The 245,308-nt window shown below is 34.5% G+C and overlaps 22 protein-coding genes and 2 long non-coding RNA genes across 77 annotated transcripts; 10 read left to right on the top strand and 14 right to left on the bottom strand.

Moving 5' to 3' along the window:
- Positions 1–11,099: 11,099 nt before the first annotated feature.
- Positions 11,100–14,222, bottom strand: LOC100648028. Its single transcript, XM_012314208.3, has 6 exons — positions 13,497–14,222; positions 13,010–13,134; positions 12,607–12,831; positions 11,552–11,687; positions 11,351–11,480; positions 11,100–11,292 (listed from the first exon to the last, which is right to left on the bottom strand). The coding sequence occupies exons 1-6, from the start codon at positions 13,758–13,760 to the stop codon at positions 11,207–11,209; spliced, it is 966 nt and encodes a 321-aa protein (XP_012169598.2). The 5' UTR covers positions 13,761–14,222; the 3' UTR covers positions 11,100–11,206.
- Positions 14,223–15,418: 1,196 nt separating this feature from the next.
- On the bottom strand, positions 15,419–67,149 carry LOC100651340 (catenin delta-2). 14 transcript variants are annotated; one of them, XM_048410208.1, is made up of 17 exons: positions 66,395–67,149; positions 65,731–65,951; positions 34,679–34,760; positions 34,145–34,210; positions 33,362–33,403; positions 33,135–33,264; positions 32,216–32,498; positions 31,964–32,089; positions 31,623–31,682; positions 30,098–30,720; positions 29,472–29,859; positions 28,117–28,134; positions 27,055–27,368; positions 26,396–26,699; positions 26,154–26,292; positions 25,799–25,922; positions 15,419–22,400 (listed from the first exon to the last, which is right to left on the bottom strand). In XM_048410208.1, the coding sequence occupies exons 3-17, from the start codon at positions 34,708–34,710 to the stop codon at positions 22,143–22,145; spliced, it is 2,907 nt and encodes a 968-aa protein (XP_048266165.1). In that variant the 5' UTR covers positions 34,711–34,760; positions 65,731–65,951; positions 66,395–67,149; the 3' UTR covers positions 15,419–22,142. The 14 variants fall into 14 exon arrangements, with proteins under 14 accessions (XP_048266165.1, XP_048266164.1, XP_048266168.1 ...); XM_048410207.1 differs by lacking the exon at positions 66,395–67,149 and having other exon boundaries at positions 65,731–66,201; XM_048410211.1 differs by lacking the exon at positions 66,395–67,149 and having other exon boundaries at positions 25,799–25,910; positions 65,731–66,201.
- On the top strand, positions 33,261–35,187 carry LOC125385967. The gene is made up of 2 exons (XR_007225767.1): positions 33,261–34,337; positions 34,461–35,187. It is a non-coding gene; the product is annotated as an uncharacterized LOC125385967 (long non-coding RNA).
- A 383-nt stretch (positions 67,150–67,532) lies between the features above and the next one.
- LOC100651216 (replication factor C subunit 4) lies at positions 67,533–69,510 on the bottom strand. The gene is made up of 6 exons (XM_003399237.4): positions 69,300–69,510; positions 68,955–69,230; positions 68,179–68,572; positions 67,992–68,105; positions 67,735–67,818; positions 67,533–67,675 (listed from the first exon to the last, which is right to left on the bottom strand). The coding sequence occupies exons 1-6, from the start codon at positions 69,410–69,412 to the stop codon at positions 67,583–67,585; spliced, it is 1,074 nt and encodes a 357-aa protein (XP_003399285.1). The 5' UTR covers positions 69,413–69,510; the 3' UTR covers positions 67,533–67,582.
- Positions 69,511–69,704: 194 nt separating this feature from the next.
- Positions 69,705–75,620, top strand: LOC100651093 (tyrosine-protein kinase transmembrane receptor Ror2). The gene is made up of 6 exons (XM_012314201.3): positions 69,705–70,315; positions 70,400–70,590; positions 70,670–70,931; positions 71,008–71,250; positions 71,519–71,742; positions 71,918–75,620. The coding sequence occupies exons 1-6, from the start codon at positions 70,252–70,254 to the stop codon at positions 72,917–72,919; spliced, it is 1,986 nt and encodes a 661-aa protein (XP_012169591.1). The 5' UTR covers positions 69,705–70,251; the 3' UTR covers positions 72,920–75,620.
- Positions 75,621–75,694: 74 nt separating this feature from the next.
- Positions 75,695–80,118, bottom strand: LOC100650612 (RUN domain-containing protein 1). The gene is made up of 9 exons (XM_003399232.3): positions 79,627–80,118; positions 79,426–79,519; positions 79,122–79,289; positions 78,567–78,747; positions 78,398–78,492; positions 77,556–78,314; positions 77,379–77,476; positions 77,210–77,304; positions 75,695–77,108 (listed from the first exon to the last, which is right to left on the bottom strand). The coding sequence occupies exons 1-9, from the start codon at positions 79,779–79,781 to the stop codon at positions 77,002–77,004; spliced, it is 1,752 nt and encodes a 583-aa protein (XP_003399280.1). The 5' UTR covers positions 79,782–80,118; the 3' UTR covers positions 75,695–77,001.
- Positions 80,119–80,344: 226 nt separating this feature from the next.
- LOC100650493 (protein lap1) lies at positions 80,345–88,633 on the top strand. 4 transcript variants are annotated; one of them, XR_001099179.3, is made up of 12 exons: positions 80,347–80,839; positions 80,952–81,118; positions 81,199–81,334; positions 81,416–81,705; positions 81,775–82,486; positions 82,761–82,951; positions 83,171–83,278; positions 83,526–83,979; positions 84,072–84,898; positions 84,994–85,065; positions 85,138–85,401; positions 85,523–88,633. XR_001099179.3 is itself a non-coding variant. In XM_012314200.3 (11 exons), exons 2-11 carry the CDS (start codon positions 80,963–80,965, stop codon positions 85,135–85,137), a joined length of 2,961 nt encoding a protein of 986 aa, XP_012169590.2. In that variant the 5' UTR covers positions 80,346–80,839; positions 80,952–80,962; the 3' UTR covers positions 85,138–85,314. The 4 variants fall into 4 exon arrangements, 3 of the variants coding, with proteins under 3 accessions (XP_048266163.1, XP_012169590.2, XP_012169588.2); XM_012314200.3 differs by lacking the exon at positions 85,523–88,633 and having other exon boundaries at positions 80,346–80,839; positions 85,123–85,314; XM_012314198.3 differs by having other exon boundaries at positions 85,138–88,633.
- Positions 88,437–98,338, bottom strand: LOC100650972 (lipoamide acyltransferase component of branched-chain alpha-keto acid dehydrogenase complex, mitochondrial). Of its 2 annotated transcripts, none has more exons than XM_003399235.4 (5): positions 97,852–98,338; positions 91,505–91,629; positions 90,654–91,197; positions 89,416–89,811; positions 88,437–89,007 (listed from the first exon to the last, which is right to left on the bottom strand). In XM_003399235.4, exons 1-5 carry the CDS (start codon positions 97,888–97,890, stop codon positions 88,771–88,773), a joined length of 1,341 nt encoding a protein of 446 aa, XP_003399283.2. In that variant the 5' UTR covers positions 97,891–98,338; the 3' UTR covers positions 88,437–88,770. The 2 variants fall into 2 exon arrangements, with proteins under 2 accessions (XP_003399283.2, XP_048266185.1); XM_048410228.1 differs by lacking the exon at positions 97,852–98,338 and adding an exon at positions 95,513–95,661.
- A 934-nt stretch (positions 98,339–99,272) lies between these two features.
- On the bottom strand, positions 99,273–133,026 carry LOC100650736 (metabotropic glutamate receptor). Of its 11 annotated transcripts, XM_048410222.1 has the most exons (10): positions 132,371–133,026; positions 129,345–129,530; positions 127,312–128,634; positions 118,993–119,140; positions 117,795–118,910; positions 116,525–117,333; positions 111,798–111,910; positions 109,259–109,915; positions 108,345–108,816; positions 99,273–101,975 (listed from the first exon to the last, which is right to left on the bottom strand). In XM_048410222.1, the coding sequence occupies exons 5-10, from the start codon at positions 118,340–118,342 to the stop codon at positions 101,830–101,832; spliced, it is 2,745 nt and encodes a 914-aa protein (XP_048266179.1). In that variant the 5' UTR covers positions 118,343–118,910; positions 118,993–119,140; positions 127,312–128,634; positions 129,345–129,530; positions 132,371–133,026; the 3' UTR covers positions 99,273–101,829. The 11 variants fall into 11 exon arrangements, with proteins under 11 accessions (XP_048266179.1, XP_020721079.1, XP_048266180.1 ...); XM_020865420.2 differs by lacking the exon at positions 118,993–119,140 and having other exon boundaries at positions 129,068–129,530; XM_048410223.1 differs by lacking the exon at positions 129,345–129,530.
- Positions 133,027–141,200: 8,174 nt separating this feature from the next.
- Positions 141,201–144,376, top strand: LOC100643856 (cysteine protease ATG4D). Of its 2 annotated transcripts, none has more exons than XM_003399414.4 (6): positions 141,201–141,666; positions 141,935–142,111; positions 142,286–142,633; positions 142,755–143,036; positions 143,139–143,539; positions 143,623–144,376. In XM_003399414.4, the coding sequence occupies exons 1-6, from the start codon at positions 141,603–141,605 to the stop codon at positions 143,806–143,808; spliced, it is 1,458 nt and encodes a 485-aa protein (XP_003399462.1). In that variant the 5' UTR covers positions 141,201–141,602; the 3' UTR covers positions 143,809–144,376. The 2 variants fall into 2 exon arrangements, with proteins under 2 accessions (XP_003399462.1, XP_012169584.1); XM_012314194.3 differs by having other exon boundaries at positions 141,932–142,111.
- A 1,268-nt stretch (positions 144,377–145,644) lies between these two features.
- On the bottom strand, positions 145,645–148,894 carry LOC100643739 (GTP:AMP phosphotransferase AK3, mitochondrial). The gene is made up of 4 exons (XM_012314193.3): positions 148,437–148,894; positions 147,261–147,380; positions 146,736–146,908; positions 145,645–146,532 (listed from the first exon to the last, which is right to left on the bottom strand). The coding sequence occupies exons 1-4, from the start codon at positions 148,603–148,605 to the stop codon at positions 146,323–146,325; spliced, it is 672 nt and encodes a 223-aa protein (XP_012169583.1). The 5' UTR covers positions 148,606–148,894; the 3' UTR covers positions 145,645–146,322.
- Positions 148,895–149,826: 932 nt separating this feature from the next.
- On the bottom strand, positions 149,827–152,946 carry LOC100643620 (inactive selenide, water dikinase-like protein). The gene is made up of 6 exons (XM_003399412.4): positions 152,302–152,946; positions 151,499–151,603; positions 151,062–151,323; positions 150,797–150,987; positions 150,483–150,727; positions 149,827–150,239 (listed from the first exon to the last, which is right to left on the bottom strand). The coding sequence occupies exons 1-6, from the start codon at positions 152,585–152,587 to the stop codon at positions 150,087–150,089; spliced, it is 1,242 nt and encodes a 413-aa protein (XP_003399460.2). The 5' UTR covers positions 152,588–152,946; the 3' UTR covers positions 149,827–150,086.
- Positions 152,947–154,464: 1,518 nt separating this feature from the next.
- LOC100643417 lies at positions 154,465–156,114 on the bottom strand. The gene is made up of 3 exons (XM_003399410.4): positions 155,362–156,114; positions 155,124–155,271; positions 154,465–155,030 (listed from the first exon to the last, which is right to left on the bottom strand). Exons 1-3 carry the CDS (start codon positions 155,504–155,506, stop codon positions 154,562–154,564), a joined length of 762 nt encoding a protein of 253 aa, XP_003399458.1. The 5' UTR covers positions 155,507–156,114; the 3' UTR covers positions 154,465–154,561.
- A 7,024-nt stretch (positions 156,115–163,138) lies between these two features.
- On the bottom strand, positions 163,139–190,129 carry LOC100643212 (dynein axonemal heavy chain 3). Of its 7 annotated transcripts, XM_048410005.1 has the most exons (15): positions 189,989–190,129; positions 189,853–189,921; positions 188,458–189,768; positions 187,648–187,875; positions 186,545–186,774; positions 186,253–186,465; positions 184,754–185,116; positions 184,460–184,670; positions 182,616–182,843; positions 178,726–182,550; positions 177,487–177,792; positions 171,848–176,884; positions 169,616–169,773; positions 163,719–164,487; positions 163,139–163,547 (listed from the first exon to the last, which is right to left on the bottom strand). In XM_048410005.1, the coding sequence occupies exons 3-15, from the start codon at positions 188,461–188,463 to the stop codon at positions 163,251–163,253; spliced, it is 11,871 nt and encodes a 3,956-aa protein (XP_048265962.1). In that variant the 5' UTR covers positions 188,464–189,768; positions 189,853–189,921; positions 189,989–190,129; the 3' UTR covers positions 163,139–163,250. The 7 variants fall into 7 exon arrangements, with proteins under 7 accessions (XP_048265962.1, XP_048265963.1, XP_048265964.1 ...); XM_048410006.1 differs by having other exon boundaries at positions 188,458–189,921; XM_048410008.1 differs by lacking the exons at positions 163,139–163,547; positions 169,616–169,773 and having other exon boundaries at positions 164,363–164,487.
- A 779-nt stretch (positions 190,130–190,908) lies between these two features.
- On the top strand, positions 190,909–192,408 carry LOC125385928 (tigger transposable element-derived protein 1-like). Its single transcript, XM_048409959.1, has one exon. It carries the CDS (start codon positions 190,909–190,911, stop codon positions 192,406–192,408), a length of 1,500 nt encoding a protein of 499 aa, XP_048265916.1.
- A 1,046-nt stretch (positions 192,409–193,454) lies between these two features.
- On the bottom strand, positions 193,455–195,343 carry LOC100647783 (leptin receptor overlapping transcript-like 1). Of its 3 annotated transcripts, none has more exons than XM_012314191.3 (5): positions 195,216–195,343; positions 194,337–194,411; positions 194,011–194,209; positions 193,732–193,885; positions 193,455–193,655 (listed from the first exon to the last, which is right to left on the bottom strand). In XM_012314191.3, the coding sequence occupies exons 2-4, from the start codon at positions 194,375–194,377 to the stop codon at positions 193,772–193,774; spliced, it is 354 nt and encodes a 117-aa protein (XP_012169581.1). In that variant the 5' UTR covers positions 194,378–194,411; positions 195,216–195,343; the 3' UTR covers positions 193,455–193,655; positions 193,732–193,771. The 3 variants fall into 3 exon arrangements, with proteins under 3 accessions (XP_012169581.1, XP_048265961.1, XP_012169582.1); XM_048410004.1 differs by having other exon boundaries at positions 195,052–195,323; XM_012314192.3 differs by lacking the exon at positions 195,216–195,343 and adding an exon at positions 194,481–194,685.
- Positions 195,344–195,849: 506 nt separating this feature from the next.
- LOC100642465 (transitional endoplasmic reticulum ATPase TER94) lies at positions 195,850–203,431 on the top strand. The gene is made up of 13 exons (XM_012314190.3): positions 195,850–195,999; positions 197,206–197,562; positions 199,099–199,291; positions 199,365–199,599; positions 199,671–199,804; positions 199,876–200,124; positions 200,199–200,363; positions 201,115–201,237; positions 201,361–201,573; positions 201,636–201,944; positions 202,034–202,195; positions 202,313–202,467; positions 202,603–203,431. Exons 1-13 carry the CDS (start codon positions 195,983–195,985, stop codon positions 202,691–202,693), a joined length of 2,403 nt encoding a protein of 800 aa, XP_012169580.1. The 5' UTR covers positions 195,850–195,982; the 3' UTR covers positions 202,694–203,431.
- A 2,068-nt stretch (positions 203,432–205,499) lies between these two features.
- LOC100642580 (WD repeat domain phosphoinositide-interacting protein 2) lies at positions 205,500–214,614 on the bottom strand. Of its 3 annotated transcripts, XM_012314183.3 has the most exons (11): positions 214,194–214,614; positions 213,478–213,560; positions 213,104–213,270; positions 212,477–212,671; positions 212,293–212,409; positions 212,052–212,206; positions 211,796–211,969; positions 211,620–211,727; positions 210,839–210,942; positions 208,216–208,272; positions 205,500–206,306 (listed from the first exon to the last, which is right to left on the bottom strand). In XM_012314183.3, exons 1-11 carry the CDS (start codon positions 214,328–214,330, stop codon positions 206,191–206,193), a joined length of 1,413 nt encoding a protein of 470 aa, XP_012169573.1. In that variant the 5' UTR covers positions 214,331–214,614; the 3' UTR covers positions 205,500–206,190. The 3 variants fall into 3 exon arrangements, with proteins under 3 accessions (XP_012169573.1, XP_003399451.1, XP_020721133.1); XM_003399403.4 differs by lacking the exon at positions 208,216–208,272 and having other exon boundaries at positions 214,194–214,611; XM_020865474.2 differs by lacking the exons at positions 205,500–206,306; positions 208,216–208,272 and adding an exon at positions 210,398–210,613 and having other exon boundaries at positions 214,194–214,613.
- Positions 214,615–215,995: 1,381 nt separating this feature from the next.
- Positions 215,996–225,953, top strand: LOC100642858 (monocyte to macrophage differentiation factor 2). Of its 2 annotated transcripts, XM_048409997.1 has the most exons (6): positions 215,996–216,184; positions 216,255–216,365; positions 223,286–223,531; positions 223,623–223,875; positions 223,975–224,307; positions 225,318–225,953. In XM_048409997.1, the coding sequence occupies exons 1-5, from the start codon at positions 216,180–216,182 to the stop codon at positions 224,227–224,229; spliced, it is 870 nt and encodes a 289-aa protein (XP_048265954.1). In that variant the 5' UTR covers positions 215,996–216,179; the 3' UTR covers positions 224,230–224,307; positions 225,318–225,953. The 2 variants fall into 2 exon arrangements, with proteins under 2 accessions (XP_048265954.1, XP_020721136.1); XM_020865477.2 differs by lacking the exon at positions 216,255–216,365.
- Positions 223,075–225,318, bottom strand: LOC110119683. Of its 2 annotated transcripts, none has more exons than XR_002308176.2 (2): positions 224,704–225,318; positions 223,075–223,516 (listed from the first exon to the last, which is right to left on the bottom strand). It is a non-coding gene; the product is annotated as an uncharacterized LOC110119683 (long non-coding RNA). The 2 variants fall into 2 exon arrangements; XR_007225687.1 differs by lacking the exon at positions 224,704–225,318 and adding an exon at positions 223,627–223,768.
- Positions 225,954–226,985: 1,032 nt separating the features above from the next.
- On the top strand, positions 226,986–229,560 carry LOC100642259 (transmembrane protein 186). The gene is made up of 2 exons (XM_003399401.4): positions 226,986–228,472; positions 228,547–229,560. The coding sequence occupies exons 1-2, from the start codon at positions 228,166–228,168 to the stop codon at positions 228,855–228,857; spliced, it is 618 nt and encodes a 205-aa protein (XP_003399449.1). The 5' UTR covers positions 226,986–228,165; the 3' UTR covers positions 228,858–229,560.
- Positions 228,496–231,318, bottom strand: LOC100652205 (28S ribosomal protein S7, mitochondrial). Of its 2 annotated transcripts, XM_012314182.3 has the most exons (6): positions 231,172–231,318; positions 230,958–231,078; positions 229,740–229,925; positions 229,406–229,637; positions 229,181–229,318; positions 228,496–229,017 (listed from the first exon to the last, which is right to left on the bottom strand). In XM_012314182.3, exons 2-6 carry the CDS (start codon positions 231,017–231,019, stop codon positions 228,937–228,939), a joined length of 699 nt encoding a protein of 232 aa, XP_012169572.2. In that variant the 5' UTR covers positions 231,020–231,078; positions 231,172–231,318; the 3' UTR covers positions 228,496–228,936. The 2 variants fall into 2 exon arrangements, with proteins under 2 accessions (XP_012169572.2, XP_003399447.2); XM_003399399.4 differs by lacking the exons at positions 230,958–231,078; positions 231,172–231,318 and adding an exon at positions 230,166–230,365.
- Positions 231,319–232,047: 729 nt separating this feature from the next.
- On the top strand, positions 232,048–234,820 carry LOC100652087 (dual specificity mitogen-activated protein kinase kinase 4). Of its 2 annotated transcripts, XM_003399398.4 has the most exons (10): positions 232,048–232,236; positions 232,314–232,573; positions 232,735–232,806; positions 232,976–233,090; positions 233,186–233,275; positions 233,345–233,522; positions 233,607–233,726; positions 233,795–234,094; positions 234,175–234,401; positions 234,490–234,820. In XM_003399398.4, the coding sequence occupies exons 2-10, from the start codon at positions 232,531–232,533 to the stop codon at positions 234,653–234,655; spliced, it is 1,311 nt and encodes a 436-aa protein (XP_003399446.2). In that variant the 5' UTR covers positions 232,048–232,236; positions 232,314–232,530; the 3' UTR covers positions 234,656–234,820. The 2 variants fall into 2 exon arrangements, with proteins under 2 accessions (XP_003399446.2, XP_012169571.2); XM_012314181.3 differs by having other exon boundaries at positions 232,048–232,573.
- Positions 234,821–235,460: 640 nt separating this feature from the next.
- On the top strand, positions 235,461–245,096 carry LOC100651964 (forkhead box protein J1-A). Of its 12 annotated transcripts, XM_048410001.1 has the most exons (5): positions 235,461–236,494; positions 236,592–236,660; positions 242,947–243,229; positions 243,717–243,895; positions 244,002–245,096. In XM_048410001.1, the coding sequence occupies exons 3-5, from the start codon at positions 242,983–242,985 to the stop codon at positions 244,422–244,424; spliced, it is 849 nt and encodes a 282-aa protein (XP_048265958.1). In that variant the 5' UTR covers positions 235,461–236,494; positions 236,592–236,660; positions 242,947–242,982; the 3' UTR covers positions 244,425–245,096. The 12 variants fall into 12 exon arrangements, with proteins under 12 accessions (XP_048265958.1, XP_048265956.1, XP_048265955.1 ...); XM_048409999.1 differs by having other exon boundaries at positions 235,461–236,660; XM_048409998.1 differs by having other exon boundaries at positions 235,461–236,660; positions 242,917–243,229.
- Positions 245,097–245,308: the final 212 nt, after the last annotated feature.

Raw genomic sequence — 245,308 nt, 5'->3', positions numbered from 1 at the left:
ACAGGGAGAGAGAGTGCCAGGGAAAAAGAGCATACGAAACGGAGAGAGAGAGAAAGCGAGCGCGGGCAACCGACTAGAGAAGGGGGGTAGGAACGAGAGTCTTGTTATCCGTCTCGCTCCGTCAGTTTCTCTCTTCTTCTCTCTCACTCCCCCTAGGTGGCCGCCGGTATACCGAGCTGTCCAAGGGACCCTTCCGTTCCGTTTCACTCCGCCCCTTTCCCTTCTGACTCCAAAGCCGCCTCCAGATCCACTGCCAGTAACACCACCACCACCACCACCACCACCATCAACAACAACCACCACCACCACCACCACCAGCCACTACCACCACCAGTAGCACTGTTTTACCACCTGGTTCACTCTACACGCTTTTAGCGGCGGGCTCGTGCGTTCTTCACGCTCTCTATCTCTCTCTCTTTCTCTCTTTCTCTTTCTTTCGCGCAATTACACGTTCGTTCGGTCTTTCGTAAGTTCGGTTCACGAATTCACTACGCGACAATTCTGACGCGTGCTACGTTCTAAGCACGATTCCTCCGGGTCCAGGTGCGACTCGTACCGTACTACTATATCCTCTCCTCTTTTCGTCCTCGCGACTCGCCACTCGTGCCACTCCGTATATCCTTTCCTTCTCTCTCTTCTTCACCCTCTGATTTCTTCCTCTCTCTCTCTCCCTCTCTTTCGTTCCGACTCCCTCCGATCGTCTCTATTCGCGTGTCCCTCAGTTCATCTCGCGCTCACGAGCACATCCGCGCCACCGACGTGTACACCCCTGTTCTACCACCACCATCACCACCACTCGGTCTCTCGCGAGCCACCGGTGAGCGTACCTGCGCGATTCTCTCTTCCTCCGAGACACTGCGGATCACCACGTGAAAACCTAACCCCCTTTTCGCACGAGCGGGATTCGAGCCGATCTTTCTTCCGATTTTCGACTAACCAGCTGAACGCAGTCGCGTATTCTGCGACCTCTCTTATCCTCCTTCCTTCCTTCCTTTGTTCGTCCTCTCTCTCTTTCTCTCTTTTTCTCTCTCTCTTTCTCTCTCTCTCTTTCTGTTTCTTTCCTCTTCCACGACACGTTGTATCTCTCGATCTCTTTCTCTCTTTGTTGCTTCTCCAAAGTACGCGTCCGCCGTGTTCCGTGAACGCAAAGTCTCAAAGATGCGTGAAACTGTCTTCGGTGTGAAGTTGTCTCCGCGGAATATTTCGATCTGCCGGCCGAGAAAGAAGCGACTGGAGCCACCCCCAACGGAGTCTATGTCGCCAACGATGGCATATTCGTCGTCGTGGATGCGAGGGACCGCTACGTGCGCGCCGTCGACATTGTCACTACCACCACCATCACCGCTACCACCACCACCACCACCAGCATCGCCGCCACCGCCGCCGCCGCCGCTACCGCTCTGGCGTCAGTCAGCTTTCTATCGATTTTCCGATACCTCGTGACCAACGTTGCTCGATGCGCCGATACTTCGAGCATAAACATCGACTACCCGGCGACCTATCCTCGACCGACGAGCGCGTCCTTGTCTCCGAGCTCGATCCGATTATCGAATGTCCACCTCGATCTTCTTTTCTCCACGAAACCAAAGCTCATCGAAGCCACTGTCGTTCTTACTTCCTTTCAGGTATTACACGAACGTCTCTGCGTGTGATCTTCTAAACATTTTTCTTCTTTCTTTCGATCTGTTCCACTCTGTAGAATCTTTACGGTGTTTTCTCGTATTTTGTTACTCTTTCCGGACAATCTTCGATTTAAATATACTTCCCGGTGAAACGATGATCTGGATTAGAACGTATTTCGATCCTCCGATAAAACCACCAGTACACTGCAGCGTAATTCGTAGTCTCGAACCGAATCTCCGGATCAATCGACAATCGAACCGCGGAACCACTCTGTACAGCAGCGGTCTATCGATCAGCGTTCCTCCACGTGTGCCGATGCGATTGTCGCGAGCAGCGCGTCTCGTACACAGGTTTCGACGCAATTACACGATCGAAACGCGCATCCCCGTCCCTGCAAGGGTAGGGAGCAGTGATGTCCTCTTGCCGGAGTCTTCTCGAACGCGAGCGACCCCTGTGCGTGTGGCAAAGCTCACGGTCTAGCCAGTCTGAACGCGATCGGTTCGAAGCGATCGGTCGAAGCGGCGTGTCAATCGCGACAGACCCTGGGGAGAGAACGCGTCGATAGGTCGGATCAATGGCGGGGGTGGCGGTAAGAGGCGTCGTCGCGCGGACGGCGGATCGATTTCGTCGCGACCGTACGTACTACTCTCTACTCTCCCGGTTCGATTCCAGCCATCGAGGAACGGCTTCGACCGCGGTGATGCCGTATCGGTGGGGAGCAAAGCCTATCGGTCGATGAATCGTTGAATCGTGGACGATTGGAAGCACGCGGAACGAACATCCCCGACCGTGATCCTCTTCGACTCGCGATCCCTGCCCGTGCCGTTGCTGGTGCGCATTCACGCGCACGCGTGCGCGCACCCCTTCGGAACCTGTCACCCTTTCTCGCCGTCCTTCTCCACCTCCTCTCTCTCTCTTTCTCTCTCTCTCTCTCTCACACCCTATCTCCCTCTCTCTCTCTCTCTTTTTCTATCTGTTATCCTCCCTTCGTCGAGTGCCACCCCTGCAACGGTGGACTAAGAAGGAAAGAAACTGCGTGGCAACTCGCGGCAACACGATCTTCCGCCTCGAGATCTCGAAAAAGAATTTTTAGATGTTTCGACCTTCTGCCTTTCTTTATGATTATCCTTGCTGCGATCAACTATTAGCTGGTTAACGAGTCGATGTCAGATACAATCGCAGGTGTGTTAGCCGCGGCTTAGGGAACGGCGCGCGCTCCAACCCCAGTACGGAGGGAGCGAGAGGAATCCGCTCGCTTTCGAACAAGAGGAAGCGAGCACGGAGTTGCGCAAATCGCGAACGCGACTACTACGTGCCGACGAGTCGCTTCGTGCGTCCTTCGCGACGAGCAGGGCCAGCGGGGAGGTGGACGAGAAGGGGTCTACCGGGTGGGGAACAAAGAGGGGTGGAGATCTTGCGACGGGGATCTGTAACGAACTCGATATGCAGGGGTCTAGAGGAGGGACGGGTCGGGAGGGGTAGCGGGACGAGGTCGAAACGCTGCGAAGGGGTGGTTCAGGGACTGACTGACTGTTCTTAGTACCCCCGGCCTAAGGGATGCTCATCCAAGGGAAACCTGTCCTCTTGCAGCCGTTGCGCAGTTTTCAACCGTTGTTGTTGAATATTACGACGCGACGGTTCGTTTCGCTACCTGATGAAATTTTTCGTCATCTCGTTGTCGTTATTATTCTCGTTGTGTACCTTGTCACGGAAATGTAGTGGCGAGCGTGTGAATAGAAAAGGTCATTGTTTTTGCAAAAAATACATACATCTTTTTTATATTTCCCTTAAGCGCTTCAATTAACTGGAAGTATCTGTAATATGAACACGAAGAAATCGATTATCAGAGAAAAGAGTCAGGAGAGTAAAGTTTTGGAGGGCGAAGGATATATAGCGGACAGGAAGAAGCAGGCGTTGGTACAGGAGAAATGAAAATTAAAGCAATACGACGGATGTACAACGATTATTGTAGTAGAACTCCAAAAAATCACTAGCAATATCTTTTCATTGCTAGAATTGTTATCTTTGATATCGAGTCGATTGCTGTTGAAGTTTTGATTGGTTTCTACGACAAAAGACATTTTGTAGATTCACGTTTCGCGTAAATTATTGTACCGCTGCAAACGTTAGCCGGCTATTTTTGTTCGTTAAAGGGCAGGTCTCATTTAACGGTAAACAAGCAACTAAACTGTTGTACGTTTAGGTAGATTCGAATTAATTAACGCGATTGTAATTAGCGTGTAACGAATGATACACGTACTAAATTCTACAATTCAAACCTTCGACGAGTCAACTCTCTGTTATGTAATGTATTTTATTTTATAATAATTACCCTGTTGCAGTATATCAGCTAACTTCTACAATTCAGTTCTCTATAGCGCTTTGTATTGTAACTGTTTGATGATGTGATAAAGTGTAAAGGCACATGAGTTGGCGAACAATTCAAATCATGATCAAGATCGCTAGGATACACGTAATGTAAGAATAAATAAACTCCGAGCAAAACAACGTCGTCGCTACGTGCAACCGTCGAACAAAGACGAATTTGAATTTTCCGGCTCTCCCTTGATCAGTATAAATAAACGGACGCAATCGCAAGGAAGAATTACAATCAACCGGTTATCAACGAATTTTCAATCTAATTAACGAGTCATTAGCGGTCCTATTTTACGAATTATACAGTGTACGAGCGTTTCAGCGAATATAGCCTGTATACTAATATATTATTTTAAATATTTTCGACGGTTTCAACAACGAGCAATCTCGTCCAATAAATCTCACGGTCAAACATCCTCTACACAAGTCCTCTACAAAAGTAACGAAGATTTCGAAAGAAACGATTTGGAAAATAAATATCCTTTATCGTCAATACTGACGATTATTTTGTGGGGAAAGAAAATATTAATAATATACGTTACGCACGCTATTGCTCAAAAATATTTTTCTTACTTTTGACAAAGCGTATTTTAATTGCAAAATTACTGATAAAATCGTGACAAAACTTTTCCGCAGCGTAAGCAGCGCGCGCGAACTTTGCGATATTTTCCCGCGCGAAGAGCCGGACTAGCGCACGAGACAGAACAGGTAAAATCGATCGGTGGAATCGAAATGGTCACACACCTGTGACCGATTTCGAGCGACGCGAGGAGAACACAATCCGCACGAAATTCATCGACGTTCGCGACCGAATAAAATCGATATCGGCCAGTCAAGTCGAACGGCGAGAAATAAAAACGCGTTGCGCCCCAGCAAGCCGATAGAGAGAAACCCCACACGATTCGCGAGCTGCCGCTCGATTTCCCTTCGATGTAGCAGTCAATTTTTAGAGAAAGGAAACGCCACTTTTTGTGGAATCTCGAGGAATCTCGACTCGATTTCTCATTGGGTTGCCCGTTTAATTAGAATGTACACATGTCTTATGTTTGCCTGCAGTTCTGTAAGGAGCAATTTTAATCCTTTCTAAAAACATTTTAGAAACATTACTGAATCATTATAATTTTTAGTTTTAAATAAATATGAAATCGTATTAGAATGTAAGATCCTATCTGTTTTCAAATTTGACATTTATTTATTGTTAAAAGAAAAATTCATCTCAAAGCCTCTATTGGAAAATTATTAGTAATTATGCGGTTAAACGGATTAGAATATCATTAATAAAGTTTAACAAGTATCAATTACAAGTTGTTATTACTAATAAATTACCTTGCGTGACAATAAGAATTGTTAATAAAAAGAAGGGAAACCCTACAAGTAGATTTTACAAATTACAAAGTAACTAGTAACAGGTTAATTTATTATCCTGTTAAATGATTAAGTGACTATTTAAACTACAACCTAAACCTACATAAACTCTATTTCACAAAACGTAGCACAAGTTCCTCTGAAAAAGTCCATGCTTTCTATGAGGGGTAAAGCTAAAAAATTCCATAATCCAACTTTCCCCTATGATCCACTCCTCTCAAAAGGAGTATCACAACTACACTGGGAATTTTCCTGCACTTATGAAAAAATGTTAATGTAAAAAATATGCAAACTGCGCGTAATACGCGAGGATAGATAACATTCGCAAAGTAAATTTCTCGTTAGAATATTCAGCGTTAAACAAATCTCTGCATAGATTTTTTCTTCGTAATCGTTCCCATAAAAGTACGAATTTGCATAAAGAGTGGATAGTCTGGTCATAAATAAATAATATCTAATCGCGAATAATATTTGATAATAATAACGATCAAAGAACGTTTATCGTGTAAGCGACGAAGCGAGTAGAAAAAACGTGGAAAAATCGAGGCTCGATCTTGAAACGAGGGCATGATAGCGTCGGCCAGTTTCGCCGTTCCTGAGGCTAGTCCGGTGGAGGGGAGGCAAGAGAGGGGCAGGCAGCGATGTAACGTCGATATCACGCTCTATACCGGGCGTCGCGACGCCTAGTGGGGCGACCGGAGGATAGGGGAAAGTTCCACATGGGTAAAATAATCGATAGCACGACCGATATGTATGTACCAAGCGCCTACGTACTATATACGTACGTACATAGAGGAGGTACACGAGCGCAGGCTGACTCCTATGTACCAAGCACTATGTGTGTGGTTACACGCGAACCGTGGTAGACAGACAGAGAAGAGGAACGTGAGGTGGCGAGGGCGAAAGAGGAAGAACGGCCGGCCTATGCACGTAAACGCATGCTGCCATAAACACGGAAACGAGGCAGAGGGTAGTGGATCGAGGGTGAGAACGTGGACAAGGAGTTTTGCGTACGTATGCGTGGCTAACGAGAATGGATAATTCGCGCGGAAGTCGTAGAAACGGGTTAGTAAGGGGCAGATTCGGAATTAATAGAACGTAGTTTGGAATTGGGTGAGAAGCGTGAGAGATTGACGAATTCGTGGATTTAGATTGATCGATTAATTAATTCGTGGCAATTCATATATTTCGACTGGTGGATCTTGGAAACGAAGAATAGAATATTAAAATAGAATGGAAAAGGGTGGCGAGGGCGTAAGAACACTTTTACGAACAAGGACGAATAATTCGCGTGGAAATCGTAAAGTACAATCACTGATCGTAGTAGGTAGGTAGGTAGATTCGAAATTAATGGAACGTAGTTTTGAATTGGATGGGACATATCGAGTGGTAAATTCATTGATTTCGATTGATTCATTTCGGAAACAAGCAATTGAAAGACGATAAAATGAAAAAGAGCGAGAAAGAGTTTTTCATACGGCTAACAGACGAGAATAAATAATTCATGTGGAAATCATAGAACAAATCTGGTCAGAGTGTAGATTCGAAATTGATAGAACGTAGTTTGAAATCGAATATCAAGCATCGGTAAATTTGTAGATTTCGACTAATGGACCTTAATAATAGAGAGTTAAAGGAATATAAGATAAAAAAAAGATAGAAACAGCTAGAAGTTTTACGTATAGACAGCAAACGAAAGCGGGTAATTCGCGCGAAAATGGCAGAAGCTGGTTAGATTTAGTCTAATGGTAGATTCGAGATTGATAGAACGTAATTTTGAGGCTGAGTGGGCAAAGTAAGGTGATAAAATCCAGATTTGTAAATTTCGACTCGTGAATCTTGGAATACGAACAGAACAGAGTAAAGAAGGTTAGAAAGTCATATAATTACAAATTTATCGTTTCCACGAAGTCACGCGAATTTGTATATACGTTACACGTATGTTCTTTAACAGAGTAATAGCGAGGTCGTAAAGTTAATCAAGCACGAAACTACAAATCTTTCTACAAATTGTTGAAACGGCACCTTAAGAAATGTTGACCAGATAAAACAGAATTAATCGATGTTGTTGCGACATCGATCGATACCAACGCTTAATGCAATAATGTACGACCTCGCTATTTCACCACCACGGACTATTATACATAGTATAAAGATAGAAGAAGAAACGGTCAGTATATCCAAGATAAATATACAAAGAGGCAGCGCACGAGCATAAAATTTGCATACCGGCTTAAAAGAGAGATAAGGGTGTTAATATAGTGGGCAAATAATGATAGTTTAGAGTTACCTTGTCTCTAATGACGAAACAGTAGAACGGTCGAGGGAAAAAGGGACGAGCGTGGGCGTAAGATCAGTATACAAACGACGAAACGAGGGCCGGCTAATAATAACTCTGTGCAGATTTTCCATATAAACATGGCGATGTGTGAAAACGGCGGGGGTGCGAAGAGAGAGCGTTGGGTATCGCCGTGGTGCGAACGAACAGGCAAAAGGTGAAAGTAAAATCCACGCGCACAGGTCTCTAAAGCGAAAGGGAGAGAGAAAGAGAGGGAGAGAGAAAGAGAGAGAGGAAAATAAAAGCTTGTCCGTTGCACGATAGATACTCGTGTAAAGTTAACTTCATAGGGGCGAGGAAGATAGAAATAATCTGAAACATTTTCAAATAACATTTACACTTACCCATTTAAAAGAACGATAAACAAAGAAGAGAGCAGAATAAACGAAATAAAATGGATATCTCCGTATACCCTACGCTATACAAAAATACACCCCATAAACTCAACAAAGTATAAGCGCGTGAAAAAGCTAAAATGGAAGAAGAATTTCATGTGCGAACGTGAAAACACGAAAAGGACGCAAAGATGGGATACGGAAGAAAGGCAGAAATTTGTGTACAGTTGGCAGGAGGGTTGAGCGCAACGCCGACGCGCTTGTGAAACCGTACGTGTCCCTCGAAAGAGAATCGCAGAGCGACGAAGGGAAAGGGAGGCGGATAGTTGCTAACACATACGCGCCAAGTATGTGCGACCACAAGTATATGGAACGACAGAGAGACGGAAAGGACGCGAGGGGGACTGGAACGACGAAGAGGGCAACAGGGGCCGAGGGACAAGGGAGGACCTCCGAAGAACACGTTTGTAGGTGTCGCTGATTGAGAGAAAGCAAGACGCAAACAGGGAAACCATATGTACCTAACGTGAAATTTGTACATAGCCGCAAACGGGTGAGACCGAGAGGCCGGCAACGCTGCGAGGGGATACACGGTGGGGATTGAAACGCGTACGTACGCTTAGGCACACGTATACGGGCCATTACAGGCAACCGTCGGTCGGTGGTCATCGCGAACCATGAACGCGCCCTACACCCTCGACGGCCATTGAAATTTTCTGAAACTGTGCCGCAAACAGCGAATCACACCGCTCGTGCTGCTACCACGCGAAAACTCGAAAGTTCGATCGGTTTATCGACCTATCTTCCTGTTAGAACTATCCACGGGATGTTTTCGCGTCTCGCTACGTTGCTTTTTAAATAAATAATTCGCGTAAGCGTTGCCTTTTCGATCTCTGTTCTACGAATTTACAGCGGTTTCTTTCTCGTTTTTTAAAGGAGATGGAATGATAAAACGTGGTCGTTGGAAAAAAGCTTGTGGTTATTTTTAACGTGCTTTTTCGGCTTAGTTGTTTGCTGTTATTGAAATTCCTGGCTTCCTTTGATGGAATATCGAGAACATTCCGCGCACCTCTTAAACTTCATTTCTTGAATGACGCATCTCGCGGTGCGAAATAGCTTCGTGCGTTATGATCTCGTTCGATTTGTGCGGATCTTCCATTTAGAAAACTCGGTCCACAGCGACCTAGATTTTATTCGAAATAGAAATCAACCTTTCCTGATTCTCGGTTCTGTAGTTTACAATAAGAATCCGTAAAGTTTCTGTAGAACTAGTATACCTAATACCGTGATAAAATACGCTGAATATCCTGATATTGACATTTAAATAGTACAAGTGTATACTAAAGAATATACGTATAGTACATGGAAGAATACGCTATTGCTACGTCTTTTCATAGGCGATATAAGTTAATAATCTGGCAACATAAAATTTAGATATCGTTGGTATAAATCGGTGGAAGTAAGTAAACGGTAGTGTATCATTTTACTGCAGTGGATATCTTTTCGAATTCGTGACTGAAAGAAGGGATCGTCCAAGATTGCCTTAAATTCAAATATCGATTTAGAATTAGGAACGGCACAAGCGTTTTTCCACTTAGCCGCATTCGATAAAAATTCGCATTTTTATCCGCCAGAAAAAGAAGCAGGAAAGTTCGATCGACGGAATCGCGCGCGTTCCTCCGCTATCGATTATTCGACCGCGCGGAGGATTTTAATTTCGCGCGGGCAAAAAGACTGCCGCGAAATGGACGGAGAATTTTTATGAATTAACGAGATTTTGTTGCGCGTCCACCCAGTCTCCACCCTCTACATAGCCCGCGTCGAATGGAATGTAATTAGGTTGAAACAGGAAGCCCTCGGGCCTCCTTCGATGCATCCCCCGTTTCCGGCCATTTTTTATTCTCCGCTGCATCTGCCTTCGCTGCACACAGTCGCCATCTACGAATCTACGATCGTTTTTACGTAACAAGCCATTAAGCGATTTGATTGGAAATTTTGGTAAATCATATTAATCGTAGTTAACGATAGTCGAAAGAATATTTATTCTAATTTTGTTTCTTTCTATTCTTTCTGGGGAAGGATATTTTAAAATATCTTTTAAGGTAATAAAAGTTATTGGAATAAATTCCAAATATTAAAAGAATTATTATGAGCAGGGATTCGAGGGCTTTGAAGGAAGAGCGCCCTTCGACGAGTATTAGCGAAAAACGTCTACCATTCCCAATAGATCGTTGCCTTTTCGTTCTCAAATTTATCAAAGGTAATTCGAATCAATTTTTCTAATGTCACCTTTATTATTTAGTTTTCTTCCATATTTGATGCAAGAAGGTCTCCCAAAATCGATTCGACGCTTGTATAATCTGCCCCTCCGAAGACAATAACCGAAACTCGTTGTCAAATTTATCAAAGGGCCAGTAACGTGCATCGAACGTCGGCTTCGACCAATTACTTCGGTAATAAGCCGGTCCTCGGCTCCAGACAGACACCTAATGTTCCTACACCGGTCAACGAGCTTGTGAATTGTGGAGGACGCAACGGTGAAAAGGAAACGCGGCACGGGCCCCTCATACAGATGTCTCGTGAAGTCGCACCTGGCGGCAGGTGGTGGCTACGGCAGGGGTTCCCTGCAGCCCCTTCGCGTCCCCTCGCACTCGATAGATTCACGCGTGTGCCCGTGATCATACGTTACCTGGCGCGTGTTCAGCCGACCTCCTCGAGGAAACCGATCAACTGCTCGCCACGGACCGTGGAATCCGTGTCGAGCATCCTGACTTAGTCCATTCGCGTCTTCCGGCTCGTTCAGCCTCGTGAATTCAAAGTCGAAGGACCGTGTATTGCAAATTGCAATGGATAAAGATTAAATTTGTAAAATTCCATTTGCAAGTGGAAATTATTCAACGGTCGATGAAAATTCTTGCCAATTAAATCATGATAAATATAAGACATTTCGCAAAGTGTTAATGAAAAGTAGGAGTTATCGGGACAATTTGTTATTGGAGAACTTGTTCGTAATGTTTGGTTCAAGTGAAATTTCTATTAGAAATTATTCGCAGGTCGAAAGATTCGTGAAAATCAAGACAAAACGACTTTATTAATCTTGGTAACACGTATCGTCGTTAAAGGCTGTCGTAGCGATCGAAATGCCCTTAGAACGTTCCTGTAGCTTCCTCTAATCGTATTCTGCTCCGATAGTGATGCTCATCTCCTCGGAAACGATTACCGTTTGATGGTACCAACGATTGGTATCCAGGACAACTGCGCGACAAATCGATCATTAGGAAATTTCACAGTGAAGAAATCGTGCCAGACTTACTTATTTCGCCAGGATGTACTACGACTTTCAACCTGTAACAAGCGTAATGACACTCTCTGGGTGGTTCCAACATCCACAATTTTTCACCCTTGACCTGAGCTTGCCACGAAGGGTGTTCCACGTCGTCCACCTGAAAAAATCGAAATATTTCATCGAAAAAAGTAGGGAATGAAAATAAATATTTATTGAAGGAGTACCCACGTGCATAGGGGCCCCATATCCTTGGCTACCCATAAAAATCCAATCGGTCTTCTCTGTTTCAGCAGTGACAGGCAGAAAATACGGCCTTTGATAGTGTTTCCTGAGCACACCGCCAATTTCTTCATCACAGTTACTCCTTTAACAAGAATTATAATTATATCGTATCTCTCTATATTTATTTATTATCAGCTAGTTATTATTATCATTTGCATCCATTTGCAAACCAAATTACCAGAATTTTGTATGAATCTAAGTTTATTAACAATGAAAGTACGAAATTTTTTCTCGCTTTGTTTTAAGATATAGATTCTAATTCTCTTCCCTCGTTTAACATGTAACGATATTTTTATATCATCCTGTACAAAACAATACAAAGTCCATTTCACAATGCGAAGTTATCAGACAGGAAAGGAAACGAAGAACGCGTCGCTCGACACGAATATGAGTTTCTAGGTAATTGTTTCGATGAATACGGGCCGCTGGAAACTACATAGTTCGCTTGGAAGCTCGTTAGCCGGATTGTGTGCATACGCGCGAGCTTTAGGGCGGTTATCGAAGCCCCAAAACTGCCTTCTTCACGGGCACCGCTCATCCAGACTCTCGGGACACTTACTAAAACCTTGGCCAAAGAAAAAACATCACCAGATTTAACTGACAATGACATTTAATACCATCCCCTATATTCTTTCTCCTAATCTGGCGCTAACAAACTACCTTTTACTTTAAAATAAATTTCAAATAAATCTATATCTTTTCTTTTATTTTATATATAATCTATAAAAATGCTACAAAATAATACGATTATTTTAATCCAGCATTTATTTATATTCAGGTTATATACCACAATATCGTAATACAGTATTACCTCGTTAATAGAGATACTTCTTCAGAAACTGCTTCGACGAAACGAGCGTTCGCGTTACAGGAATCTTACTCGTGATCTACGTTATCTCAGCTACTAATGAATTATATTATATCTATGTCGCACGTATCATGTATGTACATATAAAATCGATTAAATAAAATAGAAAAATTAAAATAGAAATTGTACTCACCAGCCCACGTACCATGGCTTCGTCCCTTTCTCCAGCAATGATCGACTAGCGCTCATATCGAACACGTCCTGAAGACTTTTAAACTCGGTTTTATAAGGAAAAAACTGGCAATTCGCGTCCTCTCCGTCGTACAACGATTTAAAGAAAGAAAACGAGAATGTTTCCATTGCTGTCCAGTTAGTCATGGCATCCGTGATCACTACCGGTCTTCCAGAATACGCATATCTATTCCTCGAAAGAGAGCACAGAAGGATGAAAAAGATTCCAACATAGAAAATAATAAAATTGAATTTTAGATATACTTCTGTGTATTAACGGACGAATAAGGCAAAATAAGAGGGGGTTAAAATTAATTCAAAAACGTGATTGGAGCAAGAACTAGGGGAATTGGACGAGCCAGTACCGTTCCTCAAAAATGGCAGGATCCACGTTGGATATCCTGTCAACCTGTTGAACGTCCCGACACATTGAACAATCCTCGGCTGGCCGGAATATTTTCTGCGTGAACGAAGGTACTTCCGCCAGGCACTTGAAAAATATTCAACCCTTAACAAAAATCGATTTACTAACGCTAAAAATCGATTTAAGAAACGCAAGGATAAAGACCGATATTTTACCAAAATGTTTACTAAAATTCTTTGAAAATAGATCAGATATCGCAAACAAACAACGATTAACTCTATTTAAAGAAAGAGGCAGAAAGCTAAAAACTCTCTTACAATCATGTGATAAAAATGATATGATTAAAGTACGTGTAGAAAGAAGCAAAGATAAAAACAAATCTTTTACTGAAAAAAACGATTTCCCCCATGATTGATCTGTTTTAAAGCTCAGATCGGTCGACTTTCTTATCTTTCTTTTTAACGAAAAGGATTGATTTCGTGGCTCACCTTGTCGTAACGAACGGTGTGCACGTAATTCCAGAGGAATTGACCTAGAATCCAGGCGAGGATCAGCAAGATCCACAGGTGTCTCCTGCGGAACTTCGATCCTCCGGGTCTAAGAAGACATTGAGCGCGAAACAATTTCACAGACCTGCTAGGAAGTGTTGTTTCCTCAATCTTCGTCACTATCGCGCGTAACTCCTTCTTCGCCAGTTCGAACGACTTTTTCGAAGACTCGTTGGACACTTTGTTGCTATTCACGTCCGTCATGACATTCGATAAATCGATCGCTGTGTCTCGAAACGTTGAATATTCGTAAAATAATCACTAAGATGTTACCGATCCTTTTTCAAGAACTTCCTGTAAATTCTAGAATTCTTAAGTTTAAACTGCAAAATCTATAAATTAAGCTTAATTCTGTTTAAAGTTTAATGCTCGAGAAAACTTCGTCTTTTATTATTATTATTACTTTTTTAGATATCGAAAATCTTGAAAAAGTTCTCTAAGACTCCTGACGGTCCTGATGGTCGACGTGGAACTGTGCCAGGATCCTTTCACGGGGTTCCACAGAGGCAAAGGACACGGTTGCGCACGGGAATGATGCGATACGGGGGTGTGAAATGAACAAGAATCTGGGCTACCGATTGATTGAAACGAGATCTACCCGAACTCGTGGAAAGGGGCATCGAAACAATTTCTCGTCTATTTTCTACACCGGCAAAAAAGAATTTCCGCAAGAAAAAGTATTTAAAAAACAGCCAGAATGATCAGCTGTCTTATTTTAACGATTGTCTAACGATTCGAGGGAAAAAAGTGACGAAAAAGGGGAAAATTTTTCATTACTATAAACATTAAATTGAAATAAGAAATCAAAAGATCATATAAAGAAAATTATTCGTTTCGCAATTTTATGAGGATTTTGCAAGAAGCGAATATGATTGAGATTAAAAAAGTAGGCGATGTAAACGTGACGCACGAACGGATCTCCCTCTGCCATAAATGTGTGTCGCTGGTTTCTTATCACATGGAGCAGGTGGTAGTGATCAACGAGCCGTGAGGATTTTCTTGTTAAAATACAATCATCGAGCTAACTCTTATCGCTCGCACCCATTTCTTTAACGCGGCTCCTTCCCACCTCCGATCCATCGATATCGTATCAATTTTTAACTGGAACGGTTACTTACTCTACCACTGTTTATTCTATTATGAAAAATATTTTAAATACGTCATGTATTTTTTTATATCTTTTTCATTTCTTTCCTTTCAATTATTCAACCGAATTTAATCAACTTCTGCACTTGAAAGAAGTTCGGGAAATCTCGAACGAAGGATGATACTAGGAATATTAAATTAAATATAGAATGGATTTTTCGAACGAGAAACACGTACAGAGGACGATTCTCGTGTAACTGTTAGAGCGAAAAGGGCTGTTTCGTGCGACGACCAGAGAGATCCAGCCTCGTTTACGATTGCAAATTGACAATCTACGTGCCAATTTGAATCTTCGTTAACGATTATTCCACGTAGAATTAACGTTAGGTTCTCTTTTTATGCTTTTCTTTTTTTTGGGGGGTTTTTCAATGACTTAATGTGTTTTGCAAGTTGTCCGACGTCCTTGTGCACGTCAGAAAATGCTTTTACATGAAACAAAGCATTTTTAAATCTGCTTACTCGAACAACGCGGAAGCGAAAGAGAATGGTAATGAAGCTGAGTTAAATAAAATATGAAAAAGAGATAAAAAATCGTATGAAAAGTATAACAAATATTCCTTTTTAATAATCCTTCCCTCGAAGTACTTGATGTTTAAATAAAAGACATATACCTTATTTAATTCCGAATATTCTTCCTTCCTCTTCTATTTTCTCTTTATCTGCAATTTTAAGATGGAACCTTTTGTACGGGATAGTAAAAAAGCTAGGTCAAATGCTTTCAGCGCAATTAAATTCTTTAATTGTTGTCAGTCGGGTTCGAAATACACTAGTCGATCTTTTATCGTTAATAATTATTGTATATACTATGGTACTCCTTCGATATAAATAATACGACGTCAATAAAATAATGACAATATGTTTGCTCTTCGTTCCCCGTCTTAACAAATTATATATATTATATACCTACTTCATTTAGTACTTGCTTGTCGTCGATAGATTGCGTAAAACACGTACAAGTTAAATAAAAACGGCGATGACAGTGATAATGATCATGACAATGATAATCTCCACCGCGTTTCTCTCGAGGGAGACGACTGAGGAGAAACCTTCGAGAAAAAACAATCTTATCGATGTTATCTATCGTAAAATCAAGGAACAATCGGACTAAAATTATCCGATTAATATTAGAATTCTTTTAGTAACTTGCTGCAGGTTCCTTAAGAAAGAGAAATTCATTTTGACGAGCCATTTATAAGATGAAATAAATAATGCATTGAAAGCTTAGAAATTCTTTTGCAATAAAAAAAATCTACTCGAAAGAATTAAAGAAGGCAAATTTTCTCGAAGAAAACGCAACTTCCAAAGATTCTCCCCAAGTCGGACTACAACGTTTTACAACTAATACTAAATGTGTGGTGAAACTCCTCTAATACATCTAAAATGCACATCCATGCTTATTTAATGCTCCTTTAATTTAAATACGTATGCAGCACTGTAGCCTATCATTTTTTTTCTATTTGTTATGCACGTGTTTGTGTCATTCTTTCTCTCTGTCTGTCTCTCTCTCTCTCTCTCTCTCTCTCTCTCATTCTTGCTCGTTTTTACTTTCTCTCTATTTGTCATTCATTCTTCCTTTCTCACATTATGTGTATACGTATGCGTGTATGTATACGTAACGTGTATGTTTGTATGTATATGAAATGCATGAAATTCTTTCTGGCATTTTCCTTCTTGTATTTCGCATCCCCCTCGCTTTTACTCGTAGTCTTTCGCCATTTTCCCTTTTTCTTTTCTCTCTCTTTCTCTCTTTCTTACACACACGCTCTCTCTCACTCTTGCTCTCGCACTCGCTCACTGTTCTCCGCCTCCTTTTTGACGGTGAAAATTCGAAATTTCCCTCTGTGTTGCTTCGAGGTCAACCGTTGGTTCGTCCTGCTAGTTGGCTTATAACTTTCACGTGGATGTGTTGCAAAGTTTCCCTCGTATCCGTTTCCTGGTCTCCTCGATCCGTTTCATTCTTCATATTCCCTCTTTTCGAAATCGATTCTTGATGGAGCGGTCTAATGGAATCACTCGAGTTTTGCGCTATCAGTCTTCTTTGAGTGATCGGTGACGATGATCGCGGTGAAGGATGAATTTTGGATCTTCGGTCGGAACAACTCGAAAATCGAAATCGATCGCGTTTGATTGTTAAAATCATCCGCACAGATTATTGATATGTACGTAATGAAATGTGAAATGTTTAAGCTTTAATCTCGCGAATTTTATGGATACTCAATATGTAAAAACAGAGAATTTCAATGACGGTTCACAAATATTTTAGAATTTTTCTAGCTCGGTGAAATTGGTTACCGAAACGAACGAAATTATTCAAATCCCCAGTAAACCCAGTAAATCCCCAGTAAATCCCCAGTAATGTATTTGAGTTTTGATTTTCCAATTTGACATGTATTTAGAATGTAGAAATATATGTATATAATGACATTTCAAAAATCTAACGATAGTTGGTTAATATCGTTATGAATATTGCGAAACTTGATTATCAAGACAAGGGAGGTTTGGATTAATGGGAAAGGAAAATAATTTCTGTTATTTTCAAGACAAATAGTCGAAGAAAAATCATTCCGATTTTCAATGTTCGTTTAACAAACGGTATGTTTTAATTCAAAGGATCGAGATCGATTCGCGATTAGTTCCGCGAGAAAGCAGCAACGCAAACAGCTTGGATCGCTGTTCGTGGAAAAGACAGCTCCTTAGGCCGGTAAGAATCGTGTAAAAAACGGCGTAAAAATTCGTTAGTAAAACACGACGTCGTTAAAAAAATTCCAGACGCATCGCTTCTCGGTGCTTCTTTTCTTTTTGATCCTTTTCTTCTTATCCATTAGAAACCGTAGGCTGAAACCTTCGTAACAGCGTATCGATCGATTCGTCGATCTACCGTCGAATCCTTTTTGAAAGGACTCGCGTGTTCAAGCGATTTCGATAAACAGAATCTTGAATCTATTTTATAGAATTAATAAATTATAACAGCCACTGGATATAAAACGTTCAGAAATATTCGAATTGTACAAAATAGATTCACGTTCGATTTGCGCGAAGCTTCTTTACAAAGTATTCTGCATACAGATACAGAAACTTTATTAAAAAATAACTGCCATAATAGCTGCCATTGTTCCAAAAAAAGGAAAATCTTTGAAAAATAAGAGAAAGGAAAATATATGTGATATATCTGAAGGTACCTCGAGAAATCGAACGAGCCTCGTACAAAGACACAAATATAAGTTTCTGTTTAAGGATAATTTCGATAAAAGTCTGCACGTACTTAGGTATATCGCGCAACGAACAACGGAATGAGCCGAGAACGTAAATAAAGTTAGCCTTTTGAAATTGTTTACAAGGCCCATTTTTAAGTATACTACGAAGGTAATATATTGCGGTGCCGAGAAATTGTATTCGATTAAAAAATTAAAAAACTTCCGTGTGGATTAACGTTTCACCAAGAAAATATCTTCACTAAGTTGGGAAAACTATTGGGCAAGACAATAATAAAAATACAAATGATAGCTTGAATAAACGTCGAATTCACAAATGTACATTTTAGAAATAAGATTCGTCTAATTGTCAAAACTTTGATCGCGTTGTTCTCATTTACGCTGTTAGATTACAACGAAAATACGATTTGTCACTCTAAAACGAAATTTAATTTTCAAAGTGAAACGAGTAGGTGATAATGCGATATCACAATAATAGTTAAAAATCGCGTAACGAACATTACAAAATCATAAAAGCTCAAGGGAGAAGTACTTCAAATAAGATGATTTTCTCGGCAGAGCATAGATTTCCTTCTTTAACTACGTAGATACAAATTTCTCAATTTCACTGATCAGCCTTCGATCGTTCTACGCATTGTAGTATCTTCTTTCCTCGAAAGCGTGTCGTTTTTTCATTTTTTTCTTTTTTTCTTTTTTCTGCGACCACGTCGCTCGCTCCACGGACTACGTTTACAAAAATCTTCCGTCTCCCTCCGTCAATTCTCTCTTGCTCGTTAATTCTCGTAGAAAATTAGAAACGTTGGTACACGAAAACAATGAAAAGCGGATATCAAAATTTCGGTTCGTTCGAGTCAATAGTGGCGGCTCTGTCGATCCTCCGACGACGTAACAATTAATCCACCACGCTTCAACAAGGATCTTTCGAATCGTCGAAGAGGATCGCGATTAATTTGTTCTATCGTCCCTTCCTCGCCTCGTGTTTCCATCGTTAAATTCAATTCGAACTCTTCCTTAGATAGACGAAATATCGAAACGTATTTGTCTGTATTTCTAGATATTTTATCTCGATAGTCCACGTAACTGATCGTGTGAGATTTCTCAAGAAATGCCTTCGTGCAAAAAGAAGAGCGAAGAAAGATCCCAAAATCAATCGTCAAGGTCTAAAACTTGCTGAAATTTCAGCAAAGATCTCGAACTACGATGTCAATTCCAAACTTTGCAAAGTCATCGAGGGTACGCAACACATCATCCTCGATTCGAATTTCAGAAAACTTCGGATTCGAAATTCGTCGAAGACACGAGCGAGAAAAGGACAGAAATTTATCAGAGCCGCGTGTGTCACATTGAGCGGAATGGTCCAAGGTCCTCTAAGAGGTTCTCGCGGCAAATTCGCGCGCGTAGATGATCTGCTAGCAGTCCGAACGATAAGCTCGAAGGGTGCCTCTCGATTCGCGAAGAGGCGCGGTTTGTTACCCATTATCGGCCCGCTATCTCGATATTAATCGCGATCGCGCGCTCGTTTCTGTTCGAAATCGTGTTATGAATCATCGTAACGATAGCGCAACAGTGGCCAGACACAAAAGACGGTGTATCGGCATGTTTGATCGTAATTAACGCGAGAATCCCATCCGATCGTAAATCGAATACCCATAGGCGGTAGAATATCGTTACGACTCACTTATGACTGTGGATATTCCGCGCAATGGGTGCATTCACAGCATTCGTTCGAAAGCGCTTGTATAAATAGTATATGATATATAGTTCGTGATATTTTATCGAAATATCAAAACATTGTTACGATATTATTAATGACGTTACAGGTCGTTCTTTCGTCGTAACAGAAACGATCGCACGAGCTTTCGCCCGATCCCTTCTCGAGGAGGGTCGATCCTGACGCGACTGATATCTGGCAGGGTAACGGCGATACAGCTTCCGCTTCCGGTGGCACGTCGACGATCGTTGGTACCAGTTTTCTATGGTCACCATCATCAATTCGCTCGTTTGTCCTTAATTCGATCTCGTCGTTCGTTCGATTAATGAGAAAAAAGCGAATAAATTCGCCTGAATATGAAGGATGAATATGTACAAAAGTTAGGCTGTTACGAACGACTACGCGGTTGATAGATATCGAAAAAGTACGCTTAGAGAATGAACGAACGTTTGGACCGGTTACGCGAGACGATCGACGAGATCGATGATTGTTCTTTTTTTTTCTTTTTATTTATTCGCTTATTCATTTAATTAGTCGATCGTGACGTGCATACTGCGCGAAGCATCTATATACACACACATACATATGTATATATAATTCTGAATCGACGAGGGAGAATTATAATTCTTTTGTCCCCGCGTTGGTGTTATACTTTCTCTCAGTAGCTATAATCGCGAACACAATCGATTTTTTTCAACTGTCGTAATAATATTATTTAAGAAATAGAACAAGGATATATTTATTTGTATACATATAATATATATGTATATATATCTATATATATATAATATGTATATCGGCTATCAATAGCGTCATCTCTGTCAAACATTCGATAACATTGAACATCACATATTTCCTCTCTCTGCTCATTCGCACCCTATCTTTCTTTAATCCCCCTTTTCGTCGATTCTTTCTCGTTCACTTGGTCTCCATCTAATTTCGATTGCATTTCTATATCTTTTCTTATCTCTTTTTCATTTCAACCATTTACACGACAGCAATACATTAGAATATGACGAAACGTAACAGCGAAGAACCTTGATAATCGTGTGTCTAGAGGACCAACGAGTAATCCATTTCTATCTCTTTCGTCTTAGCTTTTTATTCTTTTCTTCGCGTTTCAACCGAGCAACCATCCTCGAGAACGACAACAGATTTTTTGCACGATGGGATCCAATCGATCTCATCTATTGGCAACGTGGTTCTCGACGAGGGTGCTCGTCCCTCCACTTTTCCCCATTTTCTTATTCTTCCTTACGCTTTTACGTTTACGAGTGGACATTTTTATATCGGCACCCAAACGCGAAAGTATCATGCTAGTTTACACACTCGCTCGCATTCTTTTTGTTTCTTTCCCATGCACTCTTTGTTTCGCGCGATCCAACCGATTGGAAAACTCGGAGAACAAAAAAACAAAGTGCAACTCGCAAATATTCGGTATCCTCGTTACATGCCACACCCACAGCCTCAGAAGTTTACATAATACAATAACGTAGCTTAATCGATACACCCCCCTAACGTATGTGTCTGGTGTGTGTGTCTGTGTGTGTTTGTTTGTATGTGTGTGTGTGTCGGTGTAGCAGTTAACGTGTATGATATACCTATATGATATATTTATATTTATATATATATATATATATTCATTCATCTTTATACCCTCCTATATTTATAGCGACAGCCTCGCGACCGCGTTACTCGCTGATATTATTAATAATATTAATAATATTAATATCATTAACATTGATATTATTAATATAATCGTTTGTAGTAATACCGACTACTTAACCTTAGTAGTACTTTTGTAATACGGGTCCTTTCTCTAAGGGTACCGCCTTAAAATATACATATACATGTATATATATAATATTTATATATATATATATATTTATATATATAGTGTATATATTAATTTAGAATTGTGCAATGAAGGTTTAGAGCCATTAGTGCGACTACTGCTGCGGATGTGGTCGGACAAGTCGCTTTCCGTGTCTAGTATACATCGATAACGTGGGGTGCGGAGTGCGAATTCTTTTTTATATTTCTTTTTCAATTGTTATATATTCATTTCTTGGTAAGACCGTCTTAAGCAGATACTCGGTGATCTAAACTTCCATGGAAGCTTATTTAAGAGGCTTCCGTGTCTCAGCCACTAACACCTCTATACCCTTCTTGTCCTCAGTCTTCCGGTTCCCTCCAATATACATCGTATCTTCCAACAACGCGTATCATTCTCAGTGCAGTAACGACCTAACCGAAAATACAAAACCAAGAATCCTATCATCCATCCTTGTCCTCAATGCCCTGTCCAGTCTTCTCTATCCATCATCCAGCAAAAAATCGGCAAGATTAATTTCTACTATTTCCCTTGTTTCTCCTTTTACGTTTCAGACACAGAGTCCTCGTCCGTCTTTCGATGATTCCCGCAACTGGGAATCGCGAAATCGTCTTCTATGCGTACAGCAGCCTCGGGGGAAGGATGGCTGCCCCCTGGACGGCGGCTGGACCATGGACACCCTGTTATACCCAGGAATCGCCGGCTGAGGCGGCAGTCGAATTCGGTGGAACGTTTACCGTTGCGCTGGCGGCCGAGCCATCGGGAACACCAACACCATCGGCTACCCACTGACCAGCCGTAGGTGCACCGGCCGCGACGCCCACTCCCGAGCCGACGACCGGGCCCTGACCCTGCGCCTGGCCCACCCCCAGCTCATACTGCCGCTTCTTTTTCTTCTCCAAGTTAACTTGCGCGTAGAGCGGCTCACCGGGTTTCGGTTGCTGCAACACACACACAAGCCAACGGTTAGTTTAGAGCCCTGGCTCGGAGGGTAGCCGGGGGTGGATCGGTCTGGAGTGGGCTGTCGCGTCGCTCGGGGAAACGGGCCCGGTGGATCTTTTTTTTTTTTTATTTCGTACCCCTTCTTGCTTCGTCCTTTCTGTTACCTCGATTTTATTTTACTTTTCATTTGGATTCCTTTGCATTTTATTTATCTTTGGAAGGTTAACCCTTTCGCTATTACGGTAAAAGGAACTACTAGTCGTTATACTGATTTTTAGGTTGCAGATGGTCGATCAACACTACGCGCGAACAAATACTTGCTACGGAATTTCGAGAGGTTACTATAGCCATTCCTATTGTGTGGACAGATACGTCCAACGATAGCTATAACTTAACTTTGCGGTCCAATATGAATTCAACATTTTATTCTAACTCTAACTAGATCGTATTCGATAGGTAAACTATTTCGAAAGCTTCTCTTAATTTGTCTTTCATTTTCTTAATTATAAACATTTTTATACTAAATAACGTACGCATATTGACATTTTTAATATTTTCATATTTTTATTAAAATTAAGTTGAACTCGATGTAGGGTCGTTATGAAGTTAACTGATTTAATAGCGAAAAGGTTAAAATATAATTAATTTTACAGCTTCTTACATCTTCAAGGGCATTTTGCGCCTCATTTTTATAAAATGACAAGGTAGGCCTTTAAAAACACCGACTCGTATCTTACAATAAATCGATCATAAATAATATTACCTATACAGCCATATCTATCAAAAATCAAGAATACTGAAAAGGAGAACGGGAACAAAACTGCAAAGCTCCTAAACGATCGTATTATGACAAAAAATATAACAACAGCGACACGATGGTTACTGTCAGATACTCTTTTATTATGCTCGATTAATTTGGATATAAATAGATTATAAATAAGTTCGTGCAATAGTCAATGTGTCACTATAAACCATGCTTCGAGGTGCGCTTAGCTTTTCTCTCATACAATAAAAGTCGCTTAATGAGTGTGTCTGTCTACGCGAGTTCGCGTTCATATATATATATATATATATAAAAAGAAGAAAAAGAAAATCTCTTTTTTACATTAATAGTTGATCGTTAAACACGCTGCATTTCGGTGATTATTAAACAAACAGTGTTTTTTATCCAAAAAAAAAAAAAAAAAATCCGCGGTAATGACTTTTGTGCTTTCATTAACGTTACCCTGCTTGTTCGAACTACAAAAATGGAATCGTGGTTTTAGTCGAAACCGAACTCTCCATGTATACACGTAGATTACTTGTTGCATTCTTTTTTTTCTTTTTTAGACATTATTCTTATTCTATATCGGAGATAGACTCTGCATCATCTGGGTCAACGAGTCAAAATTAAGTCCTCTATAGAAACAGATTTTCTCATAATGCAATCTCATAGAACTAGTGAATATACTGTCGCGCTACTACGGTAATCGCACTAATCACTGTCAATTAGGCAGCGGATCAGCCTCTTCGCGTAAATATTTTGTGCGCTTCTTCTATTTTGTTTTAGTTCAATTTGCGATACTTGATAGAGCGATTATCGGTTGAATTTTGGAAAGACATTGGTTTGACTGATTTCGTTCGATTTACACAACTTATTGTAATGGCTGAATGCGCTCCCTAATCGTTGCATAATGTCAAGTACTTGGTCCTGCAATAACTAATCTATTATACAATCGTAGAATAATGCGAGACACACTTCAACACTAATAAACCGACGGTTTAACTTCTCTGTATGTATATTTCTTCCTATTACGCTATACGGACATAAATAATAGAGTATCTCTCGAACAAGGTTCTTCTGTATCGTTACATAGTCGCTAATAAATGAAATTACAAATTACAGCTAAGTAAATCGGAACAATGAATTATAAACGAATCGTTGTCCCTTGCGTAAAGTCGAATCGAAAAATTTTCCGTGTTATAATTATTCTTCACCGTAAGTATAAAAAGTTGAAAAGATACCAAATGTCAAAGATTCGTTGAAAGAAAAACCGTAACGAGCGTAACGGACGATTCGAAGAAGCATTCACGACGTCGAACGGATAAACGAACGAAACTTTACATTAAAGTGTATGCAATTGCATTTGGACTTGCAATATGTACGTTCGTTATCACGTGTCTCGCACACGACGTAAATCCTCTCTCGAAAGCGCGGCGATAACAACGCGTTTTGCCCACGTTTTATTCGCGTTACGTAAGTATATCGATCGATTATTATATAAAAATGCTAGATACTTGATAATTCCATGGACTGTTTTATGTTTTAACGGAGACCGCCGTTAGTGCGACCCTTTTCTCTCTATCGTAATACTGTATACATTATACGAATAATGCTGGTTTCATATGGCATGAAACACGATGGATATAATTGGTACTCGTTAATTGACTTAGTTTATACACTTATGATAAATGTTCATTAAGTAGCTGCTTTCTCTTTTTTTTATCACAACTGTGTGAGGTTGTCGCTTCTATTTTTTATTTTCCCGCCCTCTTTCTTCTCGTCATTTTCCGCTTTCGTTACTGTGACGATCGATTTTTTTTTATTTTCCTCCTGCCGATCTCCGTGTGAGCGGATAAATATCGTATAAATAATAGTTCTGCGTATAATTATCCTTCGCCTAAGTGTGCTCTATCATTTCGTACAAGGAAATGCTTCGTCTTTCTCGCAAATATATGTATATATATAATAATAATAAAACAGATAACAAAAAAGGTAAAAAAAAAAAAAACAACGAAATCGATTTGTGTACAGTGAAGTAAAATCCTCCTTCTTTGTTTGATCAAACTTCTAAAAATAAAAACTAACAGGGTATATAGAATCAATTGCTTGCTCGCCACTGTCTGTCTGTCTGTTTGTCTGTCTGTTCGTCTGTCGGTCTGTCTGTCTGTCTGTCTGTCTGTCTCTTTCTCCATCTCTCCCTCTCTCTTTCTTTCTTTCTTTCTTTCTTTCTTTCTTTCTATTGAACAGTGAAACGCAGCGGCGAGCTTATCGATAAGGGGAAGACTCGATTCAAAAGGAATCACGTTTTGCTACTGGGTCTTTATGTCTCAACCTGTACTTTCATCTTACAAAGCTCATCGTTCGTTCTTAGAACTCTTATTGGACGTGTCTCTTTGTTTATCTCGTTTTTAAACGCTTGCAAACTGCAAAAAAACTGTGGTAACTGCGAATCAAACAAAAGTGACAATGTAATGAAATGTCACAAAAGCCGGAGCCGGGCCAACGTCCGTCCGCGTTTCTCCAGAAACGTACTTTCTTACACTTTTGAGTAATCGTGAGGAAGATAGCGCTTAGTTTAAACGCCAGCGGAGTCTAAGTGCTCGTCACACAGTACCATTAGTTGTTGTTACTTACAGGCTGATATATAGTGGGTCGACCGACGTTATTCGAATTCATGTTCGCTCTCTGAATCGTTCTGTCCTCGTATCTGGTGCTCCCTTGACTCGCCATCGGTCGGTTTAGGGTGCTACAATCATAGCTATATTCAACGGAGGGTCGAAGAGTTCAAAAAGATCGTGAATATATGGACTCTGCTTAACCGAAATTATCTAACAAAGTAGAATTGAATGGGGAAAACATACACATAAAAGTTAAACGCAGAGTCCGGGAACAAAAGCGACAAAAATAAAACATCGGTTGGTCTTAAAAGGAACAAATGATTATAACTTGAAAGCAAATAATTATTGATTGTCGATTAACGAGTGGTTACCTATTGGCATTGTTAGGTGAATTAGGCCCTGAATTCCGCGCTGCCACCGTTTTCGTGACGAAATCTTGCTCTTTCCAGCCGTGCTTCTTGTAAACGTCTCTCAGCTCTTGGTGTTGCCACATTGTGAACAAAACTTGTCCTACGAATTAACCGTTATTTAGTTCTTCTTAGAAAAGTTCAGAAAATACGTACTTATATTTTGTTTGCAGAAATTTAGTAAAAAGAAATTGACTTATTCTTGCCTGCAAATTTAAGAACACGAGGCGTGTATTTCTGACGTTGCCTAGTAATGTTCATCAATCTGTCGACACCGCCAGCATCCAACAGAGATCGCGAGAACTCGGCGTTTTTCTTGATCACCTCGTTCAATGTGGCGAGAACGGCGGCGATTGTGTCGTCACTTGTTCCTTGATCATGCTGGTTATTTCCTGAAGGTAACTTCTGAATGAGATCACGCATCGCGTATTTTCCGATCAGCTCCTTGTTACGCTGGTCTATCGCTAGATTTCTTAGAGCTGTGGCCACAGCACAGACTACACGGTCCACCTAAAATGGACGAGCAGAAATAACATTTTTTAAAACATTCTATCATCAAATTTTCATAGAACCAGCGCAGATATTTTTTAGATTACTCAGCAAAATAAATGTAAATACTCCCACAAAAATGTTAATGGTAATATTACAAAAATAATTTAATTGATACAAATTTTAAAGATATGAAAATCAGTTAAACGTTTCTACCCTCCCATTTTTCTACCTTTTTATATTCCTCCACTCAAGTGTACCCAGCCCTATTTAGAACGTCTATCTACCGCTTCGCTATGTTTTTATTTCCTAAAAATTCTATCCAATATATAATTCATCAATTCCTCCGCGCTACATTCCACGAATAATACCGTACCTCCATCCGCAACAACTCCACCAAAATGGGAAGTCCCTTCTCCTTCCTCACAGCCGCGCGAATTTCAATACTTGGCTGCCAGTAGCAGGCTGCGAGGTTTTGAAGCGCTCCAGCCGCCGCCTCGAGAGTCTCCGGATTCGAGCATGTCTGCAGCAATTTCAAATAAGACTGTACTACTTCTGGTTGCCAGAGTAGCTCCATTCCTCTGACAGGTTCCGTTCTAGGGCTGGTAGTGCGAGATGCGGTCGTTTCCTTTTGCACTGGTTGACCATCCTTCTTCTTCTTGCTGCCGCCAAAGCAACCCAAATTTTCACCTAAGGCACAGTGATTTGAAACTGACATTAATTACAGGAAAGGATCGTGATCAAAGTATTAAAAATCTGTTTTTTTTTTTTTGGTTGAAACTAAAGCGAGGCTGAAACACAAAAAATTTGTGAACCACAGCAGGGTTAAGTATAATGCTTTTGTAGCGTTTCAATAGAGATTGTGTGAATTATTTTCAGTGTATTTGCGCTACTTCTGTCAGAGAACTACACCAATGCCTGGAACATCGCAAACAACGTGTTGACAGAACAATTGCAACCAGCCAATCATAGAAACAGGCGTACGCAAGATGCACGGAGGGGATGCACTGTTAACGCTTGATGTACCCGAACTGCTGATGAAATTAATCCGAGCACTGTAAAGACGATTAATCGTAACGCTTCAAAGCACAGCAATATTTTTTGCACATGTTCACTCTTCGCTCTACGTATTGTTGGTGTTCTCTATTTACGCGAATTATGTATGAATTTTGTGCAATGTAATGACAAGATTCGCTTTGTTTATCGAACAAAATATTCATCCGTTAGAATACGTGGCCTAATCGACGGAATCAATATTAGAACAATGATTGTAACGTCGATCACGTGGCTTGTTTGCCAACGATAGCGAACCGGTCCATAAGTTATCGGTAGATTCACGATAAAAAAATTGTCGTGTGAACAACTAAAGTAATCGTTGAGAAGCGTGGCATGCACTGGCTATTTGGATTTGTTCGATGAAAGAAATAAAATGTCTTACCTTGACATAAACTGTATGCTAAAAAGATTGAAACACATTTTTAATCCATGCTAAACTAGAAAGGATATAAAGCTGTCTTTTTTTTTTCTTTTTTCTTTGCTCTTTTTTCTTTTTTGCTTCTTGTCTCTTGTAGTAGTAGGATCTCGTACGAAAGAAGAATTTGCGATACAAGGCTCATGAGAAACAAGAGAGAAATCATAACACCGAAGGGAACACAAAGATTAGTGTAGTTGCAAAGAGATACATACTAATCGACTGGTAATATGTGCTATTGCTAGTTAGGGTATCGTCGTCTCGCAAAGACATCGTTCCATCATTATCACGAATACACGCAATTATGTTGGATCAAATGTGTAAGCGGTATATCAACAGAGACGTAAGCACTACAACGAATGTTCAGTGTACACAGATGTGGAATATATCATTTTGATAGACTCAAGAAAGTATATGGGGTCAACTACGACTCCTAATTACTACCTTGCACGTTTCACACTCGATAGAATCTGAAACGTGCAATATATCATTAATATGCGACTGGTTTACTGTACAATACTGTGTTGCCAAGCGGATGTATGTTTTCAAACGCTCCGTTTTCTCCGTAACAACTCGATCAATTTCATGTAAAACTAATACTAAGAGACTATCGATCCTACTTTTCGGAGAACTAATTTTCATCGTACGTCAATTTAGCCTACTCCGTGTAAGTACAGAATCATACAAAAGCAAGGCAATGTTAAGTCTCGATGCTTGAAACAACATGCTTGAACAACAGAAGAATTTTATGCTGTGAAGTGGCCTTAAAACGTGATAAAGTTAAGGATGACCATCTAAATTTGTTAAATTTTATCCAGGTCACAAAGTACTCTACGAATTGTACATTTTCAATTTTACCACTTATCGATGAACCACAAACCTTTATCAGTCTACCTTTTATTTGACACAAATCATCAAATCATCAAAACTATGTTTACAAAAAGCACGCAATACCTAAAGCTTCGCAAATTGCTGATAAATTGCAAAATTAGAAATTCAGAATACTCCATAACCATTAAGCTCTGCATTACATTGCTTTTGCAACACACTGTACCACGATGGTCTGCTGCAATTTTAGCGTCACAATACCGCTCGTATATACAGAACCGATTCAATAAAACGACACGAAATTACACCCGCTCGTCCTTCTTTTCCGTTTGTCGATCCGCTTATCATCAGCGCACACACAATTCGGCTGCATGCGTGTCACCACATGCCCATTGAGGGAACCCGTGTGTTTACCATGGCACGGGGGAAGGATACACTCGTGTCATTCTCGAAATGCAGGAGTATCCTCACGTGAGTCATCGACAAACCCTCACCTTTGACTGGAGCAGCTACCCTGTTCTGAACGGTCGACTGAATCGGATGTTTGTCGTAGTTTGGGTCCTCCACCTCCTGACACCGATAACTCAGGTTCCGCAGAATACACACACAGTTCTCTACGATCTTGTTCCCGATATTCGACTTCTCGATGGCGGATCGTACTACGTAAAGAAGAGCGTCGACCAAACCTTCGCACTCGCGCAGTTTCTTCCTCGCATACTCGCCAGCGCTAGAGACGTTTCTTAAGACGCCAGATGCATTTCTGAACACGGTCGACCAGCATGTCTCGCCACTGGAAGAGCTTGGATCCCAACCACTGTGCGGGATAATTATGTTGTTCACCACCATCGTTACGCCATCATCGATGATGGATTTCTTAAGGTCCTGGAAGAATGAAAATGTAAATACGTCTATAATAGTCTATAATCTATTTATAAATATACTATTTAGGTCGTCCAAAGGTTTAATAGCCAACTTCGACAGTATATTCTACTATTAAATTCGTAAATCAATTCTATCTTTGTTTACATAACGTTATCGTCGATTAGGCTAAAAAGCGTCGAGTTAAATATATTCGTACAATCTTAAAATTCTATCAAATATACTGTACACGTCTACCCACCTCGCACGAGGATAAATTCCAAAGAACCCCCGTCACCAGTTCCTTCACGTCCGCGTCAGATGTCCTACGTAATAAATTGATCAAGGCCGGAACACCGCCGGCGTTCTTGATAGCCCTCTTGTTTTCGTCATTCTGTCTGCCGTAAGACAAATTCCGCAGCGCGCCACATGCATTCCTATACACGTCTGGATTATCGTGATCCAATAATTGCACTAACGGTGGTATTCCACCTAGACTTCGCGTCTTCTGCTTATTTGGATCGTCCATGTAGCATAGATGCTGCAGATACGCGGCAGCGTTCGCCTTGATGATGTTGTTCGGATTACTCAGGAAGCCGATCACCTCCGACAAGTTCGGATCTCGCCATCTCATGGACTTCTGATCATCGTCCAATGGACTAGCCATGCCGGGCACCACCGGATGTCGAGATTGTAGCCGTTGAAGATGAACCTCATCGTCAAACATTCCCGGGGGAACTCCAGAGGTGAGTGGGACCGGATGGCCTTCGTCGTAACCGGGCACATCGCTAGGAACTGCGACTGGACCTACCCCGACGCCAGGGCCGTATCCAACAGGTCCATAAGGGGACGGAGACACGTAACCGTAAGCCACTTTATTCTCGTCTGGAAAAATGAGATGCCATACGAGGTTGATTACGATTCGACGATATGCAGAGCTTCCGCTAGGTTGGCTCTAACGTTGTACTGCAGTATTCCATTAACTGGCCCACGGGCCCCAATCTTATCTGACCACTGATCGGGTATAGAGGAACTATTACAGGGTTGGGACTTTCATAGTCAAATAAGAAAAATCAACGGCTTGACAATGTATTAAAATCATAAAGAAATCAGAATGAAAGGTTTAGAAAATAGTTATCCCTTTATCAGTAGTTTACAGTATATATAAATATTATATCATAAATGTTACATTTTAAATTTGATGATTTGACGAATACTATATTCGATAGTTTGCTTGGCGACAGTTCTTTCGCGGGCTACACTGCTAAGTTAAAGGATCGGGAGGAAACATCAACGGCGAGCTTGGAATTCTAGCTTTCCGAAGATCACAGATTTGATTTCTGGGTTTCCTTCTTTTCCTTTGCTCCAACATATTTCTAGAAATCCTAGATATTTCCATTGAATTCACATGATTACCTGACATATGTGTCTATTTTTCAACATTCGTTCCAAGAAATCAGTTTTCATAGCCGCTAGAGATATCAAGAGATGGATAGTTAACGAATGAAAATCCCGGCCAGTTAATGTGTCACTAGTGTACTCGTATAGTTGAAACGCATAATTCACTCGCATTATCTGTGCGATGGTAGTAGCGTGGTTTGAAACAGTGGAATATGGACTCGCGACGTTAAAGAGACTCAACGACGATAAACGCGGTCAGATGAAGTTTAACAAGAGTGAAAGAGGCAAGAAGAGAAAGGAAGTCGACAAAAGGAAAAAGAGAGAGAGAAGAATAGAAAGAGAAAGGCAGAGAGAATGAGTTAAATAAATTATTGATGTGACCCTACCATGAGGATGCTGAGAGGGTTCGCCAGAGTCATCCATATTCCAAGAGTTGCTGATTTGATCTAGAGAGAACACAAAATAACAACGAATGTCAGGCATAGAGATAATTAAAGTGAATTATGCTGTGCCCCGTGCACGATCAGACAAATAGCCGTGGCCCGCTGTAACATGATAGCTGAATATCTCATTATACAGCTGTCTAGGTCAACGTTGCGCTCAAAAAAAATTCCTTTCGATCAAGAAGAAACAACAATGATGCAACAAAGCCTCGAAGAAAAAAAAATGTGGATTATGAGCTATCTATGAGCTATTCCGTATCTTCCCGTTTCGATAACGAACATACCATATTGATCTCCGGGACCACCAGGACTAGGAGTAATACGATAATGATCTTGCAACGCGGGGTTCAAACCTGGATCGATGTCGTTGTAACCGCCTTCCACATATGGCGCCGCCTTACGTAGGTATTCTTTAAGAAAAATAAAAGGAACATATTAGACGTAAAGAGAGATCTTCGTTTACTCTACTATTTTCCGCGATTCTGAGTAACAATGACGAGACCATGTAATACGGATAAAAATAACCGATTGCTTACCATGCGGAGGCGAGGCACGACTATGCTCAGAAGGACTATGAGGACTGTGAGGAGAATGCGAGCGTGGCATGTAGATACCATGCGGACCCGGATACCCTGGCTGTGGCGGATAGCCGAGGTACGGCTCGTAATGTTCAAAACCGACCATGTACGAGTCCGCCGGGTATCGTCGGTCCGCGTGCTGATAATCCTGAGACATCAATGGAACTGACATGTAACTCACTGCGCCTGGATCTGGCTCCATGTGTGATACCTCGCGAACAACCTTCGACACGTTTGTCACCTGTGAAGATTTCAACAGTTTATAGAAAGAACGAAACCGCCAAGAATGCTGGAGATGCTAGGAACGCTGAGAATAATCAGGATACTTGGAATGGTAAGAATATCTAGAATTCTGAGAATGTTCGATATAATAGGTTTGAACATTCTCAAAATGTTAAGTATAATTAAATTATGATTTCTGAAAATGTTAAAAGTACCGGAAATGAGTATCATAATTTGCAAGGGAACCGATTTTGAGCATGTGAGAATACCAAAAAAAACACGGGAATTGAAGTTCTGGAAAGTAAAGTAGTAAAAATGCTGATAATGAACGAACGCTGAGGCTTTTGAAAAATATACGAATAACGAACATTGACATCTTTTTAAAACTTTGAGAACTCGCAGTACGCTAAGAATAATAAGAAATCTAGGAATTGTCAGAACTTTGAGAACACCGACAATCAGTCACTGCAATTTCAAAGAGAACCGAGAACTTCGATAACTCGAAGAATATTGAGAGTAACGGCAACAAGCGTATAACGTACTACGGGTACTGAGAATAACGAGAGCATGGCTTCGAAGGGAACAATCGTTAAGAGTAAAAGGAAATCGTTGCTCAGCAAATTAGACCGTTGCTAAAACTGGAAACGGATCTCACTTGTTGAGTAGTTTGCTGCTTATGGCTGCGGATAAGTAATGGATCCTCTTGGACAGACAAATGAGACGAATGCAACGAATGGGTGTCCGCCTGGCCGTTACTTCCGTGGTAATCTGCATCACTCTGTCCGCTGCAAAACGTTCGCAATAATGATCAATTAGAGTCGCTCGTCCCATCGTGCAATCGGGAACAATCGACGATTTATTCGCGTAAGTTCGATAACTTACGTGTATTGCGGCATGTCGGGGCCCTTCTCCTGGAGAACGCGTCTGGAAAAATACAACGAGACCGATTACATTCTGATCTACGATCGTCGAACAAAACTACCAAATCGAATTACCACGAAAATGAAAGAATATTGAAAAAATATCGATCGAATCGTACACGTTTATATGATACTTTGTAAAACAATGGTAGCAAAAAAGATAATAAATAACTCATGCACTTCGATCAAAAAATAACACGCTGAAATTAAATAGGCAGACTAACAAAAAGAAAAGGGGGATCGAAGTACAAAGAAAAACATTCAAATACACGCCTAACTACGCCAAACTACTCTTCTCGCGTTTTTGTCATACATCGCTCTGAACCATGCTAAGTAAATGCAAACGAACGCGTGTTCGTGCCACCGACATTACTCATTCTGACAACTTTATATCTCTAACTCAATATCTTTCGTGAATGAGCCACGAATTTTCTCAAAATTTCGTGGCAACAATTTTAATGTATTACACAGATGAATTCTGTGTACATGATACGTCGAAAGTAATACGGTAAGCAGTACAGGTGATGAAATTGCTCAAGAGTAAATCAAATGTTTCGAAAGTCTAAACAAGTTATTTGAGACATTTTGGAGAAGACAAGAGTTAATTGTTATTAAGTAAAAACTTCGTCAAAGAGTAACTTAATCCAATAGGAACGTCGATCAACAGCGATCATCGTAGATAAACGCGTTAGTTGCGTAGACTCGCGGTCAGAATGACTAACCTCGGTTAGGTCATGTTAGTCACCTCTGTGTGATCTCAGTGTGCGTTATACTGTGCTCCTGTCTCTCGACGATTCGACGATTCACCAGCCTGACATTAATAATTTCGGTCTGATTAATTTGGGTGCTGAAACTACGTGCTTCCTAGGGTGCAACCTCGAGTTAGATATCTTGTAACTGTCTTTTTCATCATTGATTCCCCATGATTCCCAGGCCTCGTATGTATTACCTTTTCTTCTCTTTTTTTGTTCTATCCGAGGCGCCAGGAAAAATGGGCCAAACGAATGGAACGACAGCAGGATAGACGAAAGAAATAGTCGAGTCTTTTTATTTCTTTCTAGCTATTACCGGGAAACGAGTTTTGCCAATTGGCCGAGTTACGTCTTGCACTAGCCGTGTAAAAGAGAGGGGGAAAAGCAGAGTTCATTTTACGATCACCGGCTTCTTATTGAAACGAATAGAAAGAGATACATAGATCAAGGGACATAGTGAGAGAAATAGAGGTATTAATCGGTTACGAGTCTCTCGGCAGAGAGCTCGAGGAGAGAAAGACACTTACAGACAGGAGTCAACCAGCTGATTATTTGACATACCAGCTGATTTTTCGTCTCTTGCGGCTCAGCAGTCAATGATGACGTCTCCTGGAAGCACACCAAACGAATAAAACGTTAAAGCAACATTTGAATGTAGTGATAGATAGATTCCATAGATTTCCATAGATTTTTGCAACTTTTTCATTTCATTTCGAACAAATGATTTTGTTTTTCTGTCCATTTGAGATAATACATATTAAGACCAAAAGTTTGGGATCATTTTCTCAATCGAATCACCTGCTAATTTATACTAATTTCAAAAACACTTTAATTCGACAGGTCTTGTTACGAAAGGACTTGCTAAGGTGATTTTCCTCAGATTCTAGAATTTTATATATAACGCGTAATAATTTCAAACTTTTGGATAATAATGCGACACATTTTGAAAAATTGACATTGTTCTTAAATCAGATAATTGTAAATTTTCCAAGGGTAATAATATATAATATCCGTAATAATAATAATAATCACAATATCTATCGTATATACATACTATTTATTCCTAAAATATCCTCAGTATAACTTCGATGCCACGCACAAACTTTTTCGTTTTCCTTTTTAAAAACAACCTTTATATAACACCTTCCTTTAAAAAATGATAGAAAGACTGAAGAGGTGCGTGTTTGCAGCTCGCTTATACGAATCAACTATGCTGTTTACGAGTCTGTTAACGACTACTGTATTGATCGGAACATTAGCAGAGAAGGTCTAATTGCACGACTTATACCTACGTTCTTTTAATACTTCCCACGAAGACAGTTAAGAAGTTTATCCATCTACTTAAAAACTTTTCACGATTTCTATCGAGCATTATTAATTCATTTAAAAGGAACGACACGAAAGCTTCTCATAGAGAATAATCAGTCTCCCGTGGGAGAACAAAAACAAAATGATCAATACAACTAGAATATCAACCATGAAAACTCGTTAGTCCAGGTTAGACGTTAATTTTGTTTCGAGACCCACATGATGTCTCTTTTTTTATTAACCTTCTCCTTCCCATCGTCCTTCTCCTTTTTCACCTTTTTATTTTATTAATTTATCTCTAATCTCCTACCTTTTTTCAGTATCCAGCCGTTAATTAATTTTGTTACTCTTTCGCACAACGTGCAATTACCAGGCAGAACGAATCGTGGCATGGGTGTCACGCGTAATCACTACATTAAAATATAAAACGAGCAAAAGAGCTTAATTAATTTGTCACCTCGTCGCTCTTTTATAGCGTGTTTCGATTGCCCTCCGGCTGTATACGAGTACATATATCTACATAGGTATACACGTATACTGGAGCTCGTGGAAAGGATAGAGCAAAGTTCGGTAACGAATTCATCTAACGTAACTATGATACCGGAATTTCGCCGGCGAGCTGCCTCCTAAAAGGATTCTAACCTGGTCGACCAGTATCATCGCCAGATTCTATTCGACCAACGAAATTCGTTTCCACTTATTGTCTGGAATTGTCCTTTCTCGCCTCCTGAATAATCGCCTTCGAGGATATTTCAGATTCTCCTTTTTTAGAAAGGAACGATATCTTACGGTTCCGGCGTCGAACACAAAATATTGAAGGTAAATGACGAAAGGCTTCAAAGACAACATTTTGAATGAACGGTATCCACAATTTAATTTAACGAATAAAACTGTGTACGTATAAAGATCAGAGGAAAAAAGCACGTTGAGTAATGCATGAAGTTCTTGTTTAAAATCTTCTCAATGGTATATCACGATAATGGTATATTAGATAAGAGATTCGTTTTTAATTTGCAATTAAATAAAAAACGACGAATTAACCAATTTTAAATATTGTTACTACAATTGATCGCAATAATTAATTGCAATTAATTGAACGCGATAGTCTCTCCATCAATTTAGAAGAACCTTCTTCATTTTATTCGTAGCTTGACAAACATACCAGCTGAAGATAGATTCCTTAAATAATAAAATAATATTTAACAACTACAAATACTAATCCTTTCAATGCAAAAATAAATTTTATCGACTCGTAATATTCTACGAGTTCTAAGAAAACATAAAATTATTCCGATCCTTCCGATTGCCAAAATTGATGATCGAATGTCCACATGCTGCTTAGTGCTAATGTACCAGTAAGTATACAAGTACGTTATCCGTGAAAATAAGTCATGAAGCTTCAATGTATCAATACGCGATACATGGCGAATGGGTTAAAATAAGAAACGATTACATAAAAGAACTTGTCGAGTAATAATTGCATTAACATCGATTAGGAACGCGGGTACCAGCGACATCGATCTTCCAGGCGAATCCAGGTCGAAAGCGCGATAAGGGAAAAGGAACTTAAACAAATTCCCTAGTCTGCCCCTTGTTTCATCTTATCCGAGGGAACGGGCTCACGATATTTGCCATCGTCGCGATCTTTTTATCACCTGCTGGTGAATTCGACCACGTGCCGGGACTCGTAATACCTTAATAGCTGCAGAAGAATCGGCAAGATATTCTCGTGCTTCCTTCCTTCCAGTACTCTTACTACTTCCTTACTATTATACTTGGACGTTTGAGAAGCAGAACCGTGTTCGAGACGAACGAACGAGACCGTATTCCGAGAATAGTTTCGAGACTGTAAAAGTGGGCCAAACTCCGTTCTATGGTGAAGGTAGATTTCGTTGACAACCGGTTATTAACAGTAGTTTTCTTTAATTACCGAGAAGTTACACTAACTTGGAGTTTAGTGGCACCGCGTTTGGAAACTGTAACCCTCAATATAATTCGTCCACAGAATTTACCTACGCTCTTACGGACTTCCATGAAATAAGGAGTAAAGTAGAGTAGCGCGATTTGGTAGATTAAAAGCGAAACACGAGGAAAAACATTTACTCGAAATCCTTATTTTCCGGCAACGAATGTTAATCCTCGTTTATTCTCTCCGGGGTACTCAACCAACTTTTTCCCTGCAATTCTCTTGTCCAAACCTCGCCAGGGCACGTGCATTTCTCCATAAGACTAAACAAACCTTGTCGAGTCGAGACACTAGAAAAGGGAGAGAGGAAGAGAGTAAAATATGGTACACTTAACGTCCTTTAGTCTTAAAACTCTGTGCATCTTAACCTGGTACACCACCGCCCATTCTTGTTTCCACGATGCGCCAGGAATCGATTTTCTCTGCCAGCGTTTCCGCGCAAGATGCATTTCCCACAGGATCTCTCGGCACTCGGCAGGATCTTCGGATCGTCCTTCGAGCGAGGGCGGGACCTCCCAACTCGAGTAATTAAGACGCGAAGCGAGGCTAATTGCCGTGCGACTAACGAAGTGCGCGATTTCCGCTGAGCTGCGACCGCAACCATCGAAGAACCAAGACGCGTCCATTTGACCGAAATTGCATCCTTACTAACGAGCTCTTTTTCTTTCTTCTCCTCCTTTTATTATTCCTTTTTTAACCTCTTTCATTGTCCTTTCTTCTTAGTCCTTTCATTGCGTCCAGCCTCGTCCTTGCAACCAGAACGTTACCTTACCACTAGTTATTTGCACGCGTGTACACACACACACGTGGGAGTTATATGTTTAGAGAAGGGTACAGTCATCCTCGATTAATGCTGCAATTAAGCCCTCTCTCTTTCCTGTTTACCATTCTTTTTTGCTCTTCTTTTTTAGGGAGCTCTCTCTCTCTCTCCGTGTTGTTCTTCCACTCATTTTTGTCGGTTTTTGAGGTCTCCTTTGTATTGCCTTTTTTAGCCTTCTTTTTTACCTTTTCTAAGGTCTTAGCTCCCTTATCCCTTTCACTCATCTTCTTCTATTCTTTTGAAACCTTTTTTGCTGTTACTTTATAATACCTTTTTGTCATTTTCTCAACCTTTGAAATATTGTCTTTTTATTCTCTATTTCTTCCTTTTTCAGATCCTGTTGTTCCTTTTAACTCATCTTTTTTGCCTTTTCTTTGACCTCTGCATTAATTCCGTTTTCTTGCTTTCTTTCCTTAAATCCGCACGTTGTTTTTCATCTCACTCTATTTTCCCTTTTCCTTAAACCCGATATTAATTATACCGCATTTAATATGTTATTTTATTCAAATTTTCTTACACACGTTCCACAAACGAACATGCCTTAACCAATTTGTTATTAGTTTACTACGTTGTTCTAAAATTTTCTTTTTCTATTATTTTATTACTATTCTTAACACATTCCACTCGAATAATAGCAGATATAATATAGCACTTTGCTCTACAATATTTTGCATACATTTTTTGTACGCTTCACATAAACTCGAAAAAGAGATAAAACACGTCTCGCGCGGAAATAAAAATTCAACGATTACGATACGAACAATGGGATTTCCGTGCGATCGGAGGCAGAGATGAAAGAGAGGCAAGAGGGCTGATGCGTTCCAGGGCACGCGTTTAACATTCCTGCTTTGAATACGTAATTTTCAGTGGCCGAGGCGGTGGAGGTAGCCTGGTCGGGGACAAGCACAATGCACGCGTGGTTTTATTCGCATCTCCGCTGACACACGTGCCTATAAAAGACATTCCTCGAACGTTACAGCGAACCGAGGCCACTGTGGATTTCGAAAAATACAATTTTAATACATTCTCCTCAACGTCTTCGATCGATCTACTCTGCGATTAACTTCTCGCAGTTTTCCATCGTATCTTTACGAATAGCTTCCTCCTCCGAATCGAACTTTCCCTTCGTAATTTCCAGTTTGACGGCTCTCGAAAACTCGAAACTGCTTGATCTCGACTATTATCGCAAAATTATGAATAAGACTTGCAAAATTTCAAACTCGACGTTCCGAAGTCTTACGATTCGATGCAATTTTCCAACTCCGCCAATGAAATATAGATGAATTTTGTGGCGAGCAAGGAACGGGTTACAAAGCGTTGAAATTTCCGAAATCGTGCACACGGGGAACCGAAGTTCGCGGCACACGCCATATCACGGGTGTAAACGAACTTTCGAAAATACCATAGGTTTCCGTGACACCACTCACGATGGAAATCCCGTTCGCAAAACATCGATCAACATCACGTCGACTCTTTTTATAAAGGGATTTCAAATATATCTGGAGCTGGACGAATTTTATCGGTACTAAAAAATGAAAAATGTCGACTTAAATTGATACGTTGCTACTCCCTTACTGCAGGTACTAAAAAGTTATTAATGCGTGTTTTTTCTTGATAAAAATGCACAACGGTACGTTTTTTAAGGAAATCTTGAATTTTTCCCAACGGTATTTTGTGATTCTTTTCTCATTAAGATTTGAACGAATGTACAAGCGGAACAAGCAATTTTTCGATCTTTTCGATGAATTTTATCGGCATTAAAAACGTGGGCTTAATGATTTTGTAAAGTGAATACATTTATGAGACATTAGGTCATCCCATAAGTTCGTGCCGACTTTTGTGTATACATTTCATGCGTCGATTTATAAACATACGGCGATAAGGGACCAATGCACTTGAAAAATTGGAAGAAGTTGTACAACGAGAGGGGGATTACATTTTTTCATGAAACTGAAAGGTATGTAAACAATCTTAACATATATAACCACTCGAAAAACGGAACGAACTTATGGGATGACCTAATATATATTCATACGGATGAATCTTATGCGAAAAGGGATTGTACCGGTATAATTGACATTCCGAAGTGCAAAAGGTTAAAGTTACGTTAGAACTGCTTTTGTTAAATTATAACTATAATCCTTATCACGAATGTGGCACAATTAATCTTGCACTTCCTACGATCTTCTCGTAATAATCTACCATACGATATGCCAAAAAAATTTTTTTATATTATGTCATCTTTTTCTATTCCTGGTTTTTCCTACGCTTGATATCGTAAACAACTTACATTTAAAATATACCGTGTTTAAAGCATCGCGATACGAAAAAGAATTACAAATCTGAATATTCTTTGATGACTTTTTCCATCGATATAAGTAGATAGCAGATAAAAGCTGTTCGTTGAACGATGCTTACTTTCCATCTCCGTTCTAACGTAGGAAAAGCTGCAAAAGTTTTTCGTCTCGCTGCACCGGCTCGTAGTAGTCGGAAATGTAGGCCAACGTCGCCCAAGGCCTCGTTCCCTAACAGTGTCTGGCGTATTGGATTTTTTACACGTCAGAACAGATTCACAGGTAGACCGGAACTCTTTACTAGCGAGTAGGGATGAACACCCCAGGGGGACATGTCTCGGTTGGCCTACAATCGCCACACTGATACCTCTCTCTCTCGCAATTTCCCGAAAATCCAAACTTGCCATCATAATACTTCCTCTGCTCGCGCCCCGACATTTTCAAAAAAACATATTTTATCAAATTTCTATCTAATCGTTATTAAAACTGATTAGCTATTTAAGCACGTATTTTTCATGTCTAGACTTCTCTGTTCTTCTTTTCCAACTTTCTTTCCCGTATGAAATAATCTATTATTACTCGATCTCGAAATATATATGAACAATAATTTTGAAAATAATTTTCACCAATTTTTCATGTTCATAATTCTCAGAAAGTAACCGAGAATATATTTCATCGATCATCGTAACCTTCAAAATCCCCTCCGCTTTTCGACCCTCATCATTCTTGTGAAAAACCAAGCGTGACCAGCGGCACCGATCACGCCAATTAATCATAGCAAGTTAACCAGACAAAGGTCGTATTCGTATGGAAGAAATGTATTTCGAGGGCGTCGGCTAGAGACTCGCGGCGTACGAGAGATTTCGCGCAGCTGGTTGCGGTTCCAACGACCAGATTTGCACGATGCAACCATAAGGTTGTACTTACGCAAGTGCATGCGTTGCACGCAGAACGGTGAGCGACCACCGCATGAGAACCCCATTATACGCAGGCTATGCTATTGTTTATCTTTTCATCTTCCGCGCAGCTGTGCTCGTCGCTCCACATTTCCATGCAACGACGCACAACCAGCTCGAAACCAAGTTTCTTCTATAAAATAATTAATAGATATTATCGTTACCTACGCGAAATCAACGAAATGCCTTTGCTACCGATCCTCAATTTACAATTTCTGTAATCCGTGTTGTATAGCATGTTACCATAAATTTGTATTGAATTATTTAAGAAGAAATTTGGAAATTTTGGAAAAAAATTTCATTATAAACTTCGAAGGATTGAGAAGATGGAAAGTTCAAAGTTTCAAGTTTCTTAACGTGTACTTCTTCATAGGAAAAAGAACAGAAATTGTTGAGACATTGAGAAATATTTGTCTTTGCAGTTACGTCAAAGAGGATTTTAGGCGTGTATGCGAAATTTAATTCCGCTCGGCCATGTCCTTCAGGCACGGGAGTAACCTTAATTAGTTTCCGCTTAATCTTACATGGGAACACGCGCATGTGAGAAGCAATGTCACGAGTTAAATAAAACGCATGATGCAACCCACGAGTTTCGATACGATTTTATTAACGCGTTCTCGAAAAAGTCGCAGGGAACCAACTGGAACATTGTTTAACAACGAAAGGAGAACAAAGTAATGAATAAATCCTCCTTGTGAAAACAAATCTTCATTGCACGTTTTATTCTTTTTTACATCCGCTATTAATCTTTGCCATCAAGAAAAAAAATAGATGAAGCAAATTTAGTGGCATAAATAAATAATTCATTGACCATTGCAATCATCTGTAACGACACTCATTTACCGTAAGTAAATCAATATAATAAAAGAGGAACACAGAATTCTGATTGCCGTAAATCGATACTCGTGCTTCCATGTTATTTACTCTAAATCTTTTATTTTATTCTATTTTATTTGTGGCTAGCTTTTCTACTCTTCCTTATAATCGAAGAACAATAGAACGATTCTCTCTATTTGCAGAATTATTTCATTTTCTGTGTTTCAATCATTCCTCCTTGCAACTGGGAAAAATATAAATTACAATTAATAATTCTCCTAGCTTAAATATTTATTTGATAAAAATAAATCTCCTTATTTTCGGGATGCCTAGTTTTAATTGGACAGATTTCTGTGTTCATGGCGAATGACATACATGTGACGAATAACGATTTCAAATCAGCAATTAACGAATCTATGCTACGCGGTAGTTAGGATGTATTTTTAGACAAACCCACTTTTTAGTTAGTCGTTCGTTATCGCATCGCCATTTTCCATGATCTGGAGAATGCCACAGATCGAGTATACATACATATTCATTAATAAAAAGTTTAATCTACTTTGAATCAGAAAACTCCTAAACGCGATAGTTAATATATCTAAGAGGTCATTTGATAACGTCTAACAGATTTCCATCTTTCGTCGAATGCGATTTTTTGAACGTTATTACTCGTATTGATGTGATCTTTTCTTCAGAAAAAAGGAAAACTTCGACAAAAATCTCGACGTTGTTTCTGTACGTGTAATTACTATTCTTATAAATATTTATAAAACAAGGAAGCAACGGATAATCTATAGATTTTTGAGAATTGTTCGAAATAAACAATTATTGAAACTTGAACCCTCTATAAATTCATCTCGTAAATTAAAAATTATGTACAAGCACAAACTCATTGAATTATATATTTGTCCTGGGAATTTATAAATAATAGATATACAGTTTATTGCATGCACCATTCTATTTCCGTGCTTCGTGAAATATCTATTAGCTTGTGGACTATACATATATAATTAATTACGTACTTCGGTCAACGTTAAACCTCTCTATTAATAAAATTTTCTAAATAATTTCTATCCGACAACGCGAACAAAAATTCAGGTTAACCTAATTTTCTGCCTTCTCGTAAAAAAAGATTCTTAAAATGCAACCAACCTACGACCGAATCAACATTTGAACACATCTCGTCTTTCACCAGCATCAAATTCTCTTCCACTGAAGATTAAACAATTAGCCATACTCTTGACCCAATTCATCCTTGACACCCACCCTTTTCGCTTCCAATTTCATTTTTTCGAGTGCAAAAACCGGAATACTATGGGACTATAGGATTCATCGTGAAAGAGGATCACGTTCGCCGAGACAGGTAGTAATTAACAGGAACATCGGTGTAGAGTCCTGTCGATAGCCTTCACAATTCGTCCACTCCGGTCCCCGTTAAGACGTAATTGATTCGCAGAATCCAGAAGTGGAACACACTCAAGAAGAAAAACGACGAGGCATCGATCAAATCGCGAGTAAAACTCAACGGCGATCGTGTCACAGGGTCGTAAAACAGTAATAGGATAACATCCTGCAGGCCACAAGCCTCGAGACAATAACTAGATAGTGTCCCAAACCCAGAAGACAGTAACAGGATAACCACTTCTGTCCACGATCCTTCCATAGGGCCCAAAACCTTATTATATAAACCTACCCAAAATCAGCGCTCGAGACAGTCTATTCTAACATTCTGAACCGTTATTCTATTGGATTCATATAATACACTTTACATAGAATATAATATCTAAAGTCTGAATCTAAATGAAAACTGACGTGAAATAATTCAAACGACATGAGAAAACACCTGGTGATCTATTAATTTCGCGATTTCCTGTGTCTTCTACGTGACAAGGGCGACGCCGATGACAACATCGACGAATGGAAAATCCTTTTTCGTTCGTTTCAACAACGACCACAGCGAAACCCACGAGGAATCTAGGAAAAAAGTTTACCAACATCCTCCACACGATCGTTCGTCTCTGTTGCCAGTTAACTCGCAAAATCTCAACGATAATACTTAAGCTTGGAAGATCAATTCTGAAGTGGTTCTTGCCCAAAGACTCTCGAAACATCGAGTTTCGTCGCTCGGTATGTCTTGGAGACCATTAATGCTTATTGACGGGGCTTTATTTAGAAAAATAATCAAGAGTAGTCCTTGGAACTGTTTCGATCCACAGTTCGTGCACGAAAATGTCGGCAATGCACATATACAGAAACCGGGAATAGGATTGATTGATCGGACCTTGGAAACGACTGCATGATACGGCGTGACGTACGATTGTAATGGAGGCACGTGAGATTCGTGAGACGAAGAATCGATGTGGAATGCGGCTGTCGAGTGGCTCAATAACGAAAGCCTCGGTTCGTCGCTGCACGGGCGCACTTATCGCCTCCCTTGAAACAAGACTAAACAACGCTTAGCGCGATAACGGACTGGAATTTATCCGATGCGTACACATCGTGCCTGATTCGGGACGAACGCGATGGAGGAACTTGTCGGATGGCTCGTGAGACACTCTATACAAACGCATGTTAGATTGGCTGACGTGTAATTGATATTGGGCTTATATTGAACTTCCCTTTGAGCTTACACGTCAACTGAACGCTCTTTCGTCCTTCCGTCGATCTATCTACTCGAATAAAGAAGACATAAATAACATTATGACGAACGGGTCGTAATCATACAATTTTTATGACCTAAAATTAACTAACAGCTTAACACTCACGTATATCTTTTTATCCTACCATTAAAAAATGACCAACTCTCTTTGAATGGAATTGTTTCTAAGTTATGTAATTATATACTTTCTTTATATTTATTATTATATTATAGTTGAGTGGAAAACACATGGGGAAAAGAGAGTCCTATTTAAAAATGTGAAAGACATAATAAACTTAGTCGAACTTTAATTGCCGGAACACAAATTAACGGAAACGAACGAATGAACGAAACGGTCGTTAGAAGATTGATTTAATAGAAAATTTAGAGATGGTCCTTTGTGAGAAAAATTGGAAAATAGAAATAAAAGAAAATGATGATAAAAATCGTTGTTCTTGTCTAATCGAAGCTCGACTGTACTAATTAGATTAAAGGGAGAAATATCGTACAAAGTGAGCAACTTTGCAAAGATAGAGCGATTCCAAATTTCGATACTTGAAAGTAAAATATTTGGAATATCAAATTTTCTACGATACGTAGTAGTAAGACTGCGTTAGCTTTCTGGTCACCCTGTATCCTCGCTAATGGCGAGGAAAGTGGCCTTGAGCCATCAATTGATTTTAGCAAAGCCACAGTCTGCTCGGTTTACTATCCAAACGATGGTTGTTCACAGTTTTCCCTTCGGAAACTTCCACACGATTTATGATCCTATTTACAGGAACCGGAGATACCGAAAGTCAATGTTACGCTATCTTTCACGGCAAACTCCACTTGTTACGTGCATTCCTACTCGAGGTTTCCATTCACAAACACTCCTATCTTCTTTCCTGTCTCTCCTTATCACATTTCACGCATTTCCCACACCGAAAACAATCTACGCTTTTGTCTACAATAGACTAAAATCATTAAGCCTTGGAAGAAGTAGTTGTCAGAGAATACATCGATATTTTGTTAAGGAAGAGTGTTAGAATATCAAGACTATAGAAAAGTGGTGAGAAATTTTCACCTAGGCTTTTTGCCATATATCCTCCGGACCCAAATATATACGTAGTATGATACATGCATATAGATAGTACTTTATTAATAAATAAACAATAAGATCTACCAAAAATAGAATAATCTAACGAAGAAAACGTACGTATCTCTTTCATGGACACAGGCGAAAATCGATTGTCACAGATTCCAGCGTAGGATACCATCGATCAGTCCCACGTCCCATAAACAATTCTCGGATCGATGGAGCGTGCGACCCGTAGGGTTCAACGTCGTTTCTCGATACTCGTGGTCCATAGAAACGATGGCGGCAACTAGCACCCGGCGCGGCGTCGCGCACAATTTCGTCGCATTTCCAACTGACACGCGTCCGTATCAATCGTCAGAGCCAGATACACATAGGCGGATGGACACATGGAAACACGCAGAAAAAGAACAAGTTGCCTCTGATAAAGAAGCGCTTTTGAATGGCAAAACGGGAACATTCGCGACGCGAACAATGCGTTCGAATCGGTGCCATGACTAGGCGACCTTCGCGCGAACTCGATACGAGGCCAGCCATTCACCGTGCACCCGTGTCCACGCGCACCAACTCGTTTGAGTTTCCTTTAATTGGATCACGCGGGTTTCTCGACCCGGCCGGGTTAATCCCTTCTGTTCTGGTTCACGCGTAGGAAAAGTGTTTCCGATTCATATTCTCTTATGAATTTCCTCCTTTCGAGGTCAATCATCTGAATAATTAATTTTGGAAAAATGGAATTTCCCTTTTCATTAAGAAGGACGTCTTTGAAATATGTATTGTTTCGAATTATATTGTCGGTAATCTGAAAGCGAGGAAGGACCTATGTTTTGAATTAGTTGAAGAATGTATAGTGATTCGTATAACACATGTAATATTTGTATTAACTAAAAATTTTTATATATTCAAATATTTTTGTGAACTACTGTATACATATATGATGGAATAAACGATGTTTTCTATTTCTTAGTTTTTTTTTTAAACAAATTCAATATAGTTGAATTCCTAGTTTTATTGTTAGTAATCTGAAAATGTAAGAAAAAACCAATTTAATTGTTGAACGAGGATTATAAAGTATTCTGTTATTACCTTTTTCTCTAGAAATGCAAAATGATTATACGCACTGAAAATTTAATTCTCCGAATGTAAACTGGAAAATATACAATAGAGACATTGATAAATAGGAAACGGATGTTTACGTAAATTCAAAATTTACGAGCACAATTTTAAAAAATAGAACCTAGAGAGAGATTTTTATTCATCCAACATATTGCACTTACTTTATTTTGAATATTACATATATTTTATAGTCTCTAAATTCCCCACAAAGTCATCAACATTTGCAATCTATTAGTAAATATTCTAGAATTTGTTCAGATTTTTTAAAAGCTTGGAATAATGAAAAGATTAGAATTAAGCATAAATGACTCAAATTGCTTGTGGAGAATTAAAAGATGAGATAATTTAACGTTAACCAGTTAACTGCGGAATTTAGTTTTAAAAATTTCTCATTAGATCGCGGACTGCGTAAATAAATACAAGCGACGACGAGTATACGCACCGAAATAAAACTTTTATTTCACGTATATACCCGTCAAACGCAGTTAACTGGTTAATCTGATCTTCCTTTGACGACATTTTCTAATTCGTTAATGACGGTCTGAACGAATGAACTCATTGAATAGCGTAGAACATACACCATGTGTTGTAGATGTCGAATAGGAAAAGGTTTATTTGGGATGAATAGGCAGGGATGAGTCTGGCTGAAGCATACGTATTCTACGTCTTGTCACGATCCTTTCACCGGTAACGTCTCACTACTGTAAAATAGAATCGATCCACGTGGCTCCGTGCACGGTAATTCGAACTTGATATTTCATTCTCTCGACCGGACTGGGTATGGTGTATCGTAGTCAACTTTTCGACACACGATAGGTTTCTCACCATTAAGGCTGGTAAGGTAGACATGGCTAATAGTTTATTCAAACAGCAAGAAAAACTATATTTACATTGTTCGTTTTAGAAGATCACTATGAACGAAACGAGTATAAAAGCGACATTTACCGATGAACCAACAGCGTATCTTATTTACCATCCTAACCCGACAGAAATATGTACATAGCTTGTAAGAACAAGATACAAAAATGCAAAAACGAAGAAAAATAGCGAAACCTGATCAGATTTCTTTTCGAGTCAAAATACTTGCATCCTGTCCTAAACATTCTTAAAGATTCAAGTCATTAAATAAAAGATATAAATAACTTTAAAAACAAAAATAAAATTTACGTATATAGAGCTGTTACGTCCGGTGACTCTTTACAGAAACCAGAATCCATCCTTCGGTCAAGACGGCCACTAGCTGAAACTGGGGCCACAAACTGGGGAGGCTATAATTAGTCGGACCGCAATAATCTTAAGGAACTGTCATAAAAGATGCTACAAAAGATCTTCAAGTCGAGATGTCCCTTATAGTTATTGTTCAGTCAGATAAAAAATGGAAAGGTCGGATTTTTCCCATGTTGAACGGTCATTTTCACCCGCAAGCGACTGGTGGTGGGACGACCCAACCACCAACGATAGTTTTCCTCTGCAACAGCATCATCACCGAACTTCACTGGTTTGTCATCCTTAGATCAGTCAACATCTCTTGACCGGTTTTCGTTCGTTGATCGGTCACCAGTCGTTACTATTTACACGTCTCTGAGAATACGTCTATACGCACGACGCGTAACTATTTATATCTACAAAGTTGTTGGAATAAAATATATATTATAACCTGTTACTTCAGTTTATAATCAGTCAACCACCTCCATTATCCTAGACGAAATAGGGGATCGACCAATTCGCGACATCGATTATCTAATTGTAACAAGAATTTACGACTCTCGTTGACGCGATCTACCGCGAACGCGTCTCTCCGAGAACGGTCGAACAAGAGTAAAATTCCACTTGTCTGAACCCGACGAGAGACAAATAATTCATGCAATACGAGTTACATATCACTTTCGACTTATTTTTTCATATAGGTACACATCGTACCTTAACCATAAGTCACAAAAAATACTGTATATATATTTATTTTCATGATACTGGCAAGTTTGTACGAAAAACTACTCCTTATGAATAAGCATACTTGAAAGATGAAATTCCACTAAGCAAATATCCTCAACCGTGGAATATGAATCTTTCCTTGATTCTCCGACGAATTTCCATCGTAATCGTTCCCTTTACCTGGTCTATAAACAATCAGAGAGACGCAGCTCGTGCATCGACGACCGATGCTATCTGTTGGCTGCTCGACAAGCTAATAAAGCGAGCTGCGTTTGGAATTTTAAAGCGCAAAGAGAGAAGAGAGGGGACAGGACAGGAAGGACGAGGAGACAAAAATTAAGTCACGCTACCAGCTCAGCGCTGGGCGCGGGACATGAAAAGCGCGTATACGCGAGGGGAAACGATGCCCGACACGGTTCGAAACACGCGATAACGGAACAGGACGAAAGTTTGTTCGACAATAATAGCTGCGGGCCAGGTCCTAGCGATTTTCACCAGTGGCTGAGAAATAATCCCGGTCCCACCGTCTTTTTCCCTCTTGATATTTTTCTCTCTTTTTTTCCTGTTTCGTGTTTCGCTCCTCTCCCTGTTTTAATTACAATTTGCACCAGCGCAGCGCGGTTCTCGCACGCTCCTCTTCAAATACACGTTGACGAAAAATATGAAAGTCCTCGAGATACAGATAGGCGATTTTTAATCAACAACTCGTAATTTCACTTTCTCAAGCTTCCTCTATCCTCGTAACCGAGACTGGGATGGTCCGACAGTACCACAGAAACATCCGGATGAACCAGAAATACGCTCTTACACGTCCCGACGATAGGTCGAACAAAGAGAGCCACGGATGCACACAGGGAATTCTATATTCGAAACAGAGAGACAGACAAACACTAAAGGACAGAGGGGCGGAAGAGAAAGAGACCGGCAGGGGGAGTGATATATCATGAGAGAACGAGAACTCTGCCGCAACCTCATTCTCCTTTCCGGCTGACGCGTTGAAAAGCTGTCACCCCTCTCCCCACTTCTCGCTCGTACACCATACGCCATACATACAGCATCCCCTCTGCGTCACCGTTCCCCCACCAAATACACGGTTATCCCCACTACGCGACGTCGCGCCGTCACTCTCGATGACGTGTGTTTCAATGAATGAACCAGCGGTGGGGATAAGCGCACGCATACGTGCGTACGCTAGTACGAAGCGTACGCGTATTCCCTGTGGCTGTACGACCGCCTCTCTATGCGCCTGGCGATCACGCAGCGCGCCGCTTCCGCTTTGACTTTCTCAGGCTTCATTTCTTTTCTCATTTATTTTCTTCTTTTTTTTTTAATACTAATGTCTATGTTTTTCGTGTAATTCTCTTTTTTTTCTTTTCTTCTCGATAGCACAGAAATATAAGAGCGGATGTGAGAATAGATTAGCAAGAAGTTCTCGTAAATGGTATGATAGTTTGAAAATTCCGAAATAGTAGTAACGGAAGAATAGTGTCTGCAGGTTATTCAATATCTGTTCATCGACTTATTCCGCTAGATATGGCGGAGGATCACTGGCTGATCGATCGGAAAACAACTCGAATACTAGGGTAGTCTTCGTGTTTCTGTGTTTCGTATGCATCGTACCAATCGACTGCCCATTCAATGACATACATACACATGTATGTAGATATATGCAATATATATACATCGCGTGGATTCCGTATTCCGTGCCGGAAATGAATTACAGTTTATCCGTAAAATCGATGGTATTCGGAATAAAAGAAAAAGAATACACGACTCGCTCGGAAAATCTGGTAATTTCCACATTTTAATTAAACCCAATAATTCGATCCACGTCGAGGGTAAAGATTCGCCGAGGCCAATTGAACACGTACATGCAAACGATGAGAAAGGAGAATGAATAAAACCAGTGCAGAACGAGACAAGCAAAAAAAGCGTGAAAAATCAGTGTTGGTTATTTTTCATGCTCCTTGTGTATGTTTTTTCCTCTTTTCTTATTCATTTATCGAAACTGCTGTCGTTTCGAACAAATGTCTGCAATAACACGTGCGCACACATCGTCCCATGCTGCGCTGTCTGGAAAAATATTTATTGCCAGACCGTTACGTATTTTAATATTGTACCATCGTAATTACCGAGTAAGAATTTTATTTCATTTTTTGCCACATTTTTATTTCTCGTCCTATATTTTGCAACCCTCGTTTTACCTGGTCTTCTCGCGCATACGCGTTAAGAATCTGACCGCGGAAAAATAACGACGGCCTGACGAGAAATAATGAAATAAAAAAGTCTTACGTTTCATAAGTTACCGGACGGCTGGCCGGGAATTAGCGATCCTGGCCTTGCCACGGACACCGGATAAATTTCGTATTCATCGAGTTTGCCGGCCACCGACAGATTCGACGGAGAAAAAACGACCAAGTAGAGAAAAGCTCTCGCGCCGTGGAAAGAACCCGGAAATTTGCTGTCACCTGTCGCGAACTGGGATAAAACTTTGCTTAACGAAGACGATAATGCTGCTAATATCTTTCATGTATAATACCGTCATTTATCAAGTGTAAACAAAATTGCAAAATTTCTCTTTAACGAACTTTTACCAAAGAACTAAGAGGTTTCTTTTACTAGGTATAGGTACCTGACACTTGAGTACAAATTTTCTTACAACGTGACAAGATCATTTATTTTCCTTTACGATCTATCTCCTATTTCGTAAACAATCGACTGCATGACTTCTTTTATTTTTCAACTTCAATCGAGCGGATAGGAATTTATATTAGACTAAAAGGATACTGCACAAAATCTGCATTTGCCTCGTTTTATAATAACATTCGAGCAACGAAAATGTGTTCTTAGACTGGGGCTACAACGGATCTATTACAACGGACGTCGTTTCGTACGAACGTAGGAGATACAGTCAGTGGCGGAACCAAGAGCCTTTAGAGGAAGGTCAAACTGTATAAAAGTACATAAACACATCGTTGAACCTTTTTTTACAAGATTTAAAATTAATTTATAATATATATTTAGTTGGTTGTAATTTATAATATATCTGATACTATAGCTTAAATAATTAAATTCAGATTAATTATGTAACAATTTTTTAGAATATGATAATATTGATATTGGAAATGGAAGGACGTCCTCCCCCCTCTTGATTCAGCACTGGGTACAGGGCAAGAACGTCGCCTCTTGTCGCGTTATAACATTTTTTAACCCTTTTAGTGGCAAACAACGATATATCGTTGTTAGCAACACTTGCGAAAAGTGCTAACGACGATATATCGTTGCGTATGCGATGGCGTCTTATTATTCGCGTCGCGAAAGAACTTCATCTCAAGATAAATTTATAAAACGTTATAAATAATTGAATTTCTCCCACGTAAGATGTTCCACAAATTTAAAAAATTGTTTATGGGTTTGGCTTTTTTTTATATTTCGCGATAGTCGATACTGAGACTGTGTATACGCTAATGCCATAAGATAAAATTTCGACACGAAAGATTTGCTTGAGACCGTAATCACAGGTTCTAATGACACTGTTTAGGACAAATATATCTCCTTATGTTTCGAAAATACAATTTTTGGTGGAGCTGTACGAAAATCACGCACAATTTGTAATCTGTGGAATAAAGGATTACACGGTGTATACATTAGTAACCATCCATGCTAAATAAATTATTTGTGTTAGTAATAAGTAAATATTATACATTTTCAATAGCGGGATAATTATAAATATTTATGACAATATTAGAATGTTATTTCGGTGATATACTAGCTACACGAATTACTTGTTTTGGAGCAAGTAATCCTTCTGACGCTTGCTGCGCATCATGGGATTAGTTAGATTAGCGCATCATTTAGTTTTGTGTTTTGATATTAGAAATTTTGTTACAAATAATTGAGAATGCAGTATTTATACTCTATACTACACTTTCTACATCAAACTATGACCAAACAATTATTTCTCTTATTTACAAATACTATTTATAAAAGAAATACTGATTTCTCCATCTTTCTTAATGATTTTGAATAAGTATTATTAATATGATTTCCAATAAATATTGAAATACTATTGGCATTAATTTATTCCCCCCTTTCTTTGTAATATGTTCCTTTTTGAATTTTGTAAATATCATTCTTATCTTTTTTTATGTTTCTTTTTCAAACCTTATCAAATTAATTCGGTATTCTTCGCTTAGATACAATTCTTTCTGTCGGCACTAAAAGGGGTCAAAATGTGAGATGACTTCGGAGCACACCAAAAGCTATAAAATAATTTTATTTTCACAAATATTCAATAGAGAAGCTTTCGGCAACAATAATAGTTTACAATAAAGAAATTCGACAATTGTTGCAACCGGAACCACCAGCAAAACATTCTTTACAAAATGCGTGTGCACGTGACGCGCGTCCTGCAAACATTCGTGTGGCCTGCTGTATTCACGGATGTACAGAACGTGCATCCGAAAATCTAACGTCCGTTCTAGCATAAATACGTTGGAGGAAAAATAACGCAGGTTGCGATGCAATACTGACAGTGACGCACGTTTCTTCTATCTGGGCTTCAATATACGGTAATATATTTCTACGACGCACGTCACGCAACGAACGTCGTTCCAACGCAACGTTTTGGAAGATCATAAAAATAACAGGAAAAGCCTCCTATCCACACAGAAACATCTACGCTTCACAGTGAAAACACTTTTCTTTTATATGCTGCCGCCCTTTCGTCATGATTGTCCTTTTTGGCTTTATTTCACGTGATTTAAAAACTCGTGAAACACGATGAAGAATGGAAAATAAGAAAGGACTCGACTTATCAATTTTCCTTTATGTAAATTGAAAATGGAAAGTAATACAATTTGTATCTTTAATACAGTCAAGTTTTTATTGATTAGATTGCTAAAAGTTTAAATTTGATGGATTCATACCTCTCATAAAATGTATCTTATCGTCTACTATTAGTCACATCGAAGAAAAATACTTTTCCTGCAAATCATGTAGGCATGTTCCAGTGATAAGATTTATCGCAGATGCTCATGCAATTCTTATAAATCTGGAATAATGACATCTCTTATTGCCTTAATTACATATTTTGAAGAAAAAAACATCTTAATTTAAATTTCGTGATATATGAAAAAATTTTATCTCATATGCACTGATATTTAACGAAACAAGAACGAATTTTTGAATATTTCAACCTGAAATACTATCTGTTTAATGACTGTGATAAACATCGTAAAGGTAACGTTTAATCAGCGATTACGGGGCAACGCAAACGTTGCATAATTACTCTGCGGTATCCCGCCAACGAAAGTAGCACTTTAAGACTGGAAAAAGCGTTAATCGTACACGAAGCTGAATTATTTCGCAATCGAAGATCCAGATTATCGTGCCAGCGCTATTTTTCAATTCCATTTGACGAAAACTTCGTTGAATCTTCGTCATACCGAAATGCAGAGAGCTATTTTTGTTAAAAATAGGAATTTCTTAATCTGGTTTAATCTTTTAACTTTAATTCATTCACAGATCAATATCTCGAATTTTAAAAAGACGAGAAAGTTAAATAAATTTGAGCTTCGATATTTGGAAAACGAAAAAGGAAATAAAGGCAAAGAATGCGAATCAGACGCACGATTACGCAAGACAATTGGCACTCAGACCAATCATTAGACGGGTCGAATTTCGCGAATGCCGCTACAGCTCCATCAAATTCCAGTCATTCAGTTCGCGAATGAGCCATAGGCACAACATCGACACCGCTAATTTATCGGGCCACTAATTTATCATTAAGGACTGACCTACGATAAATCTGCCCTGATTTACGAGAATGTTATCGCGACCCGAAATCGATGTCCACAAATTGTGAACAGCTTCCTTCGTGTTTGTGTTTTCTTCGACCCACGACATCTGATATCTTTTAAGCTTATTTTATTTAAAATCTGAATAGTTTCAATCTTTCCAAATCAGAAAATTATCGGACAACGCAAGTAACAAGGAGCTACCGTTGCTTAAAGATAGCTAAAATTATAGTATTTCGGGGTTGACAAGAAATAGAGAAAAGAAACTATGAGAAAAATGGAAGAAGATGTAAGATCGAATTAGTTTCCGCGTTCATTCAATTTATCCGCCATCGCAGAAGACGAACACCGACCGAACTATACGAAAAGTGATCTGAAATCGAACGAAGCCTCGATGCGATCGATCGAGCACGGAAAAGGACCGAAAGAGACTTAAATGCGCCGCTAAATGTGGAGCAAGGCACGGAAATTCTCATCTTCGATTCAGTTCGTCGGAGTCTTTATTCCTGAAGAAAAATCGGACCAGGTTACGGTACGATGAAAGATAACTTACGAGGAAAGAGGGGAAAAAGAGGGAATAAAGAAAGATCTTTTTAAACGCAGATCACTCGAGAATTCGCCGCTCGAGAGAATTGTCTTCTATTATCCTACAATAGTCCAAAGATCTTAAAATGGACAATTTTCGCGATGTCTCATAGTCAAAGGTTAGAAAATGACTGTAGGCGATGAAACTTTCCTTTCAAATAGTCTTTCACGAAGAATTTTGCACAATGGAGACAGTTTTGTGTTATCAAATCATAGTTCCATTAAAAGAGCAAAAGCGCAGACGCATTTGCGTGGTTGCATTCAGAAACTGCGTCATATTACTGCAAGATGCTTCTCGATCGTTTACCTCTTGCTTTATCATTCTTATTGCTACCAAGCTATTTTTTTTTTTTTTTTTTTTTTTTTTTAAGTGTAACGTACAGAGCATAGTGATGGATTTTAACGTGAAACCAGTTGCTTCTTTTTCAAATTCGTTTTTCCGGTTATTCGAGAAGGCAGGGTACAAGTTGATTTATTTTTCGAAAGCACCCCGTATACGGGTTGTAATGATAGACCGACAACCTGGAAAATCAGTTTTTCCCCGCGTTGGCGAGCCGAAGAAGTCAAGAGCTCCTCCGGTTTATTGCATTGCAACGTGGCGAGGTCCCAAGAGTGCGCGATAAACTTGTTTTCGCCCTTAGTTCGTGAGATTCTAGCCTTATGTCCTTCGTTACCATGGAATATACTGGGTCGGGATGAAACAACGATATAACTAAAGCTAAGCAAAGAACCTTCTGTTATTTAAGATTTAGGGGAAATTCCTGACTTTATACTCTAGCGAATAGAACTCAGCTATGCAGCCACTTGAGAATAAACGCATTCTTCATAATTATCTATAATATGTTACGAAGAAAAACAAACTAACATCTTCAATGTAAAATATCAGATGGAAATCGATCATTTATCGCTAGGAATTTAATCACGTTTCACAGACAGATAATGGAACCGTTCAAAAATCGGCCATTTTTTTTTAGCCTCTCTGTAAGTAGTTCAAACACTTGTCTGCGTTGCGGTAAATCCGAACCGTCTAATTAGCGTGCTGCGTTACGTTGCCTGGGGACGCCTAATTTAAGTTTCCAGCCGCGCATTCGAAATCATCAGCCCGAGTCGCGACACGCGGCTTACCCGAGTGCTTCTACCCGTGTGCATATCCCCAGTATCAAAGTTGGAAACCAACTTACCCTCGTTTGCTGCCTACGAATCGCCTAAACGGCGTACAAATTGCGCATATTTCTTTTTATGCCGCGTACTCATTGACCAGACGTGTTAGCGAACAGTTCGTGAACAGCTTGTGTACCTGCTGATCGTGTCCAAAGCGGAAACTGCGAATAACTTGCAAGCAAAACAGAAACTTTAACTTTAGAAAGCACTGAAATCAGCATTTTATAATGTGTCGTATCGTATAATTGAAGAAGATAGACAGAAAAGCTGATTTCGAATTGATTGAAGATCTTTCAAGAAATATATTGGGAAAGCTACTTTGCAATACGTACAGAGTGTAGGAAGAGCGAATGAATGTCGCAACGAAAAGGGAACTGATACGCGACGACCGATATGTTCTCCTGAGAAATGAAACGTGCACGTCAAAGAACGATGCTTTTACTCCCAGGAGTAAAAATGCGAATCAGCCAAACGGAGATGGCTTGACTTGCCAAGGCAAAGGTACATGATTTCCACAGCTAAGAATAAAGAGTTACGAGAATAATATTTGACGAATGTTCGTTACCTACAGGTCATTCTTTTTGCCAACACTATGTGTTTAGTAAATAACATTTTCTAAGCTTTCAAATAGTTTTTTGCTTTTCCTGAAAAACATGTTTGTCTTGTGTTACTCGCGAAATACATGTGCGAAATATTAAACGACGTTAAGGTCGTTACACGAGCACAAAAAGCCGAGTTATTTATGGAATAACCTAATAATAAGCACAGGGGCGACAGTACACCTGATCTAAATAGAAAACCACACAAAGATAACCTTGGTAGAGAACGTGTTAATCGAGAGGCGAGCAAGCGGGAAATTCGAGATCACCTGCAGCTCTTAATCGACCGAATAGGGATTAGAAGTTGAAGAGTCGATTATTGATCTTAACGCGGACTCTGCCCGGACTTTAGCACGTTTAACACGACTCTTTCTTCCGCAGCGTTTCTCTGTTCGCGATTTTCCTGACAGTCGAGCTCGAAGAAACGCCAAAGAAGGAAGGGGAAAACTAACCCGTGAGTTATTCCCGACGCGACGGCCGGTTTCATTAAAAGTACACCGGCCGCAACTCTGATCTAATTACCGACGTACGGGAATTACGGCGCGACTCAAGCAAGGGGGAAGGGAGGGCAAAAGAATAGCCGTGTAACGCCCACCTTCCGCTCTTTTCCCGCGTTTCCCCCTTCCAACACGTTCGCCTCAGGAAACGCAAGCCGCAGGCTTGGACCGCGGGGTTAGGTTGAAACAGGATCCGCGGAAAAAAGTCCACCATCAAGGATTAGGCTCATCCTACTGACACGAAATAGGAACGAATCCTTTAATTTCAGCCGACGAAAGGGCCTGCGCTTGCTAGCGCTTCTACACATCCGGGAATTTTTATTCTTCCACTGGCGTTTGTTTCGGAATTTCAGAATATTAGATTTCTGCCTAAAATTTCGGGTAGAAACAGACGGAACAAGTCGTAATTTCTACAGGTATCGCATGTGGTTTGCGGTAGTGGTAATATTGAAGCAGTCTTTTCATGCACAAAGAGAAAATTTCTATCTCTAACGTACGACAAGAAGTCAGATGTAGTATAGTATATTCGTTACTACACCTTGAGTCTATTTCGTCGAAAAATTTATCCAATTTTTTAATAAAATAAAGTTTGATCCGACTATTTCCAAGGGACACCAGAACACCGCAACCAACCCTCCTGAAGCGCCTTCAATTCCTCAGGATGCTTCTCTGTCGCGCGAAGATCGTTCAGCGATAGCGACAATAGCTATCCCACCCCTATAGAGGGTGTTTCTGAATCGGGCAGAGTTCGGTGTTAGCCCGATAGAGCCTACGGTGGAAACTTTGTCGATGAGGTCCAGCGACGCACGACTCTCTTAAATTCAAATTAACCAGACGTAGTCTCATTAAAATACAATTATGGTCTTTTATATGATTCTAACTAGCAAGGATCTGGACTCTTCGATCAAGACATCACAGTCTCCACTTCTATCGTTATCGAAATGAATTAAAAAAGAGATTTTGGAGAGAAAAATTGAATTTAATCGTCTTAAGGTAAGAATATGTATTTGATTCGTAGCCGAGCTTTCCTGCGCCGTCGTCGCTGGGTTGTTACAAGGCTCGGAAAGCAAGAGCCTCGAGCCGCATATAAAATACAATTTTACCACGACAAACTGACGCGTTGAGATTTGAAACAATAACGAGACTCGTTGTCTGGGTTGAAAGGTAACGGTAATCGTGTCCCATTCTTTCTTCGGGGCCTCTTTAAAAATTTATGGAATTCCTTTCCTACTCCCTGTCTCCCATGGGACCAGTGCCGGTTTTATTCACCTGAATGGCTCGGCCAACGTACCTCTCCCTCTCGTGTTCTGCTCTTTTCGTAAATTATACACTCGGTCATTACCAGCAAGCAAACAACCGGACGCGTGCAATTCCTTCTTCGCGGTGCGTCTCTATCCAGATTTAATGGAGAAATAATTGGTCCGATAGTTATTCGATTTACAAAGGAAAGAATCTTGTTCAGGCGTAATAAGTATCGGTAGGGTATACTGAACGTGATGTCGCGTCGGTGTTTCTTCGTTTCTGGTAACATTAGCCGCAATGCTTAACGAGATTAGATGCAGTCGATAGATATCGCTTCCGCGAGTATTCGGGTTTTCTTTGTCTTCTTTTTGTACTTTCTTCTTATAACTTTTTCTCTTTCAAAATCTTTTCTCAATTTACCAATAAAAATGATTACATTTTTATATGGTAATAAATAATAATGCGAATCAGTATATAATATTTTTTAACGAATATACAGATATTTTAAAACGATCAACGGATAAACTATACTTCCGTTGATCATTTCCTAAACATTTTCTTCAAATGTTACGTCTTGAAAATATATTTCTCAATTTTTGCGTTTGAATTCAATAAAATGACAAAGTTAGAACGATACCGATACTGAAGTTACAGCGATAGCTAGCTCGTATCGTCTTTGGAACCGATTAAGAAAATCGTAGCAATTATCTGTTATCGGCTATCAGTTGTAACAATCGCGGCCTAATCGGCGCGGACCGATACACACCCTGGTTTTTCTCGTTAAGCAATTTTCAGGGAGATAAGGTTTATGGTGACTCATCGATTCACGGGAGAAAATAGTCGGCACAGTCTCGTTTTCCTAATGCAGCAAACAAAACGTTACTGCGAAAGATGAAAGAGGTAAGCTCGCGGTTTTTGCGAAAGTGTAGTTACGCTTATGCTCCGGTATAGCCACCAACTTATATATCTCCTTTCCGTGCCCTTCAGTTATGAATTATTCGTCGGTCCGATCTGCGGTATTCGACAATTTCCTCCACCGCTCCTGGCCATCGATCCGCCGTTGATCCAGTTTAACCGATTTAAATGCTGACAAGGCATTTCGGCGGGAAAAATCAGGAATTCGTTTGGGGTAATTGATGAGAAGCATTTGTGATACCCTTGGACGATGCTTGTGGTGGTATGAAGGAATTTGATCGCGAAAACGGAACGAAAGATGAAATAATATGCAAATTTAATCAGTGAAATCTAGGTTAATGCAAATTGAGTTGTGCGCCTTCTTCAGACTAGCGATTCCCAACCTTCTTGGAATTGCGATCTCTTTTGTAATAGCTAAATAATCTGCACTTGCACAGCTTTTCTTAATTACTTACTAAAGATGTGGACACTCCTCTAAAATTGCACGTTTTTTCATCAGAAATGCCTCTATCTTAAGTAATAATTCTATCTTTCTAAGCCATTTTGCCTAAACGTAAAAATACAAACACGGAACAGTCGCGTCAATTTCGTGTTAGGAAGAGACAATCGAAATAATGCAACATATGCGACAATAGCAGTAAAAATGTCAAACACAGCTTCAATTTGTGAATTTATCAGATCGAATAAACTTTATTATCTATAAACATAGATATTACACGGCATATGATAATATCATGGAATATTAAAATAATGAACGTGGAATGCAAGTCACATTTGTGAAACAACTTAGGAATCTACAAAACCTCCGTTCTGGATCGTTCTCTGTATACTTCCACCTTTCAAATCGACAATCGAATGAGTTTTACTCCAGTTCGTAAATATCGTCAAAAGAGAGAATCCAATTCAAAGTTGCTCAGAAACACTCTCTACAATCTGAACTTGCAGGTCGCTTCAATCAAACGATTTCTATTCTCACAAACACAGTACAAAAGAAAACGTTCTTTCGCGGGCACAAGAATGCAATTACATATCTGGTACGTTCTGAGAACCAAGAGGTCGCTCCTCGACGCGGTGCATCAGTGACCAAACAATTCTTCATCACTGAAAGATGCGTCGATTTGCGTCGTTATATTAGATCTAACGCGATAAGTAGTCAGTAGTCGATTTAATAATTCGGCCGGCTCGATTAACTGGCCGATACAACAGTCACACATGTGACAGTGATAACGTCATTTCCGTGGCGAACAATCACGACTGGTCAACGTTTCTGTCGGTTCTGAACGCTGAATATATCTCAACGGGGGCACGGAATCTATTCGCAGCTCGAAAAGGGGACACCCAACCGATTCAAAGCACCGTCACGACCACTGATCATTCGATTACGAATTAAATGCACAGTTGTTCCGTGAAGCGATCGAACGATACTTTTCATTTCGCCCTCTCAGAGGGAGTCTTTTCACCGGTCCAGTGGTTCCATCGATAGCCACGAGGGCACATATTGCTACATACAACTGTATTTGCAGGAAGTTGCAAAAAGTTAGGAAACTTTAGAAACGCTTATTAAGATCTTCTGCTTCTTTTCATAATATAAACATGCTTTAACAGTTTGATACCTACTTTTGGAAACACCATGTATACTTACGGTATACTTCTGTCTCGCGAATCTAATCTTGAATAGCGAAGACTACGAATCGCTTTCTACGATCTTTGGTACATGTATACCTACGATGCTACAGATAATTGAATTCTAGATCAAAGTTCTGTGTGCCTAGATGAGAACCGTGTCTTTCTAGAAACCTAATTACCAGTCCATGCACTGCAATGTTTAACATATTCCATACCTACCATGGAGAAAGGTAAGCGTTTTGCAAGTAGTTTTAGATTCAAGTGGTAAAATTAGATTAGTATCTGCTATACTCGAACGATACAGAGAGTAATATTCTCTATGGATTATCGTAACCTACCGAAAGTCCATGTAACAGGAGAGCGCGTTAACGGAGAAAAAGTGCTAATGGAAATCGTTGAAATTCTCTTCTGAAAGAACACAGCTCACATCCACGAGCATCGTGAAGCCATAAAGCGATTCTTCGGCCACTTTTCAGCCTCCCCGGAGAACAAGCATTCTAGAGCGAGCAACATTGTTGCGCGAGTCTTGGTCCGTGCGGTACCATAAATCTAAACTTCCGAGTGTTCTTTGCACATTGAAATATTTCTATTGAAAGTAGCAGGAAATCTGGCAAACACGTGGTTGCACACAACGCCAGATGCGATGGACTACCCTGAAGCTTGTTTCAAACGGAACATTGTCACATTTGCGATGCCATATCTTCCGCTGAAAGACATTAGACACGACTGCCTAAACCATACTCGAGAATAAGACAGATTTTCTTCATTCTCGCGTATTGCCTTTCGTTTCGGAGCTGAAGTGGAAGCAGATGGAAATCGCAGCAGATCTATCTCTTAAGTATTCTTTCCCTCATAATGACCGAAAGAAAGGTCGTAATGTGATTCGAGAACCCATATCTGTAAAAAGCCGCCACTTGTTGCCGGATTTTAATATATCTCTAGTATCCTCCATAAAAATGTCCCGAACTATAGGTCACCTTGTTATTGGCCGTTTAAGCAACTTGTTGCGTTGCATTATTCGGGGAAACAGTAACAAGCTCTATCGGGTCGCGGCCGAACCGCGGTGTTCCAGTCAAGCAAGCTTGCGGTTTATCGACATCCTCGGTGAATGCTGAAAGATTATCCTGTTTTGCTACCGTGACCGATGAATCTAGAGATGCAACGAAACCTCCGACTACTGCTCGACCACACGCTCGCTTTTCAAAAACTACACTTTTCGCGATCTCCAGCGGATTATTCATCATCGAACGATAAAGACGGGTGGAATCGTTCGTTACTTTCATCTGTGCAATTAGGCGGCTGAAGCTGATCGTATGTTCCTGACGAATGGTGAAAAACGCAGCAGAATTTGGATGCTGATGTATACATATGTATGTATATACGTAGTTCGTACATAGTGTATATCTATGCTGTGGAACGATACAACTTCGCCTCTTATCTAACCGGATATAAACAGAGACCGGGTAGTGTCGGCAAGCAAGGCTCGGCGAGATGCGTTCTGAGAGCGCAGAAGCAACTCGCACGATACGATGCTCACTTTGTAGGCTTTTATTACGAGTTTTCTTGCTAGTATAGCTGTTGCAGCTTGACGTCGTATTAATTCGTAGATATTCTTTCTAACGTAGCTTGTTCGTGTCGATGATCCGGCTGTGTTCGTGTTGATCATTATTTAACTTATATTGTGAATGGACAATATATGTGGCATCCATGGAATTGGTGTTTAATTAAATTAGAATTATTAAAACAATGGTTAATTAGCATCTGAAATCAATTAGTTGTATGCAAATTATATGCTAAATATGATATTATTCTCTAATTAGCTGCACCGTTATGTTACGATCATTTATCTGCTTAGAGTGAGAAATTAATAGGGGGAGGGGGGCGACGTCGAATTACGATAATCGTAAATCGACACCCATGTGAATAACGTAGCATTTTATCTGTTTTAATTATCATCGCGATATTGATCGGCATATTATTTATATACTAATATAATGGCAATACACGTAACGTTATAAGATAAGTGGAAATAAATCTTTAATCTGAACGAATTAGTTCAAAGAGTAATCAGCATTAGCAGCATCCTGTCACTCTATGCTCTGGATAAGAAATTAAATCCTGCGCTTGGAAATGCAGGGTTAATTCGTGTTCTCGCATTCAGGTCAATATACCTCGGACCAGCATGTGTGCGTCATCAAACGATGTCTCGAAATTTCCTTCTATCTGCATAAAAGAGACACCCACGATTTACGTATACACGTGAGAAAAGTATCGTACAATGAAATTAGATAATTTATACGATAAAGAACAAAAGCATTGGCACAGATTAACTTTTCTCGCAAATCCTGTATAAATTCGTAAATATGACTCTTTATTTTTTTGTTGTAAAATATAATTCAACAATTTTAAACAGTTATGATATTTATGTCTGTCCTTAGGTCACAATATAGTCAAGAATCACCCTTTTCCAGTTGTATCACCAATTACAAGATGTTCCATACCTATAAACTCCTTACCCTTTTTAACTTAAACATATGTAAATATATTACGTTGAATTATGTTACATGTACGTATATTATATTATATAAACTAAGTAAATAAGTTTTTTAAATTTAATAACTTATTAAAATATATCTAACATGAACGATGAGAACCACTATCCCTATTTGTAAGGGATGATGAAGAGAAAAATAAATTGATTTTATTAAAATAAACACATGTTCTCTATTCGATATACTTTGTATTGAAGTTCCTCACAAAAAAGTTGTACCCGCGAAATGGTTAATCCCTATGAAGTTACAACCATGACAAATTATATAAGACATTTATCTATTCGGAGTTAGGTTATAGTTGACGTTCCATACGAACAAACCTTTCTGCTGCTCTGTACATCAGGCGGTATCAGTAGATGGGTAATACCACTAACTGCTGCAGCGTATATCCTCAAAAGGTCCATAAGTCACGCTACCGAATGCTACCACTTTGAATTACGTTGGCAAGCATGCGTTGGACGCGCGGCATCGAATGTCGCATACGCTTCAAAACAAAAACAATGCCCACGCCTACACTGCCGAGAAATACCATTGTACCGAAGTAACAAGTGCAATCCTGTCCACAATCGACTCGATCAAGGATTTTTTCCAAAAACCAATAATCGAACATTATAGCAGAAACAATAATAGTCACATCTATATGACAATCGGAAGACTCACTCGCGACGCCAATCATTTCCTACTACCTTGTCAATAGCTCCGATTCTTGATCGATATAAGTTACATTGACTGATGAATACCATATTTAATATCTGTAATCATTATACTTCATATCTGCCAGTTTTACAGCTATAACTTATCTTAGCAATTTGACTTGATTAATTTGATTTTTACGTGACTCAAATGTAATATTGCATCGATATCTGCTTACGCATTATTAGATTAATTTACTTATTGATAAAGATGTCGATCCAAGATTCGTAGATATCGGTGAAAAATTCGAATGACTCAACGATCGTTGAATTAAATATACGCTAGACAGATGTGAAATGTATGGTATTTTAACCATTAACTATTCGAAATGTATACTTTTTTTTATATCCTAAAGTACTTCCGCATTTATAATAACACATAGGAATAAGATAAAAACGAGAATTAAACATAATCATGTACATACGCAACAGTAAAGTTGGATATCCATGGTAAACTAAAACAGTTTTGACGCGTTGTTTACCCGAATCTTTTACTTTTGGACCACGCCATTCTCATTTGGGATAAATTGTCCAAAAGTTAATAACTACTTTCCTATTATGTAAATCGTATATATAAGGATACATAATTCCTAAAAAGATCAATTTCTCTGAAATAGTCATATACCTTTACGGTTTAGCGTTTATCAATGCTTTCTTAACGCAACTGCGTTTACAGGTTAGAAAGCATAGTCTCGTTAATATTACAACAACCGGCTTTTGATACGCAGCTAAATATGTTATACAATCTTAATTAGAATTAAAGTAACATGACGAAAATAAGTAACTATACGTAATCATGCTTTTATTTCGATAAAAATATCAATATTATCAACAACATTCACATATTTATAATTACAGAAATGATTTATCTTTTAGACAAGCTTGGTAGTTATGGTGTCAAATACTTGTTTTAACGGCAGATGGTATCTGATAAGCAACTAATCAACTTAACCACCAAAGACCAATTCACCGCTATATTCAAATCGCTCACCTTTTCTACGATATTTCCCACGCCGGAAGTCCCTCGTCACATTCCAAGAAGCTTCGTCGCACGACGTAATATACCGGCGACGAATCCGCAAATTCGTTCCCTCGGCCGGCCGATACGCGTCCCGTGTGTGTCATCCACCCTCTCTGTCCACCGCACGTTTTCTTCCACAACACTGTTTTTTCACGAACACGATTCAGCGCCGATATATTTATGATTGCTCTCTAAAAAGAGAGAAGATACGGTTACGTGGAAAGTTGAGTCGCACTGTCAACCGTGGTGACGATAATGCTCAATATCATCAAGAGCCTCAGGGGCAAACGTAGAAACGAGAGTGCCGGAATACTGAAAAATATTTTCTTCCCGTGGTACGTAAGTATATCCTTTGTCACCGTCGATCGAACAGTGATTTCATTCGGCACAAAAGGGAAATCACGGAAAAGAACCAACTATTCTGACTCACGCAGAAAAAATTGCACGAATAACACGGCACGTATTCGGCGTTGATAGTTCGACGAGAGCGTGCCGACTGGACGACAATAAAATCTCATGCCAGTAGACACCACCGCCGCCGCCGTTGCAGCCGAGATTTCCTCGCCGGGAAAAACACGCGCACACACACAGTCAATCGTGTTCACAAGAACAAGAGAGAGACCCACGAACCTACCGGTGAATGCTGTCTCATACGCCGAAGAATCCACCGTGTGATAATACGTTCGATCGTAGTCGCTGATAGTGAAATCCTCCCGCACCAGGATCTTGTCTCAAGATTCCAAACATCTCCTGTACACACACTCTCCGTCGGATTCTTTCTCTCCTCGGGTTCCTCCCTGTCGTCTCTCTATCTTTATCTTTCTGTAGAAACAAATCTTTTGCGCTTTCTTTCTTCCTTCCTTTCTTTCTTTCCGTTGCAAGGCTTTGCTCTCGTTTACTACGGATCGAGTTGAAATCAATTCACACGAGTAACACCGATCAACTCAATGGCCCTTTGGAGATGTCCTAGCATCCTGGTACGGGCGTCGTTTCTACAGCACGTCGTTCGTCTCCGTAGAATCAAATAGACGATTTCTCTGATTCGAGTTATTTGCTCGCGTCTTAAACGTCCGCGACAAAAGACCGAAATATATACGCACGGTACGCGGCCTTTCGAAGAAACGAAAGAATATACGGAGCACTGGCTACACTTTTTTTTCCTTGCCTGTAATTGTTAGACCCGTTCGCAATACGCTTTCGAACAATGCAGGCATGCAGTATAATTTTGTCGGGATTCGATCGTTCACGGAACACGATTTCGAGCGTGCACGTGCGGCAGAGTACGCAGAAACCGCAAGTTTTTTACGGACACATCCCCGACTTGTCTCCTCCTCGCCAACGCCTACACGATACACATTGCACGCAGCAACGACGCCCCTACACGCCGATGACAGTGGTTCTCAAACCGTCGCATCGTTCGCCACCGCTTGCCGATAGGTTGCGCGACGGAATTGCATTCGTTCGATCTTAGAAATCGGTTCTTCCCTAGATTATAAGCCTCATTATTAACGTGTTTTAAATTTTATTTCGTAACTGTAATGACAATTATAGTGCTTTTTAAATACACTAATCGAGTACGAAGCTATCGTTAAACTTATAATACTTTGTTTCGACAATATCTAGTATTATAAAAATAAGAAATTTTCTACATAGAGAATGTGAAATTAGTACTAGGGAAATTATACATATGCAGGGAATGCGACGTTAGTAATGTTGTTTCACTTTACGAGTAACTTCAGTGTATTATTTTAAATAGGTAAAATGAAATGAAATTTGTAGAAAAAGTAATAAATATTTATTAATACATCTGAAAAAACAACTTTTATACTAATTCATAAGCTTTTATAATACCGCAACAAAGATTTATAAGTTGTATATATTCACTTCCACCATCTAGCAACCTATAATTACATTCCTGAAAACAAAAGAAATAATATATAACGCGTACTGTTGTAAGTAATTTTATAATCTTACCCCCAGTCTATCTGCAATGAGAGTTTTCTGCTTATCTGTTAATTCATTGGAATATATAATTCTTTCACTGAGCTGCTCAATAACCTGTAGAAATTATTTAGATGTACTATATATATATATATATCATTTTAACTTCTTTATTTTAACTATTCTTATACGTAATCGTTTTTGCTCGCGATCGGCAAATGACACTATGTGGAAGGCAAGTGTCGTACCGAAGAGGTTAATAAATAATTTATGTAATAAATAAAGCTCACTTGAGATGTAGCATATGCTTCTAACATAAATTGATCAATAAATTCCTCTGCCTTGCTATAATCTTTTGTCTTGCATACATTCATTAAATCATCCAACCATTTATCAGGTACAATCTACAATTATTTTATTATGCCAATAAAGCAATATTGTCTCTATTTGCTATTTAAAATAAGAACTGTACATTACCCCAATAATTTCAATGATATCATCAACAGTAATATCGGTGCCTTTGCCTTTCAACCTTGTAATGGACTGCAAACACGTTATGGCGCGTCGTAAATCTCCACCTGAGGCTTCGACAATTTTTAGTAGGACAGGCTTCGATGCCTTCAAGTCCTCCTCTTTACATATATATTCTAATCTTTCAACAATTTTATCTTCTCCCAATGGTTTAAATCTGAATTTTGTACAACGAGAAGTCAAAGGTTCTATGATTCTCGATACATAGTTACAAATTAAACAAAACCGGGTAGTATGAGATTCTTTTTCCATAGTACGACGAAGCGCAGCTTGTGCAGCATTAGTCATACTATCTGCCTCGTCTAAGATAATAATTTTGAAAGGTGGACAACCTTTCCCACTAAAACAGAAATATTACTATTATACCAAATTCTCATTTAATGTATTTACAATTTTTTATATATGATGTGCCTCAGATCGTGCCTTTATCATAGAAATTACAAGAACAATATACAGGACTATTAAAGATAAACATTAATTCTTGTCTGCTTCTGATACAGAATCAAAAATTTAAAACTTGATAATATTCTTGACGACCTGTTCAAAGCATATTGATTTTCAGTTGGCAATAAGAGTAGCAAAATTACTCTTTTGTAACTCCTGATTACAACTATATTCTTTAAATAGTCTGTATACATAGCTCTATTGTAATTCTCAGACCTTTTACTAATCATCATTGGCTTAAGACTAATGTTATAAGATTAATATGATGATGAACATACTCATCTCTCATACCACCTGCTGTAAGTTGTGCGAAAGATTTGATTTTATCTCTTACAACTTGGATACCTCTTTCATCAGAAGCATTTAATTCCAATATTCTTTCTTTGTAGAGGCTACCAAACAATTGTCTGGCCGCGGCTAGTATAGTACTTGTTTTACCAGTACCAGGTGGGCCATAAAATAATAGATTTGGAAAATCTCCACCTGTTAAACATTGTCGCAATACCTCTACTACTTCTGCCTGTTCAACAACGTCTTCTACAGTTCTTGGTCGGCTATAAGAGTAACAAAATCTTAAAATTTACCAAATCGATGCAATTTAGGTTATATTAGTAAACTATTACTATTTCTCAACCCATGGCGTTGCAGAACCACTGTGTTCTTCCTTCGAACGTGAAGTTGAAGCCTTTTTAGGCTCACCAGGCCCTAATTTGCCTGTTTTTAGAAATGCCTGCATAATTCTTTTATCTTGAACTTTCTCAAAGAAATAATCTTAAGAAATAAAACAGAATTTGTTCCCGCGCATTTTGTTTCTAAATACTATTGCACCAACATTACGACTAAAAGTTTCTAAAATAAGTTATTCTCATTCTAACTACATATACTTTGCTACTACAGAAATTTCAATTGTTTTCAATGATATTTTTAATTATCATTGATTTCATTAACTTTTTGCAAATACACATGATTATAAATATTTAATATATCATGCAAATTGCAAAAACATATATTTAAGAAATTTGAACGATTGTTCGACTTCGTTATCGAATGCAAATACTGTCCTAGTTCCAAATATCTGTTAGATTAGCAACTACTTACATTCGTTACAAAACGAACAAATTTACCATTTATTCATCGTACCAATGTTGTAAATAAAAGGGTGAATTGGCTGTATTAGTTAATTACACATATGATAGACAAAAACAAGAATTTTCTTAGAACCGTTTAATCATAATCGCTATACGAATTATGTATTCGATACTATAACTCGGTTCATTGACTTTATTTTTGTTAAATATTCGTACTGCTCATATCGAAAACAGTTTAAAAAATTAGAATCAATAATTGTAATATTCAATCCGTGATCATCGAATACGCGTAGAAGTTCAATTATCGCGTAAAATGGAGTATCAAAATCGATTGTGTATGAAAAAATACTTAATTTACACAATGGATTTAATGCGGTTTAGTATACATTAAATGAATAGCGGCCAACAGCATATTTCTTATGTGAACGAATTTTTTGTTTAAACATGTGATATTTTTTCTTGACGTTCTTTCAAGCTGTATATATAAATGATGATGTTCTGGATTGTTTCTCTGATAGCAATTATTTTGCATTTCAGTTCTGCACAAACTAGTATGTATTTCATACAGCAGAAACATGTAACTCTATAAGAACTCTGTAAGAAATATTTCTAATTTAAATTTCTTGTTTTTGTAGAACCTGAATCACAAGGTTATTGTGCACCATACAATGGTAAGATTTGTAAGAAATATTTAACTGGAATTGGAAAAGTATGGTTCAATGATTCCAATGATAATCCTGGAGGATGGTTGAATGAACGTATCACAACTAATTTATGGGAGGAATTAATACAACGACTTGTTGAACCATGTCGTTCAGCTGCAGAGGTAATTAGTTAATGATATATTAAATTAATAAAGATATAAAGGTATAAAGAGATATGAAGGGAATATTTAATCATTTTAGAAAATGCTATGTATGTATGCTTTTCCACAATGTCACAATTCAGTTGGTCTACCATTATGTTATGAGGACTGCATGGCAGTACGTCATCAATTCTGTTTCAATGATTGGGCAATGATAGAGGATAACAAACAGAGAGATATTTATATCAGATCAAGAGGACATTTCACATTACCAGATTGTGAATCACTGCCAAAAGTAGTTACAGGAAAGACAACCTGTTCTCATATTCATTTGACTGATATGAATGAAGAACTTGTTACATGTAAAGCAAACTTAAAATGTTTTCAGAAGCTATTAAATATCTGTATCTTTAACATTTCAATCATATTTTATTTCAGATGATTGTGTTGAGGGCAATGGTAGGTTTTACATGGGCAAAGTAAATAAAACAAGATTAGGTTTGGATTGTCAGTCATGGAATGCACAAGTGCCACATAGTCATGATAGACCACCAGATGTCTTCCCTCAAATTCGTTATGGAGAGAATTATTGCAGAAATGCAGGTGGAGAAGAACCAATGCCATGGTGTTTTACTATGGATCCTCATATAAGATGGCAACATTGTGATATTCCTATGTGTGGTATGCATTTAATATTTTATACAATGTAATAAGATATAAGTAATTGAATACATCTTTTTTCAATCCTTAACCCTTTCACACTCAATGCCATATATACACAACATTGTACTTTGACAAATTATTCAGTAACTAAATATACAGAAATATATTTGTTCTTATGTTAGTGCATTATATCTTGTTTACAAAGATATTAAAAAACACGAGTTTCTACTTTTTACTATTAAAAATTTCTACTAATAATAATTAATAAAAAGAATTTTTCCTACAGCCCAAAAAACATTTGATCCTAAAAAGGTTAATGCAGATAATGTAACAAGTAAAGTTTTGGAAATTGATCCTAAAGACCTAGTAATGGACACATTATTTACTCCAAAGTTTATATTGATATTATCTTCATTAGTATTTGTAATTATAGCTGGAAGTTTATTATCCATTATTTTAAGTCATAGACTTCATAAAAGACATCAAGGATATAACCCTACAGATAATCAGGTATATTAAAAATAATTAACTTCTATTGACTGTATTACTAAATTAACATAATCTGAAAATATAATGCCCAGAAAAATATTGCTGAGCCTGGTATTCAAAATCATTACAATATCCATAACCAAAACAATAATGATGTATATGTATATTTTATGTTACATTTATATATAATTTCCAGTACGTCGGTATTGATTTAGATAAATTACCGAGCAACGATGCATACCACAAAACGAGTGCACAACTTAATCCGAAATTGGAGAAACTCGAATTTCCAAGAAATAATATCATTTATGTTCGAGATTTAGGACAAGGCGCTTTTGGTAGAGTATTCCAAGCAAAAGCGCCTGGTCTCGTTCCCGGTGAAGAATTCACCAATGTTGCTGTAAAGATGTTAAAAGAAGAAGCGTCGGATGATCTTCTCAAGGATTTTGAACGAGAAGCATGTCTTCTCGCCGAATTTGATCACCCAAATATCGTCAAATTATTAGGTGTATGCGCATTAGGTCGACCAATGTGTCTTCTTTTCGAGTACATGGGTCGTGGTGATTTGAATGAATTTCTACGATCTTGCTCGCCAGGAAATTATATCATCCGAAGCCTAGAAAAGGACGAACATTTTACAGATTCTCGTCTATCACACATGGATTTGATTAATATTGCGCTTCAAGTAGCATCCGGAATGGTGTACTTGTCGGATCGAAAATTCGTTCATCGAGATCTTGCAACACGAAATTGTTTGATCAATGACCAAATGATCGTAAAGATAGCAGATTTCGGCTTATCGCAAAAAATCTACTTACAAGATTATTACAAAGGTGATGAACAAGATGCTATTCCAGTTAGATGGATGCCTTTAGAAAGTATATTGTACAATAAGTATACTGTCGAGTCTGATGTGTGGGCGTTCGCGGTGTGCTTATGGGAAATATTTAGTTTTGCGCTTCAGCCTTATTACGGAATGACGCACGAAGAAGTTGTAAAATACATTAAAGAGGGCAATGTACTCCAATGCCCTGAAAATACTCCACCTGCGATATACGATCTAATGAAGCTCTGTTGGAACAGGAGACCATCGGATAGACCTACTTTCAGAACAATTTATAACACCCTTGATACTATAAAATACAATCTGGAAGCAGAAAATAAGTCGGACAGTGTACCATTGCGTATTCACGTTTGAGCCTGATAATAATTTGTCTCTGAAGGGAATTCAATAATTCATATAATTATGAAGTAAGTGATATTTATGGAAAGGTAAAAGTAAGTAAGTGGTAAATTATACTACATGTTACACACAACTGCCTTTGTTATGTTTGTTATGTAGCCTTATTAAATTAATTGATCAAAATATTTATAAAAAATGTGTTAATAGTAACACGTATTGGCTACTATTATGTTTACAAGAATGATTGCACAAATGCATTAAGTTAAATCGGAAAAATATTTTTATTTGATTTATACCCAATTCTTGTAAATATACATATACACTACTAAATCAATTGTTTTCTACAAAATGAAAAATTTCAAATTTTGCTCGATCATGTTTATAATTACTAAACTTAAGTGCTGTTTAAAATAATTATCATAATACTTTTTTAGATTATAAAGCTGCTAACAATTTATTTATTACTAATTTATTTAAACTTATATCGAAACTAAAGAACTGAAGACTGGTATGTACGAAGAACACATATATGTAATCAAGATACTGTATGAGTGTTTCAAAATAATTTTCCACACATACAAATTTCAATCTTCAATTTACGTTCTGCCTATTGTGATTTCACGCATTCCGTCAACGAATTTTACAATAATATAACATGTTTCTAACTGCCATTAAAAGATGAAATAATATACATAACAGTCCAATCTAATACTAAGAATAAAACACAACAATATAAAGATTTCAGTGGTAGTACTACCATTATAGAATATTTATTATATAAGTAATCAGAATCCAAAACTCAATGTGTTTTTTCGAAGTAAATAATAGATTAATTTGTGTGTTGCTATTAATATTAACTTGTTTCTATTTACAAAAAGTTAGAAATATGCTTATAAAAAGATACGGTATTGCTGTTAACTCTTCTTAAAAGATTTCATAAAATTTTCTTATACAAATATAAGAATGATGCTTAAAATGTTTGTTTAATGTTCTACCAAAAAAAACTTAGTTTTAAGTGATAAAGGTTCAATAATTATATTATAAGAATAATGGATTTTTTATATTTCATTTTGACATAATTATGAACATACAAATTTATATAATTATTTATATAAATTTTTAATGCTTGTTATTTCTATGATTAAAAGTGTAGAGATTGATGATACATTTTTTAACTATCATAATTTTTATACTATCTGTGAATATAAAGACACTTTTATCTTTTCCTCTACTTCTTCTTGGTACATTTTTATGAGGAATTGAAGAAGAATGTACTAGTTGACCTGGTGATTATGGCTATATGCATACATATTTATATGTGTAATTGTATGTAATAGATATATTTGCAATGCTTTTTTTTTACTTCTTCAGATCAGAAATATCTTTAGAGACATACATTATGTTATAGAAAACAGACGAACTTTCCTATATATAAATATATATAAAGCAAATAGAAAAATAATAATGTTTTGCTAAAGCCTAAGACAGATAATACTGAATTTATATAACTATGTGAACAATTTGGCTATAAAAAAATGGGTTTATATTTAGCAACGTTATATGTAAACTGTCCTTAATTGTTAGATGTTAGATCGTTGCTGTACCAAAAAACATAGCCTATTTAATGTACGAAAAATAATATCATTAAAAGCTATTATGACAAATGTTATAGTAAGAAGATAAAAAACATTAAGTGAGTGTATACTGTGCAACTGTTATACATAAGATTTGAAAGTAAATCATTACTGTGGTGTAAACGGTATTTAAATGAATGTTTTACTCATAACACGATTATTTCAATATATTATTAAATGCAAAAAATTGTCATAAATGGAGTAAAACTTAGATCGAACATTTTTAACAATTGCACTTTACTTTTATTTCAACTTTTTGTGATATAATTTAATTTTTTTCAACTAGTATTAGAGCTATCTAGTGCTATTGTTTATCAATGTATTTGCATTCCAATAGATGTGTCACTTATCAGTATTTTCACAAGGATCTATATGTATATGTTGCAAAGAGCATATTCATTTATGAATGTTCTATCCTATGCTTAAGTACATAGATATGTAAACTAATGAATGTCATTGTCCAGTTGATTTCTTAAGGCAATTAATTAACTCATTTGGTTGAGCATTAACAAATATGATATACTATATGCAGAAAGTGTGAATGCAATGTTCAAATGCTCTTCCACAAATCTTTTTATATATGACTTTTATATTGTGAAGAAAAGACAAAAGAACTTTTACCAAGTCTGTGCTCTTAAATCTGTGTATTTGTATTCTGTATAAGTAGAGTTGTACGTGATATAATATTACGATAATACGTACACAATACGTATTGTCTACGACCAAGAAACTTCTGGTATTATATACTTCGTTGAGTTCAGATGTGTTATTGACAATGGTAGACTCTATTCTGAATTTTATGTACAACAAACTAATCTAATCTGTAAAAACATAGAGATTCCTCGATACTCTATTTTAAACTTTTAATGAAATTCATACATGTGCAAAAAATAATCCAAAGTTGCATCTTATTTTATTGTAAAGAATCATGTTTAACTAAAGAGCTAGTAAAGATTGTGTGCTTTATACTGTGAATATCGAGGAATTATCAATGAAATACTACGAACATGTTGAAGAAGAACTGCTATGAAACTTTTACTGATGTACAACTTTTACAAGGAATAAACAACCAATTTCATATATTCCATGGCCTTTTTTTTTTTTCTTTATTTCCATGAAGAATGCAACATTGGGATGACAAATTATAAAAACCAAGTACATTGCTCCATAAATATATTTCCGCATATTTTCCTCAATAAATTAATGTCAAATCATCATTATGTATATAAAAAGCAAATATTTATATTGTATTATACAGTTAACATACTTAAAGCTAACTTACACATGAAATATCTTATGTAGGCGATATAATAGTCATGTATATCTGCATTGTATATATGTATATCTAGTACACCATTATTTGAAAATAATCCATATCTTCTAATAAGATGTTTCGAAATCTATACATTTTTTTCATGGAATAATGTTCATAAAATTAGGAACAATAATTTGTTGCTTTATAGAAGAACATAATATCTGATATTCCTTTTTTCAACTAGCTATGCAATAAAAAGAAATAACTTTTCTTATGATTAACTAAACATGTACACTATACAAATTAATTATAAAAATCTATAAAATACAACATATTGATAATATATTGTAACATCAAAGTACATTGTTGTTAGATTTAGTTACTGTTTCAGTGATATGTTACCACAAAATTATATATCTATCAACTGCAATTGTGTAAAGTGATACTAAAATTAAAAACTAGAGAAGTAAGAATTATGGAATACTAAAAACAACTTTGGTTTATTCTTTGGTTTTTGACAAATATTAATTCTTCATACGAAGTAACATGACTTCTTCTACCCTTCTGATACAATTTAGTATTAAGATCTTAAGTTTAATTACAGTAAAAACCACATTTTTTAATTTTATAAACCTGGTTTCAATTTATGCAAGATTACTTTTTAACTGGTGTAAATAAAAATTCTAGCATTTTAAATTTATTAATCTATCGAGAACGCGTAATGTTAAAAAATGTAGTTCAAAATAATTAGATAATGTATATATTTCAGTCCATATTATGTTGGGCAGCATTACATTATTACCTGTACTGCACTTTATATATCATAAGATCATCATTGACATTTTCATGTGCAACATATGATCATTTTTACTGCTTATACTACAATGTTTTATATTTTCAAAATAAACTAATTAAGAACCAAAATTTGGAAAATTTAAATTTAAAATACTGACATTTTAAGTCATTACAGCTACATTATTGCATGATAAAACTTATTTAATAATAAATACTCGAAAATGACAAAGGAATGTTCTTGGCAAAATAAAACTAGAAAATTATAAAAAGTGATATACCATTATAACGTCAATATAAAGTTAAAATATACTGTTTGTTATTTATCTAATTGCAGTATTTAGTATTTTGTCTTTGATTTGCTAAAATAAGTACCTCCATACTCTTGTAAATATGATCATTGACATTCTTCGCAATCAAAATGCGTCTTTTATATTCTGAAATTGTCTTACCGCTAGATCAACTGGTAGATCAAATTTATAACTTGTAAGACGATCAAGAGTGTGAAACGCATCTTGAAAACCTGTTTGTAACAGTAACATGTGAGTATTGTAACCAGATATATTGTAATTAAAATCTATCCTGTTAAAATTAATATTGCTTCTATATGAATATTTTAATTACCTGTTTTTACAACATAACTCCACGAGGTATAATGATTTTCAAGAAGATATTGACATTGCAAAATAAGCTTTAACCAAACGACAAGTTTGTTAGCACTATAATAAAAGAAACACAAATCTTAAATAAATGCTTGTTCGTCAAAAGATGATTTGTAACAACATTTACTCACTTAAGGGATGCACATATAAATGCCTTAAAATGAGAATCGTAACTCCTTTTGTATGGATTATGTGATGCAATGATATTCCCAATTGTTGTTAATAAACTCTGAAAATTTTTTAATATTCTTAAAGGAACAAATTCAATTAAAAATAAGAGAAAATATTAGCAAATGTAAAATAACTACCTGTTTAGAAGAAACAACTCTTCCACCTGCTAAATCAAGATTAAAACTTTGGGATAATTTTTGTGCCGGACTGGAATTGTAACGATGGCCATTTTTAATTTCATAATACTTCAATACTAGTTCCCATGCATGCATTAAATTAGAAGCAGAAGAGTTTCTTTGGGGAAAACATCCCACAAATGGTACTACACTGTTAGAACGCGCATCAGACATTAAACCGTGTTGTATTAAATCACGTATGGAAGTTGCTAGATGCTTCCTTACAGCGGATGTTACTCTGGCATTGCAATGTGACATAGAATCTGAATCCGAGGCGTAATCGTTTTCATTAGAGATATCGTCATCATCCGGGTGACGTTCAGTTTCGGCAATGGTCTCTATAACATGTTCAACTGCAAAATCTAATCTTGTTCTTAAATCGCGCCAATTATGTACAGAACTTTTCTTAAAATTTCTTCGAACTCTTTCACTACCACATCCTAATTGAGACACTATAAACATATGCAACAGGGCTACAACTTTTTTAACAGTATTCAGAGTCTTTGTTCTACTTTCCTCCTCTGTTTTTCTGTTAAATGACTTTTTAGCATATGAAGTAGAACCAGCAGAACCACTGGTATGTACTGGACATGCACAGGTGCAAGCTAAAGTTTCTGTATTGACTTCTCCTTGAAGATAATTTATAAAACGCTCTAAATCCGCAATTTGTGTTTTTAATTGAGATACTAATTGCTCCTTCATTTTCAAGGGGCTAACAATCTGTAAATTATTTTTTAACTTATTTAATTTTAACTTATCTATCATTATTTCTTTAATAATTTATCTTATATGAAATAATTTACCTGACTTATAGCATAATCTACTTGCCATCTTAAGTCATCAACTGGTAATTTACAAAGATCATCAACATTGAAATTTAACTTTTCTTTTAGATGGTCTGAAAAAATAATGAAATCAACCTAAATTTCAATCAAATAGATGTTTATCTTAATAGTAATCTTTGAAACTTACTGATTATAATACTCTGCCTCTCTAATATCATACTTTGTGGTAAATCTGCGTTACCAGTTTCATAAGCATATTTTTCTAAGTCTTCTAACTGAGATTTTAGTTGACATATTAATTCTTTTTGTTTTGTTCTTTGTAATGCCATTTTTGATTCAACATCAACATCATTTATTACACCAGATATCTGTTAAATAATATATACTAAAGTAGCTTACTATCTTTCTTTTTTACAATTATCATATTATACATATATCAATATTCAGGAATTAAATAAGGATTAAAACATATGGCACAAGATTAATAAATTTATGTACTCTATGAATAGCTTACATATAATGATATTTATTTTTTAGTAAATAATATTTAAGATTAATAATGAAAGCGTATCACAGATTTATAAGCATGTTTATTTACAAACAAAGTGAATACAGACACAGATAAAATACATAAAAAATATAAAAATAGAGGAAAGAAATAAATACAAGAAAAAATAAAAAAGATAATACAAATTAAAAGAATAAATAAATTACAGGTACATTAGATTTTTATGTAGCTTACGCTTTGCTTGCAGGACATTGGAGAAGTTGGTGTGATTGATCTACTATCAAGTGATAAGTTATTTGGGACATCTGGTATTCCTCTAAAAGCAAACTCTTCTAATTCTTTGAGCAATGTTTCTTTTTCATTTGCAGGTGCATCCACAATTTGTCTTAAACGAAATTGAACCTGTGGTAGTCACAGATAGATATATGTTAAAGATATTAGATATTTATACTTTTTTATGTATACTTTTATTTATACTTTTTTATATATATTTAAATTCATGAATTGTATGAACTGTATTTTTAAACCCATTTAATACCTGAGCAAAGTGGGTAGTCAATGCTATAAGAGATGAATTTAACATTTCCTGTTCTTCCTCAAGCACTTTTAGCCTCTCCATATCGTATGATAAGCTATTAGAATACATTAAAAAATGTTTATAAAATGAAATATTTTGTTATTTAGAAAGCATTACTATCAACAGCACTTCTGTTGTATCCATCAAAGATTAAGTACTCACTTCTCCATGTTATCAACATATTTATATTCATCAGCAAAATCATTATCACCATCATTTGCTCCAACAGGCGCCCATCTCTCGCCTGATGGCCTATCACTTTCATCTGAATTTTCGATATCTTCATTCTCGCTACCCTTATATTCGCTAGAACTCATTTTCTTCTTGTTTACGATCTCGATTTCTTTCGAAAATCCTACCTTGCATTCGTAAATTTCTTTATGCCGATTATAGCTAATACGAATGAACGTGTTGTTATGTGATGACTTTTTTTCTTTATTTGTGCATATTAAAGATTTGATTTTTCTTGTAACACATCAGAACGTCTTGCATCTTCATCACGTTTAATCCATTAATTAACTTCTGCGCACGTGTACGAGTAGAAACGTCACTTATCGCTGTCGATTTTGCGCCTGCTAAGGTGCATCCTCATGTTTGGGACTCGTTCATTTTACGATAAATACATCGCGTTACAATTAATTCGTGTCATACTGCGAATAATATTTAATAATGGTTTGTCGCATCGAGTATGCAGTTTTCATCAAGCAACACGTTTATATCAATATATTTTTATACAATGTTCCTTCCCTATGTTAGTCATGTAAAAATCTATCAATTATTATTTCAGTAATATAGTAGATTAAACGTCGAGACATTATGAACTGTTATGAACATACCATTAGTTTCATCGAAGGTTTTTCAATAAATGATAAACTGGTATGCGTAAGCTTATTTGACTCTTACAAATGTGTCAAATTGTTGTACCTTCGAGAGGACGGTCTTTGTTGATTTATTGCATCGTGATTTGTTACTACTCTATTGACTTTATAAAAGAATAGAACATGTAACAAATAAACAGTGAGATATATTCATGAAAGAAATCCTTAAAAAGAAGTATCGAATAACCTACATCTCTTGACATCTAACTAGTGTTGATTAGCGTATCGTTGCGTTTTGTGAATTATTCTCATCAGCTTGAGAAAAGAATTTACCGACAAGTGCATCGCGTATCGTAGTATCCGCGATGATGCGGCAAGAAATAACTTTGACGAAGCCGGCACGTAAAAAACCGAACATTGATGCATCGATAGCTGAATGATTTTCAAAAATACCATAGAACAAGAATTTTTAGCGAGTCCTTGTTTTGTTCTCGGATCTATCCTTTACCATAAATACATCGATGATCTTTTAAAGAATCGTACTTGAAGTGTTATAGGTAATTGAAAATAGGAATCTTTTGATATTTTATGAATCTCCTTGATTATTATTAAAAAATATTACATACTTTTAATAAAAATTGCATATTTCAAGAAAACATTTGTTTATAGGCATACATGAAATGGGTAGTGCTTGGTGGCAGTGTGCTGCATGTTTGAGAACACAAGAAGAAGATATCTGCGAGTTGCATTTGAATAATTGTAATCTTTATGATGTACCACCTGACGTGTTCATTTATGAAAGGACATTAGAGAAATTGTATCTTGATGCCAATAGGGTAAATATAAATATCAATTGATTTCTCACGCTGATCTCAGCTCTTTAGATTTAAGGATATTCTTCTATATTTTGTTATAGATAAAGGATCTTCCAAGGCCACTGTTTCAGTGCCATGAATTACGAGTACTTTCTCTCAGTGATAATGAAGTCACAACATTACCACCCGCCATAGCATCATTAATTAACTTGGAATATTTAGACCTCAGTAAAAATAGTATGTGTATAAGAGTACTATGTATTCTTGGATTTTGCTTATGTTCAATGTATTTATAATTATTATATTTATTTTCCTTAGGTATTAAAGAGCTACCAGATAGTATAAAAGAATGTAAAAATCTTCGTTCTATAGATATCAGTGTTAATCCATTTGAACGTTTCCCTGATGCTATTACACATATTGTTGGATTAAGAGAATTGTATATAAATGATGCATATATAGAATATTTACCAGCAAATTTTGGAAGACTTTCAGCTTTGAAAACATTAGAACTTAGGGAAAATAACTTGATGACATTACCAAAGAGTATGAGCCGTTTAATAAATTTGCAAAGACTTGATATTGGTAATAATGATTTCACTGAATTGGTATGTTTATATTTGCCATGATTACTATTTATTAACCAACATATATTAATGTTGATTTTATTCTTCTAGCCTGAAGTTGTTGGGGATCTTATCAATCTCACTGAATTGTGGATAGATGGTAATGATATTAGACGTGTACCACTCAACATTAATCAGCTTTACCGTTTAAATCATTTTGACTGTACAATGAACGCAATTCATATTATACCATCAGAGGTAGAAGGATGGAGAGATATTTCGATTATGCATCTTTCATCAAATGAAATTTATCAGTTACCAGATTCCCTTTGTTATCTACGTACAATTGTGACTCTTAAAGTTGATGACAATCAATTGAATGCACTGCCAAATGACATTGGACAAATGTCAAGCTTAGAGGAGCTTATAGTTACTAAGAACTTCCTTGAATATTTGCCATCATCAATAGGACTTTTGCGAAAATTACATTGTTTAAATGTAGACAATAATTACTTGAGATGCCTTCCACCAGAGATTGGAAGTTGCACAGCATTATCGTTGCTATCATTGAGGTCGAACAATCTAACTCGAGTCCCACCTGAATTGGGACATCTATCCTCTTTAAAAGTACTCAATCTTGTAAACAATTGCATCAAATTTTTGCCTGTTTCTATGTTGAATTTGAGTAATTTGAAAGCATTATGGCTGAGCGACAATCAAAGTCAACCATTAGTGCCATTGCAGCAGGAATTCAATTGTGAAGAGGACATGATGGTGTTAAGTTGCTTTATGCTCCCACAAAAACCACGGCAAGAACTTGAACGTAAGTATTTATATTTGTCTAATAATATACGCACATCTAATAAAATTTCGATTATTGTATAGTAGTACATAATTATAATTTTTAAAATAATATTTATAAAATGTGGTACATTATTGCTGCTAGTGGATAATGAGGAAGAAGATGAAGAATGAAATGGTAAAGTATTTGCGAATAAATCCACTAGTATATGTTAATACTGTTTTCATTTAAACATATTTTGTAACTTTTAGTATAATTAAATGTATAATTATAATTCTGTGTCTTTTACATACAGAAGTAACACCAACTGTAGGATTAATTTCAAGTTCGATCGTTGGTACTGGAAAAAGAATATGTTTTGCTGCTGAGGTAGAATCTGAAATCCCTAGACAACTTCATCGAGCACCGACTCCCTACCCTAAAGAGCTGCGCAACCTTGCTAGGCATGCCCGAAATTTGCATCATCAATCAGCGCACGATCAAAGAGTAAGTAGAATTAGAGACATGCTTATCCTTTGCTCAATTTCCATTCATCATTTTTTTTATTAATTTGACAATAAAAATTTTAAATCAATGTGATATAGAAGTAGCACTGAAGAAAGTAGAATCTTCAAATGCTATCAATATTTTCGTTATATCCTTTTATATGCATTTTTGCATAATCAATATCTGAATTACAAGAAAATTGGCAATTGAAACTTGCAGATGCATTTAGAACAGGAGACTATGATCAAAGAAGCTATTATTGCTACAACTACTCTGGACCTTACCTCAAAATCTGGGACCTGTCTTTCACAAAGTTTATTTAATAAGGTATTCATTAGAGAATTATGAAAGAAAGACAATTTATATGATTCCAGAGTATTTATTAGTGATATTAATAATATCAAAAATTAAAATATATAATAAAAAAACAAGTGAAATTGTGAAATCAATTTACAAAAAATGTAATTTCAATTTGAACAAAAGTTAAACTAGTATAAAGTGGGATTGGATAGGGACAATATTAAGTCTTCCGTGGGTAAGAAATTAATTCAACTAATTAAAGATTTTTCTGTAGGATTCACACTCATCGTTATCACCAATTGAACATTATACATCAAAGGCATGCAAGAATAATAGTTCTACGGATATTGGAACAGAACAATCTGTTTCAGAAGAATCTTCTGATGAAGCAAATAAGACCGTACTTGCAAAAGAAAAAAGTCCGGATATCCGAGAAGCAAAATATATTCGTAATCCCACGTCTGAGTATCTTTCCAAAACTCCAACAGTAGCAGATTATGTAAATTCGACTTGGAAACCGGATGAGTACTCGAAGGCAAACACAGCAAAAATTGTTGAATCAGACAAATTTATTGAACCCTATAAGACTATGCCTATTGCCGCGAACAACAAAAATACCGATCATGTTCAAATGTCGAAAGTAAATGACGTTCCACCCGTCCCGCCACCATACCATATTGCAGCCGCATTTTCAAAAAAGGCGGCACTTTTTCAGCAATTGAGTCAATGTAAGCCATTTCTTGTAATCATTTCTAAAATGATAATACACACACACACACACACACACACAATACGAATTTTATATTCTGTCACATTATAGCAGCTCCATTAGACTTATCGACGATGGCTCCTCCACCAATTGATATGAACATATCAAATTCGAAAATATCGCAGGGAACGGAAATACAAAATTATGATGGAGAGCCATTTAAAGTTGAAGAGCATTTGTACAATGACAAATTTGCATTGAATAATACAGATATGACAAACACCTCAAGTAACGATGGAAATATAAACTCTTTTAGTGGCACCGATCAACCCACGTTAACGGATTCGATCGATCCGACAGCACAGTCATTAGAAGGAGATCGATCGTTAAAACCAAGTAGAATTCCTATTTTAAAGACGAAACATTTAGAAAGTATGAATTCTATTTCAAATAGCGATCTATCGAATAAATGTACAAATTCTTCTGTTGAAGACTATGAAGCTTCAAAAATATTGAACGCATCGTGTATACCAACATCTCCTATAACTGGGAAAAAATATCGAAGTCCGCTATCTATGCAACCTAAAGTTTTGGATCGACCAAAAAAGATAATAAACGGATCTGTTTCAAATAATAATACTTCCTGTGATAATTTATCCATAAATGCAATAAACTCAAGTCTAGTTACAAATTCAAATATGGAAGGAATTTCAAAAACTTCATCTATCGAAACGACGAATACGAACAGTTCTATCAATGTAAAAAATGAAACTAGCTCTGGTCGAAGTACTCCAATTCTAGCGAATAATAAATCTTTAAATGAGGTGACCAATTCTAATATTGATAATTCTAAAGTTGCTGGATTGACTGAGTCATTACATTTAGAAAGAAAACCAAGATTTAAATGGATGTTCGGGCCGCACAAAAATGCTAACGTAGTATGTTTCATTTTTTTTTCTTTTTTCTTTTTTTTTTTTTTTTTTACATAATGTCTTTATGTATATTTTACAATTCATAATTATTGTCTTTACAGTTGCCTGTTCAAGTGAAAAAAAATCCAGGTCTTGGTTTCAGCATTGCCGGTGGAGTGGCAGGCGCAGAAACCGTAAATATTCAAAATTTAAAACAGACGCGATAAGATTTTCTATCTTTTAATCATCAGTTTTACTTATCCTAGGGAATAATTGTGACTAAAGTGAATCCAGATGGTCCAGCACAAGGTACCCTTCGACCAGGAGATAAGATCTTAGAAGTCGATGGTATAGATTTCACTAAATCTGATCATAACAATGCTGTCGCTGTCCTTCGAGCAACCGGAGCAGTAGTATCTATGATGATTAGTCGTCACCAATGACATCCAGTTAAAAAACGCAATGATATCTTCTTTTTATTTTCTGTAACTAGTAATCAGTTTATACACATCAAACTGAATACACTTCACGTAAGTTTTTTTAGTGTATATATTTCTTTAATTAATATTAGTATATACCAATATACTTATAAACACACAAAAGAAATAGAAGTTCCATTTTGTTTTTCTTGAACGCTTGTTTTCATGGTAGTAGATCATATTCCCTTTGATACTGTCAAGCAATTGAATGACTGAAACAGCGTTACCAAAGGTGGGAGTGATGGTATTTATTTGAAGAAAATATTTCTGGCTTCCAGTGGTCATGACTTGTGAACTAAGCTTTTTAAAAACAGAAATAATAACGATTTCGAGGAAGAATTCTATTCTTAGGTTATACCATAGATTAGAAATGCGTTCCCTTGCACAATTTATGATGAAGAAAAGAGTTTGAAATGTGATGTATAAAAAAGCTATTTTTAAGAAAAATTTCTTCATGGGCCAATCCACAGCTTACTCATATTATTTGGTTACATAAGTAGGTAAAATAGGAACTATTTAGTGAATAATCATAAGATGATAAGTTTCTTCCTGAATTTCTATCTCCAAAAGAATGCATATATTTGTGTTGTTTTATGATGTTGATTATATTTGTGTCAACTCACTTGTTCTCTTTGCAGAGAGCTAACAATGTGCCAGAAACAAAATACTATTTATTATTCATATATATTTAAAAAAATATTATATGAAAATGAATATATATTATGCATATATATTATATACAAACATTATCTCTGTCAACTAGGCGAGATTCTTACAGACACTTCTTTTGTGAGATATCATGTGAAGTACATATTTTGTATATGTAGAAAAATGGTTTTTCTACAAATTTATCCTAATGCATAGACTTTAAAAGCACAAAGAGTTCCATAATTAACTTGCTTGTATTATTTACAGTTCGTATTTAAAAAATGATACACTTTAATTTCATTTGAAAAATATATCTGTGAGAATCTTATTAATGTAAAGAAAAAAGGAATGTTCTTCTATGTGCCGTAATTTTATTGGTTATGTTTTTAATAGTTTTGTTACTATTGGTTTTGATTCTTTTTCTTCTTTCTTCTTTTTTTAATAAAAAGATACTTATCAGAAATATAAATTTACATTTTCCAAACAATTTTATATATTTTTGCTTGCCATTGTTTTTGATAAGTTTGTTTTGTTAGATACTAGCAATTCTCTTATCATAAAGTCAGCTGTTAAATGTTTGATAAAACGAGATCTTTATTGTTATGGTTGTGAATTATTATATTTCATTCATTCTATGTAAAGGAACAAATATATGTACCTTGTAGGGACTGTTTTCGAACAACAGTTATTAATATGGCATAATAATGCCAAATCATAAGATAAAACACTACTTTTCTATGTTAGTGAAGTTATATCAAAAGAAAAAAGAAAAAAAGAAAGTTATTCATGTAAATGGAGTAGAGCTCTGAGATAAATGTTTAGAAAGGTTGTGTGGTGATGTATAGCACAAGTGAACTATTCATGTCAAGTTATGAGTTATAATATAGTATACTATTTGTATCCCAGAACTTTTATAGCAAGATAACAATATTGCACTTCACTTTACCTCGCATATACAAAACAATTACTATGCACATTCTCTTTATTTATACATTTTTTTACATTTGAATTAGTTTCATTAGTTATAAGGACATTTAGAAGAAATGGTTTATGCATTTTTATAGATATGTTTAAGTAAATATGTATTGTTTGATTTTATTGCTTTCTATATTTTTTTGATATCTTTCAAAGTCGATACAAAATATTTTTTGATATTCATTTTTGTAATAATTTTTTTAATAACTCGCTTAAAACGATATTACAGTTATATGGTAGCTATACAGTGGAAAACTATACATACATGCGCTTGTGTATGTTCAGCATAACTTCAAATATATATGAATTGTTCTCTTCTATAATTATCAGAGCTTTGAATATCTCAATACATTATTTGAAACTATAATGAAGCATAGAACTTCCAGAATCAAGAAATATAAAAAAAAATGTTATATTTACAGAAAGATTTGTTTCGCGAAATACCGGTGATACTTATTCACTGAATAAGATTCTTTACATGTGAATTATTCACCTTCTATAGGAAATATGTAGAATTTTGATATATTTTAGAAGTAAACCGACAAAAAGAGCAGATTATTTTTGATTTAGGTATTTTGTGAAAGTAATTTTAGATGACTATATACCCAATTCTTAGTAAAAATTATATATGTTTTGATTATTTTTTATGAGTACATGTAGTTCTATAATATATATAAGTATACATAAAAGCAGCTTGATATTTAAATTTTTGAACTAACTATATTATCAATAATAATCTGCATACCTAGTCATATTGGAAAGTAAGAAGTATAATCGAAGGTGGATTATATTTTCGCCTGATAATACTTGTATTTTTATTAATATTTTGTGTATTTTTTTAATATCATTTTATGTATAAGATCTATAATAGAAAAGAATGCTTATTTATTGTATGCTTTATGTTTCAATAAATATTCTATTTGTTTATACATAACAAATGTACAAACTGGATTTTGCATATGTATTAATACTTTTTTAGCAAGATGTAACATCTCATTTTAAATATTATTTTATGCTCAAATACTCAATTAATGTCTTCTGCAGCATAAATTGAAATTTTGATTGTCAAACAAAATTTTGGACCATGAAATGCATATACAATCTTTTCTACTACTCTAACTACTAAACAGACTGACTACTTTTTGAGCAAATATTTAAGTGGCATTTAATGGAATGTATTGATTGTATGGAAAATGTGTGATTAAAAATGCGATACATGAAACTGTATATATAAAAAATTAAAAATATATAAGTGTACAAGTGGTTGTATTCATTATTTAGATCTTCATTGCAATCAATATTTTATTCGATATTAGTTTTTAATAATTTCTTCATTTTATAAGATTAACCAATGTTTTCAATAATTTGATAGAATAATATTCCAATTAAGTCAAAGAAAAAAGTTATTGAAAAGACAACGTTAATTAATACAACCACTTCCTTGACATATTTTTTGGAATATCTGTTGAATCAATTTGTATGACAATGTATGATAGATTAAATGTACAAGAAATGCTCACAGTGGTTTGACTGGTCATCATATAATGACTACCATACAGTTGTATGAAACTTTGAATTTGTTAGAAAAAGATATTTTACCTTTCTTAAAAAGTCCTAGTTGGTTGTGCAGCAATAAATAAATTAATATTTACGTACAAAATGTTTAAAAATTTCACTACACTTTACATATCAATCCTTATCGATAATATTCAAGTATGGTATAAAATTTTTTAATCATTCGTAATTTATTACGTATAAAAAATTCCCATAAAAACATCCTTACTTCAAAATACATTTTCAAGCTCCTATCAATAAAAATATAGGGTTTTCAATGTAATGTTTCCAGAGATTTGAATACTTAGCCATTGTGACGCCATCCACTACTCGATGATCGGCAGCCCAGTTAATGAAAATTATGTTTGCGGCTTCTACGTTTCCTTTATCGTCGAAGCGTGGTAATTTCTGCACTCTTCCAAACGCGCCGATCACAATTTGTGGAGGAAGAATCACCGGTTTTGTATATGTACCGCCCACCTGTCAATGACGATTGAATCTGTTTTAAATTGTATCTATGTCATATGATCAACAAATGGACAATGAGTCGTAAATCGTTTGTTTGAAATTTGTTATATAAACTACTCAAAAGCCAAATTGATCAACTCTACTTCATAAAAATTTCGAAATGTTAGTACTAAAATACATCATCAATGTTTCATTTTTCGGGAAACAAACGATTAACTTTAATCTAATCGATCTATTTGGCTTTTATGTGATTTAAATAACGACTGTCTTCGGATTTAAACTCAATTTGAATATAGTTTAAATCTAAATTGAATTCTTTCGATCTAAAATAGTTTTGTAATTCAGTTTGATCGTTTAATAATGGATATGTTTCAATTCATTACTAATTTAATAGCATTTGGAAATAATTTCTATACTTACAACACCTATGTTTGACAGTGAAAACGTTGTGTTCGATAAATCGTCCGGCGGGATCGAAGATTTTCTTCCAAGTTCTTGAAGACGATTTAATTGTTTCGCAATCTCTATAATATCTAAATCCTGAACATTTTTAATATTCGGTACAATTAAGCCCTCAGGTGTATCCATAGCAATGCCGATGTTATGCCTCTTTTGAATACGTAACGTTTGATTTTCTTCATCAAGCCAGGCGTTTAGCTGTGGTATCTTTTCTAATGCTCTAGATGCGGCTTTTATGAAAAACGGCATCAAGCTTAAAGAAACACCTTGCTCTTTCACCGAATCCTTCACTTCGTTTCGGTAGTCCATCAGTCTGTTAACGTTACACTCATCGCTGTACACAAAGTGTGGTATACTCTGTAAACATGTGTTGGTTTCGTAAATTTTTCGCAGCGGACTCGTTTAATTACATGTTTATTTTTGGACGTTTATTTGGGACATGGAATTAACGACGTTAGCACATAGGAGACCGTGTACATGCCATATTTGAACATGAAAGATAAGAGGTTGGGTAATGAGACGATTAAAATGGCCGTATTTTCCGGTTTGAACGGTGTTTCGTCTGTCAACGTTGACAGGAAATTCGGGCCGAGTAGATGCTCGTATTCGATCGATCGCTATCAATCATGTGTGTCAACGTCACTTTTAGACGACGCACTTCTGTTGTCGGTATCGTCGTGATTCGCGCATTTCAATTACAGACATAGTACATTGAAATTTTTCTTGGCAACGAGACTCGTGCGCTTGTTACTATTATTAAATAAAAAATTTATCTTCTCTTTTCTTGTTATCTATGAAAAGGTTGTCAGGTTATTTAATCCGCAAACCAATTATCGATTAACTGGCCGTTTATTTAGTTACTGCAACCACGTGGACGTGCGATAGACAAAATTTTGCTAATCTTGCAATTTATGACTGGTGTGCGTTTTCGCATTCGTTACGGCATTACTTGAGCTTCTTTTCATTTTCGCAGAAAATTCATTTTTAATAATAACATCCGAACAACTTAAGGTAGTTAATTTATGTCTTTAGTTTTGTTTTTTGTGCAGATTTCCCCGAAATAAGATTGAAACTAAACTCGATTAAAATAATAATAAAATATAATATCATTCAATATAAAAGAAAAAAAGCAAAATATATATCTTCGAAATTTCTGTTTGTGTGGTATTTTCTTGAAACGATAGAGAAATCCAGCTTACCAAAGACTGCGTCATCGTTTTCCACATATGCTTGGTATAGCCTTTTATCGGTATCACCGTTTCCGCCGTTGGTTTTTCTTCGATCCTTTTTCTCTCGGAGCTAGTAGACATTTTTTCTAAATGAGTCAATATATCCTCTTTAAGTATTCGATTACCTTTGCCCGTAGAAATGACGTCCTTCAGCTTAATATTATTCTCCATAGCTATTCTTCTGACCGCAGGAGTTGTTAGCGCCTTTTCTAACCCATATTTTACTGCACAGTCTTCCTCGTCGCCTTTAACGCTCTGCTTGTTATCGGTTTTTATAGTTTGTTGTTGCGGATGCTGTTTGTCAGAGATCATCGTCTTAACTTCCATGTTCCCATTATCACCATCTAGTTCGATGTCCAGCAATGAATCTCCTATCAGAGCTACGTCGTCCACCTTGTAGTGCAAGGCTTTAATTAATCCGTCGTAACGGCTGGTAATCGTCACAGATGCTTTGTCGCTTTGAACCTCACAAATGTTATCGAATTGAGACACCCGGTCGCCTGGTTTCACGAACCTATGCATTCGAATGTACCAAGTCAGAATTAAATTATCTTTACGGTACATTAGATCGAAACGCAGTGTTATCGACTGACATGTATTATGTATATATGTATGTTAGGATTAGTTTATGTATTCTCATGTGAATGAAATTTTTTCATTTTTTTTTTTTTCAATAATATACTCGATATATATAATATATTCTGTAATATATTATTAAAAGATAATCTGATGACAGGTGGAGGGGGAAAATGATCGGTGTTGATCATGAATGAAAGTTTCGTGTGTATGATGGTTAACGGCAAATTCTTTGTTTTGCTCACCACTCTTTTATCGTGACGTCTCGAATTCCTTCTCCGATATCCGATAGTTTGAAGGGGACGACGGTCCCGCAGCGAAAGCAGCTTACGGAGAAGAATCGACATTTTTGATCGCGTACATTTCTACCCTAAATAAACATAGATTTCTCTTTGTATACTCGTCAGCAATAACTTAAAAATCTTTGCTTCTGTCTGAACGATTTCGTCCATCCTTTATTTTAAATTTTATATTAAAAGTGTCGAGACGAGAAAATTGCATATCAAATATTTAGATTGAAACATTGACTTTCAAAAAATATAACGTCATACTTTAAACTTTGAGCGTTAAAATGGAAATTTATCGATTATCGATATGTGATTAATTTAATTACGATTGTACAATCGATTTGTGCGATGTATGGGTAGCCATTTTTAGTTCGTTTTGACTTATGTGAAAGTATCGGATATAATAATTTACATACATGCAAATTGTGCAATTAATTGTAAAAGTATAATGTAAAAAAATGTGAAATTCGAACGCCTGGAACCTCGGCGGAACGCCTCACCCTCGGTTGTAGGAAGTGAAAGCGTCAACGCTTGAGGGTGCCATAAATTAAGCCTTCCCTTTATGCGGTGCCGTGGACTAACGGGTCCCAACGTTTTGCGACTGTGATGCCTAGTATACACGGGCGAACGAAACCGACTATTTTGCACGTTTCCTACCATCCTGAATAAATACAGCATCACGGATAAATCGAGATGCGTTTATATGAATGATAGATTATATTTTCTTGAAATTTGCTTACAATAATATCTTACGAGTCTTTTTTGAAAAATTTAAATCGATGTTCGAATTGAATCGATTAATATCCTGTGATAATATTTTCTCAAGTTCAATCTTAATTGAGTTAAAAGAATAATCAGAAGAATGATGAGTGTGATTAGTGAATTATACAATTTATCATATTTGTCGACATCATGATATATATAAAAAAACTATATTATGACATATGTCAAGCATTTCAACATTATCCAATCCGTGTCTATTACGGAAATATTTGTAACAACCTAACCTCAATCAATTATTCATCGAGGCAATTGCTTTATTTGCCGGGAAAACATTGTCCAATAATTGTACGCATTCCGTAGAAGCTGCCCAATCAAAACAATTCTTTTTTTAAATTTTTACAATTACGTAATTATAGGATAGTTTCTATCGGATTAATTAGATTAAATACTCAATTCGATATTTGAGACGAAATCAAAATGTATAGAAACCACACCGGAAGTCTTATAATTCCATATAAATTCCGTTCCGTATTCGGGTACAAAACGCAGACGCTTGCACCAACTTTGATCAGACGGGTAGGTCACGTGTTAATTTCATTTATTGCGTCGCGGCTAAGTGTTTATTGCTTTAGTAGTCCTTTACCGTATAATTTGTCCGAAGACCGCAAAATGGAGTATATCGTAAGTGGTGACGTTCCCTAGTAGAACATATATATTGGCTCTCTAAAGCTTGAACAATCCCAATATAAACGGCATATAACAAGGTTGCTAACCGATCCTGTGTCATGCCGATTAAACACATCGGCCGAAATATTTGCAGTTTCCTATATTCTCTAAATGTACCCTCTGATTTATTTAATGCATTCCATGTCGTATCGATTTACTGCGATTTGCGTAAATGACTCATAATATGATAAAAATGAAGAAATTCTAAAAGACTTAAAAATTTTAACAGTGTAGGAGGAGAACCGGAACTTTGCAAAAAAAGATACGACAATAGAATTGCAGTGCATACGGGTGAGGGAAATTGACGTTACTGTTAATTCGTCAATCTCCATGGTGGTGGTTAGAGGAAGGATGTTAGCCGCCCTTGAGGGAAAGTTGCTGGCGGGAAGCGTCGTTCGCAGAAAAGACTGTTTGTCTGTTTTCGTTAATTAGAACTCAGGGATTATAACGGGTCATCAGGCTAACTGAACATATATTGCGGATATGCCTCGACATCCGGCAATCAACCTACCCGAAGAATAGGGTCTGCGTATGACGGGCCACGGGACAGAAACCGTTAGAATATTTACTGTCGAGTACTGTTACAATTATTTCTTTTTATGGAGGGCTATAGAATTTCTCCATAACTTTATTAGATAAAACGTTCATCCCTTGACCGCGGCTACGTTCGGCGACTGGTTGTCGCCTCAAGCCTAAGCTCACTATCATAAATCTCGAACACTTACAGTCAGATTGAATAACGGCAATTGCTTAATTACGGCTGTAGTAGAATCTAAATTACAGTATTAGGGGTTTTTCCCAAAATTCCAAAGGAAAGGCTCCAGTGTCTTTCCATCTCCGACATATATATACATGTATATATGTATAATGTTCAAATTTGGATAATCCAGGGTTCGATTCTTAAATCTGAAAATCGAGAATCGATTTTCCACGTCCTAAACTACCACTCTTCCTCTGTCAATCTTCGATACTCTAAATAAAAATTTCCTTTTTGTCACCGTGTCTATTTCTAATGCTCGAAATCCTTCTTCTTCTCTAACCGTCCGTCTGTGTAATGACTGTTTGGCAATCGGTTATCCGTAACGACAAATAGGATCACATTGTCCGTTAACAGAGAAAGTCCTTTTGTTTATCCGCGTTTGAACTCTTAGGAAGTTTACATATGTATATAGACGATATATGTGTGTATATACGTACATATATTGACAATTTGTAATGGCATCTGAATGGGGATGACCATTCAAGTACCAGCAATCGCAACGGCTACCGTAATCTGTCGAATGTTTTCTCAGACAGATTGCAATAAAAAATGTGGAAAATATAAAGAAGTGTTGTCACCGGTGACTTATATAAAATATATTATATTTCATTATATTTATAAAATATATATTCATCCATTTATATTTATATATTTATTTATAAAATTCAAAGTTCATTATATTTATTAAAGTTCGATAATCGATAAAGTTATATATTATATTAAAGTTCATTATATTTATAAAATAAATCGTGTTCCATAATAGCTACAAAATTACAAAAACTATTATTATACAGAAAAATGTATAAAAAATCGGAATATACAGTAGTTCGAAAGTATTTAAACACTTCTAGAAATATTTTGTAAACGTAAATGTAACATTGTAATGAGACTCAACCATCGTGATTATATTGGTAAAGTTAGGAACACATTTGGAAATATGAATGAAAGCTAAAAGATATTTAGCGTTAGTATATATTTCACAGAAATCGCAAAAGTATTAAAAAATCATTTATTGATTATATTAATAAATGTTAAAATTTAGTAGGAGAATCTTTAATATCAATTATATATATTTATATATAATTGTAGTATCGTGGACAAAAGGCCTAAGATATCGGCCGAACCATAAACAATGTCGCGAGAGCCGCGGCATCGTCGGGTACATCAATGTGTCGTTGGTCCTTTCAAGTGAATAGTTTCGTGGAAAAGGCCTGCGTGACCCTGGCCACGGGCGTTTTCGGGACACGTGCGCGATAGGGCGGGAAAAGACAAAAAGATGTTAAAGGCAGTGTTAGTTGAGAAGCCGGAGAGGACGGATGCAAAAGGTGTGCAGTGTGAGTTGAGAAGCGAGAGCGAACGAGTATAGAAGCCGGAGAGTGTGAATCGGGAAGTCGAAAGTCGCGTATGAAAATAGGACGTACGACAGCATTGTAATCATTTCGTTGCTTCGAACATTATTTATTAAATCAAAACATCATTACTTGTCCTTTCCTCTAAGACCAATTAAGATACTACATAATTAGGATATTTAGGATATTTATATCAGAAGGTTGCGTGTTCAGATCACATCGGGGTCGATGTAGAGAACTTGTAGAGGATTGGTAGTTAGAATAAAGAGAACTTGCTGTTGCAACCCGTCAAATATATTTAAAGTAAATAAATAAATAAATATAAATAATGTCGTTGAGACGCTTGTACAGTGTATAAGTTGCAAAATAAGATCGTTGATAAATGCTCGATAAATGCTCGATAGATACCCGTAAATACTGCTCGATAACTCGTCGATAACTCGTCGATAACTCGATAGATAACTCACTCGCCTGCGATCGCATCGGTTTATTTATACTGGTCGGGGGAGAGTCGGAAAATTCAAATTCGTCTTGGTTCGACGGTTGCACGTAGCGGCGACATTGTTTTGCCCGGAGTTTATTTATTCTTACATTACGTGTATCCTAACGATCTTGATACTCCGAGGCAAAACAACAACATGATTTGAATTGTCTTCTAACTCATGTGCCGCTACATTTAATATGACTATTCACTATTTACGCGGTATACTAATTTTTAATGAAATATACAGTGCTAAACAAAAATATTGACATAGCCTAGAGTTTCGTATAAAATTTGTTGTAAATCTGTAAAGTAAGTCTATAAAATATAACTGTCATCCATAAAGTTTAAGTATACCTAGAATCATAAATTTAAAAAATAATTTTAATATTAGATTAAAAGAAACAAAATAAAATACGCATAAAGGTAAAATACACAAAAAGTTTTTAGCGGAACAAAAGTGTTTGTACACTTGAAAAATTTGTTACTATCTGTATTCTACCTAACCATTTTTAATGTTTGGACACTTGTTATATCGTGGGAAATTTCTGCATTCAAACTGATCGTTATTTTTTAAAGTTACTAAGAATGTTTTGCAGAACAAGAAAAACCGTAAATAATGGGAAGTAAAACAAAAGAAACAATAATTACTGAAGGAGAGATTGTATAAAATTTATATAAGTAAGGAAAATCTTATTTCGAAATAGGAAAAATTATTAACAAAAGACGTTTTACCGTAAGAAGTGTAATTTAAACAATATCTTGGCAAAAAAGGCTTAACAAATGCCACACCAAGCGACCGTCCTTGGGAGCTTACAAATTAAGAAAACAGAAACATAGGCAATATAACAAAAAAGGAATGTAAAACTACATAAATAGCTTGGAAATAGCTGGAATAGTAAAAAACGAATCTAACATAGAAATACACCCCATAACAGTTCGAAGAACACTCAAAATTGGTGGATATAAATAAAAAATTGCAAGACGAAAACCGAAACACGAAAATACAGTATTCTGGGACAAAATTTTCAGACGAAAGCAAATTTAATATTTTTCAATGTGATGGACGGGTTTTCAGTTTAGCCAGAACCGAACACTGAAGTAGATGAAAAAAAATTGTTCAAGTCGTTAATCCCGGGGTAATGGAGTAATGGTATGGAGGTGTATGAGCTCTTCTGGTATATGAGAGGCTGTTTCTATTGAACATGCCATGAACAAATATGATCATTTAAATATTTTAAAGTAAAAGTGAGGAAAAATGAAATTTAGAATATTTATTTTCAACAGGATAATGATCCCACACACAAAGTTTACATTGCTAAGCAATGGATGATTTTCAATACACTGTATATATTAACGACTCCCTCACAATCCCCAGACCTCAGTCTTATCGAATATCTTTACTTTGGATTTAAAAAAAGCATTAAAGCGCATCATATTACCTCTAAGCAAGATCTGGAGAAAGTACTGGAAAGTTCAATAGTTACAAAAAGGTTAGTACATTCAACGCCAAGACTGACCTGTTTTTGCGTTCAGGCTTTCAGGACATAAATTAAAATATCGTACATAAGCATAGCGCAACAGCGGCTTAAATTTAAGGCACAATAATAATCTTTAAAAAAAAAAAAAAAAAAAAAATGTAATAATGCATGGCTACATCGTACCGTCGCGTATCGGTTCTTTTGCCTGTACCACCCTACAATTAGAATTCAGCGTTTATTCTGGAAAAAAAATCATGTAAAAAAAAATATGTAAAAAACCTGGAATTAATAAACAAAGATTAAAAAAAAAGAAAAAAAAACATTCAACGTCAAGAAATTTTATACGAAGATCTCATAGAACAATACTTTTTTGTCATACTGTATGTTTGTAATAAATATCTTGTAACTTCTATACCTATACATTTTTAGATTGATTCCAAACACATAGCAATATAATCACGACAGCCATGTCTTATCGTGCCAATTAAATTTTAAAATGTTTTATATAATGCGTACAATGCGTATATTACGCATATTATATGTATGTATATCGCCATGATTATGCACATAATGATCAGTAGCGTAGGCATTTTAAGCGCGATAACCTCTTATCCTTTTCGCCGAGTAAACGCGAGTGTCAGATTATATTGCGTGAACACGCAGACGAAAATTTCCGAGAATAACCGAGATTGTACGATGGTATTCGATCTCCGATCTCCGCGGAATATAATTAGTGATTTCTTATGTTTACTATCTATTGCTTTAAATGAATAATGTCCCCTTACCAGAAGTGCCGTGACTGTCAATCTCCAGGTTAAGGCCATTGTAAACAATCTTCACCGTTTCGAGAGCAATCGAAATTTCCTTTCGAAAGATGTTTCAGCTTCTGAAAGAGCGTGGTATCGTTGATAACGACACAACTGTACTGGCACGTAGATCTTTCACGATGTTATCGTTCGTCTTCGGTAGTAGCCTTCGAAATATGGTTTCGTTCGCGTGTCCGGAAAAAGTTACGCAACGTATGAGTAGTACCGATGAAGAACAATTGTTTTGTTAAAGATTGTGTTGTATTGCGTTTCTCCACTGTACAATTGTTGAAAGTTTGAACTTGTTTCAGCTTTTTTCGTCTTTCTGTTCTTCGTCGATAAAGTTTGAAACCATAACTCATCGACAATGTATTCGTTATTTTACACAAATTTAATGGTATTTAAATATAATGCACATCGAATTTGCATACTGAAATGAGGAGATAATCAACGATTATATTTTGAAATATAATTATTACTTCAATTGCACCACGAACAAAGACACGTTCGTACGGAATCGAATATCCGAACATTGTGTCGTAGATATTCTGTTTCGGTGATCTCGATGGATATTTTTGGTGTCTTCTCGTTGTCTAAAAAAATTGGGCTTTACATGGAATATGGGTCATGAATATTCTTACGCGGGTCACCCGATAATAAGATGCGTTTGAATATAAAACAATTTTTGTACAATAATTTATATACAGCGTGGACTTACATTCGTGTTGTAAGTGAAGTCGAGGTAAATGTATTAACAGGTAATTTGGTATTATAATCCGGCGATTCCGGTTGATAAAAAGATAGTGAGCATTGTTTGTAGTTGCTAATCTATACACTTTAGTAATATTCATATACTGTTACTACAAATCGACTAAAGTTTCCGTAAAAATCCATGAAGAGACAATTTTTCGACAAATTTTGAATTTTTACAATATAGAAAATTTTTAATCTCTTCGGAATTGAGATTCGAAGTTTATCGCTACTACGAATGTTATTAAGATAACAAATGCTGTGGATACTCGATTAACCAGAAGGCAAAAAGAGGCGACAATTTTATTATCGTTGCATTGCTAATTTATCAGTTATCAAAATTAACTTATATTTCTATAAATCACGAAGCGATCGTAACACTTTTTTCATGGGATTCGTGCATAGGGATTTTTTTAATTATATTAAAATTGTATTGAAATTATTATACATAATATATATATTTTTGCTGATTATAAGTTTAATAGACGAGTTTGTCAATTTTAACGCAGGGATTAGAATTGAGATTGATGATACGTTTACATTAACACGGACTCGCAATTAAATCTTAATTAATTTTTGTTTTATAAGTAGAGGAGAGAGGGGAGAGGGAGCAGATATGTTCAAGTACAGTGAATAATAAAATGCCAGAATTCCTTTTGACGGGGAAAATCTATTTCAATGATCGGTGTTATAATAAAAGATACAAAGTTATCTTTTTTGTATGATGCATCGTATTCATTCGAACTATAATTCCCCATTGTGTTAATCTTTCCTTACATTCTCTCTAATAACGACAAAATTTTGTTCGTTCGTAACAATCGTGCTTTCATTCGTGCGTATAATCGTCGAAGATTATAATTACAAGTGTAACGATCTAACTTTCTCTATATCTCGATTTTTCTTATCAAATCTTATCTTTGCAGATCGTTAAATGAATTTTGGAATTATAATCTTCGAGATTTCTCATACGATTCAATAGTCGTCTTTCCTGTTTCCTCTGTTACATGTCTCCAGCAAAAAACGAAATGCCACTAGTCGCCTCAGAGAACGAAATCGTGGTGTTGTTAATCGAACAGGTCGAGTGTAAATCCTGATATTGATCGAACCAGGTTGAAGTTCGCCTTATAGCGATTTATTTATTGTCTACTATTCATGGAGGAAATGTGTATTGAATCCACGCATCGCGTAGTCGGCCTAGTTTCAAAATTTTCCGCCATTCATCTTTCCCTGTCATCGTCATTTTCCTGTCCTTTTCTTCTTCTCTTTCATATCCCCTTTCTCTTTGTCACCCTTGTTCTCTCTGTACTCCAGTTATTGTTCTAAAGTGTCGTACGGCGGACTATCGAATTGCACTTCTTTCACGCTCCTTTTTATTGACTGCTGGTAATTCCATATTTACGATCCGAACGCTTTACGATTACAATAAACAACAGAAATAAACATTTGAAACGTTCAACTCGTTAAAGATATCAATTACTCGCTAAAAAATAATAACAATCTTAAGGGAACGATCTAGCTCGTAATCGAAACAATTTCATGTCCTTTAGGAACTCAAATCCATACAAAAAATGCGGGAAGTGATTCGAAAACGAAAGATATTTTTTTAATGGATATTTGCTTTCGTTTCCAACTACGATGAACAATCTTCCCGAATTAATTGCAGCTAGTTGCGAGGAAAATTAACAACTTACGTAATCGTGTGCCGAAAAGAAACACATAATATCTCGTGCAACGATAGAACTGTATTTTTGTGTTTATTTGTATATGTATGTGCTTGTATGTACGCGAGTACCTTATGTAATAGTATATATATATAATATATATATATATACATATATACATACATATATATATATATACATCTCACGGAATGTAAATATTTTCTTCTTTACTTCGTCAACGATCTATGTGGGAAGAACGTGGACAATGAACGTCGATTACTCGAACAAGCTAATTACATATGCGTGAGCAAACCTTTTCCGACAGAGTAATTCCTGGCACGAGTCACCCACACGCACGAGTGTGCGCATGCAGGTACTCCAACGATTTAGCATTTAGCGTAGTCTCGGTTAAACACTCGGCTAAATACCAGAGAGAAAACTCTATTCGATCGCATCATTATTAATCGTAATCGAATTTAATCGTCGATACGCGGCCGAACGCGCCGCTTTAATTGTACCAATTAGTCAGCTCGTTAAACCAATAACAGATACAAACATTGTAAAATTCATTTGCCTGTGGATGGCAATTGTTGGGATATTCTTCGCTATTCGAATTCTTTCTGCGAATTCTCCTCTAGCTGTCGTCAATGATGCTGACTTCCGATTCGTTCGATCTCGTTGCTGAGACTAATCATATTCAGACTTTCAGACTCATGCCAGACAGATCGCGTGTGTACTATACCTATATTGGCATATAATATAAATATCCGTGTACGTGTCTGTGTACGTATATCGTTCATATATATTATTCACAAAGATAACCGTTTTAACAGTAACAATAACGACAACAGCGATCGCGATACGAATGATCTCGATATAATGAACGAACGAAGACGACAGCGACAGTACCGATATCTGTGTCGTAATTGAATAATATGCAACGCAGGTTTTCGTAATAACGCTTATAAACAGTTCTCCATATATCGCGATGTTAGCATATCTTGTAATATCGTACACTTCGTGCACGAGTAATAAACATAGTAATCTAAGCGTATGTACATACGACGTAGTCACGGCGTTTTTCTTTGATGTCTTTTTTTTTCTCTTCGCGTTATCTCCGCTCTTGGGATCCAAGATCCCTGATTTTTAATCGTACGATGGATCTACGTGGAAGGAAGTCGAGCTTGCTCATGGCCGTGGAGGATCGAAGGCGTATCGTAGGAACCAGCAGTGCGCACAGAAGGAAGAATCGGAAGTGCCTTCGTTAAGCCGGCTCTAGTGACTTTTCCCGTCACTCCCTTATCACACACACACATACACACACGCGCGCGCGCACCCACACACACATTATTTTCGTCCTCTTTGCACGAATGCTTTTTTGCCGTGCAACTTTTCTACCGTATTCGAAATACATACTTTTTTTATTAGCACGAATTCGCACTATTCACACGTGTCGTGGTCCTCCTTCAGCGGACTCGGAGGTCTTATCGGTTGGCCGGCCGCCAGAATGCCGCGTTTCCTCAAATCTGAATTACAGCCCGCTTCCCTACAGCTGCGCTACTTGCTCGTTATTAGTTTTGCCCGATGTGTTCGACGCTAGGGAGATCTCCGTCACGCCTACAGACGTCTGTACCGCGGCCGTCAGTGCACTCTGGAGAGGCATGCTCTCGCTGGTTAGTTCACATCCCGTGTCTGAAATGTATAGATCGTACTACGATTGTAATTCATAATATATAAAAAGCTCTTTCTATAATTAAGAAGTTTTCTGAAAAAACTCTGTATATTTCTTTAAATATAAATATAGCTCTATATTTGTCTATGTGTATGCATTTTTTTAAATACAAAAACATTTAATATTAAAAATATTATAAATAATGTTAGTAATATTAAAAAGCTAAAGCTTTTAACGTAATTTATTCAATTTGGCATCTCGACGTATGAAGCTTTTTCCAGATTATATTGTATAGTTTTATAAAACAATGTAAAATAATATATATGAAACGACTGTACCACTAATGTCAAATATTGTATAGATCGCATGAAGTTTTGTAAAATTAGGTGTCGTAAAACTTTAGGTGTCACTATATCAATTAGTTTCGCTTCTCGACAATTTAATTTGCAACAATATGTACCAATGTACATCACTTCGAGTGATTATACACGAGGTACTTGGCAATTTGGTTGATGGGGCTTCTGAAAGGGGACAAGGAAGGTTTTAATGGGAGGATGGAATGCCATTTACGATCGGTCAGGGTTATTAAGTTGAATATCGTTTTCACAGGAGGATGTTACGACAGCTGGTGTAAAATTTATTGGCCGTTAAAGCCCCATTAACGTCTCGCTCCTCTACTATTCGTTTTAAAGATGGAAAACGCCATTTAAATAGTTAATTCATTTTAAACGAACTTCCCATTTTTCTCTTTTCATAAATCCTGCGTTTGATTCGACGAGTACTACTCGCAATTGCACCCGATTAGTACGAATACAGCGTTCATGTTGTTGCATGAAAAAGCAAAAAAGGAGAGAAAAAAGGGAAAGAGAAAACGACGAGGTAAGTTGGAATTGACGAGTTGTTTGTGAAAATCGCGCTAATTTCGCGAAGAACAACGACGTAGTGTTGTATAATTAGGGAAAGTTCAGATATTTTGCAATAGGCGCAATGAAAGTCTGGGTCGTGTGGGCTGGCTTTCAGGAAAGCAGTTTAAACTTTCTGGAACAGCGCTCGGAAATGAAAATTTCCACTATTAGTTTGAAACTTAACTCGGAGTTGGAAAGAACAAACGTCAGTGCCGGCCATTGTGCCCGCCACCAAACCTCCTACGATCATTCGACTTAAACTGCTTTAATTGGAATTGATATTTGGGCAGTGACTATCTGTAAACCTTCTTTACTTTTTCTCGTGACTAATTTATATCTATGTTGCTTCAAAGAAATAACTTCTTTGCGAATAATTAAAATTGTGAAATTCAAAGGAAAAATGGTACAAATGATACATTATATGTATCTTCTTTTTAACTCATTAACACTGGAATTACCAAATCCATTGAAATGTACTATTAATGTAGTGTTTGGGAAGAAACACTCTATAAGGATCACACAGTGGATATCGGAAATATTAACAAAAATTTTGATTTGTTGAACGCGTGTTATATCTCTGCGTGTACCTTGATGGATTAATATGAGAAAAATCATTTAGGCTAAGGTATATTTAAAGCCCAAATACGGATGTTACGTATCATGTCTTGTATCTATCTTGTTTTTAAAAAAAAAGCTCTTGTATTTTTCCATATTTTCACTCAGCCTTCTGTTTGATATTAAAGAAAGAAAAATAGAAAAAGAACAAACAAGCGATTTAACTATTGAGTAAAAACCTTCCACGGGAAAAGAGTAAAAAAGTCGAGTGAAAAAAGCGAGAAAAGGAGGAAAAGCTATTAAAGATTGGCGCGATGTCGAAGGAGATGCTAAAATGGTCTAGGACAAAGAGGAAAAATGTCTAAAATTACGGTCGTATCGGTTCAGACACGTGAAACAAGAGTAGCGTGACGTATCGATTGTTCGCGGTTAAAAAAAGGTTAAGAAAGATTGCGACGGAAAAGAATTAAAAGGCAGAAGCAAAAAAACACAAAAGAGAGAGAGAGAGAGAGATAAAAAAAAGGAGAGAAGAGAGAAACGTTGTTATTCCCTGGCGTTGATACTAGTCGATGGTGCGAACAAGGACGAGTTCAGCTCTGCTTGGAGAGCGAAAAATGTCGATCGTAATTAGCGCTAAGAGGTTCGATTGCAGTAATAGCGTATTTCTCTTTATGCAATATTAACTGCGTGTTTCGGCTTTTCCGGTAACGAACGGATAATTAATACGCAGTTAATAATACATTCCGATTGATCGATCCGGGAAGAAGCAGCCTTGATTTTAGGTCGTATGAGAACCAGCCAGAGATCATCAAGGACTAGCTTTTTCTCTTCTTTGGCTACAAAATCAGGAATCTCGCTTTAGTAACGTCAGAATGTCCAATAAAATCGCGAGAATATTTCTAAATTAACGCATTCGACGTGCTAATCCATATAGTGCTAGCACCATGGATATTCCTTTCTACGTTATCATATTAGGGCACTTGCAAAGAAGGAAAGTAAATCTGATAAATCCTTAAATTAGAACTTTTAAGAATTATAATGGGGTTTGGAACTTGAGGCGATGTAGAAATTTTCGTATATCGCATGTATGGTTTAAAGGTATCATAATTTAACCCTTAGACTCTAAACGTTTTTACGATATCCTCAAATTGTAGACGTAGATCTTTTCGATGGATCTTTCAGTAGCTAATACTTGTTAAAAAGAGTTCAAAAATATTGATATGACATCCTGAAACTTTCTGAATTAAGGTTATTATAAAACATTTGTCAAATAATTTATTTAAATAAGTCATATCGTAAGGAATACAAAGTAAAACGTGCGAAATACAATGAAGTACAAAAATTTATAAAGTAAAAAAAAAACCGGAAAATTACAGTTTAAGGATCGTACTTTGATAAACGAAAAATATGTTGTACTGATTGATTAAAATTAAATAGTTAACTTTACGGCCTGAATACCCCTAATTTTTAAAGGTATCTGGGTTAAATGAAAAATATTTAGTCTTCAAATAGAAACACTTTATTATAAAAACTGATTCAAAAACATAAATAATAATTGTAATAATTTGTACGTAAATTTAATCACAATATAAATTTATCAACAAAACTATTGTCCGCAGCTAAAACAGAAAAATAGAAGCCTGTGGTTTATCTACGCAAAATGTATACGTGGATATTCTGTATCTTCCGTAGGTTCCACTTCACCGTTGTTCGATGATAAACTGACGCAGATATCTGCCCTTGTAAACATAGGTTTCCCTACCCAATAATTTCTTTTTAGGTGGGGGAAAATATTTTTTACCTACTATCTTGCGAGAAATACAACCCGGTCGTAATATATGTATGTACATGTATAGCCCGGGCATGGAACATCCACTGTTTAAGGATTAAGCTAATTCATTTATACAAATAGAAAATTTTAACCAATTAATCGTTTTCTTAATAATTTAGATCAATTATCGTATTCTCTAAGAGATTAGCTGGTATCCTAACACTTATATGGAAATGTACGCGTACACTTATGAAATTATTAAATATGATCTAACGAAAAGACGCAACATCGCTAATGGAATCGATCACCTGGCCCAACGAATTTTCACATCGCTTAAATTTTTTGAAATTTTGTTATCCCGTAATATTCGGTAAAATATAGGGAGAGCAAAAGGGCTAGAACAATCAATGCCAGTTACAAATCACCACCTAACGATTCTCACGAAATTCTATGTAAATTGCAATCACCGAAGTACTATGTGTACCGTGTCGCGACGAAATGACTTTTCCCGATCAGGAGACTGATAGCGAAGATTAAGCTTAGACAGACGCAGCCGCAAGCCGTTATGTAAAAGGCTAACTGTAAGGAAGGTCTGAAAACATCTTGTTAAAAATAAATATTTTCAAATTGTATATACAAGTTTTTAGTAATTGTAAATTTTAGTAATTCGAAACCCATCATTACCATTTTTACGGGTTTGATAGTTACACTGCTAAGCAGGATTCTAATTAAACTTTCCCAAAGATCACTGGACTCGATGGATGATTACCTCACCTGAATTCCATGAAACTTTTCACATCTCCGTACTACCGGCGAGACCCTCTAACCAACGGAAGAGGTACTGAACGGCTAAAATTTTCTCCCTTTCAACCTTGTTTCATCTCTTGCTACCTTAGGTGCGAAATTTGAAAATATTCTGAGAGGCAAAGATAAATGTAAGTGACTGCGCTAGATCCAAGAATTAACTTAATAATTTAGCGTAGCATGAACAATTCCGGCCATTATCGTTTCCCCGGCCATAATCCCCAGTGATTACACGCCGTACCGTGCCGCCCGGCTGTGTAACTAGTCCGTAATTACAATAGACAGTGGTAATGGGAGAATCGATTTCCATACGGAAATTGAACGAGAGTCGATCCACCACTGGCAATCGGATTCACGTTAAGTATCATGGCCGGAAAATATTATGGTCACTTAGGCAAGATGACGTACGTAATTTCGTGTTAAATACTTGCGCGAGAGTTCCTTCAGTTCTCTGACTTCTTTCTACCTATTTTGTGTTCCCCTTCGGGCGAACCAAATCGGCCGTAAAATTTCTCAAGCTGATATTCAAATATGTAAACGCGATGCTGACGCGAGGAAGGAAATTAACGTCAAGCATCGATTGTTTGCGATTCTTTCTGCACGCCAGTTTCCCATCTTCTTTTACCAGAGGAACTCGAGCACCTCGACGATGGCGGATGAAACATAATGCAGAAAATTGGAATTACTCATCGATCTTGCCCTCGATCGAGAGTCGTTGAAACGAAATTTACACCTCGAGAATTCCTAGCGATTCCTCAACGACGTCAGACGTTATTCTCCTTAGTAAGATCCGATAAAAGATCGAGTTACACATTTGTCGTGTTCGTCGGTCGCCTTGCATTATCTAACAAGATTCGATCAGGGTAGAAAATATCGAGATTTGTTTTAGGAGACCCAACCGTGAAATACGAATTCCTTATCCAGAGGTTCCTTATCCAACCAAGGCCAAAGTCAAATCTGAATTCATTTCTAAAAAATACAGTACATTGTGCCAAAAATATTTTTATACACATCTTGGAAATTAAAATCAAACGGCGCGGCGGTTACTTATGTACGAGTATAAGAGTAATTAGTCAGAATATTGACAATATACATGTATCAAGATTAATGAAATCTACGAGGCCTGTCCTTTTCTATTTAATTAACAATCTACTTACTCCACACAAGGAATATATGTATGTACATTGTATATATATACGACAAGATTTTCTGAAATTTCGCTTCACAGTTATTGCAGCACCTCGTCATTTTAATCATTGATGAAAGGGTTAGCCGTCGTAGCTGTTTCAGGCTTAGAATAATTATAATGCTCCGGGACAAAACAACGTTTCCTCGATAGAAAGGTCGTGCCATAGCAGACATCTGAAGATCCAACAAATTGATCGACCCGTGTCGTGATAAAGCGCGGAGTACAAAGAAAATATGTGCGACGTACGGTCAAGAGAGTGGAGCCGTGGATGGTACAAGGTGTTGGCAGTGAGCCGAGTTCACTACCGTGTTTCGAGGCTTCGTAATTTGCGAGTGAATCGAGTCAGCGGATTCGGGCATTATTAGCCACCTTTATCATCGCAGGCAGATTCGAACCGAGGCTAAAGCCGACTTCTTTTAAAATGGAGCACCGCGAATACTATATTCGCGCGGTGTAATCGATCGGTTACGTCTACGTCTTATGGGACCGTTTAGCGTGCCAAGGTTTTATTGGATTCCAAATGTAAATCTTAATCTTTCTCCACAATGGGATCTAGCTTTATTAGATTGTTGGCTGAAAGGATGTGTTTCGTTTCGTGAGATGTCAGGATAACGGATGGAAGGATATTGTCAAGGTCGATTTGCTGACAATGTAGACTCGATACGCATAGCCTCGTATTTTCTGTAAGTTTCAAAATTCTCGCTTCTTCCTCATCGAAGTACAGGACGATACGAAAGCAGCGCAATTCTACATAAATATTAGAATTCTATATGTTTGGAAAGGGTTCTAGTCTGTATTAGAAATTTACGCAACTACACTCTCTGAGTTATTTTCCACCCAACATCGTATCACTAACGAATTTAAAAAAATGAAATAATCGTTATGCATATGCGTGACTTTTTGTTTCAATTTTTGCTAGACGGTTTGTTTATTACGAATAGTAACGAGAGTGTGAAGCTTAGACATTTCTCATCGTTAATCGATGTACATACAAATCATAATACCATATAGGTGAACATTTCTGTTTACGTGATGAAATATGTCTGGAATCGTATAAACCGTAATAACCGTATGATTTACACGATTATTTCAAATAAGATATGCGCAAGTCTGACCCGACTCTGGTACCCTTTCTTTATGTTCTTCGATACAAATATTTACTCACATTTGGTAATAGAAGAAGTTCCTGCGCTACTCCCTTGCTTCTTAGACTTATCCCCCATAGTGACTTTCCTGCGGATGTTTTTGTCCGGTTGAAAGACGATGATGTACACCTTTGGCGAATATAAGCAAACTAATGTCACCGTGGCGCTTAAACTAATCGCCACGCAGAGCGTGGTAATTTGAGTCTCGTGTGCGTTTCCTGTTCCAAAGTAGATCGGCACGAATGCCAGCCAGATGATACAGGTGGTGTACATAGTAAAGCCGATGAACTTGCTCTCGTTGAAGTTTTCCGGTATTTTCCGTGTCTTCACCGCGTACACTGTTGAGATTAGGATTAGCAACGCGTTGTACAACTGGGAGAAGAGGAAGCTCATGTCCTGGATATTACACTTGAGGATCACCTGCTTGCGGTCTGGGTAGGAGAATCTTCTTCCCGGTGGTTCGATGATCATCCATACCAGGGTCAAAACCACCTGATATCATGAAAACACAGATACAACACGATTGGAAATTTCAGAACCGTTTCGTTATTTATTTATTATGGTTTCAGTGAAAGAGATGAACATCTTCATTGGATACGATGTGGATCAGAGTTATACTTTAAAATGCGAATACATTGAATACCGATTCGAATGTTAAAAATGTAAAAGATGTTTTTCTAAGCTAGAATATTCCCTTAAAATGACTTCGAGGATGCCTCTTACGTTAAGATTCATTATATTAAGACTCAATTATATTTGTACGAAGAATATTTTCTGCGATGTATCCCGTTGTTAGAGCAATTCTGCACGATTTACAGACAAAAAAATTATTTATCAGTATTGTAAGCAATGAAAAAATTCCATAACGAACGTGTTAATCAAAGAGCTATATTCAACAGACGACAAACAGTTGCTCCATTTTTTTTTCTCTTACCTGCAATGCGATCAGCGCGGCCGCGATGCAGACTTGGGACGCAGGACTAATGTACCTTGGCCTAACGGCCGACCTCGATGCAGAATCGAAGATTCTGGCGATCCTATTCGTCTTGGTCAATAGTGCTCCATAAACTGCACTGAAACTCACCCCCACACCGAACCTCTGAAGAATGCAGGTAACTGTAGTAGGCGTTGCCAGCAACAGGAACGTGTTCAGGTAACAAACGAGCACTCCAGCCAGCAAAATGATCGTAAGTTCACGTCCTGACGCTCTAACTACGGGTGTGTCTCTATGGTGGAACAATAGACACGCGACTGCGAGGGTGGCCACGATTCCAAGACACGAAATCACCGCTGGCGCGATCGCAAACGCGCTGTTCCATCTGATGTGGTTGATGGGCAACTCGTAGCAGCCCCTCTTGTCTTCGTGTGGCCATTTGCCCGGGCCACAGTCCACGCAGGTGTACTCGTCGTAGACGTACTCGTACTCCTCGCACTGGTCGCATACCCAGCAACAAGTGTCACCCTGTTGCTTCTTTATCATACCTGACTCGCAGGGTAGCGAGCATGCCGAGATTGGTAGATCCTTGGTGCCTCGCGCCCAGACCAGTTCCTCCGTGCGAATATCCAATGAGTTGAACCATTTTCCTACCACCTACTCGAGAGATATTTTCATCGTTACCGATCGATCGACCCATCTTCTCGTCGAGTGTCGCGAATGATATGATGAATGCGATTTAGGATGTCGTAGGATCTGTATCCTGTCGATCGCGTGAAAATTGCTAGTGAAAAGCGATAGTAGTGGCACGTTCGAAACATAGGCGTTAATCGACGTCGAAATTTCGGGTGAACTGTATTGGATGGACAATCGAGCGAATGCTCGAAACGATACACGATTTCAATCCTGTCTACTCGGTGTCTGTCGTAGGCGCGTTCTGACAGAAACATTTATAAAATTGGAAGGTTTGTTCTCTGGGGAGGAAATTCTTTTATTTGACCTGCGATCGATCGAAAGATAGGAGGCGTGTTGTTATTTTCATTTTTCGAGATGGATGTTTCGGATAAAACGCGTCGCTGCGCAACTTAGATACTCCACTTTGATAATGAAATATACATTCGTACGGGGATTGAAATACGAATTCGCGTGGGAATTTTTGGGGAAAAGATTGTACTCCACCCGTTATCCGTGGATATACGGATGGTCTCCTTTTTTCCTCTTCTTTTTCCTTTTTCTTTCACTTTTTTCTTTAATAAATGGCCAGAACGTTGGTGCAATAAAACTCGCGTTCTTTGACAATTTAGAGTTACCTGTTCCGTCGAGCAAAGGTTATATTTCATCCTGTAAGTTGCATCCAGCGGTAGGAAGGCGGACGTAGCGAAGGTCACGTTGCAATTTATGTCCAGCCGCTACTTTATCGCTGGAAACACGACCGGTGCACCCGGTTTTACGTTGATTTACGATTTTTATCGAGAAACAATCGTTAATTGGATACAACAGACGAGGGACTGGAGTTCTGACTTTTCGTTCTCGTACGTAGTTGATATTGGTTTCGCATCTACAAATAAGATCATAGAGTAATGATGGTGAGCGAGAGAGGCTCTTTGCCTCTGTGTCGTCGGTTGTCCCATTAGCCATTCTATCATTTTTAAATAATATATGGACAGATGTGAAGAGTCACGAGTGACTTTGGCGATCAACAAGACAAAATGATACTTTTCAAGACATCATCCAAGACGGATGCTGTCACCGTTCCAAGAAGAATTATTACACCGTCATAAGAAGAATTAATACTCGGAATACTATAAAAGGAAAAAGAAGGGAAGACTCTCTGGTTTTGTTAGTTTCTACCCATAGAAGGTTAAAAAGCTTTACAGAGAAAGTGTAAAAACCTAAAAAGGAATATAATGCACAAAATGATTCAGAAATGAAAAAGGTCAATTATTTAACATTGCTTGTCGACAAGGCGAAGTAATTTAAAAGTGCGATTTACAAAAGTTTCTAAAAAAATTTGAGAGAACGGAGAAAGGAGAAATTCAAGTAAAAGTACCTTAAATCCAATTTCTCAAAGAAGAAAATCAATTTCGTGAAGCAGTTAAAAGACACTCTGAAGAAACAGGTTAGAAGAGCTTAAAAGTGACGAAGTGTACAAGGAATAGAGGATAAAATTCAATTGTGTAACCGAAGCTAATTTCCTAGGATCGGGGAATTATTTCAATTTATAGCAATTCACACTCGCCCGAAGTTTCAGGAAGGATAATTATCTCTGCCGGTCGTTGAAATTCGCCAAATCCAATAATAGGAACTTCAATTTCGATATTGTACCAGGTTCGAATGAGCGTAAAACTGCCGAAAGCGGTTCACCCGACGATGAGTCTGGAGTTCGCGGGAAGTTTGCCCTCCGGCTCTGGGGAATGATGACGAAGAATGATGCTAAAGAGGGTAGAAGGAGGGGAATGAGAGAAGAGAGAACGGGAAGGTCGTATTTCGACAAGTTCTAATTAATCGGTGGAAAAAAGTCAAAAGTACTTTTACTTGCCCGATAGTGATATCCATTAGACCCGTTGGTTGCCGATTTCCGAAAGTTGAGGATTTCGTAGCGCGCCAGCCCGTCCCCGTGCTCGTCGAACTTTACCTCGCTGCCAGCAGTGTCTGAAACATCATACTCGTGAGTTCCCTTTTGTTTTTCCAGAACGCGGAAGCTGAGAAAAGATACGATTTCGAACAGTAAAATACAGAGAATGTAGGGGCAAAGCGATAACAGCAATTTAATCAATTCCGTACTCCCGTAAATCGGCGTTTAGACGTTTAAAGTTCGAAAGCGTGTATAGATGCATCTAGACACCGATTCTCGCTCTACTGCAACCCTATAATTATAGTTCCTAGCCGTACATTTAGAATTATTCATAATTCTTAATCTTTCTCCGTTTAGTACAATTACGAAGTGTGAGCGAAGTTTAATGTCTCTCGATAAAATCATTTTCCAAGAACTGTTCTGTATCTATAAAACAATTGGCCTCTGTCCGAGTCTAGAAGTCAGCGTAGATCTTAATAATTAGATATGGAACACGACCAACACTGCTTCTGGCCAATTATGCTATATGAATTTAAGATAGATGTAAACGCAACTGCTTAAAATTCTTTTCATCTCTTTGTCTTTGGATCTAATACTATCAGTCTACCACCATTTTCAGTCGTTGAAAAATCATTTAAATGGAAGGAAATATAAACAGATAGAGTCAAAAGACACATATGTATCACCGTTTTTAAATCAAAATCAGCTGCTTTCTGTGAAAATCTATGGTATAAAGACACTTGTAAAGAAGTGGATGTTCAAGAAGTGAAAGTTTTGTACGTTTGTCCTAATACATTTTGTCTTAATTCGACGATTAGAGATTACAGTTACGTTTATAAATTTTTATCTATTCGTCGAGTCGTTCCGCGGAACGTAGTTGTTTCTTCTACACGTTTTTCAGTGGTTTTAAGACCAGGATTAATGCCCCGTTCAGGAAGGAGAGACTTTCCTCTGTTGCCTGTACATTACAAAACGTTTTATCAGGAATCCTAGTTTCCGGTACATTTTCCTATGTCTTTTCTCATATCGCGATCCATACGCTACATTTAGTTTCACGAAAAAGGGTTTCGTTAGATTTGCACAGCGGATTTACGCGGCCAATGCGACGATTTCATTTACATATTGCATGTTCGTTTCAGTTTTAATATATCCAGACAGACACGATCACAGCAATGCGACTTTTAATTATCGCACTTCCGCTTCGCGTAATTGACATACGATTGTGCTTGCCTCCAACCTCCATCTCTACCAGATAACTCGATGGAAACTAAAATTATACATATATTCCCCTTTGCGCTTTTAACACGATATAAAGAGCGAGGAATACGAAAACTTTCCAACGACTCCCTTCTTTTATTAACAGCGAGAAAACCTTTTTATTCGATGTAAATTAATGTTGGAACTGATTGGCATTTTTTGCCTGATATTTTTTTTATTATATTAACTCACGATGATTATAGATAGTACGCACGTAAGCACTTTCGCTCGTGAAAGCTATGGGAAGCTTATAATTTGAGAGGAATAATTCTTGATTAACGAGAAACGTTTGAAATCGAGATTATCTGATCTTGCTCTGGTTATTCTAATTATAAGCAGCTCGCGCGTTTTTCTTTCCTCGATACAGGTAAGGGGTTAAGGCAAGCAGTTGATTCGGGGGAAATAACGCGAAACATCAAGCACGATAAAGATTTTGCTAATTCTGCAAGTTGTACGGAAATTAAAGATCGTGGTAGCTTTTAACGCTCAAAGCAGTCAATTCGCAATTTTATTACGTAGAGCAGAGGTAGCAAACGGTAATCAGCCGCGGAAACGCCTAATGCATTCCTTCATTAGCTGCACGAGGCAAATTGTAATATCAGCGTGTATCAGATTAGGTCAGACTATGGCGTGTGCCCCACGTACCACGCGTTTGTTCCTTCGGCCCATAACTCAACCGCATACAGCTTTGCCACCTAACAACTGGAATAATATTTCTCCTTGGTGACCAGTCTATATTCCTGACTCAATTACTGCCACGCAATTAAAAATCAGCCATGCACGTACAACAAAGTCATGACTGATACGCATCGAATCGTAAAATCGACACGCTATGGCATCCCATCGTTGACTCTAAAAATGAACGAGCATTCACGGTCTCGTTAGAGAGTCTCTAAAACATGTAATAGATTCATTTACATGCACATTAAAAAAAAAAAGAAAAAAAAATAGAAAAAAAAGAAAGAAGAGAAAATACAAGAGACAAAAATACAATTTCTTCCGATCCATTTTGTGGTTCGAGTTGTAATCTCCGATTCATCCGGTCGCCCGTGGCGAGAGAGCTTGCCGCGCGTGGATCGATCTAAAACGTGCAAAGTCACCGAAACCGGGCCATTATTTCCTGGTCATTTCGTAGAAATCGCCCTCGACGTGCACACGTCCACCGAACGAATCGATAACGTTGGCCCCGGCCGCACCACCAACAGATTTGACTCGAGATATCGTTCGAACTCACCGTGATGCACGTGTACTTGATCGCGATCGATCACCGCGTCCGATCGTACGAGAGAAAAAAGAGGAAAATAAAAAAGATAGAAAAAAGATTGGAGAACATAAATCTATAGCAGAAACGAGGTTGAACACGAGGGAGATGGCAAAAAGGGATGTCGAGACGCGAGAACTGCCGCATTACCTACTTTGTTCTTTGAGACCGATGCATCTTTAACATAAACCTTCGTCACGCATTGGTTTGATAAACGGGGAAAAAACAATGGCCTTGGACTGCACATTTAGGATCGATACAGCACGATCCCCTTGTGATACTACCTCCCTCCACCTTTTTTCCAGTCTGTCTTTTTCTCTCTTCTCCTCATTTCCGTATTATCAAACCCTCTCTGTTCTGTCTCTCTACTTGTCTGCCGCTTTCCTCGTACGCGCCTGTCACCCAAGCGTCACGGTCGCACACTAGCGAAAAATTACGAAATCACGATGAGATTCGTCTGTTGTAACCTTCGTTCCTGTTTTTGACTTTAGAGTGACAGTCCGTTAAATCGAAAGTGCGATTAATCATAACTGAAATAAATACAATATTCTGGCTTTCAATGACGAATTTTGAAAAGAAACAGAAGAAATAATAATAGTGAAATAAAATAAAGTTTTATGTATTGTAAAAGCGCGCTTTAAATTATTGGAGTTCATCGTACGAGCATCCGTGCGTGTTAATAGAATTTGCTTCTAGAATGTAAGTTTAAATTTTAAAATTATAAATCATCAGTAAATATATTTATCAGTATCACTATGTACAGCTAACGTTAATTATTTGACCATGTATTCATTTATATTCTTTGACTCCGAACGACTCATCTCAACTCCCTTTCTACTTTCGTTTTCGCTATTTTTTTTCATTCCTCTGTCTTTGTCACAGTGTGCTCTTAGAATAAAAATTTAACACGATCCGTACTTTGGAATCGAATCGTCTCTCACTCGCCTCGTTGAGCAAGGCATCGCGGTGCTCGTATCAATTCCAAGTACGAAGCAACTAAAATCACCGCAACCATCATTCTCTAGTTCGTGTTTTCACCGGCCACGCCAAAAATTCGTTTCGCCCATACCCATGCCAGGAAATCTGAACCGAGGTACGAGGTCAGAATGAACGGCACGGCGCGTTCGGCCTTTCCGTGTTCGATCTAGGAATGCATTGGTCTCCGGAGAAATGCCTGGAATAATTCAGTCTGGTCCATTCTACGATCCTTGCAAGCTTTCGTGCGGTTAGAGGATGATTTGATACAAGAATAGTGTAAGATATATGGATCACTGATTTCGTTAAATCTTCGAGCACTAATACATTTTATCATTCTGTTCGCAACAATACTAAGCGATTCAGATCTGGAAACTATGCGGACCAACGCACTTCTCTAACTCTTGCAAACAGTTGCAATAAATTTTCGATAGATTAACAATTTCCGTCATAATCTAGATTAATTATTACATATTATTAATTATTTGTATGTTAATAGCAGATATCCTGATACTTATGAACGTCGATGTATATGAGTAAAATGATTCGGTCATTATTATCCAAGGATTAAATCCAAAACTGTTTTTGTTATCTTTATGTCAGTTCATGTAATAGAGAAACCAAAGATCGCGATCAGATTGACGGAATACTGGCAACCATAAAACCTTCGCTGTCTCACGAGCAAATGCCGCTATGTTGCCGGGAAAGTAACCGATAAAACTCAATCAAGCGCAAAATGCTCCGATTATCCGCGAATTATCCATCGTTCTCAAAGCAGGCTGCCAGGAACCGTCAAGGTCGGAAAAATTTCATATCGGCTCGCAGAACCACGCCGCTGTGAATATATTCGTTCTACCGCGTTTATTGTTCACCGGGGTCGTCGATATTATCGGTTTCGCGTTATAAAGCCTGGCGCGAATCGCGCGTTTATTGCTCGCCTTGTTGCAAAGGGAAAAATTTAATACGCGAATACCGGAATACGGAATCAGAGGTGAACCGCTGAACCAAAGAGGATGAGGGATGAAGGCGTAATATATGTATAATACATGCACGATTCTCAAATATAGTAATATGTTGTAGCGCATTGGAAAGCCCGAGGCAGTGACAGAAGGCCGTGCAAAATATCGAATTCCGCCTTTGGAGGCCGTTTGGGTTCGCCGTAACTTTTGTGCATCAGAGTATGTAATTCAAAACTCACCTGTAAAGGACACGTTCAGCAGGTAGTTTCTATAGAATAGGGCTCGGTCGTAGTTCGCCATCGCGGCGCATAAACCGCTGGTTTTCGTGCACACGTCCCTCTGAAGGTTGTGCAGTGCCAACGCGAAAGCGTACACGGCATCCACGACGAATTGAACCTTCGACTCTTGCTCATATCCGGTTTCCGAGGTCAATCTAAGCTTCAACGAGCACATGGTGCTATTTTGATTTCCTACGAGTCTGATATTCTTTTTGAGAACGCAACCGAACACTTCCTCCCAGTATTCGCTGAACCAAGGGTTTCGACGGTTCGAGTCCGGAGTTAAGGAGGCCATGTACTCGTCGAAGCCTGGAATGTTCTCCGATTGAAGCTCTACCGTGATAGCGCCTTCGGCTTCTTCTTCGAGACCCTCTACGAGTTTGATTTGACGACCCCAACCATCGCTGGCCAGCCATTGAAACGGTTGACTGGATGCTGTCATGTTGGATCTTCTGGCCGCTTCGAGGATTCCTCTAGCGTCCTCTGCGCGGGTAAACAGAATTACAGCTCTGGCATTCGGTTTTTTACTCAGTCTCTGGATGATATCGTCGAATACACGATCGTCTGCGGCGCTAGGCACTTTCGCCGCTACCGCGATGCACACGTTACGTTCTGTCGCTTCCCTGGTGAACACCTCGATCCCGTATTCTCCATAGCTACCCTCGGAGTAGACGGTCGAGACATAGGACCAATTTGCACTTTTCACCACGTCCACCAACGCGATCGATTGGAATGTGTCCGGAGGCACCGTCCTCGCGAAATAGTCGAACCTAATGGAGAGATTAAACGTGGATTTTCTTCGTTATTTCTGGAACAATTATCATAAAATATGCATATCGATAGATATATAGTATGACTTGGCACAAGCCTGAGATTCGTCTCTTGAGAAATCTTTGCAAATGTATGTTGTGTTCTTTTGGAGGATATACATATGTATACTGTTTCTTATGTTTTATAACTATAAAATTACTCCAAAATTTCGAATTTCTACACAGATGCAACTACGAGTATGCAAACTCGAATAGGTAAATTTATCGAAAATAGGAAAGGATCCACGCTTTACTAAAAATTATTGTTACAACGTATCTGCTATAAAGTAATTCATTCGTAAGAAAAATGAATAATGCAACATAAAGGTTAAATTTTCGACTAAGAAAATCTTATAGAAAGAACGAAACAATTTTGCTTGGTGCGATTAGCGCAATTTGCAAAAGAGAAAGTTCAAAGTTACCTGGTCTTATCGCTAAGCGCCTTAGCGGTAGAAGCAGGCGAGATCTGTGGAATGTGAAACAACCTCAGCAAATTTGCCACTTGTAACGACACGGAGCTATAGGAACCTCCGATAACGCCGAAGATCGGCCCAGCGCTGGCCGTCTTCTTCACCCTGGGCACGGATTTGTCCGCGCACTCAAGCACGCTGATATCCAAATTAGACAGAGATGCTCGAACAAAATGCAGACTTTGGTTGAGCGCGTACGTATCTCTGCCACAGGTGTCAAGGATGTGTACGCCCAGCGTGATACCTGGAAGTATCTTCTTGTCTTTGTTGATCTGATCCACGGCAAACAGCATCGCCTCGAGTCGTTGCACGCCTCGATTGTAGACGCTTGGCCCGCAAGAGGCGCCGCCCTTCTCGTGCACCGGAAACAGTCCTCCCAGAACAATGTCGCCAGGGATCAGCACTGATTCCCGCTCGCTGTGCGCCTTCGATTGACTCAACACCGATAGCTGGTGCAGTGATAGCAGCAGAATCAACATCTGAACGAAAGGCTGGCTCATTTTAGCCGGCTTGGACTTTGTCTACTTGTTGCGCGAAGCTTGCTGTTTGCTCAAAGATCGAAGCATTTTATGCCGCGTTCTCGTGAGAAACTTCTTCTGAATGACGTTGACGAATGTTTTCTGTCCGATTTACGATTAGCTGGATATTTCTTTAAGGTCGATTCCTCGATTAGGATGGTCAAGGTTTCTATAAATTCTACGTATTTATCGATTGCTCGGAACTTAACGAGATTAGGTTGCCGTGCTTCAAGCGCACTGTAGAAAAATCTTAGGTCGATGATTTTAGGCCTTCCGTGGTCACCAGGTTTCATTTGGACATCTTCTATTTATACGTTAAAGGCAGTCCTTGGACGATCCTTAGATACGGAATGATTGGTAGTGGCGAAATAGACGGATCCAAAGTTGTCTGATCGCTTTCGTACGTTCCTTAGTTAATACGCTTTCATCAAGAGTAATCCTAGCTATGATTTCATCCATCGTTTCCTCGAGCATCTTCAACCTTTTGTTCCTGAGCCACCGTCCCGAAAAAGCCCGGCTCAAATCTTGGTTTATCCTCCTCGCCTTCAGCCTGAAGTTCGCGTAAGCAATTTCGATATTAGTGCGTCAGGATTTGGGGGAAAGCGGAGAGGATCACCGGAGTACCTACATACATAGTTTATCGATCGTCCGAAGTCATCAGCCGAATGTGTTTTATTTTCCGATCAGACGACCCGCAAAAGTGCTCCTTCATCAATTTCGCGACACGCATCACGACTCTATTTCGACGATTCTTCGTCGTTCAAATCATTTTCTGCTTTCCTAGGTCATTAGGGGACACGTATAACGACGACCGTGAGAGCTTCCGGACGTAAGATACGACTTTTCTCTTGTTTTTCAAGTAAAATTATTATTTCTTTTAACAGTAGAACTATCGATGATTATAATACTTATAAAATTATTGTCGAAAGGATCAAAATGAAAGCAAGTATTGTATAAGTAGACAGGTGACTTTTTATACAAAGTGGCAAAAAAGCAAGTCTTTATCCACCTATACCTATTTTATAAAAAAGCACACTGTGAAATTTTTGTGAAAAATTACGAATTATTAATTTTCATCGTCTTGATAGTTCTAGTGCGAAAATGATTGTGGATTTGATTATTAGACAAAAAGATTTAACGGATCCTGCGATATTAATCATATACTTAAATTCTTAAAAGGCAGAAAGAGAAAAGACGGCTTATATCCGGAAGTTTCAAATTCAGATCTAGACAAACTAATTAAAACGTTACGTAGTACATGGTACCCCCATCGAGAAGAAGTGCTAGAGGAAAGGAACAAACGACCTTGGAAGATACGAATGTTACAGGTTCACGTACTGATTTTTCTGTTCATTTCGAGGAGAAATCAGATGCATTCGAAGTTTTCGAAGGTAAGTTTCCCACGTACAACTGAACGTCGCCGAAGCGAAATCGACGAAGGAAGACGAAGGACCTTTGCAAGACAACTTTCGAAGAAATCTCGAGCTCCTTTATTCTCGAATCCCCTCTTAATCTTTCAGTGAATTCTGATCGCGACAGGGAGACGATAAAAGTATTAATAAGTCGACCAGAGCCAAGAAAGATAGGATCGCGTGGAACTTCTATCTGCGATGGAAAATTCCAAAACAGATTTACCAACCTTACTATCTTAAACTTTGTTCCAGTCGTGTGATCGCGAAAGAACGTGTCAACGACTGACACGCTTTCCTTCTTCCTACTTTTTCCTTCCTGTTTTTTCGTCGTCTCTCTTTTTCTTCTTTTTTATCACCGCAGAACCGCCGGCTTTCCATCTCCCACGCTCACTTTTCGCGTCCCGTTTCGACCGATTTAACTTGACGACCAACGCAACCAAGCCGACTGCTATTTAGGACGATTTCACTTTTACTTTTTTACCGGGAAACAGAGGGGTAGCAAGAGACTCGGCGAGCGCGTCGCTCGCAGCCATCGCAGTGGCTGCGAAAATTCTCCGGCTCGACATTGCATGGCTCGGGCTCGTTAAATTTCCCCGGCTACGTACTCGTTAAGCGGACTTAATTTCACGGAACTCTAACAAGCGTGACCGTGCTCCCGGCTTTAAATTCGAAAGCCCTCCCACCACTTTTTTTTACTCCTTACCTCGCTGACCCAGCTGCCCGCACTTCGTCTTGTTCGAATCGCACGGTTTACCAATTACCACTTTTTCCCCAGTATTATCTTCCACGTGGCTCTCCATCTTGTTCTCCGAGTAAGACTTTCAGAGAAGTTTGACTAATATTACAGTTGTTCGTCGAGGAATGTTTATTTATTTCTGACTAATTGAAAGGAATGAAAATCGATCGACCTCCTAGAAATTTTCGGCCACCCATCAAGAGATCAAGATTAAACGTATAATACTACTGCATTGTTTTCTAGCGTGTATCTAATAAGGCATTTTTTCAACTTTTCGATAATTACATAATCCAGTAGTTGGAATATCGATAACGTTTATCATGTAGAATAGTGTTAGTAACGTATTGTATATGTAACTTGTTCGTAGTTATAGCGTATGTTTTAGTTGTATAGCCCAGGAAAATAGCGAAAAGTTATAAGGGAAGCGTAAGATCGAAGAGTTCAAGTACAAGTTTCATCGAGGTCGCTGGATGGTCTACCGACGGTGAACAAGCATCATAAGCGCTTGCACTCTAAGCCATGTGGCGCCGACTTTCCAGACGAATACATTGTATGTAGAAGACTTCAGTTCGCGCGAAGTAACCTCGATCCAGTTTTTATTCTTCGATTTTAGAAATGACACTCCTTCCCTCGAACTCTGTCAGTATACTTAACACTGGACCTTCCAAATCTGTCGAAATAACAAGCTTCAATTTTCTTTATCGCTCGAAACATTCAGAACCAAAAGAATTCCCCGTCGGTCTATCCCATTTAATACCTTGAAAAATCAACGCTCAACGAACTTTGCGTTTCATCGATCGAATAAAAAAGATAAAAAGGAGAAAAGGAAAGAAGGAAAAAGAAAACAACGAATCAAAAGCAGCAACGATACGCTTTATCTGGATGCTTTCGGGTCGCTTTGAGGGAAACAGCCACGGCGCAGCAGCCGCGCATTTTCAGGGTTCAGAGAGAAGTACAGGGGCTGTACTTTTAGCCACGAGATGGACGTCCAAATAGAAGCGTGCATATCGAAAATTTGTCACGTCGCGAATGCGCGCGCACTGGAATTCACGAAGTAAATGGGAGTTTTATGCAAACAGGCTTCCAGTTCTCCGGCAAGTGCCATTCTCCATTTCTTCGAGCCACCGACGCTCTTTGTTAACCGCTCGCGCACGGCCCACTTCTGTCACCGGTACGACTAACACACACGATCCCTCTAGACTCTAAACCACCTGAGCGACATTCTTATCTATGAAGAACCCAAGGAGAGCTAGAAGAACGGACCATTTATCTCTCATCCTTTATCTTACGTGAATGGTAAACTCTTATTAATCTTTCAGGGAAAGATTCTCTATACCTTCGTGCGAGAGACATCTTCTTCTCGTTTTTCTTTTGTAGCAATGGTACTTTCAATCATCGTGGTAAAGTTATTTACGTTAAGAGGATATTTCGATCTAACTAAGCTATTTGCACTGTAATTCGTCAAATTCAGTTATGGACAAATTTTAAGTAATCTAGTAGCTTGATAATAGGCTATTTAACTCGTTACCAGTGGTGTGATAAATAGTGAAATTTGAAAATTTGAAATAATTTTCATTTATAACGAATTATAGAATGCATACTTTCAACGCGACATTTTATCGCAATTTTCAAAATCGTTCTCTTTCATACAAAATCATTTGCTCCACCCCATTTCAGTATATCTCGAACGAAAGAGGAAGGAACCATTTTCCACCGACTACCTTTGGCCCTTCCACATAGAGACCGGCTGGAAATTTCAAACTGTGTGTGTCTCGGTCGAAAGGGAAGCTGGACTTCCTCAACCCTCGTCCTCTCTCCTCTTTTTTCTTTTCTCTCCGTTGAATATTCCGGAGGTTGAATATTCACACGCGTGTTTTCGTATCCCGATTCGCTCGATGTACTTTCTCCTCGCACGGAACCTCCACCATCTATACACCTCATTCTCTACCCATCCATCCACCTCCCCTTTTCCTGTTTGCGTCTGTCTCGCTGGCTTTAAATAAAAAGGGAGTATCTTCCCGTTTTCCCCGTTTAGAGTATCGACCAAGCGTAGGTGCAGTTCGCAACCACTCGGGATATTTACCCGAAGCTTTCACGATTCCAGCTGCCTCCGATATTCGCGCCTATCCCGCCCTTTCAATTTGGATACATCGATTTTCTTTCCCCCTCCCTTCTCCAAAAGCTCGAAAACCCTTTCTTTCTTAATAACGAAATCTTCGACGAAAATTCGCCGCAAATTTTATTTAGACAAGTAAAACGCTACGGTTTACATTCTTGTAGAGATCCGTGAAGCGGTTGGCACAAACGAAGAAAAACGGTATAAATGATCAAATCTTTCATTTGGGGGAACTACGAACAAATTTGTACTTTAACAGAGAAATTTGTGTGTTTTCAGCACGTTCATTGCGCACGACGAGGACCTGATTTAACATGGTACGGTATCCGCTTGAATTTTTCTTTAAAAATGTTGGTAGATCGGTCGCAATACATAGTGACTTCAAAGTTCTTTATGGCCAAAAAATTACTTTGACGTGCGTTGAGAAAGGGTCCAGTGTAATTCGGACCGATGTATGCGAACCATAGAATAGCTGTATTTTCGCGTAGAATCCCTTGGTTAAATTGCCAACTAATTTCGAACAGATCGAGACAGCGCGATTTTGGGTAGGACAAATCTCGGGGTGTGCCGAGATTCAGGCGATTCGTCGGGACACGAGATAGATTAGAGCGATAGCATGTGAAAAATTTGTCGAAATAGCTCGAAATAATTGCTCGTTGTTCCACCTTTCGTTTCCCAAGCTAGGAAGACTAAAATTTAAGAATTGGAAAAAAAGAACGAAATAAAAATATGCGTATCCAGTACTTGTAATTGCGAGTGAACCTTCCGTGTTTACAAAACGAACGATGTGTTCCGCATTCTTGAACACATTATAGCAGAGTAGATATAAGAAACGTGTATTTAACCTCAACCTATTAAGGATCAGTGTTGCGTTAATTCTACGATATAACTTTTTCCTACGCAATTCAGGTCATCAAGTTCTGTTCTTTAACGTCGTCTCGAATTATATTCGGAGTATATTTTATATATTTGTAATTATTTAGATCGTTGTAATCATTTAGATTATCGTACTGTGGTTTAACGAAGCAATATATAAATTACTTCACTTACGTTTTCCAATAACGTTACGTTTATACAACTTTTACGTATTATTCGTGCACTTGGTCCTTAATGGGTTAAGTACAAGTTCGCCCTCCGATTCGATGTCCATTATTTTCTTAGTTTCCTTCCACGAATTTCCGAACAATTTCCTTCGTTGCCTGTATCACGAAAAGATAGGTCGCCAGATGTTCTTTCCCGAGCTGTGCAAGAGAGACCCAGATAGAGAGGCGGGGAAAAAGATTTCTCGCGAAAAGCAATCTCGATTGCTCGCGTGTATCTTCGAGGCCGACTACGGAAACGTTCGATCCGCTATCGTCTGTGTATACATTTATGTTCACATATGTGTATATGTAGGACGTGCGCGCATTAGTAGTTTCCCGGGCAATCACGGGCCGGAAGTTACCCGCAAAATTATTAGTCCGAAAACCGGATACACAGGTTCGATATATGCGATAGAACGTCGCGTCGCGTCGCGTCGCATCGTGGTGAACGGATACTCGGCAACTACAAGGAACAGAGTTCAACAAGTTTTGCGAAACCGGACGAAAAAGTCGTGGATCACGATGGAATTTCAAATTGGTTCGATCGAAGCGAGGAGTAACGAATTTTCATGTCACGTTGCACGCTGAGTAATTTAACATCCAGAAAATATTAGTTCAAATCTCTGGATATCGCGCGATTAGATATGGCTGTTACAATCTTAGACGGAAGTGTTAATTAGGAAAGATCGATAATTTAACGCGGACGATTTATAAAATCAATTAAGGTAAAAGAGTAGCGATGGAATTTTGTATTTGTTTGATCGAAAGGATCGAAAGGTGAAATGTTGGATTTGTCACTTTGATATTCATCCGGATGTTTCAGAATGGAAGATAAGGCATTTAAGAGCATCAGTTCTGAGCGTGAGTGTGTACACGCAGTAATCGAAATAGTACACTTGGTAAACGCGATAAATTTCATGCTAAACCTATTTATTCCCAATTTCGTGGATATGCTATTTAACCACTCGAAACGAGGTGATTGTTAATTCAAACATGAGATAAATATCAAGACAACTATACATAACGTATTATAATAATCTCTATAGAAGCGCTTCAAGGTTGAATTACTCGTGAATTTACAGGTATCTAGACCTGCAGAGTCGAAGAATAGTTTTACTTCTCTCTAAATGAGGAATCTCTCGGCAAGTTCAAAGGAGAACCCCTGTTCGTTACAATAATCGCGTAGCATCATCCTGTCTGTCCTTTTTAACTATTCTCCGTTGTTCCTTGGTCGAATTAGTTTCCTTCAAAAGATAGTTGGAAGCAAGCGAAAGCATTGTTGTCTCGCAAAGCATTGTTTCCGGCGATTCTGGCGTTTACGCCCCTCTACAACACAATTGCAACGATTTCACCGAGTGAGAAAGGGGGAAAGAACAAATAATTTCGCATTTCCTACGCTATCGCAACCGTATTGCTTTTTCTCGGTTCAGCGTCGCTCCAGCTTTTAGAAAAGTTCTTCTAGAAAAGTTCTCTTAACGTTTTTACCGAAAAACATCCCCTTTTGTACAATCTCGTGCTTGTCGGTCAAATTTTTCAGAGATCACGGCGCGTGTCTCTGATCTCCCCCTCGTTGAAATATCAACGATTCTTGATACATGTCGTCTTTATCGGATGTCGTAAAAATGAAACAAGATTCGAAATTGTTACTATCATTAAAACTTGTATTCATGCTACCTACTAATTTTTTATTATGTGTAGATATTTTTTCGGTAAATAATGGTATAATCATGCAATAGTTGTATCGTATTAAACTGCTAATGCATAACGCATATAACAGGTACGATGACTATATTCATAAAAAATTTCTATCAAGTGTACAAATATTTTCGGAAATCATAGTTTTACTTGCTTACATCGACTGCTCTATTCGTTTAATAAAATTCATGTGTTTCCATTAGTTTGAGACAGATCTTCGATCACCTACTATCAGTTGCCGTAATAACGTAACAAAAATTTCAATATAACCTTTTAAATTCGACAAAAAGTTGCAATTTATAAGAGGGTCGATTGCCGTCTCGTCATCGTCGCTTTATTTTACAACTTTTATCTTTAACCCCTGCAGAGCGTCCACGGAAGAACGTCTACGGAAGTAACATTTTCTATTCGAAGCGCAGGGCGTGCGAAATAGCCGGCATCGAATTTTCAATGGAGCTCCTGACGAAAGATCGTTTGAGGATTAGCAGCCGCTTTCATGGCTGAAATGCGCAGAATTAAATATTCCTTAGACTCGCTGGTTTTACCTCTCAGCGTCGGAGAATCTGTATATTGCATAAAGTAAATCGGGTTTTCCGTGATTTGATATTCTTGAGGCTTGTTCCCGGTTCTGTATCCTGTAGACCTGGATAGACCGTCTGAAATTATAATGCCTGCATCGTATAGCTAACAAGCTCTATTAGAATCACTGACAAAACTGTCCTAGTTACGTGTAATAATATACTATACCTAATGTTTGAAATCTCTGTGAGATCGTACTCTATTGGAACATCTTCAAATTGTTTGTCCGTTTTCCTCTGATATGTTAGAAAGGATATGAATTAACTCGAACGAACGGATGAAATAAAAGAAATCTGTTGCTCGAGAATCTAAATGAACAGCCCGTCTCGTTCGCCGCTAGAAATTTGCTAATTCGCTCACGTACCGTGAATAATTGGGCTGCGTAAAGCAGAACGGTTTTAAGTCGTTGCTCGATAAACATCAGACAGGTGTCTGTTGCATATAAAGTCTGGCTCGAGCTCGGTTCGCGATTATTGAACCACTAGATTGTTAACAGTTTCGAAACTAGTGACGCACCATGTGCGTCAATGTAAGGGAATTCTTTATCGGTAATCGTTATCAGTCAGTTATGAAAACAGTTGGAAGTATAAGATCGCGCGAAAAGAGTGTAAGAGTGAAATTAAAAATTGCGTGAAATTGAAAAGTGATTAATGACTGTAAGATAGAGAGAAAAGCGAATAGTACGTAAACAAGACCAGAAGAACATGGATATGTCGGTTTCTGAAGATTGTCTTTTAGCTAGAGATCGGCCTAGAGTGGGTTAAATGGCAATTCGTGTCGACTCGACCGCTCGAAATCGTATGTACACGTTCGATTTACGGCAGAATTCCATTTATCTAAATCCATCGATGGATTCAGATAGTCAGGGGATTCAAACAGTTCGTATAATTGGAATTCATATAATAGAAGTTTCACTGATTCCCCATAATTGCAATTTTTCGAAAGAGTTCACTTTTAGATAAGTGGATTTCGATCAGCTGGAGTTTATTTAATCGGACGCTAATTAAAATTTTGTTGAAATAAATAAAGTTTGTATAATAAAAATTCTGTTATATAGTAGAACTCTGCATTCAGATAAGTGGAGTCAATGAGCAGGAATTAGTTTAACCGGGCAGTATCTGATATTTCGTTCCAATAAATGGAGTTCAGATAAATGGAGTTTCACTGCATGTTTCTCCAGACGAAAAACATCATTTTCTTCGTGAAGCAGCCAGCTCTCAAGTTCGACGACCGTACTTTTCGCGCACCCTGTGCAGATCCACGGTAGCCGATTCCAAATATAAACTTTCCGGTCTTCCTCTCCCAGTCGTTGATTAAAGGGTATTACTTACTCGGTAGTCGTACAAGCTCGACAAGTCGACCCGTTTTCTTTGAGCGTGAAGCGAGAACCAGCAAAGTGCTATTCCTCTGTTTCTTCGCCAACCTTTCCACGCCACCCCTCTCTTTTTCTCCGTTCCTCTTTCTTCCTCTGATTTCTTCTCTTCCTTTTTTTCCACTTCTCCTGTATTGCCCGGTCGCTACGTCTGATTCACTCTGCCTCTCCCTCTTTTGTACCTTCAACTTGCCAGGAAGATTCGAGTTTCCGCGATACGGTCCAGCACCTTCACCTTTTTCTCTCTTCTCTCTTCCCTTTTCCCCCTGTCGCTCTGTTTCTCTCGCTCTATCCCCCTCTCAGCTCCACCCCAACCCTCCTCCTTTTCTCATATCACGCTCACTATTTCTCCTCATCCTCGTTTTCGCTTTTAGTTCCGCCACCCTCGCTCTCTGCACTCGGCAACCCTCCCCGCCTTTAATACAGCAACCTCCTCCTTCTCTAGGCCACCGACGTTGAACCACCCCCGACAACGTCCTCTTCAAAACTCGCTACACGCGCAACACTTTACCAAATGAGTTCTAATTCATGCCACGTTCCTTGCCGCTCCCCTCCACCTGCCTCTACTCTTTCCCTCTCTTTCTATCCCTTACACTTCCTTTTTCTCGTTCTGTTTCACATTCGTCTTCCTCTGTCTCACCCCTTTTTTCTTTGAAGTACCCGAAGCTCTCTGCCACTACTCGACTTTTCGTTTCTTCCACTCGTCGACGAAGGCGCCGCTGCTGTTCATTTAGAGACTCACCCCCACTTACGATGTCGCGTCGTCAGTATGTTTCGCCAACGCTTAACCTCGGCTTTTCGTACGCGCGCGTTTATGAATCGCGTTGTCATACACGCGATTCGACGTCGCTCATCCATTGGACGGCTCACAGTCCGTTAGAGGAAGGACCACCCTCTTCTTTGTTTCCACTCGCACCACTCACTGTCTCCTTCATTACAGTCGCTTTTTCACCCTTTTGGTCACTCTATCTTCCATCGTTTATTTGTACGTTCGTGGTATTTGGATTTCGTTATCCCGTTTAATTCGAGCGTTTTACCGCTTGACGGTACTCTTTCGACTTGAAGGATGTCGCTACGCCTTCTGGTGCACGTATTTTTGGAACACGAAGAAATTGGACGCGTGTGCCGGGAGATGATTTCACCGAGCGGACTCGGAAGAGAATATATAAATGGATTCTACCACTAATTTCACGTTTTCTTAATCCCTGATGGATTGAGTCGTCGACGAGAAGGAATAGTGGCCTGTTGAGATCCGATATAACAAGCGCATAGGGAAACTGATCTGGAAATGGTAGAACTATGATCGCACCGACTTCTAATTGGAAGGCTTTCGCGACGCTACAGCAACGGGATTCTATCGTAAAGCGGACCAAAGACTTTCGATCGACGCTAGATGGAGCAAAGTTTTCGGATTAGCCGATCCAATTCCCCAATCGCTCTGCAACTCACGAATCGATATCGAATCCGCTGCCTGGATTCCGTATAACGCGGTTAAGATTCGTCGCGGTTATTTCAATCTCGAGACCCCGATGAGATGGTGCCAGGCATTCCCAGACGTCGGTTAAAAAAAACAGGGGACGAAACGTCGTTTCTCGAACGCGATATTAAAGCCCGGCGACGATGCTGTGACGGTTAGATTCCAAACGGAAACGATGGTACGGTAATCGAGCTACAGAACGTACCAAGATAGTCAGTCCATGAATTGCGATGGTTACCTGTAACGCGGTCTAGAATCCGAGCAATTGCTAGAATGCCGTTAATCCAGCATCGAACGTGGTAACGGTGTTTAACGGACGAAACTGGAAAGGCTGTATCCGCGAGGAGACGGATCTCCTCGACGCGTCTGTGGTCTGTTTGCCTTACGATAGCGAATCAATAGCACCGCTATACCGCCCCTCAGCTTCGTTCTCATTATTCGTGCAATCGAGTCTTCGACTTGTGGCGACCTTATCTTTCGTAATAATCGTCTCGAGCGACGTGCTACTCGTTTACCAGCTCTCTATATTTCTAGCTCCGTTTCTCCACCGTTTCGCCATCCGTAAGAACGTCGGAATTGTTTTTCCGTTCACCAACCTCCAGCTCCTAGCGAGCGACACCTCCTCGTTTTCAGGGTCGCCCTCGAGAAATTTTGTTCACTCGTCGCCTTCTGACACACATTTGGCCACGGTTATCGCGTGTCTGCGAGCAATAAAAACAAATCAATATCACCCTCCTCTTCCTTTCCTCCCCCCTCCCCCCATTTCTCTCTATGTATGTATGTATGTATCTATCTATCTATCTATCTCTCTACCGACGTTACTGCCTGCGGATACTTATTTCACCCCCTTTTGTGGGCGCCGAGATTACTTTTCTCTCCCCAATTGTCCCTCCACCACTAGGACCTATCCCTTTATCTCCCTTCGGTTCCGGAAACTTTCCACTCTTCTCGATGTTCCTCTTAGGTTCCTTCTTTCCCCCCTTCTCGATCACAGCATCCTGTTCGCCTTCCTGAAAACGACTCCCTTTCTTCGCCAGTATCCTCTTTATTGCCGGCCTTGTTACTATTTTATCAGTCTCTGCGTCATCGGGACAAGGTCTCTGTCTTTCTTACTGTCTCTCCTTCTTTGTCTCTTCTTGCCTGCCTCTCGATCTCAAAACTCGCCATGCAGTTTCATTCTTTTCTTCCTTTTTCTTTCATTATTACGATTATTATTAGCATTGTTGTTATTATTATTCGCATCGGCGAATCCCAGTAAATTTTTCTTATTATCCTTGGTAAGAGCTCATTAGAAGGCTGATCGATCAGCACGACATTCGATGAAAGACTGTAACGAAAAGCCCGCGTTTCATCGTCGAGGGGTACTTACGATCGTTTGCCATCCGATGCTAGTTTAGACGCCAAGTATACGTAATCACGACATCGAATGCTCCTTTCACGACCAACCGGTGATTTTAGGTGGCAACGACTATCAAAGTTAGTTTTCATTTGATTTTTACGGCACACGTTCCGATGAAATGATTTCGGACTGTCGAATTCTTTAAGCCTAACATTCGTGTCTCGATTTATCTAGAAATCGTGCAATTTTCGAAATTTGGCTACGGGGATGGGTATTTAAAATGGTATCTGTGAAGATGGTACATGAAAGAAAAGCTCACATTATGTTATGCAACAGTTATTGTTCCTTTGAAGTCGAGAAATAGTTTGGACACACCTTAACTGCACTTGAAAAGATATTTCAGATTAAGTAAATAACTGATTCATACCAGTTAAGTGACATTAAGTTGCTTGAATTTAGATAACATAGCTTATCTAAACGAGACTCGAGAGATAACTCTTTTTATTTAGGTTTTCTGGTCATTTTCTGGCATGGAAAGATCAAGATTATTTGGAAACACTTAACGCGATTGTTACGCTAATAAAATTGTATTCCTCCATCGCGTAGAATGATAAAACTGGCGAATTTTAAGAAAATAACATTTCGCAACACAACAGACTATAGAAACAGTAAAATCGGAAATTCTTGTAGGCAAAATTCAGACAAATCTTATTCAGACGTCGTATAATACGTTTGTTAATTAAGATGCAGTTACCTAATATAACGTTAGAGGAATTATGAACAAATATAGTACTGCAAGAGTAATACCCTGAGATATCCCTATTTTTCGATATAAATACTAATAGTGACTCGTTATTGTGACATTATTATGTAAATTGTAGTGAATTACCCGAAGTGACGGTTTAAGAAAGTAGGCGATACATGGTGTATGGTGATAGATCTAGGAAATTCTCATCAAAGAATTCCAGGCCGATCTTTTTGACCGGCCCGATAGTTCTCGAGTTAATTCCATTGAGAATATACATAATATAACCCGAAGTAGAAAGGTAGAAAGATTATCTATCCGACCAATAACATGAATCTTCTTGCCGGGCCCCTCTTTTCCGTTTCAGTCTAGGAAAAAGCTTCAGAGAATCGACTCCGGTGGCTCGATTCGAGGAGCAATCACCGCTTACGCCTACCCTCAAAGGATCTCTGTGCCGAGCGCAGGCGAAAGGAAGAAGTTTAAACTTACGGCCCGAGGGGTGAGTCTCGTAGAATTCCAGCATGGAACGGTCAGATGTGTAACGAGCGAAAGAGAGGAGAAAAAAAAAAAGGAGAAGAAAAGAGGAAGAGGAAATCCATAGCGGTTGTTCACGGGTTTTTTAGTGCGGGTTAGCGTTATCGTGCCCCGTCTGAAAACTCTTTAGATGAACGCTTAAAAGCCTTGGGTACGAAAATTGTCGGCTGACCTAAATAACGATCTCTCTATTTCATTCATTCCGCGGCGCGGAAAAAGCGCTGGCGACACGCAGTCGACGACGACGCCCGACGCGACGTTCGCCACCGCTGCCGCATCGGTTTCCCTCTCTGTTCGGAAATAATTAGCCCCGGACCGCCGCCGCGTGCAAATATGATGCGTATCGAATCGATAATTCCTTGCCAGTGAGAGGAGCACGATGTGTTTACCACCCCTACATCGTAGCCAAATGCAGATGCCAAGGAAATCAGCCGGAAGGGGTTGAATCTTCGACGATCCCTCGATCAATGACGGTTTCGCTCAAACCGGTTTCGGTCAAACGTTGCTTCTTCCTATTCGAATTGCCTCCGAAGCGATTACCGACCTATATCGAAAAATCAAAGACACGATCGTCGATCGATCATCCTTGTGATTCTTCGTGAATCCTTAGGCTTCCCCCGTTTTCTTACAAGTCGTGTCGAACAAAGTCACGCCTAATACCATGGAAATGAAAGAACAGCGCGGTAGAAAGAGAGATAAGGAGAAGGAGAGAGAATGCTAAAGGTTCCCGTTAAACGCGCGCGTCCGAATGGTTTGTGTCTAACATAGAGATTTAGGTAAACCAAGGTTATCCGAGGCGGGTGGCAAGGATCGGCCTCGGTGCGACATGCAGCCGCGAGAAAAGTGGCAACGATCGAATATCTTGTCCTTGACGGACCTAGTAAGCCTTTTTTCTTCCGACGCTTGGATCCCTTGCTACTTACCACCTTTCGGATGATCCTCAGATATCCAGGGCTTTTCCTCGACCAGGCGGAGGGAAACTGTTCAGCGATTAACTACCAGCTACTGCCGATCTGTTCACGCGAGAACACGTTCCCTATTTCCAGTAGCAGAACCACTTGTACCCTCGAGATCGATTCGCGAACCACCCCTTGCACGTGTAGCAGAGATTCGATTCACCACCAACGATTCGAAAATCCCTGCTGCGGGTATGCTTTTGCTTACCCCCGACAGGAAGATCACAAATCTCGAGAAATCAAGCACCAATTCCTTACTTTATCTTAAAGCACGCGATGACGCGTCTCGAACAAACGAAACCAGGGCGATCCCACTAACTCGACCGCTCGACGACGAATTATACCAGCTGATATTAGGCGTGGAGGTCAGGATACTGGTCCAGAAAGGTGCATCCGAGATTCGAACGATCCGTACACATCGTGCCCTAGATTCGATCAACCCGGTCTGAACCCGATCTTTCGTTCCCCTCTTAGCTCATCCGTTCCGCGAATCGGTAATCGAGGTGTTAAAAGGGTTCTCGAGGGGGTTGTTTGGCAACATGACGGGTAAACGCGAAGCGACTACGCGTCGTGGTTGCCGCCACAGCACGACTGGCCGGCCGGCCGAACCACCCTCACTGCTTTCGCCCCGTATCTCCTGCCTGCTTTTCGTCTTTCGCTCGCGCGCGCGCTCTCTCTTCCCTTCTCTGTCTCTACTACCCTCACCACCACCGTGCACCCCTCTTTCCCCCATTCGGCGATCCATCGAGCTGCTATATATGCGTTTCGTTTCTTCCTTTTCCAACTCGATATTCCGTCACCTTCTCGCATCCCCGAATTTCCCGTGACTTTTCGATTTTCCGCGTGACGTTACGTTGCTTGCAGTTTCAAACGTTTCCGTCGTGGTCACTTGGAACGTATTAAAGGTAATTTGCGTAGAAATTGGCGTCGTTCCTATGTTAAAGTCGTTTTACAGATTAGAATCGTTCGTTTCGAATGTTTCAAGGTTTATCAAGTCAAATTTAACTCTTGGACATTGCTACGTTGTTTTTGGTAACGTTTTGCGTTATGCGAGTTTTCTTTTGACATCATCTTTCGCTAATTATATCGTAGCAATGTTATTTCCAATCATCTTTTCTACTTCTCATTTAATATCGATTTGCATTTATTTGACTCTATCGATTTCTAAAATAAAAATAAAATTGTATTAAGGTCAAATTCCTTTCTAACAATAGTTTTCAAGGGTTAACGCGTTTTACGGCACAGAATAATATAAGTTTATCTTTCTATGTAAATTCCCTCGATAATAACGCAAATCCATTGTAAACCTTTCGAATCGACTTACAGGAGAAATAGAACCAAAGATGCGACACGAGGTAACGTAACGAAGAAAAGAAACGCGAGTTCACCTTGCAAACACCTCTTGGTCATACACATAAGCCCCCGCACTACCGATAATAATTAATTCAGCAAATTGAACACTCATCACAGCAGACGTGCCGTGTTTGAACACCGTGTTAACTCGCCGCTGTAACAATATTACAACAATCATCGCTTCGGTGATGACGAGTGCGTCACGTACGCCTGCAAATTATAGTAACACGGCGTAATTCACGAGACACGATGGATTCTCGTCTGGAACGAGCAAACAGACCGGATCGATCGCGATCGCGTGTACTGTCTCAAAAATACAGACGTCCTCGAGACGTCTTTGGACGCCGCGCCGCACAGCGCCAATGGAAAATTTAAAAAAAAAAAAAGTCGTTAGCTTTAAAGATCGTAAAAAAGCTGCGAATAAAACGTTGTATATTTTGTTTCTAAAACGGCGCTCGATCGGGCCTCGAAAGGGTTACACCGAGTTATTTTTACGCTCGACGCGTTTCTTCGCGGCACAGAAGGAAGAAGGAGTAGTGGTCTTTCGGAAATTCTCAGTTCGTGCATCAGTAACAAACATTGCTCGGTGTAAATTTTCTCGCGTGCTCGATCGAACCACGAGTAGCATCTCTTTAGGTGCACTCGCGGTCGGAAGTCGAGAGGATCGAATCGTACGATGGTTGAACCGAAATGGCCATCGTCGATCAAGGAACATTAGTTACATTTCGACGCAACTATGAGAAATTACGATCGAGTTCTCGAAAAATCTGTCAACAATTTTCAATATAATCGTCCGTTTTCCTGGAACAATCCGCGAATGGTTTCCCACAGAAACGACGATAAAAAACGATGAAAGTAACAAAAGCACTAATAAATCTGTCTCGGAACGGCATTCGATCTTGTTCGCAGGTTTTTCTAAGATGGATGAACACGAAAGAAGCTATACACGATTCTGTCCTTGGTTGGTGCCTTCCGGGCCGTTTGCACGCGCGATAGCTTAAACAGCGCCTTACACGTGACATGTCGAGAGAAGCGTCGCGTCGCCTGCAGGATTTATTCTGTAGCCGGGATAAACTGCGTTGGAAATAATACCTTAAACGCGGTGCAGCTTTCACGATGGCACGTCAAAAAGTTTGACAACGACGGCACGATGCATTAATTAAAATGAAATCCTCGGTCTGGCACTGCCAGCTCGGCTCCTCTAATTCGCCGGATATTCCGGTCCAGCTCCTTCAACGTCCGCCCGGGATTCGAACAATCTCCTTAAACGATGCGGAAATTAGCAATGAAATTATTATTAGACGCGTAGAGAGAGAGAGAAAGCATTCGTAGAATCAATGGAATATTCTGAAAGAGATGAAATGACAGGTTTTTCGTGCGAAAATATCGGGATAAGATTAGATACGTTGGATTGAAAAATTTTGGTAACGTAGTTGCTAATAGTACATTACTAACATTTTAATGGAACATTACCGATAACGTTACCATGGAACGTTATTAATAATTATCAAAGTACTCTATCAAAGTAGATAAAATCTTAGTATCATAAAGTAAGATACGATTATTTAGTCAGTTATAATATCTTAAATGTTTTAACATGTTTAACATTTATACTTTAATATCTTTCATATTTATGAGAATATATCGAATTAAATATATTCCATTTACCCGCATTTTCCCCTGCCTTAACCGTTTCATAGGCAATAAAAATTAACCATGAGAGTAATAATGATTATTTCCATTAATTAATTAATTAATTAATTAATGATAATAACCTAATTAATAATACTATACTATCTACTGTTCATAAATATTTTACCCATTTTTATGAAGTAATCTTGTAAATTCGACCAATCGCGGGGAAATGCGTTCACGAGGAAGCGCGTCAACGGGAGTCGTAAATTCCCGTTACGATTCTGCGAATCGACACCGCGAGTAGATCGATCCCCTGATTTCCGTTGAGATAATAGGGCTGGTTGAAATGATATAACTCTGTGATTAACAGTGTTATAAATTATATTTTCCAACAACTTAGTAGAATGAGGGTCGGTAGAGGAACAGTCAGTTGCTCACGTTTTTAGTTAGAAGAATTCTCCAAACACCTCTGCAACACATTCACACCACACATTATCAACAACAGCAACCTCGAAAGTCATACGGAGGAGGATCCACAAACCACTACTACCACAGCCGACAAGGAATACACCATACCTAAAACATCGGCACAAGAAATTAGAAACATAATTGATAAAACAAAAAACAACAAAGCGCCAGGAATCGACCTAATCAATGGTAAAATCTTGAAAAACCTTCCGCCAAAAGCAATAAGACTAATGACAATAATATTCAATGCAATTCTAAGAATTCAATACTTCCCCAAACCATGGAAATTAGCACAGATCAAAATGTTACATAAACCAGGCAAAGACCCGCACCAAACTGCATCTTACAGACCAATATCACTGCTCTCAGTATTTTCCAAAATACTGGAAAAGATAATATACGACCGCATAAAAACAATAATAGAGACAAAAAAACTAATACCGGATCACCAATTTGGTTTCAGAAACAAACACTCCACGATAGAGCAAATGCACAGTCTTATAAACGAAATAATAGTAGCACTAGAAAACAAGGAATACTGCACAGCCCTCTTTATAGACATAGAGAAAGCATTCGATAAAATTAACCATGAAAGTCTACTACAAACAATTAGGAAACAATTCCCGGAGCAAATACACCACTTAATAAAATCCTACCTAAGCAGCAGAACCTTCGTAATAAAAATCAAGGACACACATTCTCAAGTTAAAGACATCAAGGCCGGGGTACCACAAGGAAGCGTCCTAGGCCCAATACTATACACATTATACACGGCGAACATACCAACAACTACCAACAGCACAGTATTGACATTCGCGGACGACACAGCTATACTAGTCAGGCATACTAACCCAGAAACGGCAGTCAAAATACTACAAGAACATATCGTAAAAATAGAAAATTGGCTACAAGAAAAACAATTAAAAGCAAACCCCAATAAATGCAACCATATTACATTCACGCTACGGAAAAAGATACCACCAAACATCCTATTGAACGGCACGCATATAACGCAAACAAAGCATGTCAAATACCTAGGACTCCACTTAGATCAAAAACTCACCTGGAAACTACACATCAAATCAATAGTAGATAAAATACAGAAAACAAGGAGACAAATGCATTGGCTAACAAGCCGAAAATCCAAACTAAGCACAGAAAATAAAGTAAAAATATATAAAACGATCATAAGACCAATCTGGACGTACGGAATACCACTATGGGGGACGGCAGCAATGAGCCATATAAACAAAATAGAGGTAATACAGGCTAAAATCCTCAGAACAATAGTAAACGGACCTTGGTACGTCAGAAACGAAGATATACGAAGGGACCTGGGAATGCCAACGGTCAAGGAAGAAATTAGCAGATACTCCGAGAAATACAAAACAAGAATAGCAACACACATAAACCGGCTAGCTGCGGAAACATACAAAACCATAAATATGGACAGAAGACTAAAAAGGAAGCACCCAGCAGACCTAATAAAGGACATAACCTAAGAAACACGAGGATGGTACCCCGCTGGGGGTAGCCACCAACATGCTAAATTAACCGTTAAAAAATTCCACCAAATGTCCAAATTGGACAAATTGTGAATTTTAACAAATAAATAAAAAAAAAAAAAAAAAAAACATTTTTAGTTAGGAAAGTGAGAGCAATGTTGAGAATGAAGATAAAAGGAAGAAGCCTCCTACCAACGTGGTTCACGGGCGACATTGTTTATGGAAAAAACCAGCTTTTCCGTTAGACAACTAATCGGCTTTTCCCGTTAGACATTCTCCGTAATTTGTAAGAATGTACAATAGACCTAAGGACCGTTTTATGTGCCAGCTATAAACCGAAAATACTTGCAGGATTAAAGATTCCTGAAAGCTAATAAGACTCGGTTTATTGTGGGGCCTTAGGTTTATCGAGGGTTTCTCTAACGGTGTTTGGGCCTTGTTGACGATCAGACAATGAAAGACGTCGCACGGACCTTTTTTTTCTTCATATGGGTAAGCATCTACATCTAGTCTCTCTAATCGATATTAAATTTTCATCCTTGCAGAACGAATTCGCATAGCCGAAGTTTCGTTTCGGCCACCTCGTTTCCGCAAACTTTACCAATCTTTCACGGTCTCTTTACGCGAGAGCGGTTTTTCGCCGAACGAATACCCATGAACAGCTGCGCCAGGTTATTAATCAATCGTTCCCCTGACTCGACGAATTTCACCAGTTTGTTTTAACTTAGCGTGCACTAATTCGTACACATTGGTGGCCCCCATTCCACGTAATCGCAGGGGTCATGTATTTCGCGAACGATTTATTTTCTTTCCGGTTGCCTTTCCCCTTATTTCACGCGGCCATTCGCTAGCTAGCCATTTCACTATTTTACCTGGAATAATGAAACTCCAGATTAATCCTATCAGTCAGAGTTTCGAGCAGCATTTCGAAACAATGTGTCGTTCGACTGGTTCGATGTTTGCGTCCAATATGAAACATAAGCAATGTTATTATTCTCGAGTTTTCTGAGAAGATAAAAGTAAAAAAAAATTTTCCAAACTAAATAAGAGTAAAAAGTTGAAACGAAAGTAAAATTTAAGCCCCAACTTTAGTGTGATTGAAAAAAAATGAAAGTGGCAGAAACTGCCGATTTACCACTTGTTCTACGTTTAAGTGTTGAACAACATAAACGCCAAAATCAACAAATATACATTCTCTGTTTATAAGAAAAATTTTTACTTCCGTTTGCCACTTTCGTCATTTACTATTGCAACTCCTGAATTAGCAGTTCGATGGAAATCCACCTATCGAACGGCAGAGACTTTCAATTAGCGACACAGTATCGACTCGTTACCACAATCGGAAGTGGAGTCGATTTATCGATTTCGTCAAACTAATATCGCGCAAAACTATTCCGCGTCTCACGTCCTACGTGCCCGTTGCATGTTTACATGCTCGCCGTTCGTACAGAAATATAGCTCAACTAATGAGTCTCTCTGTTCCCAAAGAGAGTTGCCGTTGTTGCGACAGTGATCTTCGTTGGTGAGCGTTCAATTCTACATCCCCAATCCTATCTATTTCGGGTATCGATTTCGAATGACGTCTGCTTCTTCGATCCTCCGTTCGATCGGCGCATTACAAGATGGCGGATCGATTGCCAGTGAATATGACTCCTTCGCCACATTCTTCATCCGTCAATCAAACCACAATCCGATCAAAAAGGATCTTAAGGGAGAGAAGCGTTAAGAACTCGTCGTTAATGTCCTTATTTGAGCCGTACACCGTGATTACGTCGGTCCGCCAATATTCTTGCATGACCTAATTTCCGACCCACTACCCACTCTCTCCTACACCTATCACTTCTCTCTTCTGTCACCCTACCCCAACTCCCCAAGACGAGTCTAAACACAAGACCGAGTTATACTTATTCTACAAATAATTATCCCCGCTGCGTGTATCCCCTTGTCGATTTTCCAGTATTGCCTGGGCTTTTATTACCTGCACACACGTTTACGTATTCATATGCATACATATATATATATATGTATGCATATGCTTAGGTACGATGAGCCAGCTTTAGGGAAACACTCCCCTTCCCTGCGCTCTCGCCCCTTTCCTCCATTCCTCGAATTATCCCGTGGTACCGGCCCTCCCCTCTCCAAACTTTCCTGCATCACCCCACTTCTTTGCAGAGATTTGCCACGGTGCTTTCAATACACCTGCTACCGGCTATTGTTAATGTAACACTAGTCGGGAGGGAGAGATTATTGTCCTGACAGACACACCGTTCCATTTCCTTCCATCAATCTCGATTCTACGAGCACCGATGACCGGCACGAGGCACCGATTCATATTTTTGCAACGACGACGGGTGCGATGTAAAATTTAGAACGAGCGCGAACGTGGTAATCAATGAGGTAAGCCGGGATACGCGTATCTCATTGGTTATTCCGCGACAAGACGCGCATGACAGTTTCCTCCTGTGTGTGTGTGTGTGTATCTCTCACTCTCTTTCTCCTTCTCTCTCTCTCTCTCTCTCTCTCTCTCTCTCTCATATGCGCGATTTTCGTCCCTCGTCTCTTTCTTCAAACCCTCTGTCCTGCTCGTTTGCGCTCCCACCATGGAACGTCCAAACTCCTCGTCTCACCGTTCATCGCATACCCTCGCTCCTCTCGCTTCTCCTTTTCCACCTGATTTTCTCTGTATTTCTCTCTGTCGGTCCTTCCTGACAAAAGTGCATTATTACACTGCAATGAAAAGGGATAATGTACCCCGGTTGCGCTCCGTTATTTCTCCATTAATCCTACTCTGCTGGTGGCTGTCGTAGTTTCAACATTTTTTCCTTTCCATTTCGGCTGCTAATCAATTAGAATAAAAAAAGTGTGAACATTAACGAAACGAGAGAAATGACGAGGTTCGTCGAGTAATAGTAACATTAAGATTTTCATGTACAATAGACCTAAGGACCGTTTTATGTGCCAGCTATAAACCGAAAATACTTGCAGGATTAAGGATTCCTGAAAACTAATAAGACTCGGTTTACGGTGGGGCCTTAGGTTTATTGAGGGTTTGTCTAACGGTGTTTGGGCCTTAACGGTCAGGCAATGAAGGATGTGTCCCTTTCTGTATTCTCTTTCTTTCCAACTTGCCAACTCTCCATGATAGTAACATAAAGAAAATTTTAAACGAAAGAGGTAATCTGTTAATTAATTATTTGAATGAATTGAATAGATCATAATGGATCTGCTCGGTTTTTATTCTATAGATAGTTGCCTGTATAATAGGTAAATTCTGCTGTTGCTGTGGGATTTTTTAAAATCCGGGTAAAAACGGTACAACGTTTGTTAGCCTCTCGAAAGGAGAGGTATTAAATAATGAAATAGCGATAGATATTTGCAGTACCGTAATATGAAAATGAATAAACAGAAAATCATGTTCCGTTATGATTACCAGCAATATAATGTATCTATTCTATATACGATAATAAGTTATAAATTTATTTTTAAATAATTGTTTTAATATCTTTTTATAACTCATAAAATACCATTGTAACAATTAATGAAATTTTATTGATAGAAGAAGAGTACATATGGTAGATACGACTTAATTGTTGTATATTGGAAAGAAAGGAATTATCGGTCATATATTCTTACATTATTTGCTCAAATACTTAAAGCATCCTCAAGTGTGTGCATTCTTTGATAAGATACATACCATCATTTCGAAATCAGATCTGGGCGGCGCAATCCTTGCTTGTCCCTCCCTTCTACCGATGCACTCGCTGCGCTTTTATAATTCTCAATTTTGCCACAATGCGGCGCTGGTGAAGTTACAACGGGCGCTTTAAATTTCACCATGCTCTCAGTATACACGCGTCCTTCCCTGTCGACGGTTCGAGTGTGTCTTTAGACTATTTTTGATCGCTTGCTGTACGATACGCCACTTGTTTCGTTTATTCTCAAGTTGACTACCATCTTTAAGGAAACAAATTATTCTTGTAGAATATCTTACGGACCTAGTATTTCATTTGACGGAAATGAAGTGTTAAGATAACAGTAGGCTGGTAATGAGCTTTGTGTTGAACTTGGCGTGTGCATCAACCGATGCATAATTGTGTTAAATTCTTCTGTGACAATAGTAACAAGTTCGTACGCAATACGATAAAACTGTGATTGTGTATACTGTTCGCGTAATCATAATCGTATTCGTACAAAAATGAAATCACCTTTCTGTGCGGTACTTAAATGTCTTGAAATACATGCTTTCTAAAATTTACTTGTTGGGCATGAATGGACAGGTGCAATCCTCCAGGGAAAGGTTAGGTAAGTGCCAAATTTAATGCAAGTCAATTACGCATAAAAATTTCCTAGTAATTGATTTCTTCCTTGACTGTTCATAGTTGTGAGCAACGGAGATTTTTGTTCATTAGTCATTCCTTTTTTATTACTAAAATCTAGATCATGATTCTTAGTGATCCTACTTCATTCTTTTTTCATTCACTAAGAAAACTTTTTCGTATAATCGGTCGTAAAGAAAAAAGATTTTAGAAATATATGAATTGATTTGTCAAATGTGGCTTATTCTTAGCAGGTTTTACTAATAGTACAATGGGGCTGTTTTCTGGGTTTATTTCCACTGACCGTGTTCCAAACATACAACTGGCTACTACAAACAATGAATTACCTGTGGATGATTCCAATGTTAGTACAGAAGTTGATAGCAAAGTCAAAACAAAATTATTATCCATGTGGAATAATGTTAAATATGGTTAGTATGAAAGAATTTCATAGTTAGTTAACACATTCAATGCAGAAAACATGAATGTACATGTTATAGAAAAATTGATTCCTACCCACGTCCTTAAATTTTATGTCCCACATTAAACGTGTTAACACATGTGCATATTGCAATAAATCTCATTTAGATTTTATTTTTTTGTAGGCTGGACCATCAAAGTAGTTAAAACAAATTTCTCAAAAGAATCTCCAGTATGCTTACTTGGAAAAATTTATCGCAAAAAGCCGGAAGAATTTTTGGAAAAGGCTTCCGAAGCTGAAAAGACTTTAGACACTGGAAGTGAAATATCTTTAGCCATGGATGCTATTAGTTTCGAAGATAGCATAGAGGAATTTAAGAAGGATTTCACCTCGCGTCTTTGGTTAACATACAGAAGGGAATTTCCTATATTGAATGGTTCTACATTTACCTCTGACTGTGGTTGGGGATGTATGCTACGTAGTGGTCAAATGATGTTGGCACAGGCATTGGTCTGCCATTTTCTTGGAAGAGGCACTTATCTTTATTATAAATTTTAGTTATAAATTGCGATGCAATAATTATTGATTATACATATTATACATATATCATATATATTATACTCTTTTTATAAAATAATTCATTTTCTCCATAGAATGGCGATGGCAGGTAGATCAACCACTAAAAACAGAACAACAGAAATTGGATGAATATAATCACAGGTTAATAATTAAATCGTTTGGAGATCTACCAGACAGTACATCCCCATTTTCCATACATACACTTGTTTCTTTGGGTGCCCTGTCCGGAAAACGTGCGGGAGATTGGTATGGACCTTCCTCTGTAGCTCATCTTTTAAGCCAAGCAGTAGAACAAGCAGCGGAACGACATCCAGTATTTAGTAACTTGGCTGTTTATGTTGCTCAAGATTGCGCAGGTAATACAACAGCTGAGATACTTTTATTTGAATTGAATAATATTATTTGATAGGAATTTTTCTGTATACTCCCGACACCTAATCTATAATATTATTTTACAGTTTATCTGCAAGATGTAGAAAATGTATGCCAAATGCCGGATGGCAAGTGGAAGTCTCTTATACTTTTTGTACCTTTAAGGCTTGGTGCTGACAAATTGAATCTTGTTTATGCATCTTGCCTAACACATTTACTTACACTAAATACCTGTATTGGAGTTATCGGTGGCCGACCTCGCCATTCGCTTTATTTTATTGGTTTCCAAGAAGATAAATTAATTAATCTGGACCCACATTATTGTCAAGAAACTGTCGATGTATTAAAAGATAATTTTCCTTTGACGAGTTTTCATTGTACTTCACCACGAAAAATGTTAATATCAAAAATGGATCCTAGTTGTTGTGTTGGATTTTATTTTCATGATAAAATGCAATTTACAAACTTTATGGAGATTGCTCCCTCTGTATGTATGATGATTCTCTTGAAGATCGTTGTTCTATATTTTAGATAATTCCTAAATCTAATGATATATTTTTGTTATTGCAGTACTTGGTGCCGGAAGATGAGAAAGTCGACTATCCGATGTTTTTATTTTGCGAAGGAAGCGGGAAAGATCTCCAACAAAAAGTTGAAAATGCAGAAAACACAATTCCCACTACTACCTCATTTACAGGTAATGGGACGTATGATGATGATCTTGACGAGTGCGAAGAATTTGAAGTACTACAGTGAGATATTTATCATAGACATTAAAGAAGAAATATCATGTACTTAAAAAACATTCATGGATAGTTTTTGGAGAAGAATGATAATGTTTGTCATTAATCATAATTCTCTCTTCATTCGTCCATATATGTACAAGGAAGAAATCAATTGACGACTTTAGCAGATGACAACGTTGCATATTAGAGAGTTGAGTATTAATTTCTAAAATGAATTTATGCCGCAAGATGATCTTTAGATCTCAACGTGCTCGTTAAATGACTGACATGAATTAATATATCGATATTTTCTATTCGCGATAATATATTTATAGATTCAAATTAGCGTTATCGTTGATACTTTACTTCTGTGATCATAATTTAATGCGGCTTTTTGTATATCGGTTTGTTCTTGCACAATTTTTTTTTTATCTCGTTTATTGATCTCAAAAATTATTGCTTTTAAATAATTGTTAGGATATTGATTTACTATATGACTTAGAATTGTCATAACCAAGAAGATATTTATTCTTTTTCACGCAATTATCACGTCAAAAACTTGCGTAGATTGTAAGTTGGCGATTTTGTTGTGAAGAGTACTTTTTATAAAAATTTCTTGATTCCTTACGGAAATGTTCCTGACATAGCATATTTTGTAACACAGTAATATTAGATTTCTCTTAGATTTTTTGCAAAGGTAACTTGAGTATATTTCGTTGTGTGCTTAAGTAAAAAATGTGTGTGTGTGTGTGTGAGCGCGTGCGTGTGTGTGCCTGTGTGCGTGTGCGCGCGCAATCATCAGCGCACATTATACATATATTTAACCATATCTACTTGTTATAACATTTAAGCTTCAATTAATTTAAATTCTTTTTCATAATACAGCTTTAAGTTAATTATTTATTTATTTAATATGTATTCTAATTTTCGTTTAATGACTATATTGAACTTATACTATATTGAACTTATACTAAGTTATACTAAGCGCATCACTATGTTTGACATAACGTTTTATGTTATGAAAGAGAAACATGTAATTAACCCTTTGCACTCGAGATGCGGCTCTCAGTTGCCACGGCTTTCCATACTGTAACTCCAGTGGTGATCGAGAGGCGACAGACCCTGTTGGTGCTAGATTTCGACATCTCCAATTCATGTGAGTGTAATGTTGGTTCGTAAATTAGTTCCTTAGCTCTTTATATTCTTTGTTAGAAGGTGTAAAGTGTTAGACTCTAAAATGAAGATAAAATGTTTAATTTCATATCCTTCCGAAACTATAGTTCTAATAACGTCTCCAACATTAGTTCGGATTCGAAGATCATGGCGAAAGTATAATAGTTTAGAAACCCTAAAAAATGGTTTTCGGAAGTGAAATTAGCTCAAATGAAAATGAACTTAATTTTGAACTGTTGAAAAATGAGATCAATTATATTCAAGAATGCATTTTGGTGAACCCTTTATAAATTATCATACAAAAAAAAAAATACAGAGATTAATATTATAAAATCATATTTTCAAAGATGTAAATATAAATAAAGCATTAGAATATAATGTCTTTATAAGTTAATTTGTATATAAAATCATTTTACGCTAATTGTAAGACACGCGTCACGTATACGCTAAATCATCCGGATTAGCTGCTACGCCTGACCGAAAAATTCCTCGAGTGCAAAGGGCTAACAAGCATATATAACATTAAGCTATTGTTATCATGAAAAAGACGAGTTAATATTCGAATGAAAAGAAAATGTGAGCATGATATATAATGTATATTATACTCATATTAATTAAGATCTGTACACAATTAAAAATTATTAAAATTCTTATATCGGTACAGTTAGAAATAAATATGAAAAAATGATAAAAATCATGTTCCAACGTTTATTTCCTGTTTCGCCAATACATCTTAAAATTACAATATAAACATAATATATATCATACCTTGGTAAATCTGCGCATCATACGAGTCTCAATAAATTCTACCAATTTAGAATAAGTCTTTAGCTTCTTTGATTCCTTTATATTACAATATTAACAATGTTTTACAATTGATATTTATAAAGCATGGTAAGTGTACTTCAATATAAACCATTGTATTTACAATTACTTGTTTCATTCATGACTTTTATTAAAATATTTGACATTATTGTCGTAAATACTTTTAGCAAATTTAACGTGTCGATGTAAAGAAAATATTTAAATATAAAGATCAAATTAAACATATATAAAACAAGTAAAAATTAACAAATTTTGTACTATGATCATGCAAAATATTTAAATGTAAAATATTTAAATGATCTATGTCAATTGTTAAATATATATATATACATATATAGTATATGTAAGTTACAGAAAAATATATCATAGATTTTTTCCACAATTTGTATTCATTAATCAATCCATTAATATTTGTGCGTATGTAAATTAATACCTTATAGCACACATGGAAGTATATGTTCACTATTAATTTAAACGATTTGCACTAATTCGTTATTTGTTCTGTTAAAATACTCTATGCTCTATAATACGCTCTAGCGAATTAAGACTAGGATAAGTATTTTGTAAGGGATTGTTTTACAAGTGGCCATAACTCATCAGTAGTGTTACCTCGAAAAGTACTCAATAGTCCTAAATTACCATAAAATTTTAAAATAGGCTCAGTTGCATCTGAATATCTCTTCAGCCTTTCTTGTACAATTTCAATCTTATCATCGTCCCTTTTACTTAAGGGTTCACCGGTCACATCATCCTTACCCTGTTGAAAACCAAATTAATATTAATCGTTCGAAGGAAATACATAGTTGAGAATGATCGAAAGTCTCAAAGATATAAAAAATCGTGTAAAAAAAACTTTATCGGTTACTAAATCGAAGGGAAGGTAATCTAATTATTAAGTTTTATTAGACATGTTGGCAATGATACATTTGGATATAAATTGAAGTTTCTGTTCCAACTTACCGGTACTTTAGGACTGTTGAACCCGATGTTATATACTCTTCCACTGGGCAAATGAATCCACCTGTTTTTCACGCGGTCTAATATCACCTTGATGGGAACATCAAGGTAGAGGACTAGATTCACTGGATGTATTTTTTGTAGTTTCTCCGCTTGCGTTAAGGTTCTTGGAAATCCTGTAGCAATGCCAAGTACTTATTTCGAATTTAGTTACCCGCCACCGTAATATATTGTATGTTCAACGTCAGTATTGGACATTAACTGATAAAAGTAATAATTTAATCATCGCAAACGTAATCAATTTAATAATTAAATAACGAATTTAATATTTGATCTAATTGATAGTTAAATAACTAACTGCAACTACACATCGTTGAACGAAGATATTTAAATAATATAATAATTCATTCGTTAGTCGCAAAAGGCAATAAAATATCTCAACTCTAATAATCAGTTATTAATTACATTAAATATTGCCCAACGCTGAAGTGACGTTTTTAAGATTTCAATTTCCTTTGAATTACTCACCGTCTAGCAACCAATTCTGATCACCAACCGAATCGATTTCTTTGTTTATCATTGATATCATTACATCATCAGGAACGAATTTACCGGATAACACGTAACTCGAAACTGCTTTACCCAATTCTATATAATTAAAATGATTACATACGTGTTACTTATTAACGTAACGATTACATATATTTATCTTTTCATACTAAGCATTGTTATTTTTCTGTTAATTAATCATACGGCGGACTTTGATACGAACGATAATTGTATCGATGAGAGATCATATTTATCCCGAGAATATTACTTAAATTCATATATATATCAAAGAGTTTGGTATTTTGTCATTGTTTGAATAAATAACCCGACAAAATGATACTGGATACGTATATAAAAGCATAAAGTATACTCTAATTGCATGCGTAATTAGCTATTTCCAGATATGAATGCGTATTCTTCTAAGCAATTTTTTACAAACTATACAAAATTTTGGTAATTTACTTTGTTGATTTTTAATTAAATGTGTAAAATAGTCTGCATAGTAGTTTTTTATAGGATTAGAGATTAGAGATTAATTCATAAAAGTAACAAGAAATACCTAATAAGCTAATACAGATAGATTCTATAACATGAATCTACGTATATCAACTTGATTATATGTACGGAATGACGAAGGCAATTTATACTTGCGCTAGATTAATTTCCTGTATTTGTATCGATAGCTTATTAAATTATGCGTGGAATTTGAAACAATAAAATATCAACAGAGATTTACATTATCTAACAATAAATAATGCTGCAATATAATTCCGAACACGAGTCCAGATGTTTGAGTGTTTATAAATAAACAGTACGGTTTTCATTCAATTCTCGCGTAAATTTAGTTCTCAATGAACGTAATGCGATGCTATTATGTGAAATCGTTAAACAAAACTTAACAAGAGCATAACTTAATTTGTTTAGGAAATATCGAAGAAATAAGCGTTTTTCTAATTGTATTTCATGAAATAAAACATCTCAAAGACAATTTTTGAGCTCAAAGCATATATGTACACACATATATATCACGAATTATACATATCTAAAATTTAAAAAAATGTTCTTGACAAATTTATTTTAGAAAACGCAAAAGTTTTATTATTTTTATTGGTATAATTGAACGATATAGCAAAAAATTTATAGTTTGAAACGTACCGGTGTTACTATTCATATGAAGTCGTAATTTATCACCGCTCGATATGTGAGTCATCTTAAAATGTTTGACAATTCGAGTTGACATAGTTCCTTTACCAGAAGCAGGGGCACCTAGTATTACGGCCCTGAAGGCCGTAGCCTTGGTACACCACGTGGATAACGTTACCATTAAATCGTTACTTTAAAGAAACACCAAAATAAAAAAATTGGAACTTTTTATGTTGAACACTTGAACTTCAAGTTGCTCTATACTATTACTTCTGACGAAGATTCACGCGAGAATGTTATGGTAACTATAATTCTTTGAAATATAACGCGATACTCTATAACAGTGACCTGTGAACCACGATGGCGACCAGTTGTCGAACTGTTAGATAACTGATTAACCAATGAACGAAAACATCTAGTTTTTTCTGCTTTAATTGGTGGCTGTACTGAAGAATGCACGTAAGTACATAACATCCATAATCTACTGCAATATCAATCTTTCTGTGTATTTTGCCACATTAAGTTGTGACGTTAAATGGTTCCTTTATTTTTAACATAGAAGGATTCTTAAAGATTTGATGATAATAATACATTATTTTTATTGACAAAGTAGCACTTTATTCATATGAAAAAGTAATACAACATTAGGGCCTGTGCTCGATTTCTTATTTCTTTTTATAATTATTTTCAAAAGCGTATGTAACGAGAAAACTAGAGAAGGCCTTCTTTTCGTTTGGACAACTTACACATTCTATATAACAATAGGTCAAAATTACAAATTGTGGGAATCTCGTTGGCCTTAAAAGCCTGTCATTGTGTACTACGGGTTAATAATGTCTTTGTTTACATCTTTGTTTGCATCTATATAACTATGTTTTCAATGTTTTCTTTTTCAATTCTATTAAATCCGTAAGTCGAAGTAATGTACAATATATCGTTAAAACCATTTTTTCTTTTTTGCAATATTGTATACCCTTTTAAAATATATTTATAAATCTTCATAATCACGAGCTATCATTTATGTGTACCTTAACGTCCTTTATTAACACTAAGCACCCAAATGTCACTCAATATATTGCAAGTTCGATCAAATACAATTGAAGCTTACCCCGAGCCTACTGCTACTTGGGTATGTACGTAGTACATATTAAGTCTTAAATCTTAAAAAAAATATATACTCAAATTTCATTTCTTTCGTTATTTCATTGCTTCCTCAAATTTGATTTTTTTTTTCAAATTTGGAATTCTTTCCAATAAGAAGTCATAACTGTCAGGAAGACTATTATGAACATTTTACAGTTTTATGATGAAATATTTTCAGCTTTCAACAAAAATTAAAAAACGAGAAAGAAAGAAACGTGTTACTCCTAAGTTAAAACTTGAGACTGAACTTCAATAAAAATAACACGTAAATATAAGTTTGTATTATTATATCTCATTCTTTTAACCCGTGGGACAAAATGGGACGATCACTGTATATAATCAGATTTTTACCCAAATATTGAAAATTCGTTACTTCACCGTAATAATGGTGCACATATAAGTGCTTTGAATCTGATACAGTAGTGTTGATTTATGTAAATGCGTGTTTTCTGTGTTGCGTGTAGTTCCTCCTAAATACATGAAAGTAAATAAAAAAGTTTCGCCAACATCTGTGATCCTTTACCAAAGCTCCCCATCTTTTTCTTTAGCTGGTACTTCTATTACTCGTGGTTTGTCGATTATTCTAGCCATGCGATTCCCTTTCTCTACGATACCAATGATCCACGCTTGGTATCCTTCCTGCTTTTCGATATCTTTACAATATGCAGCAGCCTAAAAATATGTAAATTATATGAATTTGATCAATAAAAGCATTTCATTAACAATTTCCATATTAACGGAAAAAAAAAATAATTGTAAGAGAGTCGACAGCACCAAGATGTCTACAATAACAAATTGGCATGGAAATCTCTATTTCTTTTCCTGCCGTTCTTTAGAGTATTTAATGACGAATAATATACTCTACTGTATTAGCAGGATTTGAGTAAAATACTTAAAGAACAAAAGATTTCAAACCTGTTCTCTAGGTAAGCAAATAAGTAATCCTCCGCTGGTTTCCGCCGAGTGGCCTTGAAGGAGTTGAAACATGTTACCGCACGCTTTTGCTACAGCTGCCATTTTTGCGATTACGGGCAAATTATGAATAACAAAAGAGACTTCGTTCTTCTGGTGTTTGGCCAAATTTTGTGCGTGTCCCAAAAGGCCAAAACCCGTAACATCTGTTGCTCCGTGTGCATTGTATTTATGCATTAATCTAGCCGCTGGAAAATAAAAAGATCAATTACTGTTGTTGTATTAATCAAAATATTAAACTACAATTTAACACATACCTATTCTGTTAAGCCTGGCCATACTATCCATTGCTCTCTGATAAGCTTTCCTTACATCATCTTCACTGACCACAAGTTTAATTCTGTTCCAGCGATCTGCTTGCTCTAACCATTGATGAGCATTAACAGCGACTTGAGTTCCCAGTGGCTTTGTCAAAACAAGAACATCACCCACAACGGCATTGTCTGGTCTGTGATATAAACAATCATCATTAAGGAAGGAATGATACAATCACATGTCATTCATTCTTTCATTAGTACATACACAATGTATTCGTTTGGTTGACAAACAGTAGAAGCAACACCACCTACTGTACACCAAGGATTAACAACTGTTTGACCTCCTGTTACCGTTGTACCAGCTTCCAGAGCAGAATCTTTGAACCCTCTCATGATCAAGGGCACAACAACATCTCTTTCCTTTTCAGTCATCTTTGTACTGACTCCCAACAACATTAGCATATTGTCACATTCAGTAACACCCATGGCATACAGATCACTGATAACATTTGCACATGCAATTTTACCTGGAAAAATACTCCAATACAAGTGGTTAAACAGCATGCCATAAAACAAATTTTATCCGTAATAAAGAAACTGTGTATTTTATGTAACAACTGTGTAATTCAATGAATATAATATAGAAAATGTAACTATTAAAATTGGATGACAATTAAAATATCATAGTGTTGTGCATCTTACCCATCATGTAAGGATCATCAACTAATGGATAGAAGAAATCTGTAGTTTGTACCAAACTAAGCCCTCCATGCCTCAGTGGAGTTACGGAGGAATCCATGCCAATGCCTGAAATGCAAAATATGAATGTTTAATGTTTATCTATTTTCAAAAAGACAAGAAAAAAAATAATATTTCAAAGTTTCTTTTACATGATTTTTTTAAAATATATTTTAATTAAATCATAGAATAACATTATCGAAAAAATATACATTATTTGCATATATTAGTTATTCCGATATTATATACATATTTTGTATATATTATTAAAGTACAAGTTGAGAACACTCGTATTTCCGGTGGCGTGGGAGAAATCGGGCGGGAGACGATAACATGGCTGCTAACTCGATAGGGATGCCTATTGCGATATTTGCACCCTAGGTATTTCCGATAAAATTTCTTATTTACAGCTAAAATTCCCACAACGGGTAACAAATCTCTAGTTACTATATTACATGAATAAAATATAGTATTTAAATATTAACATACAGTACCATCAGGTATGGAAAATTTTCGCCGGGAAAAATTTCTTTAATTAACAAATTGTAATTTCTACATCTTCTCTTTAATAAAAACTATTGCCAAAAAAATATAAAAATCGGAAAGAGCAATTTAATCGTAGAAACGTTCGGACAAATATTTGTATGAACATAACCAATAAAAGTTAGGAAAAAATAAAATTATTATAAAATGTCTATATACAATCAAACATGTCGACATGCGTAATATCCTCTTGTATACGCGCGCAATAAAATCAAGCTACTCACCGATGCGTGGAATGGCCATGTGCATAAAATGGGCATGTTCATGATCTTGTGCGCTACCATCGTCGGCCTGTAGTCCCTCGAGGAGTTTCCCAAGAACCTCCTGAGGGACTTTACACCCTCATCCTTTTAGGTCGGCGAACCGCGTAAGGTGGAAACCCACGTCGAGATCATGTGCCACAGGGTCAAACGGCCTACGCAAAGCTAAGGCGTTTGGATTTCCACCGAGCTCTAACTGGGCTACGGACAGGGCGTCTTGAGCAACCGGGGTTCCCTGTAGTTCCGCCATCTTGCTAAAACTAAAACTAACGACGAACCGGGTACGCGATGCGTTTCGCGGCCCTGGCACAACGATTCTCTTTCCAGCGGCTTCTCCTCCGTTCTAATTCTTGTTGCGCTATGTATCTACAAGTAGGTTCTCACGCTTGCCAGCTGCGCTCTCTGTACTTACGATATGCAGCTACAAATCCACGAACGCCGCCGACAGACAGCCACTGGCTTCGTAGCCCTTACTCTACTCGAGTAACACGAACTCGTTGCAAACGAGAATTATACTTTGCACCGGCGTCGACTAACCGGGATCGTACGTGCTAACAAAATGGACGAGCCTCCAGCTTTTACAGAATCGGAAGAACGCGCAAGGCTACCAAGAGCCCCCCCAATGTCCTTGCCGTGATATTGCTTTATTCTGATAGGCCTTTTCGAATTGACGCATGCGCATTTCTCGCTCAGCCTCCAGGTACGTCCGTATAACAACGATTCGCCCGTATCGGTCGTACGCGGAGCTGAATTTTGTTGTGTCACGAATTGACGCGACAAGTGTGCCTTTGTGACGTGTATATACTTTGCTCTTGATAAGTTCAAGCACCGACAAGCTAATTATCTTTTATGTATGTTCACATCATAATTATCGAATAATTGGGAGAAGATTTGGTTGTTTAAATAGATGCGCAGTTTTATAAACGGTGATCGGCAAATGTTTCTCGTAAAAAGATATTCAGTTTCAATTGTTACTAAGATGTATATTCTGCTTATTTGCCGATTGATAATAACGTATTTTTCTATTCAAATTAGTATACATATTTATATTCCGTTATAACTGATCTTGAATTGATTGGTTGAAATATTTTACACTTTTTTTGGTAAAAACATTCAATAGTAAAAATTCTGATATACGCCAATGAAAGTACAATCTGATTTAAAATTCTTTCATATCCAGTTGGAGTAATATGAAAACGTAGAACTATTTCAGGATTTTTAAAGTCGTTATTTATATTTATCTTTATATTATTCTAAAAATTAATACACATCAATTAGTTTTTATTATAACCTGTTAACGCTAAGAATTTTAGGCAATTTTTCCTATGTTCAGAAAAATAAAAAAAATCATCAAAGATGTGGTAATTTGTTATTGAAAGAAGATTTTTATCTTGTTTTCTTGTTTTCTCGCATTGATCCACGTTTTTAAGCTACGCGATTATTTCTTAGGATCTCTTACTAATGCAAAGTATAGTTTGTAAAGACAATTTGTCTGAAAAGGACCATGTTCGCATTCGCACGTGCATCGTATGTACAATACATTTAAGAATGTTTCTGTAGAATGCAGAATTCAGTTGTTTTCTGACAGTTCACCGGAAACAGCCAAATCTTTTGGCGCAACGCATACTCAATTTTCATTAGTTTTTTCCGTTGGCTCGAAGATACCGCGTTGTTTCGATTGACCAATCCACATTCTTCAGTGATTCTCAGTTATGTCAAGACATGTTTTAACCGTGCATATCTTTCCGCTCATTTCTACATATTCTGTATCTTTTGCGAATTTACGAAGCAAGGAAAATAAGTTGTTATCGGAGTGGGAATAACGGAAACGAGCCATTTCTGTTATCCAGTCCGGTGCAGTCGTAAAATTGTATACGTTCGGCCGTATCTTGTTTCTAACTGTCTCTTATTATTACAAATACTTGTGGGATTTTGTTATTTATTTTGGTGATAAAGAATACAGTTTTATTAATTATTTATTATTATTACGGTTTTATCGATAATAATATATCAATAAATTATAAATTATAAATTATAAATTATAAATTATAAATTATAAATTATAAATTATAAATTATTTTAGAATACAGATTTCTCTTCACAAATTGTGTTAACACCCTTTCCAAGTCTTCTTATATATTTTATTTTATTAAACGTAATTTAGGCAGTCTATATTGTTATACGTTTATACATATCATTACAAACTCTGATAAAGTCCTTTAATTTAAAACTGATCGACTCTTTCGTCCTGTTGATTTTTTACTATAGCGCAAGGAATATCGTTTTCGATCGACATTGCCGATTCCTTTTCGTTTAGTATTTTATCGATCAAATTCAATACAGATATTTTGAAACTTCTTTTCTCTTGTCTCGTCATCTGCCGTACGTCTGGAAGTAAGCTTTTAAAGAACAGTAAGTCTGCATCATTAATCGATTCGTCGACATCTCGTTTTTTGGCTAGGATACAATTATCCAAGCACCTATGTGATAATCGGTCGTCTGTAAGCCTCATCGTTTTACTCCTCACGAACGTGTACTCTTCGTTCTTCGAGTCTCCATCTCTTTCTGGTTCTGGCATCGTTTGGTTAGATTTGTTTAATTTCTCGTAATTAGAGGACGTATCAGAAGCGGTCTCCTCTTCGTTCCAGTTCTCCTGCGCTATTGGTCCTTCCTCGTTCAAACTGTCATCTGGCCTGAAAACAGAAAAAAGAAACAGAAAAAAATAGCTCGATGAATCACGTGATATGTTATCGATTTTCTATTGCATGTCAATATAGGTCAGTTACCTGCGAAGTTTGCTGTAAGGAAGTAAAAAATCCATATAATCGGCCATGTAATATGGTTTTTTTGCTTTCGAATTCGTTGTATTTTGATTTCTTAAATGTCTACTGAAGCTGGCGCGAAGATTCTTCCATTTCTCCTTACATTCTGCAGCTACGGGAAAAATATGCAGGGATATAAAAAATACGGTTGAACTTTTATAGGAAACCTGAAAGACATATTTAAATTTGGAATAATTCTTACCAGAAGCGTTTACTTCTTGCGCCACCGCTCTCCACATTTTATTTCGTACAACCCTATTATGGTAGTCATTACAACTGAGATCATATAATGCTGGATATTTTTTAACTGTTAATACTAAGTTTATGTAATTCCTTGTTTCATCCATTTTTTAAATAATAAATAAATATGTCGCTCTATTGTGAATTAATACCTTCTTAAAAAGAATGGATCATTTATTCAAATTAAAGTACGTTCAGCATTAACAGAAAATTATTTCTCAAAGTAACAACCGCTTGTCTTCTTAATTTCTACACGAATAGTAACCACGCGACTTTGAATTCATAAGATTTGCGTTTATCGGTGTGCAGTCCGTATCACAATATCTGGTGTCATACGGAGTTCGCGAACACGCAATGTCTGCGACGCTTTCCCAACTTCTATCACTTTCACTAGTCACTTTTTCTACTTTTAGGTTGATTTTCTGAGCTGCTGAACGTCGAACAATAGTTGGAATATCATAGCGCAATGCGTAAAACAATATGTACTTGATCGGTGGATATGGTTCGATATCAGAAAGTTGTCGCGTCACCGACAAAACGTCATGTCGCCTCACGTCTGTCGTTTCCAGGAGTGAAGACGATATTGTTGGACCCTAGGCGTACAATAGTAGTGTAAATTGCCTACTAAAATTATTGGTATGGTTTCTATTGTATTGTAATTAATGTAAACTGTTATTTAATACATTATATCAAAGAATCAATTAACACGTAACTTGAAATGAGAAAATAAAATTATTAATGATCAATTATAACGAGCTACATTCATGCAGGGATATTTCTAGTGTGTTTGGATCGGAAAATAGAGATACACTTTTAGTTATTCAGGTATTTGTAATCTGTATTACCCTTATGCGATAAAACTAACCGTCCGATAACGTAGACAACAAGAGGCGTTCATGTCGGTGTCGTTATCGATAATAAATCGGTAGATAAAATCTTTCGAATTACTCAAGCGAAATAATTCATTCAGTTATATAATTCATTTAGTTATGGACAAGATACAGAATATACATACGTATTATTATCGTTTATGTATGTAAACATAGGATAGATTTGACGTTATGTGGGATATTGGCGTATCTTATGTTCTGAAATACCGATTATGAAAAAAATCAGTGTTTTTTACGCCCTCTGCAATTTGCTTCGGCGAATGGTATAGTATAGAAATTATGTATATACGTAAGTACATACATACTTGATCTGACTTAATCGATAAAAGTACCTGCCACATAGAAACTAAAGAAGAGATACTACGTATATATGAAAAATATATTATATTTCAAACTCCCTTTCAACTTAAGAGATGTATACAGAATGTTACCTACTATTAGTATCAGAAAGAAAATGAGAGAGCTCATACTTATGATTCCGGATCTTCCCAGACTAGTGCTGCCACCAGCAGTCAAGTACTGCAGATATTTCACGCTAGCATATACAAGAACCTTTAAAGTTAAGAACGTCGTTTGTTTGATTTCAGTATCAGAAAGGAAATTTCCTCTCTGCTGGCATATACAAAAACCTATTTAATTCTACCAAAACGAGGTTATTAATTCCTCCAATATTTCCTTTGGACCCATACTACAAAAGTCTACAGAAAAATTGTATTTTCCGTAATTCGATATAGATAAGTATGAGAATAACAAAATCGCTCAATAATTAACCTTAGTTGACTCAGAAAGAGAAATTAATTGTTTATTATATATTTTTAGAAAAGAAAGAAAAACTTTTTCTTTCAAACGATAATGGATCAATGAAATGATGCAATAATTGTAATATATTGTCTTTACACAATAGCTTCTCAGATTTAACGTTAAATTTATGTTCCTCGCGATAATTTTTTTGTTATAACAAAAGTTACATTTCACCTTAATAATAATTTCAGTAGTTAACTGCTGCAAATAATATTTCTGATGTGATGTATCTGTTTTGTATTCGTTTATTACGCATGCTATTAAAACAGTGATAGAAACAGAAGAACAAATTAACTACAGACAAGATTTGATGTTATGACTAATTTGTTAACCACAATTTTCGTTCATCTTACTTTCATTACTGAATAAGATTTATTGTAATTATTTAGAAGTTTGCCCTTATTTTTTGCCAGATTTTGATGATTTTTTAATATACTGTGAAAATCATGATTCTGAACACTTTTGTATGTTCCTAATTCCTGAGATATTGGAAAAAGTTGTCGTTACTAGATCATTGAATCCGGCCCATTATATATCTATGACATAATCCAAGTCACAAATTTTTTTATTTATTTATTTCATTTGTACTTTACAATTTGTCCAGCTGGACATTTGGTAAATAAATCACAAGTATAGCCATAGTCGACACGTTGGTCGTGTAACGTAAATCACGTCAGAGACCAGGACACACACACACACACACCGCGGGGAGGATGGTGTCCCGATCGGCATACTTCGAACCCGATGGACCGATGAGGGAAACACATGGCGACCTTGGCGACAATGTATATTGCCGGAGTACCTGAGATTCATTTATGGCCTAACGGTCCTTGCACCAAATGTTCTAGAAGCGTAGCAACGATCACGTACGCTTACAGGGTAGTGGGGATAATGAGGGAACAGATGTCACCGAAAGTAAAAAAGATTGTAAGAGCCTCAGTCTCGAACGGTCACGCCTAGAGCTCAGAAGTGCCTTATAAGTGTATAAACGAGGGAAAAATAAAGTTTTCTTCTTCCTTTAAAATTTTTTTTTATTTTACGCGACATTTTGGCGATCCGTGCCAAGATCCATCAACTTCAAGAAAACGAAATTACGCATCTCGGGCTACGGTCAACTTTGAAGATTGAGGATCAGTGGACCACTGTAACAGAGCAGACACTTTCGACGTTTCGACAAAGGAACACCGCAACGGAACCTTTCCTACGGGGTAAACGATCAAGGTGAGCAAGCCCTGGATTCTTTTGCCAAATACAGAACGAGAACAGACAGCACAATTAGTATATCAATGGCAACGCCACGAGAAGACAAAACCGAAACTGTTAGCGCCGCTTTAACTAACAGCGGAATAGACCCAACAGTTAAAGCTTTGCTTGATGCAATGCAGAAGCAGAATGAGAGACTGACCCAACAAATGAGTATGCTTACACTGCGTATGGATGAAGTTCTAGCAAAAACAAAAACGGAAAATGTATCGGAGGCCAGTTCCCTAATAACCGTAGACGAAGTAACCCACACCGCTAAAGATCAATTGGTCCTTCGAGAACCTCGGCCATTGCATCAAACACCACCTCAACCATTTTGGGAAAGGACTTTTCCTGAACAAAATACGCAACCAGAGCTAAAAGCTGAGAGTGCATTAAAATGCATTCCGATATTAAACGGAGAGGATGATATAGGCGTGGAGGATTTTATTCATGAAATACAAGAAGTAAGAATGATGTGTAGCGAACCAACACTATTACTAAAAATGATTAAAATAGAGAAGATTGTAGGAAAAGCCGCAATGGCAATCCGCAATATTCGTATTACCGAATTCGAATCTCTATACGAAGCATTGAGATGTAATGTAGCTGCGCAAGTATCAGTAAGAGAACAGCAGGACGAATTAAGAAGAATGAGGCAAGGATTAACCGAAAGCGTGCAAAACTATAACATCAGATTTCGAAGTGTTTTTAACAAACTCCAACACAGCATTACCAACGAGTATAGAGACGAACCAACTCGACGAGTGATGAACGAGCAACTATACATGGACTCTGTGACCGACTATGTAAGAGGCCTTCGTCCAGAAATAGGGCAGATGCTAATGGTTAATCTCCCCCCAAATCTCATCGAAGCAGAAAGGAAAGCAATGAATATAGAAAGATACTTTCGCGAGCACAGCTCTCGCAGACAGACGTACGACAGAATCAGAGACAAATATGATATCCCACAACTAATAGACAGAATAAAAGGCAGAATAGGAACTTGCGCGACATGTCAAACATCAAAGACTACTCGGATAAGAGGAAAGCAGGAACCACAGATAATCGACACCCCGTTAGAACCTAACGACAAAATCGCTATGGATGTGATAGGTCCGTTGAAAAAGACCAAGATAGGAAACCAATACATTCTCTTTATACACGATGAACTAACCAAATATTTAATACTTGTGCCCCTAAAAACACAACAGACTCAATCAATCTGGAATGCTTTACTGAATCATTACATTTATATATTCTCCGCACCGAAACGTATATTAACTAACAGAGGACAAAGTTTCATTAGCGAGCTAATGCAACGATACGAAGAAGCATTCAGGATCAAACACATAAAAACCACCTCATTCCATCCGCAATCAAACGGAAGCCTAGAACCAACACATGCTGTAATATCCGACACGTTAAAAGCTATACAAAATGATAATGAAACAGAATGGGATCAAAACCTAAATTTTGTGTGTCTAGCATATAACACTATGGTTCATGATGCCACTGGATATACCCCTTTCGAACTAACATTTGGACACAAGGCCAATCTCCTCTCTACCACATACCAAAATCCCCAAAAAACATACGCTGATGAGGTTAGCTTCAGGAAACGAGAATGGGATGCCAAGCTACTTAAAGCCAGAGAAACTCTAATGAAGAGTAAACAAAGATACCAAAGAGATCAAAGAAAAAAAATTATTAAACCTCGATCCATTTTTAGAGAAGGAGATTTAATATTAGTTCATAATGATCATAAAGAACACAAGTTAGATATTGAATGGCTAGGGCCATACACCATTGAAAAAGTAAAAACCCCTTATTACGAAATAATGGTGAATGACTCGATTAGGAAAATACATGGTAATCGTATTAAACCTTACTTTCCAGGACGGTCTTCACCTTCTTCATAAGTAGCTGTTATGCATTTTGTTTTTGTTTTGTTTTGTTTTGTTGATTAAGACAAAGAAGAAAACACACTTTTAACCATTTAGTCCATAAAACAATCCTGAAGAAACACTAAGATTTTGGAGGACCAAAATCAATCTAAGGAGGGGGGGTATGTAACGTAAATCACGTCAGAGACCAGGACACACACACCGCGGGCAGGATGGTGTCACGATCGGCATACTTCGAACCCGATGGACCGATGATGGAGACAAAGATGTGGCGGCCTTGGCGACAATGTATATTGCCGAAGTGCCTAAAGAGTCATCTATGTCCTAACGGTCCTTCCACCGAATGTTCTAGCAACGGTCGTAGCAACGGTCACGTACGCCTGCAGGGTAGTGGAGATAATGGGGGATGACAAACAAAGAAGAAACGCCACCGAAAGTAAAAATATTGTAAGAGCCTCAGTCTCGAACGGTCATGCCTAGAGCTCAGAAGTGTCTTATAAGTGTATAAACGAGGGAAAAATAAAGTTTTCTTCTTTCTTTTAAATTTCTTTTTATTTTACGCGACAAAAACTTCGTTCACAACAAGATATGCCAGGCTATAAGAATCGTCTTCGAAAATTTTACGTCGGTATAGATCTCTATTATTATTTTTTATTATGTAGCGGCACTAGACCGCAAAGAACAATTCTCTTTCCAACGGTTTCGTCGGTACATAGTATGTCATTGTCACGTAAACTTGAGGGTTGGATAATGAAATAAAATAGCTGAATCGTAACACAACTATTAATTTTGTTTTAGTTAAACTTTATTACGAATTGAGCAATCACAACGGAATACACACTGATTTAACATAAATCACAATTCACTCTAACCACGTTATGTAAAACTTAGTTACAATGATACGTTAAGTACGCGACTGTTATAAGGGTAGAGACCGGTAAAGATATGTTGACTATTTTAAGGATACAGAATAAATGAAGTTTTATTGACGATACTGTGTCTGAGGAAAACTAGGGGTGGGTGTGTCTAAGGACACGGGATTGTCGGATTTGTTGATGGTAATTCTGGTTAAGGAAGTGAGGGCAGTAGACACCATCTCCGATTGGATAATAAGACAGTTGGTGGATCAGGAAGGTTTTTAGCCGCCCTTGTGAGAAAGTTGCTGACGGAATATACCAGACGTGAGGAAAACCAACTTTCCGTGTTAACCCGTAGTAAACAATAAACGTAAAAGGAAATCTAAGACAAGAGATACTCGCTTGGTTTGAAGCACCTTAACTATGAAAATTCAAAGACCCCTGGAGGGTACTTAAGACTATTGAGGGTACGCGCCAAGGATGTGCAGACATCTGGATCGAGGATGTGCCATCCTGGCCGCGGCGTGTGGCCTGGTCTCTAATGTGAATTGACGTTACGCAATCGTTGGAAGACTGTACATGAGAGACCGACGAAACATAAACAAGGCCGCGATAAAGCGTAAGTGCCGACAGGTTTAATGAGCCATCGATATCCCCACGGTTCTTCCGCCAAATACTCGGAAGAAGACGCACATGACCACGATCGTGTCACGAAAAAAATTGACGGGAAAATAATAATAAAAAAATTGTTGGGTTCTTGAACCAGAGTTTGAAATACGTTTATTTTATGATAAGGTTACGAGCATGCGACTAGACCGTTACCGAAAGACTGAAGTCTCGGTAAGGCGCAGATCTTCTAGAGGTTCGTTTATCTTATGCCTATTCATTTGTTTGGGAGTCGGTGTCGTGTGCAAAGCGACTCATGTTTCCCGAGTCGGCCGGAGATATTTTTTGACGTTACATTCCCCCGGTGTTAGAGTGATGCTGGTTCTCCAGACTCTTATTTTCGGTGTAGTATTCCCTTTTGTATGCCCTTTTGAAATCTTACATGCCTTGGTTCGAAGATGATTGAACCGGTGTCTTGAGGTAATTCTCGTAATGTTTGTATTTCAGGCGTGGAATATATGTTTAAATGTGCGCTAGATGTCTCTACTGGTATAGAGATATTGGTTATACCTGTTTTTTTCTTTTTACAACATAATAAGCTAATAAATAATTTGGAAGTTAGGCATAGGAAGTTTTCTTTGTTGGAAATTTGATTGAGGTGCATACTATGCGATTGTACATTATTAATGATTTTTAGAGCGTTTTCAATTTTTGTTAGGATTTCTTCTAGATGGTCATTTATAAGGGTAAAGCTATAGTTTTGAGATTTGTTTTGTAGGTTATATTGGTTTTTACTTTATTGTTTTCATCAAAAAGTTTATCTAAATTTTTATTTATTAATTCTAAATCATCGTCATCCAGAATTCCAAATAGATTTCTAGAAATTGATCCAACAAAATTCAATAACCCTCTTCGGTAACGAGTGTGTGTCATAAGTTTAATATGCATTACTAAATTGTCCAAAATTCTTTCGCGAGTGCGGAGTGTAATCATTTCATTGAAATACGTGCATTCACTTTTACAATGCTCTGTTAACATTAATCTAAACGAAAGTCACTCTCTTCTATAAGGGCCTTACTCTATTACGAAAGAACATTCAGTGCTCATCTATCGGAGTATCATACTTCAAAGTATCGACTACGACATTTATATCATACGTAACGGTGTAACTCTTTAGTGTATTAAGTATTGGAAATACAAATTTTATAACCGTGTTAATCGCAGTGTTATACCACATCAATCACCCCTATTATCAAGAAATAAGGGGATCGATCTGTTCGTGGTGTCGATTTTTATAATCGTAATGAGAATTTACGACTCCCGCTGACGCGCTTCCTGGCGACCGCGTCTCCCTGCGATTGATCGAAAATACAGAATTATTAATTCAAATTTTCAAAAATGAATTCTTTAAGATGTGACTTTTGAATAGAATTGTATCTTTTGTAAAAATTTTATTAAAAATTTTCATATACATAGTTCTTAAATGTAATATTATTTTGACATCTACATATAAGATTGATGTAGGAAATAATATATTTTTTTAATAATTTAATCATCAAGTTGACACAAGCAAGCTACTCCTCTTCTAATCCAGTGAGACTCGTCAACGTGTGTTGGTAATAAAATATATAATACAAAATTGGAAGAATGACCAGTAGTAGCCAAAACGCCACGTCTTTCGCTTGTTTTGTATACAGGACAATGATATACGTATTCAATAATAAATTCAGCTTTTATACCAGGTTTCAACCACATTACAGGAAGGAGATCAAACATTATCTTTGGTTCAGATTCATCAATTTCTTGTAACTGCCTATTCCATCTTGCTCCTTCTAAATATAGACCCTAAAAATTCAAATAAATTTTCTTAGAACAATTGTTTATTTATATATATTATTATTATTATATGCCAATTTTATAAATATGTTCTATCAGCATAAAGAAATGTTATACAAAGGTTATTAAATTTCTATTACTCTATTTCTGAGTGATATAATACTTAGCCGAAAGTCTTACCCTTATGTAAACTCCATAAGGTGGTGCTGTTCTTACATGAGTTTCAAACTGAGTTACTTCAAATTGAAAATCTAATCTATCGATTGGAATTTTATTTTTACGGGCATAATTTTGCAAGACACCCGTAAGAAAAGATTGAGTAAAGAAGAAGCCAGATATCCAAAACACAGTTGGTGCATCATGATCTATCCAGTCTTGGAAAAATGCTAATCTGTCTAATAAGTCATTAATATAACTTGCGAGTGATTTTAGCGAAGGATAAGATCTTTTACTCCAAGTAACTGGCACTGTACCAATACTCATACTGAGAAAAACTTCTTCCAACTCAGATGACATTAGAACCAATCCTTTAATGGCTTTTTGTACATCTACTAAAGTAGTTTTAATCGTATCAACGAGGTTATTAAATTTAATGAGTTCTTGACGGAGAACCGTATTCATACTATTTATATAGAGCACTGGATATTTTTTAGAAATTTCTAAAATATCAAATCGCAACGTTAATTTTGATAAAATGTCATCGCATAGACCGTAAACCACATCGTCGATATCTCTCTCAACTCCCACACTAGTAATATGTGGTTGAGTTAATAGAGTCCCTCTAAGTAGTTGCAATGATTCCTGATTATCTTTTGTTATATCTGCATTTTCATGTAAACCAAATACTTCTGGGTGTTGGATAATTGGCAGATTACGAATATATTCTAGACAGCCGTGATAATCTGTATTTTCTGGTAGACGATATGTACAACTTGGTGTAAAGCAATACCTGTATTAAAAATATATAAGTACACAAGTTTATATAGGATATCTTATCTATCACGGTGTATATAAAGATTTTAATTGCTCTCAAAAAATTGAATTCAAGTGTGTTGATTGTTCATTTTATATATGTATCTATAGTAAAGGAAAATTGGAAAAAGGAAAAGTAAAGGAACATCGGGTTTACAAAATTTAGCAACCATCTTAGTCCTTTATCTCGATGGAAAGTAATGGAATCTAACGACTATTTGAGACAACTTGCAACATTGGATCCGACTTTAAAGATCAATCATCGACATTGATAAGTGTAAATGTGAACGAGACAGTCTACTCGAGAAAATCAGAAGCTCTAGAACTACAACGAAACAGACAGCAATAGTCGACAATAAACCAGTAGAATATGTAGAGTAATTAGAAGTTAAGATAGTCTGTACACAATCGCACTCTTGTAGATCTACATCCTTTCCGAATGTACTAGACGTAATTACACACGTTACAACTTTTAAACGTAACCGTTCAAGTATGTTCGGAATTTGGAGTGGCCATATGGTGCGAATTCTCAACTAATTGGCGATCAGTCAGGTTGCAACTGATCGGTTGATATCATGAACCGTGAACGCTATTAACGCTCAAGGTGGAGGTAGATTAAAGATGCAGAGTAATGTTATGTTTAGTTGATTTATTTGCACTGTTTAGTATAACGCGAAGAGAATCACTAGCAAGTTAAGATGTTGACCGATTGAACATTGAAAAACTAATGTCCTTCGGTGATGGTGCTGTCGCGGAGGAAAACTAGTGATGGAAGTACGGAACAAGCAGATTCGTTGATGGCACTCTTGGTTAGGAAAATGAGGGCAACGATCATTGCTGCTAATTGAATAAGGGAAAGGCTGGTTGGTTGAAAGAATGGGTGCTGGCCGCTCCCAATCGAAGATCGCTCGTGGATGGTATAGTACATGGGCAAAACCCACTATCCCGTGTTTTCTCGGAATGGACTATAACTCAAAGGAATGCTTCAACTTAAAAGATACGTGTGTGATCTTCAGGATCTTCACTATAAAAAATGCTAAAATTTATGATGGAGCCTTAAGATTATTGAAAGTCCGCGATAAGGATGTTTAGACACCTGGTGGCCATCTTGCCCGAGGGATAAAGTCTGGTTTATGTAGAGAGTCATGGGACGTAACCAACAACCACTCTAAATTCCGAACAACTACTAGAGGTCAAGAAGAGTCTTCCTTAATTTTTTAAAAGTGGAATATTATACTCTGTTCATTTAGGTAGCTCTTATGAAACTGAATAACATTTAATTAAAGCATTTATCGTTATTCTGCATAATTAAAGAGTTATAACAGAAGGAAGATCTTAAAGAGAAACTACGCCAATGCATTGAAGGGTAATTAAAATAGATGTATTCTGAGGTAAAATTCATTTTATTAAGTATTTGAAATAGTAACCGTTCATTACTAAACACTTGTTTACTCTATGTGTGATGTTCTTCTCTTTGCATCTTTTTCTATTGTAGGTGTTGTACTCATAACTTATGAATGTTTAGAAATGAATGGTCATTATTTTGAATACTTAATAAATTTAATTTTTCTTCAGAATACGTCTATTTTAATTACTCTTTGACGTCTCCATGTAGTTCCCCTTCAGATATTCCTTCTGTCATACATCTTTAATTATGCAAAGTAACGACAAATGTTTCAAGTAAATTTTATTCAGTTTCATAAGATCTAAATGAACAGAATATGGTATTTCATTTTTAAAAAATAAGGAAGGATTTTGTTGACTCCTAGTGGTCATCTCAGAAACATCTCTTGTTCCTCAAATAATTATAAGCAGCTCTCTCGTATCACTGAAATGAAAAAAGGTTAGTCGATATCTGCTATGCCTTCTATGAAAACGGCTTATAACGCTTTATGTGAATCATTTTGTACTTTTGAAAATAATATCTCACCATTTTAATCTTATCACTGTATGAAAAATTAGAAGCGTTTTTACTAAATAATAAATTAACGGAGGAGCAAGATTTATGCGTTCTTCGAGGACCTAAAGGCGATTTTTGACAAGGTAGGCAAGGGGAAGCTTTGGCAGGTCATGGAGATAAGAGGTATAAGTAAAGGACTCATTGAAAGAATTACAAAAATTTATGAAGAAACCATTTGCGCCAATAAGGGGAACAATTAACAATAAGCTCTCGGAAGAATTCTAGACACACGAGCGTATCAGACAGGGCTCAGACAGCTCTATGTTCAACGTTACTCATAACGTTTATAGACGATATAGAGGAAGATCTTATTTAGAAGAGGATGGGTAGGAGGGTTGGCAGTGGAAAGCGAAAAGTTTTGGTCATTAGTTATTTTTTTTTATTATTATTATTATTTAATTTGTACTTTACAATTTGTCCAGATGGGCATTCGATAAATTTTTCCAGCTTTATTGCTAATTAACACGTGGATGGCTACCCCTAGTGGGATACTATCTTTGAATTTGTCTATTTTATTTCTTTAGTGAGATCAGTGAGCTGTTTTCTCTTTAGTCTTCTATTTATGAGAGCAGCCAGCTGGTTTGGATGTGTTGCCGTTCTTCTCTTGTATTTTTTTTTGCGTATCTGCCGATTTCTTTTTTGATCGTTGGTATTTTTAGATCCTCGTTTCTGACATATCATGGGGCATTGACTATTGTTCTGAGTATTTTCGATTGTAGCGACTCTAGTCGTCAATTTTTAGTTTGTTTTTCATGTTGAGTTTAGAGTTTCGACTAGTTAGCCAGTGCATCTGTCTTCTTTTTGTCCGTATTTTGTCTCTAATTAATTTAGTATGTTGCTTTCATGTAAGTTGTGTGTTAAGTGCAGTCCTAGGCATTTAACTTCCCTTGTTTGTCTTATGTGCGTGCCATTCAATTGGATATTTGGTGGTTTCCGTTTTCGTAGTGTAAATGTAATGTGGTTGCATGTAAATGTAATATGGCTGCATTTACTGGAGTTTGCTTTTATTTGTTTATCTTGTAGCCATTTCTCTATTTTTGTGATATGCTCTTGTAATAATGTGACTGCTGTTTCTGAATTATTGTGCCTGACTAGGTGTGTCCGACTATTGCGTTTAGGATTTTTTTAATGTAAAAGGTTTCTTTGTTATTAGCTTTGGGTTCAAGTTCTATTAGAAACAGTGGCAATGGCTGTTTCATATCGTATCTGGTTATATTTATTGTTCTTGCTTGGTGTCCAATTTTTGCTAATTCCTCACATATATTTTTGTGTTTGTCCTTGGGTGTAGCCCTCTAATTACTATTTTGTAGCTATGTTCTGTTTTGAGCTGGAATGATACCCAGCGTTTTTCTCCTTTAAAACCCTTAGAGTGCTGAATATTCGTGGCCTATGCGGTCCGTACGGACGACGCGCGGCTAGCGCTGACGATTTCTGTGGACGGAATACTTTTTCGTTAGACTGAACTCTGTTGATTGACTATTCAAAGCGCAAATCGTAATAAGTTATAGTAATTCTTTTGCACGAGATTAAATGATTCAAGAGCGTTATTTTTTAGTATTAATTATTTATTATAAACATTGAAATTTACAATAAACTAGAATTTGGGTAATAAACTAGAAAACAATAAACTAGAAATCTAAATTTAGTAAATATAACACGAGTTAATAATTCAGTTGTGTGTGAAAAATTTCAAAACAATTATCGATACATAATCCGACATCGCATTTTCTGCATTCTCTTATTTTTCATACAAACAACACATTTTCTTCTTGATAATTAGATGCGACTGTCCGCGAAACAGGTAGACAACTGTTATAACGAGGCATTATTGGCATTTGTTTACTGCCGTTATTAAGGAATGCATTTATATTTATCTCACACAAACGTAATAATATTACTTCTGCGTAGGTGTTCGGAAAAATTGACAAACGCATATACGCGTCCTTAGTCCATGCCGGGCACTTACAGAAAACGCATATATGTGTCCTTAGTCCACGCCGATAGCTTTCGCCAGACGCATATACGCGCCCATAGTACTCTAAGGGTTAATGCTTGCGTCACTTTTCTAAATACTTCCGGAGTTTTTGTTTGCACTTTTACTTGTTCCGGTTTTAATTACTTTATACTGAAGTTTTCTTTTCCAGCAGTATTGTTCAATAGTTCAATTGGGAGATCTATTATTTGGGCATCAATTTAGATCGGTGATGGTTTAACTATATGAGTGGTGGCTTTTTCTTTTTGGTCCGGATCTACGTCTTCTATCGGTGAAGTGAATGGATTTCGGTGTGGGATGTCTTGTAGCTACTGTTGTTTCTCCGTACCGGAAATTTTCATAGCGCTTGTGCCTGGTATTATTTACGCTTTTTGTGTGCTGCTCCTACCTTCCAATGTTCATCTTGATATGATAGTTCGTCATTATAGCTGTTTCTTTCGTGCTTTTGCAACATTCCCATTTCTTTTACAGGTGAGCTTTCCTGTTCTTTGTTAATTGGTTGTTTTCTGTTTAACGTATTTGTAGCTTTATTTATGTAGTATATTTCACCTTTGTTTGTTACATTGATTTTGTTGTTGCATTTTGGAGCTTTAACCATCTGGCAGTGTTCGTTGTCGTTTTGTCTACCTAAATTCACTGCTTGTCACACTTTCACTGAAGCACAGTTTGTCACGTCTGTTCAGCTCGACTGCTCGGGCAGAACTGGACATTGGTGTATACGAAATAAAATAGACAAACTCGAAGACGGTATCTCGTTGGGGGTAGCCATCCACATGTTATTTAGCAATAAACTTAGAAACATTTACCAAATCTCAAATTGTAAAGTACAAATTAAATAAAAAAAAAAAAAAAGAAGAGAAGATTACTGTATGCAATTTTGTATGTAATTTTCAACAAAGAAAATGAGTTGGAAAATGTGTAAATGATATATATTTGTATGTACGTATAAGATAAGATTTAGTTAAAGGATTTGAAAACTGAAGTCCATTTCATAGATGTAAGATCGAAGTTAATAAACATAATACATATAAATAAGAAATACGCGTATACATTACAAATGATAAAGTATTTAATGTAATAACGTAAAGAAGTAAATTAATAGATTATGAATTTATCGTATTCTAAATATCTAGATGTATTCATAAAACTTACTGTGAATCGGTAATAACTTCCTCATTGTAGTATTGTTTCAATAATGAATTCATCAAACGTCTATCCTTATCATCAGTTACACGGCCACCGTAATTACATTCACCCGTTAAATAGAGAAGTGCATCAAACGGTACTTGCTCATAATCATTTAAAAAGAGCTAATATATAAGGAAAAAAAACTTCAATATACAGGGTGGTTGGTAATTGGCGGTACAAGCGGAAAGGGAGCGATTCTACGCAAAAAAAGAAGTCGAAAATATAGAATAAAAGTTTTTCGTTTGAGGCTTTGATTTCGAGAAAATTGACTTTAAATTTTCGCTCGGTACGCGTGCACTTTATCAGGTCTTGTTATAACGGATCTCACTGTAGATCGTTGTCTCGATGGATATTATCGCAGTTTAAGTTTGTTTTTACCGTAATGGAAAATTAGGAATACATAATGAAATAATATGAAGTAATCATATAGTTTATTATTACAAAAATTGCTGAAAATGTTGCCCATTCTACCGAACACATACTTCTGCTCTTCTAATTAAATTTCTATAAACACTTTCTAACACATTGGAAGTGTTTACCAACATAACGTCAATCGAGACAATGATCTACAGTGAGATCCGTTATAACGAGACGTGATAAAGTGCACGCGTACCGAGCGAAAATTCAAAGTCGATTTTCTCGAAATCAAAGCCTCAAACGAAAAATTTTTATTCTATATTTTCGACTTCTTTTTTCACGTAGAATCACCCCCTTTCCGCTTGTATCACCAGTTGCCAATCACCCTGTATAAAGTGATACCAACCTGATGGTGCAACCGAAAAGAGTGTGGATCTACATGAAAGAATAAGTTGAAAATGTAAAGCCATATTTTTTTCGTGTAATATTCGTTATTTCATTTCGTAACATAATGTCATTTCCGAATAAATCAACATTAACGATTTGCCGAATACGCGTACAGTTGCCTATGTACGATCTCACTTCTACTTCCAATGGATATTATTGCAAAGTCTGTGTGGGATTTGCATCCGAACGTTTGATAAAACATTTTGTGCAAAAAGATATTACTGACTTTGAAATGCGCTAAAAAGTACAAAGTATTTTACCTATATTTTATTTAGACACATATTCAATAACGACTAAGATTACTCATTTACTTACCAAACATAGCATATTAAATATATTCCTACCTATTCGAAGATGGGAAATTAAAAATACAAACAAATATACATTTCTAATTGTAACATCAATAATTGCATTGATTGTATCTTAATTTAGTGACAAGTTTGATGTACATATAATTCCATTAAGCATTAGCGTTTTACGATATTTTGATAACCTTCGATTAGATTGCAATATATGTAATATGCTATGTTTAGCAAGTAAGTGAGTAATTCTAATCATTATTGAATATGTGTCTAAATAAAGTATAAATAAAATAGAAATTACTTTTTTAATTAAATTTTAGTACATTTCGAAGTCAGTAATATCTTTTTGTACAAAATTTTGTATCAAATGTTCGAATGCAAAAACGATACAAACTTTGAAGTAATATCCATTAGAGATAGGAGTAAGTGAAATGGTGCGTAGGTAAATGTACGCGTACTTGGCGTATATTCAACGTCGATTTATTCGAAAATGAAATCCTACACGAAAAAGTATCGCTTTACATTTTGGACTTATTTTTTCATATAGTCGAACTATTTTCAGTTGTACCACCATGTCAATATCAGCTTGTATGATAATACCACAAAATATAATAATATACACATTTAACATTTAATACAGTATTTTATAGTGACGAATAGAAAAACTACTTTATCGATTATTGTTAATTACATACTGTGAATTAATATAAATAAAAATATATAAATATGAATATAAATATGAATAAAAAATGCATAAAGATTGCTTTTTTGCGAGGCATTTACAATTATTATACAATGTTAATTTAATCTTCGAATTGTAAAATGCAAATTGATCCATTATAACAATAATGAATCTCACAAGTGTTTGTCCTTCACAACTAAAAGATTTAGACGTTATACAATAATTTTTTGATCATAACAAGATCATAATTAAAAGAAATATAAAACAAGCGAATTTATTTAAAATAATACGTAATATATTTGTTTCTGTTCCAAACAGAGCAGAATTTCAACATATGAATTTTACTCTTTTGAATGAAAAATGTTCTATTATACATAAAGAGTAGGGATTTACTTTACATTATCTTACCTGGAGTTGTAACATACTAATGCGGAGATCTGATTCATTAAATTCATATGGTATATTCCAGCCTAATGGGCCAAAATTACGTCTTTCTTGAACAACAGCATGAAAGAAGCATAGAGAAAAAAGGAGGCTCCTCCATTCACTTATTTTATTACAACTGTTAAAGAACTTCGTGTCTGATATGGGATCATTCAAATAACTCCTCAGTAGATTATTCTTCAATCCTTTTGGTGGTTCATTAGTCATTTTAACCCCATTTTGTAAAATAGAGATTGGAAAATCCTTCGATGGATAGCTGGTTAACCATAATCGAAATTTGGAATGCGTATTTTCTGGTATAATTATTTCATCGCAAATTCTGTCCAATTCTTTCATCCAAGACACTGCCAAATGGCAATTTTGAAGTACTACCCACTCTCCTCTTTTTATTCCTCTATCTATCATATTCACTGCTATTGGACCTTGACCTTGTCCCAATGATATAGACATCAAATTCTCTTTTGGTATTCCATAATCTTCTGAAAATCTAATTAAGCCAGCCATTGGATCAGATCCAGGAGAAAGAATAAAAACAAGAGGGGTTACGTTACTAGAATCGCTATAACATGCTTGAAGATCAAATGGTGGTGGTTCTACGAAAGACTGTCCCATGTTATGTATAACAAACATTCGCACAGCAGCCACAATTTTATCTGGTCTTATACATTTAAGTATAATTAGCTTCTTTAAATTTTCTCCCTCATTTTGGAATGGATATGGAAAAGATTCCTCCTGAGGATTAGATGAGTCATAATAAGCCTTCCAATATAACGTTTGTGTTTCAAAAGATTGTTGTAGCTTTCCAAGTTCAGGTAAATTTGTAGCTCTAACTATTTCATTCCAAGATTTATCAGTTAACCAAGGAGTGCCAGGATTAGGGTAAGGATTATCTAGAGCTACGTCACCTGCCAACAAAAATGTCCAAAGTTCTTCGTCTATCTTTTTATCAGCACGTAAAAGACCACCACACAGAACAAAAGAGAATATCAATTTATCCTTTTCAAATAAAGAACGACACACGTTTCTATAAATACTAGCTGTGAAATATGTATTTAAATTTTTTATTCGATTATTTAGATTTTCACTCCTTTCACTGTTTGCTATTGACATTTCATAGAGATGAATGAACCACGGTAAAGAATACTGGTACATAGGATCAATGTTTGCCAATTCGGAAATACAGAAGAACAGAACAGACCCGTGCCTCGAAACAGGTTTATATTCGTTACGAGCATTATCAATTTCTATAGCTGTTTTAGCAGCTACCTCTTGCTTAGCTTCGATGTCTTCCGCCAGTGTTTTCGAAGTTGACAATATTGTAATTGCTGTTTCATCCTCCAAAATATTGCCCTCCGAAGCAGATAAAACTTCTAAAATTTTATCCTCTATTTCCTCCAATATCTTTTTATTCTTTGCACCTTCTATAATCAACTGATTCTTGCGTTCTTCCAGTACGGGTAATTCCTTAGCAACGACTATACCTAGTAACTGATCCTGAAGTCCTTGAGGTGTAATCATAAAATTTAATAATGTTACTTTCACGACTACTTCTGGTAAATAATGCGGATTCCTTAAACGCGTCGTAATATAAAATCGAAAATCAGAATTATATTCAATTATGTTTTCACCAAACTTCATATATAAGATACCACGTTCTTTGTAAATATTTTTAAGAAGCACAGGTTCTAATATCGCATCTATTTCTTCTAAAATATTTTCCAACAAAACAGGTGTGCCAAGCTGTATACAAGTGTCCACTATTTTCACATAATTTGGATCAGAAAGTTTAATAACTGATAAATTATTTTCTTTCTCCATATTTTTTATCCATTTGTTTGCTTGATTTTGCGGGTCGATCATAAGTGGCCATCGATCAGCGTTTTTTACAATTATTCCATTTTCCACAGAAAAGTTATCTGCCGGTAAACCGAAAATGATCCATGCTCTAATTTCTACTTGCTTACCTAAGATATCAATCAAATTAAACTTTCTTCCACATGGAATTGCTGTTTCTACACAAGATTTGTGCCATTCTGCGATTAATTTATTTCTGTACTCTATTGTGAAGGCTCCAAAATATGCGACTACTCCTGAGGACAATAAAACGTCGCCAATAACATTATTAAGGCTTGCACCTAATATCGTAGCTGTTTCTTGCCATCTATTTTTCTCTCCGCTTAAACCACTTAGCAATTTTTCAGCTCTATCTAATTTTTTCTTGCAGTAATCAATTTGATCTTCGAGTTTCTTCTTCTCTCTCATGCACTCGGCAAATTCGTCATTGAGCGATTGTAACTTCTGAGTAACTTCCTGAAGAAGGGCTCTCTTAGCGTTTAAAGCCTCCATTTGTTTAGCAAGGGCGGCTTCAGCTTCTGCCAGCATTGCTTGTTTCGGAGCAACGACTTTAATCACTCGATCATAAACTTCGATCGCTCGTACCCACTTGCAAAGACCTTCACATGCCGTGGAAACCTTTTTAATAGCTTCTGGTTGAAAACCCCTGTCATTTATAAATTTTTCACGAATTATTTTCATGTATGCCGGTGGTATGTTGTCTTTATCAAAGTTTTTCAAACTCTCGAGAAATCTCATATCACCCAATATCCTTATAGAAGCTGGCCAGTAATCTTCCACAACTCGACCAGTTGCTGGATCTTGAACTTTTTCAGGTTTGATTCCTTTTAAAACGCAAATAGCTTCCATTACTAATCTTACGCCCGCTGGTGGACTTTTCATTGATCGCACAATACTAATGTCGGCAGGTTTCAAGGTATCCAGCGCAGTTAAAGCAGCTTCTAATGCAGGTGTAGCTTCGGCTAGGTCGCTTTCGCAATCATCTTTTATAGCCTGTGCAGCAGCTGCAGCTTCGTTTGCTAAAGCTTCTTCTGCGCCTACAATCTCCTTTCTTGCTTCAATGTTGATAGTATCCTGCTCTATTCTAACCATAAGCTTATTGCTTAACTCGGATTGTGCCAGTAATTTAGGTTGCAAGGCTTGAAGTTCCTGTTTCATAACCGCTATTTGTTCTGCTGCGAAATCCAACCTTTCTAATCCCATTTCATACCGCATTTGTTGCTCGGTAATTTCTTTGATTTTTTGATCATATAGCCTGCAAAACGATTTAATAAGTTCTAAGAAACTCGTCGGTGTTATGTAGTATCTTCTACCTTGTGTCTTATAATAATCTTCACTAGCCAATGCGATACTTATATGGAACTTTTTAGACATGTAAACACATTTTTCTCGTAAATCCATACTGATGTTAACATTTTGCAATGATACTCGTGCTACCTTTTCTAGGGCATCTTCAGGCCAAACTGTATACCAATCGATAGTACAGCAGTTTATCAGTGAGGGGAACATTCGCAAGCGATTTCTGAACTTATCTCCTATCGGAGACATTGTTAAAATCCAGTGAAGGTTTTTTATTATCCTCTCAAGGAATAAGTTGTAAAGAATCATAGGAGTAATTTCAACTTTTCTTCCACCAATGCTATGCATTATATTCGTCATTTTATCTAAAATTTCAGCCTTTTCTTCAGTATCGTATAAATTTGGTACATCGGCAGTGTTTAAAACCATATTTATATCTTCGACGAAAGATTCATCCTTTATTTGATGATCGCCAAAAATAAATGTAGTAGATTTTCCATCGCACCCGACACGTAGTAACAACTTTTTTAGGTCTTCTCGCCATTCCGAAAATTCGTAAGTCGTAGTAATTTCAATCTGATACATAATATATTCGCACATGTTAGTTGCCAATTTAGCGCACGAACTTCTACCCGATCCACCTATTCCTATTAGAAGAGCATTTCCACTTTCTTGTTGCAATATTCGCGAAGTGCGAGAAACGTGTTCAATAGCATATCTGAATAAAACTAACGACATAGGTGTCTTAGAAAGCATATTGTACTCTGTTAAATAATAATCCATTTTTTGTTGTAAATCTTCAAGATCTACCACTTCATCGTATATTTTCGGTTCAGCATCGGGTTCTATATAATTACCAAAGAAGAGGTCACGCATGTGAGAACTTGTTATTGTTTCTCCTTCTTGTAATAGTCTGTTAAGCACTTTTCCCAGCGGTTGTCGTAACTGATCGTAACAAGTATACTGAACCATTTCAAACAATATTTCTCGATCGTTATCATCCACCAGTCTATCATGGAAAACTCTATACACTTCGTGAACCCATAGTCTAATTAGTTTATCCGGGTCCTTCATTTTAGAGGCTGGTACCAAAAGTATACCCTTAATAACCCGGCTGAAATCACGCAAATTAAAAGTATAATGACTTTTTGCTGGAGTAGGTAGAAAGGTTTTTATCGCGTTGAGAAATATATCCATCGTTGCATTTACAATCATTTTTCCTAATCTTGAAATTTCTGGTACAAATCCCTTTGCAAAGTGTGAATCAAGAATCGAGGAGAAGATTTTGGTCATTGTCACCTCTTCAAAAAAGTCGATACCAATTATATGCATGTGCCGAGTTAATCTGGATGTGACCATGTTGGAACCGCCTCCGGGTGGCAACATAGCACAAATTAGAAACATATCCACTAAGTATAACATTGTCGTATCTTTTAAATCAAACCAGTGCCCATGATCCACCCATTGACGGATGAGTTCAATTGGCGGTTGAGCTCCGTATTGTTCTACCTGCGGCATACTTAGATCGTCAACGAATATTACGCACTTCTTTCCCATTTGTGGGCCATATACACCTTTCCTTCTACGATCTAACTTAGACATCACTATCTCTTGGGTTTGAGCAGCAGTGGTACGAGCACTGAAGTTTACAATATTCTCTATATATTTTTGTCTAGGTAGAAACTGCAAATAATTTAATACAATAACTGATTTGCCGGTGCCAGTTGGCCCAACAAATAAAATAGGTATTGCTCTATGTAGAAGATTTCTGATAAAGAAATACTGAATTACTACTTCAGTCGTTGGGATAATTAATCCATTTGATTTTACATCCGGTAATAAAGACGCCTAAGATACAAAAAAAGATGAATTAGGCACACAAATTGACATTAAATTTGCCTCTTACAGTAAAATCTATTCAGAAATAAATAGAAATTTACAAAGTATTCATTTGGAATGTTATTGTGGATTATATATTTAGAATAACAGTATCGTTTTTATTTTAAGCATCAAGAAAAATTATTCTCTATGTTTATAGTAAATATTTTTATAACATTTGATGATCGAATTATGAACTATTCTAATGTGACAAAAGATCATACAAATTTAATAGATCAAATGAAATAATAATAAGTAATAAGATCATAACTATTATTAAAAGAAAAATAATTATTCATATTAAACAATTGTAATATTTTTGAAATTAATAAACTGCTTCATGAATATGACAATATTTCCATGCCAAAACCTTCTAATGTTAAAAATAGTTATTAGACTACATTAATATTTTGTAATTATTTTGGGAAAATAATGCATTTATACTTCAATTCAGTCATTACGAAACACAAAAAGCCTATCTGTATTATGCTTGAGACATTTTACAAATGTAACGTAGTACTGCAAAAAGGAAGAAGAAGAATTGAAATAATGTTTATTAAAATATTTAATACTTGTAATGCTGTGTCCATCCATGGTATCCAACATCCATTATTTCTTTTATCGTATATCCAATCGTAAACGGTTCCCTTATCAGGGAAAAGCTGCTGTTTCGTCAATTTAAAAGCTTTTGGTTTAGGATATTCTTCGACATTTCCAAGTGATAATTTTCTTAAATAAACGTCAAAAGCCTTTCTGCTATCGCTCGTTAATGTTGAACACATTCCCCAAATCATACTAAATAATAAAACACATTGAAGCCAAACTGTGCTAACTTGTGTTTCTCCATCCAGCATTGCAGTGAAAAGTTTTGTAAAAGACTAAAATAAATAGTTATAATAATATATATTAAATCCTGATCTGAATTTCAAGATCTATAAAGTCTAGTCTAATTTTTACCAATTTATACTTTTAGCATTTTAATGCTATTAATATAATTATTGAGATATGTATAATTTTTGTGCTGGACTAGGTCGAATGCGTAGTGGAGATGTTTGTATGTGGATATCAGCGTGTGGAGATATGTGTGTGCGCGGTGACTGAGAAACAGACGAATGTAAACAGTTCGGTCGGTTAACAGTCTACAAAAGATCGGGTATGGAAGAAAGAGCTGAGACGCGTGCAAATGTGTATCGATGAATATTCTAGAAATCGTTTATAAAATAAATATGTGTCTACGTTAATAGTAATGCCCAGTGTAAATTTAATGTTTCCATAACAATATTTCGGCCATCAAGATCCACAATTCTCAACAATAATAACATATTAGAGATTCGTTATAAGAATAATTAAAGATGGAATTTCAACAAAAAAAGAAGCATGTTTAAAAAAGATGGAGTATTCAATCAATATAATAAATAACTCCTATAACGCACAACGGAACATGTGCAATTCGCTTAAGTTGTAGAACAGTATAACTTTTTTGCTACTTTCAGGCGTTATATCAATCGTTGATCTCAATAAATATTAAACATATTATAAATAGTTTACATATATATAATGTTACAATTCTGTATATATATATCTATTATTTGAGAAGAGGTTAAGAACGCATCTACCATACAATTAATGTAAATAGAAATATATTTCTACTTAAATAGAAATAGAAATAGAAATATATTTCTATATATTTATAATATATGATATATAATAATAATATAATTATGATTTATAATATATGATATATATGAAATATAATAAATATATTATTTAAATAGAAATAGAATTGTAAATAGAAATATATTTCTACTTACTAAGAACATATGAAGATCTGACGCTTCCACAAATGTTTTACAATAATACTGTACAAAATACAGAATTGGCTCTGTCAACCATTCGATCAATTCAATAATTAACTCATATTGTTCGATAAGTAACTTATTTTTAAGGTATGTTTTGTATGAATCAAATAATGCATTCCAACCAAGTTGAGATGGTTCCATATAAATCATGCCACATCTACTGACAGTAGCTGGTGAAGCATGTTCCAAATCGGCTGGTTCAAACATCATATTCATTTTATGTGACATTTGTATAATTTCTCCAGACATCAGACAGAGTTTCTTATTATCATCAAGCACCGTATTCATACTTTCAATCCATATAGCATCAACAGGTCCGTCGAAAACTATCCACTTCCGTTCGGGCGATATAGCTTGTGCAAATTCCCTGAAAATGTTTGCTAAGACACCATCGCTCCATTCGTGCGATACTGGATCAAAACTACCGTATAACTGATCCAAAGTAATAGCCTTTGGATTAATAATCTTATAAATCGTTGAAAATTCTCTCATAGTAGCGCGTCTTTTACCAGCTAACTCACCCAAAGCTTCGGCCAAAACTTGATACGCTTGGGTTTTTCCGCTTAATGTACGACCTACGATCATCAAACCATGACGTACCAACAACATCTCATAAATTTGGATTATTTTTTCCATGTACCAAGGCGTGGCTTGAAGATTTCGTTTCTTCAAAACAATTCTAATTAACTCTATTAATTCCTCGCGATGAGGTTCTGGTAAACTGGTATCAGGGAAAAGATCTGTGTATATTCCATTAAATAGAGGAATATCTTGAGCCAAAAATTTCGGAAGATTGACGTCAATGATCGCTTGAAGAATCAAAACAGATTCATTTTGCATGGGATATTTCAACTTCAAATTTCCAGCAGCAGTAAGCACGGTTTTTACAGCTCGCATGCCATAATCATAATGATTTTGTGAACTTAATTGTTCAGAACATAATTTATACGTATGAACTATCTTCTCTGCGAGATTCTTGGCGTCTATGAAACCGAAAGAATATAAAGTAATTTCTCCTATCATAGCGTAATCAGGTACCATCATTGCTACTGTACGGAAAAGAACTTTTAAATTATCAGGAAGTTCTTGACGTCCAGCATAACCAGGATTCATCGTTATGATAACATAGTAAGTGGGATTTAATTTAATCTCTGTACCCTCAAACATAAATTTCTCCAATTGTAAACTTATAGCCATCTGAATGGTTAAAATTTGCTGAGCAATCACCGAGAGAACTTCTAGATCTATCCTGTTAAATTCATCAAAACAGGCCCATGCTCCAGATTGTGCAAGTCCTTTAAAAAATTTACCCATTGCTTGAAAATCAAGTCCATCCGAACAATTAAAAACGACACATTGTTTAGCGACAGCTTTTGCAAGATCTTTTGCTGTTTCTGTTTTACCAGTTCCTGCGGGGCCTTCGGGTGAACCACCAAGATTTAATTTTAACGCACTCATTAAAGTTCTGTAGCATCGATCAGTTAATGGTGTTATTACAAGTCTTGAAGTATTCCCAAGGTACTCGAAAGCGTATGCTACAGAGGTCGTAATTATTGTGACCAAAATACTATTGTCCAACCAATAATATCTCAGTTGTGATATCCAATCAAAATCCATAATGTTAGTCACTTGTTTGTCAATGAGCAGTCGTACTACATCTCGAGCATGAACATCTATCACAATCAAAGCATTTATCGTTATTCTCGCGCCTGGCTCCAATCTACCTCTTACTAAAGTGACCGTTTTTTCTATTTGATGATTACATGTCTGTAAATAATCTATCGTAGAATGATCTTCGAATGATTCGCAAACTTCGCTAGTCCAATGTACTTGACTGCAACAAATAACAATTTGACCAGGCCAAGAAAATATCCATTCTTCTCTAACAGTATTGAAATATGCGATAATACTTTCCTCGGCAATGTCTCGAAGGGAAGTTCTCATAAGTTCTTCTACTTGACACAACCATTTTTCAACCATGCCTTTTGCATCCGCTGGGTAAATCTTTCCACTTAATGGAACATACTCTTCTTCATCCGATAACATTCCAATAATTTCTTCATCTTTAGTAAATCGCAATTTACTAATACCTTCAAAACATTTCTTCAAGTGGGGCTGTACTCTCTGTGGATCCTTAGTTTCAGAGAGTATTTCCAAGAGTTCGTCATTTGACAAAAAGAAAAACCTTGGGAAGAATAAACGTTTCTTCTCTAGATATTCGTTTAAACCTTTCTGTATTTCTTCCAATAATGAGTTACATAATGTTAATTCTTGCAATATATTTAGCATACCTGTAGCATCAAGTACACGATTATGTTCGACAGCGTATGCCATGATCTTACGCCAAATTTTATCCATCCTTCTAAAATGCTTCGCTTCTGTCGGCATTTGACGCATTATATCTTCGCTGCTAAATATCGGTTCTAGATACATCCAAGTTGCTTGACACATTAACCACTGATCAATGATATCCTGCATTTGCAGTAATTTATTTTCCCACGCCTGCATCTCCTCTTCGAAAGCTTTTATAAAGGGAGAACTTCTCATCGTTTGAGCTTTCAAAATATGATCGTCCAATAATTGATGAATATCATCTACAGCGGATAATATATGAACGCCAGTTTCACGATATAGTATGAATTGAAACTTAACATCTGTCCATTCTTCCTTCATTTTTCGTAAATTTTGTTGGAGCGCGTGTTCTTTGATAGCAGCAGACGATATTTCTTCAAGTCTACTTATATGAACTAATAACCCAAGTTCTACCATGTCAAAAAGACAACTTGTGGGCGTTGGTACTATATCGACATTTACTACCTTGCTAATTTGCTTCCAATGTCGGTCCTGTAATCCAGGAGTACAAATAATTTGTAAAAGTGGGATGTATTGTTTAAACTTCTCTACTTTTCCACGAATCATTTCGGTAATTTTTCGCGCACCCGGAATGTCAGTAAGAATACGAGCCAGCCTATATAATGTGCGCCAGATATTATCAGTCTCGTCTTTGATTTCTTCGGCATCGAGATCAACAAATGGACCATTAAACCATCTATCGTAATTCTTATGAAAATCTAATACCGTATGCCATAGAGTATCGAGTGCATTGACAACCGTTGACATCGTGGGAACTAATAAGTATGGACTCAATTCCATGTCTAAAAGTCCTTCTTCTTCATTGATCTCTTCAACTTCTATCCTAATCTCTTCCATCCCTTTAGAAAGATGTTCAATTTCCAATACCGCATCTTCCATCTCCTCCATAGTTAGTACAGGTGGATCCTTCTTCTTAAATTGATCGATTGCCAATTTCATGTTATGTATTTTTTGTTCAAAATTATCCCTTCTTATACGCAATACTTCCTCGAGATATTCTTTTCTCATATTTAATCTTGTGTTTGCTAGGTCCATTACGGTTTCCATTTCTTTCGGCCATGTGATGGTGCGAGTATTTAAGTGAATGTCATCATCCGTGGGTGCTTGATAATTAAAAAGGAATAAAATCAATTCTACAGAACGCAATAATTTTCTTCTCAAATTAAACATGGTCGAATCTCGACTCTCGCACAAGTAATTGTACAACTCGACAACATCTTGCGTCTTTTCAGGCATCTTTGAAATATTTTCTGCTATTATATCAAAATTAGAGCACAAGTCTCGATTATTGGATCGTAACTCATTTGCAAAGAAATTACAAATAATTGTGCGAAGATCATAAAGGATTTGCCTTAAAGTGTTATTTAAAACGGTGCAGTCAATTTCTACCAAGTTCAGAGGAATCTAAAATTAAAAATATACATAAACTTGATATATTATTGCGAAATATTTATCATTTATACGTTTACCTTGTTACGAAACACTGAAATTTCTTCTCTAAGTTGATCATAACTTTTTATTTTTTGTTCAAATTCATGTAGATACGGCATGGGTTCAATCTTAAAAAAGTTGTCCAAATTTCGTTTAGCTTGGCCATCGATTATGTACAAAAAATCTTCGTAACATCTCAAATAAATTTGTGGACCCATCGTATGAGCACTGACAACATTTAGTACATCAGTGATTATGCTTAAAACCTACAATATTTATTTCATGTTACAATGATAAAACTAATAAGAATAGAGCTTGTAAAATATGAAATTAATCATACGATATCAAAAACTACCATAAAATAGCGAGTGGTTTATTATTTTGAAATGTAATAGAATTCTTCATAAAATTCAATTCTTATAGAGATTATACGTCGCCTCAAGTAATACACTAGTTAAGATATATAGAACGGGAGAAAATGATAGCTCACTTGAAACGTTTGTGTCTATTAAATTTCTTATGAGCTGTTATCGAGGTGCCTACCTAACTACCTAAGTATATGTTATGACATTAGGAAGTGATCTTATCTCTTCGAATTGGAACAGATCTGTTAATTTGTGTTATATCCGACTTTAACATACGAATAAAATCAGTTTAAGGATTAATGAAACTCCAAATATTTTTTTCTAACAGAGAGGATTATTTGCCACCTAGTTCCTAGATATAGTTCCTTTGAAACTTTTGTTCCTCGTGATGAGTACCAAAAATGTGACTGTGAAAATCATGCCCAAGATCAATTCTTCCAATTCAATTTCTCCACGGATCCGAAGATGCAGGATCACCTCCAAAAGCCATGGCAAACAGTTTCCTGGCATCCTGTAGATTCCTAGGTAACGTCGTATTATATTTTTATCGTTTTCTTTTTTAAATGGGTCAAGAAAAAGTTTTGAATAAAAACGTATTGCTCTACCGAATGCAAAAGTTGATATGTGGCGGATGATGCGAAAGAACGCTACAAGCTCGTAGTGTTTTGAAAATGTCTGAATGTCAGCTACAAGGATATGTAATAAAAAATGGAAGTATCCATTTAAAAATTTGAATGTCACCTTTACAGAACATTTCAAGATCATCGCGAGATAAAATAGATAAAAGTATAGTATGTCTCCCTCGATACTATAAAATATGTGTTTTTGTGTAAAACATTTTTTCGTATCATTCATATTCTTTCAGATATTTGAGATACTGAGATATTTGAGATTTCAGATATTTGATTTCCCACTTAAACAGAAAATACTGTATATTTAGAAATAAACAGAAATGTTGAGTGAACTATCACTTAATCTCGCATATCTGACTGATTTTTGGGCTATCACTTAGTGCAGCAATATACCTGACTGGTTTTTTACCCGCATAATTTTTCTTCTTTCTACCCTTGCTTTAAGTACATATAACGTAGTATAATATGTAAGAAAAATACTGTGCATAAATATTATGAATCAATTACTTAATTAAAGCATATGGAATATAACGAAAGAATTTTAGTATTAATTAATATTAAGACATTTTCCATTTCTTTCAGCCTAATATATGTAATATTTATTTAATTATTCCATAAATAATAGTTCTACTTACTTATTCGATTTAAAAATCATTTCATTTATTTTTGCATGAATACCTTTCAGACATTAAATTTAAAATAGAATTAATTGTATAGATAAGCTTAAAAACAATTACATACAAAATTAATTAATAAAACAAAGCAATATGTATAAAACTAGATTTTAAGAAATAAGGATATAAAGTAAAAACATGAAACACAAAATTATATAAAGATTAGAATGTTTAATATTAAAAAGATCAAAAATTACAACACTTCCTTTACCGATTCTTCATATCGTGATACAGAGAATAAGAACTCCTGCTTCTTCAATTCAGGAAATAAAATCGTTTCAATTTTTGGAATCATTGCCCCAACTTCAATAACTTTATCAAAACATTCTGAAATAATTGCACGTACTTCTAAAATACTCGGTTTACAATTTAATTTAATTGTACCAAGTTCTGGCTCTACTGTTATTGTTATAAAGGGAGTTCTAAAATGTAACTTTAATGATCATTATGTATAGAAATTATCAAAACTAATATGAATATATTATTATATTAATAAATCACTTACTTGTAAAACATTAGATCCTCAAAATCACCCTTAAAATAATTTCCGTCACTGTATTCCATAAAAAAATCTCTAATATTATTCAGCGTTTTCATCACCATCATTCGCAATTGTAAAGATAAAAGAGTATTTACACTTCTAAAATATTTTTCAATCAGTGATATAGATGCATTATAATGTTTCTCAATAAAACGAGACCAAGCGTATTTCTTCTCTAAAAAAAATTCAGCAACGTCAGCCAGCCAATACTTAACAAGTTGATCTATAGCTTTATTACATAATAAATTCATTTTAGGCTGTATTTCATTTGCTGAAATTGGGATAGTTCCTAAATCTTCAAGCTTAACGATCGTTAAGTCATAATATCTGAAAAAATAAATCATTTTCATACACATTGATTTTTAAGCTTGAAGCATACAGCTTCAAAAATAAATCTTTTAGAAATTTTCAACAGATTAAATCTTTCTCAAACGCACGTATGATTATCTGGATTTTTTAAAATTTGTATTTTATTAAAATACGTATTTTTGATTTCATACTGTTGTACCTGATGGCATGACGAATTCATCTACCTATCGTAATATGACCTTGAAATGATTTTTCGAAATAACGGCAAAAAGCAATATGACCTTGACTTTTTGTTAAAAAAATAATCATACGAAAATGTCTTACATTACCATTTATAGTCGATTGAAAGCTAATTAACTTTTACTAAAAACATTCTTTGTCAAGTTATTATCTTGAAAACCGTGGCGTCAGTTGCGCATTGCATCCTATATTTCGACAAGAATTTTGTTGCTGACCATAGATTAACTAATAACATACTTATTTTGTTTACCACTCCTTATAACGATTTAATAAAATTTAATTAAATGTAAGAAAATTAGACTGCTCAAATTGAAAAAAGTTGCACGAACAATAATACATATTTAGATACTCGTTGAAATTACAGGAATAATTTAATATTTTTTTAAATTGTTCAGCCAACTTAATTACGATAGTGCATAATTCCTTGTATGATTTGTTTGATTCTCCATCAAATTGATTTTAATTAATTTGTCGCAGTGAAAAGTGAAGAAATGGATAAACGAGATCGAACTGGTGTCACTTTTGCTATTAACAAGTAACATCGTTCAAATGAGACATACCGATTATGATAACACTGTGAATATCATAGTGTGGTAAAAAATATTCGACACATATGTATTTACGTTGCCGATCATACATATATATATATTTATGTTAAGAATTTGCTGAATTTGTTAGGAAAATTATTTTATGAATATTTAAAATAAAATATATTTTCAATAAAGAGTATTTCTACATATTTCGATTAGTGTATTAGAAATATAGTAAACATTTATATTCAATACCCAACGAAGATTGCTATGTTCCAATAGAATTAAAAACTTATTATAGTCACTGCTTTTAATTTTTACAATTATCTACGAAGTCTTATACAAAATTGTTACATTATAAAATATTATGTTTGCAATACTTACTTGGTAAAATATAAACTTTGAATATTTCTCAATATTTCATTTCCGATAAATAAATTATGATGCATAAAATGGCCTGCCATTAATTTAGATTGATGCCACGGAACAGGCGCCCGTATGATTAAAATTGGATGTTCCTGGCGCAAAGGTTTTATAAGAAATTGTTTATAAGTATCAATAATTTCTAGTTGTAATTCCATTATTAGTTCATCAAAACTACAAATAAAAATTTGTCTTCTAAAATTATTGTTATGTATGGAAACGGACATATTAATTAGAAATTGTATAAACCAACTCTTCTAATTTTCGCAATCTATCAGAAATACGTTCTTTTGCTGCTTCAAGATAAGTATTATCATAATAATTTAAATCACTATCATTCATACAATAGTTTTTAAAATATATTGATTTGCTATGAATCTTTTCCTTAATAAGTTCCTCAGGTTTCTTATTACTTTCTTTTAATATATCTTCTATTTTCTCTTCTAATGATTTTGGAATTTCAGCTTCAGTTATTTGAAACATCTGTAAATTTAATTTGATAATATTAACTAAGTATTACTAAATACTAATTAAATGCAGTATTTTCAAAACTACTTGTCTAATCATGTTGATTGATAAAAAACATATCCTATCATAAAACCAAGAACAACAAAAATTAATTTAAGGTTTTCTTTACTAATTATTGAAATAGAAAATCAATGACAATATCGCTGTGACTCAGCAAAGTTTTCTACATGAACTCATAACAATTTGATTGGCATTGTAAACCTCAAATTTTACCAACGACATTAAATGCGTAATCATACCATGGAATTTTCAAGAAAATTAATGTCTTTTTGAGCCCTCCAGTTTACTTAAACTCTTTTTGAACTTTGAATAAGTCAAGTAGGTAATAGACGGAAGGTACGAGATCGGAATTATACAGAGGATGAGTCAATATCTCAAACTTGAATTTAAGGAACCGTCGATTTACAAGATTAAACGAAAGATATTACATGCGTGATTTAATGTTCAACTAAAAATCTTTTTCTTCTGAGGGCACAAAAAAACTTATGTAACGAAAGAACAAGTATTTTCATGTTCATAGAAAATAAGGAGATTGTATATATCGAAAAAGTTATCTATATTGAAATAAAACTTATAGCTGCGTTACGGATAATTATTGATTCACCTTCATATGAAACACGAACACACATTGTGACAAAGATGCTCTACCTCATACACAGAATTTCAATCAACGGAAATTCAAACCTTACAATTGACATAATAAATAAAGTTATGTGTAATTTGTTTTAAATTATGTTAAATATATTTAACATTATGTTTAAAATATTCTTGTGTAAAGAGACCTTTGCAATTTAATTTACATATTAATAAAAATTAACAATACGTTACCTTTTCTTCTGTTAACATTTTGTTTTCTTGCTTTCCTGTTTTTAATATTTTATTCTTACATCTTTTATTTGTTTTCTCTTTTTGGATTGTTCTCCACAACCATGTACCATCTGCTAAATCTTTCAAGCTAATCATATTATTTGATAAAGACTTTACAAACTGTGGTGATGTTTCTTTTTGCACATTTTTATATTTTTTTATATATTCTGCTGATGAGTTAGTAAACTTCTATCCAGAAATAAAGAAATTATGTTGTAAATTAAATTATGTTCCAAATTGTTTGTATGATATGTATGTTTGTAAACATGTTCATACAGTTAATTGAATGTATAGTGTAATTTTACCCATAAAAAATTATATAAAAACCTTAGTTTTTAATTCTCTATAATACTTAAAAATCAATATTAGATTGCACCTTATTATTTTATAAATTATTTAAATATATGTATAATATATGCAATGCAAATTTACAATCTCATACTAAATTTCATTATCACATTTTAATATTTCATTAATATCACTTCATTTTAAAAATTTAATTTTAGGAAACTTTATCGCTAATATTAACATAAAGTAAATACAAGAATTTATCCTAAATATACTTTTAATTATGCACAAATATTAAATATACCACATACATATAAATAAAGATTATATATATATAATATACTGCAGTCTTAATAATGTAAAATTATAAAAAAATAATTCATAATTATAGTAAAATTATGACATTTATCTATTGTTATATATTGTTTCTCATATGTAAATCTTAATAGAAAATATATAATTATTGTTTTTTGAATGTATTACCTTCATTTAAACAATTATATGTTAGATGTGTTCACTATCTTGAAGAAGTTATTTTAATTGTAAATAGAAGGGTAACTATGGTAACCATAACGAGTTAATACTCATTAAATCTACCATTATATACATAATGAGTACCAAAATTACCTTAGAATAAATAAGTAAAATGTGATACAAAATCAAAATAAGTGTAAATTCACCATTAGTATGAGGTACTGGAGTGTAAAAGGAAATAAAGAACCTGGAAACATTCGAAGCCTGTAGAATCTTAAGCAATTAGAAGTAGGATAGTTGATAAGGAAACTGAAGAACAAGGTAATAAAAACGAAGTTCTCTGATAACATAGTTTAAAAATACTGTAAGGCATTTTGTAAAGGATATGGATCTCCCTTATAGTTATTAGGGGGAGGGGTACAAAAAGCAAATAAAATGTAGTAAATAAATAAATAAAATTAAAAAATTATATATCATTTGAATTGGTCTAAGTGAAAAAGCAAACTACAATTTTATTGTATATAAAATAACCCCAACAAAAATAAACTTAAAGAAATTTAGAGCTGTAAAAACAAAGATATCATTTATTTAACATGATAAAATTAAAAGATTGAAATTACAAAATATTTAAGGGAAAAGTTTACACATATAAAAATAGATAGGTTAACAATATTTATTAAATTTAATCAATTGAAACATAGTATATTCTGATCAATAATAATTCAAATATAGATATTAAAAATATTAATTTTTATCCCTTATTCTTGATGTTTAATATTTTCAACACTTGTCTTTAATATGATACATTATAATCCAATAAAATAAGAACAAAATTAAACAAAAATTTAATAAAAATGCTTATTACATACAATAATAAGGCAAATATTCTTGTACTTATATTCTCCCTGTCATTCATTTGCTATACATGACAAAATGAAAGTTAAAATAGCTTTAAAGGTATCTTTAATTTGTACACTGAATATTCCTAATAATCAATATAATAATAATCAATATATGGAAATATGCATTTCTATTTAAAAAAAGATACATTTGCATTTGTAAGTAACACTTATGAAAAAAGTAATGTAAAACATTAAACCTCCTTACATCATTCATTTTTCTCATCTAACATATTTTTGTACTATTTTTGTACAAAAGTTTGTACTACTACAAACAAATATTTTGTAACTTTGAGGGATGCCATACTAACTAGGTTATGTTTACATCAATAATTGTTGCCACATCTGTTATATTTGTGTTTAGCATCAGTTAACTAAGTCAACTGTAGCTCATTATAATCACATGGATTATCGTCAGCATCTATAACTCAACAAGCACATTGTAATTCATATAAGATTATACGTATTTATAATAAACAGTCGTTTATTGACTTAAAGATAGTACCGTCAATCGCGTCGCGGATTATACACTCTCATTTTCATTTTACACATGTACGTATGTACACACGCGTCTCTGTTTAAACAGGAACAAGATATTAGATTTTGATGATTAAATCATACATATGTATGTAAGTACGTACTTTCACACATATATGTATATATATTCACTTATGTTATATTCTTTTTTTTTTTAATTAAAATGTTGAGAATTATAATATAATCCTATTTTTAATCATAAGAACATATAAATTCATGTAACATATTTTTTTACTACGTAAGTTTTATTGTAATCCATTGTCACATTTTGATATGAAAATTTATAACTCCACCATAACTAATAATAAACGGTTATTCGCATATAATCGATAGCAAGTGGTGCCCCCTTAGCTGTCACAGACAGTTCAATGAGAGAAGTAGGTATTCCGAGAATTGCTCACTGTTATCTACCTCCAACTCGCTTTAGAAACATCAGTGTAACAATAAAAGTGAGTGAAATAAAATGAAGCGTTATTTAAATTGTACTTTATGTTACTCACAATACAAAATTAGTTTACAATTTATAATCTGAGATTATATATGAATCAACTATTTTGTGATATCATTAAATAATAAAGAGTATGTTTATACAAGTAATAAGAATGTTAGAACTGTTGAACCACCAAATTTATGATACAGTTTTATGATCGTGGTTTTGAGTATTTGACACATAACAATACTTTCAGAATACATTTAAAAAAGAAGACCTTGACACAGAATTATATGCTTCTGCTGTCTGAGCACAAATAGTATTTTCTTCCTTTTTGTAGTTACAATTGATGTACATATTACAAAATCTATTACATAAATAATATATAAAATAATCATATACGTACATGTATGTGTGTGTGTGTGTGTGTGTTTTTATATATATATAAATATATATGTATATGTATATGTATATATTGTACAACAATTATGCATGAATGAGTCATAATTTTGAATCTCTGTTAAATCTGATTACATATATTATATCGATAGAAAACGTATCTCATAATAAATAAAGGGTACCAATTTTGTAATTATGTCATCGCCACTTAAAGGAAAATTATTATCTAACGATAAATCAACAGATGAAGGGTTTCATAAGTACAAAACAGATGATAAAGAGTTAATCAAACCAATTGTTGAAAAAACATCGACTTCTATGCAAAAAGAAGAAACTACAGTCGCAACACGTTTAGAAATTATTCGGAAATTAGAAGAAGGTGTCACAATTGGTAAACTTGCTGCTCAGTATGGTCTTCACAAAAGGACCATAGAACGATATAGAAGGAATATCTCATCACTTCGAAAAATTTCAAAAAATCCAAGACGTTTGGTTATGAAAAGAACTCGTGCATCTTTACACGAAGATACAAATGTTCGATTACTTGAATGGATTTTAGAACGACAGATGAAAGGAGATATCCTTCGCGATAGCATGCTGCAAAGCAAAGCGATGGAATTGCATGAACAATTCGGATGTTCGACACCTTTTACGGCTAGTCGAGGTTGGCTGTGGCGTTTTAAAAAAAGATACAATTTAAGCGGTTTCGGTTGTCAAGGAAAAGCAGATGAGATAGCACAATTGACAACAGAAACATTAACAAAAATATTAAATGAGGAAAATATCAATAGAGAAAATATATATAATATATATGAAACAACCTTAATGTGGAGAATTCTCCCACAAGCAGTCTCGTCGAATGAAGAAGAATCGTCGCAAAATGAAAAAATAAAAAAAGATCACATCATAATAGCATTTTGTGTCAATGCTACGGGAACGCACAAATTACCGCCATTGTTTGTTACTAAATATGTGATTCCACAATCTTTAAAGCATAGTAGACATATGTTACCTATAGTATATAGAAGTCAAAATAGTAGTTTTATTGATGAAATAATTTTCACTGATTGGTATTCCAATCATTTTAAACCCAATGTAAAGCAGCGTCAACAGCAGGAACATTGTATAGGGAAAGTGTTGTTATTCGTTGAAAATTTTAAATGTGATATATCTCTTAAGAAAGAACACCAAGATTCTTATTTCAAAATAATAATTTTTCCATCTAATACACCTTCGACCATTCAAATAATGGATGAGGGTATAATTGCAAATTTTAAAAAATTATTTCGGGAGAAATTGCATTATCGTCAAATACGTCAACATGATAATGAAGTAAAGAAGTTCTATACCAATTACGATATAAAAGAATGCATTGATTTAATTAGTGAAACATGGGACGAAATAACAGTGACCGACATTGTACATTCTTGGAGGAGACTTTTAGGTAAGCAAAATACTCAGATTATTATCAAAGAAGAAGTCGAATACCTCGAAGAAACCCAAGACTTCGAAGAAAATGTTGTTTCTGACAAAATATTGGAGTCAGTTGTAAAATGCGAGGAAGAAGAATCGACTATTACAACAAAGGAAGAAATCGATCGCATGTTCCATAGTTTGGAAATTTGGGCTGAAACACAGCCTGATTTCATTAAATCGCATGCAGAAGTTTTAATACATTACCATAATCAACAATAATATTTTATATAATAAGATAAAAGATTTCTGATTGAAGTTTCAAATGCTTTTATGTATCATTTCTTGCCTTCAATTGTATCCATTCGTTCTTTTATATTTTGTACCCATACTTTTATCCCACAAAAGAATATTAATTTTTCAGAATAATTACATAAATAGGATGAATAGAAATTTTGAATAAAAATTTCGTGTGTACTATATGCTTATATCTTTTAGTAGTTACTTTGTTGATTATTAGCTATCAATGCAATCAAAATGATGAAAAATTCATTTCTTAATTTTTTATAGTAGTATAGTTTTACAATAGTGTATTTTTGGAGATTTGAGTGTCTTTTTTTGTAAAATATATACATTAATGCTTGTCTTTTGCTTTGCATTATATTGTATATTTTGTTGTATATCTTTTATTTCCATATCCCTTAAATGCTTAAAAATATTTTTATAAAAGTTAAAATAATCAGAAAGAAATTTAATTACATTTGATGTAGACATTTATTACATGTAACACTAAAAATTAATGTATTATATATTACCTAATAATTACTATAAATTCAATTGAAGCATTCAATGTATGTTAATAAAATATGTACATTCTCTATCATTTTAAACTCTACAGTAGTAAATACTTAGTACAGTAGTAAATACTTACAGTAGTAAATAATTATTGTCATTAGTATTTTCCTCTAACATAATATTTTTTCTAGCAGTTTTCTAAATATTAATTACGAAAATTATATATACTTTTATATAAAATCTACTGTATGAATTGCATACAAAATATTTGTAAAACATTGCATAATATTTAGATTATCTTAAAATTCTTAATTTATAATTGTTAATTAATAAAAATAACAGGAAGTATGAAGTAAAGTAAAAAATTGTTTATTAATATTGCTTTCAAGAACTTAAATTCAATAAATATAAATATTAAATTTTACATGTTTTAGCATAGTTGTTTTTTAATTTTATCCAAAGAAATTTATAAAAATTTTTATTTTTTTAAATCTAAAATTTTGGTTGCTGCATGAAAATATCAAAATAAATCATTAACTTTAGTATTGGTTATTTTAATACTCTTTGTTATAGTATTAATATATATATACTATATATAGTATAATATATATATATATATATGTATGTATCATGTAAGTAATATACTATAAATGTTGCAATGACTTAAAATCAACACATAACTGTCAGTCAGTGCAATATATGATTTGTATTCTTCCTTTTTATTTCGCAAAAACCTAAAAGTATTCAAATTATATGTTACAAAGTATAAAAAATGTATCAAAAGTAATACATTATAAACAAAAATATTACCATGTAAAATTAATAAATAAGTACGATGAAGTACACCATTTCAACATGTGTTATATCCAACCCCATCCTGATCAAAGGTTGCAAAAAGTCCGACTAGAGTTAGATACATAATAATATTACCTGATAAAGTCAAGTAACAAGCGCCCCATTGTATCTGAAAATGCATAATGGAAATATACATCACTTATATCAGTGAATTGTTTTATCTAATCTCATATAATAATGATATAATACAATGGTACAATAATCAGATTAAAAAATACGCGTATATAACTATACCACTGGATTATTGACTGGAGACCGAGCTAAGACAATAGGAAGAGCAAATGATGATACAACAAAACCTGTAGTAATGAATATTGCAAATTCCAAGCATGGATTAGGATTATTGTCAAAATCATTTGTATAACGACGTGCAATTATAGTTGGAATTGGTGCTAATATATAAAATAGTATGACAAAAAGTGGCCACCATACTCTGAAAACAATATATTATAAAAACTAATACACATTTTGATATTGTAATTTATATTTGTAGTATTAAAGCACTATGTAAATAGTATTAAATACAAAATAAATAATTATATATTAACAATAATACTTACTTATATGCAGGTAAAGCACAACCTAGTATAACAAATGTCATACCAATAGAGCCACCAAATGCCAAAAGTACTAATCTATAAAAGGATTTTTGGCTATAAATTGTCTTAAAAAATTTTGTATAAATTATATTTTAAAATACTTACGCTGTTTAATAATGAAGGCCATTAATAACATGGAACAAACCAAGAGAAATTTATATAGATTATTATATATAAAAAAGATATATAACTTTTATATTATAAGTTATCATAGTTGTCAAATTTGCCCAATGAAAAACTATATCATATTTTATGATTTGAAATAATATGAATAATGATCTAATTATAAAATAATTTATGCAAAATGTACATATAAACATAAAATGTGAAAAAAAAAAGAACCTATATAATTTGTACTAATGAATCCTTTTGGTTTCTTTATTTTATGTATAATTTGAAATACCTTTTATACCTCTAAAAATTTATATGTAAACATTTAAAAGACTTACATCTGTTTCATAAATGTTTAACATATAAAACAAATGTTAATTAGTAAATCTGACCACATAAAAATGTTTATAATATTTAAAAATGATTATAATAGGAAAATATAGTTAGTAAAATGAAATACAGTAAATTTGTATTATATAAAAATAAAATAGTATGTATATAACATATGTAAATAATAGTATGTATATATGTTTATAAAATAAATTAATAAACATGCGTTAGTTACATATAAAAATTTGACAGCAATGACAATAAGAGTAGTAAGGTTATGTTTAGACATATCATCTTTAATTCAGCTTTTTCATTAAACTTCCATCGGCAATATCATATTTTTTAATTTTATGATAAAAGCTTATGTATTTATGCGATTAAATATATATGCCGAATAACCTTTAATTCCAGCCATTATAGACCGATTTGACAAGTAAGAAGTATGTACTTATATTTATCTTTGTATTTTCACTTTGAGAATGTCGTGACGTAAGTCATCTAAAGCCTACATACTTTTAAAACTAGACACATGCTAGTAGATTATCTAATGAATACGGTGTAAATTTAAAAAAGAAAGAGAAGTCTTTTTTTACGAATATCTACATTTATTACAAATATTACAATCCATTTAATACTTCAAAATATATCTTGAGTTAATAAATATCTAGTAATACTTATATATTCTTATATATTCACTTATATATTCAGAAATTTAGAAAAAAATGAAAAATATTTATAGGATGCTATAAAGTACAAAATTTTACTTATTAAATTGACGAAAGTAACAGTACTCGATAATTTGTTTATATTAATATATATTTTGCGTATCTGAAATTGAATAGTAATGTATATTAAAATTTCTTACAATTTCTGTAGTAAAATATAATTAATTAAATAATCAAAATTAAGAACTGAAAATTACGATAACTAACGATAGTTTAAAGACTCCGTAGCCAATAAGATATTTTAAAATGGCAAATCTATTTGTCTATTGTAAATTTGCCTTCAGCTTTTGATTCGACAATAGGGGAGTCCAATGCAAGCCATGAAAGTTCAAATGAGAATGTTCATTGGATCGGCTATAGGTGTAGCTGACTTGTACGTGTGCGATATCAAGTTCTGCTCATTACGTGTGCATTTTCTTTTGCGTTGAAATCAACAGAATAATGGGCGAACCAAAAAGGTAAGACAATTTAACAAAAAAAAAACTATTTAGTCAAATAATATTTGTAATGATATAATTTTAATACTTCAATGTTCAAACATAAAGCATACAAATAAATTGTATCCATGCTTCCAATTTTACGTTGTCATCATGTCGACGCAACGCGTCTTTTTATAGATTCTTATGAAAATAAATGATATCTATTAAATTTTCTTCTATAAAAATTAATCATTCAGTATAAACTTCAATTTTTCTTATGATAACAACGTGTAATAACAAAAATCGCGCTTATCATTTTTGTGTGCCGACTGTTCATGGCCGAATACTATACCGAACATGACAAAGGAATTTTGCTAATACTGATATTTATTTTTTACTATGATATTTTTTAATCTTATAAAGAATTCTTAGTAGAAATAAAATATATAATTTTACTTCTATTTAGTTTCAAGAGATAAGTATAACACAAAACTGCGTAAACATCATATGTTCAGTTTTAAAAACTAAATACATTAATTTTTTAATTACATTTTATATGATTATCATATACGATCTTATTCACACTATAAATGAAAAATGTTACAAATTATTTTTTATAGGTTTAATGAATATTTTGTATATGTAAAATGTCTATTATTTATTCTATGTATAAAAACAAAAGTTTGACGCCTATATTTTTTTATCAAAAATTAAAATTAAGGTAAAACATGTTAAATTATTATTATTAAATTTTATAGAGTACAAAAGTATTTTTGAAGTATAACAATATTAATCATAATGAATATATATTTATATATTTATGATAAAAAATACATTATTTTAATGTAAATAGATTATAATATCAAAATTAATTTCTTAATTATTCATATGTAATGATAATTCATTAAATATGTTATATATATATATATTATATGTTATCATAAAATAGTAATAAATAAAATATCTATCATAAGGAAACATTATGTGTTAAGAAAGTTGTGCTTGTAGTAACAAAAATAAATGAGACATTAAGATTATTATGTTTATAGTACAACTTAAGTGGTTATATAGACATTATATAAATGACATAAAGACATTATCTTTAATAGATTAAATTGATAGATAAAAACTAAAATAGTTTAGTCATAAATTAAAATTATTTTTTATTTACCAGCATTATATATATTTTATTTAATGATTAATATCTCTTTGTTGAAATTAATCAAATGCCTTGTGTTGTAACAGTGAAGATTTGGCAACAGCAATTCTTCGAAAGAAGGACAAGCCAAATAGATTATTAGTGGATGAAGCTATTGCAGATGACAATTCTGTAGTAGCTCTTTCTCAAGCAAAAATGGATGAATTGCAACTTTTCCGTGGAGATACAGTATTGTTGAAAGGAAAAAGACGCAAAGAAACTGTGTGCATTGTTCTTTCTGATGATACATGCCCTGATGAAAAAATTCGCATGAACCGTGTCATAAGAAATAATTTGCGTGTACGTTTAAGTGATATTGTTTCTGTACAAGCATGTCCAGAAGTTAAATATGGAAAACGCATTCACGTACTACCAATGGATGATACAGTAACTGGTCTTACAGGGTAATCAATAGCTTTTTTAAAAAAATGAAAAATATATTTTTCATATTTTAATTTTAATTTTAACTATATCATATTTTTAAATAATGAGTTAATTTTAAATGACATTTAATTTTGATAATGAAAATTGTTTTATTATTTACTCATTATTATTGTTTTTTTGTTTTACATATATAAAGATACAAAATGTACCTAATGTAATAATTGCTCTAGCCAGAACAATATTAGGTATTAGGTCATGCCATAAGTTCGTTCCGTTTTTCGAGCAGTTATATATGTTAAGATTGTTTACATACCTTTCAGTTTCATGAAAAAATGTAATCCCCTCTCGTTGTACAACTTCTTCCCATCTGCTTTAGCCTGTTCTCGACCAGCTAAGCTCAAGTGCATTGGTCCCTTATCGCCGTATGTTTATAAATCAACACATGAAATGTATACACAAAAATCGGCACGAACTTATGGGATGACCTAATATATTTTACATCTTTCCAACTAATATTTAAGATACATAAAATAATTATATATAAAGTAACAAATGAAATCAAATCAATACTTTTTTCAGTTTAACCTGAAAGTAGAGGTTTTTTTTTATTTAATTCTTTATATTCTCAATTTGTCCAATTTGGACATTTGGATATATTCTAGTATTGGATATTTGCATATATCGTAGTATTTTGACATTGCATGCTAATCAAAACAATAAATTTTATAAATCGAAGTAAAGTTATTTTAAAGTTAGGCAAAATATGGCTACTTACTTTCACCTATTTTCCTCAAATAATTTAAAAAATTAATTTTTAAAATAATTAAAAATTTAATATTATCGTGAAAAGTATATATTTAATATATATTTATTATAACAGATATGTTTGAAAATATGTGATATGAAAAATATAATATAATGTTCAGTTTATAGAAGCTACATCATTATAATATGCAATATTAAGATAGTTGTCTACACCAATATATAATGTAATCATATCATTACAAACCTATTACATATTTATGCTTTCAGTTCATTAAATACTTCATATTTAATACTTATTATATTAATATTTTTTGTCAAAAATGTATTGTTATTTTAAATTCATATAAATCAAGTATAACATAGAACACATAACAAAAATGGTTGATATATTTAGGTAATTCCCTTACACAATAACAACTTTAAAACTGGGAGCATTTGTGAATAAAGTAAAATGATTTTAATTAATATAAAATGATATTAATTATATATGTATGCAAACACCCTGTTTTAATGTATAATGTAAATATCAATACAAATTATCTTATGTTCTAAACATCATATGTATATTTTTATACATATATATATAAATATGTACTTGAAGGGATTAAGAAATATTTATATTTAAATTTTCTAATAGATATGTAAATAGAATGTAATGTGTTCTGTGTACATAAAAAAATAAAAGGGAAATTCACATTATTGGTAATTCAATATTATATTTTAATTAATCATTACTTCTTTTTAGATATACATAAAGTTTGATTATAAAGTAACTTACTTTTTTGTTATAGAAACTTATTTGAAGTATATTTGAAACCATACTTCTTAGAAGCTTATCGTCCTGTTCATAAAGATGATAATTTTATTGTACGTGGTGGTATGCGTGTTGTAGAATTTAAAGTAGTAGAAACAGATCCTGGACCATTTTGTATTGTAGCTCCTGATACAATTATTCATTGTGAAGGTGATGCTATTAAGAGGGAGGTTAGTTTAGTATAATCTTTCAACAAGTATTTATTTCTTTATATCGTAATACAAATACGTAAAAACATTGTAGGAGGAAGAAGAGGCTTTAAATGCTGTAGGTTACGATGATATTGGTGGTGTTCGCAAACAATTAGCTCAAATTAAAGAAATGGTAGAATTACCTTTAAGGCATCCATCTTTGTTTAAAGTTATTGGCGTTAAACCACCTCGTGGTATTCTTTTATATGGCCCGCCAGGCACAGGAAAGACCCTTATTGCTCGAGCTGTTGCAAATGAAACAGGAGCATTTTTCTTTCTTATCAATGGTATGTTAATCTTTAAATATGGTATAATATTTTTTTACTTTAGAATGTTACTCAATTTGTTATGTTGAAAGGTCCTGAGATTATGAGTAAACTTGCGGGAGAGTCAGAAAGTAACTTAAGAAAAGCATTCGAAGAGGCAGAAAAAAATTCACCAGCTATAATTTTCATTGATGAACTTGATGCCATTGCTCCAAAAAGGGAGAAGGTTTTTATTATTCATTTTATTTTATACATTTACAAATTGAATGTATGATTTATATGTCATTTTCCATCTAGACTCATGGAGAAGTAGAAAGACGTATAGTGTCTCAGTTGTTAACTTTAATGGATGGCATGAAACAAAGTTCCCATGTTATTGTAATGGCTGCTACTAATCGACCTAACAGCATTGATCCTGCATTGCGACGTTTTGGTCGTTTTGATAAAGAAATTGATATCGGAATACCTGATGCTACTGGTCGTTTAGAAATTTTACGAATTCATACGAAAAACATGAAACTTGCAGATGATGTTGAATTAGAAGAGGTTTATATAATTAAGTTTGAAGTTATTAAATTGTTTATTTTAATAGTATTTACTGAATTAATGCAATCGTTTAGATTGCAGCGGAAACACATGGGCATGTAGGAGCTGATTTGGCTTCGTTATGCTCTGAGGCAGCATTACAACAAATTCGTGAAAAAATGGATCTCATTGACTTGGAAGAAGAACATATAGATGCTGAAGTTTTATCTTCTCTTGCCGTTACTATGGATAATTTCAAGGTAATTACCTCATGCATTAAACTTTTTCAAACCAATCAGTATACGACTGACTATACGTATATCAGTATGTTTACTGTGAATTTACTCTGAAATTTACTATAAATCTTCTTATTTTCTATGTATTATTATTAGTTTTATTTATAAGCATAAGGATATGCAAAAGGGATCTTGTTGAACTATTTCTCCAGTCATATGTTTTCTCCAGACTTTCCATTATTGCTACATAGTTATCAGTAAATTGTAGATATTTATGCACATTTATATTTTCATAGACGTAATTTAAAAAATGAAACCTAAATAGAAGATTATTTTATTTACTAAATATTGTGCAAAATATTATACTTTAGATGTTTTATTTATTTTTGCACATTATACAAGATATATGTGCATTTTTACATTTTTAAATTTCCCATAAATGTATAAAGATCTGCAGTTTAGTTGTTAGTTTTGAAAAGTTCTTCTGTTTATTTGATCTTAACAGTAAAGCTATCCAAATTCGTTTTCTTATTTCAATGATTAGTTTAGTCTTAGTAACTATGATATTGTTAAGTTATCGAAAATTAATTTGAAATTAATAGTGATATTCAAATAGTAACGATTACACTGTAATGACATTGAAATTGAAAGACATTCATAAATACTGTAAATATTGTCGTGTCTGAGAAATTAAATTAAATTTATAAACGTATTGTATAATATAAACTATGTTATAATTTACAATATTATAAATAATTTTATATTTTTACTTTAGTATGCTATGACTAAGAGTAGTCCAAGCGCTTTGCGAGAAACTATTGTAGAAGTTCCAACTGTGACATGGGATGATATTGGAGGTTTACAAAATGTTAAAATGGAATTACAGGAGTTGGTACAGGTAAGAAAATTGTTAAGTAAACTACTATAAATAATAAACTAGACTATATACTAAATAAATATACAATAAAGCTATACAATAAAATTATGAGATTAAAGTAATTATGTTTCCTTTGTTATCTAGTATCCAGTTGAACATCCAGATAAATTCTTAAAATTTGGTATGCAACCATCCAGAGGTGTATTATTTTATGGACCCCCTGGTTGTGGTAAAACATTACTGGCTAAAGCAATAGCTAATGAATGTCAAGCAAATTTTATTTCTGTAAAGGGTCCAGAATTATTAACAATGTGGTTTGGTGAATCCGAGGCGAATGTCAGAGATGTTTTTGATAAAGTAAGTAATTTAAATTCAAAAACATAAAACACAATTATTTTATTTATTATAATCATTTATAGGCAAGAGCTGCAGCTCCTTGCGTATTATTCTTTGATGAACTCGATTCTATCGCCAAATCTCGTGGTGGTACACTGGGGGATGCTGGTGGAGCAGCAGACCGCGTGATAAATCAAATTTTGACAGAAATGGATGGTATGGGCGCAAAGAAAAATGTATTTATCATAGGAGCTACTAATCGTCCTGATATTATTGATCCCGCTATTCTACGACCTGGCAGATTAGATCAGCTGATTTATATACCATTACCAGATGAAAAGTCTCGAGAAGCGATTTTTAGAGCTAACCTTCGAAAATCACCTGTAGCGAAGGTAGGGAAAATAAGATACATTTTTATCTCTAGTAATATTCTACATTTTGCTTCAATACGCCCTAGTTGCCATTAATATTTGTGTTATAGGATGTAGATTTGAGCTACATAGCTAAAGTAACACATGGTTTTTCGGGTGCTGATATAACAGAAATTTGTCAGCGTGCATGCAAACTTGCTATTAGACAAAGCATTGAAACTGAGATTCGAAGAGAAAAAGAACGTGCTAGTAATCCATCAGCATCTATGGATGTGAGTATCTAAATGTTTTAATGTTACATATATTATTTATATTATTATATTATATATTATTACACATTTTAATCAGTTTCATACTTGTTATTGATAATTTTATATATGATATTATAGATGGATGAAGATGATCCTGTACCAGAAATAACTAGAGCTCATTTCGAAGAAGCAATGAGATTTGCGCGACGTTCTGTATCTGATAACGATATTAGAAAATATGAAATGTTTGCGCAGACGCTTCAACAGTCTCGTGGATTTGGAAGTAATTTTAGGTAAAATATATAAATTGTTTAAATATTTTTTAAATTAGTGTATGAAAACAATGACAAAGCGTATGCCTGTAATTACATATTCTATCTAATATATTAGATTATATTTGCTCTAAAGTAAATTTTAAATCTTTGCAGATTTCCGCAAAGCGGAGCAAGCGGTACTCAAGATACAACACAAGGTGATCAAACCTTCCAAGATGATGGAGATGATGATCTTTACAGCTAAGTCTTCATGTCTGTGTACCTCATTACAGTGAGCATGCGACAAAAGGGCCTGTCTATTCTGCAGAAAATACTTTGTGTTTATAAACACAAATTTTACAGAAAAGTAATTCTAAGAAATTGATAATACAAAAATACATGAATCTAATTCAATACCAATTATTCTGTGTTAGTATATGCAATTTTACGTATGTAATTAGGGTAAATTTTAATTAAGCCAAACTAACGATATAAGTGTAATAAAAGAACATTTTTTTATATTCAAATTACACAAGAAAAAATATAAAATTGCGAAAATTATAATTGTACTACTAAGATAATATAAATTTAATTTCATTTTATATGTATAGATATATACATATTATAGATAGAAATATAATTCATTGATTATTACTTTATACGTATATAAACTACCCTAGTCTCATACGTTATTTTGTATATATATTGCATAGAAATATACGAATTTTCCGTTGTTCATAAGTTTTTCTATGTAATTTTATATTTGGGTTATTCACATAAAAACATAATTCTGATTCTATAACAGTGTTATATATTTTTTCAACTTGACTTAGAGATAGACTCTTTTGCTACGTTGTCGCTGTATTTAATTACATTTCATTGTTCACACTCTGAGATTACAGTAATGTGAGAGTTTAAGCAATGTCAGTGAAATTGTTGGAACTGGTGATGTGTATTGGTGAATTTACAGTCTGCTTGTAGTAGTAAATTTATTTACAAATTACCAAAGAATCTCTTAAAACCTTTCATTTTAGAATAAAGTGTTAACTTCATTATTCATATATTCATATATATATATATATATATATATATATATATATACATTCATTTTTATCATAGTTCTCATAACTTTATAAAAGTTGAAGTTCTTTAATTAAGTAATTAAAATTTTCTGATATACATTACTTACATTTACGTTACGTATTTGCAAGTACATCGTTTATTTTTACATATATAATTCTGAAACTATTGATAGTTCAAATTATTTATTATTTATTTATGCAGCACTTACAAATTTTATTACAAGTTATTACAAAATTTTAAATTCTAATTAATTTAAATTTGTGGGTACATATTTTTTATGAATATTTATTAAAATATTTGTATGCACATTGAAAAGAAGAAAAAGCAAAAATTAAACCACTTTTTAAATAGTATATTATTATACCTTATATTACATTAGATATTTGCAAGTTAGATCAATTCACGCTTTACATACTTTTTTATTTGATTTAACATTTTTGTTTTCATTTTCTAAAAGTACATATTATTGTTGTGAAATTTCCCAACCTCTTAATATTTCTAATGGAATCATTACGATACATCTTCACAAAGCATTAAAGTTGCATTAAATACATTATGTAAAATGAATAAAGAATATTATAATAGAATAATAGATTATTGTATAAAAATTTATTATTATGTTCAGTAATATAATTGTTTTATAACGCACAAAATTTAGGAAGATTGAATGTTTTCATAATTAAAAACAATGCATCATTATAATTACATATATTCGTAAGAAGTTTTATATGCAATGTCAGTACTTAAAAATTTATTATATATGCGTATGTACACTTGTTTTTAACATTACTTATTTTTATAAAAGTTAAATTATTTACTAAACAAGACATTACGTTCATACAAAAGCACCGAAAGACATTATGGGTCTACAGTATTTGAATTAATAATTACATAGATTATTGCCTATTTTTTAAAATAATATTATTGTTTTAAATAACGATGTTGTCTGCGTCCTTAGATTAAAGCATATATTATAAAATGAGAACAAAGTTTTATTGCTTATGTATTTTCAAAATTATAAACAAACGTGTAAAGTCATAGAAACAATACATAATATTATTTTAGACTTGAAATTTGAATGTATCAAACGAATTAAAACAGTTCATACTGAAAATAAATGAAATAACAAGGATAACAGACAACACAAGATCTGTATCATATACAAACTTTTAATTACAAATATGTAAATATAATATCCTGAATTTTGCTTTGTTCTATTATTCTAAACATTCAAAAGTAAAGACAAATATCAAGTTTAGAATAAATATAAAGAGAGCAAGCAAAGTGCGGAAATATATAAGTGGAATTGATAATATAACAAAAAAAAAAAAAAACGTCATAGAACTAACACAATATAGGAAAACTACTTGGAATTTATAATATACCTTCAGAAATGCCACAATCTTTCATTATGCATAATACATATAAGGTTATAATAAATTTAAAAATTGATTGATACTATATATAGAAAAATTACAAATCATATAATCAATATTTAAACAAACTGATAAAATATTTTTAACTAGATATTTTATTTTAAGAAAAACATGAAAAATAATGGAATTCATTCAATTTTTTGATAAACAAGACTATTGAAAACATACTAAATATATGACAATTATATTATTATACACTGAATAAAGTACAATAATTGAAAAGAAGATAAAATTTTTTCAATGTCTTGGTTTAATAAATGATATTTAATTATATTATTTCCTAAAAGATGTCTTCATACGCATTGTAAATATTTTATGTTCAAAATAATTTTAACTTGAATAAAAATTCAAATATAATGAAATTCATTTCATTTTATATATAACTGTTTATATAAACTATTTTTCACATTTACATTATATGAAATATTTCATATATAAAGAAAACATGAAATATGTTATCACAAGTATTTTCAGAATATTCCATTTTTGAAAAATATTCATGGACAAGTTTGTTAAAAACATGTAAGTATTATACTTTTCCCAAAACGTCAATTTATAATATTTCTTAAAAGAATAAGAGGTTGTTTTATTAGTCACTGAACACACAGAATATGACAATATATAATTACAAAATACAGTAATTCAATAAAAATAAGTACAAAACATTCAATAAGAATATTATGTACTGAAAAAAATGTTTTTGCATGTTTGATGTATATAGTATCTTGTTATAAACATTGTTTTAATAATTCATAGTAAAAATACTTAAATGTCTACATTGTTTCACATAATTTTATGTTAAACATTTTTGCTAAATATCTTCAAGCATATTACACCTTAAATTTTTTCAATGTATTTTCTTTTAAGCATTGCAGTAACCATCATTAAATTACTAAACTTTCTAAAATCAACTGCATGCTCTTTGATAATAATAAGATTCTAATATAAAATACTGACTTGAAAAACTGAAACTAAAAGTATCATAAGAATTCTTTCAAGTTATTAACTTTTGATACGATATGAATATCTAGATATATGATAGCTTTAGTATTTATATAACTTATACAAATTCATCACTGTTTTTTTATAATATTTTCATTAAAAAAGAATTTGTTGCTTTCCTGAATTTGCAACATTAGCTATGATTATAGATTCATAGTTGACCTGTATTCAGTGTTCTAATTTCAATCACTGTTAGATATAATTCATCCTCATAATTTTTGATATGCCTCAATTATTACACTCAATCCGTCCTTTGCGTAACAGGTGGAAATTCAGCATCATCTTTCAAACGGAAGGAACCCGAAAAGCCTGGTGGACTCTCAGTTGCTGCTATCATCTCGTGATACTTTTCGGACTCTATAAAAATCCATTTATTTATTTCGATCATAAATATTCAAATTAATAACCATTTTAAGCGGATGTAACGATAAAGATGTATGAAATTGGAATTCAATGATACATGACATATTTTTCATATCAGATTTCATTAAAAAACTTTCAATATTTATCAACACAAAACTAAATATAACGGAAAAATATTTCAATTATCATTGTTTTTATTATTTTTTCGAAATGTGGTTGCAACATTTGTTAATGAATGTTAATAATTAAAAGACTCATTAACATTAATTTACAAGAAATATCTTCCACAATAAATCAGAAAAATTTATCTGTTCTTCAAAATTATTAATATTTTACTTATTTATATTATTTCTTAATATTGTGACACAAATATAATTAGAAATTTAATTAATAATTTTATTTCTAATAAAATAAAATTTAACTTATATATACACATTTCATTCATTGAAATATAGCTTATATGCAGGATGCCTCACCTAACTCCACCTTAATTATTCTCTTATTTATCACCGAACAAAAAAATGTTTCGACAGAATATTGTATTTTGGAAGAGAAATTAGGCTATGAGAGCGAAAATCATCTGCAAATCATATCTTCTGAGATTTTACTAATAATGTTTTTGTTTACGAAAGAACTTGTTTTTTGTTTATCATTAAAAAGGTGAGATTAAAATGCACCCATGCATATCCCATACTATGACCTTCAAATGACCCAGAGATTTCCTACCTAAACAATTGAAGTGGAAGCTCATGGACAATGAATTACAGAAGCAAAATATAAGCATTTTAGTCGTATTATTTATTCTTTTTTCAAACTCAATACATTTGTTTAGATGTAGAACTAATACAGGCCCAGCTCTTTTTACTGTATCCAAAAATATGCTTGCACATATGATGTTGGAAATACGCACTTTCACCTCAGGAGCCTGAACATTGATATATACAATATCATTGATCATGGACTTTAGCATATTAAAATAATAAAGAATGCGATTAAATGGTTCATTTTGTTTCTGTAATTTATTTCAGCTTCCACCTCAATTATCTACTTAGAAAATTTTCTGCCCGGGTTATTTCAAGATCATAGTATGTGATATATTTTGATCTCAACTTTTTAATGATAAACAAAAAAATATGCCATTTCGCTTAAAAAAGAAAAACGTTACTATTAGTAAAATATGACTTGAAATGATTTTCACTCTGAGAGCCTAATTTCCATTTTGGAATACAATAATGTTCCCCTCCAAACATTTATTTGTTTCACAGCAAATAAGAAAGTAATTAAGGGTGGCAGAGTTGAGTGGGACACCTTGTATATTTTAGAAATAATATACGTTCATACATTTAAAATATCTTAATGCGTATTTTACTTTCTTATAATATAAAGTAATTACCTGCAAATTTATTTTTTCTTGGTTATTAATTTCGAATGTTTAAATATCTTGACTATATTGTTATGATTCAAAGTATTTTAATAATAAAAAAAAGTTCATTATCGAATTAAATTATAATAGTAAACATGAAATTCGGATATGCAGATTTTCATTTTGTTTTAGTTACAGAAAAATAAAATTTAGTATTCTACACATACCCAAGTGCATATTAATTATTGCTTGTAAGTAGTTGCTCTTTAATAGCGTAATATTGTGTTTATTATTATAAGTATATTTAAACTATGATTATTAAATTTTAGTAAATATACATTTAAAATATGTAGCACCCAAACCATGTAAGAATTACTTAATGTTACTCTCATTCTTTTCCTCACTGCATATACAAAAAAATATGTAGGATAAAGTATTAATTATAGCAGAAAAACCACAGTAAAAGAATTTTTAAGTAGAATGTATATGGAGAATGAGAGTGAAAAAAAGCAAGGGACAGAATAGAGAATATACCAGTACCTGACATGGAGTCTGGCGAGCGGCCGCGCAACACACCCGCGTAGCTATTTATGCAGGCTTCAGTGGATAATAAAAAGAAAAAAATTACATCAAGTAAAGTCAATTGTTGGGGCCCCCCTTTAGCCCCTAAAGAAGTTACTTATTTACTTAAGAGGGGTTAGAAGCAAGGAAAGAGAAAATATAAAGTAAATAATAAAAAATGATAAATAGTGTCAGCACAAGGGATTAGATAAGTTGTATTTATAATAAATAATAAAACAAAAGTATAATTTAATTTTATTACGCAATTAAGAACATTATTTTTCCTAAAGGCATTGTATGAGTATCTTATTTAAAAGGAGTTAGGACATATTGTTCTCAATATTTCTAAAATTATAATTAATCATTTGATAGATATACTTCTTAATAATATTTTAACGCTTATAATATGTCATAATTCAAATTACCTAAAACAACGTCCTAGAACCAACTAAATTACATACAGTAAGGAAGCATAATTAAACTAATAACAACAATTTTTAAGAATACACTATTCTCTGTAATTGTTTAAATCTTAATTGTTAAAACTGTATTTTTTAATGTTTCAAACTTTTGTCCTATATTTTGTCTATAAATAAATAACATGAATTGAAAAGCTTAGTTTTACATTGAGCAATATATTTATAATTTTCTATATACAAAAGTTAGCGTAATTTCAGTTCACTATGATAACTTAATATATTACTTTTATTAATAATGAAGACTTAAAATTTTATTTGCAAACAAAGTATTATAAAAATAAATTTGTCTCCATAGCAAGACAGTCTAAAATTTTAAGACACTAAACAATTATTCAATTGTATATGTGCATGAATCATATATTTTTATTATATCACTTTCATTTTAACCTGAAAATTAAGAATATCTTGGATTTTGTGCATCTGATATGTATATACATATAAATATGGCGACATTTCAAAACAAAGCTTATTGAATTAATTAAACATTCACAAATATTACCTCCAAAAACATATTATGTAAACATAATGTAATTTATATTATGTAAATTCCAATCATCCAGATTAATATAAACAAAAAGATGAATAATTTGTTAATATTTAACATTTGTTACTGTTTTTAGTATTCCCTAGAAAATAATACAAAATTTAACTTTATCGTAAATTTGTAATAAAAAGAAAGTTATTTAACAAAGCTAATTCATATATTTTATCAGTATTTTTAAATTTATATAGTAAACATTAATAATTATAGAACTGAATGATCAATTTAAAAATATATGTATATATGTACTATATACATACTCTTTTCACACTATCAAAAATATTATGCTCTTACAAATTTAAAAGCATATTCAATACAAAACTGATTTTTCATACATTTACTTTATCATTCGATAAAGTGAAAAATTTGAAACAATTAAAGTTATTCCTTTGTAGTATACTAATCAAAATGGTATTAATTTCTCTATTCAATTATATATTTTGTAACTTTATGTTAAATAATGACTGTTTATAAACAATTTTGTTATTAATTTAGTTATGCTCTTTATTGTATTTATTTTGAAAAAGAATGTATTTATGTACATTAAACACTTATTTTTTTTTAATTTGTATCTGATATAAAAATAACTTTAATAAAATATGTATTTCCAATTCTATGATAATGATAATTATTTTACAAACTTATATTAATATGTACCCCATGCACAGATATACACACTATGCATATCTATTATTAAGAACATTAATCTTTATGTATGTAGTTTAGTAAATTGCGTTAAATAATAATAAATATTAATAAAATATAATCTTCATTAATAACTCATTAAAGTATTATAGAATGGATTTCTTCATAATTTCCCAGAGAATTAGTTGTGAGTCATATTGTATTGTTCATTAATCTTAATATTTAAAAAAATAAAATTTGTCATGATTCTAAATATAAAAAAACATTTATCATGTTTTACAATATTCATTTATATACATTTCTGCATATACAAAAATATAATTTGATTTTAATATGTTATATCCAATGTGGTATTAAATTTGTAAAAGTAGAAGTAAATACTGAATATTTTTTTTGTATATGGTAAAATTATTTCAACTTTTTACATTCTGTATAATATAAAATGCTACAATATATCAAAATCTATATTGTCAAAAATAAATATAATATTCACTTCTTTAAATATACAGTTTCTTTAATAAACTTTTGTTATATTAATTACAACATAAATATAGGTAAGAACCACATTGTGTGCAAATAAATGCACATATGCATTGACAAAATATGATATACAATTATAATTTGTGCATGTAAATACTGCATCTACAGCAATTATAATGTATCTATACATGTACGTTTGTCTTAAAAACAGAGAAGGCAAGCCAAACTTAATCTGTAAATATTTTAAAACAAAAATTCTTAAGCATTTCTTGATTTTAAGATAAGAATTCATCAATATTTAAATCGAATATTAAAGTTCAATGAATCTTATAATATTATAGTATAGTCATGTTAATGTGTCAGTTTCATATGAATGATATATCTTTATCGTCAACACGCTCGATGGTAAAACCTACATTATTTTTAATATGTTTAAATACTTATGATATTATCATACCTGTATTTTGTACTATTCGTGCAGTATTCGTTCCTGAAGGAGGTTCTGTAGATCCTGCTGTAGACGCACTAGCACAATCCACTTCATCTCGTTTACCATCTAGTCTATAAATGTAATTTATTATTCATATCTCATTATTTACATGACTAGAAAATTTAAATGATGTTTTATGATATAATAATAATAATAATGTTTTATTGTACATTGTAATGTAATAACTTTATGTCTGTTACAATAAGGTTCTTTGGCACAATGGATTGATTTATTTAGTATATCTTTACTTATTTTAGGAATAGTTATTCTAATCTTATAACATACAATAAATACAGATATATTTTATGCTATAAAAGAATTTTAAATAATTAATTTGAAATAATTTATAGAAATTTAATTTTCATGTAAATACACTGAATTGATTAAAAAAATGTACAAATATATATTTTATTAAACTCAGGAAAAGTTTGAAAAATCTGCGAGTAGATGTAAGAAAAATTTATGTTATTAGAGAAAATTATCATATACAAGACAATGATTTTTAAGGAAATGCTAGGAAAAATTGTAACTACTATATAGATGATAAATTAGAAAAATTTGTGCGTATTTTCAATAGTTAAAAAATAATAGCACGCATATATTTAAGTTAGACAGGTTATAGAATACAAGCAATGCAATTGCACTGCATGATACACAAGAAGTTACGTACAATACAAAATAATTAAATATCAAAATTATTGATGAGATATGAATTAAATTAGAAATATTGTATTGTAGAAGTACAAACCTATGTTGTTTAAGCAATGTACAATCTCCACCTTCAGTTGAGTCCAAATTATAAACATACAAATAACCCTCAGCACTAGCCACCAACAACCTAAGTACTTTATGTACGCTGTATAATAAAATACATTTTAGAAAAAGTATATATGTTCATATACGTAATTTATTAATTAAACTTACACTGTGATGGCACAAACATTTTTTAATCCTTGAAATGGCAAATGGACGCTAGCAAAGGCACGTCCCTGATTGAAAACATCAGTTACTTGTGAAGGTAAATAATTAGCTGATGCAGATACAGCCTTTGTTAAGTATCCCATCCAAGTTTGTGATTCTTCTGTTGTTTGCCGCAATCTGATAATAGTAAAAGAAAATTTGAATCATTAAAATGAAAATTTGATGGTAGCATTAAGTTAAATAATGACAAATTACATACGCTTCCTTTGGTTCTTCCAACTTGAAAATATGCACTGTTTCTGTATTACTTGAACAACAAAGAAACATAGAGTCCACACTAAAAGCAAGACTGCTTATAGATACGCATCGCTTAACTCCACGACGAAACTCAAACAGTTTTGTACCATCATGAACCTTCAGAGATATAAAGAACCTTCAGCAATGCATCTAAATTTAGGAACTGATCAAATAATTAATGCCATATGAATAATTAAACTTACATGGAAAACTCTAATTACAGTACCCTTTTCGGAAGCAGTAGCTACTTTGGTACCATTAGGGCTAAATGCAAGTGCTGCCAATGGGCTGTCATGCGCAGGAATCATAGTTTTAGCTTGCTAAAAATAAAAAGTACATATTTAAATGTGTAATCCCTATTTTTATTAAGTTTTTTATAATACTTACAAGATTAATTGCATCAAATATTTGAACTTCACCAATTGTGTTTGAACCTGGATAAGCTAAATAGCAATTATCACTATTTATTGATAGTGTACACAGACCTGCTAAATTAGGTGGAGTATCACGAATTGTATGTAACACTTTCATGTCTCTTATGTTATGAATATATAATGATTCTTCCAGACATACCACTAATCTCTGTAAATTTATATTACTTTATAATTCCTATATATTTAACAAGATTATGATAATATGATGTATATCGTTCTATTAATAGAAACTTGTTTATAGAAATGTTTGATACATCTGATCTATCTATAACTGTATTATTTAGGAGAAGTCTCATTTAAATCAGCTGTTCCAAGAATGTTCATGTTTCTTATGTTCAAGTCTCTTTCACATTAAATAAAGAAAAGATTAAAACTAATTTCTACAAAAATAGTTTAACAAATGTTATTTCATAGCTTTATGTATCAAAATACATAATTTAAGATAATACATAAAGTTAATTTCATCCACAAAATATTTACTTCAATGAAAGGAACTAAAATTAAAATTTAAATAAACTAGTTTCTATTATCATACTATCATTGCTATTCACAATTGCTATTATAATATGATGAAACTTACTGCCCTATTCAATTTCACAGCCAAAATAGTATTAGAATAACTATAATGGCAAATTTCAGTGCCCTTCCTAAAGTGACAAACTTTGAGTTTACGAGGCGACCTTAAACTAACTACCGCCACAAGACTGCTGCTGAATAGTCGTTCAACAATGTATATGTCTTCAGTATCTGTAGTTTACATAATGATACATAATTGAAAAGATGATCTAGTAAAGAGATATGGTAAAAGATACTAAAGATAACAGAATATATATTAAGAAAACATAATTTCTAAAAGGTTTATAAAAATATAAAATACTTGTCTATGCATGTATATATGACTAATATATACAAACAATTTCAATGTTTATTTTTATATGTATAAACATTTGTTACCATTTTCATATATTTTCTCAAGATGGTCAACAGAGCTTAAAGAAAAAAGTTTGTAGCCTGCCTTTGATCCTACTGCCAAAGATCTGAAATAAATTTTATATAGAATGACTATTATCAATAAGATACAGGGTTTTGAAACATTAATAAATTTTCAAATTACATTACATTGCATTAGCAATTAGTAATGGTTAGTACAGTAATAGTTATTGCAAATGTGTTGATATTGTAAAATATAAAGTATTATATATTAATAACGGATTAATTAATAAGGAAATAATTCTTCTTTCTCCAAGGCAACTTGAAACAATGATGACAAATTAAAAGTGGCATAGAAACCAAGATAATAACATGATAATGATAAAAGGCATTAGGTATATACAAATTTTTGTGATCATAATCATTTTATAATAGTGATATGCAAGGTAATCGATATGAATGACTACTACATCAATAATACGCATCAATAATAAGTAAACGAAGATGAATAACGCAGACGAATAGAAACACTATAAGAAATCCAGATATGTACGCGTCAGTAGGTATACATAAAATACAGAATGTTTTATGTAATTGATGAAACAAAGATATATTAATACACAAGATATATTCTTAATTTTGTTTTTAAAGAAACAAATTTCACTTCGTAACGAAGTAACAATAAGGTTAGGGAACAAAGGACGACGTCCTCACTTCACAACCAAGGGTGCGACACTTACGTGCAATCCTGATTGAAGTTAACAAAGAAAACACGACTTTGAGGATCAGTAGTCTGATTTGCGAGGTTCATTAGTCCTGATATACTGTATTTTAATCCTTGTGTCAATACATCCACGTTATGCACGAGATTTTGCATAAATCGCACGGACTATCCGCGTAAGAACACTTTATCCACTTCTTTCTTAATTTCTTTTTATATCCTTTTCTCTCTTTATTTTTATTGCCTCTCTTTATCTGTTTCTCTTTTCCTTGTACGTATGCTCATACAAATACACGCACGCGCACGCTTCTGCAAGATTTGTGAACAGATGTCGAACTCGGTGTCGACGATTCCTACAAGTGACTATGTATACAGCGCATTATACAGATTCATACTACCAATGTTTCATATATCGAACAGCTGACAATCTCTACTAAGTTGACTAACTGGCGGAACGACGAAACTGAAACATCAAATTTTATTTAATACATTTTATTGTCATGACAACTAATATGAATAATTAAACACTGTTATAATACTTTTTCTGTCGTTCTTTATTATACTTTATTTTGTAGTTATTATATTAATAAAATCATTTCTTATATCTCGACAAACCAATAAATATGTTAATAAGGGAAATATGTTGTACTTATATCTATACCTCCATTCCTTTATTAACAATTATTTATGAATTATATTTAATTATAACATGCTATTAAAATACAAAATTAAATAAATATTAATACATATATACATATATATATATATATAATTTGTATTTCAGTGTGACATAAATTACACATGCGCATGCGCGCGCGCGCGCGTTTGGTATGATAAATTAAAGGACTTACAATATAAAAATATCAAAAAAAAAAATGAAAAATAAAATGTTTAGGACAAAGGTTCTATTATTATATTAACAAATTGTTTATGTGATTTCGGATAATTTTTAATAATCTAAAAAGCGTTCAAATATTTTTTCCAATTATATTGTCTACAGAAAATATGTTATTAGTAAAAAATGCTAGGCTTCAATAAGAAATTTACATTAGAGTATGCTTATTACATTTTCATATGGATTATATGTATGTATTTACATTTAAAGATCAGTCACTCGAGAAAAGCTAAAAAAATTTGCACTAGGAAACTATTTTATAATTATAGAGTACACATAAAATTTAAACTGAAGTTAAAAACTAGTTTTTGAATTCTTTCTTTCTTAAATTATGACTCCTAATGCAAAACAAATATACATACTGAAAAAAAAATTACTGTCTAACCATTAAATAATTATCTGTATAATCATTTAATCTCATTAAGATGATCTAGAGACTCAGTACATATCTAAGGGTATATATGAACCTTAATTCGAGTTAATTTAATTCCAAATGAAACTACGAAAAAAGATTATTCAAAAGGATAATTAAAAAATATCAGCTAATAATACGTATGTGCATATGTCATTATTATATATAGCATCAACTAATATATATTAAGTATAATTTTATACAGATCTACTGCTCTACTGTACTGTAAAGATTATCTACTAATCCACTACTTTTCCATTATCCTGTTACTATCTGTTAATAATTTTATAAATTATCATATACGCATAAAAATTTATGAGTATTTTAATTTATGAACAAGGTAATATGAATATAAATTTACTATTTAATAAAAATATTGAACGTAAATAAGGATTGAAAAATAATGCGATCTAGTGTAACTCGATAGTTATATCTAGGTACATACTTTTTGTAAATATCTATATACATATGTACATGCTTACTTCTTACTCTTACTTCTGCTTCTATCCTATCGCCTTCATTGGCCTTCATATAGGTTAGTTGCAGTGGTTAAAGAACGTTTGGTTCAGTATTCAGTAGTGCTGCGACAACGATAGCGGTAGTGTTAATGATGAATGAATAAATCATTTAATATATAAGAGACATATTAGTTCTGTCAATATTTGATATTTTACGTGTATAATTTGAAAATATGAAGCATGAGGTAAAAAAGAAATAAGTATCGCGTAAATTAATAATTTACATTAATCATCAAACTGATTTGTTGCATTGAGGTTTTATGTACTTAAATTTGCTGAATTGCTGGGAAATATGGATATGTTTGGTCTTCATCAATTCGTTGCAGCACCAATAAAAAATCTTTTTCGATTTCAACGCATTAAAGAGTAAGATATAACAACACAATTAATATTAATTAACAAATGTTAACCGTTTCCACATTTAGTATCTTATTAACTTGCTTAATTTTTGCAACTAGTGAATGGCTGTTTAAATTCATGTTTAACATTATAAGAAAAATATTTGATTATATTTCATTTTTGCATGATATCCTATTTACATCTTTAATGACAAATTTTAGCTTTTATCCTTATTTATAAAGTATTTTAAAAAATAATATTTTATGTAGCATGTTATCGTATATTGTATTTCCTTTGTATATCTGTATGAAACCATAGAAGTTTATTTTCTTATATAATATAACTGGTTTTAATAATACTTTTACATAAGAAATTTAAGATTTTACGTAACTGTTGTATAATGAAAAAGTATTCTATCTAATAAATTTAAAAATAAGAAATCATTTTCATGTATTTTTATATACATTCTCTACGAATAAATTTCCTCCATTATATTTTTTAATTCTTATCCTGTTTGCTAGTAGAATTAAAACTTTGCATGCATTGGAAATTTTAATTGGGCCTATTTAAATGAAATGCATTGCTATTCTGCTTATAAATGGACAAAGAAGTAATTTCATCAAGTAACGTTATCTATAGAAGATCCAATTTATATGGATACTGAACTATTAAATCTTTACAATATTTTGGAATATATGGAACGCGTATTATCATCAAATGTAGGTTGACAAGTAGGTATTATATATATTTGTGTATTAACATTTATGTAAACTTTAGTACACATTTCCCAATTTTTAAAATAATATGGAATCTTTTGTTCTATTTATTATTTGTGTGTATTTATAAAATCCTATGTTTATTATGTCAATGTTATATGTTACTTACACATATTAATATCAAACAAGTCTTATGCTACTATTGACAAAAATATATTGTATAACAAACAAAAAAATATTAATTTTATACTTTTGACTGCTCTGTTTAAAGAACTCAAGGAGATTTTTGATTTATTATGGAAACAAATATTTTTACATTTCATTTTCATACTAAGTTGTTAGTAAGTTTTTATATTACATTGTTACAAATAAATAAAAAATTAAGTAAAACATTAGAATAAATATCCTGTATATTTCTTATAAGAGGAATATTAATTTATTATCATTATTTGTTTTTTAATACTTTCTAAATTTACATTATATGCTTTATATGCCTTAAAAAATACAGAGCAAGAATTGTGATTTGTTCATTGAAACAATATATACATATATATATGTATGTTCTTATTTTAATTTTTTTATGGTAGATTCATACGATTTAATTGTCTTTTTTGTAATATAATTTTTAATCGTCTTCTATATGTCTTCAGTTTATAATTTTCTTTCACATTTTTTAAACATTTCTTTTTCCATATCTTATATTCTAACTCTATATTGTATCTATAGTTTATTTGTATATATGTATATGTAGCATTTTTTTCTTTCAGCTTTATTAGTAATTCAGCAGTTACTAATAAAAATCCTAATTTAGATAGTAACTTTTTAAAAGAATCAATCTCATATTTACTAAAGTCACTTATATTTTTATTGCAGAATATGAAATAACTGCAATTCTCAATATTTCTTTATCTGAAAACATTATCTTTCTTATAACCATGAAAAATGTCAAAATTATCAATCATTTTTATTTAAAATAACAATGAGTTTGCAAGTAAATGAGTAGCATTCTAAATTTTTTATCAAGATTAAAAACAAAGGATTAATAATAATGAGTTTATACTCATTTTTCTATAAAATTATAATTTAAGTAAACGCTTTTTTCGAGAAAATCAAAATTAATCATTTATATAAAATGATTAAATTTCGTAAGAAGGAAAATACAAATTTTTCTGTAAGCTAGGTAAATCTTTTTTTTATTATAGCGTTAATTTATGATTTCTTGTATCCTAAAAGATGAAAATATATATGACATTAGTTAAAATCGTTAAAACAGATGGGTGTATAGTCTGTCTAACGAGATGAGACAGCAAACAAAGTGATTGCTGCGACTGCGGCTATTGGCTGTCGATTAATGACGTTCATATTTTTAGTTAACAGCTCAATTTATATTAAAATATCTAAAAAAACATTATAAAATTAATTGTACACAATAATATAATAAATACTGAACGATAATGTAAAAAATAATGAACAATTAGAAGAAATGATTATTATATCAAATAAATTTTTTCTTATAAAATATTTCAATTTCTGCAGTTAATTAATGGATAATTGTATTAAATCATAGAAATGACGCGCGAATATGAACTTTATTCGACGATTTCGTAACACGATATGCACAAAAAGCATTGCACAATTAATAATGATAACATATGTATAAACAATAATAGCATATATGTAAATTTTTGTATTTGAATACCTATATATAATATAGAGAAATATTCTGTACATTTTCTCTTTTTTTGTAGTTACATTAGAAAATATTAGCATTTAAAGTTAAGAATTAAAAAACTAATGTGAATAATTCACAGATAAATAAAAATATTGTATATATCATTTTTTACCTAAGAGGAGCATATTAATGCTTACGTTATAAGCAAAATCAATAACATATACGAGCAATGTCATTATATCTGATAAACAGACATTTTTCATGTATATATGTTTCTACTGATTATGCTTTTCATAATTTTTATACAGTACAATTTTTTTATTTGTGATAATAGAAAAATGATAAACTATAATTCAAATTATTCGAATAATTTTAAATTAAATTAATGTTATAACAAATTTTTAAAGCTGCTTTTCATGAAAACAAAGTTCTATTTAATTATTATATCTATTTTTTACTTACGTTTTCACGAAAAAGTAATATTTTTTAGTGAAAAAATATTTGTTTCTTGTATTAATTAACGGATCAATCTGTATATTTCTTTACACTATGACAAAATAAATAACTGTGTCCTATTTTAAGTTTTGAATTTTGGAATAACTTTGTGGAAGTATTGATACAAAATTATAAATATTATTTAAATAATATTTTTTTACATATGTATTATCTCGTCTGCTCTTGATATTTCTTACTCTTATCCCCGACGTATGTAAACAGTATGTGGTGAATGAGCCAAGAATGGAGCTATACAACCAGCAATTCTCGGAACAATATTTCAATACTAATTAACGTAATTTGATCCAAATTCTACGGGAGATTAGTGCATATTACTATAATTTTCATTTAATATCAGTGATTATCATTTAATATTAATTTCGCACGGTTAATTTTCTTTATTATCTCTTAATTTACTATAATTCATGCTATGAAATGTTGAGTTCGAATAAGCAGTAAAATTTCGTAAAATTCAAATTATAATTAGAATTTTGTACTTTTTCCAAAACAAAAGCAGTTAAAAGTTAAAAAAAAGGTGTATTTATATCAGATTACTGAGAGTTCGATGAACGTATAACCGACTGTACCGCTTAATATTAATCATCGTTCATTGAACACATTGAGATTATATACTAGGAACATGTATATATTAATCTATTATATAGTGTGCTCCGATGTATATGAGAAATACAGCAGAGATAAATTCAGGACATAAAAATGTTAAAAAAGATTCGTATAAACATGCCTAATATGGCCTTGGTGTCGAATTAATCGTAATACATTAAAACGTTTAACGTATTTTCGCATAAAATGATGCTTGACTTAGATAAAATTACAAAAATATAAACAGGCACATTGTAAGTAGTTGAAAAATAAAGTAATAAAAATGTTAATTGAAACAATATGTGAATATTATACATATACATATCTTTTTTCTCGTTGAAGGTTACGTAAAGGTCAACATATTCCACATCGTTGAATTTTTTTAGGGAGTTATAAGATTGTTATAATGAAAATATGTAGTTTCATTTAAAAATACTTAGATGACTTTAAAATCTCGAAAAAGAGTGACCTTGAAGAAATTTTTTCCTATCATAAAAAATAACCGAGATATTTAAGATGGTCAAGTTAGGTGAAATACCCTGTTGAAGATTCTTTATTAAACGAAAATTCCCCCATTTAAATTTCCTCTTCCTTGTATCCTAGCACGTCTTTTATTTTTCGAGGTATGTAATTACTCCCCAATCGTCATAGGTCTAATAATTAAATCAAGTGATGTTATGCACGTAAAGGAAAAATGTGTCGCCAAATGCTAATTGTTTGAAATTATGGCTGTCGATGACATAGAGTTAACGATTTTGCAGATGCTGTTTTTGTCAAATGGAATATTCAATTTCTCATGTTTAAATTCGATAGAATAACGAGTTCTTAGCATAGAAGTACTAAAGCATAGTTGTCCTAAAATTTACAGCACCCAAGATACTTGGCGTCATTTGGCTTTTTTATTGTGTAATCATGAAGTCAACCAAATTAAATCTCATGCTATTTCTTTTATTTATTTTAATGAAATAATAAGAACGTAAATACAGTAGTAATATGATAATTGAACTCGATACGAAAATTAAATACAGCGAAATAACCTGATCATATCTTGATCAGTTTTTCTTAAACAACTGACCAAACTTACCACTGAAACGTAGCACCGTTGAAGAATACAGAAAAACGAGTTATATCAATCTACTAATTACCATGAGACAACCAATAACTGTGTCATTATAGAACAATAAAATTTATGTATTTAAAAATTTTTCACTTTTTTTAAATTTTCACTTGAACCAATCCTAAAAAATGGTAATAAATTTTAACAAATTCTTCTATTCATCAAAACCGAGACTATGAATTCTGTAAATGAAATTTAGTAGGATTTATAGTTTGCTAGTTTACACGTGGGATGTTCTTCCATGTTGACAATTACAAAGAATGCTAGAGCTAGAGCAGTGGTTCTTAACCTTTTGTTTACCACGGACTTCCTTTACATAATTTTTCGTTGCCGTGGATCTCCAGGACTTACTTCAAAGTTTAAATAAGTTAATTCAGGACCTAATGTGTTAAATATGTATGTAGTTATTATATTCATCGACTGCTCGTCAACAACCTTCAAATTTGAAGAAAAGAGATTCATTATAAATATAATACATATACTAAATATTTTTTATTCAAATAATACATTAATAATCACAGGGTAAGAACCGTTAAGGTAAAGTGTCTCAGTTCTTTTTTAATTTGTACTTTGTAAGTTGTCCAGCTAGACATTCGGTAAATTTTTCTAGCTTTATTGCTAATTAACATGTGGATGGCTACCCACAGCGGGATACCATCTTCCAGTGAGAGTATCTCAATATCCCAGACAGGCGTCGCACTTGCATTGGAATTCGCTTAACCCACGATACAGTAAAGGGGAAGACTTCATTCATGGCACCTTTCCTCAAGCAACGCAATGTCGCATTTTATACCATAAATAACGTTATTTAGAACATTATAGCCAAAAATAAGAATTGTTGAACGATATTCAAGTTATTATTAAAGTTACTTTAGAAAATATGGTTTTGGGGAAAATGGGTTTAAAATTTTCCTCATTCTCATACTATCAGTTACTTGTGATTCATAATACATACGAATGTTTCTTCGAAAATAAAACATTTTTCATTCATAATTTTGATTTTCTTTTTTAATACTTTTATTTTTCCTATAGATATTTGAACCTTCTACATTATTTTTAATTCAATTGTGGAACATTGATAATACATTTAAAGGCATATATTATTCTTAATAATAATTTATTTATGTATGTTATACTATACTATAATATGATCCTTTTATTTGTTTCATATTCGTAATAATGTATCATGCAATGTACATATTATGATAAGTTGATATGAATTGACTGTATTTTCTAGAAATTTCATATCTCTTTTATAATGTATGTTTACTTTTTATACAATTGCAAAGAATATGAAACGCAATTCAAAAATTTAATATTTCATAATCGTATGAAAAGTAATTATTATGTAAAGTAAATTACTATATAGTTTTCTTTTAGATATGCTTACACTTGTAATAATCACTTGTATTTGGTCTTGTAAAGTATTTTAACCTTTTTTAATCTGTATGTACTTGAACATTGCATGCTGTAAAATCAATGTAACTTTGGCAAAAATTGCAGCTAATGCGATAATGTGATTTGCACAACTTCATCAATTTAACTGAACATTATAAGATTCAGAAGTTCTGAGAATCATGAAGAATTTTCTAAAAAGACCTTGAAAGATAATTTAACCTCCGAATAAATACTTGTTTACGGATATTCTATTGCTTCAAGCCAATGAAGAAATCTAAGGTATAATGCAAATCAGAAGCTTTTCTTGAAAAGATTAACACGTGTTTAGTTTAAGCGATATAAGATTATTATATTGTACGGTTTTTCTCAAAATCTCTTTTCCCGCATTATTTCGTAGGATTTATTTTTAAAGTTGCAATGGTAGCATAGTTCCTTAATGCAGCCCTTATATATATATATGTATGTATTATAATTATATTAACATATATATCAATATAATTGTATAAACATATTATAATAATTATACACTGTGGTTCTAAATTTGTGTTACAAATGAAAATATGGTTTAAAATAAGACGAAATCGAAAATAACAAAAGTGCGTTGGGGGTCTTATTTTCGAGAAAATCGTGAAAATTTAATGTTCTTGAAAAATATGTACTAAATTCTGAATTTTAAAATTCAGAAAATTTCTTTTACTATAAGTTTAATAACTGTAACTTTAATAACACACTGTGTATGAACAACTTTTTATTTTTTCGGAATAAAATATTTATACTACTTTGTACATTTCCTTCCTTGTATATTATAAATATCAAACACATATTAAACATTTTACGATATTAAATATATAATATACAATATACAATACTTTAATATTTAGTAAATAAAAATAAATATATTAAAAAGAAATAAATTGTGCTAAAACAATGTATTAAATTCTTACAGAATAAAATGGATGAATCCTCCAGCATGTAGTAACGAAGCATATATACCTACTTCTGTAGAACACATGGCAAATGTAGCTACTCATGGGATTTGGGTTGTACCATCAGTTATAGGTAGTTTGGAATTGATTCGCCGCTCTATGACATGGACCCAATTGGTATCAGCTTATGTATATGGTACATCCTTGATTCTTATTTTTACGGTCTCAACGTTTTTCCATAGTGTGCATTACTGCAATAATAACAGGTACTTACTATTACATATTTTAACTTAGTTTAGTTTATATAACTTTGTCCATCATTTTGTGTTAATGAAATATCAAATAATTATATTACAGACACCTTAAAGAAACACTTCATCGTTGTGATCGTGCCATGATTTACATTTTTATTGCTGCTAGTTATTTTCCTTGGTTAAATGTAGATCACTTTCCAAATGATGAATTATTATTTACAATGCGTTATGCTGTTTGGATTATGGCAATATTGGGTATACTGTATCAACAAATCTTCCATGAACGATATAAAATGTTAGAAACAATTTTTTATTTAATTATAGGAATTGGTCCTAGTTATGCAATTATTAATGCAGTAAGTATATAATTATACATTGAAAATAAGACTATGACTAAGAATGTTAGATAATAATGATCGTACATTATTTAAAAATTTATACCTTAATACTTACAGTATCATCAATATAACATTACTGAATTAAAATTGGGAGGACTGTTTTATATTTTTGGCATTGCGTTTTTTAAATCTGATGGAAGAATACCATGTGCACATGCAATTTGGCACCTTTTTGTTGCTGTAGCAGCTGGTTTTCATTATTATGCCATACTAAATCATGTCTTTCCTGCAGTCTGTCTGTCAGATAATTTTATGACAGCAGATGTATCATCATTACCAAAACTGTTAAAATCTCATATTGAAGAGTTATAAAATCGAATTTTTAATTACATTAATTTTGTACCGCATCAAAATTTTACAAATGAGAATTTTTAATATAAAATTGATAAAGTAAGTATTATTTCTTTTTAATCTTCAAATATTAATTTACTGCTATGAGACTAAAACTATTAAAAGAGAGATATCTCTATTATTTAAATTTTTTGAGAAATAGAGATTATCTAATATGGAGAATGTACTAATTAAAAATTATATTAACCCTGCGGAGGTCGCGGTCGTAAAAATTTCTTCAGAGGTCGCGGTGTATTTGATAGATACAGTAACTTAAAATCTATATTACAGTACTTATTTTTGCGAAAAGGCTGTATAAATATATGAAAAGTCTTTAATTGTACTAAAATTAATACAAAGTATAATATATAGATATATTTACAGTATATATAAACTATATTTAAATATAAAGAATGAACAATTATAAATTTAGAAATATTTAGAATTAAATCTTACCTGTATCTGTCAGATCAACCACGATCTTCGGAGGGTTAAGTACCTGAAATATACATATATTCTTGAATTGTGGATATTTGTCAAAATATAATTAAAAAAAGTAGCGGTAAAGAAGATATTCAGCTATCATAAAATTGTTATTTGTAAAATATGAATTTCTACGTATTTGTATTAGAAAAGTAACTTATACACGCTTTAATAATAATTTTAAATTTAGATATAATGAAATGGAGTATTACATAATAAAACTACGTTCATCCCAACATATTGAGAAATAGTAATAACATAATTCAAATAATTGGTTCATTAATATGATAGAAGTTTATTAATTCTCTATTGCACTTATTCAAATAACTGAATTTCAGCTCATTCCTTTGTCTCTTTTTTTTGTTCATATCTTTCTACGTTTTGGGATTTTGTGCGTTTCAATCTGTTTAAGTTATCAGGACATGGTGATGATATTTACTATATTTATATTCCATTCCATATTCATATTCATCCACTTATTATAGCATTATTAGGAATTAGATTATCTTCTGTATGAAAAAACTTGTCAAACAAGTGTTGAATTGATGTCAATGAGAACACAATTTGATATTTTTATTTTTTTGCAGATGGACACATAGAGGACATATGTATGAAGGTTAACTACATTTTTTTACGTCTGTTTTATTCTTTAATAAGTATATTTTACTTAGCTTCATTGGATTGTATTCCCAATATGGTTGATTTGTCAATATTATATTCTGATGACAAAGTTGATTCACCCATTTTCAGTCGTTTGAGGATATTACATTTTTTACCAAGATTTAGTACCATTCTTTTTCTTTCCAAGATATATTGCCAAGATATAGATATATTAAATTTTTTTTCAATAATTTGACACAATTTTGAGTTTCATTGTTATATAGTATCGTCTCAGTAATGTGTTCATATTCCTTTACTAGGACATATGAAATATGTTCTGAATACGACAAATAGTTAGATAATAAATAATAGAAGATCAGCTACAAGTTCAAATATTTTAAACTGAATATTAACTTGTATCTGTAAACAAAATGTGATAAATGAAGATAAACAAAGCTCTACTTTATATATGTACTTTCTATATAATAATTTGGTTTTATATAAAAAGTATGATAGCGAGCCCAAGTTTGTATAATAAGTCAACATGTTAGTTAAATTAGAGACTGACAAAATTTGTTCAGATAAATGGAATCCTATTGTAATAGTAAATGATGCCTAACATTTTAGTATAAATTATTTACTTCCTGTATAGCATATATTTGTATAGCAATTATTTTTTAATAATTTTAGATAGTTCTTTTTATAATGTACATCCTTTTATAAAAATTAGCTTTTATTGTTGGTTATAAAACAAATATTATTTAATTCATATGACATTCATCTAATGAGAAATAAATAATCAAAATTGTCTCTTCATTAACTTTCTGTATTTACAAGAATATTGTGCCAAAGTTATATCAAAATTGTATATATATACAATTGATATATATATACAAATTATATAGTTTCTATAACATAAAATAGTGGAATCTATATATAGAATTTATTATTTTACACAACATATAACATAAGAAAATATCTGTTATCTTATATTCTATTGTAGTGTGTTTAAGTATTTTTAGCTATTTTTCTTATAACTTATGATTATGAAAGTGTAATGGTAATATAATTGTTGTTTCTTTTCTGAAGATTATTTTATTAAGGAATGTAATTGTGATGTATGTTACTAATACCATAAATTTATAAAATAATTAATGTAGTTTTATTATTAAACAAATTTTGGATTCATTGCTTTATTATTTATTTGTATCTATATGTATATAATATGTTAGAGGCAGCGCACCTTTCTGCCAACATAATGGCAGAGAGCCCGTCGCTATTTAACCTTACGATAATTTATGATTGAATTGGTGGCTCAGCAAGGACCTGCTTGTTAGTATTGACTGGGTCCTTTAGTGAATGTTTGCAAAGCTGATAGCCGCCGAGCTATGACTATTTAGAGGATGCGTGAAAGTATCAACAAAATTAATTTTTAACATATATGTAAATAATATCATGTTCAAAATATCATTCATGATTGAAACATTTCGATGTTATTAAAATTTTTATTAAAAAGATAAAATTATAGTACAGTTTTAGAGTTTACAGAGGTTTTTAGTAATGACAAGAATATTTATATTATATAACATTTATGAAACATTAATTAGATACAAAATAATAATAATGTAATCATAATAATCAACAAAATTTGATTTCTATTACCATTATCGTAGGGCCACTTTTTCCTTCCAACTCTATGCTATTCGGTCCGAGTATACGACCGCATTAAGAAAAGAGAGAAAAAAACAGAGACAACCGAATCCGGATTATTTTTATAGAATGGCGTTACACAACGAATCCTCAATTCTCCAATGAAGCACCTTGCCACTAACAGCCTTACGACCTTACAGTCCATTACAGGATTTTATTTAACATGTTGAAAGAAATGAACAAGAGAGTATCACTGAAATGTGTTGGAAAGACGACGTGCCTCGAACAACAGTTAGACATCTCTGAATCTAAAGTATAAAAATCTTTACAATTTCGTGCACTCTAATAAGCAGAACGGTTTACGCTCTACAGGTATCAACCTACTCATCATTTCCTTAAAATCGCTTTGTATGGCCTTTTCAAGATTTTGGAGAATTTCGCTCGCGTTTTAACTTCAAACAATCCGATAAATTACCTCAACGTTTAAATAAAGAAATACGCAACAAGAAAATTAACTTGGATAATAATTTATATTTAAAACTGAATTGTAATAGATTGAATACTTAAACAAAGATTTGAGCTCATAAAATTTATTTAGGCTCTGAGCGTGAAGGTTCTAATCATCCTAGTTTCTTGGTCGCGGAGCCTATTATCTGCTTGGATTTTACATGACAATCTACGAATTATTTACTACCCAATAACAAAATGTTATTAACTGATACTAATGAACATTACTTTCATTGGAGCTTACAATATTACAAAACGAATCATTTATGCTTTGGCAACTTATTTTCCCATTGTAACGAAAGGTAAATACGAAATTTGAGAGTGATCACCGATATTACTGATTAATAATTTTAACATTTAATTGATAAATTTGTTAAATAAACTTTTGTTCGTTGTCTCGGTCACACTGTTGTACAGTTAAATTCGCCACGTTAAAATTTACTCTGCTATAGAATAAAATATTCACGCTAGAGGGAGTCACAAGCTCCTATACTATACCAGTTCACACAGCCGTAACGCAAGAAATTTGTAGTGCTTGAAGAATTTCTTACATTTATGTGTTTAATGTAAGAGAAAATAGATTATCCAGAGATATATGTTAAGTGAATTAACAGTGCATTATATACAGATTCATTGAATTAGTTCATTGTTGTACATAACAAAAATTTATACTTCCCTATGAATTTACTTACAGTCCATTTTTCCAAGCAACTAAGATTGCTCTTCTATAATAACATTAATGATATAATTAGACGATATAATCATGCATCAAATAAAAAGTATACTACATCAACAACAATCAAATCAGAAAAATTTCCAGATTATAAAATAATTTATATGTTTCCTTATGCCATATATCCTTATATTTTAAATAAACTGAAGCGAAATTACACAATTGGTGTAGGTGCACTTATACCGGTGACTGTATCTTTACAAATGTTAGATTTCATGTCATCCATGGAAAATTTAAGTTTTACAGCTTGTAGTAAGTTGAGATAACATCTAATATTTTTATGTTGAATTTAAACCTTTATTAATACAACTCAATGTGTATTTTAGATTGTTTGTTAGTCCTTATGTTACATACTATTGGTTTTACATGTAATAATTTAGTTGGAACAATATATATGAAAGATAAAGATGACTTAGAAAATCAAGATGTTATAATATCATATATAAATTATTGGGGTAAAAGAATAGATTTAAAGACAACTGTCGATGATATTATTCCTTTCACAGAAAATATGAGGAATACTTCTAATTCGCTATATAAAATCTTAAGCACAAAGTCTTGTAAACAAAAATTGAAAGTGTATATAAAATATGGAAAAATCACAGAAGAAGCTAGTTTTTCCAATATTTTTGGATAATCTTTAACAATATTTATTCCCTTGATTAAATAAATATTATTACTGCAAATAAAAAGCAAATTTACTTTTATGCTTTTTTCTACAACCACCTATAATGTGCATAAGCTCGATTTGCTTCACATTGCTTATGTAAATCATGTTTCTTTTTAATAACTCGTCCCTGCAAAATATATATTTTAATTAAATACAATTATAAAAAAAAGTTAATTAAACATAATTTCACATTCAAAAAGAGGAATTCGTTTTTATAAGAAAAATAATTTTTTGTCATATTATATACTATTTAACACACATAACAAATTAAAAAATTACTATAAATATACTTTATTGTTCGCAGCATCAATGATCTCTTTTGCCAATACATTAGGAAATTTTTCGGCATTCCCCTTGTCTTGTGCACATTTAATTAGCCAATTCATAGATAAAAATCGAGCTCTATTTTCATTCATCGGTACAGGAACCTATATATATTAATTTCTTATATTACAAATTTCAAATACCTATTTAATAAATTATTTATTTAATAAAAATTACATTTGTATGTGTACCTGATAAGATATTCCACCTCTATATATTTTCCGTAGCTCTAAAATAGGTGTACAATTTTCTACAGCTTGATACAAAATTATTTTTGGATCCAATATGATATTTTCTCTATGTTCAGGTGGGCTATTATAATATTCATCCAATTTTATTATCTTAATATTTTCAAAAGTTTCATCTAATAATCTTCTGGCCAACTGTTTTTTACCTTGTCTCATAATATAATTTGTGAATTTTCTGATGTGTATAGAATATAGATAATACATATAAAATATAGGCAATCAATTATTTAAACTTAGAAAAACATTTTTTATTTAAATTAAAAATTTAATTATTTACCTAACCAGATTATCATGAAATTCAGAACATGTCTCAGAAGTATAAGCTGGTTTTATTGGTATATGAGTCAATTTTTTATCTACTGTTTCATTAAATATTATTTCTTGCTCATCTTTCTTATAAATTGGTTTTATATAAGTTGGAGGAAACACACTATAAAATTGGACACCATTTTCTAAATTGCGCCTGTAAAAGAATTTTATTTACTGTAAGTATTTACTGCAAAACTTTAAAAGTTTAACATCATGTAACAATAGTTACATATGATGATAATATGTGAAGTTTTAATAAAACTGTTAAAATTAAGTATTATCGATGAAGGTTATGTGATCAATTTCTATTCGTTACAAAATAAAATAACACGAATTAATATATAACGGTATGTATACAGTATTGAAATTTGTCATATTATACCTTAAGTATTACCTTAAACTAAATAGTATTAATGAATTAAATGTACTTCCACAGAGCATCTTTATATATTTGTTTTGATACTTCTACATAGCATCCCGTGCAGCGCTCAGCAAAGATTAAACGTGAATGTATGTGTCAATGATGAGGACGATATGTTACGTATACTATATAGTTATATTCACACAAATATTTGGGAAATGTAATTTCATTATATAGTGACATTTTCTCAATTCAATAATTTTTATTATTAATAATGTCAGGTTAAACTTTACTTTAGGTATTAAAAAATTATTGGCTTTTTTATTTATAATCTCATAGTTTTTGACGCGTAGAATCTGAAAATGCAAATTTTAAGCTATATGCGTGTGTGTGCGCGCGCGCGCGCGTGTGTGTGTGTTCAAATATATGTGTACATATTTAATTTGAAAATTTTAAGTAAGTTTCTTAACCTTTTTTGTTGAAAATAATTATACATATTTAATATCTTTTTGTATCACATGAAATACTGTATATTATGTACTTTAAATAATGAAAGATTATGAGTAGTTCAGTCATTGAGTAAGTTCAGTAGTTTAATCTATATTCTTTATCTTCAATACTTTTACTGAAGGATGGCGTTACATACAAAATCCTAACATCTTGATCGGTCTTCTATGCTAACCGATTTGTAAAGCACAATTCCCGACATTAAAAGTCTTATCTCCCCCAACAGAGTTCCCAGATCTGTATATATGACCGTGAACTGTAGGTTTTCGGATCGTTTTAACTAGCAATGTCATCAAATCAATGTTATGACGGCGTTACCACAAAATTTCACATAGGCGATGGACAAATTCATCGTCATAGAAGCGACTCCTCCGCCACATCCGATTCTTAGTTGGCCGGTAATTCGATTCTATTTTTTGTGTACATGTACCATCAGTAGCTGTAGTTAAATTTGCAAAAAATTAGTTTGTATTAATGTAACGTAACAGAAAATAAATATTACTCCAAATTAAACTTAAATTCAGTTACATACAAATTCCATGTTTTGCTTGACTGTTTTATGTACATACTGCTCTGCAACCAGCCAGGATAAATCATACCAAGCCGAGAAACCAAACATATGCAAAATACATACAGTTATACACATTTGACTGATTTATCCCGCCAAAATGATCACCACCCGCTTGTAGTCAGTGGCTCTACAGACTCTATTCATTGGACAGATCATGAGTAGCAGTTAATATGACGTTAAGTAATATTAAAATACCCTAAAAATGCTCAATTTTACCAGAGTGAATTTCCTCTCTGTATTCTTATCTTAGAACTTTAGTATCTTAAAACTTGCATTTTCGAATTGCATACATTGAAAACTATAACATTGCAAATAAAGAAGCCAATGATTTTTGTATCCCTAAAGTAAAGTTTAGCCATCTTTTTTCTTAATATCATACGTTAATATTGCTAATTTACCTATATAAAAAAAGTTATTAAATTTTTACGTTTATCTACAATAAATTATTGTAAAGTTGAATAGAAATATACTTATTATTTGAATGCTTACGATATTCTACGATAGTAGCTTAACGATATATTGATGATGGGTTGTGTTGTATAACAAGCTGGGTATTTTAGAAAAGAATTTAATTATAACAGCGTGCTGTAGATAAAATTAAAAATGAATGTAGTAACATACAGCAATAAATTGAACCTTTAAATTCTACTTATCATTTTAGTTTTTATCATTTTAATAACAGTCTCAAACTAAGAGAAAAGGTAACGAAACAAATGTGGTAATATCAGAGAATTTGCAAATATTTTTAATCCATAAGATATCATTTTAGAAAGAAGTAATTTTCTAGATAAAGTTGCTACTAGCGCCTACAATGATTGAGACATAGAACTATAATAGTTCATGAATTCCTTCATAGAGTCTCCAGACTTCCAAAAACATGTATATAAAACGAAAATAAATGAACGAGTAGAAGCAATTCGATACATGAATTTTTTACCAAATTATTGAAGTTCTGATAGGGTATGGATTGATATAAACTTATCATCATTTTACTTTTTCACTTACTCCCACATATTACATTCTATGGTACGTATGCCACCGTTGTTTCGATCATCAAATAAGTGATTGTGATAAGCTTATGGCAAAGTATACTTCTGTGATAGAGAGAAAGTCAAATTGCAATTGAAATTAAGTATTTCTGAAAAAGAAAAAGTAGGATTTTGTATACACTGTTCGCAAAAGAACGAAATTGCACAAATGGTGCACTCGCTGCGGAATATATATGCTAGATTGTTAAAATCTTGCGGGAAGGTCTCCTAAAAGGAGAGCCTTTAATAAGAAATTATTCTTTTGGTAGTCAGCTAATAAAAATATTAAATAATGACGGAGAATCGGGGGAATTTTTCAACTCCAACGAATCAAAGTAAGTTGTAATGTTAGAAAGTTAGTGATAAGTATACAAAAGATTTTATTTACATAACCTAAACGTTAACTGCATCATGGAAAATAACAATTTTATTACGAGTATACATACACATACAAATATATATTAAATTATTCATGTTTGATATTATTAATATTTAGGTTCTAGCAGACCATTTAATTTTCAACATTTGGATTTTGGATCTATTAATGATGTTCAAAATGAAATGTCAGGTAAAGCATGTATACCTGTATTTATATATGTTGTAATATTATAATATAATATTGAACACACTTGCAAATGCACGTACATGTGTATGTGCACCATATATGCACTCATATTTATATGAACACATATACATTTCATTGTAATGTAACAACATCTATGTTCATTTTATAACAGAAAAAAGAAGACAATTCAAACTTAATTTTCAAACACAAGGAAGTAATATATCACTTAATAATTCAACAAACTCTTCTATTTCTAATTCAACTGGAAGTGCAGCTTGTTTACCAATGTAAGTTATGCAATAAATGATATGATAATATTTAATAAATTGCAGTTTTTAATTATTTCCTTTAATATAGCTATTTTTTTGTTTAATTATCATAGATCTTCTCGTCCAAATTTACCTTTATCTTTGCCTAAACTACCAGTGAGACCTTGTACCGTAGTTCCACAAGAACTGCCTGATAAAGCAAGGTATGTATATTTATTAAATATACAAGTATTTAATGTTGTTAAAATGCATGTTAATAAATTATATTGTAGGGATAAATTACGAATGTGTCAATCAATGCAAAGTACTGGAAAATTACAGCTGTCACCAAACGTAGTATATGATTTTACAAGTGAAGATCTTCAAGATCTGGGAGAAATAGGACGAGGAGGATTTGGTACTGTAAATAAAATGATCCATAGGATAAGTGATACTGTTATGGCTGTGAAGGTATATATAATTTAATCTTAGTATTAAAATAATTTTATTACTAAAAACAGCTTACAGAGTACATGATGTTATGTTCAATTATAGAGAATTCGTTCCACAGTGGATGAAAGGGAGCAAAAACAATTATTAATGGATTTAGAGGTTGTAATGAAGTCTAATGAATGTCCATGCATTGTGCAATTTTATGGAGCTCTATTCAAAGAGGTAAGCTTGTGATAGGTTTTTTAATATTAACTTTTCATAACTAACAATAAATATCATGTCTTGACTAGGGTGACTGTTGGATTTGTATGGAACTCATGGACACTTCATTAGATATATTTTATAAGTTTATTCATGAGGTATTAAAGGAAAGAATACCAGAACGTATTTTAGGAAAAATTACTGTTGCCACAGTAAAGGCGTTGAATTACCTCAAGGAAAAACTAAGAATAATTCATAGAGATGTAAAACCTAGTAATATTCTGTTAGATCGACATGGTAATATCAAACTTTGCGATTTTGGTATATCAGGACAGTTGGTAGATTCTATTGCACGAACTCGAGATGCTGGATGTAGACCATATATGGCTGTATGTATAATAATAAATAAGAAGTATTTTACAAGATTTGTAAATAATTAGAAGTATTTGAATTTATTATAATTTTTTAGCCAGAGAGGATAGATCCTCAACGTGCAAAGGGTTACGATGTTAGAAGTGATGTGTGGTCATTAGGTATTACATTAATGGAAATTGCGACTGGTTATTTTCCATATCCAAAATGGAATTCAGTTTTTGAACAACTTTATCAAGTAGTTCAGGGTGATCCACCACGCTTATCTCCTAATGAAAATGGAAATCATTTTACTATGGATTTTGTGAATTTTGTGAATACATGGTACATTGTTTTTGCACTATTAGGCATTGCAGAAATTTTGTTTTTGCATTATTGAATAATGATTTTTTTTTCTATGGTACTATTTCAGTTTAATTAAGGAAGAGACACAGCGGCCGAAATACAACAAATTACTAGAACATCCTTTCATTAGAAAAGCAGAAGAAGATACTGTCGACGTTTCAGCTTATATAAGTGGTGTTCTTGATAACATGGTTCTCAGGGGATTGACACCTTTTACCACTAATCGGCATTAAGTCGGAAGTATAAGATAATATTTGTACCTTAATTTCTATAAGTTTTCAAATCTTAAATTTGATTATTGTAAATGAGTAGGTTATTTGCACTCCGATTTAGTGTAGGTAGTAAAATTAATCAACGTCGATCATTGTCAATAATAAATCATTTTGTGTAGAATCATATTATTGTGTCACGAAGTTCTTATATACATAGTGATTAGAAGTGTTCTAATAACAAGTTGACATTTACTAAATAGTGTATAGAAGACAAATTCTAAATCAGCTTTCTCATTGAAACTATGATATGATTTCAATGAAACACACTTATAAAATTATAAAAAAAACATCTTTTTATCAATTGCAATTATTTAAACGATGACTTGTAACGATGATGAAGTTAAATTTTTTCAATAATTAAATACTTCAACGATGTGTAATGATATTATACATAATATGTTAAAGTAAACGCTATGTTTTAACTTTTTGTAACTTCATGATATAATAACTCTTTGGTCAATTCATTCAAATCAATACAGGAAGAAGACAAAGGAATATACATAATTATTCTTGTTGGAATAAGTAAAAAAGAAAGTGTTAAGAGTTTAGTATATTGTTTTGATGTATCTTTTAATCACAGGATAATAAGAAAGACTTCTATTCACACATAATGTTGTAATATGAACCATATTTAACTTTTTTTATTCCTTTTTTCTATCAATATACATTAGAATGTACTTATTAAGTAAGTATGAAAAATAATTTTATTTTCTTTGATTTAATGTTATAAAAAGGGATTGTGTAAGTAAAGTTGTAAGAAAATTATAAGTCTTTTGCTTTTAATCTGTTGAATAATATTGGAAAAAATAGATTTCTTATTTTTAAAATTACATTATTAAATTTTTAAATATACCAAAAAATGTCTTGATTTTTATAACATAGTTCTTCTATTAATTAAATATGTGTACATACGAGTAAATAAAAAAACACATAATACACAGATATACATAAGTAAATAAATATAATAAGTATTTAATCTATATTATCCACGCGTCCATTAGTTACACATACGTACAATGTATACAAGAATTTAATTTTTTAAATTGATTCACCTTCATAAATTTAATAAAAAGTCTTTCGTGAAAAATACGTATTCCAAAAATTTGAAATTCCATTTTATTTTATTTTTTGTTTTAAATATCATAGAAAATTGTATTTTTTAATTTTTCACTAAGACGCTGCACATCAGCATAGTTTTACTCAGTTACTCATTCACAAACATACACAGGAATATATAAAATTTTATTTATGGTACAAATTCAAATTTAGATAAAATAATTCAAATTGTAAATGAGTTTCTCTGTGCACATAAATTTCATACAAATTTTTAGATTACTTAACTACAAATATAAATAGCTAGACAAGAGTAGCTACCGAGAATGTTATGCTATGGTGTCATCAGAAGTTGATGTTATAATTTTTTAATTTAAGTTATAAGATATTATTAATTGCAATTAGATAATTTTTTTTTTTTTCAAGAAAATGGCTTTTTGTTCTTTTTAAATCGAATTATTCGCATTATTGTAATAGAATTATCTTCGTATATTTATAATATACGTATTATGTATCTATTATATACATATATGCATATACATAGGTACGCATAATATCTTTAACAGTAAATTTTAACTACAATCAATAATCTTTACGAGTGTGTATCTATAATATATATAAGTATAAAGTATATATTTAAATGCACCTGTATGGTGGTACACTGGTACCGTTTACCGTAATAAGAAGATGGCGATAGTATGATGCTAGTGGGTGCTAGTGTAAGTGTACATAATGGCAGCTTCAAAGGTAACACATTTTTTAATTCAAATTTCTACCTAAGTCTTTTGTACCGATTGCGTACTTATAACAAATGTTTATTAATTAAATATACCATTAACTATAGACAATTGATAATTTTAATCATGAGCGAGACCTTTTCTGCACGGATTGACGCGAATAATTATTTATATCGGTAAGTATTAAGTTTATTAGAATTTATGATTACGATCGTATTTGCATAATATTATCGGGTAAAAACATATTTTACTCGGAAAAATACCGAAATAAAACATAAATCCGAATATTATTTGGGGTACCTAAAATAATATTATACCTGATCATGCTTTATGTATTGTAGCTTGTAATGTTTCGAAATAGAAACTTGTTATTTAAATAGGAAGTTATCTAAAATTAATTATAGTAGGTATACGATAGAAAATCTCTATTTCCAAGTTATATATCTTTTGCAATATATATTTTGTTTAAGAATGTTTAAGAATTTTGAAAGGAATATAGTTATTCGTTTTATAATTAAAAACTTCGCTAAATCTATATCGTTGATATAACAATTACTCTAGCTGCCTTTACTATCGCTGCTGTGGTAGTTGGAATCAATTTCTTTGAATATTTTATAAAAGCACCATCATTCTCCTAAAATCTATACTCCCATTCGCGTCTATATTTGTAATGTTGCGAGGTAGTATCTGGTCTTTTAAGTTAACCATTGAAATACGTCCACATCATCTTTCATGTGGTGACCTATAAACATTTCCTAAGGGGATATGTTACAATCTATCGATCTCTAGTCGATCAACGCTTTTCAAGGAAATACTCTTTTCTAACTAAGAAATAAGTCGTGTATAATAGGTTCTCAATATTAGTACTTACATATACACCCTCTTGAAACTTTTAATATTTTTTTTTTTATTTCATTTAATTTATTTTAATACAGGTATGTAAGTAGCTAAGTAGAAAAGAAAAGATTTTAACATTTCTCTGAGAAAATTGTAGAGCATCGTACTAATCGTACCAATAATCTTTTTTAAAAAGTTTCGTTATTATAAATTTCATATTCTATGTTCTTGCAATTAAACACCTAATTAGGCGCGTATTTATAATCTAAAGGAATTTATTAACATGAGAATTACAAATTTTCGAAGTTTTGTTGTAAAACTGAAAACGAAATTTAGCTTTATAACGTATTATGTAATATAATAATATTATTATGTAATACGTAATATTTGTAATAATATTTGTAATATAAGTAATAATTATTATGTAATAAGTAATATTTAACTAAGAATTATCGAAAGAAGGGAGGAGCAAGGTGTAAACGATCGTACACGACGAGGATAGAATAAAAAAGGAAATAAAATAATAATGACAAATTTGTAATCACGCAATTGTTTGCAAGCGGTGAAATAAAATTACTAGAGGAAAGAATTACGAAAGTATTTCAGCGACAATTGGTAATGATAGATGGTGGTAAAACGTAAAGTGGTCATGAGTCACAACCTGACGCGGTACGGGGAGGATAGCAGGTGCTACTACTGTTGGTGCTGGTACTGTTGGTGCTGCTGGTGCTACCATTATTGCAGGGGTGGCCAGCTGGATAGGCCAGCAAGGGAACGGATGTTCCCAGGAGATTATTGATCGTGTATGTAGATACTTCCATTTGGACTGCGTAGACAGCATGGAATTTTGCTGAAATGTATTGAAACTATCTTTTTCTAATTTTTTTAATTGCAAGTACAAAATTGGATTTATATATACTTACCAGAGATACATGACCATATTTTCCATATTAGAGAAGATTACAATGGTTATCTATCCAATGTAATAGACATGTACAATATCTTTTCATAAGGAAATTTATCAATTCCATTAGACAGGTATTGGCTACAAAACTACACATCTTGGCTACAGAATAATTTTTTGTCGATATTTCTGTCCAATTTATAATTTAATAATAGAGGTAGATCTATTTCTCTAGATCCAAATTTGCTTAGAATGAAATCGCGTTATAAAATACTTTAATTATACAGAGCGAGCAACGTAACTGGAACTATATATAACGTAGGTACACTTTGGTAGAAAGCTGCGTAAGTGGCAATAATAATAATCTTAAGGAAAATTGATTCGGACGAATGTTTGACTCAAAGACGATGCATGATTTGACTTTTTCTTATCGTTCGTATCTTTCGAAATCTCACGATTACCTTCAATTCTCTTAAGTGAAAATCAGATTTCCTCTTACTGTGAAAATTGTTTGGCAAACTCATGGAATAACAGCAGACACAAATAAAATATTTATCGTTCTGTCAATATCTTTTATTTTTTATTACGCTTGTGATTTTATAGACTCATGTATAGATATCATTGAAATCTTAAAAGTTTAAACATTGAAAAGCTTTGAACGACGGTATGTCTTTTAATCGAATATTTAATGTCAAATATTGTTAAAAATACACGGCTGTGTTGTTTTATGAACGTTGATCGTTAGATTTATCGATGCACATCCTTAGAAGTAGTAGATTAAATTTCATAAAAATCATGGAACCACAAGAAGAAATCTAAAAGAGTTAAATTTAGAGACGCGAGGTAGGTGATCGCTTGATAGGATCTCGACAAGCAACCCCAACTCGGCAAAGAAACAGTTTGATACGTGCCCGTTGTGAATTAATTTTGATAAGTTAGGCGATAGAATCTTTCCAAAACTCGTTTAATACCGCTTCATCGTACGAACATTTCGAAAAACACAAGCGATAGAAGAAGACGGAAAAAGTACGCTAATAAATAGCGTACCACGTGGCGTTCGTTAAATGCGTTCATTTGGACCGCATTTCGCCGAAGTTATTAGAAAGTTATCGAAGCGATTCGAATTACTTGCCTTTGTTCTTAATATACGTGTATCGGCGTAAATTACAAGTTTAGTTAGAAATTACAATAGATAAGAATGTGCGATGCGAGTAAATATGAAGTAATATTTGAATTAAAATCGAACGAATATACATATAATTTATTTGACAATATTTAAGACTATTTCATGATTCCACGAATAGAGAGGGTTGGTCAACCATTGGATAACGCCCACACCATGAACCTGCGTGTAGGGTGAAATTGAGTTCGGATCTTGTGTAAATTTGTCAGGAAAATTTTGTCCTAACGATCCTAACGGACATCGACCAATAATAAGCAGGCTTCTGAAATTTAACACGCCATTCTTAACGTCGTCGAATAGCTACGGTTCTCTCCCCTCTCTTTCACGTTGGGATATCGCAAGTGACGGTCACTGCCTTCCTGATTCGATCAATGAAAGTACCTGTACCAGACGTTCAAGCTATGCGACCACCCCTACTGACAATGAAGCATATGACCATCTGATTTTCATTTACGTACTTTCTGAACATTACTACCCATATATGTACACTTCGATCATCATTATCGATAGTACAGACTGTAACCTTCAAATCAATCTATTTTTTTCTCTTAACACGAATAGTACATACATACCTATTTATATTGTTTTATATCTGCCAGAATGCATCATCCACATAGGGAATTGTAGTATATTTCCAATTAATATTTCTTTTAAAGATATTACAAACAAACTTTGCATCGTTGATTTGTATTTTACATTTATCTAACCCCAGTAAAACAATTTTTTTTTAATACAAAAATTATATATAGGTATACCTATTTGATTAACGCATTCGAATACGTATTCAACTTTTTGGAATAGAAACGGCAGATATGACGTTACATAAATTATAAGTTCTGCTTGCGATGACGATTCGTGTTAGAGGTATTTGCAATACAATCGTAATAACTATATAGAGTACGAATAACGTTTAGAAGCAGGCACGAAGTAATTTCTTATGAAAAGGTGAGAAGAAAAAAAGAATCAAATTTCTTCATACGACGCTCCGTTTTCAAGGAAATCGATTTTGAAAATTTATAATTTAAAATATGCTCGAACGTGGTTAATTCCGGACTGGGCAGGAATAAATAATCGACAGAACGTTATTCTACGTGTAAAAACAAATTGAAAATGCGGAACGAAATTAGTCCACAAGACGCTTTGTTTACGAGAAAAATGAATTTGAATATTTATCATACGCCAATTCCTAGTTAAATATGTTCAGACTTTATTTCCCTGCAAATGAAGCCTCGAACGAACGTTTTTGACTTATTTTTGTATGTATGTAATTAGTCATGTTCAAGCATACTTGATAAATTTTCAAAACACGAAAAAAATAAATCAATAACTTACACTTAACAATAACAAATTAATAAGAAATAAAAACAAATCAAAATAAATTTTCAATTTTCTCGAAAACGAAACGTACGAAAAAATTTGATTCTTTTTTTCTTCTTACTTTTTCATAAGCAGTCGCCTCGTATCCGCTTGTACGTGCTTTTTAGCCGAAGCCTGTATAATAATATTTCAAATAAAATATCACATAAATACGTTTATTTATGTTGAGTTTTCCTCCTATGTTTTTTAAATCGATATTTGTAACAGCAATCGAATAGTTGAAGATTTTGGTATCTATTATAATAAGCTTCAAAGCCCTAACACTTTGCATCGAATTAGAATTGCGGATTACGGTCGTAAAGTCTTTAAAAATGTAAATAACTTTAAGAAAGGTAACGTAGTAACGTAAATAAGCAATAGGTACCTATGTATGTAGTTACAGTGTACATACTTATATAGCGTGTGAAATATTGTATACATATTTATTATTTAACGATCTGATATAAAGTATCCTTTATTACTCACCGCTATTGATGTTATGAAACGTATCCCAAAAAGGTTCTGCCGAGGAAATTACAATAAAAATCAATCTCTTCTCTAAGATACGCAAGTATCTAAGTATAAGCTTTATTTTTCGAATAGTATTTCCAGATTTTTAACATAAGCGGAAAGTTATAATCGGACTTTATTAAAAAGATAAAGCTACTAAACTATATCTGCATAAAGAATGATACGTACCTACGTGTATTTACTCATGTGTAAGTATAAGTATCTACTTAAAAATTCCAAATATAAGTGTTATATAAAACGGTAAATTGTTTATACATTATAACATAAAAAGTTTCCAAAGTTAATAAGTTTCCTTTTCTTCTTAAAATGAATTAAAAAACAATTAAAATCAATTAAGGTATATGACTATGTAGAGATGAGATATTATTTAAAAAAACGATATTACTGCGATGAATTACAATCCCCATGATTAAACCTACGTCTTGATTTTATTGCTATATAGGTAGTACTTATCTATCAAATATTTTCCATATTAGGTTGGTTACCTATTTCAACTCTGCAGAAGAACGTATACATGACGTAACGAATTATAAACAAATTCCTATTTAAGACAGATATGGCTTATTTGGTGGAATTTAGGAACCGTTGTAGACCGAAAGAAGCTTTCCTTCTAAGAAAATTACTTTCACTTTTTATTTCGTTGCCAAAGTTTGTATAAAATAAAGCGGGAAGGATAGAGGCAAAAATGCGAGCTCGAGTTCCCCCGTTTACTGTCCAAGAAATTAAAAGAAGGGAAAGGTTTGCGTTTGCACGCAGGTTTGAACAGCGTGTAAGTACATATGGTCCACCTGCAAAAGGGAGCCAACACCTGTCACGCACACCAACCACGGCCAATGGTTTACAGCACGGCAAGCAAGTAGATTCAAAGTGGGGGATTATCAGGGCTTTCGTTACCCCTTGGTACTAGTTTCATTCGAACGATCATGCGGTTTACATGTTTTGTTCTATACATTGGTGAGAATGTACGTATATGATGTAATAAATCGTAATCGGATTCATGTTCTCGAGTTTTTTTGTAAGTTCGCATAAATGTTTGTTTTACCGTGAAGGATCTTAATTTGCGCTCGATGTATTACCTCGGGGAACGTTTAGAGGTGTGTTGTAATTTTGAAATAAGAATTTTACTTGAACTTTTACTTGAACGCACTTCGTGAAACTCTCGTATTGATTTACCGTCCGATTGTTTTTACTGGATATTGCGATATCAGTCGTACCTAATATCAAATATCAGCGAATTTCGATGCGTAGAATCAATCTTGGAAAAAAGATCTTTTCGCTTTCGTTTTGTTCTTTTACCAATAAGTAGGTACGTGTCGACGTCTGTGTCTTTTCGATTCTGTTATAACATTATTGAATCATTAGTATAATCAGTTATATGTAAAGTATTTTATTTTTATAAATTTATTTTAAACAAATTATCGTAGATATAGATCTTTTTAATAATATTCGATCCAACTTAATCGTTATTCTAATCGTAATAGTTATGTATACCTCGAGTGTAATATAAAACTGTATAGAAATATAATTCTCACTTTATATCGCTAATGTCCGAAAATTTGTAAATAATAACAATAGGGTAAATGAAAAAACTAGAAACTGAAATAATAATTTGTTTAATAAGTTATGTATAGATATGGATACTTTCATCCAGGCTCTGAGCACGCCTTCGATACATATGCGATGAAAAATGGTGAAAATGAAGGGAGAATCGATCGATACTAAGAAACCAACGAATCGTGGTGTATCAATTATGAAAGAAAATATGCATAATGACGATTACGGCGTTGAGGCAGAATTGACAAGTCTTTCGTGGCTACAATCGCTTGACATTACAAGTGCTTCTAGTTTGCCAACACCACCCTGTTCTCCATCTCCGCCTCCGTTAACGCGACAGCCAAGAAAAAAACTTTCACCCCTAATTAAGGCCGAATTAGGTAAGTGAAATTGATTTTATCGCATTGTCATTCGTCGTGTCTGTATTATCATAAACTTATAAAAAGTAGAAATCTGTTGTTACCACAAATTTTGACTCGTTGAATTTAGGTTTGCAGATGGTCCTTTTTTAACAATTTAATATGGCTAATACAATATATGTCTACGGCTAAAGAAATAATAGCTACATAGGTACATACATAGATACACAGATAGGAAAATAAATAATTTTCTAACTAGTATATATTTATTCACTTTTTTTTAAAATACCGTTCGTTTATCAAATCTAGCAAATACTTTCTTGTACATGTAAGTAACTACCTATTCAAGGTATAATGTTGAGTATAGGTATTTACATACGCATACTTGATCTACGTAAATAAATCTACATATATAAACATAAAAATATTCGAGAAGCAAAGAAAATCGGCACGTAAAAATATTATGCTTGCAAAGCATCAACGACGTAAGATAATTTTATTTGTTCAGATCTAGCTGCAAACGCCGAGAAGTATCGAACTGACCCTGACGCAAAACCGCCATTTTCGTATGCGACGATCATTTGCTTGGCGATGCGTGCAAATAATAACAAAGTGTCCCTTTCAAATATATATGCATGGATTCGAGAAAACTTCTTGTTTTACAAATATGCTGATCCAGCTTGGCAGGTATAGTTAAAAATAAGATAAATTTCAACGTTGAAAATATGCGACATGTTTTGTGAACATAATTAAATAGATATTATCTAACAGCGGTTTCCTTTATTTCAAACAGAACTCAATTCGACACAATTTATCATTGAATAAATGTTTTGTCAAGTTACCACGTTCAAAGGATGAACCAGGCAAAGGTGGTTTCTGGAAATTAGATTTGGAAAGAATGGAAGAAGGCAGAAAATCGAAGCGACGCGCAACCATGTCTCAACGAATTCGTGGATCAAAGAAGCTAACAGCTGCAAAGACGATGGTAACGAACAATATTCAAAGCAATGGCGCCCCATCGATCAACTGTCCGTCGACGTTATACGAGACACCGCCCAGTAGCGTATCTCCTCCGATTCCAGACTGTCTCTCGGAAATTCCCGATTCTACCCAAGTTAGTTTAAGCGAAGATGATCTCACTGGTTTGTTAATTGCTACTGCGGGTTGGGATGAGAATCAGTTGGATCTCTTAGATTCCCTTCTCGATACTCTTTAAAAGATTGGCCGGTTAAAGCCTTTTGTACACAAACTCTGACATTTATATTTAACTTTCTTAACTACTCGTTATCCTACAAATTTATAGATACGTTTACGATCTTTTTCACGAATATGAAAGAAATTTGAGTAAGTGGCTTCAGTTTCTAAACATTCGGTACGTGATTCAAACGATTATACATTCTTACGCATCTAGTAGATACTCGAATGTTTTAAAGGATGTTATAAATATTTTCATTTTGAATATTAACCGACAGTGAGAGATATTTAAAGCGAATAAGAAACTATTATTTTGCCCAGTATCACTCTATTTATGTTTATCGTACCTACGTACGTGGTGTCGATCGAGGATAAATTTCTGAAAGGGCAAAAAAATTGTGTATATAAAATATGTATTTCAGTTACTTTAAATTAATTTCAAACATAATATTTATTTATTCGCAACGATAATTATCACCGTTGAAATATTTGTTAATACGAAAATATGATTTGTGCTTATTACTTGACTGAATACATACATATATCTATTAGACGAAAATTCTACAATAAATCGATAGTTAATAATACTGTGTATGAAAAATAATTATAATATATTTGTAACACAGTAATTTGCAGTGTGCCTTCGAATAAAGAATAAATATTTATAGTATCATACATTTGCCAAGTCGATTAATTCGTGTAGAGTATGTTTCGTATTCCTGCTTCAAAATAATAAAATACAAAGTGCCTTATAAATACATAAATATTACCAGTGAACAAATTATACTTCGATTTTTATCTCTTCGATGCAATTTTCTTGCGCCAGTAAAAGAATTAAAGGAACGTTATTCTGGGAAATTAGAATGTAATAATCAACACTCCGATCGTAATTCATTAAACAAAAAA

The sequence above is a fragment of the Bombus terrestris genome, chromosome 11 (genome assembly GCF_910591885.1).
Source record: "Bombus terrestris chromosome 11, iyBomTerr1.2, whole genome shotgun sequence".
NCBI lineage: Eukaryota > Metazoa > Arthropoda > Insecta > Hymenoptera > Apidae > Bombus > Bombus terrestris.
The sequence above is the reverse complement of the archived record's forward strand: the minus strand, read 5'-3'. Positions and strand labels throughout refer to the sequence as shown.

What these genes read in the sequence shown, in the direction of transcription:
- LOC100648028 (XM_012314208.3), bottom strand. Translation starts at nt 13,760, where the DNA reads ATGACGGACGTGAATAGCAACAAAGTGTCCAACGAGTCTTCGAAAAAG. An exon ending in ACACCGTTCGTTACGACAAG is followed by an intron (nt 13,135 to 13,496) that starts GTGAGCCACGAA and finishes ATATTTTTCAAG; the next exon opens with TGCCTGGCGGAAGTACCTTC. An exon ending in GATATGGGGCCCCTATGCAC is followed by an intron (nt 11,481 to 11,551) that starts GTGGGTACTCCT and finishes CGATTTTTTCAG; the next exon opens with GTGGACGACGTGGAACACCC.
- LOC100651340 (XM_048410208.1), bottom strand. Translation starts at nt 34,710, where the DNA reads ATGTCAAATAATCAGCTGGTTGACTCCTGTCT. An exon ending in TGGTCCCGGAGATCAATATG is followed by an intron (nt 31,683 to 31,963) that starts GTATGTTCGTTA and finishes TGTTCTCTCTAG; the next exon opens with ATCAAATCAGCAACTCTTGG. An exon ending in TGGAGTTGTTGCGGATGGAG is followed by an intron (nt 26,700 to 27,054) that starts GTACGGTATTAT and finishes CGTCCATTTTAG; the next exon opens with GTGGACCGTGTAGTCTGTGC.
- LOC100651216 (XM_003399237.4), bottom strand. Translation starts at nt 69,412, where the DNA reads ATGCAGGCATTTCTAAAAACAGGCAAATTAGGGCCTGGTGAGCCTAAA. An exon ending in ACGCCATGGGTTGAGAAATA is followed by an intron (nt 69,231 to 69,299) that starts GTAATAGTTTAC and finishes TTACTCTTATAG; the next exon opens with CCGACCAAGAACTGTAGAAG. An exon ending in AAGCATATGCTACATCTCAA is followed by an intron (nt 67,819 to 67,991) that starts GTGAGCTTTATT and finishes TAATTTCTACAG; the next exon opens with GTTATTGAGCAGCTCAGTGA.
- LOC100651093 (XM_012314201.3), top strand. Translation starts at nt 70,252, where the DNA reads ATGATGATGTTCTGGATTGTTTCTCTGATAGCAATTATTTTGCATTTC. An exon ending in TTTCAGTTCTGCACAAACTA is followed by an intron (nt 70,316 to 70,399) that starts GTATGTATTTCA and finishes TTGTTTTTGTAG; the next exon opens with AACCTGAATCACAAGGTTAT. An exon ending in GAATGAAGAACTTGTTACAT is followed by an intron (nt 70,932 to 71,007) that starts GTAAAGCAAACT and finishes ATTTTATTTCAG; the next exon opens with ATGATTGTGTTGAGGGCAAT.
- LOC100650612 (XM_003399232.3), bottom strand. Translation starts at nt 79,781, where the DNA reads ATGAGTTCTAGCGAATATAAGGGTAGCGAGAATGAAGATATCGAAAAT. An exon ending in TGACTACCCACTTTGCTCAG is followed by an intron (nt 79,290 to 79,425) that starts GTATTAAATGGG and finishes TGACTACCACAG; the next exon opens with GTTCAATTTCGTTTAAGACA. An exon ending in TAGATTATGCTATAAGTCAG is followed by an intron (nt 78,315 to 78,397) that starts GTAAATTATTTC and finishes AATAATTTACAG; the next exon opens with ATTGTTAGCCCCTTGAAAAT.
- LOC100650493 (XM_012314198.3), top strand. Translation starts at nt 80,963, where the DNA reads ATGGGTAGTGCTTGGTGGCAGTGTGCTGCATGTTTGAGAACACAAGAA. An exon ending in AATCAGCGCACGATCAAAGA is followed by an intron (nt 82,952 to 83,170) that starts GTAAGTAGAATT and finishes TGAAACTTGCAG; the next exon opens with ATGCATTTAGAACAGGAGAC. An exon ending in CGCACAAAAATGCTAACGTA is followed by an intron (nt 84,899 to 84,993) that starts GTATGTTTCATT and finishes TTGTCTTTACAG; the next exon opens with TTGCCTGTTCAAGTGAAAAA.
- LOC100650972 (XM_048410228.1), bottom strand. Translation starts at nt 95,587, where the DNA reads ATGCGATCGCAGGCGAGTGAGTTATCTATCGAGTTATCGACGAGTTAT. An exon ending in TTATCGAGCAGTATTTACGG is followed by an intron (nt 91,630 to 95,512) that starts GTATCTATCGAG and finishes ATGTTTATTTAG; the next exon opens with GGTAGAAATGTACGCGATCA. An exon ending in GACGTCACGATAAAAGAGTG is followed by an intron (nt 91,198 to 91,504) that starts GTGAGCAAAACA and finishes TCGAATGCATAG; the next exon opens with GTTCGTGAAACCAGGCGACC.
- LOC100650736 (XM_020865420.2), bottom strand. Translation starts at nt 118,342, where the DNA reads ATGAGCCAGCCTTTCGTTCAGATGTTGATTCTGCTGCTATCACTGCAC. An exon ending in CTAATGGATATCACTATCGG is followed by an intron (nt 109,916 to 111,797) that starts GCAAGTAAAAGT and finishes TCTCTCGAGTAG; the next exon opens with GTGGTAGGAAAATGGTTCAA. An exon ending in AACTTCTTCTATTACCAAAT is followed by an intron (nt 101,976 to 108,344) that starts GTGAGTAAATAT and finishes TATACATTTCAG; the next exon opens with ACACGGGATGTGAACTAACC.
- LOC100643856 (XM_012314194.3), top strand. Translation starts at nt 141,603, where the DNA reads ATGCTTTCTAAAATTTACTTGTTGGGCATGAATGGACAGGTGCAATCC. An exon ending in ATCCTCCAGGGAAAGGTTAG is followed by an intron (nt 141,667 to 141,931) that starts GTAAGTGCCAAA and finishes GCTTATTCTTAG; the next exon opens with CAGGTTTTACTAATAGTACA. An exon ending in CTGCCATTTTCTTGGAAGAG is followed by an intron (nt 142,634 to 142,754) that starts GCACTTATCTTT and finishes TTTTCTCCATAG; the next exon opens with AATGGCGATGGCAGGTAGAT.
- LOC100643739 (XM_012314193.3), bottom strand. Translation starts at nt 148,605, where the DNA reads ATGGTAACGTTATCCACGTGGTGTACCAAGGCTACGGCCTTCAGGGCC. An exon ending in TCATATGAATAGTAACACCG is followed by an intron (nt 147,381 to 148,436) that starts GTACGTTTCAAA and finishes TTAATTATATAG; the next exon opens with AATTGGGTAAAGCAGTTTCG. An exon ending in TCAGAATTGGTTGCTAGACG is followed by an intron (nt 146,909 to 147,260) that starts GTGAGTAATTCA and finishes GCATTGCTACAG; the next exon opens with GATTTCCAAGAACCTTAACG.
- LOC100643417 (XM_003399410.4), bottom strand. Translation starts at nt 155,506, where the DNA reads ATGGATGAAACAAGGAATTACATAAACTTAGTATTAACAGTTAAAAAA. An exon ending in GCAAGAAGTAAACGCTTCTG is followed by an intron (nt 155,272 to 155,361) that starts GTAAGAATTATT and finishes TTTTTCCCGTAG; the next exon opens with CTGCAGAATGTAAGGAGAAA. An exon ending in CCTTACAGCAAACTTCGCAG is followed by an intron (nt 155,031 to 155,123) that starts GTAACTGACCTA and finishes TTCTGTTTTCAG; the next exon opens with GCCAGATGACAGTTTGAACG.
- LOC100643212 (XM_048410006.1), bottom strand. An exon ending in AAATGTTAACAGAAGAAAAG is followed by an intron (nt 186,775 to 187,647) that starts GTAACGTATTGT and finishes TTAAATTTACAG; the next exon opens with ATGTTTCAAATAACTGAAGC. An exon ending in TTTCAGTGTTTCGTAACAAG is followed by an intron (nt 182,551 to 182,615) that starts GTAAACGTATAA and finishes TTTTAATTTTAG; the next exon opens with ATTCCTCTGAACTTGGTAGA.
- LOC125385928 (XM_048409959.1), top strand. Translation starts at nt 190,909, where the DNA reads ATGTCATCGCCACTTAAAGGAAAATTATTATCTAACGATAAATCAACA.
- LOC100647783 (XM_048410004.1), bottom strand. Translation starts at nt 195,110, where the DNA reads ATGATATGTCTAAACATAACCTTACTACTCTTATTGTCATTGCTGTCA. An exon ending in TTGCTGTCAAATTTTTATAT is followed by an intron (nt 194,412 to 195,051) that starts GTAACTAACGCA and finishes ATCCTTTTATAG; the next exon opens with ATTAGTACTTTTGGCATTTG. An exon ending in TGTGCTTTACCTGCATATAA is followed by an intron (nt 194,210 to 194,336) that starts GTAAGTATTATT and finishes TATTGTTTTCAG; the next exon opens with AGTATGGTGGCCACTTTTTG.
- LOC100642465 (XM_012314190.3), top strand. An exon ending in TTGCTCCAAAAAGGGAGAAG is followed by an intron (nt 199,805 to 199,875) that starts GTTTTTATTATT and finishes TTTTCCATCTAG; the next exon opens with ACTCATGGAGAAGTAGAAAG. An exon ending in GAAAATCACCTGTAGCGAAG is followed by an intron (nt 201,945 to 202,033) that starts GTAGGGAAAATA and finishes TTTGTGTTATAG; the next exon opens with GATGTAGATTTGAGCTACAT.
- LOC100642580 (XM_012314183.3), bottom strand. Translation starts at nt 214,330, where the DNA reads ATGCAAAATCTCGTGCATAACGTGGATGTATTGACACAAGGATTAAAA. An exon ending in ACGAATAGTACAAAATACAG is followed by an intron (nt 208,273 to 210,838) that starts GTATGATAATAT and finishes TATCCACTGAAG; the next exon opens with CCTGCATAAATAGCTACGCG. An exon ending in CTCGCCAGACTCCATGTCAG is followed by an intron (nt 206,307 to 208,215) that starts GTACTGGTATAT and finishes GGATTTTTATAG; the next exon opens with AGTCCGAAAAGTATCACGAG.
- LOC100642858 (XM_048409997.1), top strand. An exon ending in CGATTTCAACGCATTAAAGA is followed by an intron (nt 216,366 to 223,285) that starts GTAAGATATAAC and finishes AAATTCTTACAG; the next exon opens with AATAAAATGGATGAATCCTC. An exon ending in GTTATGCAATTATTAATGCA is followed by an intron (nt 223,876 to 223,974) that starts GTAAGTATATAA and finishes TAATACTTACAG; the next exon opens with TATCATCAATATAACATTAC.
- LOC100642259 (XM_003399401.4), top strand. Translation starts at nt 228,166, where the DNA reads ATGAATTTACTTACAGTCCATTTTTCCAAGCAACTAAGATTGCTCTTC. An exon ending in TTTAAGTTTTACAGCTTGTA is followed by an intron (nt 228,473 to 228,546) that starts GTAAGTTGAGAT and finishes TGTGTATTTTAG; the next exon opens with ATTGTTTGTTAGTCCTTATG.
- LOC100652205 (XM_012314182.3), bottom strand. Translation starts at nt 231,019, where the DNA reads ATGTGGCGGAGGAGTCGCTTCTATGACGATGAATTTGTCCATCGCCTA. An exon ending in TTTCATGATAATCTGGTTAG is followed by an intron (nt 229,638 to 229,739) that starts GTAAATAATTAA and finishes TATACACATCAG; the next exon opens with AAAATTCACAAATTATATTA. An exon ending in GAGGTGGAATATCTTATCAG is followed by an intron (nt 229,319 to 229,405) that starts GTACACATACAA and finishes TAATATATATAG; the next exon opens with GTTCCTGTACCGATGAATGA.
- LOC100652087 (XM_003399398.4), top strand. Translation starts at nt 232,531, where the DNA reads ATGACGGAGAATCGGGGGAATTTTTCAACTCCAACGAATCAAA. An exon ending in TTCAACTCCAACGAATCAAA is followed by an intron (nt 232,574 to 232,734) that starts GTAAGTTGTAAT and finishes ATTAATATTTAG; the next exon opens with GTTCTAGCAGACCATTTAAT. An exon ending in GAACTGCCTGATAAAGCAAG is followed by an intron (nt 233,276 to 233,344) that starts GTATGTATATTT and finishes ATTATATTGTAG; the next exon opens with GGATAAATTACGAATGTGTC.
- LOC100651964 (XM_048410001.1), top strand. Translation starts at nt 242,983, where the DNA reads ATGGTGAAAATGAAGGGAGAATCGATCGATACTAAGAAACCAACGAAT. An exon ending in CCTAATTAAGGCCGAATTAG is followed by an intron (nt 243,230 to 243,716) that starts GTAAGTGAAATT and finishes TTATTTGTTCAG; the next exon opens with ATCTAGCTGCAAACGCCGAG. An exon ending in ATGCTGATCCAGCTTGGCAG is followed by an intron (nt 243,896 to 244,001) that starts GTATAGTTAAAA and finishes TATTTCAAACAG; the next exon opens with AACTCAATTCGACACAATTT.